The sequence below is a fragment of the Nyctibius grandis genome, chromosome 8 (assembly GCF_013368605.1).
Source record: "Nyctibius grandis isolate bNycGra1 chromosome 8, bNycGra1.pri, whole genome shotgun sequence".
NCBI lineage: Eukaryota > Metazoa > Chordata > Aves > Nyctibiiformes > Nyctibiidae > Nyctibius > Nyctibius grandis.
This window is the reverse complement of record NC_090665.1, coordinates 16380349-16653759: the sequence shown is the minus strand read 5'-3', so window position 1 is coordinate 16653759 and position 273411 is coordinate 16380349. Positions and strand designations below refer to the sequence as shown.

Sequence of the window (273411 nt, the reverse complement as noted above, 5' to 3'; positions counted from 1 at the left end):
ACATTGATTGGTAACAGGCATAACAGGAAAGCATAGAAAAATGCATAAAATTATTTCTTTTTCCCCTTTGTCTAAGTGTCCTGGGGTATATTTGTGTACGAGGAGGGAGGAAATGTGCAGCCGTGTTCATAGCTATAAAGGAGATTGTATGGAGACAACCTCGGGTTTGATTTCAGAGCGCTGGTTAGATACGCGTTTGTCGTGAGTTGTCATTGCTCTGTGATGGAGCCAGATGGTGGTCTGGCTCCTTCTGGGAGCTTTGCCTAGAGACTCAGTTCCATCATTAAAACTTGATTTAAAAAAAAAAAGAATTACTACTTCTGCTTTCAGAATTTCCTGAAAAAAATCCCCGTTTATTAAAGGTTAAGTGGTGTGTTGCATATGAGAAGTGCAGACACCTCAAGCAGTTTTTATTCTTGACGGCATTCTCTGATGCTCTTTCAAGGCTCATTTTGGAACTTGAGTTCTTAAACGAAAACGATTTTGCCAAACTGTTCTCTTAGGAGACTATAGACTTTTCTCCAGGAAATACATTTTACATTGCCTATCTGGGTGTTGTGCCTTCAGCAAATGTGAAGGGTATGAGTAGGAAAAAGGAAATTGATTTGTAAAAATAAATTGATATAAACAGGATGCTGAAAAGTGTATGTGTGCGTGTATGTGTGAAAATTTTAGTGATGTGTAATATGTCTGTTTCTTGTATCGGTACTTTAAGTTAAACAGGTGATAACTGGCTACTAAGCTATTTGAGTTCTTGATGAAATTTTGGCATTAGTTGTTGAACTTTCTCTGGAAAGGAAACACATTTAATAAACTAGTTAAAAGATTATTGCATAAGGCTGCCTATACACTTGCTGAATGACTGCCTTACACATGTGCATTCCCTCAGTTCATCTCCACCATCAGTACAAACAACATAAATAATACCTATCAATGGGAGATCTTACAATTGTCCTGTTAGGATGTATTCCCAAAATCCAGATAGCAGTGCTAAAAATGGGAGGGATAGTTAATTTGGTATTTAAAACAGAGATTAAGGTACTTGTGGTGGTGTGGAATGAGGTGTTTTGTGTTATCACTGTATTCTGATGCGGTGCTGAGGGAATTTCAGATGTCTGGGTTGGGCTGTACCCCCTGGGTTTTTTTCTTTTTTTCCAGTCAGTGTGTCTTGGGGCAGTGCTTGAAATTCTGATCTGCTTTTAGAGCATGCCGCTTGCTTTTTATCCATCCACAGCTTTATGAAGCACCGCTGCTACCCGCCGCACAGTCCTGTCCGTCTGCCTCGTAACAGCTGCGCGCGGTGTTTGCCAGCGCTGCGGTCGGCAGGGCGAGCAGTGCCCGGGGAGCTGCCGAGCCTCGCTGCAGGGCGGTGGGTGCCCATGGGGAAGCCAGCCCAGCTTCCCCTTGGGGCTGCCACCCTGCACCGTGATTTCAGCTCCTGGTCTCTTAAGTATGAAACTTTGCTGTGATTTCTAAATGGGGCTTTCTTACGACAGTGTGTTACAGCATAAGCTCTTTTGATTTTGGGGGCCTGAAGCACGGTCGTTTACGTGTGCAGAATTCCTTGGTCTCTTCTGGGAAAGTTTTCTGGGTAAGTAAAGTGAATAGGAATTAACTGCCTCTGCGAGTGTGAAATAGATGAGCCCAATTGACTTAGCTTCCAAAAATCTCCTTTGGATTCTAATGGCATTAAAAAACTCCTCCTGTTGTTCTGAGAGAGCACTTGCTGCTCTTCTAATAATGGTGCATTGCAAGCGTCTGCTTCACTTTACTGATATGAACGGTGTGCCAGTAGCGTTACAGCATCTGAATGTGGTCCATAATTTGAGCTCCACCTACTACATTGCAGCAAGGAATTAATCAACATACTGTACAATTGTACCTGGGCATGTTTTGGTGAGCAGAAGAAGTAATGCAAAGCTCATTTTATGAAAATAAAGGACTGCAATTTTGTTCGGGTAAAGCTTCAGGAGAAGTGAATGGGACTCTGCTTGTGTAAAATGCTGGTGGGCTAAGCCCTACATGTAATGCTGCTCCATTGAAAAAATCAGTATGTGAACAACTAGCAGTTGAAAGAGGCCATTTTTAGTCCCTTTTTTATATTCAGAAAAGAGGATTAGAGGAATTTAAAAAAGCCAAACAGTTGAAAAAAAAAAAGAAAAAGTTTTAAATGTGGAAAATTATAGAGAAAGATAGGATATCAGAAAGATGATGAACATGGTTACAAAAGACCTCTGCCTGTTGTGAGGAGGGAGATCTAGCTGAGATCGGAACACTCAAATAATGCTTGACTCTTATGCTTAAAAATAGTGCCTGGGTTTGCTTTCTGTCTGATTTAATAATTACAGTGTGCTGCTTTAACTGAAGCTAATGCTTCTATTAGTGAAGAATCAATAGCATGCAGAAGGTACAGGGTGCACTAAGTTGCACTGAACTGTGAGGGAGACTGTTTTGAAGACTTGGCATGTTGTTTCAATGGAACAGAAAGGCCAATGTGCAGCTACATGTTGTTTTCTGCTCTGAACAAAACCAGAAAATTGTACAAGTATTGTAAATGGTAATGATCAGTGCGTGAAAACCCTCTGTCCTCCACTTAATCAACTTAAAACACAAGACGTGTAAAAGTGTGCAAGTTGTTGCAACTGACCTCAATGCTGATAATGAAAAAATGGTCAGATAAAGTATTGTTTGGTCTTTCTAACAAAAAGAGGAAGTTCTTCATTTTTCCGATCACTTCATAACTTGTCAGGTGTTAAGCTTCATGCCCTGACTGAGAAGAGGAACATAACTGACTTAATTTAAAACCACAAACCTTGTTTTTCAGTTACAATTTGAACTCGGGTCTCTTGAGATGAAACACTGGTGGTTATAATCAGTTCTGAAAGAGGTGTTTTTCATCCTGTAGGCCATGAGAAGAAGAGTGGGATTATTCTTTATTTCCCCTTTCATTTCTAATTGCTGTCGTGTTTTAAGTCCTTGAAAGTGAAGGGTGTTTAACATGAGCTTTTGCACACTGCAAGGGGTGGTCTTAGAGTCTGTTTCGGTTTTGCTCCTGTGCATCCTTTTAAGTGCAGGCATGGGGCTCTTGGAGCAGTGAATGCCAATTGTGTCAAATTGTGTGGGGCTACTTTACATGAACAGACTGAACATTGGGCAAATGCTGCCTGTGTTAATCAAATGGATCAAAAATGTTCTCATTCTAGTGCCATTACAATTAAGGGTGTTCTACCAAGATAAATATTACTCTGCTGAAATTAGGCATGAATAAGGCAAGGAGGTTTAATTGTGAGGCTCTAGGTGAGCATGAGACTGATTGCCATTGATGTATCCAACTTCGATGGTCAGTGCTTTCTGCTAGTTATCCTGGTGGTCATTGGATGTGGTTTACATTTTGTATCAGAGCTCCTGAGCAAGATCTTATGAAAATGTGAGCATGTTCTAAAATAAAAAAAAATACATGGAATAACATTTCAGCAATAGTCCTTATCTTGCACACATTTAAAGTAAAAAATAAGGTTTCTTTGGATTCACTGGTATCAAATGAGTTCTGTTAATGTGTTTAAATAAGAGCTCTTGGCTGTCATGACATCACAGAATCACAGAATCACAGAATCAACCAGGTTGGAAGAGACCTCAGGGATCATCGAGTCCAACCGCTGCCCCTACATCCATGATTCTTCACATAGGTTACCAGTTCTGCAAAGAAAATGCATAGATTCTGGACAAGACAGACTTTTAACTTTGCAAGTTGGAAAATTTCCTTGTATTTATTTTTCTTTGGGGCTTGGGGTTCCCTGCATCATGAGATCATGAAAGGATCACAAGAACGGGCCTGCATTATTCGGTGTTTAGTGTTTGGATCAATGCAAATCCAATGAAAATCAGTGCAGAACATAAGGTATCCTGTCTTCCCTTGATGCAGGAAGAGCCAACATTCCTCAGACACATCAATACCATGAAAGCTATGAAAAGAAATAATTCATAATACAAATGGCATTGCAAATGGGAGAACTAGTATTAAAGAATCATCTGCTTCTGCAGTGAAACACAAAGCTGTAAAATGCATGTAAAAATATATGGCACATTCCTTTGCAAAGAAAATTCTGTATGTAAGGGACCCATTTGCACCCACTGATGTGGGTGAGATCTCTGGCGTCCACTTCAATGTCTGATATAGGAATATGCTTGTTATAAACAGGGCGATGAGAAGGGAATTGAGGTCAAGCAGTAGGTTACCATCTCTTCGTTCCTATCAGAGAAATTGGTGAGCAGCCAGGACAGCCTGTGGGTCTTTTAGTATGAAGTACCACAAACTTGTGTCTGGATACAATGGCATTATTCTGATAGGGTTTGAATGAAAAATGGGCTTTCCTGCTGAAAAATGGGGTGAAAATCAGATTGGAGGAACTTCCCAAATGAAAAGTGATTAACAAAGCAATCTGAGCAAGGAAGGCTGGTAGGAACTGCTGAGTAACCTGTTTCTAACGGCATTAGTGGAAGCTGAAGTTGCTAACTGGAAGGGGCCCTGCAGCTACAATTTTAAGGAATCTGAAGATGCTAGTAAGCTTTAAGTGGGATTTTTAAGAATACCTTCATGTATCATTTTCATTTAAATGGGAATATTATGCTGGAGTCGGTGGGAGTTATATTTCAGGGGGCCTCCAAAAATCATTGCCATATTGGAAGGGGCCTCAGGAGGTTTCTGTCCCAACCTCCTGCTCAAAGCAGGGTCAGCTTATGAGATCAAACTAGGTTGCTCCAGGCTTTATCCTGGTGGGTCTTGGAAATCTCCAAGGACAGAGACTGCACAATCTCCCTGAGCAACCTGTTGCAGTGCTTGGCTGTCCTCGTGGTGAACCATGATGCTTCCACAAAACTGGCCCCAAATCACTAATTATGTTACATAAATTTCTTGTCCCTTAATTTTGTGTTTTGCCTATGACTGCTGATGTGGGTCATGTCCTCACTTCCCTTTAACTGCAATAGGTGTTGGCTGCAGCTCAGCTGTTGCAAAGGGTCAGCAGAAAAATGGTTAATGAGTAGTGATCTCAGTGGAAAAATGTGGATTCACAATTAGAATGCTGCATCCAGCAATGTCCTTTGTTTTAACCAGGAGTGATAAAGAGGAGAGCAGAGGCAAAAGAAAGTCACTTAGAAGAAAGGAAAGGAATGCAAAGTGGAGTCTATCAGAAGTTGCTCTTTCTCTGCTATAAGAAGAAAGAAATACTGTTAAGGAAAGTGGAAAGAAACAAATGATACCATGCAGCAAGGTCAGGAGAGGATGAATAAAGGCATTTGCATGTTAAAAGCAGAGAGGATAGAAAACTGAAGGATGTAAGATAAAATGTGCTAATGCTGTGTGCTGTAGCCATTTGCGATTAATCACGATATGCAGAAAGAATTCCTCTTCTAACGCTTACAGTTTTAGATTCACTGATTTGCTTATAGTTTCAAGTTGAATTTCTAAGAGGAATCATTTTTGTAATTATTTGGATACTTTTGGTGTTCCAATTTGTTTTGGGTATAGATAGAAACAGAATAGCTGACCTTTAGTCTAAATATTCCTTTCTTCAGACCTCTATGCATAAATTCTCAAGAATCCCTCTAATCTGCTAAATTCTTGGCACTTTCTTTTTTCCGTCTGCCAGATGGTTCCTTCTCCCACCAGTCAGGATTATCAGTAATTATCTGTTTCAAGCCATGTGCATGTCTCATAACAGTTTATCATGGGAGACATAAAATGGAAAAGGGACATGTTTAGTGTTCATATAACTTTCAGAATCACTTCTGGCAGCTTTCAGTATTTGTTTACTTGCCATTGGTTGTTCCTGTGGATGCTTGCCATACCAACCTGGGATCAGCCCTTCAGATCTCACATTATTTGGTCCATTTACTAAAATCAGACACCTTACACACTTAACAAGCAGGTGTTTTTAGGTGTACGTAGTTGGTCGAGTGGTGACCTGTTTTGTTCTTCAGGACACCCTTATATCTGCTTGCCCTCTCCTTCACATACGATGCGATAGCTACATCAGACCCAGCCAATGCTGGACTGGGGTGGTTGGAGACATCTGGGGTCTTTCCACCCATAAAGCAGTGAAAAAAGTCTGACTCCCAGAGCAGAGCTAAGGGTCGAAGCATACTGACCTCCGTGGCGTTACGTGCTTTTCGCCTGCTTTGCTGGCAATAGCTCCAGCTCAAAGCATCAGAGCTGGCAGTGACAAAGGATGTCTGTTTCAAAGAGGTTTTGGTACAATGGTAAAGAGTAAGTGGTGGGAAGCAGTTATTTGTGCTTCTCAGCCCTGCTATGGGAATGAGCACGAAGCAGCCAGTGCTGACCATAATGCTTTGATTTTGTAAGAATTTAATATCTGGTTCCTAATTCCATCTTCTTTTGTACTAAGCAGAGGTAAAAATATACAGTATAAAAGTGTAATATTGTGGCTACTGCCCAGAGGGTACCTTTTGTGTTGTTTTAACCCAGGAGACCTCACCACAGGGCACAGATAATGCATCCATGACCCTCCTCCATTTTATTTTGCTTTAAATAGAAAATGTCGTATCTGATGCCACACCAGAGACATAACCACCGACTTTTGGGAGGCAGTGCCCTGCAGGTGCTAATTAGGAATGCTGACACCTGGCATAGAAAAGGGACACCTGAAAGCAGTTGAGGGGATGTGCTGCTAAACCCTTTTACCTCCCAGACAGGCAATGTTCTCTTGGGAAAAAGCAGAAGTCTCCCCTGCCCTCCGTGGTTGCAAGGGGCTGAGCTGCCCCCCACCCTTTATTTCTACCTGTATTTGTACCCGTGTCAGGCACACTGTTGCGGGGTACAGGTGGACGCCTGCCTGGCCCAGACGGCTCTCAGGTGCCTGTTTCAGGGCCGGCCATGTGTAATCAGCCTCATGGGCAGCAGCTGGCTGAGGGGGGCGGCCGGCAGGCCCTGGGGGAAGAAGCGTGCCTGAGGGCGGGCTTCAGGGAGGATAAATGCGGGGTGGGTGCTTCTCCTCTTAGTAGCAGAGGAGTTGCTTTGTGGAGTGTGGGTTTTTTTTTTTCTGGTGGTATCTCTGAGGGGAAGGGCTGTTGCAGAAGATCCCAGGTGCCTGTGACTGCTTTGCTGTGGCCCCATGACTGCTGAAATTCTGCAGGAAAGTGACTGAACAAAAGCACCTTTCAGTCTGAGGTCTTGCTGTGCCCTGACTAACAGAGAGCAGTGGTGAGGCCACCATGCTCAGGCACCAGATAGAGGGTGCACTTTGGGGTAAAGCAGCGGCAAAATCTATTGAAGAACATCGGTTGGGACCAAGGAGGCTCCTGAGTGGAGTGAAGCAAGAAAGGAGGCTCAAGAGGGATGTAAGTGGCTGTGTGAGGAGCAGCTTGTGAGGCACCTTGGGGCTGTTGAAGGTGAGGTATTGTGGGGTGGCTGTGCTGTTGTGATAGGGAGGGTGAGTGAAGGGTGGGGGTAGCTGTGGCATCGGGACACTACTTTGATGAGGTTCGTGGGCAATGGTGGAGCGTGTTGGGAGCACCGTCTGCTAAACTGTGCTGAGGAGGTGGGCACCTGTGGCCTGCTTGTCCTGGGGGCAACAGGGCTTGGGGAGTGTTGTTTTGGACTGATAACTGGAGGGACTGAAGTGTGAAGAAAACTTGTCTGGGGAGGTGTTAAAAATGAGTTAATATGGCACAAAACCCATGCTATAGTCAAGTAGGCTCTGAAGGGGGAATGAGATGCGTAGGAAAGGGCTCTGCCCCTGGGAGCCCAGGGCTGTTGAGTGGTGCTGGGTTGAGTGGTGCTGGGTCAGGCTGTTGGTGATGGTGTGGGGCTGAGCTGTGTGCCAGGCTGGTGGTGGGAGGCCGCCAGCAGGTGGCTGAGTGATTGCTGCTGCTGGGGAGCCCTAGGTGTATTTTGGGGAACAGTGTGGAGTCTGTGAGGGGCCCCTGTGGAGTGGTGATGCCTGTGGGCTGTTGGCTGCAGCCAAATGGTGGGAGGGCGTTGTTTGTCGGGAGTGTTGTGGTGTGGGGTTTGGGCCCTGTGAGCGCTGTGCTGCTGTGAGGGCGTTTGGCTCCTGTCTGTGCTGTGGCACGCTGGCAAACCACTACCACTGTGGGCTGTATGGTGCTGCCATGTCTTGCTTGGTACCATGGGCATGCTCTCCTGCTGGGCTCTGGCTGCCTGAGCACTCTGGCTTACATCCACCTCTTCAGGGACATGCAACAGCTCGAGTAAATCCCCTACAGGTAAGGAGAGGCTTCGGAGTTGATCATTCCTCACACACACATGTACTGACTGACAGGAAAAAAAACAATCTGTATGTGTTTCCTTGCAATTTTTAAGTCTTGTTGGGGCTTTATGTGGAGTCCTGTAGAGTGTTTAGTGGCAGTTCCATCCCATACCTGGACTCACAGGTGAATTAAAGAAAGTGGCTGTCTCCCTTCCTCTCTCCCTGAAATGGCCATGGCTGCCCTGACCTCTCATCCCTCTTGCATAGGTGAGCTCTTGTCTCCTCAGTTCTGTCTCATTCAGAACCTGTAGGTGATCAGACTCCTTGTTGCTTAATTAGTCCTTTCATAATGAATAATTTTGGTAAGTGCTTTGCTCTGAGTGGTAACTAGCCATTTATCTTTGTAACTTCTATCTGAATAAAGAATTAGTGTGAACTTTAACACTTTACAATTGCTGTATTTCACTGTGGCAGAGACTGTAAACTGTACTTAGACAGATTCCTTAAATCATATCAAGAAATCGATGGACTTTCCTCACTGCAGGCTTCAGACCTTGGTACAGTGTCTAGTAATGGCTCCTCAATTTCTCTTATGACTCTCTACGTAGGAGATGCTGAGAAAATGGATGTGTGTGTGCTCACAACTGAAGTCATATTGACTGCTCTCACCACCACAAATGTGTGTCCCTATGATCTATGACTCTTGGGTGAAACAATAAATTAGGTATAAATTATTCTCACATGTAAACTTTGGATTTTCTTTGCTTAAGTGTACAGGCAACATCTAACAGCCTTCTGGGTAGCTGCTGATTTTATCCCTGTGGGAAGGTGAAATGGAAAAAATGAAAAACCTAAACATAATCTTAGAGAAAGAGGAGCTAACTGCACAGGCAGATGATGCATTTTAAATGGTTTATGTTTTTAAAAAAAATCCCTCATAACTATTTAGTTAGTATTTCTGTTCTATAATTAAGACAGTTATCTCAAGTGTTCCCAGCAGTTCTGCATTAGGTTACTGAAGCTAAATCCAGATGCCAACTCTTTCTTCTTTGACTTATCTAGAAAGGGCTCAGAGGAGAGCAAAGGGCTCTCTAATGCTGTCTCTGGAGGCTGTTAGTGCCTGGGCATTCTGCTTTCCATGTTATGCAGGTGGGCTTGGAGGGAGAAGGGGTGGGTATCCAATGATACCCAGGTGGTGAATAAACTTCCTATACCCACACTAGCTATGAGAGAGTGCACCAGCATCTTGTGGCACAAGGCTCTGCTGGGTGCTCTGGAGATCAATGAACAAGTGGGGCAGTGAGGAGATGATAACATGTCTCACAGAATAGACCATGTTATTGTCTAAAAAGTTAGTTTGACATGTTAACATGAATAGGAAATACCTCATTATACAAAGCTATTACTGTTTCTAACTCAGCTCTCTAGTATTTCAGTGAAAGCAATGTATCTTTTGCATTTATTGGATTGTAATAGTGACAAAAATGCAGCACACTGGCATCCTTATGGATGTGAAGAACACTTTATTTTTCCAGGCCACTGAGTACATCACTGATGCAGATCTACTTCCCTACATTGTCCATGTACTCAACCATAAAATCTTTTTAACTCTTCTGGTGATGGTGTGACCTGCTAGAGGCACCTTAGGGCTTGCAACCCCTCCTAACCTGCAGAGAGAGGTTGTGGAAGAGGTCATCATGTTGCTCCTAGACTATGCTGGGGGTTTGTGATCATACCAGGTAGGACCTAGAGCAGCCATGAGCAGCCTACAGGGCATTGCACATGGTAGGGGGCTTGTGTCCAAGAGCTCTTGATTTCTGTCCCACTGCACTGAGAATAACAAAGGGTTTTGAGCTAACAGCTGTGAGACAGAAGCCATAAAAATACAGCGAATCACTTAAGAACGTATTTTCAGAAAGTCTTTAAAAATCGTCCAGCAATGTTGCTAAGTGCATGTACACTTGCATTCCAACTCTACAGGCCTGGCCTATGTGACACATATACAGGGGCAGGTGCTGCGGTACAAGAGGTTGTTCAGTGGCTGGAGGAGCAGGAGATCAGTAGGCACAGGGGGCAATTTAGCTCATTGATTTAACATACTCTTGATTAAAATCTGTGCCTAGTAAAAAATATTACTGCATTAAGATTAGAATATGGTCTTAACTCATAGACATTTAATTCTCACATCACCCACTCTAAAGTAAAAAGAATAACCGTATTTAAGGTAATTTGGAAAGGGAGGAAGCCTTTTCTATGCTGCTGTAAGACATTATGGAACAAGTGGTGCATGAGCAGGCCACACAAGACATGGTGTCTGAGGAATAGAAATGCAGATCGCTTTTGTTTATGCATGTAATGGCACGAGCTTATCAGGCAGCAGAATCAAAATAAATTTCTGAAGTCTAGGACTGGGAGTTGAGGTATGGGCAGGACTGAGTTTGGATTTACAATAGAGGCTAGGTAAAGAGGTGGCAAATATGCTTTTTGTATAGAAGTTCTTTCTTGTTTTAATGAACCATATTGCATAGTAACAACACTTCCTCCCTTCTGTTAAGCTGAGCAGTCTTTGAAGTATATACTCCACCTCCCTCAAGTGGATTTGAAATCCCTAATAATTCCTTTCAGATGTATTTGAATTCTAATTTAGCCTTGTCTTCCTTCTTGGATTTGGCTTTCCTCAGACTCATTGGCACTTCATCTTGCCCTAGATGCCCCTGTAAGAAGTTGTGTGCTTTGCTCTGCAGCCTAGCATAGAGCAGTACGTGCCCCAGCACTTGCACCAGTCTGAAACTATGCCACATCCTAGCAATGTCTCTGGTGGGCAATTGTTTCACAGTCTCTCTCATGTAGAGTTTCACAGCAATCTGTGCCCATGCAGTCAGTGTAGTGCTTACAAATTTCACCATAATGGAGCTTTTGGGGCCAGAGGAACACTTCTGGTCCTAGCAGGAATTTAATATGATCTCGTGCACTAAAAACTAGGCTGCTAGTAGGGAGAGATTTTGCCCTGTATTTCCAGCAATATTTTAATAATTTTTTTTTATAAAAGCATGTAGTTTCCTGAACACTCCCATTATTTCTAAAGCATTGTAGGAATTAGTGTTGCTGATCTGGTGCTCTTGCTTTCTTATCTGCTGCCTCATCGTGATTTCACTGTAGTGACATCTGTTGTCAGAAAGCCAATACAGTGAATTTGGGAAGAGCTACAACTGCTTGGGAAGTGAATGCATCAAGCTAAACAGTTGATCTATGAAGTTCACTTGCAGTATTTGTTTCAGTAATGGATTGCAGTCTGTGATCCAGTTAAGTGATGGCCTCAGCAGTCACCTCAGTACTAGCTCAGGCTGGCTCTGCTAGTTGGTGCTAGCAAAAAAAAAAAAAAAAAAAAACACCTCTTCAGGCAACAGAGAAAATACTTGTGCTGGAGTCCCTGAAGGAAAACCAGAAAGTCAAATTTCAGACAGGGGAGATGCAGCCCGTCTATGTTCCCTCCATACCCCTTTGACTGTTCATATGCCTGATATGTGGGTGGGGTTGGTTTTTGGTATCAGAATATGCTTACTAAAGTGCTACCCTGAGGGGCCTTAGCTCTTCACCCTGTTTTTTCACTATTAAAAACTTGAAGAGAGCCTTTAATATGCAGATTGATTGAGTGAAATGACTAAAAAGGGTACTTCCATTATTGCCATGAATCAGGATTCAGATTTAATTGTGTATTATATTCTTAAATATATTCAGCACAAAATACCCTGTGTTCCAGTATGTGAAATGACAGGCAGGGCATTAGCTCTAATGGGCCATGAACTGACTCATTAGACAATGCATCTGATTTTTACTGAGTGCATCTATTTCAATGGCAAGTTTAGTTCTTCAAATAGGAAGCAGAAATGTTCAGTAGGTAATATAACAAAATCAGCTGGTTATTTGATGGGGCTGAGAAATGAATGGCCTTCTTAGTTCAGTAAATGAAGTATATTTCTGAATGAAGCTCATTGGATTCATAACCATGCCAAATCCAAGACTAGCTAGCTGGGAATTTTTCTCTGAAAAGTGCTACTGCATTTTCTAGAAAACTCCCAGTGTGCTGGCTCTGAACCTCAGATAATGGTACTGTAGTTTTATACGAAGGTGATGATCAAATGTGTTAGTGGAGTACATTTAAAAAAATAAATTCATTTAAAAACTGATTTTAAAAGCTCTTGGGTTTAGCAAATTTCCACAGAAAAACTCTGCTCTCTGGCATCAGTTTTTCACAGGTACTGTCCCAAAGATAAAGTTCTTCAGCAGAAGACTCTTGAAGTTATAACTTTAGAATAGTTATTTTTTAAGATGATACCTGTTAAGAGGTTATATTAATATACCTTAATTGGCTTTGTCTCATTTTAAAATTGTGTAACTTGAATCTGGTCATGTGCAAATCTTTAAATCAAGAATTCTCCTATGGATAATGCAGTTCAAATATTGCCTAATCATTTCCCTTCTTAGAGAAACACAGGCTTATGGATTCTGTGGCTTAGAGCTTTCTAGCATGAACACTTTCCAAAAAGGGTAGTATTTCTCCAAATTGATTTGAGTTTGCAGGGTTCAAAGTAGCCATGTGACAAACTTTACACCCCCCCAGGTCTGGTGTTATAGATAGCTAAGGTTATTTGGATTGTTTTGGAAGAGAATAAGGGAAAGGAAAAGTGAGATTATGGAACACAACTGTAGGATAAAGCTGTTTCTGGCTGCCTGTGAGGTACTAAACATCTATGGCAGCCTAATGAACAATGCAAGATCAAATTTATGTGAAATCAAGTGATTTTAATGCGTCTTGAGTGCCAGCTATGGGAACACATGTTGCCTTCTAAGAATCGGCAACCATCTGTGTGGTTCATGCTCTCTGTTTGTGTGACACACTGCCCCCACTGAAAGTGTTTGGTGACAGAGAGCAAATGAGTTGCATAGTCAAATATGGATCAGCTTCAAGAGAGGGAAGCCCAGTACAGTGTTATGGCACTGCTTTGCAGACAACCGTGTCTGCGCATAATGTACCTTCATCAGTATGTGGGGCATATGTTGTGTTTCTGGATGCTGAACCACCACCACAGTTGTCCATCTCTTTAAATCTTCTGTGATTATAACTCATTATAATCACTCATTGGTGTAAGTGAGGAGGGTGTAATAAACTTCTATAATTTGTTTTCTACTTATCGTCAAGCTCTCCCAGTTGTAAATAACATGAATTAAACCATGTCAGTAATCTAGTCAATGTTCACTAAATCAAATCTAACATATGTTTCAGAATTAGGCTACAGATCAAATCAGAATCCATTATTTAGATAGCTTGTAACACACATACTGAACATCATAATTATTTTGCATACTGAAAAAGATGAAAAGCAATGTTAATTTTAAGTTCAATGTATAATTTTGAATTTTGTATGTTTTTATCTTCTAAATCTAGTAGTAAGGATAGCAATATTGCAGGTGATCCAGTTTTTATTTTTGTCCCTAGATTTAATCTTCATCCTATTTATCTGCTTTGAGATTTGATTCTGCTGCTTTTTGTACCACAAGATTTTGGGGCAAAGTCACCTGAACTTCAGTAACTTTGTTTTCTTCATTTGTAAAACCCACTGACATCAGGCTTCTTTATACACTCTTAGGATTGTTGAGTAAAAAAATCTGTACATATTTTGCAAATATAGTCACTCTTACTCATGCCATGCATATTTGTGGATGAAAAGCAATGTGAATAATTATCATTTAAGTAATAACTGTCATTCCAAGAGTATCTGAAACTATCGAGGTATCTCAGTGGGGCAACACCAGTCTTTTTGCAGAACTTAAGAAATTGTCAATGACTTCCTTGACTGGAAAGATTGTTTTGAATAACAACACCTGGATAAACATCTGCTGATGTACTAAATATGAAAATTAACCTTCAGGCAAAGGTTTCACTGATATTTGACTTGCAATGGATTAGGTATTCTGTCAACTACTGTCACAACCTGACTTCTTTGTAACAGGCCTGTGAGATGCTTAATAGCTGTTCAAAGCAGATATATGTCTTTTGCTGAAATACTCTGTTAAATCTGGAGGAGGAAAAGAATTTCTGGGTTGAACTTGTGTCTCCAGAAGGCCCAAGTATTTTTAGTTATGGAAATCATTTAGTTATCCCCGTTTTTATTGGAAAAGAACGATATATACCTAGGTGTTTGAACAGGACCTATATTACTGAGTTCTGCTCTTAAAGCTGTTAAGTAATAACTACACAGCTGGCTTGACTTTTGGAAATGCCCTTTACTACAATTCATCCCATGAAAGTACTTATGCATAATGAGCAGTATTTAATAAGCTACTGCTATAATCTACATGTACCTGGCCAAGCTTAAGTCTTTTGGCTGTTATTTCAAAAAAGAGGTCTGAAGTTGGCAAATACGGACTTTCTGATTTCAGACATTTGAAAGTCTAAAAGTTAGAAGAATTTTGTTTTTAGGAGGGAAACGCAAATGAGTGTGTTAGAGTAGAGGTAGAGCAGAAAGCTTTCACAATGCATGATGTGGGTGATCTGGAGAGGTAGTGCTCACTGCTTTCTGACAGCAAATACTTCATCTGCAATATTCCCCAGAATAATCCTTCAGCCCTTTTGTGATGGATCTTATGCAGAGTTCAGCTTCTCATTGCACAGAGCTGCTTGGAAGGGGAGGAGGAGGAGGAAGGGCTTGAGTTTTTGGTTCTATCACTATAATAAGAAATAAATTGGATGCAAGGAGCATTTGTGTTGGACCTTATGACTTGGTGCTGTCAGATAATGCTGTGTTGTGACTAATTACTTTTCCTACTTTATTGTTACTGAAATCAATGGCAAAACTCCATTTACGTTTAAGAGCACAAGACAACATCCAGAGTAAGTGACAGAAGCAGATGAGTAACAGTAATGAAAGCAATTGGGAGAGAACAGCCCTATCAAAGGGTATATTCAGAGTTGATTTAGAGCAGTAAGTAAAGATCATTCAGTATCTGACTCAAAACAAGATAAAGGAAACAGCCATTGAAGGCATATCCACTGTGCAGAGGGAAAGAGTCTCTTCATACATTTTAATTGAGGGGGGGGAAAAAAGAGAGTACTTTAATTCCAGATGGTGGTTATGCAAATGATCTTTTAATTAGTAAGCAGGAATATTTCCCTTTGCCCATATTTATTTTTTGAGATTAAACTTTTGCTTGTGCAAACAGCATCCACAGGCTGGTATGCAGCGATGGACATCTGTGCTTTTTCAAATCATTAGTGCTAGGTTAGTAATTTTGGCTGAAATTTTGAGTACTGAGCACTAGCTTTGAATACTGATTTCAGTTGATTGATATTAGGGTTGGGTACTATCCCTTCTCTGGCCAATTTTCCTCTACCAATTTTGGGTCTGTCTTTCCCCTGCAGCAGCCTTCCTTTTCATGGGAAAGCTCTACCAGATGTGCCACCTTCTGGGGTCTGTTGTCCCTGGCAAGGGGCTGGCTCAGAGCTGCAGAACAGCAAAGCAACCTGCACTCCTGGCTCATGTACTGTGTGGAGGGATTGCCTCACAGGTTAGAGATGAGCTCTTTAAGGAGTTGCTCTGCACTTGGCCTCACCTTAATGTAGTACCAAACACTGCTATGACCGTATGCAGTGGCTGTAGTCTTTTTTTTTTTTTCCTTCTGAAAATGTGTGCATGTGAACAAGTGATTGTAGCCATGGAACTGGGCTGCAAGTGTGGAGGAGAATAAAGCTGGGAGGTGAGCAGGTTGGCTATTTACGGTCAGTCTCTTGTTGTGGCTCACTTAGGATCTAAGGCAAGTAGAAAGTTCAAGCCACTGCCTTCCTAGGTGTGATGCTACTGTGTTCAAGGAAGTATAGGAAAATAATGTAAGTGTGGGACTGTTGGGTAACGTGATTAGCATCTCTAACTAGCATGGAGATTCATGCCTCCTGCTTGCTTTATAGGGATGAATGGCTGGAATCCAAACTGCTCTTCTGTGACAGTGTTGTGCAGAGGGAGTTCAAATTCTCCAAATCACTAATTTTAGGTTGGCTGGCCAAATGTATCAAATGGCTAAATTAGAAGTGGTGCCAGGATCTGTGATATGATCCCCAGTATTTATACCTATCCAGTTTGTGAGCCGCCTGGGCACTGCCCTCTGCAGCACTGAATCAGGAAGAAAGGTTAAGATTTTATGAAGAAAATGAAGTTGTAGAGTGGACAGTTGAAGAGAAAACTTCTGTTTAAACATCTAAGCAGCAAAGAAACTGACATTAGAAAGCTAGATATGTCAGCAGATGTTGAGGTAAATCTGCAACCCAGTTTACCGCTAGCACAGATCTTGGATTTGTCCAGTTAAAAACAGTGGTTTTAAACCCTGTCTGTTTGTGGATCCCAAAACATTTTTCAGTAGAGATATGGAGTAAATCTATTGCTACTGACTTGGTCTAAAATGGAGGACCTTAGTTTCTTCTGTTGGAGTTCTTAGAAGCAGCCTCTGGACTTTGAGGGTTCACTACTTAGCGGATTACTCTAAATTGGGAGAATTGCTGACATGTAAGAAAACTTGGTAGAAATAGTCAGAGATGTAACTTTAACTTCTGGCTGCTGGTTCATTAGAAGTAACTGCCATGTATCTTGGGGAGAAAAGTGTGAAGCAGGTAAATGGCACTGTGGTACAGAGACCAGCACTGGTGTTCCTAAGGTACTCAGAGCTGTTGGGGGTTAAATGTATTGCAGGAGAATTTCTTGCATGTGTTCCCTGAAATCCAATTGTTCTCTTCTTCCAGCACTTCTCTCTAGCAGAAAAAATGGTGTGTGAAATCCTGCCTCAGTGGGAGGTAGGGACCTGAATTTTGCAGTGAAGACCGTAGTGGTGTCAGGATCTTGCTCTGTGAAGCTCTCCTTTGTCACCTGAAAAAACGTGATGTTATTAAGCTGAAGGGGTTGGTGTAACTCCTGTGTCAGGCTGGTGCTATTCCCATGAGCTCAGCAGTGCTGCACTGGGAAAGAAATGGACTATATGGGCATTTTGCTGGGACATAAGGCTTTCAGCAGCTGAATTGGCATGTAGTCTTATCATGATGTTTTTTTAAATCATGCAGTATTTTACACCCACATTCATAGTGGCTTCCTGGGGAATGCAGACACTTACTGGGGATTGGAAGGGTGGTGGGGGGAAACTACATGAAGTGGCACTTGGTCACCTCTGATGCCACAGTTCATGGTCTCTACAGTAACCATACATTTTCCACAGCTCTAGCTGTTTTTCCTGCTTGTGCGTGGCTGTGGCTCCCTGCCCCACTAGCTGGGTTACAACTGTTGTGATGTTGTGCAATGAACTAGATCAGTGAGTGGGTGGCCAGGTTAAAAATAATCCGCTTTTAACCTAGATTATGTCACAAATATTGTGAGCATCAATCACGTGGCCAGCAGACAGGGACGTGCACCTCAGAGGTGTGGATGCAGGGAGGAAGGGATGGAGTGCCTGGGAGGCAGAGGCAGGGTGGCAACCTGTCAAGCAGGCTTGATGCTAAAACCCTGAACTATAAAATGAGATGTTAAGGTGCCGCACACGTTCCAATGTGGGCTGCTACAGTACTGTGTTCAGATCCCCTGCATCAGGCATGCAGTGTAGGTGATGTAGCACTTAAGATGAGGCTGGCTGGCCCTGAAATGGGGCTATGCAGCACCCAGGTTACATGTGAAGGTATGCAACAACCCCACAGTGGGCATGAAGGGCTGTGCAAGAGAGATGGTGCTCCAGCAGGCTGGGTAGGGAGGTGCTACCACTACCCCCTGGAAATGGTAGGACTGAGCTGTGCCTCCTCTCCCTGCCTCTCTTGGGAGCCATGTCAGGTGTGCATGTTAGGCAGATGCAGTTTTTATTTCCAGGGATACTGAGTGGTGTTTACAGTCTGGATTTGGTGAGAGAGCCAAGCTGTTCTAGCTCCCATGGAGCTAGTAAGGAGATGCAGGTTGATTCCTTTTTTGGTTGTAGGTTTTCCTAGCCATCAGTCTAAAGCAGACTTTTGAGGGGTACCGTCCTGGTTTTCTGTATCTCAAATCTAGTTCTTAGAGCTGGGACAAGGCTCAGAAAATAATGCATTAATCATAACACCAGGGGGAGGGTGGCCAAGAAAGACCTTGGCTTTGCAGTCTACTAATTGGAGCATTCAGATTGAAGTGGTCCTTGTCTCCTGTTTCAAGGACTCTGTTAGGCACTCAGTAAAAAGTAATCATCCTCCCAGGAGTGAAGCAGCCATGTCTTCCAGGTTACTTTTCCTGAAGGTGTTCTTGCCCCAGCATCTGTAACACAGCTCTGAGTTTGCTAGTGCTCTGCAGCTTGTAAGTGGCTGATGGATCATAGCTGGCAAGGCAGGCTAATAAAAAGCTTTTCTGTGTTAATGGTGGAAATTTGGAAGTCATCTGCAACAGGGCTTCAGATTGAGCCAAAGGTGAGAACAATTAATTAAGGTACCTATCTTTTATTTGGAGCATTTAGTCCTGGGATTTGTGGGTGCAATCATGTAACCGGACATAGATGCAGCTGAAACTAATAACATGTACAGCTCTGCAGAGTGTCGGTTGTAAAGCAGTTGTAAAATATTTCTGCAAGAACCACATTTGAAAGATGGAATACTTAATATTTGGCAAATAGCATATGGTGTAATCTATTTGCTGTGTGAAGGCAGTACGTACATTATTGAAAACTGATGAAACCAACCTACGGATGCTGTGTTTGGAAATATCAATTGTGCTTTAATACTGCAGAAATTAGTGGGCTTTCAGTCTTCCTGGCTTTTGACCTTTTGTGAATTATATTTGGCTGCTTTTCTTTGTTCAGATTTTAAAAATGCAATGTTAAAATCAAATGCAGAAGTTCAGCTCTGTTCAGACACATGTAAAAGGAATAATGGTTGTTACCCAGAATCACTTAGCATGTGTCTACACAGTGCAGTGCTTAACGAGGTAGGTCCCAGAAACAGCATAACTGCATTAACACTGTGCTCTGCCTCTGCAAACATACCCTCCTTCTCAGCAGAGCTAATTAGCCTAAATAGAGGGCTGCAGTGATGTGTTTTTACTGTTTCTAGGATTGGGGAGGTCTGACTATGCTTTTCAATATAAACCTAGCAATCTTTTCCTTAAGTTTCTCTCTAAAATTAACTTTCCAATCTGCAGTGCCTCATACTTTCTATTACTGATTTCTTCCTCACTTTCTCTAGTTGACAAGTTTTAACACAAGCTGGAGGGGATGTTTGTGGGTAATGTCACTATGAACAATGCTGGTCTTGAAATTCTCTTTAGACTGTTTAAGCTATTGGAATAAATGAATGCATTATGTATCAATGCTGATTTTTATTTTTTTAAAGGGTACTTTGTAAATGTGATTATTCAGCCTTGTTTTTATAGCTCAAGAGTTTCTGTCCTATTAAAATAGCTATACTTAAGCTTAGTTTTGCATAGCTGTTCTGGTAAGACTGCAAGATGCTGCAGTTGATATTTTTGTTTTTTATGCTTCTGAAGACACTGGCATGATATTACATCTAAGTCCTACCATAGCTGATTTGAGCCTTACCTGTAGAAAATTTGCCTTTGAAAACTCCTCTGTATTGCTCTCGTAGACAAGAAAACCATGCAAATGTTTTAGAAACAGGATGAGGTATTTCCTTAGTGTGAAATAGTTTGATAGAATCTGTAGACTCATTTAGGTACAGTGTTTATCCATATTATTTGTGACTCCACTTGTTCTTTTCATGCTGCCTCTAACTAGGAACACTCACTAGTAATATCAGTTTCTTTCCCATAAAGAATATTGCAGCTTACCCAGGTTTTGTATGTTAAGGAAACAATTAATGCTCCTTGTCAAGATAGGCGTGTTGCTGTTGGCTTTTAATGGAAGCTTGTTTCATTCATGAGTCTGTTTCTGTTTGTCTTCCTTGGCTTATTCCTCTTCAGATGCAGATCCCATAACCTAGCTCAGTGGCAGTTGTCACACCTGTGCTTGGAATAAGACAGCCTTCAAGAGAGAGTTTTGCTTTGGGGTGTACTGTGAACAGCACTGCTCCTTTCTTGTCAAACCTGCCAAAAAGCACAAAACTGAGGGACTGTTGTGGGACTCTGACACAGTACATCCAAGAGCAGGCAGTGGAGTGACTTCTTGAGTCTGTTGCCAAGTATGAGGTGCAATATTGTGGTGATTTTGGTTTATCTCAGGCTTGTGTTTATGGAAAGTAACTACAGGCTGAGGCTATTCACTGGCCTCTTTCAAGTAAGATGCTGATGACTGCAGATACTGACTCTGGCAAGAATCCATTCTTAGTTGATGTCCTTGTTTTCAGTGTCAAAGAGAAATCATGTGGCAGTGTCTGCAAAAATTGTCCCACTTTAATATTCCCTATTTCATATTCCTGAGACACTTCAGTATTCAGGGCTGTGAACCTGTCACTCCCTGGAGCCCAAAATTAACTATAAAAGGATTTGAATATCTCAGTTGTTGAAATCTAGTAGAGACTATTGTTAATGGAGACTTATCTAGCTGTCCATGTTTCATTGTCCTTGCTTTTTCAGTTCATGCCTTGTTACTGAAGACATAGCATTGATCTTTCTCAGTGATCTTTAGTTGCTTACTCTGGCCTCATGCATGTTGACTACATTTTTTTTTTTTTTTTCTTTCCTGTGTCTGCCTCAGGAGAGGTAACTTGCATTACTATTTCTGTTGCCACTGGATTTAAGACCACACCTGACTGAATTGGTCTGTCTCTCCAGTATATCTGCCTGGCTTATGGCTGTCCCTTTAATCTACAGACTTGGCTGACAAGTTGCTTCCTGATAAGACAGAGTTGTTACTGATGGTTGTCTGCTGGCAGAGGTCTGTTATCTCTGCTGGCTGTTTTTCACTGACAACAATTTCCTTCCTTGCTTCCAAAACTCGTTACCATTTTTTACTTTGAATGTTCTTGGGAGGCTGATATTTATTTATTTGATTTATTCTTTCAATTTACATGAAACTGTGGTAGCTTCAATTAACAGGCATCCATCTGTGCTCTCAGCACCCTGATGGTAACTAAAATTAAGCATCTCTGCATTGTTCAAAGCAATATATAGAACTGAATTTTTCAAAACGCTTCTGGAAGTGTCTAGGTGTAGGGGTTCCCTCTCCTGATGGCTTCTCTTAGTTTGTTGCATTGGAGTGCAATCATTGCTGTGAATTAAGCATGTATTTTAACAGCTTTGCCTGCTGCTTCTCTTCAAAGCTTAGCAATTTTTACAGTTGCAATACTTCACAATACATGCTGGAGTTCACACCCCCTGCCCAAGGCTGAGAAGTCAACCAGCTCCTGTGAAATGGCAAGCTGTTGGGAAAGTAAAATACAGAGTGACAATGTAAATGCAAAAGTTATGTGCTAGCTTGTCCAACAGGTTGTCCAGTTAAAGATTGTGCTGATAACTTGCTGGAGGCCTACCAAAGGGGGCTGTTTGTGGAGCTTGTGGGTTCCAGCCTGCAGCACAACTTTTCAGTATCAGTGGTACATGATTCCTTAGGCTTCATTTGGCCAGTTGACCCCAGTATGGAAATGACTAACCTGCAAAACAGTTGTTTTTCTCCTGTTCAGTGTCTCAAGTTCTAATGGTCTTTGTCTAACCATGAAAAGGAAATGTTTTTTGTTAGCTGATTCTTCCACTCTTCACTCTCACCACAGAAGCTGGAAAGTGCTTTTCAGAAACTTATTAAATATAAGGGATTATAATTTTTTCTATGTTGCCACCTTGCTCCATCAGTATTAGCTCATTTGGCTGACCATTCTTACCTTTGTACCAGGAGGCCTCTTGGCAGTGAAGGTGTGGGAAGATGATAGGGTGGTTAGTATGGTGTAGAGCATAATCACCTCACATCAGCTGCATGCTGCCTGTATCTTGACATGTGTTTTAAAGTAAGTGCAGTCACAAGTGAAAGTTTAGTCCTCTTCAGTCTAGTAGAGTTGCAGTACAGAAGGCTGGAGGGGTAATTTCAGGACACTGGTGACCTGTATGTGAAACTGCTGCCTTGGCCTTGAGGTTGGCTTAGTTCACCTGGGAACTGTATAACCAGCTTGTATTGTGACACTGCAGACACCACAAAATAAGCAGTCTGATAATTATTGCATAATGGTGAATTTTTATCTTGAAGGTCCCTGTACTGGTGAATTACTGATAAGGGTAATGGGAGTTATGCTAACAAGCAGATCGCAAGGATTGGGCTTTCTTGTACTGTAGGCTATTCGGATCTATTTTGAGATTTTCAGCTATTAGTTTTTCCCTGTCTTTAACGCACGTTACCAGACAGAGTATGTCATAACCCAGGTGCCCTCAGCATTATTCACAGCAAAGCTTTCTTCTGACAGTCTGGGAACAGTGTGTCTGCTACATCTTGCATCCGTTAGCGTTTCTGCTGTCAGAGTGAGAGATTTTGGGATCAACAAAAGAGGAGATTGGGGGTGGGGAAACGCATTAAATACTTGAGATATGAGTGTGTTTCTAAGCTCTTATTGCTTTGTCATGTTTATTTAGCATGGTGAAAATATATTTCTGTTGACATCCTTTAAGCAGGAGCATAGGTTTTTATCAAACTGTACCTCACAATTTGTTAAGGACAAATATTTTAAAGTTGCTGCTTTGCTAGGAGTGTCAAAAGAAGGATGGTAATACAACCTTAGAAATTCAGTTTTTTGCTCAGTTACTTTTTAAAATCATTATGCTTCTGACTTGGAGATCTGGCATCCTTAGTGTATTGATTTTAATATTTTAAAGTATAGATTAGGTTATACTTACATAGCAGTACTGGTAGGTCTAGCATCCTGCAGTTACTCAGATGTAAGATACAAAATTTATAGGTTGAAATGATGTATTTTGTTGGAATTGCTCATGCAGTTGGAAAAAGTCGGAAAGCTTTTGGGCACAAGGTCCCTGCATTAGGCTTGACAAAATTAGTGCAAACTTCAAGCTAAGGGCATTAGCTGAAGAGCTATTGCACTTGATGTAACCTCGCTGTATTAATCAGTTGAATAATTTCAGAGAAATATATGGGTAACTGTAGGTGTGTAAAGGTGGGGTTTTTTTTCTGTAAAACTATTTATGCCATTGTTTAGAAGGGCTGTGAATGTGTTTTGGAGGCAGGCGTAATTGCTGGAAAAAACCTTTCAGGTAAATGGATTTTCAGCTTGTTTTTTTAGGACTCTAGGCTGCTTCGAGGATAAGACTGCTTCAGGATAGTTCAACAAAAATAATTTGTTGGCCAAAACTGAGATTCACTGTGAAGTAGTCCATGTTTAATTTGCCATGGCTCAGAGGGCTCTTGAAGACACTTCTAGATTTTGTACCTTCTGGGAAAATTGCTTTGCAGCCAAATCTGAGCCTGTGAATAACAGCAGGATGAGCACTGCAAGTGGTAATCCCACATTAAATTGTCAGTCATAGCCAATGTGTTGTGTGTGGGTTTTTTTTTTTACAAGGAATTAAGCTGTGGAGTTGCTGGAACATGGGGCTGATTCCAAAGGGGGGAGCATTTAGTTGTAAAATAGGATGTATGGTGGGTATAAGGCTTGTGGTCTGATTTGTTAATCCAACTCACAAGAGGAGAATTTGGAGACACAAATTGCTTGTTTCAGCATGTGCTTGGAGGGGCCTGCTCATTATCAGGGGCTTCTGCCTTTGTACCACTCAAGTGAAAACTTTTCTTGTAAATAAATGCAGTCTAACCCAAAGGCTGATAACACCAGAGCTAGAAGTAAGTTTTTTTTAAAAAAAAAAAAAAATTGCCATTGTGTGTTGATTTATGCTAGACAAATATTGAAATAGGAACAGTACCTGGTTCTGTTTCCTGTGTGAGCCCATTTAAAAGCAGGAGAAAAAATACGCTGAAGTACTTAACCAATGTCATCTAAAAATAAATTGCAGACTTTAAAATACTGTTCCCAGATTTAAAAAAAAACCCCACACAACAAAACACAGTAGCCTGATACCAGTGTTAGTGATAATTATTAACGCAAAAAATCAGTGGGTGCTAGATGAAATAGATATGACACTTTTAAATGGAATATTCTCCAGTTTGAACCTAACCATATGGATATTTCAGTGTTTGTAACTGATTCAAACTATGTCCTTATATTTTTCCACCCTGTTGTACATCATGAAAATCATTAGCGCTCAGCTGACTGAAGGCTATTCTGTGCTCATAAGGAATCGCAACAGAAAAGTTCCTCTGAGAAACAGGTACTTGAGGAGGCTGATGGAGCCCCTGAAGAAGCCATATGAGACCATTCCCTTTGGGAGCTGGATCAGATTCTCCTGTGTAGGATTGCCTGTTCCAGCAGCCCTGTATCTGGAGACATCTGGGAACACAAACCTGACATCCAATACATCTGAGCTCTGGAATCCAGACCCAGTCACTCAAAACCACAAAATTGGTAGTAAGAAGTTATTCACCCACTGTGAAGTGTGATGGCAATCTCTGTATTTGAACTTGTTTTGCATCTGTGCGTTTTACTCTGGAAATATGTAAAACAAGAAAAAGGCAGCCTAGAAGGACAGGTGGAGAGAAGATGGGTAAGGGGAATGAAACAGTGTGGAAGCAACATCAACAAAGGGAAGAGGTTGAGGGCTGCAGTATTAACAGAGGGGGAATTGCTGACTGACCATGAAGTAAATATTCCCCAGACTATAAAAGTCTTGGATGTGTTTCATTGCAGGCCATGATGCAATGCAGGAAGAAAACTGACAATCATGTCCTTTCATGTTGCTAACATACTCTTAATGTTATCTTTCAGTACAGTATCTGTATCAATCCTACCTCCCTGCAATGCTACAGAGGGTGGCCTTTGCCTCAAAGAAGACCTGGCCTCAGGGCCACTGTTAAAAGCACTGGGACTAAGTGGGTGAGGGGGAAGAGGCTTCTACAAGGCATGTCTAAGTACCACACTCCAGCATTGCATGTTCCTTTCTCACTTTTGTTCTTCATTCAAGTCTTTTTAAACATGATGAAGGGCATGTTTCTTTGCTTTATCTAATTGATATGGAGTTAAAATTGGCATACAGTTGGCAAAACAGTTATTGCTTACAATAACAGAGCCCGGGCACTGAGCACAGCTCAACATCCTGTTCTAAAAAGAAACCCCACTCTTGAACCAGAGAAAGTGAGCTGAATTTGCAAAAATGTTACCTTTTATTCCTTGCTGGACCCTCTGATATTGCTCCCAAATCAATTCACTCTGCAGAACAACGGAGCCATTGTCTCTAGGGTGGCAGCAGTCTGCACAGCTTGCCTCAATGAATATTTTGTCAGAATGTTTTTTGCATTGCCAATCTTCTGTGCTAACCTCCACCCCCCCAACTTGGAGGTAATTAGTAATGCATAACAGAGGAAGAGCTTCTTTTCCTCTTCCTGAAAGAATAATTTGCCCTGCTAACAGATAACTCTTGGCACTATGAGAAGAACAGGCCACAAAAATGTTTTTTCTTATAGTAAAGATGCAGCAGGAGGAATGGACTGTTTTCTGAAGGCTGTCTTGGGTTTATTTGCATGTTGAACACCAAATATACCATGGAAAAATTAACTGACTGCTTATGTTTTTCAGAACTTTGCTCTTTACTGTGTTATGTCAAAATTGGATATACTTATTATAGCTCTACTCTAAAACCAATGGTTCACAAGACCACGTGCTGACACACCCACTATGTGTTAGTTTATTATCTAAAGTTCCTCTTTGCTTTCCTTCCTTCCTCCTCCACCCACACCCCGGCACCCCTGCTAATTCTTTTGTGGAGGCTGCTGCTGTCTGAGCCCTTTAGATGAGCTCTGAGAAAAGCATCATGAGCAATGTGGTGGCCTCCTTTGGGATGCATCTCTTCTGAAGATGGCAAAATGTAAATTAGCTGTGTTTGTACAACCCAAGATTCATTCCTGTTTTATAGCTAAGAATGGCTTAGCTAAAAATCTAATTTACAATATAGTCTGGGGGAAACAATTATACACCAAGGAGGAGAAAGTGGTGAAGGGGGAAACAAGAACAAGCCCAAACAACATAAGAACAAATGTGTGCTGGTAAAAGCTACAAGAACTGAAGGAGGCAATATAACCATTTATGAAAAACTGTATAGGCTTTTTCTTTCCTTGAAGGAAGAGAGCCACTGTGCATTAATGCTGCCCTGAACAAAGCCCTTTCATCTTCTGGGGTTGATTTTGTATTCAGCGGTATTAAAATAATTCAAATTAAAATTAAGGCTGTCTTGAAATCACCTAAAGATATGGTTGTCCCTAATTTCTGATAACTTATTCTCCACATACTGCTTTTCATCACTGGGCATTGTGTTCTGTTGTAAATTGCATCCTTTTATTCGTGGGGAAGTCGGTCTGTCAGTCATCTCATGCCAGAGTAATTCGGTAAGGTTGCTCTTGATTTTGTCAACATAAGTGGGATAAGTCATGTTTGCTTCCTTTGTTAAAAATTCCATCTTATAGCGTTAGTTACTGATGATAATGAAATGGATATAGCAGTAAACCTGAGCAGAAACTGCTACATTTGCTGTAGAACTTCTCATAGTTGTTCCTTGGCTATTGGAGTTCTTGGATTGCTGGAATTTGATTATTTGTGAAACACGGTGCCTGCTTAAATAGAGGAATGAATGCTGCACCCTCATCAAATTGGGTGAAACTGAACATATACAAGTTATAAGGGTTTTGTTGCTGGTTGTAATCTCCAGTATTTTTAACTAGTGGGCTGATGGACAAGACCTATATTACTGTCTAGTTTTTAGCGTAATTATATTTATCACATGCATGATCCTAATCTTCTCTTTCCGTGAGTGCAAAATTTCTATTAACTTGATTATGATTTCAATTTGGCATGATTTACTAACTAAAGATTTTTGTAAGACACTTATGAAACAAATTTTTACTGAAATAGCCATTTGTTTGAACACAACAAAAGATGATGATGCAGCCACTCTAGAAAATATTTCCCTGAAAGCAGTTTCAGATTTTCTTTTGCAAGCAAGTCTTCAGCACAGCTGAAAGACAGTGTCAAAATGTGCTTGACTGTTTCAAGTTTGATCTTGATAGGACCAAACTTTAGCTGTATATGGTTGTGAATTATCAGAGTTAAGTTGAAATAATGGAATTGAGAAGGGATGAACACTGAGAGTGACTGAGAATGTGACACTTCCATCACTGATAGAAACTAATATTGACACAAGGGATTTCTTCTAAAGAACTACATATGGTGTACACTGCTTTGATGGCATTCTTTAAAATCATGATAACTTTTTCTATGCTAAGCTTGCTGTGTGGCATCTGAGAAGGTTGAACATAAGTTAGTACATGCTCTGAAGAGCTGGAACTCTTTAAGGATCATGTTTAAGCAATTAGAAAGAATCAAAGTCTTAGCCCTGGCATCAGGACCTGGGACAACTGAAGCAGGGTCATCTCTGGTCAGTAGTGGTCTGTGGAGTTACACTTTTGGGCAGAAACTGTGTGTAGCTTCTGTCCAGGCTCTACCAGCAAAGCAGTCTGTAGGATCCTGTAATTATGATCTGATGAATAGACTTTTGACCATCCACCAAAAATCTTGTCCAACCTGCAGATAATCTCCCTTCTGCAAAATACAGCAAATAGTTTGTTTTGCACCTATTACATTTTAGTCAAGGGGATCAATGTGTCTTACACTAGTTCTGTATATTAATTTTACAGTCTGCTAGTAAATGTATTTCATGGAATAATACACAGACAGAAATTGCATAAGGTCACATAAGAAAAAATAGTAGGAGTTAGACACAGAAGTCAATTCTCCTGTTTTATTTGTTTTTTAATTTCTAAGCATGAATGACTTTCAATTATGCATAATATTCAGGAATTTCTCCCTAGTGAATACCTAGTCATGTGAGGCACTGTGCTTTCAGGTGAAGTTCTTCAGTAGCTTTATCACCACTATCAACATTTGTGGGAGGTTTTTGAGGAGTTTTATGGGAATGTACATGATCTTGCAAGACTGTAATGTTTGCAAGGAACAGGAATACAAAAGTCTTCCAGTAGTTTTCAGGCACAGTTAAACTGTTTCCTGTTCTTCCAGTCCAAGTGATCAACTGTGGCATCAGCATCATGTGGGAAATTGTGGCAACATGTCCAGGGTCAGCAGTCGGCTTCTCTGAGAAAAAGCCAGATGCAGACTTTAAGGGACTAGTAAGAGTATACCTTTACTGTGGTCCAAGGTAGAGCTGATCCATGTGAAGACTCAAGACTGACAGCTGTGGTAAATCTCCCCTCTGAAAGCAGCCATGCTTTGGGAGGCATGGTCCGAGCTACTGAGTGCACGCTGGGGATCCTGAATGGGCTTGTGCAGGCCCTGATGGATACCAGGAATCTGCAGTCTCTGCTATGGATAACAGAGCTCTCTAGCTCAAAGCTAGTTTGAGTGTTTTCTTATGTACTGCAGATACAGTTCTTGACTGCATTGCAGATAAACTGTATATATAACTTGATTTATGTATGTACATGTTTACTCACCCTGAAACAGAGAAACACAAAGACGGTATGCAGCATTATCCCTACTGTACAAAGTCCTCCAATGGCAATAAGCTGATTTCCAGCTGAAGAGCTGTGCCTTATTTGCCTCAGACCAATAACATTTTCCAACTGCTTAGTAGGATATTTTACAGTTTTGACATTTACTTGCATCATCTTGAAGACGAGTGCATGCTTATGCACTGCAAAGATAATTGAGGAAGCTGTCTGTGACTTGTCCTTCTTTGTCCTATGATACCAATGTAGCATGTGAGTTTCTCACATTGGTTAGCATTGGGTGAACTAGATTCACTGCAGGTAACAAATAAAAGTTAGAGAGCATGGTGTATGCCCAAGCTGTCAATGACCTTAATTTTTTAAAAAGGATTACTTTATTATGGCCTTTAGTTCTTTGAGGGTGTAACTGCAATTTATGTTTATTTTCAATGAAGTGTTCAAGTATGTGAAGCTAGTAATATGCAGAGTGCCATAAACAATACACTAATCTGTAACAAAAAACTGCTATGTGCACTCCCGGCAACCATGGGTGAAAAAATAGCAGTTTAGCCAAACATTCAGAGCAAATAATCTTGTGCCTTTTCCTGTCTTTTTGAAGTTTGCGAGCATACTGCAGGGCCGGACTTAGTTTGACATGGCTTTAATTAGTGACTGAGAAAAGGAGGTGTATTTGTGTGTGTCAGCTGGAAAAAAGTGCCTTCAAGGACTCAGCTCTGTTGATCTTGGATCTGATTTCAAACTGGCTGACTTGCAAAACAGCTCTTTAAACTTAGATACTGCTTCAGAATGACTGCTGTCAAAATAGTAGAAAAAAATAAACTAGAAAGTCCTGTATATCTAACCCTGTAGTGCATGCAAAAAAGCAGCTCTAGGAGCAGCATGGCTGACTGTGTTATAAATGATGTGCCCTAGGCATCCAACTGTGTAGATGTAAGGCTTTTTCCTCTGGAAATGCATGTGCATCCCTTTGTGTTTGCTGAGGCATTATCCAAACTCAAATACACAATATTTTCTTGGAATTGAACTGCATTTTAAATACTCTAGTGGCTTCATCAAACAGTCTGGAAGAAATGCAGTTGGCTGCTATATACATTTGAAAATACAGGAACAATTGCACCTCTTCCAAAGAGGGTCATGTGGGATAGAGACGGCAGAGGTAATACTTGTCCACAGGAAATGGTGAGATTCTGTTGTGTAACCTCCCAAGCTGCCCTGTGCAATTTCATCCAGCTGTTCAGAGTCACAGAATCACAGAATGGTTGGGGTTGGAAGGGACCTCTGGAGATCATTAGTCCAACCCCCTGCCAAAGCAGGTTCACCTAGAGCACATTGCACAAGGTCACGTCCAGGTGGGTTTTGAATATCTCCAGAAAAGGAGACTCCCCAACCTCCCTGGGCAGCCTGTTCCAGTGCTCTGTCACCCTCAAAGTATAGAAGTTTTTCCTCATATTTAGACGGAGGATCGTTCCAGCAACAAAACCAGGTTTTTTTAATCTACATATCTGTAGATTTATGAGGTGATATGAGCTTGAAGAGTTTTAATCTACTGGGCTCGGCTTTTGCAAAAACGTATTTACCTGCTTAATAGTTGTACAGTTATGAAGAGTGTGTAGGATTCAAAGAGAGCAGAGTGCTTTATAGACTGGTGCTAGAAAGAGCTACTCAAAAACTGGAACTTTGGTATACAAATGAAATTGAAATGTTGAAAGGCAAACCCACCACTCTTTAGATTAAACAAACTTTTTGTGCATGTACACATCAACTTTTCTCTTTTTTGACATGAAGCAAAATATATTTTGTGATTATTTTAACCCCCCTCCCCTCCCAATGGATTCTTAGAAATATGATTTCAGACAAGTTGAAGACTCATTTTGAAAATATAAAAACATTGGTATTTCCCAAGAGAATAACTTAATCTGAAAATGTGAAAAGTATTTAAACCTCTTCAAGAATCCCCATCTACATTTTTGTTTAAAACCTATTTGCTGAATTTAACATGGATTTGTGAATGTTTTTGCTCCCTCAGAACTCCATTTCTCTGTGAGTTTGGTAATGGGTGGAGAGCAAATCCTCTATTACGGCTTGTTATTTAACTGCAGGCAAATCATGCTCTGTCAGTGCTTGAGAGGGGACACTGCAAGACTCCTGTATTCAGTTACTCTTTCATGGAACAAGGCAAGCTCGGGCCTTGGACAAAAGCAGACCTTGTGAACTAGGTCTGCAGGGTTTCATGAAGCTGCATGTAGTGTTTGGAAGCAACAGAGCTGGAGAAGCAGTCTGACTGATGCTGCAAAACAGAGCTGTTATTCAGAGCAGCCCTGCATCTGTGAGTTATAAGCTGCAAATTGCTATAGCCCAGCCTGATCTACAAGTATATACATATGTGTCCACAAATTAGAGCAGGAGTGCAAGTAGCCTGGCACTGCTGGCTTGGTTTACTCCCAAAGAAGTGACCTACCCTCACAGTCTAAATTTCTCTTGGCTGCAGAGAAGCAGGACACAAGTTTAATATTCTGGATGGTAAACAGAATACTGAATCAAAATCAGGATGATGCACCAGACAGGGAATCATTTGTGTTGCTCTGCTTGTCTCTCTTTGGGCTTTTTGCCTAGCTGGCCAGGGCCCAGGGAGTGCATGCTGCTGCTGTTTGTTCCAGGAGACCAGCAACTGAGGGAAACTAGTTGGGAATTACATCCTGCTTCCCATTCCTGACTATGAGAGGCACTTATGAGTGCAGCAGGGGAGTTGATGGTCTGTCTAAGGAAAGCAGCTTGCTGGGGCTCCAGGGGGAATGGCAGCTGCTTGGGGAGGAGGAGCAAAGCATTGGGAAGTAGTGGTGTGTAAGGCAACGCCTACAGCTGTAACAGAAAATGTTATTTTAGAAATCCTGGGCTGATTCAAATAACAGCCTGGCTGAACAACTTCAGCATGTAATACTGCTGTGACGAAGGCACTGTGAAACCTGCCTGAAGCACCAGGGCAGTTGGAGGTCAGCAACTAAGGAAGCAAAATGGAGCAGCCTGGGGAGAGGTTCCCAGGCTTGATCAGAGACCCCTGGGAAGGGCAGGACTGTGGCAGCATTGGGTGCACACCTGAGAGCAGGCACCCTGTACCCAGAGAGAAAAACTGGGTTGGCATCGGGCAGAGGAGGCTGCTCGGTGGGTATGTGGGGACAGCACAGCAGAGTAATGCTGCATGTGAGGTTGTCATCAGGCACTCTAGATGTGTGTAACAGTAAAATACATCCACAAGGAAAAGACCATGAAAATGAAAGACAGGGGTGGGTGGGTGGTGGTGGTGGGAATTCAGGAAGGCTGCTAATGTCCAGTATGGTGTACTCTAAAGTGAAAGGGGAGGAATGGAGCATGGAGGGGAAAATGGAGAAACTGGAATATTCCAGTGTAGTGGGCAAAAGGGATTTGAAGGCTGAAAGTGTCTTGTGACCAAAAAGTACACTTGTGGGAGCTGCTTCTACTACAAATGACCTTGACAACCATTGAAAAAGTAATTACAATCCTCTGTACTGTAAGTTTCTCCCCTTTGTAGAATGGGGATGATAACACTCTTCAATCTAATGTTGGGTGTATGTGCCAGTTATTTGTGTGTGCTAAGACCCAGAGACCCCAGTCAGGGTCTGACTCTTGTTATACCAAGTGTTGTAAACAGCAGAAGAGCCTAGACAGCTTTAAAAATTATTAATCTGCAATTTAAGTGTATTTATGTATCACTGTAGGGAAGCTGTTTATAAAAGTCCCAGCAATATGTTATGACTTAAAAAAGAGGTCATAGGTGGGAAGTGAAGAATAACAGTGAAATGGCAAGAATCAAATAAATTAAGCTCACAGAATAGTAGCTCTTAGTCATAGACAGAAAATAATGGGAACGGATTTCCCAATATCTGGCAGAACTGAGAATAGAGTCTTTCCTCTTCCCTGACCTTTCAGTGCAGATAAAGATTAAAAATAAATAAGACTTGGGATACTTAAGAGAAAGGGGCACAGAATTAGAATGGATTATGCTGCTCTTGCTGTGAGAATAGGGGTGGTCATAAATTCTTAGTCTGTAACTTCTGTGGCTAGATAAGGTGTGTACTGCTAATTTTGTGATTTGGAATCATGGACTTGAAAGGATTATTTGGTGTCCTGCATGCATTTAGCTGGCCCAAATGTGTGTGGTTGGTTGTTTTTGCTCTTTCCTAAACAAATAGCGTAGGCAGAGTGTGTTCAATCCCAAGCTGGTTAGAAATAGGGTTGTTAAATGGGAAGTGGTTTATTGATTACTATTTTCACAAGCTGTGATAGCTTACTTTTATCATTTAAGATATTCTTGTTTTGCCCTTTCACTTAGTGCAAGGTCATGGAACAATTGATTTGGCATTTGGTACAATTTGCAGTTAAAGGGATGGAAACCATGGGTGAGGAAGTAGAATGGTTGCAGTGTTTGTTTTACTACTTCCCCCCTGCTCTCCCTCCACTTGCCCAGATGATTACCTGCTTCATTTGCAAGGTAAATTAATAACCAGATTGACAATCTACAGATTTCTGCTTGATCAGGGGCTCAGCTGGATCCAATAGTTCTCTCTCCAGCAGGTGCCAAAGACAGAATGGGATTCTTTTGCTGCTACCCACACCCTCCCTCCCCCCTTCACTAAGTTCCACATCCATGTTGTGTGCTTTTATCAAAAAGTGTAGTACAGCATTTAGGGTGCTGTGCATGTTCTTTATTCTTCGTTGTTTTTAATCCTTTATAAAGCTCTCATCTAACATATGACATAGTTGTTTTTAAGTTGTAAACCAGTGATTTGACTGTTGTCTGAAGATATAGTTTTAAATTTAAAAAAAACCCCACAACACACCACAAACTAGCACCCAACAAACAATGCAGTGCTCTGATATGCAAAGACGCTCTATTGTGATGTTAGATACTAATTTGCAGTTGACATAATGTGTCTCATAATCACAGAATCACAGAATGTTAGGGATTGGAAGGGACCTCGAAAGATCATCTAGTCCAATCCCCCTGCTGGGGCAGGATTACCTAGACCATATCACACAGGAACGCGTCCAGGCGGGTTTTGAAGGTCTCCAGAGAAGGAGACTCCACAACCTCTCTGGGCAGCCTGTTCCAGTGTTCGGTCACCCTCACCGTAAAGAAGTTTTTCCTCAAATTTAAGTGGAACCTCCTGTGTTCCAGCTTGCACCCATTGCCCCTTGTCCTGTCAAGGGATGTCACTGAGAAGAGCCTGGCTCCATCCTCTTGACACTTGCCCTTTACGTATTTATAAACATTAATGAGGTCACCCCTCAGTCTCCTCTTCTCCAAGCTAAAGAGACCCATCTCCCTCAGCCTCTCCTCATAAGGGAGATGTTCCACTCCCTTAATAATGCAGCAGGCTCTTTCTCCATGGGGGGATAGACAGGTCCTGATGTAATTTGAGGAATGTCAAAGCTAGTGGGGATTTTCATGCAATATGGGCAGTGGTTTGGCTTTTGGGTTGGAAGTGTGGTAGCAGCAGCCCTGTGACAACAGCTCGGTTTGATGCTTTTGCCATGACGAAGTTCCCTAGCAACTGTGGCTGGCAAGAGGGGTGTGCTTGCAGGGATGCTGTCCTCTTGCCTCAGAACGCTGCCCTTCACACACTGCCAAGGGCTGGGGGAGAAAATTGCCTGACTCCAGTGAAGACTGTGTGCCTGAACAACTGGATAGCAGCTGTCTTGTAAATGGCAGGCACACTGAAAAACTGCTTCTGTGTGCGCCTTGGTTTTCAGAGCTATAGTGCTCTCTAGGATGAAATACTTTGTGACAGATATTAGACAGTGTTTATGACAGGTATTGTTCAGAATATATCATACTGGTTAAAGATTCCTATAGGAAATGCTATTCTCAGAACTGTGGACAAGAATAAAATACAGACTGCACAGACTTCTTTCCTTTTTCTTTATGACAAGGAGTTTGTGAATAGAAAATCTGTCATACAGTAGCTGCAAAAAGGCAACCCAACCCCTGCAGTCTAGTATCCAAGATCATTTTACTTTAAGGAAATACTGTAAGGAAGAAACTGTTCTTAACCTTATTTTCATAATGAAAATAGAGAGAAATCTAATGAAGCCTCCTGTGATTAGGCACTTAAGGCTCTCTGTTGCGAACAGTAGCCCAAAGTTTTCTGTGCAAGCAGATTGCTCCTTGCCCATTCTTAGGGAATGTTTTCTGTTGACAAGCCCGGTTTAGTGTGCAAAGAGTTAATTATATTCTGTGCTTAATGAGCTCTTAGTTTGAGAATTCCTCTGGCTGAGACTCAGAACTGTTGACATATTTCGTAGGCAAACCATTTGCTGTTATCCCTGGCTTGCTGAAAGACTGCAATTGCTTTATCTTTGTAGGTGCTGTTAGTGAAACAGAGGGGTGGATGATGGGGAATGGGAATTCCCTAAGAAAATTGTGCTATGAAACACTTGCTGTGCAACTTCCATGAGAAGTTTCTTAATTTTTGTAGTCTTGCTCTTTAAAGCCACCCAGCTTCAGGAAAAGTAATTGTGTATAATGAGGGCTACCCCTGCCATGGAGCCATTTTCAGAGGAAATGTGGGAGGAGGAGGTGGGATTCCCCTATGGCTAGTAAAAAATGAAGATGCATGATTATTTCTTCAGTTCATTCGTAAGGGAGCTGGGCTTTATCTTTATGAGAAAAGACAAACTTATTAGTATTACAGCAACCCATGGTCAATACAAGTATTATTTCATCTTGCTAACTGCACTTCAAGATGTGGGGGAGGCTTAATCTGTTTCTTGTCATGCCTACCTAATTGTACTACTAATAAGAATTGGTGTTTGAGGGTTATTGACTTTTATGCCTCAGTGGGAGCTGGGGATGCGCAGCACTGGCCATGATGAAACCTTTTGGTTGTCTTTTGCTGATGTAAATCAGGAGTAAAAATCCACAGATATGCTGGCATGCTTATGGTGAAAGAGAAAAGACTGGACCCCCTATATTTATTCTTTTAGTGGAATGCTGGCTATTGCAGTGGAAGTCTGCATGTGTGAATGATAATGATATATGATTCAGGAAATGAAAGGAGAAGAATATGACAGGGAAACAGTCAGGAAATGGCAGTTAATATCAACTGAAAGGAAAATGAGCTGTGTACTGCACTTACACAGCAAGGGATGAAAAGGAGAAGAGCAATATAGTTCATATGGCTTCTCTCATCATATTTAATTTTTTGTTGGGGATGAAAGCCTGAAAATAAGCTAGAGGCAGCAGACTTTCTTGTCTAATCCCCAAGCACTTTCCCATTTTCCAGTGTAACTAGGGGAACCTGGCATTAGTCATTACTTCAGGTGACTGGGGAGCAGGAGGGATTTATGGCTGAGAAGTGAAGGGTTTAGAAGTCAGTCACAATTCATCTAATCACAGCCAGTGAACTGACTTTAATTTGAGAGCATTTGGTGTGTTGTTGGCAAGCTTTCCATCTATCATAAACAAAGACACCAAACTAACAAAAATACTTGCCAACTCTCTCACCTCCTACACAAAAATATTAAAAAGGCAAGTGGCAAAGATGTGTCTGATGCTGAATTAGTACTGGCAGGGGCAGGAGAGCATCTATTGATCTGCTTCACATAGGCATGTCTACAACTTGGCTGTGTTGAGATGAAATAGCAGGTACAGAGAAGTGGCTTGATATTGGGAAAGAATGAATCTGCCTGTAATAATTATACACATGGGCAAAGCAGCTTTTAAAGCAAATCAAAGTGAAGAGTTTGGTCCAAATTCAACTCTGCTACAACTCCACCGAGGGCAGTAGTGTTACACCAAAGTTGGATTTGTCTTTCAGACCTTCACAAAGGGGATGTTATTGAGGCTGGTGAAATAAATTGACAATATAGTGGGTCTCAGGAGGAGATATTCAGAGCAGTAAAAGCCCTGGCCTTTTTTTGCCAGGCAGGTACTGCAGACGGTGCAAAGGGCTCTGTGTTCACCACAGTGCCACAGGAAAGGATCTTTCTTTTTGTGAAAGGGAAAGGCAGTGATTGGAGAGATAGATGGCAGCTGACCTGCCTATAGGAGTAGTCACTAACATGAGAAGAAATAATCAGCCCTTTGTGTGGGGTGGGGGGTGGAAACAGCCAGCAGCCTTGCTGAACAACTGAAAATGTTCAGTCAGGTTATGTGCATCTCTTTGGGGCAGGAAAGGGAAGCAGTTGGAAAGACAATAGAAAGCTTGTATTGTAGTGTTATTCTGTTTTATTTACAGTTCATAGCACTTTCAACTCTGGGTTCTTTGGTGACAGGAAAGCTAAGCAGTACTAGGCTTCCCCAGACAAACAACCTTCCACAAAATGACTGTGTGAAGTGATTCTGTTGGTTCAGTAAGTGGCACTGTTCTCTCTGACTCAGTTCCGTAGCACCACGAGGCCAGGGGACACTGTGCTGTCTGTCAGTTCAGCAGTAATAGTGAGTTCTTGGTTACTTATGACAGAAAAGATGCCTGTCCCTCTTTCTGAAAAAGTGTAAGAAATGTATTCATTCAGCTGCTTCGGCAACAAAAATGTAGGCTGTTCTAAATGAGACTTATGTCCATTGCTTTATCCAAGCCTGTGAACATGTAAGGGCTGTGAAAGTACCACTTCTCTGCTTAAATTTTCACTTTTAAAAGTGGAAGTAAAGAGAAAGGCATTCTTTGGATTATGCTCCAAAGTCTCTTTTACAGCTTAAGAGAACTGGGCTCAGGCCATGTAAAAAAGCAGAAAAAAGTAAACTAATTTTTTGTGGTAACATTAAAGTCTTCAAGTTTTTGAAGGGTGTAAAAGCCAAGAAGAAAGAGGCTTTATTTTCCTAGTGATGAATAACATGCTGGGAGCAACAGATTGAAATTAAGGGAAGAAAAATTTAGGCTTTATATCATAAAACACTGTCTTTCAGTGGAGCTTATGTGCCATTGGCACATTCTGAGGAAGAGGTAGAGCATGCCAGGAACTGGCTCTTAAAAGTGGAAAAGCTGAAATGCTGAGCTGTGTAGCCACTGGTCCTGGCAGTAGCTGGGAGATAGCTGGTGATGGCATGAAGGTCTGAGACCTGCATGTTCAGTGAGATTGAGGTTGTCATTTTGTTTGTGCCTTGTGCTCAGTGCTGGCATGCATGGCGGAGACTTGGGTCATTGCTGTGCTCCACAGCATAAGCAATGCAGTGCTTTCAAAGCTATGGGCATATGTAGGCATCTGTGGTTTCAAGTTTAAGAAACAGCCTGAAAAGCTATTGACTACTTGTGACATAATTTATTTTGATTTTTAATGTTAGTATATTCCCCTTTGGCACTGGAAAGCTGAAGTACCTAGAGGAGAACTGGAGTCTTAGACTGATGATTTGGGTGCATTGCCTCATGGAAGAAACAAGGCTACAGAGATGAGGCAAACAGTCAAAACCAGAGTTGCAATAGGAGGCTCAAACCGTGTTTACCAACCTTTTCAAACTTGGGGTAGAGACTATTTAGTTCTTGGTTCCTGGGGTGGGGGCTGGCCCCTCCCAGGACAGGTAGAGCAGGACCTGTTCTGCCCAAAGTGTGACTGTAATCTTGTGTGCAGAGGTTTTTGTGCAAGGAGTAGGAAGCAGCCCCTGATGCAGTTTGCTCCCACCAGATGGGTCAGCTTTTATTTGCTGTGTTTGGTCTCAGCTCTCTGCTAGTCCTAATGTAAACCCACTATTAATGCCTATCTGTCTGAACACAGACTCCCCACCCTATCTGCAGCTTGTTGTACAAGAGGGGCAAAGCAACACATATTTGTTGGAGTAAATGGAGCCCCTCAGTTATCTAACAGTTGCTGATTTACACATAATTGCTTCTGCCAAACATAATTTGCTGCTTCATTGAAATAAGACTAGATGAATTCAAGTTGTGAATTTCCCTCATTAATTTTTTGAGTGGGGTGGGTGGGATAGGATGGGATTAAGAAAAAGACACACAAAACTGAAAAACAACCCCCCCAAACACCCCGACAGGGGATATTATCCCATTCAAGAGGTAATTCAAGACCTTTAGTGACCTGCTCCTCATTCCACCACCACCTCCCCCTTGCTGAAGGCCAGGAAACGGAGCAGGAATGTACTGAACTGTGTTCTCAGTAATAATGGTTCAGTGGGCAAGAAAATATCAGTGAATAAACCCTGTCTCAGAAATGTTCTCCTTTAACTGCTCTTACTAACTTCTCAGCTGTGTAACAACAGTGCCTTCAAGTCCCTTGTCCTCCTACTCCTTGGGGTACTGACTTTGGGTTCATCTCCCAGTTCAGCAGAAAAGGTGACTCCAAAGGCTCTCTCCCAGGTTCGCCTCCCTGTACTATAGCATGATTGGGTTCAGCTAAGGGCAGGCACAGCTTTCTCTGTGGCTGGGTTGCTTGGCAGCACTGGCAAGGAGGCCAGGCGTGTGAACAGTGGCACGTGGCTGGGATGCCTGTCCTGGGGACCTTTATAAGCTATGTTCCCCAAAATAAGGTGAAGAGAAGGCTCTGTTTATTGATCTGCTCCCCAGATACAAAGAGAGGTGGTGCTTTAAGGTGAAAGGCAGACAGGATGTTTTTGATGGTATCCCCTTTAAGTTCAAAGATCAGCAAAGTTATTTGATACTTGCCTTCTGAGTTTTTAAATTCCTCAAGCCAAACTGTCCCCGTCCTTCAAAAAGAAAAGTAAAATAAAAAAAATGCAAACCAGTTTCCTAGTCAGAAGGATTTATGCTCCCAGAAAAAACGATAGTCCTGGCAATGCATTAGAGAAATTGGCTGCACTGTCCAGATGTAAGCTCTGTTCAGCTCTTCAGATTGCTGTAAAACCTACTTTAGGTGTTTGAATTCAAGCCACTGATGCAAGACAGGGAAAAGCAGCACCACAAAAAGGGAAGCATTTACAGGGTGAATGCCACTGTGTGTGGTGGTAAGCCCCTTTCTTAGCACAAGAACACTGTCTGCTGGGACTAACTTCTCAGTTAGGATTAAGCTTTTTTGCATGTAATGATAAATCCACAGCTGGACTCGTGCATGGATCAAGATTTCAGCAGTTAGATCTGACATTAAGATCACGCTAGGTCCCCATAACCTTCCACTCTCTGAAGGTGAACCATACCCACTTTGTTTGCATCTGAGAAACAGGGTGATTAAAACTTATGTATCACAGGGCTATTGTGAATATTGCCAGCAACATCTGTCTCATAAACACTGGAAAGGTGGGGAGACATGGGGGAGAGAGCCACCTGGGTCCTGGGTGACCCAGCTCTCGTGGTAGATGGGTGAGTTTCCCACTGCTGAAGTGCTGGGCAGGCAAAGCTGCAGTCTGCAAGTGCTGCTCCTCCTTCCCTTCCTCTGGCACCCAGCACCTGGTGCTGGTGGGAGCCCCTCTGTGACCAGGGCCTCCTCTCCTCTGAGTGGTAGAAATGTCTGTGTTAGCTCCTCTCGCCTCCCTGAAACTGAATGCCATTTCAAATTTTAAAATTTCCTAATTGCTCTAATTGATTTAAAATGGAAAAGAAATTGGAGAAAAAGGGAAACCTGAGGCTTCTCAGTTACTTTTACACTCTCAGCTTTCTCTCAAGCAATAACAGAACTAGATTTTATGCAAAAAAGCAATTATTCCACTGTTTGGTTTGAAACTAAATTTTTAGTTTGAAATTGTTATCAAATTGAGAAAAGTCCAAGGGAAAAACTTTGAAGAAAATTAAAGCATTTTCTTCTAAGAGTGGAAGTCCAGATTTCAAACTAGCAGAAGTGATTTTACTGGGGAAAGGATTTATATACTTTGTCTCTTCAAAAAAGATTTTTTTCCTTTCTGAATAATCTTTCTTATTATATGCATTCTTTTTTCCCTGGAACTTTTCTTAAACAAAACAGAAAACCAAAAAACCACCAAAACCCACGTTTGCAAACCTGGGCAACTTGCCAAGTTCTCCCAAATGTATGATTCTTATTGTATAGGTTTCGTTTTGACATAGAGATGTGATACTTGAAAATGTCTTCATTTTCTCTGCAAGAGGATAAAATAAATGTTTGTCAAACAGACAGCTTATATGAATGACTTATGATTTCATTTTTTAACAGAAATCTGCCAGCTGTGTACAGCTGGATGTTTAATTCATAGTGAATAATTTATGCAAAAAACTTCTTTTTTTATTCATAAATTCTTTTTTTAAAATCATCTTTATTTCAGGCTTAACTACAGTTTAACAGTGCCCATGAACATATTAATAGACAGTTGTCCTTCCTTTAACTGGTGTGAGTTTCCTGGCTTTGTCGTCATGTTCCCATTTAAACCTCTGGGGGTTTTGAGGCCTTGTCATGGAAAAAGATGATTGTTGTGGGATGGAGCTTATTTGGGTGAAGCTGACAGGGAGCCAGCAAAGAGAGGAAGTGAGCTGGTTTGAGAGTACTGGAGTTCATGTGATAAATGACATCCTTTACTACCCTGTCACTGCTGGAGCAGAGAGATACTTCTCCTTTCTTATCTGGGGAGCCCTGTGCATGTCCTGCATCCCCAGTGGGGCTCTTGGCTGTAGCAGTTGGGCTCTGGGGCCTGGAAGTGAGCCTAAAAAGACTGTTAGCCAAGGTTCAAGGAGACACATTGATGTTTTTATAATGGCTAATCCTGTTGGAGAGGTAGAAAATCCTTGTATCTGAAGTCTTTTCCCTCTTCTGAGCTAGAATGAAAACCTGGAATTTCTTGTGAGGACCTGAACAAGTATTTTTTCATAATTTTCTTCTTTTCAAATTTACTTTTGAATTTGGGTATAGTATACAATGTCAAATAATATCCCTCTATGATGATATTTAATGCAGTAGGGATATAAATGTGCAAAATTTTAACTAAAACAAAGCAACAATAAAAATGATTAATATTAACTTCTGTTCCATGGAGCTTTTAGTGAAATCAGCACAGTATTGTCCAATGTTTGATTTTGATGTAAAGGTGGTGTTTTTTAATTGCAAAACAACTGAGCAGTATTTTTGTTCAGTTCTACAGCAAGTGCCCTGCAACAATGAGAGCTAATTTAACTATGCCTGAGTTGCTCTGAATTCTGTAGCTTATGGACGGCACTGCAGTGGAAAAGCAAAGGTAAAGACTGTCCAATGGGAAATGAAATAATGTGCAGAAAATGGACCATTCATGAATGTCAGACCAGAGGACTCTGACTTTGTCCTGTGAACTCTTGCACTGGCTTTCGCAGTTGTCTGCATTGTTGAGACAAGAAAGAATATTTTATATATAGAGGGGGGGGAAAAAAGGGCATGACTGATTCTGAGGGCAAGAGGGTTTATGGCTACCTTCAAAGGGGTGATGCCTGCTGATCTTCACCTTCTTACTCACACAGCACTTTTCAAAGGTTTTGAGGCAGATCTGCTCCTTCTGAAGACACCAGGAAGGAGGGTGGGCCAATGCAGGAGGACAGTTTGCCATCTGCAGGGAAGCATCAGCATAACACTGTGACAGGCACTGGGGAGAAGTGCTGGGAATAAGTGATTTGTTTCTCCAGTCTTCAGTGGTGGTGGCTTCTTGTCAAACCAGTTTACCTTGGAAGAAAATGTGGAAATATGAGTCCCTGCAGGAGGAGAGCAGGAAGGGTGCATTTCTTGTCTGCCTGGGATGGCTGTGTGTGGGCAGGGTCTGGCCAGGCTTCTGCAGACCTGGGAGCTGGTGGAACAGGTCATCCTTTGGAGAGGCCTTCACAGAAGCCTGCTCTAGGGAAGCTCCAATGTCTTATCCCCAGTACAGTTATAGGCAACTGGTACCTATAATGTCTAGGAAACTGGGGCAGAGTTTGTTGAGGCACGATTTGTTAAGTAGGTGGAATGGGTCAAAAAGTCAGGAATAAGGGCTAGGAGCTGTACTTTCAGGGAGGTAGATATTTATGCATTTTCTTCATGTAGCTATGGCTTAAAACTGTCTAAATTGTGTTGTAGCTGTAGCTTAACTTGCCAATTATTCAGTGATATTAATTTCTAGATAATACAAAACCTCTTAAGAACTGTGTGAAGGTAGGTGATGTATTAGTGAAGTTGGCCAGTTTATCTTTAATTAGAAAATCTTATAAGCCTTCTTAGTTTCAAAGAGTTTTGGCCTCCACTTAATACTGCATAGCTGTGTGATGGTAAACTAATGTAAACTAGAGAATTGTTTCACTGTGGTGTGAAATTAAAGCATTAGAGCTTCAATCTTCAATTTACACCTGAAGGAGAAACCTCATAGATCTTATGAACTATTTTCCCTCTATGCAGTATATCCCAGTATAAATTGGAGAGCTCATCTGTGTTTATAGCTATTTGTGGAGCATATTCTCTTCATGTTTTCAGAATTTTGAAGAACAGATGGTGAAAGCTTAGTCTAAGCTAAGTCCCAAACAGAGCCCTCAACATGAGTAAATCCTGGATGTTAAAACCACAAAGAATTCAAGAGCTTCAGGCATTTCTTAGCTCTAACAACCACATCTCTAGCCTTGCACTACTGCATCCTGAAGCGATACCTTTCTGTACAGGAGGTTTCTGAGAAAATCCCCATTAACTAAAGCTGTTATGAGCAAGAGACCAAATCGTCCAGAAGGCATATGCTGGAGCAGCCATGGAAAAATAAGCTCCAACACACACTGGGCTTTCACACAATTACTGGCTCTCCTGAGAAGTCCTGCAGACTGTTCCACATTGCCTTGGCTGGGAGGCTGAGAGGCTGAACAAAAGATGATGTCACCAGTCCTCATGCTTGCCTTGCTCTTAGCCTGGTCCTCCCCTGGTAGCCTCAACTTCAAAAAAGAATAAGGATAAAAAATCCAAATCCAGCAGCAATGGCCTGAAGGGGGTCTGTACTGTTTAGGTCTCCAAATTATTCCTTACACAGTAGCTGAGTCATGCTGCAATGGAAATCAGTTTCATTCTTGGAGTAGGGAGCTTATTGTGCTGATCAGTGTAAGGTGCATTTTATGCTGAACTTCTGTCTTACAAGCTGGGAGCAATGAGCATTTTGGCACTTCCTACGGGATAATGTCAGTGTGGCTTTAAGGCTGCAATAGGCTTCAGTGTGAGCTGCTGGGTGTTCATCACTTTGAAAAATTAAATTATTTAATTGGGAGTCCATGAATTTTAGGAGCTTAAGTTTAGACTCAGTTTTAAAAATCCTGGCTCAGTTTATCATGAAGCAAATCTTTGGACAACCTTGGCCTTCTAAAAAATGAATTTGGTAGTGAAGATGAACTGGGGGTTACTATATGCTGCTCCAACCTATCCTCGATCAGGTTCCTGTGGGAAATGAAGGGGGAAATGGTGAAGGGGAGGCTGTGCACTGCTGGCAGCACCTGCATCACCCCTGCTCCAATCATCCAGGCTGGAGCAGTGGGATTGCATGGACTATTTCCTGACTCAGGTCACCCACTTAGCATGGTGGTTAGTGCAGCAGATTGAGGGATACTGAAATAACTTTGTAAGTAACGAGAAGTCATTGACAGATCTAGAAATCATCTGGAAAGCCCTAGGGACAGAAGTGATTTCTGTAGTGGTCTGTCTTCCTCTCATTGCATACTGTGACTTTTTTTTTTGAAGAGCAGCTCCTAATGAAAGTCTTTGAGGTCATTCAGATAATGCTCATGATACAACCATTTCTAAATCTTTTGAACAGCCACATTAAATCAGTGATGAGCTGTGGCTATTTTTAAGGGCACCAGTGAATCTGTTTCTGTTTTTCTTTAATAAACCTTGTTAGCCAGGGTTTAAATGGTTTCAGAAAATTGTGCAAAGTGTCTGGAATAAACCTGTTTTCCTCAGACTTCTGATTAAGGTAGGACATAAAACCAACTTAAAAGTATATTATTATTACTTTGTTCATGTAAATGCATTCAAACTGTGTTTTGGACTGCATGTTAATGGTAGGTACCAAGTGTGTCACCATTTGTTCACTGTGGATGCTGCATGAGCATAAAAGAATATTCCAAATGACTTTATAGCTGTACATACAGAAGGTGAAAATTTCTGAGTGTTATTCCTTGGGAAGTTTAGCTGGAATTATCTGCCTTTGGTTACGAACATGTAAATAGTGCTCCTTATGTGTTTGTGTTTTTTTTTTTTTTAAGTGAAAGTTAATTGTTAGCAAAGATGGTGTACAGTTACCCTCCCAGAGCACCTGAACTACACTAAGAGTCAGGGAATCTGCATCCATGTTCCTGCCTGTATACTGAAGTCCTCTTCCAGTGTTTTAAAATTTCTGTTTAGGGATAGACCATTGCATTCTCCAATGAACCAGATGCTGTCATATGGGGGGCTTCTGCAGAGGGGAAGGATGTTTGTTCTGAGCCAAATTTAGGGAGTTTGAGGGTCCATGGCAGATTCTCCATTACTGCCTTTCAGACCTGTAAATATCAGGTTCTCAGTGCTCGTGGACAGATCCTTGCAGTAAACAAAACAGTTAAACAGAACAGTGATGATTTTTTTCTTTTTTGCATAGACCTGATGGCTCATTCAGCAGAAACTAAAGTACTTGTCTCAAGCACCCACTTCACATTAGCTTCCATCAGATAAAGGTGCTTCAGTCACTTCTCAAATCAACAGCAGGGCTCTTGGAGTACCAGGAGGCAAACGTGTCTGGACCATGAAACAGTAGAAGTGCAACACCACTTTCCCTACTCCGCCAGCTGGAAATCTTTGCTTGGTTTTGTTGCAGATAAATGTGAGCTCTCCCATGGGTGAAGGAGCTTTCCCTCCAGGAGCTGCCCCAGGCTGTGGGAGCATGCACAAAGGGGGGAAAAAGACACCGGGTTTGGATTTAGGGTGTGTACTGCTGCTCTGCAGCTTTTGTGTGTGTGCTGGCACCCCCCCAGCAGTGGGTGTAAACTAGCGTGCCCTAGCTTTTGAAGGCTAAGCTGCCTTATCCTTACTCTAAGAAAAGAACATGCAGACAGATTGCTTGTTTGACATTGCTGACTGGCTCTGAAACCATGTTATATCTGCCTTGCTGAGAATGGTTTCTGTAGCCTTTCTTAAGGGTTTTTGCACCTCTTGGTTCCTGTAGTTAAAATATATGAGCACTTGCTCTTAACTTTACTAGGCATAGTGAAGTGCCTAAAGGATATTGCAATGTGTTTGACCTACCTGTCTTTGGGTGTGATGTCTGCTTGGGGTAGAAGTTAGATAGTTCATGCACTCTTGCATCATATTGGTTTCTTTTTGAAGGACTACTGAAACTGTGGGTGTGGATATCATGCAAAGGGGGAAAAGGACTTCATAAAATTTTGCTAGCCTGAGGGGTGGAAAAACTAAAGCTTTCATCTTAAAGGTAAGTCAGAGAAAGTGAAAGAGAGAACTTGGTGGAAAAAAATGAAAACTGGTGAAGGGAAGGAGAGATGAAATAAGGAAGACTGAAGAACTTAATATCTTCACTTGTTTTTCCACACTTCTGCAAATATCAGGCTTGTGTTGCTTTTATTGCTTTGCTAACAGTGCTGTTGAAGGATTAGCCTTTCACCTTGGGTGCTTTTTCTTTTTCGTTAAATTTGGTCAACCTTCAGCTGGCAGCGGTGGCTCCCTTTAGGCCTATGGAATGCATAAGTTTTCACAGTGCAGTAGTAGTGTCAGGGATAAGGATCTAGCAAAGTTTTTAGGAGTGTTCTTCAAGCTGACTCTTAGTTTCTCACACTACTGGCAAATACTTAATTTGGGTTTTAGTCTGCAGTTGCTCTGAATATCTTTCTGATCTCTTTCAACTTAAATATAATCTTTGGCACTGATTCTTCCCCCCCCCGCCTTGCTCCCCTTTCCTTCCTTCATCATTTATTCATTTCCTTTTCTCTCTTATACTTTCATTTCCAGTCAGGCATATATTCTAAAGTACTGAGTTATATTTAGAGGGCACTGTACTTCTGGAATAAGAAATCTCATTATGCTTATGGATATTATCCTATTTCAACTCACTTGTGTATAACTTGTCCTAGGCCTGCATAATGCCTGGTATCATGGCATAAGGTTATTTCTTTCAGTGTTTAGATCGTTGGGTGTAGTGCTCGCTCTATTTTCAAATCCTTACTGAATAAAGTACCAGTATTTTCTTTATGTCCATCTGCCTTTGCTGTAGCACACCAGAAGCAGACACTATGTGGTAAAGAATGATTTAGAACAGTAGCTGGAAAACACTCCTGGGTATTCTCTGCTGCTTCTGGCACCAGAATTTCAAGCCCTGCTGAGTCCTCAGAAGGCTGATGTTAATTTGACTTGCTCAGATTTGGCGTCCTCTGAGGCCTGAAACAATATTTATTCTTCTATACCTCAGATCTGATTTTTGTAGGGGAATAATGTTGACCAGTAACACTGAATTAGGTGGGGAAAATGCTGCCTCTGCTCTGGCACTGGCAAAAAAGTTTATTTGTGAGCAGAATCATTCCTGTTACACATATTGTGCAGCACTCACTGCTGCCTCTGGTGTGCAGACTGTCCAGAGCTGGGGTGGGCTGGTGTGGGGAGGAAGCCAGTGTGGTTGTTAACAGTGGGAAAGCTGGAATGGTGTAATTAGAAACATGAGGACTGTGGGTTTTTCCTGATGAATTCCGTGGAAGTATGAGACAGTCTTGGCTGGTTGCTTTTCTAGCAGTGCAGCTGCAGTGGGCACATACTGATGGTGCCAAGGGGCTGTTAGGAACAGAGCCAAAGCTGGAGATGGAGACTTGACACACCTTGGGTTAACTGTAGGACAGTCCCTGTGCTTTTCATATGGGAAAGACAATGTGGGCCATTGGCACCATGGAGCTAACAGGCATTATGTTTTGCTTTTTTGAAGAATTTGTATGTGCTTCTTAACACACACAAGGATGTCCAGTACGTTGTTTTAAATCTGGAAGTGAGACTTGCACCACTAGGCTGTTGAAGGGGATAGCTGCTTGGCTGATGTCCTATTCCTTTAATCACTTGAAAGGGACAAATAAAGAAAAAGACAAGTACTGCATTGACAGACAAATTTTTCTTTCATACTGTTCAGAAACTTGCACTCCAGTATGGGATTATGATGTAAAAAATGTATATGTAAAAAAAACCAAAATAAAACAAAAAACCAAACTAAACCAAAAACCTCCCACCAACAAATGCGTATTCAAGGAAAAACATGTTTGAGTATTTTGTCTAACTCTTCTGAACAGTAACATCTACCATAAAAAATAATCATTGAGCTAAAGGAAGGAGGTGGTTTCATGACCTGAAAATTGACTGATATTGGGACCAAGGCTGTGGGTTAAACTAACACTTGCTTAGGAAATTTGGATCAACTGGAGAACTTTCAGGTTCTGAAAGACTGTTTATAAAAAAAAAAGTTAAGTCTTTTACAGTTCACTGAGCAGAACTCATGTCTGTTGGGATTATATTGCTAGAGATGAGCTTGTGTGTGTTAAGTTATTTAAAATGCTCGGAACTGGTTTGCTTTAAGATGTTGAAAAGGGCTATTTTCCATTTTGCTAGAAGGAAGTAGGAGAAAAACAACTTTGTCTTTAGAAGGAGGAGTTTCCAGTCTCTAAAGTGGGTATTCAGGGTATTTTCTTTGTTCTCTGAAGTCCATAATTAATATTTGTATCCCAAGAATTCTCAGTCTCTGAAAACAAAGAATTTTGAAAGCACGTGTATAATGCTCATGTGCATCTGAAATACTGAAGTATATCGTTGCATTTATGTACCCAAAGGTGCAGAGCAATCAGGATGTTACAGGCTCAGCATTACTTGATGGCTGATGGCAAAATACAGACCAGCTTTCAAAAGGAAAGAAAGTTTGTACAATAGTTCTATCTTCAGCCCAGCAAGGCACATAAGGAAGTTGCTAGGTAGAAAGGGTGTGAACTGCTCTCATGGCTTCAATGCAATTAGTTCAGCACCATGAGTTATGCACAGGGTTAATCACTTTGACGAGAGCCCTAGTGCAGTTACTATGGAAAGTCTTGAGATTTTTAAGACAGCAACATAAATATTTGCTTCCAATGGCCCCCACTTTCAGTGAGGTTACCAAATGTTGCACTTCTCTGTGAAAGTTATCATAGTGACCTGATATTTTTAGTACTGTGTCTTTTTGGACTGGCTCTGCTGTGTAGCAGGATTCATTCTGTTGCTTCCAACCTTAGCCAAACACTCTCTGCAGTTCAGTATGAAATTTCAGTTATTACTTCTGAAACCTGAAAGGTTTAGCAATATTGCAGATTTCCATCTTTCCTAACATTTTTGGCCTTCATACTGAGTATGCAGTCACTACATTTTGACAATATATTCTACATTTCATTTTCTAAGCAGTGTTTTATTAGATTAACTCGGGAGGAATAGATTCACATTTCTGAGTGACTTGCATGTTCAGTCAAACACTGATATTGAGTAGTTTAAATCTCCAGCATATGAAGTGTAAATTAACATTAAAGGCCTCTCTTAACATCCATTACTCTGTTTAAACAGTTTGTGCAGAATTACTAGTTGCCAGTAATTTCCCCTTGAATACAAATGTATCATCTGTTCTAATGTTGTTTTAACTCTTGATCTGCATGTCTTGAAAAGAATATCTTAAAATATTCAAACTGGCTGCACGGGGCTTGGATGGGTGGACTCTTAAATGGGTTAGACTTCAGCCACAACAACCCCATGCAGCTCTACAGGCTGGGGGAAGAGTGGTTAGAAAGCGGCCGGGTGGAAAGAGACCTGGGGGTGCTGATCGACAGCCGGCTAAACATGAGCCAGCAGTGTGCCCAGGTGGCCAAGAAGGCCAATGGCATCCTGGCCTCTATTAGGAATAGTGTAGCCAGCCGGTCTAGGGAAGTGATCGTCCCTCTGTACTCGGCACTGGTGAGGCCGCATCTTGAGTACTGTGTTCAGTTCTGGGCCCCGCACTTCAAGAAAGATGTCGAGGTGTTGGAGCGAGTCCAGAGGAGGGCAACCAAGCTGGTGAAGGGTCTGGAGGGTCTGACCTATGAGGAACAGCTGAGGGAGCTGGGGTTGTTTAGCCTGGAGAAGAGGAGGCTCTGAGGTGACCTTATTGCAGTCTACAACTACCTGAAGGGAGGTTGTAGTGAAGTGGGAGTTGGCCTCCTCTTCCAGGCAACTAGCGATAGGACAAGAGGACATAGCCTCAAGCTTCGCCAGGGGAGGTTCAGGTTGGACATTAGGAAGAATTTCTTTACAGAAAGGGTTATTAGATATTGGAATGGGCTGCCCAGGGAGGTGGTGGAGTCACCATCTCTGGATGTGTTTAAGAGAAGACTGGACATGGCACTTAGTGCCGTGGTCTAGTTGACAGGGTGGTGTCAGGGCAATGGTTGGACTCGATGATCCCAGAGGTCTCTTCCAACCTGATTGATTCTGTGATTCTGTAAAAATTAGGAAATGGCAAGACTGAATAGTGTAATGGATAATTGAGACTTATTGCCATTTGCTAGAAGTTTCAGGTTTGCTTGAAGCTCAAATTGCTAATTTTCCTAAAAGCCAATGATACTTTGGTTGCTGAGCATGGTCCCAGAGGATAAATCCCTGTCCTGCTGGAACCACTGATATTCAGCTTCTTGATAGTCTTATCTTCACAGGTCAGACTTTTATGCTGTAAAGTATGCACTCTTCTGTTGCAAGGGATGACTTTCTCTATGGAGTAAAGTAGCCCTTTAAGGCATCCAGGCAGAACAGTGTGGACAGTATTCACTACAGACTTTTTTGATAGACAGAGTTTCAGACCCAAGAGCTCTCCATTTATCACATTGCACAAGTGTGAGAAATTTGGACATAGGCACCATAAATAAATCAGTAAAAACCCTGTAGAGTATGCTGCAGGATGCATTTCAGAGTAGAATCTAAGAGCAGAACTGTTGGTGAAGAGCTTGTCATTTCCAGTTCATGTAGCAGTTGTGAAAAAAAAGCTTTTCATCTTCATAAGACTGCAGCAGTCTATTGATTTGCACTATAATCTAAGGACTGGGATCCGTGCTTCCCAAGGAGCTTAGGAAGCCTGGTGACATGCACTCAATACTTCTGAACATGGAAATCAGAAACTCTGGCTACTGAAATCAGGACTGTGTTAGCACCCATCCATGATACCTTCTCAGTGTGTTGCCACATACTCACCTCACTGCAGTGGGTCTCCACCTGCTTATCCTGTTTCCTGTTATCTTTGCTGTCTCCCACTTCATTCTCTAGGGTGCACAGTATTAGGCCATAAAACCTTACCTCCTCATCCACTCTCCATCCCTTCTTGCAACCTGCTGCACATCTTTTCTCACCTAATAGAATCACAGAATTCTTTTGGTTGGAAAAGACCTTTAAGATAAGAAGTCCAACTGCTAACCTAGTACTGCCAAGTCTACCACTAAACCACATCCCTAAGCACCACACCCATGTCTTTTAAATACCTCCAGGGATGGTGACTCCACCAGTTCCCTGGGCAGCCTGTTCCACTGCTTGACAACCCTTTTGGTGAAGAAATTTTTCCTGATATCCAACCTAAACATCCCCTGACACAACTTGAGGCCGTTTCCTCTTGTCCTATCACTTCTTACTTGGGGAAGAGACCCACACCTGACTTGCTACAACCTCCTTTCAGGTAGTTGTAGAGAGCAATAAGGTCTCCCCTCAGCCTCCTTTTCTCCAGACTAAACAACCCCAGTTCCCTCAGCTGCTCCTTGTAAGACTTGTGCTCTAGACCCTTCACCAGCTTGGCTGCTGTTCTTTAGATGCAGTCCATCACCTCAATGTCTTTCTTCTAGTGAGGGGCCCAAAACTGACCACAGTATTTGAGGTGTGGCCTCACCAGTGTGAAGTACAGGGGGGGGATGATCACTTCCCTAGTCCTGCTGGCCACAGTATTTCTGATACAAGCCAGGATGCTGTTGGCCTTCTTGGCCACCTAGGCACACTGCTGGCTCATATTCACTGGCCATTGATCAACACCCCCAGGTTGTTTTCCACCAGGCAGCTTTCCAGCCACTCTTCCCCAAGCCTGTAGCATTGCATGGGGTGGTTGTGCCCCAAGTGCAGGACCTGACCCTTGGCCTTGTTGAATCTTGTACAGTTGGCCATGGCCCATCAATCCAGCCTGTCCAGATCCCTCTGCAGAGCCTTCCTACCCTCAAGCAGGTCAACACTCCCACCCAACTTGGTGTCATCTGCACTCAATCCCCTTGTCCAGATTGCTGATAAAGAGAACTGGCCCTTATACTGAGCCCTGGGGAACACCACTTATGACTCACTGCCAACTGGATTTAACTCTGTTCACCACAACTCTTTAGGCTTGGCCATCCAGCCAGTTTTTTACCTAGCAAAGCGTACACCCGTCCAAGCCATGAGGAGTCAGTTTCTTCAGGAGATTGCTGTGGGAAAAGGTGTCAAAGGCTCTACTAAAGTCTAGGTAGACAACATCCATAGCCTTTCCTTCATCCACTAATGGGTCGCCTTATCATAGAAGGAGATCAGGTTAGTCAAGCAGACTTGCCATGCAGCTGAACAAGGCAAAGCAGGGAGTTGGAAATTCATTAGTTCTTCTCGGAACTTGTTATTGTGCCTGAATATTATTTGTTTTTAACCACATGGGGATTAAGATCCTTTGAAGTTCCTTGATTAGCGTTTAGGTAAAAATAAAATGCCAGTTTAAGCTTCTGATCTTTCATAACAGCATATAGAACTCTAGTGTTCAAATTTATGCTTAAAACAGCTGTTCTAGAGTCATATTTAACCAGAAATTAATTAGCCTGGAAAAGAATGAATAAAGCTTGATTATATTTAAGTTTGTATTTCAGCTTCCATCTGTGGCAAAATCAAAATCTATTCAGCTTTATGATCATTCATGGAGATGGCTTGATTTTTATTCTTATAGATTACAAATTTCTTTTTTGCTCACTGTCTTTGTATGCTAAGAATGACCTTATTTAAAAACGCCTCATGGTTTAACTTTCTTAGTAGGAACATTATCATGCACAGTTAGTTGAAACGTCTGCGGTGAAAAAAGGTACGTGCTCTAACAACAAAAGCCGAGCTCTGTTCCTGGATTTGCACTTCTTAGCTGATATATGCAAAAGCTGATTTGTGCTAGTGCTTGAAAATAGTATATGGCAGCTAGCTGTATGTATGTATGGTTGACTAGTTGTTTATCCAGTTACTGTGTTTATGTAGACACTTTCATACCTAAACTCTCGTGGTTTTTTTTATATCTAGCCACCGCTGTCCTCATCACTAGTGTGACATTGAGTGCCCAGCATGAATAGAGCAGCCAGTGTTAAGATATAGCTGTTTTGCAGAAATATTTGATTAGAAACAACTCACTTTGCTTGAACAATACAAAATGAAACAGTTGACTTGTTTAAAGCATACATTTAGAATGATCTTACAAAACAACAAAACTTTACCCAGCACGTAAGCTTTGCATGCTGTGAAGCTGTAACGCCAAAAGCCTTGTGGAATAACTTCTGTTTAAATAGTGGTCATGCCCATTCAGTGCAGCAATAAAAGAGGGTGTGTTGCTGATTTCATAGACTTCAATGCCTCCTACTATCAATGTTCAGTTTGTGGCAACCTGGTGCAACCCTACATGGACTAGACTATAAGGTGTGTTTAGAAAGCAAATGTTGGGCTGGTTGTTAGGAAAAGTCTATACTGTGAGCATGAAGGAACTTGATCTATCAAGACTCAGATGCTGTAATGCATGTTTTAAGTACTTTTAGATCACATACTCATTGGACAAAGGATCTTCTGCTTTTTCCTTGTAAATGTAATAGCTACTGAAGTAGTAGCTATTGATGGATCTCCTCAGGACCAGCTGTATAAAAAGTGCTGTCATCATGTGAGCGTGAATAGTTTCCTAAAGCCTATAAGCAACATTCAAAGGCCTATGTACATGTGAGGGGCATGGTACAGTCAAGTGCTATCTGAAACAACACATGACTGTAATGGACTTCCAGTGGGCTGGCAGTGGCCTACATCTCTTTATTAAAAACTGCTGTCAGAAAACCTGCATGTTGTTGTAGGTACCTGGATGATGGTAAACTCTTTCCTGGGGGAGCAGGTATTCAGTTGGTAAAATCTAAGTTTTTTTTAATTTTTGTGCTTAGTCCATTTTCTAGCCTTTTGTTTACATAATAGTATCTTTTATTTCTTTGTTTTAGTATTATTTCTTGTGATTACTACTGCACTGCTTATGCCAATGAATTCTGGGATTGACCTCCAGTGTGTTCAAGCTGGAGTTTGTACCCTCCTAATCCGAGGTCTCCTTCATGAATATCTTCCTTGCCTGTAGCCTGGGTGGAGCCTGTTCTGTCCTGTGCTGGCACTGGTATGTGAGCAGATGATTCACAGTTTTCAGTCAATTCATCATTATTTATGATATAATCTGTGTCATCAGCCTTCAGTTGATCCTGTATTAAAACAAAGAAAAAAGATCAGTGGAAGGGAGGCTCTTGAGAAGGATTTTTGTTAAAGCTTGAATGCAGAACAAGTCTGATGCAATTTCACTCTCATTTTATTTCATTATTTGCTTATTTCTTTCAGGTGTTAATTTACCATCTTGATGTTGATTAAAGCAAATAGTTGCTTACCATGTTCTGCTCTCAAGCAGTGTTGGGAAACATAACCTACCCTTTGGATCTTTAAGATAATGTCAGTGCTTAAATATTACTGATGGGTAGCCAATGCTTTCAGCATCTGGCTGAACTATTTAGAACATGTCACCCATATTTGAAGCTCATGGTATTAGTGGCCATTCTTGCAAATGTAGCAGTGCACCTTCCAAGACCTCTTCTCCAAAACCCTGAAGAAATTGTATAATTTCTAGCCTTGAAAGTAATAAGCTTTGGAAAAAGAACTTTACTAAAGTGTTTCATTGAGTATGGCAGGTTTTGGATTACACCTTAGATACAGTTAACCAAGCCAGGTACTTACGCCATATGCACTGGGGCTGGTCAGAAGCCTGGCAATAGGATTACACCATTCAGGTAATGTCGTTGTGAGAGGTGGACCGGTGTGGGTTAAGATAGGTTTTAGGTATCTGTGAGGTTTGTTAAAGAATATTTCTCATACAGATGTTGATACTAACATGCTTCTCTATTACACAAAAATTTCATTTTAAAGCATAAAGAAATCATATAACTGAATGGAAACATAAAAAATACTATCTCTCTACCCACCCATTACTGCATACATTCACTTGTCATCAGTCTTGTCTAATGTTTTTCAGTAACAACATTAACAAAAAAAAGCCCCCAAAACCTAACAACACCCTCCCCTTACCCCAAAAACCCAAACCCAAAACGCTTGATGCTCAGTCTGTCTTGAAGGGTACCAGAATGGCTGAAGGGAGTGTGTTGTGGGATACGTAAATGCAGTAGGAGCTGGAAGAGAGGAAATGTGTACTAGGTTATCCTGTTTACGATTCTCATCTACTGTTTGCTGTGTGATCTCTTATGCAATTTTAACAGAAACAATTTAAGATGCAACTGTATCAGCTAGTCTATAAGAATAGTAGCGAACACTTTCTTAAACACATATACTTAGCCTTTTGTAAAATTTCTTCAATGGGCAAAGTATATTTCATCAAATATTAAGTTGCTTTATTGCTGGGAGTGTACATAAGTTATTCTCTATAATACTTTATTTTCAGCATTCAATGCATTTGTTTTACATGTCATACATCACTGCTTCTTTATATAAAATTATGTAAATAAGTTAGGAACAGGCTTTATGCTATTGTCTCACACCTGTCTTTTCCAATCTTTTCATCCAAAAGTGCTTTATTGAGATATAAGAAAAACCTGCTCATCTCAAGCAATTATATCATCCTCGTATCTGTCAATAATAGCTCTCCCATGAGTTCCTTGAGTTGACTTATCTTCTCTGCTACTTTTACTTGCAATGTAATTTCCAGTGTTCTTTGGGAAGCAAGCAGGTCTGTCAGCTATTTTTGCTGTTAGGGAAAACTTGCTTTATTGATTCTTGTCCCACTTTCACCCACCTGCTCCTTTCTCTTGCTGTATTGCTTGTGCTCTCTCCCTCACTCTCTCTCTGCCTCCTTAATTAAGAAAGGAACAAATGTAAAACTGAGTAGTGATTTGAGCTCTGCAGCAATATTGTAGAAATACTGAGTAAGTAACAGTAGGTCCTAAACCTAACTATTCCAGTGCCTCCTTTTCTTTTATTATTGTTTTTTATGGTATCACTGCTTTACACACTAAGTACAAATCCTGTATCCTGAAGAAACTGTTATATAAAACATCCTTATGATCTCAGTTACAGATTGAAAGGCTATGTAACTTGCTCTGCTGTCCTCTATACTACAGCCATGGAAATTGCTCTATAGTATCTGGGTTTTGTGTGTGTGTGTGCGCTTGTGTATTTTTTTTAAAAATTAAATTGCATCTGTCAGAACATTGATTCCTTTGTCCAAGGTCATACGCTGAGTTAGCGTGAAAAATTGAGTCTACTTCAAAAAAGATTGTAATATTTTAATATAAATTCTTATCAGAACCATGACCAAGGTTGGAATCTCATGAGATCGAATTGTGCAGGGAAAGTTTAGATCCTTTTGTTTCTGTAAGAGTAAAATCAAACCAAACAATCTTTTTCTGATCCACACCCAATCTTATTTGAAACCTCCAAAGTGCTAAGCAGTTAAGAGCTATAATTAAAAAGCAATGTATAAAAGCCATTAATTAGAGTAGCTTTGTTTTCAGTGGTTCAGAAAAACCTAACTAAAAGGCCAAAAATGGAAGTAGGAACTTAATTCTAGGTTTTTAATCTTCAGAAATATTTGCTTTGTTAGCACAAACAACTTGAATTGTTTGAACTGAGTTGTCAGACCTAGCATGAAAAATACAGGCTTGTAATGGAAGTTGGATTTGATTATACTGAGTTCTGTCTGCTCTGTTATTTTATTCTCTTCCAGAATAAGTAAGTGAAGATGAATATTACTCTACATTTCCTCCTTAATCTGATGCACTCTTAGCTAGGCCTTACTTCTAAGCAGCCTTATAACTTCGTAATGAGCTTTTATACCTCCCAATAAAAATTTGAGTCCTGTTTTCCTCCCATGCTTGCATGAAGCCCAGCACTGCATCAGATAGGAATAGGAGGTGCATGCTGAAACAGGCAATCTACTTGGCTGCCACGGTAGTCTTCTGAGCCACCACCACTTTTAGCATAAACTTTTGTCTGGTGTGTTTAACTGATTGCTATGTGTGTACACTGATGTTTAAGTTGAGTGATGGTTTCATTTTGGGCTGCAACATGTCCTCTAAGTCCCCTTCCTTTTGCATTTGCTCTAACATGTTCATTGTGTATTGTCCGTGCTTCTGCTTTGAAGCTCCTTGAGATGCAGTTTAAAGTGAAGACAATTTTCTTGTGCTTGTTGTGATGCTTCTGATTCTGTAATAAATTATTTATCTCATTGTTCCTTATTTAGTGATTATTCAGCCCACTAAAAACTTAAATTGCACTGGCCTATTTTTTCATTGTTTTAATAACCTACGCCATAAATGTTTCCTCTTTATTGTTAACACATTTGCTTTATAGTATTACAGATATAATCACATCATTCAGTGCAGCATGAAAGAGGAATTCTAATCCATGTGCAGTGCTGGCATTTCAAAACTATATCAGACATGGGTCTATAGCATTTTAAGGCTGGCAAGAAGTCTTATTACACTCCAGCTGCTCTGGTTGCATCTCCCAGCATCTTCAGGGAGAAATAATTTAAAGAGTGTAATAGAAAAAGGTAGATTTTGCACTAAGGCTGCTTTAAAAATTGGAAGAAACTAAGTGTAAACCTCTTGGCATAACTCAGAAATTACTGCTGAACCAAATTCATGCCTGCTTAATTCAGGGATAGGGGAAAGATAGCAGGGAAAACACTGGACAGATCAACCCATTTCTAGATTTGCACTCCAGCCTTCCATGGGCAGAACAGCCCACCTGCATGTCTCGGATTCCACACCTTACAATATACTGTGTTAAAGAACATATTAGTATTGTAAAGGTGGTAACTTCTAAGTTGGGAAACTGAATTCAGGATGCCTGTATGTGCACACGTGTAGAATTTTAATCCATATACAGTACTGGCACATTAGCATGCCTCACTTTCATAATCAAATACCAATTTTTCCATTAATTTCCCACATCTTCAGGCTTCCACTATCAGTTCACATGCCCAGAAATGCTTACCCTAGGTCCCCTCACTGCTATCTGAACATCCTTTTGCCCAGGCAGTTTCAGTCTACCCTTGCCACCAGCCAGGCACCATTGCTCTCCCTTCCTGTCTCACTGACACCAGACTTAACATCTAAATAATTTTTTTTCCAAAGTACAGGATTTGTTGTGATACTAATAAAAATTTCATATAGCGATTTTTCTAGAGACTATTTTCCTATATCAAACTGTACTATAAATACACATTTGTTAAAAGTATGTTATTTAATACTCTATTACTAGGTGCTATATTTATGCTGTAGGCATAAGTCTCTAGAGGTAAACGTCACCAATCCCAGAATCCATCCTTTGTGCAATGTGTTTAAGACTTCTTGAGGTTTGCAGCCTTTTATTTTAGTGTCCCTTTTGTGAACATTTTTATTTAAGTCTGAGTTTGTCAATTAGTTATGAATTTAATATTACTCTTTGTATTTATGAAGAAACATACGTAAGTATCAAAGAAAATATGTCACTTCTGCTCATTCAATCTATTTTCTGTAGTAAGGACAAATGATGTTTTATTCCTTGGTAGAGTGTGGGTGGGGTTTTTTTTCATTTATTAAAAAAGATAATTACTTTGATATTAGCTATGTTATAGACTAAAGAGCAAACATTTCCATTTTGGTAGCATTTGAGTGGGAGCAGGCAAACCATGAAACTTTGATTATCTGGCTAAATTCTGCAGGTGGCTGACTCCTGCTAACAGCTGACTGAGATTATTTTGTTACTTTATACGACAGCTTGTGTGCATGACTGAGCTGGTGAGGCACAGAGACATCTCCAGGTCTTAAGTGCATGCACAGCAGATTAAAATCACCTGAAGGAGAGGTTTTTCTAGAGAGGTTTCTCCTCCTGACTCTTGCAAGAGAGGAGGATGTTTTCTCACGTACCATGGAATTTTCTTCAGAGGATGGGGAGTTATCAGTGTAGACTAGTTGAAAAGTGCAGGGCATGGTTATATTACACTTAATTTTTAGAATAATAGTTATGTTTTTGAAAATACCATGAGATCTACAGTGACTTAACAGGTAAAGATAACCTAATCTGCACTACAGAGAAAGCTGAGAAGGAATCACTAAATCTGGTATAAATTATATTTTTAACTTGTAGTTGTTACAAAGAACTAGAGCAGAATTCACTAGTAACTTCTTTTTTTTTATGGAGTGGTTTAAAAAAAAAAAATCCCACTACTATTGTAACTTAAAATACTAAACAACTGAGGATAAATGGAATCATACTGTAGTCCTACAAAGTCAAATCATCAGGTCTCCATATTTTTTTTTTTTTTAGATTGATTCTCTCTTTGTCTTTCACATGTCTGAGAGCAGGGAGTGTGGATGAAAATCAGTGGTAATAACTAGTTCATTGCATTCTTACGGGAAAGTCTGTCTGATTGTCAGATTCTAGAGCCAGATGTAGTGTCAGACCCAAAGAATTCACTCTGGCTTTTATGCAGAATATGGCTAAAAATTTATTGCTTTCAACTTTGAAATTTGAAGCATTGCAGAGGTGTGGGCAAAATGGAGGGAGTTAATAGAATTGATCTTAGTCAGGTCTTTTTATACATAAGTAGCTGCAGACTGAGAAGGGGCTTGTTCTCTAGTATGCACTGAGTAAAATGTCTGGGGTATTCACGCAGCATGGGCTTCTAGTTGTGAGCTCACTGAAGCAGAGAAGAAAATTGAGACATCTTACTCAAGTTATTTGAAGCCTATTATAGCCTGAATATAACACCTCCATGCAAAGAAAAAATCTGAGACAGAAATGGAGACTTGGTTATATAACTGATGAGTGGGTAATGTAGATACTCTTGAAAGTAGAAGGATAGGGCATGCAAAAGGATAGAAGAATACTCATATAAGATTCAAAAGGAATATATGAACAGGTGCTAATGTCAGAGAAATTAACATTAGAAAGAGCTTTGGAAGATGCTGACTGTGTGAGGCAGCGAGAGAGAAGAAAAAACCTCCTTGACATCATTTGTATAATAACAAGGAAATGACCCTCCATGTGTTTAAAAAAAAAGCCAAAAACAAAACAAAAAAACCCCAAGCAACAAAAAACAACCCCCACAAAAAACCCAACCAAAATACAACCTACTAAAAAAAAAATGCACCAACAGAGACACAGGAGTCAGCTACACACACACTTGAAGAGGTAAGGCTGTTGCACTAGTGACATCTGCATTGATGACACGCATGTGACTTTTCAGAAAAATGTGTGTGAGCCAAAGTTGACATAGTTGGTAGGATTCATCTCCCCTGTCTTCAGACACCTTATAGTAGGACATCTAAAAGAAACCTAATCTACCAGTCTTTTTCATCAATAAAGAGAAATGGCCAAATCCCAAGGCAGTTAGTCTCATCCTGCAGTGCTGGAGGTAATTGAAACGAATTGAAACTAAGATGAGTTTCTTTCCCTTTATTGACCATAAAAGTGTCTGAACAACTAGATTAGACTTAGATAGCTAATAATTAAATATCTGAAGTTTGGTGAAAAGAATCTCACTTGAGGACAGAAGAAAATAGAACCCCTGAGGCAAAATATAAGAAACCAAACACAACATACTCCTTACTAAGGAAACTAGGAGTGTATGAAAGGCATCCATTTTCATAATTAGAAAATACTATATTAAATGCATTTAGAAGAAAAAAAGATAAAAATAATATAAATCTCTGTGTAATAAATATGGCATCAAAGCCAGAAGCAGAAACAAACTTTGAAATCATTAAGCTTGTGAAAACCTAAATGACCATGGAGGAATTCATAAAAAATTTCACCTCAGAGAAAACTTAAAAAGACTTCCTGGCATGTTTGAAGGCATGGAAAATTTCTCAGGGCATTGCAAAACTGGTCTACCAGGTGCTTGGCAATAGGGTTTCTCTTCCTGCAGAAAAGGAACCTCTGCACAAAACTGGAGATGCTATTGGCAAGAGTATGCTAAATTATTTTATTAGAAAGGATTAACACTGATGTGACCTGGCTGTGCACAGAACCTTAAGGCCTTAAAAAGACTCCGATGCTATCTGCCTCAGATGAGATCACTTTCAAGCTCTTCACATGAAACGCATTCATTGTATCAAATGCTTCAGCCTTGTTACTGGCAGAGGGAACTAATGCAGAAGAGCAAGCAAGTTAGCAGGGATTTCTGCAGTTGTGTAGAAGACTGTTTCATGAGAATGTCCTTGGCATCACCATCTGCCAAAGAAGTATTCCAGAAAACAGATGTGTGAAGAATGAAGACCAGGAGCGGTTACGTGCCTTGCTGACGACAATCTAATACCAGTGGAACCACAAATCTGATCCTTTGCAAGATACAGGGAGAGTAAACCTTAAACACAATGAAGTACAAGTACAAATTGTTTTTGATCAAATGAATTACTTCAGCTGCACCACAGAGGAAGAGAGAAAAGGTCTGATCCAAATAAAGTGAAAGCTATAAAGCTTTTAAAAAACATCTCATCAATAAATTATATAAAGTACAATGAACTCGCACCTACTAAGACAGGCACTGAGGATAGCAGTGCTTGTAGTGCCCCTACCCTGGGAGAGGAGAAATTGGGGACCAGGAGGGTGGTGGAAAGAGTGGGTAGCAAGAGTAATGTGAACAAGACTTTCTAAGCAAGATGGGCATCATTCTGCTCAAACTAAAATACTACAGTGAAAGCAAGACACTAAAATGACTGCTAGAACTTTGTAAGCAACAGCTGGAGTAATATTCTTGCTATGGCCCTCGGGTGACATAGATTGAGAGCTAAAGCCAGTGCACCAAAATTATACTCAAATAGGAAAATAATTATTTGGCATTTTTTTCAGGAAGTCAGATCAGATATTTTATCATTACACAGATATAGCTGCACAATAACAGTTAAAATAGTTCACAGATCTGTGGAGACTGTTTTTGACAAATCTTCATGTTCTGCATTGATGAGATTCAGAGGGTGCTCTCACAGTTATAAAGGTACAACTTGAAAGGGAAATGTGATCCTTTGTGAGAAAATCCTGTAAAGAACTTTTTTTTTTTTGCACAATTTTGTTGAAGGATGAGCTATGAATGTGGAGGAAGGCTTGGAAGAACAATGTGTCTTATATTCTGATGCTTGCTTGTGTTTGTAAAGATGCTAACAAAAACAGAAACAAAAGCGATAATTCACTGTATCTTTTATGAAAAAAAAAAAGATGATCTGTGAAAACAAACAAACCCCACAACAAGAACAAACAAAAAAAAAAACCAACCCAAAAAACCAAACACAAAGCAACAGAATCTCTCTTCCTCTGTCAGAAGACTGGAATAACAAGTAAATGAGGAGATGGGTGGTATGCCAGAAGGGAAGAGAACAGTAGCTTAAAAGAAAATGAAAATTCTGAAAAAGTTTTTTGAGGACTGGTAGGTACAGTAATGAAGACAAACCAGAGAGCTATTCTCTTGGCCCAGTATGAGTGTACAAACAGAACTGTGATCAGTGATGTGTGTATCCCTATAGAACATAAAAACAGGGCACCAAGGTGACTTGTGCTGGGTGAAGCCCATGCCAAAGCTGACAGCAACAGGATAACATATGATGTATTAATGAAATTGTTGTTTATTTGTACAGTTGTGAGAAATTATCCTCATTCCAGACACAGAAGTAGATTCAAAATCTGTGTGAGAAGATCAGGACATGGTTTAGCACTTCTGCAGGAGAGTATTTTACTCAGTTATGTGGTAGTATACTTCTGGCCAGTTAGGTAATGAGTAAGAGGTGCTGGGAGTGACTTTAAAAAAGCAGTCTTTTAATCTCCCTATGCTGACCTGAGCTGCTGAGAGCAGGATAGCTTTTGTAAAGCCTTGTTCATAGAAAGCTTGTTTAGTTTAATATATTCTCTGAGAATGTCTAGTCCTGTGAGCAGATTAGTGCAAAGATTATGTCCTCAGATTCTCCAGCAGCTTTTTCCAACGTGTGACCCATGTTATATGCACAATTAGCTAGCTGGATGAAGTTGGAAGTGTCTAACAGGTTTGTGAAGAAAGCACATTAAGAAGTGGAGGGCTCAGTGTTGAGGAAGGGAAGACATATTGCACAGGAATAGGTTCTGCTGTAATCCAAAGAAGCAAGCCTTCTGGCAAGCCATGTCTTTGTTTTTGTAAAGATATTTTAAAACAGAAAAAGACCAATTAGAACACCCTCATGATATAATGTTCCCTAAGAGGTATGCAAATTTCAGTGCGAAGAACAATTGAAGATAATGAATTATGGTAGATATCCTAGTGGAAAAAAAGATTTTTACTGAACAAGGATAATAGCAGCTTTTATACTGCTAGGAGTGAAAGAAATGTGAGGTATTTATCCTAATATGTTTAAAATTCTAGATAGGTAAAACAGGATATCTTGTTTAGGAACACTGGCATATTAAAATAACAATACAGAGGATACATATTAAAAGAGATCAAACTGCCTTTTGATCAGCAGAGAAGCTTATCAAATATAAAACAGAACTAGGAAAAACTAGCCCTAGGTTTCCAGTTGGGATAGTTCATCTCACTGCTCCTATTGCTGTACTAGTCTGGAGTGGGATAATCAAACTCTTAATACCTGCCTAAACATGCAGTTAGTTTCAGAAAATGCAGTTACTTAGAGGAGACTTAGCTGAAAGTAAAAATCACTGAAAGGAAAAATCGGCCTGGTTTAGGCCAAACCAGGACATTGTCTTTGCACGAAAGGCTTTCCTGTGAGCCTGTGAACGCTAGAGAAAAGTATGTTGAATGAGGACAGCGTGCTGTGATGGAGAAAGCTTGAGGGCCGTGAGGCAGGGGGTGGGTGGAGTGGGAACAAGAGATTTTTGCAAGTGTGGTAAGTGACTTTTATGGTTTGGTTAGAAATATAGTTTGGCAAAGGTGGAGAAATAAGATTATTTTTGCTAGAGTGAAGATTTGAAGGGGATGTAGTTATGCAAAGCAATGGTATTCCAGATGAGAAGCTGCAATGAGAATTTCTAAGCTTTTCTTCTGTTTTACTACATTTTTAAAGGAATCTGGGAACTTAATGAAATTAAAGGGCACTCACTTCCAGGCAAGCAGAAAGATGTATGATTTTACAGCAGGTATTCAAGGTATGGCAATCACTGCCTGAAGAAATCACAGAGCCTGTGATAAAGGGAAGTGTAATCTCATACAAGAACACAATTACAGCTGGGCAAGCCAAGGCAACAGGGGCTGCCAGACCTGAGGCCTCTGGGAGGGGTGAGGGAATTCTCCCACTTTTTTCTGTACAACCCACAAGATGTACTTGGAGGGTTTTATTTCTTCCATCTGCTGCTGGAACGTCAGCATGATGGTAAATAATGGATCTGACACAGTGCGAGGAAATCTGTGCCCTTGTAAGGTGGTTATTGCTGTGTTTGGCTAAAGTATAAAATGCTTTTGTAATTCTTTTTAATGGATTATTTTGACGTGTTATTAGAGATGTTGCAGGTATTAGTCAGGCATCAGTTTCAGAGAGGTTAAGCTAGTCTCTTAAAGCTTGCCTACCTCATGCCTGGCAGTTCGTTATGTTTCCAGTGAAAGATTCTGGAAACAGATTATGAAAGATTTTTGTTTTAATTTGGCATCATTCCCTTCTATTTATTGGCACAATACGTTGCACACATGTACCAGTGCTGGCACTGACCCAAATACAGGCAATAATAGAGGTGGGGAAAAGTACAGTGCAGCGTGAATGAGCATGAGGTTTTCTCATTCTCAGTGTTTCGTTACAGATGGAGAGGTTAGCTATTGGGGTTTCAGTCACGAGTCTCTCGTAATACAAAAGCCAGCTATACTGTGCATGAGCAAGTGTAGCTGTTCCGTGAATGTGATTTGGTTAGGAAACGCATTCATTGAGATCACTGCTTTTCTTTTCCTTTCCCATCTTGACAGCTCCTGCAGTCAAGTCCTAATCCAGATTTGATTTCATAACTGTTTGCCACTCAGATTTCACTCTAATAGCTCTTTTCCAAATATCTTCTCATTTTAATTGATTTAGATCTAGATTTGTATTCAAAAGCTGAACTCTGTGTGAACTTATGCTCAGTTTATTTCCTCTTTTTGCAGCTATTTATTCCCCACATAAAACTGTTGTCACTTCTTTTTTTTTTTTTTTTTTTGGTAGAGATATGGCCTCTACCAATTCACTGGATTCAGTGAACTTTAGAATTTTTGCTTGGCTGTTGATGACAGCTTGGTTGGATGACAGCATTTGGATAAGCCCATTGATCTGTTTTACCTGTGTGAGAGAAAGTAAGAAGGAATTTGGTCACTTGAAGGCAGCTGACTTCTCAAAGTTCTTCCAAAATTTTGTTGCATGTAGAGGGGACCTGTTTTCAGCTGTGCAGTTAACTCCCTCCAGCATGTTTACATAGCTCTGCAGTCTGCTATGGAAGGGAGGCAAAGCCTCCTTTCTTCTCTGGGACTTCAGCTTTCAGGATTTATGTTAGCAGCCTTGCGTGCTTTGGTTTCCAGGAATGCCTATGACTAAGACCTGGCAGATGTCAAAATGACTTCTAAGCCTGTGAGAGGAGCATGGGTAGCATGACCATACAAATAATCGATCTTCCACAATGGCATGGCTAGAGCAAACTCAGTAACAACCAAAGCACTCTAGAGGACAGAAGATCAAGCAAAGAACTGAAATCTTGTCTGGACCTGTGTTTTTCAAGTATGAAAGACCTTTGAGCAGCAGCAGGTATGACAGGCCTTCTGCTTTCCATATAAGCTAAGGCAATGGACCAGACTAAGTGTGTGAACTGCAAGGGTCATGTAAGGTCTTTGGAAGTACAAATCTGAATAAGATATGGGTTAGTTTGATTTGCCCTTATGTGTGGTTCAAAAGCTGAATTGTTCACGTTGAACTATATTAAGCTCTTGTCTAGAGCTTCACCATTAAGACTCCTAAGGCATGTCCTTGGCATGTCAACCAGTGACTGAGGTCACGTAGTCCTCCAAGCTCCTGTCTAACAGAGGCATGCAATAGTGCCACAGGCACCTGAATTAGCAAGGCTTTCTAGTACTCTGGTATGGGCCACTACATCTAGATTACTATCTTGTTAATAATCCAAATTGAATGTCACCTATTATTTAAGACGATCATAATATCTAATAGTTTTTTGAATCAAAATCCATGATGGCACCTTAAAAAAAAAAAACAAACCAAAAACCCAACAAAAAACCCCCACCAAACCCCAAGAAAACCCCCAACCTCCTGATAAACCTGTAAAAAGTGCAGAAACTTACACAGTGAGCTTAGCAGTATGTTTTATCTGAACAGTAGCAGTCATATTTTTGAGTTACTTGAATTTCATGTAACACTGCAGTATAGAAATGTCTGGCATCAAGGTACTTTCTTAGAAGACAGAGCTTGTAGTGCTATACAAGGAAATGAGCTGCCTGAAAGGTTAAAGTCAAATTCTTCTAGAAAAAAAAAATGAAAAAAGGAATAGGGAAGAAGGGTCAAATAATGTTTTGGCTTTGCCAAAATTGCAAGTTGTGTTACTATCTTGGGCTAGACGTTATTTAAATTTTCAAGAAATTGTTTTAAACTAGACTGTATTTTGCTTCACCCTGTTTACTGTGAAATCTGGGGACCCAGTATTAAATAGGCTTAATATTGCAAATTGTCAAAAAATATAAAAGACCAGCCCAGAATTAGTGAATCATTATTAGTTTAAAATCACATAATATATATTTAAAAAATAAACTTATTTTTTGCTGTTTGGTTCTAGAACCCTTTTCCAACCTCTATAATATAGCCCTTGGCAATAGACCATTTTAGGCTGTGTTTGGAACTCCTTTCCTGTGGCTTTCAAGGAAGAAGAGAACTGTTACACAGTGACAATAACATCTGTTTAACCTACATTTAAGACTGTTGAGAATGTTTTTATAGAAAATAGATCTTGTCAGACAAATCTAATTTTATCCTTGGATGAAGTTACAAGTTGGATAAAAATGACCTGCATTTAATAAGCTTTAAGGTGTTTGGAATGGCTTTATGATAAAAAAATCAGCTGTCTACAGTATCAATAAGACGTGTTAAATTGATTAAGAATTGGCTGGCTGATAGACCTGAAATAGTAATCGCCAGTAGAGAACTGCCATGAATTGGTGTGTATTTCAATGTAGGTTTTAGAGGGTCAGTAGAAAATCTGATGTTCAATAATTTCACCATGATGAAGTCGCTGAATATAAAACATGGATAATGCGGACTAAATCACGGTAAGGTCAGAGCAGTCATACCTTGATTGCCTGGTAAGCTGGTCTCATTCAAATATATTTTCTCTAATTGTATTCCTGAAAACAAATAAGCAAGGAGGGCCAAACTTCCCTGCAGTGCTTGTGGGTTGTAGTGCCAAGACTTTCCATGGGCTCTGAGGAAAGCAATGCATGCAAACAGTGAGTAGGGATTAAACCTAGTGTGCCAACGCTTCTGTATTAGATGCTAGCGAGACCAGTGCTGGAATACCATGCCCAGTGTGGTGGTCTGTGTTTTAAAGTGGTTTTCAAAAAGTTGAGAGGGATATAAGAAAGAAATAGCCCCCTCATTCTGCCCCCAAAATACTAAAAATAAATGAAAAGGTAAAACAGTGACTTAATGAACTCTTTAAGTACCTTTTAATGAAAAACACATGATACTAGAATGTTTATTTTTAAAAAATAAATTAATGCAGGTGATAAGCTAAATCTGTGCTTAAAAAAAAAAACCAAACAAAAAAGCAGATGTTTTAACGGTGACTAACCAATGGAAAACATTCCTAAGGGAAGTAATGAACTCTCCATTGCTGATATTTCCTGATCAGGAATGGATAACTTCCTCATATCTGGTGTCCTTTAGCTCACATAAGTTACTGAAATCAATACAGGATTAAATTTAAGAGTCTGATGTCCAGGAGGTCAGACTTGATAATGTAGAAGACCCTGTGCAGTCTAAAATTTAAGCTTTATGAATTTAATTAGTTAACACCTTAGAAGCCCTTTGACACTAGGAAAGTCATAGAAGTGGTCACTCAATTTAATTCCCTCTGGAAAGATAGTTGGCTTAGTATCTGAGAAATATTTAACTTAAGCACCTTTTTTTATTTTCTTCATTTCTTATAACCTGAGACAACTAGGTGCGGTGCATGTCTCTGACTACACTTGCTAAACCCTGTCTTCCTAGTTACTTAGCTCTGTTTCATTTAGCTTGCTAACATTCTGTGGAAGCATGTCATCTAAGCTGTTTGTTCTATACCAGTGGAATAAGTATTTCATTGTCTTTGTATGTGAACCTGTAGTTCTTGAATGAGTCTTACAATACTGTTTTGCCTTTGTACTCAATTATAATCATTAGCTTCAGGATGGTCAACAACAGACTGCAGAGGACACAACTCATTTAGCATCTTGAGAAAATTGCTGTATGCAATTTTGTGTGCAAGGTATTTGCTTAGATTTAAAGTTAATTTTGATTTTTTTTTAACCTCCTGTCTCCAACATATGTGAATGCAATTACAGTAATGGACTACTCCTTCTTGTTCTGGAAAAATATCTCCAAATCACATGAAGATCTCATGGAAATTGACACCAGTTCAAAGATTTGTCTCTCTCTCTGCAGAGCTGCTGTTGTTAGTATGCTGTGGCAAGGCATTTGATCGTGCATAGGGAAAGCACTATCCCAGCAAGGATATGATTAGTGATGGACAGCTTTCAGAGGGTCACCTGTTTATTTTGCTACAGGTGTCACACAGTTAGGTGTCCCAGTCAATAGATACCTTCAGTACTGTCACAGAACCTGACTTAGAGCTGTGTTAACCAGACAAAATCTTCATGAACATGATGATGACAAATATCTGACTAGTGAACAGTAGTAAAATTACCAGGCTGTGGCAGTATCTACAATACTAGTTTTGCGCATGGCCCTGTATCACCCTGGATAGCTGGGACTATCCTGTCTACATGCTGTCTTTCTTCACTCCTGTGCTACCCAGTTCCCATCCTAGTGTTCTGCACAGCCTCTGCTTCTCCTGGAGAAGGGCTGCTTTTCCCTCCTTTCTGCCTGGCCAGTGGTGCTACCTCTGCTCCCTAAAGAACCAGAGCAAAATTGTGTGTGGGGGGGATCAGCTGAGAATGTCTGGACCTAGGAAAACAGTGGCAAAGAAGGAAGTTGTGGTGGGGCAGGGTGTTCCCAGTGCCTCTGCCTATGATTTCTCTCACAGGGACAGATGCTCATCTTCTGGGGAATCAGTGAGATGCAAGAGGGAGATACTAGGTATGGTCTCCAGAAACCTGATGAGCTCCTTATTGAGAAGGCTTAATAGTGTGGCAGTAGCTGGTAGCTAGTGTGTGATGATTTGTGGGTATCAGTATCATGAAAGACGTAATTTCACTTCAGCCCGCAGGAACTCCCTGAGGGGATGATTTCCTTTTGTCCATTTGGATCATTGGCATTGCCATGATCCACATGAGGGATTATGGCACCTTTACCAAAAAAAATATATTTTTTTTTACCTCTATAGCTAATAATTTTCTTCCAAAGCACCACTGGAGCAGCTCCCTTCTATTTTTGGCACACACACCTCTAGACTGCAGACAACAGCTCTCTGTCTGCGCCTTTCTAAATCATGGTTTTCTGTATCTGAGTGTGATGGTGGGTCTTATTCTGGAGTACTTCTTGACTGTTGCACGTCCCGCCCTTTGATCAGAGTGAGGGACTCAAACTACAACTCCTGTGAGATGCTAAATTAACATTTATAATAGAAATATCTTTGATTTCTCAGACAAAATGTTTCTGGGTTTAGATGCCTGACACTTCAATGAAAAGTCAGAATTTTCCAAGGGCATTTTCATTCAGTTGAAAGTTGCTTTTTCTGTTGAAAACAGTTTTGAGGAAAAATATTTGACCAGCACAGTTAAGGTCCAACTATATATACAAATACAACTTTGTCTGACCTAGGATATAATCAAGGACAGAGGATTATAAGTATTTTGGGTTGAGGATGGCTATGTAAGTCTGACCTCAGTACCAAGCAAAGTCTTTGAACACCTTTTGAAGGAAAAGGACGATTCAAAGACACGGTTACATGGAAAACAGGATAAAATGCAGTGTGTTCTTAACAAAAGCTGATTGTGTCAGACTAGACCAGTATCTATCTTTGATAAGGTAACTGATTTGCTAGCCAAGGTTGAAGTAACAGCTCAAATATATATATAGGTTTAAATAAAGCATGTAAGGTACATTGCCTCATGGGAAAATATTATTCGAGAGAGACAAAAGGAAATAGTATGCATTAGAAGATAGATAAGAAATTGATTTCCCATTTAGCCAGCTTGGGTCATCTTACAAAGGGCATTTAAGAATGGAGAGAGGCTGGATGGGGTGTGCCTCAGGCCCTCGTCTTGGGAACAGTCTTGTTCATATCAGATTTCATAAATGGGTGCAAAACAAAACCAGAATGGTGTCCCCAATACCTGGGAGGATTAAATTACTCGAGCAAAGAGAGGATCTTGAGGGCAGCAATAATAGAAAGGGAAGAAATTTAGTAGTTACAAAATACAGTCAAGCACCTAGTGACTAACAAAATGAGAACACACCACCAAACATTCTTGTTTAATACTTTTGCCTCCTTAGCTGCCAAGTCCTTATTTTTATATAACCAATGACATCACTTTGTAAGGCAAGGAGAGCTTTTTAGTAGTTGCAGTGCAAAAGCAGCATGGCTTTGAGTGTCAGTAAACAGATGCAATTTGCTCAAGAATTGCTTATCAAGAGATTTGTCATACCTCAAGAACAGCTTTTCAGGATGTTTCTTGTAATTTATAGATTTGGTTATGTGAAGATGCAACTTGAATAACATGGACCTATGTTTGTTTGCAACTCTGTGGATGCGTGTGCAAATATATTCACAAATTATCATCTTTTCAGTGGGGGCCATCAAGCATTAGTGTGGAGAAATGGAATTAATTTGATCCATTAGGCTTGTGACACTTTTTTAAAAGTAAAAGCATGTAAAAAAATGTCAGTTTGTTATCAAATGCTTTCAAACAATGTTTCCTGATGTTTCAAGTTTGATTCTTGCTTAAATGTTTGGCTTTAGTCTTATTTTGTCAAATTTGCCAAGTGATTAATTACTAGCTGCTCTTTGCGTACTTTTCCCTAGAAACTATACTCATACGGTATAATCATATTTTACCCTTCTGTTAGGCACCATATTTCAGCACTTCAAAAATTACTTGAACTTTACAAAAATATACAGTCTTCTGAGTCCATGAGATGGGAATCCTAGCTCAGTCAATGATTTGCCTTGTAAATGCATTTTTCAGTTTATCCTTCTGTAAAACAGGATTACTAATGTGATATTTGACCTACTTGACAGGTCTGTTGTAATCTGCTCTGTTTCTGAGAATTTATTAACGCAGCGTGCTCTGGTTCTGATTTAAAGTGTCTTTAAAATATATTAAAAATTACCATTTGAAAAGCAGAGGCTTTTATATCCGTAGTTCAAACTCTAGATAAGTAGAAAGATTTTTCAAATGAACATGACAGTTCTTACTGAGTAGTGTGACCTATAATGTTGACTATTTTTAATCCACACTGTGTTTCTCCAACAAATGGGATCGTTTTTAAGGTGCTATGTTTTAAAACCTTGGTATTTGTTATTTTGAGACTGACAGAGACTTGAAAGTGGAAGAAATAAAGTTCAAAAGGAATTAAAATAGGGTGACTTTATAAAAGCAAAGTACTCTATTGGAGTGACTTATGAACTTGGCATTCAAACTGGAACTAATGTCACTAATCAGTTATGCTGATTTACAAAGTAGAGGTAAAATAAGGCAGGTAGTATAACATGTGGGTTTTTTAATATGTTAAAAATGGTTTCTCTTTTCCTACCAGGACAAATACAAAAAAGGGAAAATTAATCATTGATCAGCAATTGTAAATGACGAATTCCAGAAAAGTGTGTTTAAAAAGAACTTAAAATGAAAGGGCTGACCCTTAAAATTCAAACTTCCTCCAGCCAAGTTACTGTTCAGTGATGCTGTCTAGCAGGAAGAGAAATTGATTTCCTAAAAGTCTGTAGACTATGCTCAATAATCATAAGCCGCTGGTTTTCACCATTTTTGCTGTAAGGTAATAAAGACAATACTGGAATGATATTAAAAATTATAGAAATAAACTGTTGTGTTAAACTATTGGAGGCAGTTATTGGAGTAATATGACCCTGTCCTAATATTATGAGACATGATGATATTTTGGTGTCCTGTAGTAAACAGTTTGGTGAACTCACATGATTTCCAAGACGACAGGTTTGCCGCATTAAAAAGAAAACTCAATCTGACTTTTACATGGTTCACAAGTCAGTGAAGTGCCTTGAAAAGTGTACGGCACAAGACACTAAAAGGTCTACATTCTTCCTAGTCTTCTACTGACATTGTTCCTGATATCTGACATGCCACTTAACTTTACTTATTTTCCCTTTTTTGTCTCTGATATTAGCGGTAAAGACAGTCATTTCATCAAGCACTTTGAAATTTATAGGTAAAAAAATTTATCACATATGATTCACAGGTATCCTTTTTGGAAGATATTCATGGAGGAGTTCAAGGGGGCTGAACTGGGGAGGGGGGAAACTGAGCCACTCTTGCTGCCAAATGCACTTGTTTCAAGTCAGAGGTGAGCATAGTAAGGTGGTGGTAGTGTACTGTAACAACGTATGGCTGTCCTTCACTATGTTTGTGAATATCAGTTACTATAAAAATAAGTTACACTATGTATAACCCCCTCCTTGAGTTTTTCATTTCTAGTGATGTCTATCATAGTATCAGGCTGGCTGTCACTTACAGTAAAGCACTCTGACAATGTGAGAAAGGTGCTGGAGAAGTGCATGTTTGCATTCCTGTCACTCTGGGATGCTGAGGTATTCTCCTGTCAGCCTTGTCAGGTGACCAAACTGAAAGGTGCCTGTGACATATGAAGTGGATGGAATTTAAGACACAAAAGGTTTAATAGCAGAGCACTCTTTTGACCTTACAGTTTTGACAAAGAAACTCTTACAACATTATTGTATCTTGAGAGGCAAGCAGAAAGCTTTTTTTTCTGAAAGAAAAGATGACAGCAGATTATCTTTTATGGCTGCAGTAACATTGGGTGAATCAGGTTCCTGTGTTCAAGGATGAGACAGAACTTTGAACAGACCTAGCATTGTTTTGAGATGCTGTGTGTCAGGTAGTTTTATTTGCCTGAATCTCAGTTCCATCACTGAGGAAACTGAGACAACTCATTCAGTCTTTAGCCATACGCTGCTGAGCTACATCAACTTAAAGTTCTGTCTCTAGCATCGACAATGTACAGAAAATACTCTGCAGTTTCCTTGAGGAATTGAGGCTGGCAGGTCCCAACTCCCAGGTAGTATTTCTGGCCATGCTGTATGAAGTCATTCTGTTTTACTCTATATTGCAGAGTTTGACTTTCAGTTAAGGTCTAGCAGTTGGCCTGTGTGTGTGTATGTGAGATAGTATTATGGAGTGGCCTAACAAAGGGCAGAAAATTCAAATACACAATACCAGTATCAATATTACTTTGATTTTTCTTACTGGCAGTGTAGTGCTACCTAAAAGCATCCCACTCAGACGAGACAGTGTGTTGTAATCGAAATAGTATGTGTTATAAAATGCTTCGTGATCAAATGAAACATTATTTCAAGGAAATGAAATATCTACACAATGGTCAAAAATAAGCACTGTAATACTCATTAGAACTGCTAGTAAGTTTTACTTCATGGTAATTCTGTGATAATAGGAAAGTAGCTAAATTATTTGAACTCATATAAACGTTTCTATCTTGAACATTTTTTCAGTAACCAAGGGATGATTGTTTTAGGAAAGATTTGTGATTCACTTCCCTCTCTCCTCCAGTTCTGGACCTGCCCTTATGATGTTTGTGTCTCGGATGCCAAGATAAACTATTGTACATGTGCATTTGGGCTTACAGCATAAAAATTAATGGGAACTTGGATGAATTGGGAGGCAGTAATAAGGCATGAGGAATAGGGTAATTGGATGAATTTTGCATTTGAGTGTCTGTCAGGCAAGGCTAGATGGGAAGGGGTTGGAGGAGGAGGCTCACCAACTTAGTTGTCATCTTACACTCACTCCTGATGTTTGGATGGAGAATCAGGAGATGAGTAATGGGAAGGTGGACAGAAAAAGGACTAGCATGTGCACTGAAAACATTACTGAAACATGAACAAAAGAGGTTTGAGGAAGAAAAGGAGTTTTGTGAACAAAAACATTAGCTTGTATCGTAGCGCACGCTGCATATACACAAAGGGCTGAATGACAAATAGAGATATTTTCTAACCTTTGAAGCTGTAACACTGCAGCTTTAAAAAGAAGAGCAAAGCATTTTGGTATGCTGCTGTTACTAGGAGTGAGATCCTGCTAAGGGGTTGCTGACTTATCCACTAGATTTCAGACTTGGTGATGATTAGTCATGCTAAACCCCAGGGTGTTCATGTACATAGTCTGTCCTCTTTTTCCTGTTCCTTTTGGACTCTTTCCTTTCTGTTTACCCAGTTTTGTGATTGACATAATTTTCATGGATTTGCCTGACCCCATCATTCATCTCTCTCTCAGGATTAAGAGTTGTTCTACCTCCATTTGTCAGCATCCTGGCTCACATTATCTACCTATTAAATTTTCCAGAAAGCATGTTCTTTATTGTGTTGCCCCTCACACTTGAGTTTTCTTAGAAAAATACTTAAGACAAACTTTAAATAGGTAAAGTTCCTTAAAATATTTTCTTAAAACTCCATTGCTGTTATGTCACAGACACCCATCTCCACCATGCTCTCTCCAAAATCAAACAAATTCTACCCCTTAAATGGCCAAAAAGATGCAATGATCGTTAATTATCAATGTTTCAATACGGCAATCTATTCTGCTGTCATATACTGTCTGATAATTTCCTTCTATATCTTTCTCCATCTGTACCTCCATATGATATTATATCTTGCAGGGTGTGTGGGAGCTTTCTGTTTGGTTTCTGTGCAGTGTCCGGCACAGTGGAGCCTACAATTGGTTACTGAAGGTTCTAAAAACAAATAGTATAGAAATAACAATAAAAATATAAACCTAGGATTTTGCATTTGTATTGCCCATGAGTTTTCTATTATAATGTTTATACACACACTGCTTCACACCCCACCCCCAAATTTTAGGTATAAAATGAGATTTAAAATTAAAATGGTGCCCACGCATATGATTTTACATTGTTCATTTAAAGATCAAAATTAAAACTAGAAAAAGTAAAAAAAAAAAAAACCAAAACAAACCCCCCCAAAAAAACAAACAAAAAAACCCCCAAACTAAAACAAACCCCGAAAACCCACCAACTGCAACACAACAAGCCCTAAGAAATAATAAGCAATGTGTTTATTGCTTTTCATTTTGTTGTCTTTCAGCTTGCTCTTATTCTGTACCTCTTTTACCCAGTGAGGGAGTGATTTCTTCAAAATGAGTTTCCCTTTGGCTTTTAGGCATTAATGCACTGATTTTCTTTCTACTACTGAATATTATCTGATCCTGAAACTGGCTACAATGAATTATAGAATGTTCTTGTCAATCATAGCTGCTTATCTGAGTTTTTTTATTGGGGCTGAAACTGAAAATTTCTTAGTGTGCTGTTGGAGCTTAGGTATTTTCTCACAAGGGCCAAATCATGTTCCCTTCCTCCTTGCCCCCCTGCATGCATCACATCCATGACCATCTGCAGTGGTTATAATCTCATGCAAAGTGTTGGTGGTGAATCTCTGTGTGCATTTCACCTTGTGAAATGTGAGGGATGCAATGGTAGGAAGGAGGCGTTAGCTGAGAAAGAGAACTGAGTTCATCAGCTATTCTTAAGCACTGCAGCAACACTTGGTGCAGCAGTTGCTGGAAGGTGAAGCTAGTGCTGCCCTATAATTCATGCAGGAAGATTCTGACCCAATGTACACAGCCTCTTTTCCTAGGTTTTCCTACTGCTTGTTTCCCTGCTACCTGCCTGACTCCCAGGAGACGTTAGAGTAATGTAATGTTCAGATATTTGTCCCCAAACTAACAACTGCTATTAATAATTCATAACTTTATTTGTTAGCAAGGGTTGTGTTTACAAGGGCACTATAACTTTAAATCATGAGCAAAACTTAATGAAAACGATACTGGGAAAGAACAAAAGAAAGCAGAAAGGTTTTATAAAGTGATGGTAAGAAATTAATTTGTAGAGAAGAAACTAAAATAAAATGCAACTGTGAAGCATGGGAAAAACTCAACACACTAAACCCACAATTTTCCTTATCTATATGACAGAGCTGAGTAAAGGCAGTACCATTTTTTACTTAATCTCTGTTTGTGCATAGCATAATATTATGTCTAATTTCTGTCCAACTAAAGTATTGATCTCTGCTTCTTCAGAGAACTCATAAAACATCCTTCTTGCAAGTTGTTTCATGCACCTTCTGTTGTATATTTGATACAAGTAGGTTGTGTCATATACTTGGTGGAAAAGTTGGTTTAAATTAATGAAATATAACATAAGCCAAAGGAGCTATATGACTTCTAGCGCTGCACAGTCTTGGTGTTTAGGAAGTCTCAGGGAGTTTGCAAAAAGGCAAGATTCAAAAAATTGTAACCGGGGGAACAAAACATCTTGGGAAAAATAAGTAAGCAAAGAGCTTCTATGTGTTAATGAAAGTGTGGTAACACATTAGCACAGCTGAATACAGTACTTTCTTGTGAGACAGTAGGCTGGGGCTGGACACACCTGAGAGGTGCCTAGCAAATAAATGGTCTTGGCAACTGTCTGCCATGGTCCAAAGACAGAAGATGGTTATTGATAAACACCTGTCTAACAGCCTCTGCGAAGGCAGAATACCTTAGTGTGCTACAGGCAGAATTCACTCTATTCCATCCCTTGGACCACTGATATTTATGGTTTTCTTAGATAATTTTTTAAAGTGGAGTAAACTCCTTTTTTGCAACCAACATGACCAAATGTCACCTAGTCTCAGAAGCCTTTAAAAACTTTCTCAATCTGGGTAACTAAACTTCATTTATCTGATTAAAGGATTAATGAAGTAGCTTTGCTTACAGGCATGGAAAGATTGCAAAAATATTACTGAAACCACAGGAATATTCTCAGGTTTTGATTCTAAGGACTTAATATAACTATTCATATGAAATAGTTTGCAAAACAGGTGTAAGAAATTGTCCAGTTTGTTTCAGAAAAACTTTTGGAGTCCTGTTCACATTAGAGTTTTTGATGAAAGCATAGCATGCTGATGGGTATTTGAATCCACAGAATCCCCATTAGCTTACTCACATGTGTGTGCAGATGAATTTATTCACAGCAGGAGCCAGTGCAAAAACAGATGTTACCTTTGAAAAATTGATTTGTTCATAAAGTTTGTTTATGCTGCTCATGTTATTAAATTTTGGCATCACTCCAAAGAACTGCTAGCATGCTCAGACTTTTTGCTGTGTTTTGCTATTTAATTTGTTAGCTTAGGGAACACTTATATTCAGAGCTGTACCACTGAAACTTGAATCAGGTAATTCAGTCATAAGTTAGGCATGTTGAGTGTCTAGTGCACTAGAGGTGTTCACTCAAGGTTTAAATAAGGCAGTTTTAAAATATCACCATCGAGCCAGACAGACTATGAATAAAGATTGGGTCTAAGTTCTCCAACCTGTTTAACTGGGTAATGCTGAGAACAGGGGAAGAGAGATTTTTCCATAAGTAGCACTAGCAGACTAGCATTCACATAAAACAAACTGCCAGCTGAAAATGGTTAGCAAGCTTATGCAACACAGCCCTCCAAAGACGTATGGCTTCCCTTTTCTCTTATCCTGTCTAGCCAGCGTGATTGGGCAGGACTTTCTATTCTGAAACAGGAATACCCTGTGCCACTGCCTGGGCTGGAAACAACTCCTTTGAGAACAGAAAAGGAAGTAATTTTTGTAATCAGCTGTAAACCAAGTGTGGTGGTAGTTATACAATAACTTAAAAAACAATGTTAATGAAGATTTAAATGTAGTTATGATATTTTTTTGCTATAAAAGGTCAAGGGATTCAGTTCTATAGACCTTGCTGATAATACATTTTCTCATCGAACTCCCTGACACTACTCGTTTGTGTAGGTGCCATGTTGTGTGTCTAGGAGCTACAGAACTGCATCTACTGAGGTGCTGTGTAGCCCTTACCAAAACTGTTTCTGAAACAGATTCTTTGTGGTACTTGGGTGTTGTAACACTCAGCACTACACCACCTGATGCCAGGATCCCAAAATGCCTGCTGGAATCATGAGCTTTGGGCTCTATAACAACAAGATTTAGGCATAAAGAGACTTTAGAGTCCACGTGGGTGAGAATCCACCAAAGCTGCAGCGGAATGAGATGCTGAGGGAGGGTGGGAAGCAGAAGTACCTCTCCCTGTTTAGCTCTCTGCTCTGGCAGACACTCCCATCAGTGGATATCTCTGTCTTCTTGGGATCTTGAAATGGAATGTGGTGCTAGACATCCTCTGTGAAAATAATGCCTCTTCCCCGTAACTCTGGACACTACTGGCCTGGGGGTTGGAGTGTATTCAAAAGACTTGGTTCAGATTTACTCTGCCTGAGAGTTGGAAGCTGAATCACAGCTTAGGACTACATGGTGTTCTGTGGTGGATCTCTGTGTGTCCCATCTATCAATGTGATTCCACTTGGACATGGCCTTGAGCCTCAGTTTTCCTCATATGAGGCACAGACAGGCTTTAGAGTCCATTCTTCTCTCTGCCTCATGGAGTATTTACGTAGACAAGGTAAATACGTAGACAAAGTAAATTAGCTGTCATGAGAGAAACTGAGAGAGATCTGCACCTGAAGGGACTTCCAGAATTTTTAAAAACCTGAAATTCAGTCTCTAATGCAAGTATGTGGCTCTTTATACCTTACATAGCCAGCGAGCTCTGCTGGGATGGGGAAAAGCTGCACTCAAATGGTCTTATCTTCTGAGCATGCCTAAAGAATAGGAGCAGACTGGCAACATAGGCAGGGGATCCCAGTTTTGTGAGTCGCACTCTAGGATGACAGCAGCAGTTATAGTTAGGTTGCGTGCTTTGCCCACTGGTGGAAATACATCTGGGGCAGAAATTCAGCCACCACAAAATGTAGGTGCTTCTGGGGATAGCTAACAAATTAAAGTATCATGTCTGCCATTTAGGTTGATAAGCATCAGCATATGTAAAAGCTTGGAAGCTTTGAACTTGTTTTGGATGCTTTTTTGGGAATTATAGGACTCTCTGGTATGCTGCTTCTCATGCCCTTGTACCTTTAGTTGAGTATACTGAAAGTGTGTCCTTGAATTCAATGGTTTTGTTCCTTTGGGTTTATCCTATAAATTATGCTATAGCTACGTGAAACAAGGTTAGAGCTCTAAATATATCAGGAACATAATATATATTTTATTTTAGCTCAGCACTGCAACCATTTGAGAAAATTATTTACACAGAGAAACAATAATAAAAGTAACTCATGCGAGACATCTATGTTAGCATATACTAAAAAGCAACAAGTAATTGATATCCTTGGGTGACAGACTAAAGCAGAAATAGAAAACTGAAAAACATTGTACTAAATTTAAAATGATTGTTAGAATTAGAAAGTCTGTTTAGGATATCTGCCTGCAAAGTGGAAGAATAATTTATGGAATTTCATTTACACTAGTTAGCCAAGACTACTTACTATGAAAAATGCCAGCTGTTCTTTAACTTTGGTTGGTCTCTCTGCTTCTAAATGCAGCACAGTCCAGTGCTGAGAGATGTACTGCTTTCTGCAGGCTTAAATGCTTATCCAGAAGATTGCTGTACTGAAAAAGCCAGGTGTGTGGGGCGTAGTATTTTCTAATAAAGTGGGCCCTTTTCCAAGGTTATAACTGCTTTTATTTTAGTATCCAGATAGACACATCCTCTGTGTGTTTGAAGCTGGATACTAAAAAAAGAGGCTGGTGGAGTCAGTAAGAAAGGTGTTCACAGCAAACACATACAGAAAAGGAACATAGCTAAGTTTCTACTTTTGAATCTAAACATACTCCTTAGTTGTGACCTGAAATATATTTACTAATTTACTGCTCTGCTGAAAGCACACTCTCCATTGAGAAAAAACTCATTAGTGTTGTTTGACTGTTACTACAGTATAAGTAAAGCATGAAGATCTATTTTATTTTTCATTTTAGCTTAGATTTATTATCAGACATTACATTTCATATTGGGGACTGAAGAGTTTGTGCATTAGCCAACATAAAATTTTAATCTAGTATTATGCATTTATGTAATTCCATGGTATTTGAGACACGTTCTGGCTCTCCTGTGAGGAACATTTAAGTACTTCTACTCAGTAGAGAGATTAGATTAGTACAGTAGTTTATCTACATTTTCATTAAAACATTGAGGTTTTAAAATGGAAAACGATTGCTTGATACTTCATGTGGAATGATACTACTTATCCATCCTCTGTTCTGAAGCTCATGAGATGCATGTCTTTCACACCCATTAAAGTAATAGAAGCTCATTCCTCTGTATATGGCAGATATTACTGCAGCTACAGACACACCATCATGGTATGGTGTAAGGATGTAGTGTCCTTAAGAAACTTAAAGAAAAATAAGCTTGTCTTCAAGAAAGCCTTCTTAATCTGGTTGGTAAATGTTACTAGATCAACACTGGTGATGGCAGTTTGTTTTAGATTAGCAGATAGTATTATCTGCTTCACAGAAATATGACAAATAAAAGGGCAGATGAGGAAGGCATCACGCTGAGACTCTCATTGTGATCTTTGATGAAATTCAGAGCCACACCAGAAACTTCAAGATAAGAGAAGTAAATCTAGCCTACAATAAAGATATCTGAAGGTCATAAATATAAGGTATATCATGCTACTGGTAAACATATAGTTTTTTGAGACAAGATTCAAAGATTGCAAAAATAGAGAAAATTTCATAAAATGCAGTTTAAAAGGAGCAAAATATAGGGCTGTGACACACTTTAGCATTTTTTTTTTAAGTCTAGGGATGCTAGTTAAGAACCAGGGCTTGGATCTATTCAGTTAATCTATGAAGCCTTTATGTGGCAGCTTGATATGCAAGATAAATCAGGTTCTCAAAAGGGAGCATTCAGCATGAGCTTCAATCTGTTTAAAAAGTTGTCAACTAGTAATGACAAAACAGAGTTAATATTTTGTCATCTCAACAATGCAAGAAGGTGCATTTTAGTCCCATTTTTACCACCTGTGGTACTTTAGAACTCTTTTCCCCAAGTTAGATTACTGCAAAGGTAAATAATATTGCCTGATAAGAGCTGAAGTGAAAGAAATGCACAGCACCTCTCAAGCAACCATATGTGGCTCATCTGGGTTTTCCAAGAATAGCCAAGGTTGGCACTCCAGCTGCAGAAACTAGTGAATCATTCCTCTCAGAAAACATATACATTGTTTTTTCTCCATTACAGGGAACAAAGAGTGAGGAGAAAAACGTAATAATAATCCATGGAAAGGAAAAAAGTCTAACATGAATTTTCAAACAGTAAATCAAATGATTATGTCAATTTTGGGGAATGTATATATTTTTAGTTACTCTAAGATGTTTATTTGCATAATATTAAAATGTATTTTGTCTTTGTAGTGGATAGGAAAATAAGAATATAGATCTTTCAATGTTGGCAAGCGTGTGCATTTTGGGAAGGACAGATGCTATTAGATTTCTTCCCAGTAGGAAATCCTCTGAAACCATCAGGCTTCTGCATATAAGTAGGTCAAGGAAGACTTCTTCCTAAATTTGTACTTTTAAGCTGCAAATAGGAAACTATTCCTCATTTTCTTGTCTAAGAACTATGTTAAACCTTACTTCGAGCTTATGTACAGTTCTGCTTGACCTTTATTTAGAATCCCTTCTACTAGAAAATTGCCTTTTGTCACTTAAAATATATTTCACTGTCAGTATTCAGAGAAGAGCTTTCAATCCTGTGTAGAGGTACAGTGGAATCCTGACTTCACCGATGTTGGTGGAAACGTTTCCACTTATTCTGATGGCACTAAGATTTTCTTCCACATACTTTATTATATCAATTTCTTTCATTAATTTTTTTCCCTCTGGATTTCAAAAAAAGCATTCTTTTGACAGAGCAGCATATGTGTTTGTATATGTAGAAGCATTCAGTTCTGCATTTATGCAATGACAGTTACATTTGCGTAACTGTGGTGTTTTCGTGTTTTCATCACTCTCATCTTTATAAAAGAAATCATATTTTTTTTGCTTCTCTTCAATTGTGTGACATCTGCACAAAAGCAGAATTTTCAAACATGCTGCTTGTTCTTTTTTCTAAATATCCAACCTACTTTTTTGTAGCAAGAACAGTGACCCTGCCTGCAGACAGTGCACTGATAGCACAAGAAATGCTCACTAGCCAGTTTTGTGGCTTGCTTCTCCCATGACACCAAATCTGATGAGAAAGTTTTGATAAGAACTGGAACAATAGCAAAATAGGGATCTATCAAGTTACTGTTTTCTTTCTTTTCACTTTTTAAACATCCTAGTTTTTCTCTCCAAACTGTCTACCATAACACAAGCATTTTCCTTATCTCTTGGCAAGTACTGTTGTTATCACAACATGTGAAAAGAAAAAAAAAATCCTCATAAAAAGTGTGAATCATCTTTGAAGGCAAAGTTAAAGGTGCAACTTATTGTTACTACATCTGTAGAAATGGCTATCTGCGTCAACAACTGGTACCTTAACTACTGTGTATTGTAGTTTGTTCAGCTGCAAAAGGGAACAGTAATATTTACATCATAGGTGATTTTTTGAAAGAATAAATATTGTAAGGTGCTTTGAGACCTGTGCTGACAGGCTCTACAGATACATGCATTACAGACCTTTGGTTTGAAAATTGAGCCAAAAAGAAAGCCCAAATCTGCCTGTATTAAAATGGATGGAAAATCTTCCCTTGACTTTATTGGTGCTGATTGTGGCCCATGCAACTTCTGTGAAGTTACACAGAGAAACTGTTGTGAACCTGGGAATGGAAGCCTAAGATCCTTTAACTTACAAACCTTTGTCATATGCTTAAATAGGTGGTAAAGTACAGGCTTCCTTAAGGTTCTTCTTAAAACTTCAGGGTTTTTTTTAATTCAACAGTTCTTGAATATTTTGTATATTTTGTGAAATTTACCTTCTAAAATTAGAGCCATTTTTAAGAGAAAAAAAAGATTGTAAAAGTTGTGCAATATCCTTGGTTTTTGTGTCCAAGCATTATTAACAAAATTAAGACACACGTAGCAGCACCATGAAAACAAACTTGCATACTGTTTTTGACATGTGCATCTCATGGAAGGATTGCTAATCAGTGAAAATGCCAATCATTACAGAAAGCAATTAATTCTCAGGAGTGGATGGTATCTATCAATGCCACATAGCATAGAATCAATGGTGTGGGAGCCAGTCATGACCAATATTTAAAGTATTTGGGAGAGATTTCAGTCTTCAAAACAGGTCTTCCACAGAAATAATTGCACTTTTACCCTGCTGCAAGCACAGAAAAGGAAGAGTTGATTTTAGGGGAACACTGGAGTAAAGAAAAATAAGAACTGGCTGAAGGAAAAAAAAAAAATCTGTGTATCCATATTTTTAATTTTGGTGGAAAGGAAAAATAGTGCCTCTCACCCACTCCATGCTCACACAGTGGTGCTGGAGAACAAACAGTGACAGTTATCATGGGAGTGGTCTGGTCTGAGCACTGTAAGCACTCAGTTGTTTCCTGACAGCTAGAGTAGGTGGGTTTTAGTAAAGCCCTGCCCTGGGGAGTGGGGTGGTGCTGCCTCTGGGGACGCAGCTGCAGGACTCAGATGATGGGGCATCACTAGCTGCATGTGCTGTGCTGACAGAGCATGGAAAATGGGGTGTGTGGGTGACCCATACCTCTATTCTGCCCCTTTCTCCCTAGATACTTCCCTGAATGTTCTTCTGCGCCCTCGGCAGTGGAAGATCTTACTATGCACCTTAAAAATCATGTAGTCTTTTGCCCATTCTTGCCTCCCAAGAGTGGAGTCATACCTCACCTCAATATCTGAAAAGCTGCCAGCTCTGTGAGCCAGGACACTGTTTTGTTTATGAAATGCCAAAGTTATCATAGAATCATAGAATGGTTTGGGTGGGAAGGGACCTTAAAGATCATCTAGTTCCAAACCCCCTGCCACAGGCAGGGACACCTTTCCTCTAGACCAGGTTGCTCAAAGCCCCATCCAACCTGGCCTTAAACATGGCCAGGGAAGGGGCACCCACAACTTCTCTGGGCAACCTGTGCCAGTGTCTCACCACCCTCACAGTAAAGAATTTCTTCCTAATATCTAATCTAAATCTACCCTCTTTCAGTTTAAAACCATTCCCCCTTGTCCTGTCACTACTTGTCCTTGTAAAAAGCCCCTCTCCTGCTTTCCTGTAGGCCCCCTTCAGATACTGGAAGGCTGCTATGAGATCCCCCTGGAGCCTTCTCTTCTCCAGGCTGAAGAGCCCCAACTCTCTCAGCCTGTCTTCATAGGAGAGGAAAGTTCATTCTTTTTGTCACTTATTCTCTAGATATACTTAGTGCTGCTGTCAGAGGAGCAACTGCAGCTTCTGCAGGCTTTTCTGGTTAGCTGCTCCATTAGATAGCTTGGCTCTGGTGGCAATGCAACAGCAGGAGCAGCATGGCTTAGCATGGGCCAATTGTTAGGGTATTTACTCAGTTTTCAGGACAGGCGTTGCACTGCTAGAAGCAAACAGGCAAGAGTTGTCATAGTCATTTGTCAGATTTAGTAAGATGCTCTCATCTGTCAGGAATAAAGAGCAAGTTAAATTTCATTAACAGGACATTATAAAATACTTATGAAAAGCAGAAAATAGGCTTCCATTCACGCAAGGCTATCAATTTGCCTTCTCCAGTGACTGTTAGTCGTAGCCTGTTGGTATTATAGTTTACAATTTCCTAAGCAGTGGCTGTGCTGGTGGCATATCTAAGTGAAGAATGGGAGACTTTCACTTGAATTGTGAAGAACAATAACTTTTAAAAGTCTCTGAACAAAACATAAGGTATTAAATGTGTTGCAGCAGTGAAGTGCTGATTTGCAAAGGGAGGACAACTCGGTGCTTTTGTCAGGGGGAAAAAAAGGCAAGGACTTCAGCTACTTCAGATTTTCACAGACTACCAAGAGGCAATTTGTTAATGGAACAGTGGGCAGCACTTCTCCTTTTCTTCCTGTATCAAAACAACCATTGCAGAGAGAGGCATTTTATTCTCCGCTATGGAGATTTCTCCAGGTACTGGAGAAAATACCATACAGGCTTTTCTGAATCACAAGTTTGCTGGCTTGCAATTTCCAGGCTCAAGGTGGAGAGCTACATTTAAATATGTGATCCTGTATTTCTCCCCTTACAGATCAGTTCAAAACACAGCAATCAGTCCTTGTGGGGAAGAACAGGATAATTACAGTGGTGGTAGACTCTGTGTGTAGTTATGGAAATCGCCTTACCACAGTAAATAGAGAAGTTTTAAATGTCTCTGTTTGGAATTTTATTACATTGTATATGGCTTAACTAATATTTATGAAAAGGGTTATGCTTGGTTTTTGCATATATCTAATTCATACCATTAGCACACAATCATATATGAATAAATTTAAACATACATATTGCACTATGTGTGTACATATGGTAAATCTGCAAGTAGCTCTTAAAACCAGTCTTGAGGCATCTTTAAAGTCTGAAAATGCCATCCTAATGGTTTGACTGAGAAAATGCATGATTCCAATAAAAACAATGAATCTATGGAAATAATACCTGTTGATTCATGGAGATTTTTTAACTTACAGATGGGAGGTCATCAAAATACTGTTTCTTCTATGCAGATGATGGTATTAAATAATGGTTGACATGCAACAATTCAGATCAATCAAAAAAACCCTGTAGGATGATCAAAAGGAAAGGATCTTACAGATTTTTTTTTTTTTCCCCGAACTGGTCTACTAAGGAAGCATGACTTATGATGTTTATCAAAGTTTCAACTCTTCAGGTTTTATTAGACTCCCTTCAGACTTTTCAGATAAAAAAATATTGCCCATAGACAATAGCTGGAAGAGTCTTATGGAGGCTAAAAACATTACATATGTTATCAAGTAGTTGTGTTGCAATCTCAGCCAGTTTTAGCATCAATTTATTAATTAACCTATGGTCAGATATTCTAGGCCCAAAGGATTCTGAAAAGATGATGGGTTTTACAAGTATGCTCCTAGAGGATTAGTATTGGAAGCCTACTATAACTACAGAATATTAGACAAGTATTTATGGATGGTAGAATGGCAGCTCAAAACCATCTACTTACAACAAAGCATCATGGTTTGTGGTGTGGTGTTTTTTTTCAATTGTCTACAGATATAGGGGGATTTAAAAGGCCCAGTACTTTGTGCCTTGTTGACTTTTCTGACCTTTGGTGTGTGCCGTGATTTTTTTCTTCTTTCCTTGTCTCTTCCCATAAAGCCTTATTTCAATTTCCAAATTCCTTTACAACTACCATGATTGAACAGAGTTTCGTCATATAGAGAGCATGTAATCTCCCTTCATAGATTTACTACAGCTTCCCCTTGTTCTGCCAAGTATGCCGCAAGTACATCTTACCAAATAGAGATATTCTGATTTTTTTGTTTTCTATACTACTTCTTTTGATACCATCAATAAAAAAGTTCTCAATGTCACAGGCATTATGTAAGATTGAGGGTCTGTGCATCCTCACTAAAATGTGCGCAAAGAAGCCTAGATCTTATGAGATAGCAAAACAAACGATCAAGTTTTCATCTAATCTTTTGCTACCATTTTTTTCCTGCTGCATTTAGCTAAACAGGTTATCTGTCCCAAATGCAATAGTATATTGAGTAGAACATTTTACCAGTAACCATAGCCTTTGTTTTGAAAAACAAACCCAAAACCAAACCAAAAAAACCCACCCCACACCTAAAAATAAGATTTAGAAAAAAACCTATCAAAAAGCAATGAGGAAAACTAATAGTTCTAACATGAAAACATCAGGGTCTATTGGAAATTTCAACTTGAGCTAAGCTACAGATTTAAGGGCCTTTCAGAACCAGATGAAAGAAAAAACCAGTAGCAAAACTATACAATCACAACTGGATGCTAACATAAGTGGAGCAAGAACTGAAGTGATGCAGTGCTTTGCTGAGGATGAAAGAGCTTGAAAGGAAAACGTAAATACTAACTCCTTAACAGTCACTACTTCAAAACCCCTGTGCAGAGCAACTCTGAAGAGTTTAAATGAAATTGTAGTGCTGGTAGTAACATATGGTGATTAGAATTGAAGATTTATTAGATAATCAGGGAAGAAAGCAGACACGTTTTCAAGCAAATGTCTTGGAAAGAATTTGGCCATCCAGAGAAAAGGCTAGTGCTGTGATGAATGTAGAAATAACACTAACCAGTCTCTTAGAACTCAAGGAAATTTTGAACACATTAAGGTGCGTATATTTTGGCTACGTACTCAAACTCATTAGATGATTAATCTTAAATCACTCAGTGTGAGGAAATAAGCATGCCAAAGAGAAACATTAAATATATTTCTTAGCAGGAGAGCAAACCAGTCCTCTCAGCACCTGAGAACTGGAAGAGGGTTGCCTTCGCTTCTGTAAACGTCAGCATGGGAAGGATAAAAAAGTGAAATGATGGTTATGATTTTTCAAAGCCCGAGCCATCATTTATGGCTTTTACGCAGATCTACAAATCATGATCACCTGTTTACTTCCAACTGACCAATGTCCTCTTCCTTTGGAAATTGCAATAGGAAGGCTCTAGAATTAACTTCCTGCTGAAAGATGGCTGTCTCATTTCACACAGTTAATGTATCACCTTGTCTTTGTATTGTTGCATTGGTTGGTCTTGGCTTGTAATTTGCAGGTTAAGTTTGAAGCCATAAGTGTGTTCAGCTTCCCAATTGCTGTAAATTAGCATGGTCTGGCATTTCAGAAACAGTTGGGTCATATTATTTTAAAATGCCATCATATCTGTGAATAGAGCAAATATGAATGAACGAATACAGCTTTAAATGTAGGCTGCTTTCCCCCCCCCCAATATATCTGTAATAACTTGCCTTAGATTTTGTTGTGATATATTATTTAATAATGTAGAAATCTTAAGCGAATACTGAAGCTGAGTAAAGTTTTTACTTGTGTTCTCATTGACTACATGTTTTCACATGTGCACTGATGAAATATCTCTCCTTAATATCTGCCTGACTCACTTGTATTGCCTGCTTGTCTATTCTGCTTGTCCCTATAACTTATAGCATATCTATATTAGGTTAAAAACGTAGCATATGCTTACGAGAGCATCTTACATCATGTAGCTCTTTACTTGGGTTACAGATCTTGAAGATGGCCCTTCCACTGTGAAAAGACACATGTGGAAGTTGTGCCCCTACTCTGTATGACTCTGTAGGGAAGGATGGTAGTGTATACTGTGTGCCCTGATGCCTTCAGATTCCTTGTGCTCAGCTTGGCTTTACTCTGGCTTTCACAGCAGACAATCGAAAAGCATCTCAGCCTTCAGTAGGAATGGACTGCAAATACCATTCTTAGTCATTTCAGTGCCAGAAGAGCTCATTTAAGCTTAGTTTCTATGATCTTTATTGTGTTCTGGGACAAAAGGAATCAGGAGTAGTTTTTTCAGCACCTGCGTGTGAAGGAGGAGCAAGATCTTGCATATCAGACAGGTCAGGTATCCACCCTTTCACTTAGTGCACAGGGTACCTGTAACCTTGGCTATTGTTCCCAGTTAGTGATAGTTATTGATAAGCACGGAAGTGTATGCTGGACCAAGCACCCTCCAAGACTGGCTGTTCTTGCCTGGTGCCACTATTACATCAGTCTTCACAACCCAGTGAAACAACAGGAAGGAGTCACCAAGGAAAATTCTGCCCCCAGTTATAGCGGTGCTAATGGAGATTAACGGACTCCATCTGTGCTGGATTTAGCACTTGGAGCAAGAGCTAAGTTTTGTCAGGAGTGGTATCAATTCCATTCATTCCAAGGGGCTTATTTTGGATTTACTTTTTCATTGGGTTGTTTGTTTTATTGACACTAATACAAGGTGGCAGTGAATGTGTGTGCTATTTTCGCATGTAATTCATCTATATACTTTTCCTGTATGCTATTTTCACAACAATTTGTGTAACTGTAGTTTTAAAATAAAACAAATTAGGCAGCATAAACACAGAACAAAGAAAAGTGTCACCTCTATGCTCAGATAACACAACTTTTACAAATGTAATTAATGCATAGTCTAAGTAGACTAGCTGAAATTCTGTGCAGAATCATCATACCCCATGACCTTCCAAGCTCTCAATCATTTACTGTGAAATTTGTTGCTAGAAGCGTTTCCTTTCTCCTGTTTTGCTTCCATTTCCCTGAAATGCATTCTAGCAGCAGTCATCAAAACTGCTGCTATTAAGACATAGGGTACAGAAACATAAGAATCCAATAATCAGACTCTGTTATAGATTGTAGCACTTTACAATTAGTCTTGAGCATTGTTTGATAGTTAGTTTTGCACACAGTAGCTCTAAAAAATATTCATTGCTGAGGAGCTTACACCCAGCTCTGTAAGCAACTAGAATCTAAATTAATGATAATGACAATTGTTCATATACCAGAAGGAGAAAAGAGTGCAAGAAAAGTAATTTCTTTCCTGAAGCAGCCTGTCTCCTTGACTCTGTCAGGAGAAGGAACGCATACCTTAGGAAATCAGTCTTCTCTTGTTAATTCCAGCTGAAATGTCTCAAAAATGTTTCTTGCAAGTGTTTTGACAGAAAGTACAGAGAAGGATAAGAGCCCTGTTCCTCTGGTACTTCAGCTGGAACTAACACAGGAAGGCTTTTAAAAAAAGAATATAGTGAGGGGGCTCCACAGTCAAAATGGGAGCTTGTGCATTAATATTGAAGTTAAACTTCTACGTCTGAAAAATTAAAAGCAAAACAAAATAGAAAGCAGGAAAACCTTTCTGAAAAACAGAAGCCTCTTAACAGATGAAAAATATTTAACAAATGGAAATAAGGACGTAGTTCTCTTCTCCAGTGTCCAAAAGAAAAAGAGCTCACAAAGGCTGGTGCTGACAGCTTATAATCTTATGAGAGGAATTCAGGGAGGGCCCCATGCACATCAAATGCAAAGCAAATAAACATTTTAATTCAATCTGTCAAAATTAATTAGAAACAAGATTAAAAAACCCCTCACAATCAGATGAAGCATTAGCTTGTTAATGTTTATTCCTGTTCTGTTATTGTTTGTGATAAACTGAGTCATAGCTATTTGCTTTGCAGCTGGTGAACTGCTCTACAGAATCTGAATTTTCTTTTTATGTACCTCTGAAAGTTTGAGTAGAAAATATCTATCTGTAGTGACAAGTTCATAGTGTATCTCCTCAGCCGTGGGGAGGGCAGTTTTGGGGGCAAGGTCTTGCTGAGGCTTCTGCTGCAGGAACTCCCCTCCCCACCCTGGGGAACTGCTTGCCTCTCAGGGAGGGATTGTGGGAGTGGGTCCCAGACGTATCTTATGAGGAACTCCTGAGAAAGCATTTGTGATGTGTTTGCCCTGAGCTTCCAGCCCAATCTGATGTGTGACTATTTGCTACAGCTTCCTAGCTGTATTTCATAGCATACCTACTCGGTCTTTTCTTGCCGTGTGCACTCAGGAGATAGTAGCTCTGGCTTGGCACTGCTCTCATGTGCAGTGTAGCTTTCAGATTGAAATTACCTTGCACACGGAGGCAGAACAAGCATATGCCTGCTTGCTAGTGAATGCGTAGCTATTTTTGCTCATTTGCATTGATTGGACCTGCCAATCTGTGCATGAAATCACACCCCAAACTTCCTTTATGCCTTGTGTCAGGTTTAATCTGACCAATTGAGTAGGGATATTACTGTAAACCCCACTGTGTGATGAAGGGGTGTTGTGCACTCTCAGAAGAACGGCTGTGTGTCTGCACTGAGTGTGGTAAGGTTTGGTCCTGGAGGTGTTGATTTTGATCAGACATATCTAATGTTAGGAAAACATTTGTAAGTGTGTCATTATTGGAATAGGTAACAGATTGTTCTGTGCTGTACAAAGGGTGTGTATGTAGATAGAGGAAGATTGAGAAAGCATTCCAAGACATAATGCTCATTTTGTAGTTGCACCCATAATGTAAGCATACATGTATTTATGCTTAAAAAATAGGGTCTAGCTCTTCTATGTACAAAAGTAAAAACACCACCGTAAATACATGGTTGTCTTGTTGAATCTGTAGCAACAGAGCCTAAAGCAAAAACATGGAGATGTAGATGTATTTATTACCATGTAAGAAGTTAAAATAAAAATGTAATTTTCAGCTATCCTTTATGTTCTTGGAAATATGGGTGAAGATGCATAGTCCAATAAAATGAGCAGAGTTGACATTTTATACTGCTAAGAATAAACCACAAGTCACCTGCATTATTAGCCACAAATCTCCTTAGGTTCCTAATAATATCCCTGTGATGCTAAGAAGCAAGCTGGGTTGGGAAGAGAATCATCAGAGAGGTAGACACCTTAGTATTGCTGTAATTTGGAGAGGGTTGTGGAGATATTTCATTTCTGCCTTATTTCCTAGAGTGACATAAGTTAGCTGTCCTTGTACCATCCCTAACTCATTGAGACAGCAATGAACTCAACCAAAAAAATCTCAGCTGCCAGGTGAGTTACTGGCCATTTTTTACATAATAGCCTAGGTATTAAAGCACTGATCTGGGAAGTGAAAGATAAGGATTTTTGGTTCCTCTTAGCTCAAGAGGGTTTGAATCAACTGTTTCTATTTCCTAAAAGAATATCATAGCAGGCTAGACATAGACCAGCCTGTGTTGAGGCCATGCTTTCTCTATTGAACCGTGCTGCTGAGGCTGCACCATTGTGTAAGTGAGAATGAAAGTGGGGGAAATGACAGTTGAAAAATATGTTCAATATGGACTACATATGCATATTTACAAATATGTTTTTTCATATTTTATTCTTTAAGATTTAAAGTATTATTGAATTGAGTATCACAGAAAATGAAACATAAAACCTGTATCTTTATATTGCCTTCTTAAACATGTAGCATCCTATGGAACAATCAGATCCAGAGCTGCTTTATCTGTATTTTCATGGATCATTAACAAATAGCATTTTCTGCGTAGCACCAAGTATAACTCTCTAGTTTAGCTAGAAGGACCAAGCCCTAAAGACCAATCACATCTTTATTCACTCCAGTTCCCACTGATATTGGCCATGACACAAAGTATCAATAGCAGTTTAACTATGTCTTAGCAGACTGTATATATGTATTATACAGTTTTAATTAAATGTGAATGAACCTGATATGCAGTCATTTGTGCAGCAAGTATAATCATATTTTATGTATTTGAAACTTTTGGATGCCTGCAGTACATGAAAAGCACTTTATGGGTACTTGCATTATTGCATATTTCATTATAATGTAATTCTATATTAGATATTCTATTTATGCAGAATCCAAAAATAGTTCGTGCTGTGTAGCAATGCAAATTTCAGTGAATAATCCACCAAGAATTTCAAAGCCTTAACCATTTGTGACATGCACTATTCTGTATCTTTAATGAGGGCTCAACCTTTGAATAAATCATACTGGGCTTTTTGAGTAAAAACCATTTCTGTGCTTCCCTGTTAAAGAAGGGTCTATCACTTCTTATCTTAATCACAATGAAAATATTAAGGCATATCATTACTCTTCAAAATTCCTCAAACTGGTTTTATATGTTCTTTCAACAATTAAAGTGTAAATCAGGTTTCTATACTCTAAGGCTGTGTTCCCCCTTCCCATCTGACGGCTGGTCACTGGAGAATGAGAAAGCATAAGCAGTTTCATGACCAAGGCTATGTAGGCTAGTGCAATAGCTGAGGAAAAATCCACTTTCCCCATACTTTCTTCTCAAGGAATCCAACTTAAATCAATGTAGAATGGAGGAAAATTCTGTCCCACTAGTTTGGGGAAACAGTGGACATGAACAGAGATGCTTTGTTTTACTGGTGTAACAGAGACTTAAGACACTGAAGCCAAAGATGTGTCTAATTAAAGGCTTTTGAAGGTTGTATGCATTGACATTTTCTATTCTAGTGGTGTAAATTAAGACTAATGGATATTGCACTGGTGTAACAATCACAGTACAAGTCATGTCTGAGTTTAGACTACAGGTCCTTACCAATGTACCAAACAAAATGAAACAAGGAAGGAACCTCTTCTTGAACTACTTATAGATGTTGCAAAGCTAGGACTTTCTGTTCTTCAAAATAGGTAGTACTGAGCAGAAGTCTGGCTAATGAGGATATAATAAATAACAACTTACTGTTTAAAATTCAAGATTATGGTCAATGTCAGTGGGTTATTTTAAGAAATTCTGTATTTCAAAAAGTGTACAGAAATGCTTAATTTTTCAACTGGTTTTCCCTACTTCTGCATCTAAAATTAAATACTTAAAGTACTATAATGTGGTAAAGAATCAGTTCAGAAAATCACCAGGTTGCTTTTAGCAGATTGAGTGTTTTGCTGTCTGTTCATTAGAAATTTATAGGGGATGTTTTATTCAAAGTCCATCAGCACTGGCTAGGAACTTTATAGAATTTGAGTGAGACTTTACCATTTGTAGTACAACTGAGTTCTCAGTACATAATTACACAGAAGACAAAAAAAAAAACTCTAAAAATTGTCTGCATAAATAATACATCCTTTGCAATAATTTTTAAATGACTATTTAACAGAGTAAAACATTTTTTATCAGGTATAATTGCACAAGTAAAAAAAAAAAAAATGACCAAAATACTTATTCCATTCCTTCATGTAATGAAGTATGCATTTCCTAACCTTCCATGACAGTATCTCTTGCTTTTTTGAAATAGCAGCTCCAGGACATCGAACCCACAGAATTTTGGTATTTTCATGATCTTTTAGGTAAACTATATACACTTTGTAGAAGTTATTATTTTACAATCTATCATTATTTCTCTGCCTCTGTGCACCTATGTGACCAATTGTGACCAAGCCACAAAGGCAGCACCCAAAAATGTTCTGTGCTGCCACCCATTCCTCTACTATTCACCTTTAGGAATGGCTTCTTTTTCTAAAAGTAGAAGTAACAAAGTTCATAAAATAATTGTGCTGTCCCATTCTGTCACAGACCAAACCCTCTAAGTCATAACATCTTCCTATGCCCCCTGTGGCTAAGAATGGAGAGTAGCATGTTTTATTGTAATGATGCTGGTATCGGAGTAGTAGAACTGGTGCTGTGATTGGAACTGCAGCTCATTTTCTTTATCTGTATGTCAAACTAGACTCTGTTTATGACAACTAGATACATACCGATAAAGTTCTAAAAATACTGTCACCAAATTTCTTCAGCTTCTGAGCCTGTAGGAGAAGATTATATAAATCTGAATGCTGTATTTACTATGAGTAACTAAGTATATCACATGGTCCAAAGAAGGTCAGGATGATGAGTTCTGCCAAATAGCCTTCACTGAGAAGCCCACAAACATGTTCAGCTGGAAGGAATGGTGCTAGCTTTACAGAAAAACACTCTGCTAGGATGACTTGAATCTACAGAAATCAAGAGGTTCCTGAGTTCTAGGTCTAGATTTATGAAAAATAAAAGGCCACAGCCTTGATTTTCAGAAGTGTTCTGATTTTTTAGGCATCTAAATTAAGAAATTGTCTTCCTATGGGCACTATAATCTGAATTCCATTATACTTGAAGCTTATAGTATAGTGTAAGATGAAAGACAGCCTTTATCTCCCATGTTTGGGACTTTTGCATCCTCTAACAATAGTTAAAGTGAGCGCATAAGATGTGATGATCTGCTGCACTACCTCATGCAAACTTGTAGTCAGCCCTAAATCGGTATTTTCATTTTTCTGATTTATTCTCTCCACCTTCCCTTAGCATCCCCTTGAGAAGAAGTGCCGAAATAAGAACAGGTACTAAGATTGATTGATTCACAATATATTTGAATGTGTGGTGATGCACGTGTTCTAGTGAATCAGGCACCTATTTCAATAGCAGAAAATAGAAAATGGCTCTTGAGTTTCTCCGCTGCCAAGAATTGCATTATTTTGAATCCCTGATTGCCAGCGTGTTCTTAAAATCAGAGGCAAACAATTTTTTTTTTTCTCACACATTTGCATGTTTGCCTCAGCCTTTTTGGTGGTTCTGTGTTAGAGTGTGCTACAGTAGTTTAACTCAACTCGAAACTATCATAGCCAACACAAACTAGGGACACTAACAGTGTTTTTTCCAGGACAACCACCTAAAATGGGAAGAATGCCAACATACAGACTAAGCTTCCAACTCAGACCTGTATTGAGGGCCTCATCCACACCCACTGAAGGCACTGGAACATGTCAGTAACCTTAAGGGTTTTGCATCCAGATATTACCTTTCCATAAAAGAGTTCAATTCAAGAATACTTTCTAATGGAAAACCATTAACGTGCCCTTTGGCATTCCTGGTAATAACCTTAATCATACTGAATTCTTTTCGTCTCACAGCTTTTACAGGAATACCACTGTAATTTAACATTAATAACAGACCCTTACTAGGAAGTATTACCAATTCCTTGCTTAGGTGATGTTATAATTAGCAGTATCTTGCTGTGACAATTGCTGCTGTAAAAGAAGTGCCATTTATAGATGGTATTACATATGCAGCATGTGCTGCATGCACGTTCAAGCATCTGGATATGCGCTAAGTGACTGGAAAGGCAACAGTGAAAGATATAAATGCAGAAGAACATTTCAAAACCCTTTAGATGTAATGCAAAGTAACTTTTTGCACATACAGGGCTGTAAATGAAATAATAAGAGACTTGAAAGAAGGTTTTAAGTTATGCTTGATTAAATCTGTGTCATAAGCTTCCGGTACTCTTATATCATACTTAGGTCTCCTGGGTGCTGTTAAGTATTGTCAGCCAACAAACTATAATTTCATGCTTGAGTGGACTAATACAAGCATAGGCTTCTGCTTCTTTGTACATTCAGGCTACAGTATGCTGTAATAATCAAGTGGGAAGGGGAGGAAAAAATAAAGCAAAATTGTCACATGGAATAATAATTAATACTTAGCAATAAAATCAGATCCTAAGATGGCTTGAACTATATTTTGTTAAGTTCAATAAACTGTGAGTCCATTTACATCACTAGGCTTTAGATCATCTCCTTCAAGTTCTGTATTTTGATGAGATATGGGTACTGTAACAGACAGCTATGCAGCTAGAAGTAAGCTGCAGAACTGGATGGTGGTTTTTTAAATGTAGCAATTTTTCTAGTTGTGTCTTCTGTCCATGCTGGAACATTTGGCCCTTGGTCTATAGCTATTAATATAGCATCTCTGTATAAAATATGCCTGTAAGAGGAATCCTCCGTACTTAGTTCTGTCTTGGTAGTGTGTGTGCTGAATTTCTTTTATGCTAAAGTATAAAACTTGATGCTGTTCAGTTTTAACATGCTATAGCTGTATATGGTGGCTTCATACAGCTGAAAATAACATCAAGAGAAAAAGCAAACACAGTTCTGTAAGCTGGATTTCCTGACTGAGGCCTGGGTTGTGTGAAGGGCTATGTGCTCTTGGTGGGACTTGTGAGCATCCACTGGTCAGCCGAATAGCTTCAGAAGTAGCCCTTGGTAAATCTGAGAGGAATGGCTTGGATATTTCAGCTCCTGGGTGTAGTGCAAAGGTTGCTTAGGTCAGGGGGACTGACTACTCACCCACAAGCAGAAGTGAGGAACGTAGTGGTGCTTTGCAGAGAAAGGGTTGTCTTTAATGCCAGCTGCTAAAACATACTGAAGGAATTAGTCATGCCCAGTCAAAATTTTTCAGATATGTTATCTCTGTGTCTGAAGTGTGGGTTTGCTGAAATAAAAAATGTCAGTTTCAGCTGTGTTGTAGACAGAAGCTTTACCTGTTTCCTACCCCCTTCCCCTTTACTCCCCTGGCTCTGGCAAACCACGTGGAAGGCACATTAACAGCCTCTGCTGAGAGCCCTGCAAAAGCCAGATTTCTTACGGCTCCAGAGGCTCCAGTTCCACTTCTCTTTTGTCATCTTTCTGACCTGCTTGGTGGGCTGCCAGACTCATAGAATCATAGAATGATTTGGATTGGAAGTGACCTTAAAGATCATCTAGTTCCAACCCCCTGCCACAGGCAGGGACACTTTCCATTAGACCAGGTTGCTCTAAGCCCCATCCAGCCTGGCCTTGAACACTGCCAGGGAGGGGACATCCACAGCTTCTCTGGGCAACCAGTGCCAGTGTCTCACCACCCTCACAGTAAAGAATTTCTTCCTAATATCTAATCTAAATCTACCCTCTTTCAGTTTAAAACTGTTCCCCCTTGTCCTATCACTACATGCCCTTGTAAAAAGTCCCTCTCCAGCTTTCCTGTAGGCCCCCTTCAGATACTGGAAGGCTGCTATAAGGTCTCCCCGGAGCCTTCTCTTCTCCAGGCTGACCAGCCCCAACTCTCTCAGCCTGTCTTCATAGGAGAGGTGCTCCAGCCCTCTCATCTTTGTGGCCCTCCTCTGGACTCTCTCCAGCAGCTCTATGTTGGGGGCCCCAGAGCTGGATGCAGTACTGCAGGTGGAGTGGAGTAGAGGGGCAGAATCACCTCCCTCAACCTGCTGGCCACACTTCTTTTGATGCGGCCCAGGATACGGTTGGCTTTCTGGGCTGCAAGTGCACATTGTCGGCTCATTTTGAGCTTCTCGTCAGCCATCACCCCCAAGTCCTTCTCCTCAGGGCTGCTCTCAATCCATTCTCTGCCCAGCCTGTATTTGTGCTTGGGATTGCCCCAACCCACATGCAGGGCCTTGCACTTGGCCTTGTTGAACTTTGTGCGGTTTGCACAAGGCCACCTCTCAAGCTTGTCAAGGTCCCTATGGATGGCATCCGTTCCCTCCAGCATGTTGACTGCACCATACAGCTTGGTGTCTTCGGCAAACTTGCTGAGGGCGCACTCAATCCCACTGTCCATGTCGCTGACAAAGATGTTAAACAGGACCAGTCCCAATACCAAACCCTGAGGAATGTCACTTATCACTGGTCTCTACCTGGGTATCGAGCCATTGACTGCAACTCTTTGAGTGCGACAATCCAGCCACTTTCTTATCCACCGAGTGGTCCATCTGTCAACTCCATGTCTCTCCAATTTAGAGACAAGTATGTCGTGTGGGACAGTGTTAAAGGTTTTGCACAAGTCCAGGTAGGTGACATCAGTTGCTCTTTCCTTATCCACTGACACTGTGACCCTGTCATAGAAGGCCACAAAATTTGTCAGGCATGATTTGTCCTTAGCGAAGCCATGTTGGCTGTCACCAGCCACCTTCTTATTTTCCATGTGCCTTAGCATAGTTTCAAGGAGGATCTGCTCCATAATCTTGCCAGGCACAGAGGTGAGACTGACTGGCCTGTAGTTCACTGGGCCTTTCTTTTTTCCCTTTTTAAAAACAGGGGTTATGTTTCTCCTTTTCCAGTCAGTGGGAACTTCACCAGACTGCCATGACTTCTCAAAAATGTTGGATAGCAGCTTAGCAACTTTGTCTGACAGTTCCCTCAGGACCTGTGGATGCATCTCACCAAGTCCCATGGACTTGTGCACCTTCAGGTTCCTTAGATGGTCTCGAACCTGATCTTCTCCTACAGTGGGTGGTTCTTCATTCTCCCAGTCCCTGCCTTTGCCTTCTGTGACTTGGGCAGTGTGGCTTTAGCACTTGCTGGTGAAGACTAAGGCAAAAAAGTCATTTGAGTATCTCAGCCTTCTCTATATCCCAGGCAACCAGGTCTCCTGTTTCCTTCCAGAGAGGGCCCACATTTTCCCTAGTCTTCCTTTTATCACTGACATACCTATAGAAGCTTTTCTTGTCCTTGACATCCCTGGCCAGATTTAAATCTGTCAGGGCTTTAGCTTTCCTAACCTGATCGTCCTCTGTAGGCTTCCTTTTTGTGTATGCAACCAGCAGTTGATGAGCCTCACAGACATTTTGGAAATACTTTAAAAAAAAAAAAAAAAAAAAAAATTAAAAAAATTGACTTTTAAAATGAGCTTTGGAGTTGTTTTGTACTGAAAAGATTAATATGTTATATTTCTTCTAGGAACAATTTTATTTTTAACTTTCAGAACTTCTTGTGGGATGAAGATTGTAGTTTCGAACTATTGTAGATTTTAATGCATTTTAATATATTTTTACAGGAAAGAAAATGACATAGTTGCATAAAGACCCATGCATTTATATTGGGGCCACTGGGGTCTGTGAAACAGTCTATATTTGATTGTGGCCCTTGTTATCAGATATTGAGAGAACCCCTTGAACAGCACAAACAAAAGGCATGCTATGTCAAATGAGCTAAGATGTTAAATAGAAAAGCTGGTGATTCTACACCTAGTTGTCTAGAGCAAGCTGTAGGCCAGGTTCTGCCTTAGATACCATGTAGAACTCTTACAAAAATCAATGACCATTTGATACAAAGAACAGAAAATAGAACCTGGCTCAGCATGTCTCCGATGGATGACAACAAGGATTCAATAATGGCTTACAAAATATGTTTGGATTTTTTTTTGGACTTCACTGTGAATGTCTTTTCACATTAAAGTACTTTCCTTTTATTCAGATTGTAATAATAATGACGTGCTCTCCTCCTCCACTTGTCCCATGCCTGCACTGTTTAACCATTATTTTGAACACTGTTTTTTTTAAAAAAAAAATCCCTTAAAGTTTCCTCCATGTGTATCTCTATTTCTTCCTTTAAAGGCAAAAGCACTGCATACTCCTACAGAGCCTTTAAAGAAATCAAGAAATTTGATATAATGCCTTTGCTACCAGTGGAGCAAAACCTTTGGCAAAAAAAAGCCCTCTTCCAGAATGACTTAGTTTTTGTATTATTTTATATAAGAGATAAAATTATAGACTATGAAAAAGAATCTGACCTTTCTGTTGTCTTCCCCTGTCAGTTTCTTTTATTTCTAACTTCATTTTTTTGCTTTTTTTTTTGTTTTTAAACATGTAAACAGACCTTTCTGCAATGTACTGAATCTTAGTGTCAGTATGAAAAAAAATATAAATTGTAAAAATTTTAAACTTTATCTCATTTTGATTATAGTTTGTGGAACCAAAATTTCTGCAGCTCCCTTTTCCCTTCAGGATTATGGTGGGGAAAGGGTGGGTTCAAAGACTTATATTTTGCAATAAAAATATCAAGAAACTATGACAAATAATCTTCCGGTATGTCTCTATGCAGTGGAAGAGTGAAAAGGATCATATGTCAAATCTTGTAAAGGAACGAGACACTTTTCATTTAACACTTTGTATTTAACTTTGCATTCATACTTGTTATTTAACTCATGTTGAGTAATTTTTTCTTGTAAAAATACCTGGACATGAACGAGATTTTCGAAGAAGTGATGTGAGAGAAACTTTACAAATGAGAATGATTTTACTTGTGTATTCAGCGTGGAATTGTTTAAGTATTACTTATCCAGGTTTCTTTCTGTGAATGGAGGACAAACTGAGGTCACTTATTATTCTGGTTAATCATTAGCCATGTTTGTTTATTAGATTAATTTGCAGAGTTTCAACAATCTTGCGTCCTTGGAAAGGGTCAGGAAATAGCATCAAATCAGCTATACTGATTATCTGTGCTGTAGAAAGAACAGTGAGTTCTAGATCACATGCTTGAAAAGGCGTTGTTGGCATGAGTTTTGAATCAAGTTCAGGCAATTGTTGCTAATGGTAAAATACCTTCTGGGGACCCCGTACTGCTCGAGTTTGCAGTGTTTGAGAAAGCCTTATGATATAGTCAGCTGCTCTGGCATCATACTCATGTTATGATAACCACTATAATCCACTTACTAGATTTGTGCTTTTCTCTCAGCTTTTTATTGTGATCTGCTTGTAACACCTGAAAAACTGATTCTTGTGCTCTATTGGCATACCTATGCCATGATGTCTACCTTTCCTGCTAGCCAGTTCTACATTACTGTTGGTACTTAAATTCACTTACACTGCGTTGTCTGATATTTCTTTGATTCATAGGTAGACTGAAGTCTCTGAGATAAGATTGTCTCTTCTCTATTTGAAACTGTCTAGCAAAATGAGGTTCTGGTCCCAAACTAGGACACTGTGTGCTATTTTGCTGTCATCACTGAAGTGATAAAGAATACCAAATCAGAACATTAGTAATTAAGAAACCTTTCATTCTCTAGCAGGTAAAAGAAAATGGTGTGCATGTGCATGCTTACAGCCTCTTATCTTTTCCTTCAAAGTTGTCTCTCTGGTATGAGAGTGGCAAGTCATCCCATGAGGAAAATTCAGCTGAAGCCCACAAAATGCTGAATTTTTTTGACTGTCAGTTCACCCTGGAATGCACTTTTGCTTTTAGTAGCTTTTCCATTTTCTCACAGGCACAGAATAGTACTTATCTTACTTCATAGGCAGCCATTATGTCTGTTTCATCCATGTACAAAGCACAGGAGAAATAAAATGATAGGTGCCCTGATAAGTTAAGGAGGCTAAACTTTTGAAGTCTACAAATAATGCAATTCCTTTTTGCTGACTGATTTTTCAGGTAAGTGCAAAGGACACAAACAACCTATTTTTTAAACTGAAAGGAATGCATCTGAATGACGGATAAGTGCAGTTCAATTAAAAATGCTTTTAAAAGTTGCTTTATGGAGAATTGGCTCACTCTGTCCCAGACTCCTGCTTCTATTCAGTGTAACTGAATGTTAGTTCCTCAGACTGAAAAGAAATCTGTAAAGAAGGAGAAAGCTCTCCTCCTACTACTCTATTTGTGGCAGTGTGCATGTGAGCTGCTTGAAAAGCAAAGCTCTGGGCAAGTTAGACGGCTACATTGCTATTTGGTAGCTTGGAGCAGTACCGAGGATGCAGTAGGCCTGTCATTGTGATACTTGTAATACCCATACTAGCCAGCTAACAACAATCATCGTATCTCTCTTGTTCGCTCTCACCCCTCATATGTGCCAGAGATAGGCAGCTTTAGCGCTCTGGTCATGTTATTTAGTCTTGGACAACCACATCACACACAGTCTTATCCCTCACCCCATTGCCAGGAAAAGAATTATTAGACTTGGCTGCAGGTGGGCCCAATGCCTGTGCCTTGCAATTTAACACTTAAGTATTTGAAGAAACTTACCATGCATTTGAAGTCTTTGTCCCTCTTCCTTCCCTTCTTGCTTTCCTCTGTTGTAATCTTGCATACATTTTCCTGTTACGCAGTAACTATTTTTTCTTCCTCAATGCAAGGTTCAGTGTGTACTATTAAAGTACACATCCTGCAACATGCAGGCTTCTCCTTATGACGATGGTGAGCACATGTGGATGGAAACATCTTAGCACATACATTATGCTCTCTTTTTTTAATCTTCAGTTATTTTTGCACTTTGTTTTAGTGTAGCAATCCCAAATCCTTCCTTCTCTCACTATACAGCATGAGAAGCCGGGAGAACAGTGTAGTCACCTTCCTGACTGGTGATACAGAACAGCCAGCGAGAGCAAAAATGGCCCCACATGAGGAAGCGATAGTTATAGGGATACAGAGAAAGAAAGAAGCCTTAGTGGACAAAAAGCCTTGTATAGATCAAGTGAAACCAGAAGCGATTGCAGGCGTTTAGCCTAAACTTGTCTAAGATAATTTGCAAGACACTTCTATTATATTAATTTTACCTTCATTTTTAGTGACAGATTGTAACGTGGAATACAGGCCTATGTAGAGGAGGAATTTAACTCTAGTCAGATACACAATGTCTTGGGACTAGGCAGGCAAAAACCACTGATACTTTCTGGAGTAAGCAAGTAAAGAGGTTTGGGACTGAGAAGAGTTAAAAGCAAATTGCTACTAGCTGGGAGCAAAGTTATAATTTTGCAGGATGCTCTGGAATGGGACAACTTTGTTCACCATTTGTTTGAGCTCTGCCCTTACACACACAACTTCTCGCCCTTGCAGGATGAAATTTCCACTTATTCATTTGTTAGCTAAACTTGGCTACATCTGCCTTGAAAAAAACACAAAAAACAATATAAAGCCACATATATAGTGCTGGATCACAGATCATGTTTTTTTCCCCTAATAAATTCTTGAAATACCTTTGTTTATTCCCTCACTTTTCCACTAGCCTTAAGTGTGGGATATTAGAGCTTCAAATGGTAATGCATTTGTAAGCTGTAAAAACAAAGTTGTTGAAATAAATTCACTGGAATTTACTTACCCGCTGTCAGATACCAAGTATTTTATTTTGCATTTTCGTTGTTTAAATTATTGAGATGAAAATGCAAGAGGATACCTCTAAGTACTTAAATGATCTGTTCTTCATTTTTATCATTCCAATATTAACACTTCTTAGCCCAGATTTTAGAGAACAGTATGCTTTTCTTAGGTGTCAATACCTGATTCAAAGATACTTGCTTAAAGAAAACAACCCTTATTGAACCCAGCTGTCTCTGGATAAAGCTCCTACTGTTTCTTTCAGAATAAAAGTAGAATTTGATTCTCAAACAGAATTTTGGGATTGTTTTGTATTGTTCTACCCTAGTGTGGCACATTGCCATTGCCAAAGACCACTGAACTAACTGTAAATCATTCACAAGGACAGCAAGGGAACAGCAAAACTTTTTGATTTCCTCAGTGATATCTCCTCCCTCTTGCTTTTCCCTTGTGAAATAAATAGGCATAAGAGATGTTATTGCCAGAAGAGCAGATAATATTTGTGTTAATGTCTAAGCTTAAATGTCAAACTACTGAAATGTCAGTCTTATATGCTTTCGAAGTATATAGCCAGACAGATTATTATTTTGCAGTATTTTTTCTTTGAAAACTTTATATCGCATAATCCTCTATGTGATCTTGTATTGGGCACAAATACTGTGCTCCATGACAATTTATTTTTCTAAATTTAGCAGCACAGCTTTGTAACATTAGGCAGGGAAATGCAAAAGAAAGTTTGGGTCGATAATTTCTCTCTCCCTGAAAAGGATGTCTTTCAGAAATAGTCGTACCAAAGAAATGCTCAGAGCTGTGAGTCAAAGCATTAGTGGTTGAGCCATTATTCTGTGCAGGCATATGGATACACATTTTCAGGATCAGTAAAATGTAGAAGTATTATTTGTAATAACAATATATTTTAGGATAATGGCAGGACTATAATCACCAAAAATCTGAATTCTAAGGAAAGATTATGACTTGACTGGAAGAGAGATTGACACTTAGGAATAAATCTGTTCTTCTAAAGAATATTTAAAAAAAAAAGCACCTTAAAATACTTCCTTGAAGTGCAAAAGACATGGAAATCAGACTTTCTAGAATAAAGCATCAGATACCCATATTCAAGATCTCTATCATACAGACAGTCTCTGGGAAGTGGTGTTTCTGGTGCATTCTACAGTCCTTTCATTTTGCATGTACTGTTGTCTGACTTTTTCATATTGATTTTTGTTTCCCTTCTGCCTCTGTCCCTTGTTTTCTAGCTCTACCCTTGTTGTCTCTTTCATGTCTCTTTTTAACTCATGCCTCTGTCCTGTTCTTGCCTTCTACATTTTTTCTTTCTCTTTTTTTTCTTCTTCAGAGCAATTTTTTTTTTCCTGTTCACCTACTCCTTCTGCCTTATAGAAACTATAAGGCTGTTCCTTCTGAAAAAGAAGTGGGACTGGGTGGTAGTTAAAGTCAGTTATGCTGGTACTCAGTATTAACATTTAAACATATTTTCCCCCCCTTTATACAGCATTCACCTACTATTTCTAAGCATTCTTGAAGAATTATCCTAGGGAAATACTTTAATGCTAAGTGCTTTTTGGCCCTTAAAACTGCTCTGGTAGATGAATTAGGGCAATGCATTCATTTTTAACCAAAAAGATGTTTTTTTCCATCAAAAGTCTCTTTGAAAGATAACTTCACTTGAACTCTTTAAGGAAGCAGTATTCTCAAAGAGTTACAGTTTATCAGTTAAAATATTTCATCCTAGTTTGCTGCAGCTGGTATCAGAAAAACATACATGTAGCCTGAACGTTAATCTCTACTCAGTAGTGCAGGGTAATGGACCAGTAGATGTGCTGTTGAATAGTGGAGACTACTGGTAGAACTTTGCCTGTTCTGCTCCTGAGCCAGTATGCATGGAAATGAGCAGATGGGCTTCTCTTATATTCATTGTATATCTCTGTTAAAAGCTTAGGGCATGATTGTTACTGTGGGATCTCACTGACAGCTATGCAAAGCCTTTGCAGAGTCAGTTTAAAATGACAATAAATTAGAATGGTAGCTTTTGCCATCTTTGCACAGGTATTAGTGACAGCATGGGTGTCAAAGAGTGTATGTTCTACCTTTGCTTTAGGAGGATGTTCTTTTGAAGAATATAAAAAAGATATTGAAGTATTTTCTTGAAATGCAAAAGACATGTAAACCAGATTTTCTAGAATAAAGCATCAGACACTCATATCACAGAATCACAGAGTGGTTAAGGGTTGAAAGGGACCTCTGGAGATCATCTAGTCCAACCCCCTGCCAAAGCAGGTTCACCCAGAGCATGTTGCACAGGGTTGCATCCAGGTGGGTTTTGAATATCTCCAGGGAAGGAGACTCCCCGACCTCCCTGGGCAGCCTGTTCCAGTGCTCTGTCACCCTCAAAGTAAAGAAGTTCCTCCTCATATTCAGATGGAACTTCCCATGTTTCAGCTTGTGCCCATTGCCCCATATTCAAGATCTCTACCATATATGCCTCAGTAGGAATGTGAATATAGAAGCACAAATGTTCAGGAATCCAGGGAAGTCTTGGGAGCTACATCTTCTCAATGTGTGCATCTTTGTTTGTAAGAGGTGTGGGTAAACCAGTGTTGTCCTACTTTTACTTTCTCGTGGGTAGCTACTTATTTCTGAATACGTGGGCAGGCAGCAGTCATTGGGCTGCTTTAGTCTCCAACCTCCTAGTTTCCCAAACACAGAATTTACACCCTGTCTGATTAATAATCGGATTAGTTTTATTCTGGAATTTAAAAACGTTGATTTATTTAAACCTGTTGTCTATATACTACTGTAGGGCAGAGCTTCTTAGCTTCTTCTCACTCCATATAGCCTCAATTAGGAACGTACTACCACTGCACTGCCCAGCTTCTCCAGACCTTCTGTTTCCTTGAACTTTCAAAATTTCTTCTCCTTACTAAACATGTTAAAATAAATTAAGCTTTTTTTTTTAAGTATAATCACTTTTGGATTCTTAAATATTTTGAAGGTGCCAGCTGTAATGCAACTATCGTCTATAGCTTATAGTAGAAAAGGATACTTGTGGTCAAAGCCATACCATATTCTGAACAGCCATGCACTCTCAGCTTTGGTTGTATTTTTATCCAAGTTAGATGTGCCCTGCAAAATAAACAAACGCATAAAGTGAAAAGCATTTTTATAACATAAATAAAACATGGAGTTCCAATATTAAAAATAGATCAAACCAAATTACAATTAACTGCACTTTTTTTTTTTTTTACTTTTAAAAAGCTTCTTTGGCACACAACTGTCATCTCTGTGAATCAGCTCAGGAGCAAATTGGTTCACATAGCACACTTCTCATTGCTATATACTCATTGGAAGAGTGCAGCATTTATTCTTATTAATTATTCCAATTTTATTAAGCAGCTGAGAAGCACTATATTCTGAGACCAATAAAATGGTATTTCAATTTAATTGCCATTGTGGGATTACTTCAGTTTACTCCTACAAGATCAGATGCTATTTGTGTACGTCTAGCAAAATGTCATTCCCAAAGGGATCGTGATATTCTAATAATTATGATACTACTTTCCTTTCTGTGCTTCTTTCCAAGGGGAGAACACCACAACTTGAGTCAACAAGACTCAAAACGCTGCTTTCCATTCTGCAAGCTAATTCAGGGGCATGCTGCACAGGTAGAGAGATGGATTGTCCTTTTACTCAGGGTCATAATTTGGAATAATACATTAGAAACAATCATCTGTACACAGACAGCCAGTTTGGTCATACTCTGGGCATCACATCAGTACCAGTGGAAGAATTAGTGGAAAATACATTCTTATACTGTCTCTATAGAGATTAACATAGCAGAATTTGAGATACCTAAACCACCTGAATAAAATTATGCTATTGACTATCTTTGTTTATGGGAAATCAGTTAAAAGGCCCACTGCTGTAAAAGCTTTTGCCTTTTTTTAATAGATCAGCTTTGTAACTCTGATTAGTGATTGTGTTCTGTATTCTGCTTATCAGAGTTAGCTTTTGGTGTTTATACTCTGAATGCATGTGATATGGAACCAACTACTTTTTATATATTTTCTATACAATAATATATATTCTGTTGTATGCATTACGCAATTCAGTTCTTTCAGAACTAAGTTATGATAGTCCATCAATAAATAAATGGCTACGAAATGAGGCTATTATTTCTTCTGTTTATGCTTATGTTGTGATAATGATTTGATGATAAATGCTTTAAGGAAAGGCAAGGCAAGGCAGAACTGGCACAAAGAAACTGAGAGATGCCTTTGATGATGAGGTCATGGTATGGTGAAGTCCAGATGCTAATTACACATTAAAAGGCTCTATACCCTTGCTAGTGAAGGAGCCCTGGGTTTCAGGTCCTACAACTTGAACTGGAAATTGCTGCTAGTTGACTGCCAAAATTACTGGTTAAGTCAGTACAGAATAGAGCAGAATCAGAACTCCAGAAACAACCGTGTATATGGAAGACTCAACTAAATAAATTAAATTCCTTCAGAGAAGAGAAAGTTGAATTGGCAGAAGGGAAGAAGGGAGATCAAAATGAAGAGGTAGGAAGGGAAAAGGGTTATACAGCCATACAGCTGCTATTGCCTCTGACATAGTACTCATGAGGTGGAAGGTGTTCAAGGACTTTTCTGCCCCTAAAAAATCCAGGTATGGTTACAGACATGGATTGAGAGGTTCCCACAGCAAGATACCCCATGTCCTGGTAGTTAGAGTGGTCACAGAGGAGATAGATTCAAATCTCCACAGCAGACCTTGTAGCTTCCCAATTCTGGCTGAGTACTCTGGCTGAGAAGGGGGGAGCCTACAGGCTTATTTTTCACTAATTTTACTCCCTTTTGAACATCTTATTCTTGAGAAGATATTCAGTTCTTATTTCTGGTACAATCTCCCCTAAGCTTCAATTAACGACACTGAGAGTTGGCATGTGGTTTAACGTTCATCTGGGCGAGAGCTTTAACCGGCAGTGGGAGATAATGGCACTTGATATGTTATTTGTCCAGGGATATATGCAAGAAAAACAGCTGCTTTCACTGTGAAGACACACTAACAAAGGAAGAAAATGAAAAGCAGGTAAACTAAATAAAAACATCATATTAGAAATAAAGGGAAAGAAAAAAGACAACAAAGAGGGGAAATGAGAGAGAGATGAGATGAAAGAAAATTAAAAGAAATAACTTGACATAAATTGAATAATTGTGATAGGTACTGAGTTAAAGCAAAGAGGGCTACAGGGAATGCAACAGAGATCTGAATTAGTAAAAAATTGAGATGTCAAATACAAAAAAGTCAGACAAATGAAAATAAAATACCATGGGGCGGGGGCGGAAGGGGGAGGGGCGGGGGGGAAGAATAATCAGAGCAGAAAAACTATCTTCCAAGGTAGAAGTTTACTACTCTAAGGAATGGCGACTTGGACAAGATAGGGCATGAAAGGTGTTATATTTATTTACACCTTCTGCGTTGTATTGCTGAGTTTCGTCAACAAAGATAGGTGTTAACTCACAGGGCACACTTGGGACACTGGATGTGTTATTGTTATTCATAAACTTGATTATTTTCATTTTTAATAACAGAAGGAGAAAATCAGATGCCTGTTGACTTCTGAAGAAATCAGGTTTTCACAAAACATGTATTCAGTCAATTTTATATTGTATTCAGCATTCTATGACCTTTGATAATTCATGAGTGCTGCAAAGTAGAAAATTTCTGAAATGATGTATCTTTAAAATTCAGTCAAGAATAGATTAAGATTAAGGTTCTGTGTCCTGGCCTTGGTCAGAATTTGGGGAGAGACATTGCAAGAATTCCTACCAAGATGCTTAGAAGAGTGATATTAGTGATTAGTCCCCTCAGACTCAGAATAAATCAGTATCTTGGCATGGTGCAATGGACTGTTACGCTAGCCCTTTTAATAGTGACTGAGTTAAACTAAGGGTATGGTCAGATATGAATAATATTATTTTTCTTTTTCTTTTTCCAAAGAAACATTAGAACAGGCACCTGAATTCCATTCAGTTTCAATGAAGATGAGACCCTAAATGCCTTCAGATATGTGCAAATGTGTAAATGTTAAGAATACTCAGTATGTAAGAGAGATTAAAATTCTGCCTAGTGATAACTTTAATGTATTTTCAAGTGAATAGAGTATCTTATTCGTGTCTTGCCCTAACTTTTCTCCATTTATATCACTGCTGAATGATTTCAATTTCAGTTCACTGAATCACAGAATCAACCAGGTTGGAAGAGACCTCAGGGATCATCGAGTCCAACCGTTGCCCTGACACCACCCTGTCAACTAGACCATGGCACTAAGTGCCATGTCCAGTCTTCTCTTAAACACATCCAGAGATGGTGACTCCACCACCTCCCTGGGCAGCCCATTCCAATGTCTAATAACCCTTTCTGTAAAGAAATTCTTCCTAATGTCCAACCTGAACCTCCCCTGGCGAAGCTTGAGGCTGTGCCCTCTTGTCCTATCGCTAGTTGCCCGGGAGAAGAGGCCAACTCCCACTTCACTACAACCTCCCTTCAGGTAGGTGTAGACTGCAATAAGGTCACCTCGGAGCCTCCTCTTCTCCAGGCTAAACAACCCCAGCTCCCTCAGCCGTTCCTCGTAGGACAGACCCTCCAGACCCTTCACCAGCTTGGTCGCCCTCCTCTGGACTCGCTCCAACATCTCAACATCTTTCTTGAAGTGCGGGGCCCAGAACTGAACACAGTATTCAAGGTGCGGCCTCACCAGTGCCGAGTACAGAGGGACGATCACTTCCCTAGACCGGCTGGCTACACTATTCCTAATAGAGGCCAGGATGCCATTGGCCTTCTTGGCCACCTGGGCACACTGCTGGCTCATGTTTAGCCGGCTGTCGATCAGCACCCCCAGGTCTCTTTCCACCGGGCCGCTTTCTAACCACTCTTCCCCCAGCCTGTAGAGCTGCATGGGGTTGTTGTGTCCGAAGTGTGAGACCCGGCACTTGTTCTTGTTGAACCTCATGCCGCTGGTCTCGGCCCATCTATCTAACCTGTCCAAATCCCTCTGAAGGGCCTTCCTACCCTCCAGCAGATCGACACTCCCACCCAGCTTGGTGTCATCTGCAAATTTGCTGAGGGTGCACTCAATCCCTACATCTAGATCATCTATAAAGATATTGAACAGCACCGGCCCCAGAACTGAGCCCTGGGGAACACCGCTAGTGACCGGCCGCCAGTTGGACTTTGCCCGATTCACCACCACTCTCTGGGCTCGGCCATCCAGCCAGTTTTTAACCCATTTAAGAGTCCACCCATCCAAGCCCCGGGCAGCCAGTTTGTCTAGGAGGATGCTGTGGGAGACAGTGTCGAATGCCTTACTGAAGTCTAGATAGACTACATCCACAGCCCTGCCCTCATCTACTAAGTGGGTCACTTGGTCATAGAAGGAGACCAGGTTGGTCGAGCAGGACCTGCCTTTCATGAATCCATGTTGGCTGGCCCCGATGCCCCGATTGTCCTGCATGTGCCGTGTAATGGCACTCAGGATGATCTGTTCCATCACCTTGCCTGGCACCGAGGTCAGGCTGACAGGCCTATTGTTCCCTGGATCGTCCTTCTGACCCTTCTTGTAGATGGGCATTACATTTGCTAATTTCCAGTCAGCTGGAACTTCTCCATTTAACCAGGACTGCCGGTAGATAATCGAGAGTGGTTTGGCAAGTTTGTTTGCCAGTTCCTTCATTAATCTGGGGTGAATCCCATCCGGGCCCATAGCCTTGTGGGTGTCCAGCTGGCACAGCAGGCCACTAACCGTCTCCTCCTGGATTACGGGAGGTTCACACAGTCCCCCGTCCCTAACTTCAGGCTCTGGGGGCCGAGTCTCCTGAGGACAACCAGTCTTGACATTAAAGACCGACGCAAAGAAGGCATTGAGCACCTCTGCCTTTTCCTCTTCCCCTGACACTACACTACCCTCCTCATTCAGCAAGTGGTGGAGGCTCTCCTTGACCCTGCTTTTGGTGTTGATGTATTTGTAAAAGCTTTTTTTGTTATCTTTGACTGTAGCAGCCAAATCAAGCTCTAATTGAGCTTTGGCCCTTCTAATCTTCTCCCTACAGGACCTGGCCACGTCCCTATAGACCTCCCAAGTTACCCGACCCTTCTTCCAGAGCAAGTAGGTTTTCTCTTTTTCCTTAAGTTCTAGCCTAAGTTCTCTGTTTAAGTTCTAGTTGTGCACTCTGAAAGAGCATGTGGGATGGTATTACCTAGAAAGAGGAACACAGTGTTAGGCACTTTTTTGCTTTCACAACTTGTCAACTGTAGCGTTGCTTCTCCCTAGTCCTACTGCTGTTCCACTCACCACGCTGAAGCACAGGTTCTGTCTCTGTGTGTTGACCCTCTATAGATTTCTACTGTTGTTGCAGGCAGTGCTGCATTTGAAACAACACCATATATGTATGACAAAAAATGAGAGTGACAGATGAAAAGCTGTTGCTTGTTAAATGGCCTCCTTCAGTCTCAAGTTTTCAAGTTTACTATGTACTTAGGTTTCCATGTGAAAAATACCTGAAAAATATTTTCAGAAACCTGACCTACTAGAATTGAACATTACACATTCTCCTTTTTTATTCCAGGGAATTAAACATTGTTCTGAGATGTCTTGTTTCCATAAATGCAGCATTTAGAAGGTGATAAATAATTGGATTTATCAAGGAAATACTGCTATTACTTTATTAGATCTCTCAGGCTATCTTCGCATTTATTAATAATTTTCTTCAAAATTCTATAACATTTTTAGTTACAAAATTTTCATGAGTGCATGCACATTGAAAAAATATATATCTTCTCTCTTTGTACAATAAAGATACTTTACAGCTCCTTTTTATTTTCAACACACTTATTTCAAATATTTTAATCTATAACATTATTTTTGACAAACATGATCTGCCAACAACTGAACAGTTTTTAATTCAGTATGTATGTCTAAAATTCTGACATACCTGGCTTGCAGCTTCTGTTTTTAGATCTTCATCTGGATCTACACCAACTCTGTTAAAAAAAAAAAACCAACAAAACAACAAAAACAAAAACAAAGACATATGGTAATGGTCTGATGTCTATTAGAGAGCTTTGAAGATAGAAATATTTCTCTTGTGCCACTCATTTCCTGCTAGGTGAGAAAGGCAGAGAAGAGCTGGCAAAACATTAAGATCACTTTTTTAATCAAGGAAGTTCTTAGTAAGTTTTTAGGAAACTTGAGATTCTTTTTTACTGCCACTCATAACACCTGAGATTAGATCTTTACCCTGGCTCTGATCCATATCTGGGGAGATACAATTAAGTTATTAACCTGTGCTATGAAATCCTTAATTACTGGCAGAAGAGAGGTGTTGAGGAGGAACTGGAGTTAGAGAGGTATGTGGAGGATAGGGCTGCAGGACTCTGGTATTTCTTGGCTGTGCTGCATTGTGGATAGCTTGTAGCATTTGGAAAGGACTTTACTTGGCACACCAAGGCACGGGGAAGCAAACCAGAGGGGAGAGAAGATTGCAGTGGGTGATGTGCAAGAAGATGAGAACCTGGGTGGCATTTTACTAATACAGACAGAAAAAAAAAAATTGGCTGTTGAAAGTGATGTGGTGGAGGAATTGGACATATTTTGAATATGGCTTATCCTTGGAACTGAGGAGAAATGTAGCTGAGATGTTATGAGTTGAATGACAGAGGCTTTTGCTGATGTTCACACCAAGAAATTCTGACGCCCACAGCTAGGGTGACCAACAGCCCCCCAATGCCTCACAAGCACCTGCACGGTATCAGGTCCATTGTGCTAATACAGAATTTACTGATGCAAAGAAAATGTGCTCTTTCACTAGATGTTCATTTAAGGCCACTTTACTGGTTTTCCGAGAGTCTTCCTTCTTGAGTATATTTTGCTTTCAGTAATAACACATCTAAATGGATTTAAAAATACTATTTAATATTAACAATTACATACCTCAGCATTCTTTCCTGAAAATGTTATGCATGCATTCTTATTCCTACCTCACTACACCTAATTCCTTCTTCATTACACCTAATGACAGGAACTATATGCAAAGTAGATGCTTTTTATATGTAAATACTGAATGGAAGAGAAAAGACATTTGTTTCTATCATAACTCTTGAGCTTCAACAAGTCCTTCAGGCATAAATATTTCTGTCTTTTTATTAAAACTAACTATCCTTTTGCTGACTCAACAAGGAGACAATGGATAGCTGTTTCTTTTCCTTTTTTTTTTTGTCCTATTGTTCTTTAAATTGCTAGGAAAAGCTTCTGATGGCACTAATTTATTCATTAGTTTGGAGTAAAGCAAGTTAGGTATTTTCCATTTCATTAAAGTGCAAACATTTACACGGGAAAAGAAAAAGAAACATTATGTAGAGGTTTAACCATCTGACATTAGATTTGTTATTGTTGTGTACAGAACAGTGGTGTCTAGGACCTTATCCATGCTCGGCATTGTAAAACTAAGCAGTGTGAGACAGCCCTGCACTGTACAGCTTAACTCCAGTAGGATAGGAAGGCCGAAACAATGGCATAAATGCAGGTGCAATGGTCCCAAACTCATAAAACAGGTCAGAATCAGAAAGAGAATCCCAGCCTCCTAAACCCAATTATATGCTCTGTTTATTAGACGACGCTTATTTGCTAGATGTGTTCACCGACAACACTACTTGGCCAATACAGAGAAACACCAGCAGTACAACGGTTAAGGGTCTGCACAGTTCTGGAAGTAAAAAAATTCAAAGCATTTACGCATGATAGGTGCAGCTGAAAGGCTGCAGCACAAACTTCCCCACACTCTCTTCTCCTTAATGAGCTTGACTTGACCGCAAAGAATCAGTCTCCTGGGACAGTAGTAATTTAGCCTTCATGCAGTTCTGAACTTACTGGAGTTGAGAAACTGCCAGTTCTGACTGTGTGTGTTGGAGTTGTGATGCGTTTATTATAGAATGAGCTAAGACAACAGAAAACGTTTCACCTGGGACTAAAAGGACTGTAATAGCAAATGTGAAAAAGGGTGGGCAACGGGGCCAACAGGAACCAGAGTTTCTGGCCATGATATAGTTTCACTAATGGTAATACAACTGCTAAATAATCATTGACAACAGGAATCCACTGGCATAGAAAAAAAAAATCTGAATTTACAGAGTTTTGCAGAATTTGTGGTATGCTTAAGCTTCTCTGCATGTATAATTTCTAATCCTTATGGTTACAGAGATAGCTAGCTATTTTGCATTGTTTATTCTGTAGACAATAGGCTATTATAATATGGCACATATAAAGATACTCACATGAAAACTTAATGGGAGTATTACATTTAAAGCCAGTAAAACCCAGCAATAAGTATCTAACAAATCACACTTCTGTCTTAGATTTTTCACATATGAAAAAGAAAATAAGGTTTCTATGCCCCAGGAATGTCACAGAGCCACAGCTGATGCTTTCCTTTGGCCTGGTCTCTACTCTCATTTAAAACACAGGGTCAGATGCCATTGCTGTTTTTCTCATGGAATAGCATCTCGCTACTTGAAATCAGTGTGGATAGCACAATCTTACCTATTGATTTAAAGTCCCTTGGGAAAAGGACCAGATTGCTCTTTGCATTCTATGGGAGAGTTTTTTAATGCGTTAAAATAGCAATATATTTTTGTGATAATTTGAACATTAGCAATTTTATTAAGTATGTACTAAGCAGATTCAGTTCAGTCAGTTCTGAAATTGAGGCTAATTATTTCATATCCAAACACAGGCTTGGGAGTCTAACATCAGGCACCTAGCATTGAAAATCATGGTCTGCTATAATTAGCTCTGATATACTTGACATGAACTAGAATGTTATTTTTAAATTGCAGATGTTGAAAAAACAAAGCATAACAAATTATATGCGACAGTCAAGACAACTGAAATTAAGCAGAGATATGCACTTTCCAGTTTACATCCTCAACTTTCTCAGAAGACCTGCTATATCTAATGCTATTGCCACTAGAATTTGAAAACTTAAAATTCATATAAACTACTATAAAGGCCTGTAAGAAATAGTCTATTGTTAATACTTGTATAAACATTTTTCCCCTTTTAACCTTCTCAGTTTTCCATTGCTGTAAGAAAATTTAATGGATAGTCAGAAAAATATTTTCTTAGTATTTTTTCTCTATTCTTGCTGTCAGCTTTGTCTCTTTTCTCCTGTTATCTTGTTTTACTCCTTGCAGTCTCTCTTTTCCATCCTTCTGTCCCACTTTCCTGGTTGCTTTCTATCCCTTGTTCATTTCTTCTTGGGTCTTCTAAATATTGTATGCTTTTATTTCTGCCTTTCTATTTTCGTGTCTTTTAATTCTATACGTTAAATATTTAGGATGACTTCTCTTCCATGAAAACAAATACAATGATTTTTTTAATCAGATCTATATTACAGGGGAGTTTTATCTACTCTATGGATTTAGATAGGCTTCAGTAATGTCTTAGATTCAAATGCCCTAGATATGAAGGAATTAAAAATCGTGAAAGCTGCTCTGTGTTGTTCTTTTTTCTTTGGGTGTTTTTTTTGGGGAGGGGGGTGGTTTTTTGTTTTTAAACAATGGCTGGATCAAAACCTGGATTCAGAGATTGTTCAAAGTTGCTATATTCATAATCTGGAAGTGAAGCTTGTGACTTCAGCCGGTCTCTAGCAATTAGGCCTAAGCGTTGCTAGGATCTGTGCATTAGCCTGCAGAAGTACCATTTACAGTTGATGGTATTTAAATCCCCGTGTGCTATCAAGTGCATCATATTTTTAGCTACAGTCAGAATGCATTTGGTGATAAAAGGAGGAATTTGTCACTGAATACAAAGCAGTCGATAACATCTTTTCTTATGTGGTTTGAAATGAAAATGGATGGGAAAGATAAATCCCAAATTGTCAGGGGAGCCAGTAGTAAGAAATACAAAACTAATCCATAGGAATGCTGAGTAGTAAATCACTATTCAGGCATTGCAAACTTTTAATTCTCTCACTTCAAATCACCACAAAGTCAACACTGCAGGATAAAATCTTTGCTTTCTAAAGTGAAGCCACAGAAAAACATATAGACTCATGTTTTCATGAGGATCTAGGCATGCAGAGCAGAACTTCTGGTGCCTATACTTACAAGTGTGATTCTCAGCCCTCCTTCTCTTTATGTGCCAGGAAATCTGTAAATAGAGACATTTCTCTGAAATTTGAATTCTAATTACTGAAATTCTACTTCTAGGCCTGTATAGGCTGTCAGTATTTGCAGAATGGAGCCTGGTTCATGCAAGTTGAATCTTGCTTGCAGTCCCACCTAGTCTAGTTTACATCTACCATATACTCACACTGGTTAGCTATGCTTCAGATGAAGCAGCCAGGACTGCTTTTATTTATTTAATGACTGGTCATTTGAGTGTCCTGCAAAGAACTGGGAAGCCTGGTTTCATCAGTCACCTCAAACTGAGGTGATTCCACACCACACCTCTCAGAAGCGCCATAAATACTGGTCTGAGAATGATATGGGTGGTAGCACTATCCACTGTCCTGCTGATGTTGTCCTGTTGTACCAAAGATTTTCAACTTCAAGAACCAATGAAGCCCCAAGAAACAGTTGTTTATATGTGTATTATTTAATGCAACTAATGATTTAATGAACAAAACATCAGACTTGGGAAAGTTTACATGAGAAATGTCTCCTAATGTGAGTAACAATCTTCCCTGACCTATGTGTATGATGGTGAACGTGTACCTGATGGAACACGATATTACAGAGCTCTCTGATAAGGGTCAGAATTAGCTGTGTCTCCTCTGCTTCTTTTTCTAGATCAGTGGGGAAATAAAGGCAATTCAAGAGGTGAAAAGTCTGACATCTCTTTCTGTTCCTGGCCTCATACTATAAAATGGGGATAATAATACTTCTTCCACCCCGTTGCTCATCTGTTTCATGTATTTGGCTTGTAAGTGTACATCCTTCATTATGTTTGTACAAAATCTAGTTTAGCAGAGATATGATTTTGTTTAGAGCCCTAGGAGTGCTGCTGTATAATAATTAATGACAATATTGGCTTCTATGCTTGTCAAAGGTTTTACTGGAAGAACTTGCCTTCTCAGTGTAATTACCTCAGCCTCCCACTGGCTGTCTCATTGTAACTAAAATGGTCTTTAAGTTTCAGCTTACATCTCAAAAGCTGCACACACCAGGAAGAGTTTTTTGAGTAAGTGATTTATAACCCAATTTTCAAAGATTGCTATTAAACAGCATTTGCAACAGGGGTCTTGAATATTTTTGCATGAATAAATCTGAAGCTTGTAGCTATCCAACATCAGCATATTGCATTCACTACAGAATTATTAACTGTAAAGACCAGAAACATGAGCAAAATCCAAAAAAGATTGTTTCACCATCTCTAATAAATCACTACAATTGAAATTAAAATCCCTTCAGGATAAATAATGATTTCTCAGGCCATTATTCTTTTCCCTGTGGCAGTAAGTGTGATGTGTATATCTAACAAACTGACACCTAAAATCTGCTTTTGCTTCTAGATTGCTATATTGCTGCTACATACTGCTATTGCTGTAGACTGATATTGTCAAAAACATTGGCTTTTTTATAGTACAATATTTTGATTGACATAAACCCCATGGAGAACTATGGCATGAGTATAGATCTTCAAAGTTCAGTTTAAGCTAATTTTGTTAATAAGTGAAAATACTTTAGTTAAAGTTAAGAATAATCACTTGTGTCTTAGCAGAAAAAACAAATCGCTTTAATTTCATGCTGAGAAGGATTAAAATAAATTATCAGGTAAACGATGCTTCCTAAATGGTTATGACAGATGTTTGCCTTGTGGCTAATGCTTTCTATGTTATACACAACATACTGAAATAGAACATGGAGTATGATTTTAAACCTGTAGAATCATGTGAATAAGAGATAAGTGTGCCATAGTTTGACACTTTTGAACTTGTAATTTCCTAAAACTGATAAGATAATTTTTGGGAAATGCTACTGCAAAACATTAACCCTGCAGTCAAGGTCTATAGACTGTTTTTGGTGGACATATGGAGAACTACTTGGTTGCAGAGTTGGCAATTAAATTAATATGATAACTGTATAAATGCCTTGTTGTGATGCATGAAGATAATGCATAAATGCAAATAGAAGGTAAAGTTGAAGAATGAACTGTAGTGCTCTATAAGAGATCCACGTGTTATAGTCTCTAGATGTGATCTTAAGTATCAAAAAGATTGTGAAATCGTGGATGTCACTGCATAAAACCTTACCAATCACTTCCCTACAGCTGTGCAGTTCTGTGAAGCAAAATGCTAAAATTTAAAAAATAGATGGTAGCTTATATTTACCTCATGCACTTTATGCAGATAGTAACTAGAATGATGAACTGGACCTTTAGTTATCTGGTATCTGATTCTTTATTCTGTTAATCCTATTTTATCTTGATATCGGGGGGCTAAAATAGTTTGGTCACTTTGAAGTAACACGGTACATCTGTATGGCAGAACGCAATATCAGATGGTTTAGTCATGACAGCATGGCACTCCAGCTCAGGAGTTCTGAGCAGCAGTGATTTATGTCCCTGTAATGCTTCTAGGACATGCAGTAGGTTACGAATGTCATTGTACGATGTGTATATACCTGTAGTGAGGAATTAGGCCTCTTGCTTAAAAATATGAACCAAAGCCAACGGAGCACCACTTCTGTGGAATTTTTAGAAATTGTAATTTGTAGTAGTATCAGTACATGTGAATAGATTTGGAATAAAATCAGCATGAAGGTTGGCAGCAACCAAAATAACATGAACTTCTGTGTGGGGACAATGTAAGAACTGAGACTTGTTTTCAGATTTAAGGAAAGATCACTGTAGTAGATTCTCAGTCTGGAATAAGAGGTGTTTGTTATTGTTCATTACATTATGGCACACAGGCTTGTTACACCAAAGAATCACAGAATGGTTTCGGTTGGAAGGGACCTCACCCAGGCAAGGTGATGGAACAGATCATCCTGAGTGCCATTACATGGCACATGCAGGACAATCGGGGCATCGGGGCCAGCCAACATGGATTCATGAAAGGCAGGTCCTGCTCGACCAACCTGGTCTCCTTCTATGACCAAGTGACCCGCTTAGTAGATGAGGGCAGGGCTGTGGATGTAGTCTATCTAGACTTCAGTAAGGCATTCGACACTGTCTCCCACAGCATCCTCCTAGACAAACTGGCTGCCCGGGGCTTGGATGGGTGGACTCTTAAATGGGTTAAAAACTGGCTGGATGGCCGAGCCCAGAGAGTGGTGGTGAATCGGGCAAAGTCCAACTGGCGGCCGGTCACTAGCGGTGTTCCCCAGGGCTCAGTTCTGGGGCCGGTGCTGTTCAATATCTTTATAGATGATCTAGATGTAGGGATTGAGTGCACCCTCAGTAAATTTGCAGATGACACCAAGCTGGGTGGGAGTGTCGATCTGCTGGAGGGTAGGAAGGCCCTTCAGAGGGATTTGGACAGGTTAGATAGATGGGCCGAGACCAGCGGCATGAGGTTCAACAAGAACAAGTGCCGGGTCTTACACTTCGGACACAACAACCCCATGCAGCTCTACAGGCTGGGGGAAGAGTGGTTAGAAAGCGGCCCGGTGGAAAGAGACCTGGGGGTGCTGATCGACAGCCGGCTAAACATGAGCCAGCAGTGTGCCCAGGTGGCCAAGAAGGCCAATGGCATCCTGGCCTCTATTAGGAATAGTGTAGCCAGCCGGTCTAGGGAAGTGATCGTCCCTCTGTACTCGGCACTGGTGAGGCCGCACCTTGAATACTGTGTTCAGTTCTGGGCCCCGCACTTCAAGAAAGATGTTGAGATGTTGGAGCGAGTCCAGAGGAGGGCGACCAAGCTGGTGAAGGGTCTGGAGAGTCTGTCCTACGAGGAACGGCTGAGGGAGCTGGGGTTGTTTAGCCTGGAGAAGAGGAGGCTCCGAGGTGACCTTATTGCAGTCTACAACTACCTGAAGGGAGGTTGTAGTGAAGTGGGAGTTGGCCTCTTCTCCCGGGCAACTAGCGATAGGACAAGAGGGCACAGCCTCAAGCTTCGCCAGGGGAGGTTCAGGTTGGACATTAGGAAGAATTTCTTTACAGAAAGGGTTATTAGACATTGGAATGGGCTGCCCAGGGAGGTGGTGGAGTCACCATCTCTGGATGTGTTTAAGAAAGGACTGGACATGGCACTTAGTGCCATGGTCTAGTTGACAGGGTGGTGTCAGGGCAACGGTTGGACTCGATGATCCCTGAGGTCTCTTCCAACCTGGTTGATTCTGTGATTCTGTGACCTTAAAGATCATCTAGTTCCAACCCCCCTGCCACAGGCAGGGACACCTTCCACTAGACCAGGTTGCTCAAAGCCTCATCCAACCTGGCCTTGAACACTTCCAGGGAGGGGACATCCACAGCTTCTCTGGGCAACCTGTGCCAGTGTCTCACCACCCTCACAGTAATTACCAAACCTGGCTGGATGGGAAATGCAAGTTGTGTGTTTATGTCCGCAGATGCAGTAATTGCATAATTACATTAAATGCCATGTCAAATTGGAGAAATAGCAGCTACTGACTCTGCTAAACCGACTCTGCACACTTAGTGTGCCCTAATTGCATACTACTTACAGCTAACTAAGCAGATCTAACTCGCAGCACATTGCTGCAAGTCAGTTCAGGACTGTTTTGTATTCAGGCAGTGGGCTGCAGGTGATTCCCATTTTAAAGCTTGATTCTGAAAAATGTAGGGCAAGGCCATTTTACATTCGTGTGTATATAGGTGCATGTGTGCAGTCCTTAGGGATCCAAACTCACAGTTTCTTCCTGCCTCTGATACTAAGTGAGTGCGTGAGAAATTTGATTTCTGTGCTTTCTCTAGAACTGTTTTCTTGGCCTTCACAAGAGTTGCCCAATTAAATATCTTTGTGTGGCCCATAGACAGCTAGTGAAACCCATGGACCCTTGGCAGCAATGTTAATCATCCACTCAGGACATCAGCTGATCAGCACTATTTTGCTTATTTTCTGTACTGATGTCTATTCTGTGAAACTCTCCCTCACTTTACCCCCCCTTCCCCCGTGCCCCCCCCGCTTCATTTTTGGTTTCCCTTTATTTTTGGTTTTCCTATTTATATATGCTCATAGTCATATGCTGTTCCTGTACCTTTCATTGCCCTGTGATATGTGATCCAGCTATCATCATCTACTTTGCTGTTTATAGCTCTACTTTGCTGGGTAACAATTCACTTGCATGTTGTTTTTTTTTCTATGCCTGCCTAGGGAGAAGAAAAGCCTTTCATAAAATGGTATTTTTAGTCGTCTAAATTTAGATTAATAAACTTTCTGTTTTAAAGTATGTGGAAAACTCCACCACTCTTCCCCCTATTTTATATCCTTATCTGGAAAACATGTATCTCTGATGCAATTGTTTTTCTAGGAGCCTGGCAATGTTCAGGTCCCTCTGGCAGCTCCACAAAGCTTTGTTCTGTTCCTCATTCCTTAGTAAGGACTGGACTGTGTCGTGTGCTTGTGTGTCAGCTATTGCTCTTCCCCTTGCCCCAAAAGAGCAGTTTTATTTCATCCTTCCCTTTTCTAAAATTCTCCCCCCATGGTTTTTTGTAGACTCTGAATTGCAGTGTGAGGGGAGGTTTCCACAACGCACTCAGCATGGGCCTAACCGCTGCCATTCGAGTCAATGTCACTGGTGTCATTGACTTCAAGAGGAGCAAAGTTAGACCCGCACTGAGTGTTTCCAAAGAGCCTTTCCTTAATATTTTTGCCATCTCTCAGCATTCCTGAGCTATACAGGGATGGGGTGGTCATTTTAATTTTCCACTTATCGTTGTACTGGCATCACTCATCCGACACAGGTTTGATTAACAGATTGACTGGTGAATGGCACTTCCTGGTATTGCTGTCATTTGCTGTTATTCAGTGAAAGAAGTATAGTGTCATGCAGCTTGCTTCTGTAAAACCTGAGTTCTGTTGAATAAGGTAAGCACCTTACTGCCTGCTTCTCAGGCATTGAAATTCTGTCTATAAGCTCCCTCTTGTTTTGAAAAGCAAGAGCAGAAAGTCCAGAACAGTGTCATAAGGCTACACGGCCATAATCAGTTAATAGTCAACGCCCTTCTCAGTTACACTGTTTGCTTATTGTACAGGTATGTGACTATTCATATGCAATCAGACATAGATTTATGGGCAAAGGATGGGAAAGCTTGAAAGGACTATAATCTTCCTACATTTTTATTTTTAATCTCAGCTACAGAAAAAGCCCAAAACCTCAGCAAATCTAAAATTTGAGATAACTCTGTTGCTACCAGAAGCCCTCTAAAATGAAACTCTCATGCTAACAGTAGAATCTTTAATATTAAAATGTTACAAAATTATTAAAAAATGGCTTTGTTCTAAATTGGGAAAAATCTGTTCAGACTCAACTGAGATGCAGACAACTCTGGAGAAAAACGTGGTTACAAGGTCACATCACTCAGGAATACTATGGTGCGATTAGAGAAACTGAAAAATAATAACATGAAAAATAATGTAACTTGAATCATTTTCTAAAACTGCAAGAGAAGTTTAGACACGAGGAATGTGCATGATAGTAGCTAGGATATACAGTACAATTACCACTTTCTCAGTAAGGCTGCATTTTGCTATTTAGTTTTCACCTGAGTTTTATGTCTCAGATGAGAGGTGGGACTCCTAGAATAAGAGTTATCCCTTGATATCATATTATAGCATTGATGCAGCATTGACTTAGGAGAAAGGATGGGATTTGGTACCTCTTTTGGTAGTAATGAGGTTATTTCTTTTGAGTGCTAACCCAGCAAATCCCAAAAAAGCTGAGCTTTTGAAATATTATTGGATCAGAGCACAGAGTGGCAAGGCTGTTGAGGTGACTGTGATGCCTCCCATCCAAACTCTTTACCCAGTAACTGTTTTGAAAAAAAAAAAAAAAAAGAGGTATGTTTTGATTTCCCTTACTTTAAGCCAAATGATCTTGTAATTTGAATAGCACTTATTGGGATTGTTATCAGCCTATATGTGTTAAGGACAAGTGATCACGCTGAGAGGAGCTACTGGTGATGGCAGGTGCTTCTTTGCTTTAACTTAGGATGTTGCATAATGGAGAGGTGTAGACACACAAATGCGTCTCTGTATCATCCTTTCAATAAGAGGCAGTACATAAAACACAATATTGACCAGCCTCCGCAAGCTTTAAGAAATTCAGTATTATTACCATACCTCTCTTCATGCTGTGAGGAAATCTATAGATCAAATGCTCTGTACACAATTCTGAAACTGTATTAATAAAAAAAAACCCTGGAACATTATTAAAAATGCTTTTTCAGTTAATGCTACAAGACAGAAACACCACTGCATTATGAGAATTATCATTCTTGTACGTAGCAAATGTCCTAATTGCTACTTTTATGAACCCTATGGAGATGAATACAGCTTTCCAAAAAAAAAAAAAAGTCAGTCAGGAATTAGGCTGTTTAGTTGGCATCTTACTTAGACTACTAATGAGCTTTGCCAGCCAGGAAAAACGAGACCTGATTTTACAAAAGACCTGTATGAGGAAGAGAAACTGCACTCAGATGTATTTTGACTATTTCCTACAGATGAGGCTAGTTAATTCTTGGCTCAGAAATAACGGTTCCCTCCAGTGAATTATGTCAATGATTTTTAGAGCAGTAAAATGTTTGTTCTCTGAATCACTTTAGGTGTCTGTTCCTTTAGTTTCCTTGAACATAAACAGCACAGCTTTGGAAAGCAGCCCAGGCCATTGTAGATGCATTACATTATTCCTAATGTGATTAACTCAAAGTAAAACAATAAATGCTCCTGAGGCGTTAGTCTAAATAATGAGATGACCAACTCTAAGTTCCCTGGGCTCACAGCACGGGGAAAAACATATTATGCACTTCATCTTTTGCATCAACATTTGAAATTTATCACATAAAGCTGGTACTGGGAGCAATTCTGTGCGTAGCCGTTCTAAGTGAAGAGTAATGCTGGTCAAGCTAAATGTATGCTACTACCAAAGCACACTGAGGAAATGCTGCTGGCTTTGCTGCTGAGAACTGGTGACAAGGTACCTTGCATGAGAGCTGTCACTGATCTTTCCATTTAGGCTGCTCAGCAGTTTGTAAATCAGCTACTTTGCTTAAGTTCATATTTAATTCCCAGTTTGAAATATGAGGTCACTAGATTCATAAGCAGATACACTGCAGTTGGTAATCTGAGTGAGCATTGATAGGTTTTTTTCATGTTTCCTCATCTAGAAGTAAATATTGTAGGACAGAGTCCTCAGCTGTAACTTAGTCATTTAAATACAGAAAAAAAACTTGCTATGAAATTAAAAAATGCTTTTATTTTATCTTTTAGTTATCTATTTTCAGATCAGATGCATACTCATTAAATTTTGCCAACTGTGGGCATTCACCTGCTTTTTGCATTTGAAATTATAAATCAAGCTTTATAAAGGAAGAACCTAGGGAAAAGCCTCAGACTGAGTAAAACGTTACGAACTAAAATGGAAGAGTTTTGCCTAAATTTTCATTGTCTGATGTGTGCAGTGTCAACAATTATTACCCTTTCAGTTTTAACGGCAGAGAAACACCTCTGCACGTTCGTGTCGAAACGCTCTTTCAAGCCACTTTAAATACAGCAGGATAAACAGTTTTATTTGTGAAGACAGTGTTCTAAAACACTGCTTAATGGAAAATTTAACTTTTCATTTATTTTACAACACTTTGCTTCTCAACAACAAAGAATAAAGAAATACTCAAGATGACAGCCATTTTATTTCATTTTGTTACTCTACTGTTAAAGAAAAAAAACCTGCGTAGATTATATGCTCCTGATATATTAAATATCAATTAAAATGTAATACTTTTTTTGACAGAGAGTGGATGTCTTTTCCAGAAGTGCTGGAAAAGCATGCTCCCCTTTATCATCTAGTGTTTCTCTCATTCCATGTTGTTTTTAGTTCATAAATGGTTTTATTCCACTATAATCTTGGTCTGATAATTGCACGGTTTAGTTTAGACAGTGTAGATTTCAGCTGATTTTAAATTTGCTTTTACGATATAATCCATCCTTCCTAAACCTGACCATCTTTACCAGTTTCAGGCAATACATTTAGATCTCATGTGGCTGTTTCAAGTAATATTTAGGCTGTTCATATAAAAACTTATTGTCTCCAAAGTAGATACTGATCTGCAGTCACACTGCTTACAATGCTAGACAATGCAAAAACCATTATTGATATAAATGTGCGTGGGCGCCTGCTCACAGACACTCTCCAACTCTTTGTACTGCAGAGGTTCCAGAGGGAAAAATTATTTTCTGTGCAGTTGTGAAATTTGGACCAGATGTCGTCCACGATAATGTAAGTTCTGCTAGTCGCACAGTGATCATGGAGCAATATAGAGCTTTGATAGCTTTTACTTGTACAACAACAGCGACAAAGATAAATACTTTTACCTTAGTTTCTGTATTTATCCAGAACTATAGGAACTGTCCTTATTTCACAGTATGTAAAGTCCCTTTCTAGAGTTCAGAAAGTACACTAAATACAAATGTTAGGCTTGTTTTTTTTATTCTTGAATTTAGTAGTCTCACTTTTTTAAATATGCATGACTTGGTAATAGATTCATTCATTTGGAGAGAATAAGATCTTAAGTGGAATGTAAATGACCCAGAAGCCCAGGTCTGGTGCCCTACCATATGTGAAATTCCACTTATATACATATATTTGCATTATGTCTTGTATTCAGAAGAATTTAGGAAATAGCAGGCACTTATTTTGCATTTGTGAATACTTATCCAAGGAAAGCAAAGGTTTCAAATGTCAATGCTAGCTTTTTCCTTTTGTGTTAGCAACTCAACTGTGGTTACAAACCTCTTGATTCTGCTAATTCTCTCCATCTTGAGTTAAAAATTTCCTAATTGTCTTTTTTTTTGCTAATGAACTGAATTGGCTTTCTTGTCTGGTTTGCTGGGGGCTCTCTGCTAAACATGTGCTGTTTTGAGGTTTTTATGCTGCCTGCACCAGTCCTTGCAAGCCTTTTATGAGGATCCAGGAGGGGAGGGTTAGTCACCCCCTTGTTGAATAGTACTTATTAACTGTGACACTGTAGTTAAGGTTGATAAAACACTTTCATTTTAATTTATTAAGGCCTTTATCTTTTTACAAGAGCATTTGGAGACACTCTTATATTTTTCTTTTTAATTTTTTTTCTTCTTCTCCTTCCAACTATATACAGCCTAGGCATAAAGCCTGAAGCACCCAGTTGAAGTTGGCTGCCATTTAAAATGAGTGCAGTGGAAAAGGAGTGCTGGGAGGATGTGATAGGGTGTATCCTGTAAAACGTCATAGTTTTATTTATACTTCTTGTCTTGCTCTGCAGTATGTTGGAAGGTGTTTGCTGCATTATGGTTAAGAAAGGGACTTGCTTTCTTGTAAAAATAAGAATAAACTACTGTATGTAGCAACTGTGAGCCAGCATCTGAATTCAAGCAGCAATGATAATGAAAGCAATAGCTTGCATGAGTTAATGAAGAGGCAAAGTGAGAAAGTAGAGTGAGAAATTGCCTCGATCAGGGAACCTTAAAGCATATTATACTTCTGCCTACAGGCCAAAAAAATAAATGAATATTATTATGACAGCCTGTACCAGCTGAGGATCTGTTGCCATTTATCCACTGCCACTCAGCTTCCCTGGGGCTCTAAGTAATTCTCTGTGGCTAGTGACTTCAGGCATATGTGATAGTTCTGTCAGTGTATTCATAAATATGTGATACTTTGACATTGGCCTCAGGTTCCTACCTTACTGAACAGAGCAAGAAAACTTGATAACTGAAAGGCAAGTCTAATGCTTAAAATTCCACGTGCCCTGCACCCTGATGAATTGGTAAATACTGTGGGACAGTACTTAAATCTAAAGGATTTGCCTTGTGTTTGAGGTATAATATTGGGATCCAGAGAGAGTATATATGCAAGAGCTGAGTTGTAAACCACAAAAGCTGTTTTAATTTTTTAAAAGCCCTATAAAATATAACTTTTTCTCTTGTCAAGAGAGAACATATATTGACAAAATCACCAATAAATTAGGCTTTTTAAAAAGGATTTTGTGTAGTTTTTTGTTAGGATGATTGCTGACAGTCTGTTTAGCTTGGTACAACTCAGAGTGTGGTAGAGAATACCCCAGGGAGCTTGCTGTCTAAAAGACAAAACTGGGAAGGCAAGAGAGATGTGAAACTCAGAAAAGATTAATTGATTTTACATTTTAAATGTATCACTGCTCCTTTCTGGGACATGTATCTTCTTTCTCTTATGTAAGGGTAGTGCAAGTTGAGATATATGTAATAAATTGGATTGAAAGCTGTGACATTTGCTTAATCTAAATTGGAGAACTTGTCACTTGTTTATAATTCAGATTTTCAATGTAAGTGAGAGCAAAATGGCACACGGCCATTATGACTTAGATTTCAAAGTGATAGGACAATACAAAGAAATGCTCTGACAGAGAATCCAATACGTTTCCTTTTCCAGTATCGCACTGAGCATAAATAAAAAAGGATGGAGGCTGCAGACTGTCTTTTGGAATTAAGTTGGGCAAATGGATGATTTTATTACTTATCAATGTGAAAGCATTGAAATAGTATTTCTGAAGATGTGAAAGAAGGAGATAATGCCACTTTTTTGGTCAGTAAACCAAGACGTGGCAATTGAACGAGATTTGGCAACTCATTTTATGGGCCGAGAGGTTTTCTTAATACTTTCAGAATCAGTGAAAGGTAAAGCCATGCCCGAGCATCAGTTTCAAAAGGAAGAAGCACGGAGGAGCCCAAATAGTGCCCATTTAACATGGGAGCTAGTCACACAAGGCCTGAGATCTTCAGATCAATAAAGGACAGTCAGGTGGGTAGAAGATAATGTAGTCCCACTGATTTCAGGAGAAAAAAATAATGATCTTTGGTCTTTTAAAAAAGCTTAATCTTAAGTAAATTCAAATATATGTATATGTAAGGGTCATTAGGTCAGAAAGCATGTGGGCAATCATTCTTCTGTAGACTACTGAATAGGGAACTGGAAGACCTGGATTCTGATCTCTACTACACAGAAGATTTCTGTATTTTAGTTGATGACTCATTTCATGTGAAACAGAAACACTTATTTGGACGGGAGCTGAAACCTCCCTAGCAAACACATTAACTGATAGTCTACAGAATAATTTTATCTCATTTTCTGGTTCGTTAATTACAATTATTTTCTGACTTTTTCTGCTTTCTTAATCTCATGGATACATATGCATATATGTGCAGAACTGGTGAGGTTTGGGCTAGAATTCCTCCAGAACGGTGGAAGAAATACTTGTGAATTGAACGAGGCAGAGGAAGCAAACCACCAAGTCCGTGTCACTAGTTGATGCAGCAGGCAAGAGAGAGAGCAGGGCCTCTCTTGCTGTGTCTAAAATGAAAACAGAGGCTGCCACAGCATTTGTAGAAATCGCTTTGGGTGAAGGTTAGAAAAGCTCAGGAACTGATCAAAACTCAGGAAATTCAGCCAGACTACCTGAAACTACACTGTGATTCCTGACCAGGCTTAATGCACGTAGATAACTGAATGGCAAAGGCAACTGGGAAGTTTCAAGGTCACAGTGTACAACACCTTGTCTGCTTGTAAGATTAGTTCAACAAATCATGGGTTTTTAGGATTGCTGTTTAGAGTATTTTGCATAAACAGCACTTAATATATAAAATTTTATATAAACCTATATTTATTTAAACAAACAATATAGGTTTGTTATTGAGGGTGCCAGAGCTTTCCTTCCACTCTACATTTTAAAAAAGAACAGAAAGTTGAGAATTTCTGGAGGAATGTTTCATAAGAGTTGAAAGTTTCATGAAAGTCAAAGTCACACAGTTCTCTTCTGGCACTAAGTTCCTCTGAAAACCCAGATATACCCGGTTAAACCAACATATGCTTTTATTTGTTTAGATTTACAAGAATGTTTCTATCATAGCCCATTATCTGTATAAGACCATTAAGGCCTAGTTATCTTCCCAGTTAGCACCTTTTTTCTTGTCGGAAGATAAAAGATAGTTTTATTTTTTTCTACACTTCATGTACAGTTAAAAAATGGAATTAACTGTTCTTGCACTGCATGAAATACTTTACAGCAGAAAGGAAAACCTCAGGAAAACTTAAAAAACCTGAGGAAGACTGAGAAATTTTTTTTTTCCAGACTGAAATGATATTTTAAGTCAAAATGAAACAAAAACTTTTTTCTAAGCTATAGGTTTATTTATATAATTATATAATTTTCTGGAAATATCTATATAAACTATTCTGGGGTTTTGGCATGTGGAAAATTCATCCTATCATTTATTCCTAGTAAAGTGAAAGGCATGAATCTATCTTGTTGCGTAATTTCCCCTCTCTCCTGTACCAAATACTCTAGCAATAAAAGTGTATCTCTAATTTCTTCCTTTTCTGTTTTTAATAGCTGTGTTGGCCATGTGAGGAGACTGTGCCCAAAATTAGACCCCTCTGGCCAATAAAGACCAATAGAGTTGACAGCAGGAGTCAGGTACACATTGTGCACAAGTCACAATTGCAATCCAAAGTCTTCCATTCAACAGCTGCCCAGGGCTGCCTTTCACAGTCGGAGTCAGAAAACCCAAGTCCCCTGTATTTTGGTCTTTTTATTTTGCTATCAAGCACATATGTTTACAAACCTTGTTTAGTATCATTCAGGCAAAATGCTATGGTGAATAACTCTGAGAGATCAAATGCACACCTTATCTTAGCAGAGAAGTACCTTTCAGATAAATGACAGGCATTTCAGGAGATCACTGAGATTCATTACCTGGATGATTTCTCATTTTCAGATAGAAATGAAAGGAAATTATCCAATTTCTCTTTTTATAATAACATCCAATACATTTAATGTCCAATTTCATACTGCTTCTTGATTTATAGCATTTACCAGGCTAATCGTGCTTTAGCTACTGTTATAAAAGCAGCTATTATATTAACCCTGTCAGCATGGATGTGCCCCAAAAAGTGTTTTCTTTGCTCACAGATAATTTCATCTGTGATGCTTAACATCTCAGGGTTTGAAGTGGAATGCATTTCCCTAATATGTCTTTAGTCAGGAACACCAGACCGTGTCCTATTTCTTGTAGATACTACATACACACCATGGGTATATGTACCTACAAATCCAGAACTGGTGGCAAAGACCACCGGGCAAAGGGAAAGTATCACATCTAGCAATATTTTTGTATTAAAAAAAAAAATCTTTACCTAGGATATAAACCAATATTTTAGTCTGTGCTACTACAGGAGACCAAAGGGAACGAAGTGATAAACCAGAATCTGATCTTACACTCTCTGTGACCTGTGTCACAAGTAATCAATAGATTACCATGCAAATTACTCAAATGCTTCATCACAATGATCTGTAATGTGCTTGACCAAACTTGAAATTGCTGATAGTTATTTATAGTGGCTAAATGTCTTATAGCTGAACCTAAAACTCTGCCTCTTCCTCTGTCTTCTTGGATCACCTGTTACTTGTGGACAGAGTCCACAAGTAACATGACTGATAGCCATGCAGTTTCCTAAGTCAACCTTGAACTACTATTTTTCTATTGTACCCAGAGTACTGCATTGGGAGCAAGGATGGGGCTCATCAGCAAAACTGTGTGTCTTGAAGATACTGAAACACTCCTTTAATAATTGTGGCACAGTGTCTTCTCTCAGCCATTGTTTCAGATTGTCCATGAACCCATACAAAAGCTTCCTTGTTAGTTTAGCTTTATTTGAATAATTTTCAAGGTGTTCTTCACAACTGTGAAACTTACCATTTAAATAGCAATGTAGATTTTGTGACCTAAGAGTCTGTACATAAATCGGTAATATCCTAACGCTGAGGAGAGCCTAAGGAATCGGCAACTTGGTTTCTCATGTATATGCAATTAGTGTTTGTTGGTGCAGGAACATTCAAACTATCATTGGTGTAAAAGATGTTAGGCAAAATGCTGTCCTTCAGATGTTCTCAGGTGCAGATAGTTGGCCAACTAAGGACAGCAGTAATTTTAAAATAACTGCAGAATTAATGGTTAGACTTGTTACATTAAATTACATGGATTTCTGGATTTCAGAGGGTTTTGTTAGGATTTAGAAGACTTTCCAGGCAAAGACAGTGTGATCTCTGTTGAAAGTGTGTCTGAGTTAAAAGGAACTCAGTGGGCTGAAGTGGCTTGGCTGAAATTGGGCTCTCAACAGGAGTGTTTATTACAGAATGATTTAAAATACTTACTGTACTATGGCTAAAAAGGAATATGACCCTGGAAACAAAGGAAGAGCTGTTTTTATTGGAGCTATTTATGTTACTGAGAGGGAACACCAGTTAGACTGATTATGAGTATTCTATAACCAAAACAAGATAAACAGTACAAAGTGCACAGAAATGTAACAGTACTTGAAAACATACTGCCTTTAATTGAAGTGTTTGTGTTTGGTCACTCACAAATCACAGTTAAAGATATTTAGGCTGACATTCTGTTTTCAATAGTAAATCAACAGATCCTTCACTTTCACTAAATTGTTTTCCAGGACTCCAGAGGAAATATGACCCAAAGGAATACGGTTACAGAAGAGAGAATGTGCCAAGGCCAGGAGAAAACATTTAATTAAACCTCCTTTTCTATACTGACCTTCCTTCCTCTTGACAAATGGTGAAAGGAAAATGTGTTCAAAGGAACACAAGCAAAACAATTGAGAGGGTTCATAATAATTTATAACTATTGAATTATGGATCATCTGAAGATATGAACACATGCTCTTGGCTATTGAATTCAGAGTATCTCAAGGACTAGCTATCTTTCAGGAGGGATAATCCTTGTGTGCCTATTTGAGGCTGAAAAAGGAAAGCTGCGATGCATTTACTCAGAGTAAACCTTCCACTTAATTTAGGAATAAATGAGGAGCAGTAGAGATCAAACTCCTACCTGAATCTCGTTTATAACAAATGACTGTAACGTGATGTACTATCTTATGCTCTTTTCTATGAGCAGAGCAGAATTCAGCAATCGAGTACAATATTCTGATGAGACTCTTAACTAGGCAACAGGATCACTCTTTCTCGCCTCAGCTGACTGCAGCCTCTTTGACTAGATCAGCTGTCAGGACGCCATTCTTTCCAGTGCCATAGTCACATCTCACCCCAGTAAGATTAGAGAAGGCATTGCTCCACTTAGAATTAAATGAAGCTATCTAAATCAAACTCTTGAAAGTGACTTACGTGCTTCAGCTCCTTTGAATTTCAATGTACTTGAAGTTTCTAAACTACTTTTGACTACAGCAGTTGCAATATGGCATAGAGCACGTGTTTAAGACTTACTATTATGTGTTTTACAGTTTGGGAATTACAGGAAATAGTTACTTTATCACTCTGAAAGTTTTAGTACAGTTAAGAGAGTCTCAAGATTCTCACTACTTGTATTTACTGTAAGAGAGAGTGTCTCAGGAGCTGAGGGGGCTCAGTCACCTTCTGGGAAGCAATTAAAGGGGCCCAGTACAGTTTGCTCGTAAAGCTCTGGGGCAGGAAGTTTTCAAGCATATGTAAATGCTTTCAGGTCAGTTGAAGGCTGAGACCTGTGTGACCTCTGTCTGAGATTGCCGTGTTTGACCACCTTGTTAAAGCTCCAAATACCAGACAGGTGCTGCCCGTCCTTTACCCACACAGCAGACTATTGCAGGTTGTGTCCATCCTCAGTATCTGAAAGGCTTCTTCCTCATTATCAGGTAAAGATGCAGAACCCCAACCTGGATAGTGATGGGAGAAGCCTTACATGAGAGGAATTTCCTGTCAAGTTAAAGGTGATGGTTTCTAGTAATGGCTTGATCACTGAGTACAGTGTTGAGTAATACACAATTCTAGCCTTGTGCCCACAGCACAGCAGATGTTGCAAATGGAGGCTGATATGAAAATTGTAAGTTTTAACATTGCTTATGTCTTGTTTAGATCGCTTTTAAGCCAGTTGGTTATTGTTCAAAGACTTGTGTTTAGCATATGTTGTGGGATTGAGCATGGTAACATAGGAGTCCAGTTATATGATCACCTCTCCCATAGATCCCATTCATAGAGATTTCTACAAATGTGGTCTTGAAGAGAATTTTCTGTTATAACTGATTTGACAAAGGAGAATGAATAAAGCTATCCAGATGCTACAACCATATGATGGCAAATCCGAACTTAACTCTGGAAGAACTCAAACAGGTAGATTCTTAGTAAGAAAGACGTGTATGACATTACAAAAAAAGGAAGAAAGTATCAATCTTTCTGTATAACTGAAAAAATATAGTAATGTAGGCAGCACCATCCACCTTGTCTAAAATAATTTGTTAATCCTTTGATCTAAAGTGCATCCTTCTTTGTTCTTAGGCTGTAGAAAAGGAAGGTTCCTGCTCAGCACCTCCTGTTCTGGAGCCCTGAGGCTCAGTCATATTATTACCACCATTTCAGCCCTTGAGATTTCTTACCACAACTGTTGCCTTTCTAGACAAGGCAGAACTCTTTCCAAAGCCAACAATATTGCTTTTTTAATTTGAAGGGCCTCTGCTGGGAAGCAGAAAGAACAGCTTTGGAAGCTTAAAATACAGACCAAATCTGATCAAAGCTTCCCACTTGGCAGCGACGAGGGCTACCACAGTGGCATTGTAAACTGTCTGTCTGCAGCATCTCTTTGAACACAGGGAATACTACTATAGAGTTTAGTAATAATGAAAATAATATTTTTCTTACTGACACAGTAGTGCTATAGTACTGGCCGAGGTCATGTTGTTACTCCAGTTGCTCTGTCATAAAGTTCTGTCTTTCAGCAGTCTAAACCAGTTGACAAAGGGCTGGCATAAGCACAGAATCTTACTCTATTAACCATTTTTTTTTTTTTTGTAAACGGCTATGGTCACAAGCAGTCAAGCCACAGCGTTTAGCCCACTGCCCACCTGCATCCCTAATGCGATACTCTAGTAAACACACACACTGCCTTAGGCTTTGATATTGGAGGAATGGATTAAGGTGCTGGATACTGAAGGAACCAAAACCTTGACTTCTTGAATGAATAGCTTATGTATGAAACATTTTTATTGTAAAGGGGTATACTAGCATTCTCAATAACACTGAACTCTGCTGGCTTATGACTTTTGGGCGCTGATGTCTGCTGAACACTCATTTCCTATCGTGTTCAGTGGATTTGCAATATGGCAATAGGTGGCAGTTTAGGAGTTATAGAATTGTTTTGATCTTCCAACTTCTACACCATAACACTGGATAATGTTATAATTTTATGTTTCAGATGTGGTACAGTCAAATAGTTGGCTTTATTTCAAAAGCATTAACAGCTAAGCCAGATTCTCAAAATGTTTTGGATACAGCCCTATAATCTTTTTTTCCTTTTTCATTTTGAAAACAGTGCTGTAGCCATACCACAAGGAAACCCCCACAAACGCATTTGGTCTGTTTGTGTTTTACGGTGGAACTTCTAAAAGTGGAACAAGAAAAGCTCAGCATAAAACTTCAAAAACTTAAAAAAAAATATATTTTGCCAAAATAACAATATATTATACGAGTTGGTAAAAAGTCCTCTAATTAGGTCTTTCTGCAACTTTTAGTCTGAGTTCTTATGTTCTCTCAGTGTTATTCAATGCATATTTACTGTCAAAATAGATATGGGTAAACCCCTATTATAAGGAGTATATATTGGGGTTGGTTGGATGACTCAGTCTATGAAGAATAAATAGAAGGACCCTTGAGACAACTCTTTTGACTTTGGTGACTTTATATCAATGATAGAGTTATATCTACGTGTAATCTGTAAATGTTTTTTCCTTTCCTTTCCTTCATTGCTGTAGATCTGGATGGGAGGTTACTGCATGCTTGACCCTTGCAAATGGCAGATTTTTTTTTTCATGCTGATAATATTGCTCCTAGTTTACCTGCACTCTGCTCCTAGCTATCCAGCATCATTTCCCATACAAAACAGAAAAGAGTCTCCACAGCAATATCCCCTTTGCTTATGTACTCATTTCAAACAGCTCTGAGGACTCTTAATTTATAGGATGTGAATCCTCTCCTCTTATTCTTGTTGTATGCATTAGATTGTTTTTTCAGTTACATTTTTTACACTAGATGCATTTCTATGTTTTGTGTTCTCAAAGATCACTGACTGTATTAAGGTATGCTGTATTTATGTCAGTGTAGTGTGAATGAATGACCAGCTGCTGTTCACCATCGGAGACCTTCTGGCTCTATTGATGCAAAGAAAGTTTTGGAAGTGTATAACCTTGACATTTTTAGGTTGAGTTTTGCCTAGATGGGCAAAGAGAAATAGGTGTCGGTAGTTATAAAGCTGGAATCTGAACAGTGAAAAGAATAAGCAGAGCTCTGGGAAACCTCTGGAAGTGAGTCTGAAAGTTTGGATCAATTAGAAGTTAGGGAAAGCAATAGTTAAATATTAGAAGAATAGTTTGTTTTGATTAATTTCATTTCCTGTGTTGGTGCTTTCTTGTAGAAGAGTGCAATGAGGAGATGCTCCTGCTGAGAATCTGAGTTTGGACAGATTTGGTCATCCCAAAACAATGTGGTACACCAGGCGTCTGGCATTAGTATTTAGAGAAAGTTGGAGATTTGGAACTGAAGTTTTAGGTGAACTAGAGATGGCATGTTTTCAAGGGCAGACAGGCACATAGACATAGCCTCTTTCTAAAATACATACCAAAGGCAATGGCCAGATAGGCACAGAACTAAAAGTTACTATTAATGCTGCTTAGTATTTATTTAGAACATGGAATAAAAATCTCCTCATTCACTGAAGAACTGCTGCAAAGAGATGCACAAAGAGTCTGGAAATCCCTTGACAAACATTTACACAGGAGGTGATGATAAACAAACAGGACCTAATACCTAGCACAATGCTTTTATAGGACATGTTTTATTAACAGCTTTGTATTTTTGCTCTGCCTGTCAGGAGAATCCTTTATCCCCAAACATCTCATTGCAGGTTTACTATAAAATGTAGCTCTCTATTTTTAATCAGAGTATGGGGAAAGAAGGGAGACATATATCCTAAAGCATTAGCAGGCAAAACTCAACATCTCTGAAGGCACATTTATTGAATGCTTCAATTTGACTGTGAACTCATGCTTAAAATGGCTATCTTTGTTTTGCTGTTGATGTATCATGATATTATTCTTATACACTGATGCAGCTTTATTCATTGTCTGCCAAGAGCAGTGTATTGTAGTCCTTTCACATGGGGAGTAAAGGCAATTTTTTTCTAGTTATAACTCAGATAAGCCAAAAGAGAATGTATTATTTAGGAACGTGGTGCAACCAATTCTGCTCTCAGAATGCCAGCTGATAACGCTGTAACTGACTGTGCATATTCCTCTATGCTCAGAAATGTTATGTTACTGCACCAGACAATTGGGAACATTTAAATAGGACCCAGAAAGGGAAGACTCAACACTTCCTGAAACTTGGTGTTTAAGGTATCTAAAAAAGGAGAAAGCTAAAATAAATAAGACATTTCTGAAAACATATGTCTCATTCTTTTAGAACAAAGTTAAAAAATATTCTGACTTGGCCAAGAATTTTAAGAATCATTTTGAAGACTAATCTGCATGGGTAAATATACTAGTAGATTAATAAGAATGGTAGGGATTTCTTTTAAAACTATATTTTGGCTTATAGAGACATGTAGACATAAATTCTGCCATTAGGTCAATTTCCAAGGCCTTAAGACTTTTCTTAGATTCAAGCTATAGTTTAAGTAGGAGCATATGCTTCAGTATAGTTTATTTGTTAAATGAAGGGGCCTAGAATTGTGAGCCTTAAACTTGGGTGAACTCCTGGGATCCATTTAAGTTTCTTTTTACAAAAGCTGTCAGCCCAGCTGGCCTCTGCAGCCTTGTGAGATAGTTGAGTGATACTGCTGCGTTAAATGGGAGATGGAAATGGAGCCTTTTTCAGTAGCACATGGTTAGTTTTGATAATATATCTTACTATATGTTTTGGCAACAATTTGCAAGTATTGTATAAGCCATACATATTCCTGGAATAAATCAGCTGGTAGTTATCTCTGAGGACACATCTTCATCTTTTCTCTAAAAATAGAGTGACAGATTATGTTTACATTAAGTTGAATTTTATGTTAAAAAAAAGAAAAGCAGATCTGATGCTATTGCTGTGAGGAGAGGTGGAAGATTATGGAAATTCCAGTTATTATGGAAACAAAGATTGATTTTTCAGAATAGTATTACTACTATTATTTAAAAATTGTCATTGTTTTGTTCCCTGATACTCTGTTGATATACGAGGAGTCTTGGTCACTGTTATGAGAATTTCACAATGTAATTTACGGAGAGTGCAATAAATCATTGAAACATAGTATAATAGGTAGAGAATAATACACGATAAGAAGGCTGTACAGATCTTGAGTACTGTCTTTTACCTTGACTAACACTGTAATGCATTATGGTAGAGTAAATGGTAAATATATTAGTGTTAGGTATTTGTAATTTATGTTATTTTTACATATCTTCAACTTAATGGATGATAGATTTATTTATGTTTTAAAACCAAAATGTGGATAAGTTGGTCTGTAATATATAAACTGAAGCATTTATCTCTAGGATAAGACTAACTTGATCAGCCTTGAGGAGCTGAGTTGCATCTCCTGAACTACTGATAGGAATTGTAGCCTATTCCACATAGCTAGAGGGGGCACAAATTAAAATGTATGTGAATAAGATTCAATTCATCCAAATAGTCTCAGAAATCACATGTTCCTCTTTATTATTCTCTGAATGTATCCTGTTCAGTGAAATACATTACCTGCTGGATAATCATTTTATGATGAAACGGTTAATTGGCAAGAAAAGCACAGTCAGCTTTGGACTGTTATTCGCTTGATCACTGTATTTTTGACTGATCCTGTCTCCTGAGAAGGTTTACCTAACCAGCAACTGATAGGTTATGTAAGGAAATCCAGTGTAGTCACTGTGACCTTAAAGCAGCCATTCATATATTTTTAATTTCCTCTAAGTATGTAATTTTGATAATGTGAATAACTTTATTGCTAGTTGTTTAGGTTAACTGATTGAGCACTACGCTTTGGATTTGAACCATAGTGGTAAATCTGGTTCCCTAAAGCATTAGAGAATCATGCAGAAGTGGTTCAAACTGTCCTGGGATGGTGCCTGGTGTAAATTCACATCAATTGAACACTTATGGGCTAGTGTGAGACCAGTCTGCCTTTTCTGAGCTCACAGACATGGTTGCAGCATTTCACTGGCTTCATCCCTTTTTTCTGTAATTGATGACATACCAACCTATTCCAATGAGTCTCTTCACAGACAATCAGGTAATTTCTGTACTCTTAATACAATTTATCTTGGCTTTGTGAGCTGAACCATCCAATCTAGCCTGAAAAATACAATCTCTTTCTTCTAATTTTATTAAAAAAACCCCATGGGGATAGATGCAGCTCAGAATTGCTATTCAGGCACTGCTGCAAGTGTATTGGGAAACTGTGCCCCAAGCAAGGTGGTGTAATTCAGAGCAGCCCCACAACTCAGTTAGCAAACCCGTTTGCTAGAATCCATACAGGTATCAACTGGTATGAATTTCCACCACCTTTAAATACAATTACTTAGCAAAATTACTTAAGATTAAAATGACAAATACTGGTAGCTAAGGAGAAAATTCCATATTGAGATGTAATAAATTATAAAGACAAATATATTCACTAGAAAGAGAAATCAGAGCCTCAAGATACATTTGTAATTAAAGATATCTATTTAAAGTTTTATCTCAGTTTGACCACACACTCATAATTTATGAAGCTGTATGTTCTGATGTCAAGAAATTAAGTGGGAATTATAAACGTAATAGCTTTATAGTAAGAAAACCTATATCCCAGTTACAAAACCAAATTATTTGACTGGTAAATCTGCCTGGCAGATCTGCTGGGATTCAGAGAAGATCCCCAAAGAGATAAGCATTTCAGACCAATAATGGCTGTCTACTTTCAGTGTCTTTGGTAAAATCTGTTGTACAGGTGGGTAGAGAAAGAAGCACATGCTTGCACTGAACAGTATACATAGTTAATATAAGAGTCAGCCCCTCACTTGTGGTCTTGTGGGCCTTCCCACCTCCGGGTAGTACTAAGTAGCAGAAGAAATGCTATTGTATCCAATTAAATTGCTTGTGTTAGTGAAAGCACTTGGCAATGTTAATTTAAAAATTACCTAGAGAGCTAGACCGGGACAGGCATCTAGTGACTTAAGTCCTTAGACTAGACACATGACTACTGCCCACCTCCTTTCTTCCTTTCTGTATTCTCAAAATTATTCCTTAATCTGTTACCATAATCCAAAGCGATTTGGTCCACAAGATCTAATGAGAATATTCCTCCTCACCCACACTTCTGTCGCCATATAGAGCAACGCTATTGCTGACTGACAGTGAAAAAGTGCCAAATCTCAGAAAGACGGCTGATAGTGGCGGAGTTATATCCAAGCTGTAATGAACTTGATTGACATTATGGGACATAAGAAAGATGTCATGAAAAAGAATCAAACTGTTACAGAAATAGAAAGCCCCCACATTGCATATTGATGCCTGCATTTCACATTTATACAGTATACTTGTATGCTAGTCCTCATTTTGTCTGCAAGCTTTTATCTGTGCTTTTTGTTAAAGCTTCAATTTAGTTATCTTCAGCTGATATTTTATAGCAAGTCTGACATGAAGGCTTGTTAATCAGACATCATTCTGTAAACAAGGAAAACATGCTATATAGAGAATAAATGATAAGGAATTCCGAATTACAAGCCTATCTTGATACTGAGGCTTTCTTTGGTGATCTTATGAACCATGGCAGTGAGTTCTAAATGGATTATGAAGTAACCAGAACTCAGCAATAGCATTATACTCCTATTGTTAAAAGTGAGGTTTCAAAGAAGCACACTTGGAAGGAGACTACATTTATATTAGATACTCTTTATTCTAGCTTCCTTTTTCCCTCTTTTTTTTTTTAACCTCCCTTGTCACTCATTGCTGTCTGTAAATTCAAGTGACTATGAAGTAATTTAAAAAATAAGGTAGTGAAGGAGCATATATAAAACACGAGTAATAAATCAATGGCTGAATGGTGCACCAATGCAGGCTGAATGATACACCAATGCAGGCAGATTTTCTAGTATATTCACATTATAATCAGAAATACATTATTTATGACATGTTTGTGTAATCAATACACATTTTTAGATGAGGGCAAAATCTGTCTTTATAGCTCACTCTTCAACAGTGAGGAGGATGCTCCTAGTGTTTATTCACAGTGTTTAAAAGGAACAGGAGTGAAACAAACTCTTAGGAAATAAGGATGGATCTGACCTAGGTCCAAGCCTATAACGAGCTTGGGAAGAACCTGTTCCTTGTGGTCTGGAGCCTCTACCAGGTAGCCAAATACTTCCTTTGTGCTTGTAAAACTACTAAACAGCATACAAGTAAGCCTTAGAAAGCTGTAGGAGTTTAGTGATTGATCCATAGTGATTGCATTCTATTTTGATGGTTAATATTGTAAAGAGAGTACTAACCTGATCTGAAGCCACGTGAGCATTGGTGTTGTGCCCCCACCAAATACCCAGACTGTGAAAAACACAATAAGCAGTGCTGTTGTAAACATCATTTGTTTGGGTTGGGATTCTGTGTCTCGAATAGCTAATGCAAATGCTATTGCACCACGTAAACCTAAAAAAAAAGATAAGAATGATGAAGTTAATGTGATGGAGAAACAGAATTTTAGTCTTTTCAGCCCAAACCCAATTCCAAGGGCAGAGGAATGATCATACTTATAAAATACTGAATTGTGCTAATTGAAAGGATGGTGTTTAATGTAAGTGTAAGCAACTTTGCAAAAGTGGACAATGAAACTGCTCTCATTCACGTAATAATCACACATTTGTTTTACATCTGCTGAATTTTTTTGTCTTGAATAATTGCAAATTAAATAGTAATCTGGACTTTATGCATGTTAAAAAAGAAATCTATTCCCTGTGTTATTTTACTGACTTCAGTGGGACTACTCATGAAATCAGGTGCAAGTGAGAACGAGGGTTGGCTTGAAATCTGTACCCAAACAGGCTACACATTTCTTGTTTGAAACAACAGAAAATTTCTTTAGATTTTCTTTAAAATCTTTCAATGTGCTAAGAACAGTCATAAAAATTATGACTTAAAAACAATTAGTAGTTTTTAAATGATTATTTTAGTATCTAAAAAGGGGATGCAGAATAAATGTAGATCATTAGAATTATAATAGTTGTAAAATTATACACCTACAGAGAGTAAACAAAAGCTTATAAATGTGGAGAAAACGGCTAACAGTGAGTTTAAAAAAAGCCCCATAGGTAGTAATAAGCGAACTAAATAGGTCCTTGCAGAGTGACACATTTAAAAAAGGTGGAGGAAAAAAGCCTGCTAGCACCTCCAGCCCACAGGATGCGTAATACAAATAATACTCTGTATTTTCCAATGCTTTTCATTTATCTATTTAAATTTACTTTATTGTTTTCTAAAAAAAAAAGTTCCACAAAATAAGTGTAGAGAGCGAGGTCATTACATGTATACAATACACACTGAATCCAAAAAGTACTTTGCAAGTATTGAGAGATTAAACCTAATAATTAAATGTCTTGTAAGGCACTGATGGTATATGCAGAGTCATTTCATCAACTGCTAAAAAGCTGCTATTTTTGGAGTAGAAAGCTACTTTAAGATTACATAGCTAGAATGTGAATTATTTGGTATAGAAGATGGACAGTTTATCCAGAGAACAAGGTAAAGCCATTTCTGCCAGGAGGTACCAGACTGTAGTTACATTAGCTGAAAATGGTCAGTGGCAGCAGGTTTAAATCTCTGCTTTTATGAAAATAACACTGCAGTCAACAAGTGGGCTTGTCCTTGACTTTGCTTTTATGTAAAAGACATATCTAAGGATGTGCATACTTTACTATTTTCTTACGGGGAAAAAAAAAAATATCAGCTCATTTTAAACATGTACCTGAGAAGGGAATGAGCCACTGTTGAAACGGTCTTTTTCCAGTGGTTATAGTGGTAATCTAGACGACTAGCCCAGATTAAATGCTTAAATTATTGGTGGCTACATTTTAGTGGAAAACAATGCTGCTTTCCTCAACTGCATCACAATGGTATGTGCAATATTAAATCTAGAACATCTCTCCTTGGTAAGAGGGAATATTAAAAAAAATTGTTAATATGTCATTAAGACTCTCTACCTCTTGAGTGCTGGACTGGATATTTTTTTCAGTTTAGAGAAATAGTGAATGCCTTCACTGCACTTCTCATTTATAATAGACTCAACATGGTCTATAAGAACTAATACAGTTTCAACTAAAAACATGTCTAAAGTGAAATAAATAAAGTATTTGCTTCCAACTAAAGTAGTGGGAAGCAGATGAATATAACCTACAACATAAAGACTCAATGAGAAGCAAAGAATACTATTATATATATCAAAATACATTCCAGGTAATGACACAAATGAAGGAAGGGAATTTTAACAACTTCAAAAGATGGTAAGATACTGAAATAGGCTGAGGATAAGGAAGGTTAAGTTTTCTGTGACACTTCAGGGAAAAATATCAACAAAGCACAATGGCACAATTGGCTCCAAGGGACTTTGGTACCTCAGCTACACCTGGAGAGAGCGGTGCGGTAGGAGGAAAATGCTCTGATGAACCGTTAGTAGAGATTCTCTCCCCTCATCTTTCAGAGATGCTGTGCTGACAGCAGCTCCACATCTGGGCTGTGATCCATTGATCTGTTGGTCTCTACACAGATTTCCTACCAGATTTTTCTGCTAGCTGTGCCAGCCATTAGGGATTCATCTTTAAAAGGTATTCTTTCGTGTGTCTGACATGGCCTCTAGAGAAAACTGCTCCCAGGATTAAGCTTCAGAGGCCTACAGAATAGAAAAGGTGTGTCCTATTGGGCTGTTATCCATCCTTTGCTCATGCTCCATACACATCACTCTGAACCCATCCCTCTGAAGAGCCGTTGAGGGCAGTAGTGTTTGTGGGTAGTGTGGAGAGAATCTGCCAGGAAAGGAGACTTTCTGTATGCAGATCTGGTGTTCTGGTTCCAACCGTAGTTCTCTGCTCTTTTCTTCCTTGCTCTCTTTTCTCTTTAGCTGATTTCTTTTCATATCTGTCTTCTTGGAAAAGTTCACTTTGCCACTTCCCACCCACCACCATGTATGTATGAGGGTGCAGATGTAAATGCCTGCACAACAGCTGCCTGTACACAGACATTCTTTTTTTTCTTCTTCATTTCTGTTCCACCCTTTCAGACTTCACTGCTGCTGTAATGTCTTATATTAACAGCAACCACCCCTGTAGCACTGTGTCCCACAAGCCTCTCTCTTACTGATTTCCATGCTGCAGAGAAGAGGAAAGCACAGTAAAAAGTAAATAGAGATATTGGAAGAGTGGAAAGTGCAGTACTGTATCTGTGAAATAGTCCCCTCCTGGTCATGTGGCAGTGATGCCCAAATATCAGACTCGTTATTGGTATTAATAAGTCCATCTGGATCCATTTGGTTTCCTTCCCTTTTAATTTGATTACCAGTCAAAGGCAGCATAGCAGGCTCTGAACTGAAATGAGGCATTTTCATGCAGCATAGACCACTAGTGCATAGCGATAGCTCTCTTACAATTTAAGACATGAAAATATTTATTTTTTCACTTGAGCAGAGACTACTTGCCTACTCATTTTAGCTGACATTGAACTTATTTTGACAAGCTCAGGCTTAATTATACAAGGACTAATCTAATTTTGATTTACAATGTAAAATTATCAGGAATCGTGATTAAACATAGTTGTAAAAGTGAATCCACCGTCCGTAATGTGGTGTTAGAGGAGTGGCAGAAGCAGATGAATGTAATAAATCAAAATGCTACATAATCCACTTACAAGCCTAACTCTTCCACATTTTCTCAAATGTATTAATACTACTCAAAAAGTAGAACTTATGACTTCAGTAGAATTCTTTGCAGAGTAAGGTATACTCCAATGCTGATCGACAACATGCTTGCCTGACTTTAATTGCTTTTTTCAGACTTCAACATTCATGGTGATTATGGTAGCAAAACTCAGTAAAGAAAGTGGTAAATGTTTGGTGCATTCGGTAATGATAAGACGGAAAACAAAACTAACCCCAAATTAGTTGTTTTCTACATCAGAGTGTGTGATGCTGTGGTGAGTGAAACCCAGTTTTCCCCGCAATCGACTAGAACCTGATGCTGTACCAGAACATTGCTGCTGATCTTGTGTAGGCAATAAGCATCTTCCTCCAAACTCAAATCCAGTGCTTTGTTTACTCATATCAGAAATTTCTCTCTTCTGGCAGTCATTGTCTTCTCTGTTTATCACTATATACAGTATGATCAGTTTATAGTAAAGAATGTTATTGGTAACTGAGCACAAATCTTAGTGCATATTAAAAAGTACAATCACACAGAAAATCCACATATCCTCAGTGTTCTGTGAAGTGTGAAGCTGCTGGCGGTGTGAGAGGCAGTCCGTCTTTATTGCTCTACTTGCAGATGATGCTATTTACTTTTTTATAATGTAAAGACATTTTTTTCTACAAAATACAGTGTTTCTTTGAAAACAGTTACAAATTACTTTTCTGAGTATTTTAACATTTACATTTTAGAAGTTTTCAATACTACTATTTTCCAGTTCTCAGCTGCCAGATTGTACTGGAAAGATAATGTGTGAGTGTGAGTTCTCACGTTCAGTTGTTGGCTGCAGGCTACTTTCTGCTCATAGTTCTGTAGAGAATGAAATTTGACTGGAGAAAAAGAGGACAGAAAAGTTGAAGAATAAGATACATTTTAGAAGATATTTAATTCTGAACTTTATCTGATGAAAAATAAAAGCAAAAATGGGGCCCAGAAACTAGATATAACTAATGATATGAAGCTATTTTTCATGCTGTTGTCTAGTTGGCCACCTGCTAGCGTTACTAGTGATCTACATATACATCTTACGGGGCTAACAATTGTAGGTGAGCAGGCAGTCTGAAAGCCAGTTCCTAATGGATGTATGTCATCATCTCTCACTACAATCTAGCTCCTATTAACTGACATTTTCAGTGGCAGCTTTTAGCAGAAGGATTGAATGGATATAGAAATGAACTACTGTGTTGCTCTCTAGAGAGATGGAATTAAACAGGCATAAATGAGGCACCCTGATGTGGAGTACTCCTGATAAGGAAGCTTGAAATGTGGCGCATTGTATTTTACTTGTTATCTGGCTAAATAGATCAGTGTACGTCAAGGCTGTCAATCAAGAAATTTTATCTATAAAAATTTGGAATAGGTTTTTGTATAAAAAGCAAGAAAATTAAGGAAAAAGTGCTGTCTTTCTAATTTTAGAAAATTATTTCATAAATGGTATTGGGAGATCTGTCTTTCTGTCTTTTACCGAACAAATATTCTTAGATTATAAGTGAGTTTTTCTGAACTAGCATCAGAAAGTCAAGTGGAGGTATTTCTAGCTTGTGCAAGTCTAAAAATACAGAATCCAGCTGAGATTTTAACGGTTCAGGGGATGATGCGCAAATGAGAGTAGAACATGGCTCCTTCTTCTGGATTTTTTTTAAATTCTACAATGTTAACCAGAGTTAAAAATCAGTAAAATCTGAATTTGGAAAATAAAGTACTCAAATATCAGGCTGGAATACATATGAAAAGGTCTGTGGAATTGAAGTCTCCTAGTCTCATGTTTCAAAGGACAACCATTCCTGAAGCTAAAGGAATTGCCAAAGACACCATATCTGATTTGAGTATCAGCACTAACACCTTCAAAGTTGGATATTTATTTACGTAAGCATACTGTCAGGTATAGTACAGGTGCCTCTAAAACAACACAACATAAAAGCATGGTATTCCCAAATTGTCATGGAAGTGTAGACAGATGGGGGACAATGGGTTGAAAGGCTGGCTTCCTGGGTGGTAGGTTTCCAAAAAGTTAATTAAAATAGGTCCAGAGCACAATGAAGTTGATGAGGATACGTCCATTTGTTTCAGTAACTTTGAAGAGACTATCTTGAGTTTTAAGATACTGAACGTTGTGATAGATGTGGCTTTTTCTAGTGATAGATGACTATCTTTGTTGTTAAACGTGGACAGGAAAAACAGCAAAATAGCACTTACCTGAAAACATCATCATGTGCTGAAAGTTCCTGGGAATCTTTTGGTTTCGACCCAAATTCAAAAGGAAAGAAAGTGGATATATGTTGCAAGCTCTCGCTACAAAAACTGCTACCTGAAATGTAAAATGTTGAGGAAAATGGCAGAGGAACTACTGACAAAAACAGGGTTAACTTAAACCCAATATTTCTCCAAAGTTATTTTAAAAGTGTAATTAAAATGAGTATGAGATTATCTTCCTTCATATTTCACATGTCAGATCCTTCTGGTTCCAATTTCATTATAAAACTGTGCAGTGGCAGAGACTGCCTTCCCCAGACATCCTGGTTTTATATTCATCATCATATATCCCACTTCAATCACTCTACTTTTACTCATCACATTTGTATCACATGTGACTTCATCTTCAGTCCCTCAGTAAAATGCCCGTCATCAGTTGCAGAGATGGCATAATCCCCTTGCGCAGCAATTTGCAAAGAATAGATGTGCTTTTGGACATGATTACTTTCTTATTTCTTGACAATTCATATTGTCTATATCCAGCACTCTTTGCTTTTATTTTTTCCTTTTTGTTTGGAGATTTTTGGAAAGTTCTTTCTTACTCCTCTGTGGAATGATCACAAAAGTTGCTTTAATTAAAAACATCAGGCTATTTCAGATTCGAAAAAAAAGACAATCAGAACTCCTTATATATGCTTTTAGCAGGTTCTGTCCTCCCCTTGTCTTGTAACTCTTAGGGCTCACTTACAGCACTCTTTGTCTGAGACACACTGTGGACTGTAGAATAGACAAATTACTTGAGTGGCAATGCCTGTATATATCTTATCTGCTGGGCTAAGAGCTGCTTAAAGCTCCTGTGGACTTGGGAGAACATGCATTAGCAGTGGTTGCTTCACATGCCCAGTGCTCAGCCGTCCAGTGCAACCCTGTTGCAGTCTGTTGGCCCTCAGTGAAAGGAAATGCTAGAGCGAGGTCCCTGCAGTGCTCTGCACTACAGCTCCCATCTGGGATGCTGAGTGCTGCTCTCGTGTTCAACTGTCTTCCCATGCCAGGAGTGCAGGACACAGTATTGCACTTGCCTGGCTGTGGCGGTGGGGTGCAATAGGCTCTTGGGGTCCTCTCTGTCATCTAACCCAACCTGTAGCCATTTGGAAATTACATAGAAAAATTGCTGCAAGTAAACAGTATGATCCCAACTTTTAAAGCTATCATCAAAAAGTGATAAACAAAGGGCTGCTGCTCTGAGCCAAAAAAATCAGCGTGAATTGTCAGTGTGACAAGAATCGATACCGCTGTACAAGCCATAGATTTGTTGAGAAACCACGGCAGAATTAAAGATGGACTCTTTTTCTTACCAGTCTCTTAGGCACATGATGATTTAAATAATTCCATGTACCCTAGAGATATCAAATACAAAGAAGGAAAGATTTGAGCAATGCAGAACTGTTTGCTTTTTAAGGACTTAGTAGTTTTGGGGAAGTTCTGCTTATGGCACATATCTGTCTGAAGGCAGGCCTACAGTTTGTGGATCTGCACTGGCTCTGGACAGGAAAAAAGATTTTGTATGCCTGCGTGTGTCCCCACAGGTGTGTCCCAATACACATCCCTATTTCCCACCCCACCTCTAAACCAGTGACAAAAGTTCCCCAGCTGGTTTAAAGCTATTTGCCTTGTAGCAGAGCTGCAAAACAGCAACTGTCAAAAGACCACGTGCTTACATGCATTGAGACAGTTATTGAGATATATGTAACAAAGATGAGTGCCTTTGTATTCAACAAAAAATTGCTTTTTAGTATTTAAGGAACTGATTGGCTTGCTTGTTAACATTTTTTTTCACATGGAGCACACAATCTTTATATATATATATGCACACATGTACATAGATATATACTTTAAAGCAAAGGATACAAATGCACCAAATACGAAAAGAGGATTGAAGATATGATTTTGAAACGTGAATAGTGCAAGTCCCATGTAACAGAAGATGACATTCTCAGCCAAAAAATTCATGAACTCAAACAACTTAAAAGAAAGAGAAAGAACATAATTATGACTCATGCCTGTACATAACTACTGTTTATCCCCAGGTTCCCTTGGAATACAGAACTGTTTAGATGAAAGGAACAGAAATTGCACCTATTTCAAGGGTGGATTTTAAAACTATCTAATTTGCTATATGTGGTGTTTTTTAGCTTTAAAAATCGTAGTTGCTTGCATGTTTTTCTCTGATTTGTGTATGAAAGCTTGACATAGACAAGTGATAATACATAAACATCAAGTAAGTTATACAGGCTTCAATGCAAACTGCAAGGAAGCCGAGGGAATATAACTTCACTCATGTTTACACAGGTGAACCTGGGAAATGGCTCAGATCCTGATTACACAAGTGGCTATGCATAATACAGTTCTGGGTATGGGTACACTACTGCCAAGAGAGAAAAAAAAATTCTTAAATGGACTTTTAAGAACCTCTGCCTTTAAAATATAACATGACTTTTTTTATTGCCATTGAATGTTATTCTGCAGATGAAAACTTTTATTGTTACTGTATGGACATCAGTACCAATTACTCATTTCAAACCAAACTATTTAAGATATCATTTAAACGTATTATAAAATGAGCCTAAAACACATGATTATGGTAGGATTTCTTCTGTGAAAAAACAAGCAAAGCTAAAATATTCATTTGCCTTGAGGGGATGTTCTTGATTGCATTTGCAGCTGATTATATAAAAACCTAATAAAATAAATTTTCATATTTATCCATATCTGGAAAAAAAAATCAAACATTGCTGCCAAATAACTACAGAGGAGAGAAAAAGATCTTTTAGCTTCTGAAGTCCCTTTTGGGCTCAGAAGACTATGCTAACAAATCCTGGCGCAGAATTAGGGCCGAAGTTTGTCAGTCTGTCTACAGCCAGTCATACATCACTATCCGGAATGTTACTATGGTGATATTTTATTCATCCTCAACGGGCTTATGTATTGTTTGTAATGTTTGTGCTTCTAAAAATAAATATCTAATAACAGTCACTAAGATCTAACCAAGGAAAAATGAGAGCTGTCAGAATCATTATTTAAAACAAATTTCAGAGGCAAAATGGCATAAACCCCAGCAATATATGGGAAGATATTTTGGACCCCATGGCAGCACCATCAATTATCCCAAGCACATTCCATAGCCCCCATTTTGTGCTGTACTGCTGGACAACATGAAAACAAACACAAGAAATATTTGCAAGTTAGTAGACTTAAATTATTTAAATTAAAGCTAAACGAGAGAAACCAGTTGTCAAAAAAACTCGAAGTATGAGATCTTGCAGCCCACAGGAATTATTATGATAAATCTTTGCATTTCCATTTTGAGAACAAACATGATTCTTTGTGGGAATGTCATCTGACATATTTTTCTAATGCTTTAAAAAATTATATCAGGAGTGTCATGACAGTATTTACTCTCTCTCTCTTTAAAATACATATATTTGTGTATATATAAAAATCTTTTGAGGGAAGGGTACTGCTGTGAGGAGCCACAACTGCATTCTTTAACTGTTGGGATAAGACGAAGGTGCTTCAGAAGTTTTAAAGCTGAATGATATTTCACTCTTCATTTACAAAATCTCATTCAAGACTTAAAGAAATGTAAAATAGATCTACTATCGATGCATTTTAGAAACACGGTTTCTGAAACTAAAGTTTCTTTGTTGCATTTTCCAAACTTTTTGTTGACACACATTTTTGAAGGAAAACAGATTTTGCTGTAATATTGCTTTTGCTGTATGCTGTTTCTCAATAATCTTCTTAATTCAAGCTTATACTCTTGCCTGAAGTGCTTTCATGACATTATTGCTTTTAAGCTTTCACCCTTTGTCTTCCAGCAATCTGGTCAAGATATGCAGTCTTTATGTATTTCTTTTAAATTCAGTTTAGTGCATCTTTTACATTTCCCTATAACTTTACTGCCTTTTCTGGCTACATGCATTCTGTTTCTTCCTACTTCAGTGTATCTTCAAACCTCCAGAATAATTTCAGTAAGTGATTCTTAAAAAGATGACTCCCTAATTCTTGATGATGTGTTTCCAATCAACATGAACTATAAATACTTCCTTTGCTCACTGGGCCAATGTTTTCTGTGCCACCAGTGCAGGCCTATTAGAATTCTTAGCCTATATTTACAGTGTTTGTAAGACTTCTTAGCCCACATCATCTATGTCAGATACATACAATACTGTAATCTACTGCAGTTCTTGAATCATATTGCTGGACACCAACTGGTTTGTTTGCAAGAGCAAGTACAATCCAAACCCTGTTTTTTTCTGTGAATTTTGGTGCTGAACTGTGCTGGGTTTTTTTTCCTCTCATCTCTAGTTTCTTAGTATTTTGATCTTCCACTATCAGAGTGCTGCCTGCTTGCTAGAAGATTAAATCTGGGCTAGTTTCCTTCCTTTGTATAGCAAAAATCCAGGTGTTATTTTAATAGCTAATTTAGAGCATGCTCCTTCCTATTCCAGGCACAGCCATTATATGGTCTCTTATGAAAGGACTCAGCTCCTTAGAATGGTAAAAGTAGCTCATTGGCTTCATTCAGATTCTTCTGTATTCCCTATATAGTTTGCTCTCTCTTTTTAAAAGTATATCACTCATACGACACATTTATTCACGGAGTGCAGCCTATTCCAATTTCTCATCCTGCGTTAGCAAAAAAAAAAAAAAAAATCAACTGCTTCAGAACTAGTTATTGTTACAAAAGAGGTAATATCTGAATGCCTTTTCCTGGAACACGGTGCTTGCAGATATAACGTAAAACTTATCCGCTGTTCTCCAGACTTCACTTTGATTCTTGCATTCAGCATAGTGTTTTATTTAGTGTTTCTTCAACTTCTGTGTTTTGTTCAATAGTAATACAGAGCCCATGGAGCTACTCCATTAAGCACTTAACTGTCAGTGCTGTGCAGCATAAATCCCATCAGAACAAACCAATTTATTCTACAGAGGTCTTCTGAAAACCATGTTAAGAAACAGCTTCCATAGAAGCATTTTCCCAAGTTGTCATGCCTTTCACACAAATGTTTCTGTCACTATTTTAAAGATGAGATGTCAAGACCTTTTGATGAGAAGCAGAAGGATAGGAGGAATAGGTTTTCATCTGAAATTCATAATTTCCTGGGATGCCCAAGGAGATCCAAGAAGAGTTGCACCATATACATTAGCCTCTGAAAAATATCATTTTTTGTCTGAGTGGACATAAGCCAGGTCCATGCTATGATCTATGGTCTGCTTCAATGCCACTCAAAACTTTCCCTTATTTTGAATATATGCACTTGCAAGTGGGATTACTTGCATGGGGAATAAAAAAGTTAGGATTAGAATCCTAGGTATCAAGTCTTTGGGAGCATTTTGTCTATAACCACAAATTCCCTTCCCTTGCCTCCTGCACAGACAACTAACCTCTTTCTACTCTAAATGAAATTGGCATTAAAGTGCTCATGTGCTGCCATTAGTTTCCTCAAGGCTAACAGAAAATTATATTAAAAACCATTTTAATATACACATAGTAATAAGGCCTTTTTTTTTTGTTTAAAACTAAAAAACCTCCTTTGTAATGTGCCATTTCTACCTCTCCGTGAAGTCTATAAATCTGCTTACAGCTTTAAAGTAAGAGTTGTAATAAATCACCAGTGTCAACACATTGCAGAGTAGAGTATTAATTACAAAAACACCAGTTCAGAACCAATCCGGGCACTTCGTTTAGGCGTTTAGTTCAGTGAGTTACAGAAACTGGTATTTGCTTTGCTTTGGTTCCTTTCTCTGTAAAAAGTGGATATTAAAAAAGATTTATATTAAAAAGTCTATTAAAATCAACATAGTATTTATGTATTTAAAAACACATCATTCACCAAATATGCTTAGGTTTTGTATTGCTCTCAGCCATTGTAAGTACTAAGAGGGATGTGCAAAAAACTGATTTTAAGTTGGGACATTCTTCTGGGAAGTGCTGCTTGCAGTTCAGCTGTCACTGGCAGAGGAAGGAGTCAATCCAGGTTATCTGCACCTTAAGCCTTGCTGTAACCACTTAATTTATCTTATACCAATGTTTTATTTTAACTCAAGTGAAAAATTTTATATGATATAAAAACTCTATTAGTTTTATCTTTTGAGCGAGATAAGGAAAACATGTTCTTTTTGCTTCTCCTTCCTTCCCTCCACCCCCACAGTTAAGCTCAAGCCAATTAGAGAAACAGTCTATGCCAAAATGGGTTTTGCAACTTGATCCATTTTATAGAACTACTTAAATTTTCAACGAGTGTTAGAGAGATTATCTAGATAAGTAATTAGTGCACCTGGAAGATGGGACATACTAAGTCCCAATCTCAGCTGCAATAAAAATAGAATTCTTTAAAGGAGCATCAAGAGGAGAAAATGAAGATATTCTATGCCACAGTCCCCTTGTGGTTGGGGAGATGGAAAATGTAAGATTTCTCAAATCCTAATATTTTAAACAGCGTTTTTCATCTCAAGGGAATAATGTTGGTATGAGAGTACTGGGTAAGAGCAGAATTACAAACAGCATTCTTTCATGTCAAGGGAATAACATTAGTACAAGGGTATTGGGTAAAAGCTGAATTACATCCACAACTTATTTCCAGAAAAATTCAGTGAATTTTACTCACTGATGGCAGTATTACATTCTTTCACTTGATGTAATACCTGCTGAAGGAATGTCATCCACCTCTTGCAGGTACCTGCAAGCCTTCTCTAGTTGCATTGATTTTGCTAGCAACATGGAGGAATGCCGCCTGTCTAGGGGTGACATCTTACAGGGATATATTCTTGCATGATATCAAAATAGGGAGAGTTTCAATAGTCCAGCAGCCAGGAAGCTAGGATGTAAAATTGATTATACTTTTAAAGCGAGATTTGAAGGTGACAGAGAGCTATTAAAATCCCAAGCAGTCAAGGTTAAGTGATGGTTATAAAATTTCTTATATTTGAATAATACTATTTAATTAGAACACAGCTATCAAAAATGTCCCATGAAGTCAAGGATATCAATAAATTAATAGTTGATGAAAATTGCTTTTCCCTAGCTATTCTGAATTAAAATGTAGGGAGAATTCAGACTATCATAATTTTTTTGAGATTGTAGAAGCCTTTATTACAGTCTAATTGCTTTATTTAACAATTCTCCTTTGATTAGAGGTTTCAAAATCAGAAAATTAAGGTTTAAATTTGAACCTCTTGCCTGAAATCCTTTATACAGGTATAATAAATCTTCACAGCATAGTGATATAATGCTCATTTCTAGAATAACATGCTTAGATGAAAGAATCAGCAAAAGTAACTCAAATTCATGACACAATATAAACTTGTTTATGGTGCTAATTTTGATATGCAAGCATATTTGACTGTAAAATTACAAACACAGTAGCAGAGAGAGATTCTTACAAAATCTTTTATGTCCTAGGGCAAAATTCTGGCCTTTTTTATCAGTAGGCTTTGGTACTGAATTCAATGAATTTCACCCCAACAGATTTGTGGAAGGCACACAATAACTTTCTATTTCCCCATAGAGCTGGGACGTTTAAAAGATTCCTAAGGCCTGAGGAAGAACTGGGAAAGTAAAAGGAAAAAGAAATAAAGAAAATAGCAGCACCAAGGGAGAGGAAAAGCCAGCAATATTTTGCATTTACACAGTGTGGATTATTCTTTCTGGCATAATCTACAAACCGCCACCAAAGTTCAGCTTGGGAGAAGCTGGATAAGCTGCTGGCACAGAATAAGATACTTCTGACTAGAACAGTAAAACAAAAAATGTTGGCCCCAGACATCAAGGCAAATCCTTTCCTTTATTAAAAATGCCATAGGTCTTGAAGGGCTTTGCTGGACAAAAGTTTAAACCAAAAATATTGGAAATTAGGGAGCTAAATTAGAATCTTTTTCTTTGTTCTAAAGTACTTGGAGCAATGAAAATTAGAGGGAGAATGACTTAAAATGTAAAACATTCAGAACTTCTAAAAAGGTTTGACCTTAGGGGTGAATGGAAGCTTAGTTTGGTTTGTATTTACAATGACTCTGTCAACATCATTAATTACAGGATTCAAATTGACCCTCAGAAAGAACTTTGTTATTTGATTTTATCAATTAATTGACAAGTAAGTGACTGTCATGGTTTAACCCAGCAGGCAGCTAAACACCACACTGCCGTTCTCTCACTCCCCACCAGTGGGATGGGAGAGAGAACTGGAAAAAAGGTAAAACTCCTGGGTTGAAATAAAGACAGTTTAATAGGACAGAAAAGAAGGAGAAATAATAATAATGATAAAAGAACATACAAAACAAGTGACGCACAGTGCAATTGCTCACCACCCGCTGACCAATGCCCAGCCAGTCCCCGAGCAGCCGCTGCCGCCCCGCAGCCAACTCCCCCCAGTTTTATTGTTCAGCACCGTGTCATATGGCGTGGAATAGCCCTTTGGGCAGCTGGGGTCAGCTGGCCTGGCCATGCCCCCTCCTAAACTTCTTGTGCACCCCCACCCTCCTCGCTGGCAGGGCAGTTAGGAGAAACTGAAAAGTCCTTGACTTGTGTAAGCACTGCTCAGCAACAACTGAAACATCCCTGTGTTACCAACATTATTCTCATCCTAAATCCAAAACACAGCACTATACCAGCTACTAGGGAGAAAATTAACTCTATCCCAGCCAAAACCATGACAGTGACTCTGTTCAAAATCTGAGACTCAGTATACTCCTTTCATACATGTGTAAGGCACGGAGAGCAGTAGAAACTTTGTGGTAGTATAGCCACATTCAGAGCCTCATGAGAATTTATATGTTGCTTTCAATAGACTTTGGGTCTAGCTGTAGAAAAATTAATTATTCTATCATTAGTCTTGCTAAGTTGCCTAGGAAAGGGGGTTTCTGCAAACTTTGTTGGTTTTTTTCAAACATGGATTATTTGTAAGAGAGGAAACCTTTTTTAGATCACTATCTCCCTTTTCTGCAGCACAACAAACTTTTGCTATTATACATCAGGCATTAAACTGTACCTAAAAATAACCCAGGAATGGCACCTTAATGGAAGGTATCGCCAAAACAGAGAGGATGATGCTGTTGCTCCTACAGCTTGTCATCTAAGTTATTATTTTGTTCACAAACTAGAAACAACCATTTTCAAAGTGCTTATTTATCTTAAATTCCTGAACTGAGATGTTGCAGGTACAAAGGAAGGAGGAATCATCAGTGCTCTGATGTATCAAGATAATGTGCTCAGGGATTACCGCAGTTAAAGCTCTCTACGTTTACCTTAGCAGTACTGTATTATTCTGTAAGTGTTGAAGGGTTCTGCTCAAGAAGGGGCATAACAGATTGTAGCTGGAAAGTTGTTTAAAGGGATATAAAGAACATTTGACTGGTCACCAATTAATGATGGTACCAGAATCACTGTGTTTTGGAATTTGGAAATTTTTCGGAATATTGATGGCTGTTCCTTTTGCTGATAGAGGATAATTATGGTAATGGAAAATGAAGAGGCTATGAACAGCCTGTGCTGTCTAGGATTAAGCTATTATTCTTATAAAGCTGAAATCAGAGAATAAACTATACATAGAAAAAATTTTAAAAAGCTGTAAAATAATAATAACATCAATAAAAATGAACCCTAAGTTTATGACCTATTCTGAACAACTTGAAAGACACTTTCTTGGAAGGCATCTTTCTGGGGCAGTAAATCACCAGCCAGGTGGAAGGAGGGGACACTATGCACTGACAGTTAAGAGCTATATTGAACAGTGGTTAAAAAATTAAGCAAAGAAAGAAACAATTTGTGGTTTTGCCAAAGCCAATTTCAGCTAACAGAGGAGACTTAGACACTTTAAAACATGACTGTTCTCCTTCTGGTCAAAGAAAAATAGTAATGTTATCAACGTAATCTAGTTGTCTTTAAAATTGCAATGAACTAATAAATCCTTTGCGTTTCTGCGTTTATATTAGAATTAGAGGAACTACTGCTGATTTTTCAAAAGTGAAACATAAAATCAATCTCATCTTTCTCTTTTCACTCCTCAAGTGTTTTTTTCTGTAACTTGCCATTGCAGTCCTAACCTTAAGCGATCAGTTCAATTTCTAAGGAAGACAAATGCAATTTGTTCCATTTCAATTTGCTGAGAGGAAATATTCTCTAATATTAATTTTTTAAGTGAGTTCATAAAACCATTTTTCTTACTTGCCAGGTTTTGGGTGTTGGAAAGAAATTCAGTTAGTCTTTGACATATTAGGAACCTAGTGACCAATATGAGGGCCTTTAACCTATCAGGAAGTAAAAAAGCAAAGGATTCTTATGATGTCTGTCATGTCTTTTCTTCATGCTTTCCAGCAAGAACGAAGACTGGAAAAAATCGTCTGATGCTCATGACTGCAAGATTTTAATTTTACTGCAAATCCAACATACTACAGGACAAATGCTTGCTCTCTTTGCATCTGTTCTATAGAAATTATATTGCGGTTTCTATCTACCCATAGTGATGCTTCCCTTTACAGTCTGTAAAACTACTGTGGAAAAATGCTGTAGAACTGTAAATCAGGAAAGACTACCTTAATCCAGAAAACAGTAGCAGTATTTGCATGTGTTTTTCTGATGACATGCTGTTTTGTTTCTGTTCAGTGCCTGTTCTAAGATAAAAGAGTGTTTACTAAATAACTTCACTACTTTCTGTGCCACGGCTATTTGTTCAGGGTTTTTCCATGTACATACTGTTTTGTTATAAGTCTGTTTGTAGAGGCTGGAAGGGAATGGATGCAAGACCTTACCTCTTTCTAACCTAGGGAGAGCACGCTCCCTCTATTCTTGCTCTAACTGCTGTTGAATAGCATAAGATCCTGATGATATTAAGCTCCCTTTACTTATTCTTAAAGACCTGTAATTGATAAGCCAACTTTTAACTGCATTACCTTGATAGAATGCTACCCTGTAGTTATGTTCGGCAGCATTACTTGCAATTACTTTACAGATTCTAGTACTAGTTTCTGAAGCAGGATACTGGATTAGTTGATCTGCTCTTATATGGCAAAGTTTAGGGTGGGAATTTTAAAAATTTAATTTCTACAATCATCCTTAAACAGCTTCTCTCCCTCTTGATGTAGGCTGCTATTCAAGAATCGATGATTTATTGGACAAAAAGACTGAGAAATGTGAATAGCAACTACGTTTTTGTGTGTCACATTTTTTTCATTAAGTATTGGAGTACATGACTTTTCTTATCTAACAGTCCTCTATGCTGAAAGATGTAATGTAGAGCACACTGTAAGGAGATGAGATAAATGAGACATAGAATGTGAGGGGGATTTCATTGAACATTAAGTGTGAAAGGTCCAGTTTCTTAAATACAGAAAATGTCAGATACTTGCTGGTGATGTACTGTTTGAAAACAGGACAAAGGACCATCTTGTGGCTAAAGCACAAGCAAGCTGTCATCAAATACAAGTTAGCTTCAAAGTGGCTGCAGCCTTGGTACTTCCACTGTGAGTAAATAATTGCCTGTGGTGAAGGGCTTTCTAACACCCTGCACAAATACATCAAAAAATTGCAGATGAAAGATAACTGGAGAAAATGAACCTAAAATTAAAGTGATGAAATTATCAGCACTGTTTATATGAGCATTTTGCATATCACAGAGTGTATATGTGAGCATGTATGTATGTGTCTGCATACACCAATAGTATGTGTGAAAGTCAATGGAGGTGAATATGTAGTATTAAGCACAAACAGGGAGGAAAAGATTAATAATGTCAAAGCTACAAGAGGTACAGCAGTTGGATGTTGTTAGAGTGCAAAGAATGAAAGGTGAAATCTTGCCCCCAAAGTAAGTGTACACAAACCGAAAATGAGCCCGTGGTTATTTGAATTTAAATGATAGTTTCATAATTAATTTCAATGAGGCAGGTTTGTATCTGGCTACACTGTGACTCTGGTTGAAATCAATAGAAGAGAAGCTGTTGGAGAAACTACTGGTAGTCTCCTTGGTGTGATGTTTTACTAATCACATAACTGAAATCAGCCAAAAGAAAAAGATGCACAGTAAACCAAGCAGAAATTAAAAAACCTAAACTAAGATACACTTTCAACTGTACTTAAATCTGAGAGCTCAGGATACTCTCTATTTTACATAAAATCTGTAGTGAAAAGATACAATTAGTCATTCTTTAATGCACCTTAAAAAGAGCTCCTGATAAGAATCTGCAGGAAACCAGAAGGTGGGTGGGCTAGGGAAGTATCATCTGGCACCTCATACAGAGAGGAAAAAAGCATTAGTCATGACATGAACGCGTGCTTCTGCAGATGCTGAACGTCTGTTTGGAATTCTCAAACACTCAGAACTCTTCTCAAGTTCACTGGAGGCAAGGGTTCATCAACACCCCATTGAATTAGTGTGACTGAAGCAGAAGTAAAAGTCAAAAGCTTAAATAGATGCTCAAACTTGCATGCTATTTTTATTATTTTAGGTGAATGAAAATAGAGAGGTACCAAAATGTGTGGAAAGACATAGCACTTATTTGAATCCTAGTCATGATTTAGACATTTAAGCTGAAAGATTTTGACAAAGGGCTTTTTATAGCCCTTAATTATTTCCACAGACAGGACCATGAGAAAAAGACGAGCTATAGTCAGCTGTTTAGTATTTCTTGCACTGTGCTACCATTTTGTACAAATGTCTCTTTCGAAGGTAGAAAATCCACTAATAGTGTAATGGAAACACAGCTGTACAGTCACTAAAAAGATGGGATGCTGGCAAGTGCTTTAGACTATTATAGTGCCTTATTTACATGTATTTATTTTTTTCTTGCAGCTTAATGTGTGAGAATTTTAGTGTTAGCTACATATTTCTAAAAAGTTTTGACCAAGGCTTCTATGCAGTTTTTTAGCTGATATGGAGCTTTGCAGATGATATCCCTAGAAAGAGAATTCCAGGGATCAGCAGTCATGCAAGAATCATATACGTTAGAAAGGAGAGATACATAAAACATATTTCAGATTGCAAGAATGGATCTTTGTCAATAGTAGTTTGGTAATGTCCGAAATCCCACAACAGCTCAGATTCCTTAAGGCCTCCCATTGCCGCAAGGTTCTCTGGCAGGACAAAAGCATTGCGGTTTGCAGGGGAAGCAGAGGCCTCAAAGCATCAGTAACGCTGCTAGCTCCCAAGGCACACAGACTGCTCCTGGTGAGGTCAGTGCACGTTTGTGACAAAGTGGTTGATGCTCTATAGAGATCACAATGTCACTTATTTAACCATGCAAGAAATTGCTGCCTTAATTTCTTTACCAAACGCAATGTCCTCACAGTAAGAGCAATTATGAACACACTGACACATACTCATGCAACTGTAAGGCAACACAGGCTTATAACAAAGGAACCTATTAATAATGCCCTCAACACTAAAAACTATGTAGATGTATGTGCTTAATGATTTTACTGCATTCAATTTAGCAGTATAATGTACTATGCATAGAAATACAAAACAGATGATGTTTTCTAGAGGTTTGTTTCATAATTGGAGAAGTTATTGATAAATCTTGTACTAAAATCACCTAACACAATAATGTGAGGTGTCAGTGTTTCAAAGTTAGAGAAAATTATTACCATTAGGACACAACTATATTTTAAGAAAGAATCTGAGTGTTTTTACTTATATTATCATTATATTTGGAACCTCTTCATTTAGAGCATAAGCCAAAACTCATTAAAGTCAAAGGGCTTTGGTTCATGACATAAAACTCTATTAAATTAGTTTACCTGTAAAAAAATGAAGAAAGGCTTAAATGAAGAATCCTACCTTTATTTTTTATCTCTGTCAGAAATTCTCAGATGAGAGTTGTGACTGACTGTATGTTTAAGGGAAGGTTGTAATTGTCAGCTTTCATAAAACGTGACACTGAATAAGATGCAATTTAAACTAAAGGTAACCATATATACTCGAAGTATGTGGTGTTAAACTGCACTCTGCTCTGTTTCAGCACTACGTGTTGATGATGCAAGAATATGTTCATAGCCCAGGATTAGACTGATTTTGGTTTGCTTTTTCTCCCTATGCGTTCCATCGTTGCAGTGATCAGGAGAGTGGCAATAATTGGGATGGGGCTGGATTTAACAGCCTACATACTTAGAGAAAATTCTCGTCACAAAACTAGATGTGCTTTACAGAGGTGGGGTACAAGGCTGGATCTTTGCACGGACACAGACTTAAAAACTAGGGACAAGTGCTAGCTACCCACAATAGGGAGAAATGTTTCCGAGGTCGCTCCTCAAATATCTGTGAGGAGATAGAGAGGGACACAATAACAGATGTGTGCAAAGTAAAATTACATGATCTGCTTAGTTATATAAACCAGCTTTTTGATTCTGCAGTAGCTTACATAGCTCCGTACAGTTTGACTCCACTGCACAGATGAAGACATATGAGAGTCTCATTTGTAATTCAGGGCACCTTTCAAAGAAACTACAGCATGTGTCTCAGTTTGGAATTCCATTACATATTTCTCCATATGCCAATGAGATTTTGGCCTATAGGTTTTAATTCCAGTTGGTATATGTTAGCTAACTGCTGGCATCTGCTACTGTGCTGTAAAGAGTAAACTATAACCTTAACAATCAAAGACCTTTATTAATATTTAAATAAAATGTTTAATGTTTAAACAGATTGTAAAAACTTTAATGAAGCCATTTGGAAACTAGTTTGCATATGGCATTATGCTCCTTAGCCTACCAGCATCAAAAATGACATCATTTTTCAACAAGACGAGCTTCTCTGTAGAAATACTGCTTTCACTATAGTTCTGGGTTTCTTCAGGGTATGAATTACATTTGAGCATGTGTTCTTTCTAGTTGTTGTGCTTAAGTAAAATGAAGGGAAGTTGTTTTTCCTTTGTTTCTCAAGAGACCTCTTTTTCATAGGTCCAAAATACTCTTTTTAGTCCTTGGTGGGGTGCATGTGTAAGATACTGGAATATGGTATTCCTTACAAAATGCTGATGACAAAGGGACACATGCTTGATGGGAAATGAGTAAATCTGCACATTCTCAGTTAAGGAATCACTAAAGCAGATATGCAAAAACAGGAAAAATGGAGATTGAAGTATAGAACTGAATATTCTAACGAGATTCCTGTATGTAGACACACAATATTTTCAGCATTATGGATAGGATAGAAGCTATTTTTTATATAAATCATAAATTATGCAGCTGATTACTGATATACCATAGTTATAAAGTCTACTGTTATCAGTTTACTTGTAGCAATGTTTCCTAGCTGTTTACCATCCATTGTGTAGCTCACAGCTAAAAGAGAGGAAACAATTACAGCATTTCCACATAAATTTTAAGGGAAGCCACATGTAAAGAGACTGCAGATTAACATTCTTTGAGCATGGTTAAGTAATCAGGAACATCAGTAAGATAATGAGGGATTTTGTTAAGAAATTCAGATTGAAAGACATGGTAGTTTAATTCTTTTTGCAGAAATCAAGATTTTCTTGTGGTGTTATGATTCTTCTTGCTAAACCCATACAGTAAGCAGCTTTAGCTTTCTTTATAGCATTATACTATTCTACAGGGTTCCATAAGATCTTATGGTACATCTGGTCAAACAATGCATCTGGCACATTTCCAATCTTCAGCTTTTTCTGCTAAACACAGAAAATAGCTGTGTAGAGAACTGGAATTCATTGTATGCTTCCTGTCAATTGCAATCCATTTTAAAGGTAATAATTATTACGAGCGCTACGCATGTGGTGCATATTCAATTAGAGATAAGAAGGCAATTTGTAAACGAAGGCAGCCTGTTTGTAACAGACCCAGTGTCTCTGTAGAGATGCATTGAGTTAGCAAGCTACGACGGTCCAGCTCAGGAATACATGGCTTGGCCAGCACGCCTGGGACGCAGCTGCAGCTCTTCACTGCCTCAGGAGGGAAAACTGGAAGTTATAAGGGAAAGTGCGGGACAAGAATGAGGGGTTGGTTCTCTTCAGGGTGCTTAGGCTAGAGCTGTAGTGATGGCTAATATCTAGAGACATGTGAGCTTTTGGACTTTTAGAAGAGTCTAAAACTGTGACTTCCGTCATTTTCAACATAAATTAGGTGTCTTAAAGTTAGCAGAAATTTCCACCTACAGTTTCAGGTATCTACTCTTAACAGCTGTATGCTGAATGCAGCATAAGCCATTATTTTGCTTTTTTTAACTCTGTGCTTACAACCTTTTTATGACTGTATTATTTTCTTCTCTTACAAAGAAAAAGAACAGGGGCATTTGTATGTCCTCCCTGATTGTTTTGAACAGCTGCAAAACAAAGATTTTGCTATAGGCCTTTTCTCAAAAAAAAAAAATCCAGGTGAAATATAAGAAAACAAGAGCGAGATTTTACGCTAATGTAACCTGTTTCCAAAGTGTTTACTTTAAGCAAAACTGGCTAGAACAAGGGCAAAACTATACGAATACTATCCCAATATGAATAAATCTTCCTGAATGCCATTTTATTTTCTTATTCTTGTTATGAGAAGCAGTTGCGTCTTCAGAAGTTTCTTCTGACCACTGTAAGTTGGTCACCTGGACTCTTTCCTGAGCTGCACTGCCTGAAGCCCCAGTCTTCATCACTTTTGAGTCTGAACCTGCAGAGGTTCAAGGAGGTTGGAAATTAGGGGGTTTTTTATTTAGCTGCAGAAAGGGAACCATGAGACAGAAATAGACAGTGCCCATCAGAGCTAACATTTATGCTCAGTCTCCACTTAAATGGAAGAAAGTACTGCATGCATGCAACCTGTTTAATGCTAACTAGGGATTTGGACTTCATTGGATCCTTTAGGCAAGGACCTCTCATATACTTTTTGAAGAGTGCCAGACCTCAGTGCCATGTGTTAGTTAAAAAGAATTTCCAGTTTACCCTCAGAGTATTAGCCATCAAATGCGTTACCTTATATCAGACAGCCAGTGGTGCTATATGCCTCAGAAGATAATGAAAAAACATTCTAGTATGAAATTTTCCTGTAGGCACTGTGATTGTGGTGTGCTGGGAAAACGGATTCCTCCTGCACAGCTCATATACAAAGACTGATTAGAATCTGGTACTGGTGGTAATTTTGTTTGAAAGATAAGTTTCTTTTCTCTCAGTCTTTCTTTCTGCCAATCATTTATGTGGAAACACCTGACCTCTTGCAGTGCCTTAAAGGTAATTTTCTCCTAAGTAGCGTTTCTGAACAAATCACAACAGCAGCTGCCAATTAGGCTGTTCATTTCAAAAGGATGAGAATTATGTTTTGTGGTGGTTTGCTAATTATCGAGGACATTTTGCTGTAAGTAGGGTTTTCCTCAGTCTAGAAATGCTCTCGAGTTTTTTAAAAGTCAGGAAACTGAATTGTAGGAGCCATTATATCCTGACATACGTGTGGCCTTTTCTTCCTAGAAGTGTAAACTAATTATCTATAAACAATCCAATGTCTGATAACAGAAAATAGCAGGCATTAACCAGAGATAACTCAATATAGGCTGTGTGCTTTAGAGGTAAGCAGAGCTCTAATTGTTTGGCCTCTTAAACACTCAGACAAATAGCAGGACCAAAGCCACAGGGCACACGCACGTCCTGTGTGACTGTGGAGGGTTTAAGTTAAGGGCGCTAAACCCATTTCTGTTTGCGCTGTTGCTCTCTCTGATTTTAGAGGGCTGCTTCTCCCAAATACAATACGGGTGCTAGGTATCTGGAGTGGGACCGCTCGCAAGCAGCAGACTGACGCAGTTTTGGCACTAGTAGTACATTGCCATCTCTACTCAGCCACTCCCCTTCTCTCACAAAGATAAAAACAGCAGCTGCACTTCCCGGCATGTGCTTTTAACAACAAACTCAGGACAAAGCATTCTGCTATGGGAGCAGGATTTGCAGTGCATTATTCCTTTTCTCACAAAAAGATAGCTGACGGAAGAATCCTACAAGATAGTCATTGTATTTTGTATCTAGAGAAACGAGATCTGTTCTTTCAATTCTGAGCGTAGGTCTGCTTGTAACTTGTTTGTAAGGTAGTTAGGGCTGCAGAAAAGCAGTAGAATGGCTAGATCACAGGGATGGTGCTTCATTTGGATATAGTGAGCCAAAAACTGACTTGGGCCGCCTCTTTACCTTTAGTCCTACAATCATCTTTTTACTAAACATTGTCTGATTGCTGTTCAGGAACCACTCCTTTGATTGATTGATTTCCACCCCCCTCCCAGCCCCCCCCCGCCCCCCTTTCAGTAGACTTGGACATCTCCATTGCCATACTTTACTTTTTAAGTTATACTCTCCTGTTTTGATTTACTTCAGAAGTGAGTCTACAATTATGGCTGGAACAGCATCATGTCTGAAGTCTGTATTGAGGCAATTCGATGACATATCAGGGTCAAGAGACTATAATGATTTGATTTACAGTTTTTGAGGAATTAAAATATATTTCATGACTGTTTTGTCAGCCTGTTTCAATCAATATGATTAATTAGCATTAAATTAATATGCTTATAAACACAACCCTTTTACACCAAACTCAATTTATGAGCCAGCAATCGGCTGATTGATCCCTAGCCAGTTTCCCTGTTGGAAAATGTATAGCTGCATCATAAATGAGCTAAGCAAGTTTTGAAAACTTAATGTATTTTCAAGAGATTTCCAGGAGATATTAGCTGCTCCTCTGCAAAGTGATGACTTTTAACAGTCAGAGATAATCATGTCTGCTTTATAATGCGGAGATAAAAATTTGAAGCAACCAGTGCTATGTCCATCAGTGAGCAAAGCCCAAAGACCAGTCTGAACTTTCAGTTCTTCAGTGTAAGTTAATTTGCTCAAGCAGTCCTAGTAAGACTATATGCTTTAGTAAAGTTACTCAGAAGTTATGCAGCACTGAGTTCTCTTGTTTTACCTTTACCCTGCTCTCAAGCTTGTGTAAAACCTTGGAGGTGAATGGCTGCTGAAATCTTAATGCGGCATCTTGTGCATACTGCATGCCCAGTGCAGCTGAACAATCAGGCCAGAAGCTTTTGTCTGTAAGGCAGGCGTTCCCTAATGGGTTTGCTATCGGTATCAGCAAAAAGTGTGAGTAACTGTTTAACTAGCAATGTGGTTAGAAAGGCTATGACACCTAATTTGAGAAAGCAACCTTCACGAGCTTGTTAGACACAACTGTTTCAGAGGTGACTATGTAAACAAGGGTTAGACTGGTGGAATGAATGGAGACAGGCAGGGCAGTATGTGACAAACCCCCTTGCTGGCTGGACATGCTTTCCTGTGCCTTCTAGTAATTCCCTGGCTCTGCTTCCATGGGAGATGCATTTCAGAATTCTCTTTCCAGAATTTATAACTTGCTGGCACTGTATTTTGTCTGAAAGCAGAATTCTCCATACCCTTGCACACTTAACCAAGGAGAGGTATTGCCCTGTTCCCTGGTCTCTTCGTTGTGGCTGTTCCCTGGAATGTAACCAGAAAATGATATAACTCATAAGTACGATGGATAATATTTATAGCCGTTAGAGAAAGTGAGAAGCTTTTCTTAATACTCCACCACTAGGAAACTGTGCTGGTCTTAGCTTGGATTTGAGTGAAACTGATAGAGGGCAGAGAGGAAAAAACAGAGAGGAATGTCTTCTCTTCATGTAGAAAACACAGTATTGCTCATGTATCCCTTTTTAGAGCTGACTTGTAGGGATTTACAGTCTGCCTGCTTTCAACAAACCAGTAATTTCTGTTTATCTAGCAACACCTTGCCCAGCCACTGATTGACTTGTAGCTGGGCAGATCAACCCAACCCAACTGTACTTCTGAAGAACCTAATGTAAAATCTGAACTACAATGTTCTAAGATTTAGAAGCAACTGTTGTTTGCCTGCAGCATAACGTGAGGTTATACTAGCAGCTGTAAATAGTTCTATAGAAAGCTGCACAGAATCAAATAGCTTTCGATCAGGTCCTAGCAGTTTCATCTTCTTCACTAAAGGTATATTAGATAAACTACACTTTAAATGTATGAAACTCAGGAGCACTCTGTTTGACCTAACCTTGTTGCCATGGATGGCAGTGTCAATTTTAATGTTAAAATCACTATGACCATAGTCAGGTCAATGATGATGACTTAAAAATACTGCCATAAAATATCATTCATGTTAAAAATAAACAATAAAAAGACACAGAGAGAATGTTTATAAGTACTTAGTGAGAATTGGGATAATTGGTTTGAATGAAAACTCTCTAAAGCCACCGTTTTCAGTAAATCTTTGTTATCTTGCTTTCCTTATGACAGTGTTAAAATAATCCATTGTTTGTGACAAGATTTGTGTTACTTTATACTTTCAGATTCTGTCAGTTTCAGATGCTTGAAATCTAATATTTCTCTTTCATGGGATGTTAAACGGTCATTGACTGGATAATAAAAGATACATGGGGACTAATAATTACATGGCATCTTTTAACAGGCATTCTTAATAGTTCTTAAATTCTCATTTAAGAACTGTAGATAAATTTTCATTTTATATCAATATCTGAAGAAAGTCATACTGGTCTTTTTTCTTATGTATTCTTTTAGAGCAAATGATGAGGTATGATGAGAAATGCAGAACTCGGCATCACGGCCAGAAACACCACCTCTATCATTGTATACTGAATTTTACCATCAAGCTATGAAATTTTAGCAGACAGTAAAAAATGTAAAGAAAATTATGCAAAGCAGTAGAGAAAAAAGCATTTGTTTAAAAACAGCTAACACAATTTCACAATCTGATTTACAGTTTTAAATCTCATTTCCATGTTTTTTGTTAGCTTTAGCTTCAGCTTTAACTCCCTGTTCTGTCAGTGTGCATTACATTTCACCAGTCCTTATTGAAAGATCTGTCATATTGTAAGAAAAGAGAGAGACTGCCTTGGAATAATTCTATAAATGAACTGAAAAGCCCTTGATTTTGGCCAGTAATGAGTAATAAAAATGACTTAGATTGGGAGCAAAGCTGTCTGTCTGAGCAACAATATTAATTTAAAATGCACTGAAGTCATATATGATTATGAGAATGCCAAGCGTGTGGCTTAGTAAATTTGCTTGAAGAGAATTCTTGAGGGTGAGAGAATGAAAGAGGCAGTGCAGGTCTCACTGAAACAGCTGCATATGAAAGGGTAATCTTTGGCTTAGAAAATAAATTAGAAGAATTCAAAGGAATTTAACAACAATTTTTGAACCATATCGTAAGGGAGGCTGAGGATTAAGAGCTTATGGGGGAAGAGAAGAAGAGAATAGAAGGGGTGCATAAAACTCATAGCTCCATAGAGAGACACATAATCCCTTTTCTGTGCGTTCAAGGGTAGATTCAGTTTATTTTCACTGTTTTGTTTTGCACTGTTGAATGGGAGGGAATGAAAGAGTAAACATGAACAAAACCAGTATGCATTTACACTAAATGTTAGTTAATTCTGTAGTTGAAAAGGTTCATACATAATTAAAAATACCATTGTCTCTTTCTCTCTCCGAGACTATGCATCACTAAATCATGAAGATGAGTCCCTGAAAAAGCCTTGTATTTGAGTTGTAACAGTAATATGCAAGGGTAGTAATAGCATATGCAATTCAGTAATTCTGCAAAATAGAAACAATTCTACAGTAGATATAAATGCTATTCCCTTGCGATACAGCTATCAGAGAAAGGTTTTCTTCTCTGCTGGGATACTTTGCAAAAGCACCAGCCTCTGTGGGTATGAAGAAATGCAATTGAGAAGACTTATCCTGTTCACTAGCTAATACTTCATTCTGGAAGTACTGACCAGAAACTTTTTTGTGATTTAAAATCTGAGAGTGTCTGACATTTGAACTGATACTCTGGCCAGTATTTTTTCTATCAAATTGTTTTTGATAGAAAATAGGATTTTTTTATTAAATTGAGATTTGCCAATAGCGGTGAAATTTTCTGCGTAAAATTTCCAATGCTTAAAACAGAGAAATTGCTGAAAAAGGTACCAGATTGCATCATGAAAATTATATTCTTGGACCATATGTTTCCATTTTGTTCTAGGAGATAGATTTTCCATAACTTGGGGTTCTTGGGACATACGAGTCAACATTAAAAGGGAAGAAAACTGAATTTAAATGACTTCTCACAGGATCTGGGTAGTGGTGAGGTAGTCTAAAATCACTCCTTGTGCTGAAAAGTATTTTGAACATTGCAATGCCATATATCTAGTACTGAGAACAGCCTCGAATTTTAAAAAATAATTGCAATTGCACTACTCACCTGTTCAAACAAAAAACAGATGAGCAAATTGCTTGTCTCTAAAATCCAAATAACACAATGGAAAAAAAATCACACTCTTTCTAATTATGTCAGATTTTTGATAAGGTAGAAATGAAACAATGTCATTGCTCAAGTCTGTGGGCCAGACTGCAGTTTCTACGGCCCCTTTGCAAAAATACACATGGATCCAATCTCTCAGACCACTTCTCTCTTATTTACCAGGGCTTTTTTATTTCCTTAACTTCATAGCATTTTTCTGCAGAAGCTAGTGTAAACTGTTATCTCCTTACCCTTTATCTTCTCGACTGACATTTCAGGTCTCTTGGGAAGAACAGATTCTTTTATTTTTTGCTTATCCAGAAAATTGTTACTGTTTTCCTGGCAAAATCTCTAGTCTTTCCCCTAGTGAAGTCATAAGCCTTTTCCTTCACATTAATGAAATCCCATCCAGCTATATTCCAGTCCCTCTGTCTATTCCTCACTGCAGTTGAAGACACAAAGTCAGTTATTTCCATGCCCTACCTGTTTAGTTCTCATTTTGGAATCTGGTGACAGGTTGTTGTAGGTATAATGGGCCTGCGTGACTCCACAGAAAAGGACTGCAACAATACCTGAAATTCAAAGTAAAAACAGAGTTAGCTGCTTCTGTTTTCTTACTTAGGTTTGTTGAAGGGCTGCATAAAAAAGCTAATTAGACTGTTAACAGCATTTTGTGACAAAAGAACGTTAAGATGTGTTTTATAAGAGCATCTTTCAAACAAACTAGAATTTTTTTTCTTTCCTAAAAATCTTGAAGGTCTTGAATCCTTCTACCTGGTCTATCATGCATTCATAGCATTTTCACTATTGTGTATTTGGCCCAAACGTGTAGAAAATAGGTTTGAATTAATACATGGTAATGTAAAGCATGGTGTATATAAGGAAACATGGCAAAGTAAAAATTCAGACAATGCTGAAACTATTTCATTTGGAGGAGAGTGTGTGTGTGTGGGAATAGCACATGGCCACATACCAGTTAATTATTACCTTACCATGTCTTTCTCAAGTTTCTGACTCTCCTTGGATTGCTAACCATGAAAATATTGTTCAACGAAATCCAATTTTCTTTACTTGCAAGCCTCTCTTGTTTCTGGGAAGAATTGAGGCCTGGCATTAATATGCCTTCGATGGAAGAAAAAAGTATGGAGTAAAAAATTCTGAGATGAATTTGTCACAAGGGATAACTGCCATCAGAAAGAAAATGAGAAAGCAGATCTTTTTTTTCCACACAAACCACTGTGGGCATTTTCTTTGCTTCTGGGTTCTCTTTATATTGTAAATTTACCTGTACTGCTTCTACAGAACAACACAATCTCTGTGACCAAGAGAAATTCCACTGAGCTTTAACTGCTGTGTCTTTGGTTTTTAATATTTATTTTCTTATGTCTGTTTTGATATTTTTTTTTCTAACTACACTAAGACTTTTCTTTGCAGTAAATAATATAGGGAGTGGTGAGATTGTCACTGCCTAAATACGTTCCAGGAATTTCATGTTTTTGTGAGGTCTAGTTCACTTTAATGCGCCTATTTCTTTTTTCTCAATAACTGTATTTGTGCAGAACCAATTTGGGGAGTTTAAAAATTCTTAAGGCATTAATAATATGCAATGGGATGCTGAAACAACGAAATATCAGTTAAAAAATATAGTTAATCAGTAATGTTGCTAGGTGTCGTTAGGTCCAGGCTCAGTAATAGAAATGGAGATAAGAGTTTTGATTCACTTTCTTCTACACGAATCGTCACCGTGCCAAGTCTTGCATTTTAAAAATTGACTATCAAATTCACCTATGATCATAAAATGTTTTTTGACTGCTAAGAAACTGTTAATTATGAGTAGTGAGAGAACTGGGTGACATGAGGAATAAAATAGCCTAATTCTGATTTTACAATAGGAATAAATGATCTGAACCGTGCAATTATGCAAGTGCAGAAACCAGATACTCTGTTTCCAGGGAAGACTGGGGGAATGCAGTGGAATATTTCAATTGCTACCATTGAGGGCTTAATATGTACCAGCCATGCCTCTCGCAATGAATGCTTCATTAAAAGGCTTGGCGAAAATTGTTTGTAACGTTTTTCCATAAAAATGATTACTTAAGAGTAATGACCAATTACATATTAATGCAACTACAAAGGAAAGAGAATTACCTAAAGAGGCAAACACAGAACTTTTCAGTTAGAGGGAAAAAGCAATGCGGATTTCTTTATAAAACTATTAAAGCTGGATTTTGAAGTTAGCTGGGTAGCAAAATACTGTATGTACTGTGTATGGCACATAAATTAGGTGGTTAAATGTTTGCAGCCTTGCTTTTATAGAGAAACAGGTAAGACCAAATATGCTAATACTGGAACTGTAAACAGAAAGTATTTATTAGATGCAGGGAGGCAGATAAAGGGAGATGGTCCTTTTACCAGTCCTTAGTGCCCAGTGGTTTAATTTTGGAATGTTGGAGATTTAGCTGAGTTACTGAAGTTTTTCACTTTATATAAAAAACGAGAAACCTCACAGTAAAATGTTGATAGTCACTAGTAAAGTTTCAGCTGAAGCTCAATTTTTTTGAAGAGGTTTTATTAGAAATAAAAGCCTACCATTTTATTTGATGTTTTTGCTCCTTATATAACAGAAAAACAGTGATAGCTTGTTAGCTGCTTATACAATTAGAGAACTTATTCTTACATTAGTTTTGCCGAATACTTGTAGTTGAAATTGTTGCTAGGACTAAAGTTGGTAATATCAAAAGATAATATAGGATAAAGGAGCAACTTATATTTTTTAAAGTATTTTGCTGATGGTGTGAACATTTACATGATAGTGTGAGCATTATTTTATAAGTGTTAATCTAAAAATAATTCCTATAGTGTCACTGAAAGACAAAAATCTTTTTTTGGATCATTTCACAAACAGGCTAAAGGAAGTGTGTCCTTGCTTTTCAATATCTGGTGCTAAGAGAAAAACTGGAAAAAAGTCTGTCTTTTGTTAGAGAAGGGCAGCATGTGCAGTGTGCTTTTAATGCAAGCCTGGAAGTGACTGTCCACAATTTAAACTTCAGAATTTGCTAATTTGAGACAATAAAACTGACATTATGTCTCTAGCTGTCAGGTCTTTTAATGGTAAAAGAAGGAATTTAGAAAAAAAAACCCCAAACCTCTACCTCTGGGGAAACAAGGGAGTGGATAAAATGTATGCCTTCATTTGAAAAGATCTATAGGTAAACTGACCGGTTTTCATCCCAACTTCGAAGCATTCCAGAGCTTCAGGGATGTCTCCCTAATGATGCACAATTTACTGCACATCCTATAGTACAACAAGCATCAGGAACTGGCCTTTCATCAAAGGCAGTGAAATGTGGGGAAAAGAGAAATTATTTAAATTAGATAACATTTACTTTGGAGTCATATTTATGTCAGAGTATCTCCACAGCACCTACTGGGCACACCCCAGTGCAGACTGAGTGTGTGAGTGGCAGGAAATGAGGCACTGTCTTCTCCATCAAATTGTTGCAGTAATAATGCTATAAAACCAGTAGCAACAATATCCCTGTTCAGTCTGTTTTCACTGAGGGTATGAAGCGTGACTAATCATTTTTTTGATACTGAAGCAAAGATTCGAGGGTTCTTTCACCAGACCTGCACCAATGCAGAACCAAAGCTCATGCTTTGTTCATGAAGCTTTCATCTCTGGAGTTGTCTGAGGTTGATTTTATATTGAAGTGACAGCAACAAAAGACACAGCTAAGGGAATTTTTTAGGCCCTCATGTGAGGAATGATCATTGGTATTACACCTGTCTGCTTCAAGCAAGACCTGAGCTTCAGTGTTGTGCTTTTGTAACCCCAAATGAATTGCTGCATTCAATTTAGATTGGAACTCCTGCGGTGCGCCACACCAGGTTTTATTCTAGACACACTAAGAGCACTTACCCTGTTTATCCTGAACCTATTCAATAGCAGTAAGACTCCACTATCCTCTTTTTATGCAACAGATCATCGATCGTAGACTAATGCCATGCTAGAATATGTACTTTTCTCTAGAAACAAGCACCTCTTCTTCCCTTATTGTCTTAAAAGGCTATACCTGCAACAGGACCCAAGCACCGACTCAAGTGTGTGTATAGTCTGGTCAAGTGATGCTGTTGAAAGGGCGAATGGGATAACTGAAACTGCACAGAGTATTGGATCTAGCTTATATGTCAGTGAAGTATGTCTGGAGCTTCCTCTAAAGTCCAGGATCCACCTGACATTCCCCGTTTTAGAATACCACATAGATCATCCAGAGCCAACTCTGGGGTCCTACAGGCAAGTAAGGGGTTAGTAATTTGTGGCAAGCTTGTCCAATTGTCATCTGTTTCTGCGCAGCAGTGCAAATGCCATCATCTTATCTATGAAGAGCCTGCTTTCCTAATTAGACCCAAATTTCATCCTTTCCTTCTAGGAGTGGCAGAACTACAGCTTAAGAGAGTTGAGGTCTCTTTCCTTTTGACTTAGAAGCCAAGTTATCCCTTCTCCCTTGTTACTGGGAGAAGTCTACCTACTTCTCTGTATGACACAACATATGGCACATTACTGATGAATAAAGGAAAGAAAACCACAAAGTTGAGAATTTAAAGCCCAGGATTACTTCCTTTTACAGAATAATGTCAGCTCAGTGAACTAAAACCAGTCAGGTACCAACCTGCCTTGTGCTCACAGTGCTCAGAACTGCAGACAGAAATGTTTTGAGAGATCCCTTCTGAGAGTGGTACAAGAACTGGTCACAACATTTCAAAAAACCAATGAGGTAGATGATGGATCCAATACAAAATATAGCAAACAGATAGAAACAGTGAACAGCCACAAGAATAAATGCACTTTGTCAGCAGTACTAAAGGAAATGGAAGTTGGTGGCATTTGTTCTTGCTGTGTCCTAAATACAAAGGTAGCGCAAAACTGCCCCAGCGAGAGACCAAATCTTTGAACTTGTCCTGGGTACATCAGTCATAATAAGCTGCTTATTTATTTTTGGAGGAAAAGCCTTCTCACTAAGTAGACTGTGCCCTCCTGTGAGCCCCTGAATAAGAAGGCAGGTGTCAGACATACCACGAAATGTTCAGACAAGAATTGCTGAGGGTGAGGAAGCAGCAGTAATTTATTATCACAAGCTATTTCCTTTGTAATGTTCAGAAAACAATCATTTTGGGCTGGGCTTTGAAAAGCAGTAAAGGAACAAAGCTGGTCCCCTCCAACATTTTTTCCTTCAAGATCTATTGTCTGTCTATGCTTCATAGCACAGGCCTTTGGCATGTAAAAATCAGAGGTGGCTGGCCATGATTTTGATGCCTTTACAGCGATAAATTCTATATGACTTTGAAGTATGTATTAATTGAATACATAAATGCAAATAAATTCACATACATCTATTTGAGTGCATTTTTGCAGGTATATTAATCTCTTTTTATTTGAATATCTACTTAGTTCAAAGAGCTGTAGCTAGAGAGGATTTAACCGAGGTGAACATCAAATGCCCATGTACATCATGGTATCTTTCCCAGACTAATGACTGAGTGATCAGTTAAAAAATTAGCAAATTTTGTTAATCATAAAGCAAGAGAACAAGCAATTAATAAACGTAAGATGGACTTTCCTCATTTATTTTGACAAGTTTTTAATTTAAATTATGATTTTTTTCATAGACTGCTAGTAAATATTCTGTAATGAAGTTTGAAAATGAAAGCAACTATATTAACATTGACCTTACTATAGTACTCTGTTATTACAACTTTGCTCAGCAGTCAGGAATGATATACTTCGGGGCATATCAGAAAGTGCACAAATTAGATTCTACTGTATAAGAATCAATTTATCATGCATATGTCACAGCTTGATGATATAGCTATAAGATTAATAACCATAACATTAATTTATAATTTACAGTTATCAGTATAACAATAATTGTGTAGTCATCCCAGATTTTTATTTTGATTTGCTGTTCTGATCACATCCATTTTTCAACCAGGGTCAGGCCCATATATTTTGTGTTATATATCGTGGGATATCTTGAGGTAGAGGAATAAAATATTTTATAAAATGTTGACCTGTACTACTCTCCATTTACATTTCATTTAAAAAATCTGCAAGCTAAACAGGTGAGCTCTAACACCCACTATACATACACAAAAAACAATATAGCCCGTTATTTATAAATTATGACATACTTCAATATTAGACATCAAAAGGCTCATAGTGATTGAAGAACTAGTGTGGAAAGCATTATAAGAATAAAATTATTTTGCAATTACATTACTTAATAGCTACAGGGAAATACTGATGTTTAGCATTAATCCTTTGAAGTTCATTTAGAAGGAATGAACAGAGGAAACAACATCTAAGGAAAATGAAGACGAATAGAGGCATAAATGTACAGTGGATCAAGTTAATTTTTGAAGCAAGCTGTCTGAAGTCAAAGACTTCGAACTAGGAATTCAGCTTATTGAATGGAGTGGTCCAGAAGGGTCATTGCATGGTTATGATGCTCTCTTAATTCTAATGATTGCTTTTGAGGATAGATACACTTGACTGTAAAAACCAGGTGATGTATGCATTAAGTAAGACAAAGGCCAAAGCAAGTAAGGTGGAAAAGACTGGAAATGATAGGGTATGAATTAAGAGCTGAGTGTGTTCTGAAGGATGAGTGGCTTTCCCCCAGGCTCCCCCCACCTTCTGCAACAAGTGCTTTGTGCATCACATACCTGTGTGGGAGGCTGCATGCAATAACTGCATTTTACACAGATTTCCTTAGCATGGGTATGAGAAATCAGAGCCACCTGTGAAATCTGTACCTCCAACAGAACCTAAGTCAGCTGGGAAATTCATAACCAACACAGTAGTTATTCTATTAAACTGGAAGTTTAAAATCATATTATGAAAGGAGGGAAATTGGGGCTGTTTCAGATGAGATTGAGAGAAGATGAATCACAGAATGTTAGGGGTTGGAAGGGACCTCTGGAGATCATCTAGTCCAACCCCCTGCCAAAGCAGGTTCACCTACAGCATGAGAGCAACATCAAAACTTGTTGAACCAGACAGCTTAAAATATCCACTCTCAAGTGTAATGTTAGCACAGTACCAATAAAGTCAATGCATTTACAAAACACAGCTTTGAACTTCTGAAGGTACAAGAGAGGCTCCATGAGTTTTTTCCACTGTAACAGCTTCTGACAAAAGCCTTTCACAGAAACTAAATGACAAAAACTCAACTGAGAAAACTTTCAAGATTAAACTTTCCCTCCTCATAACAGTGTAATTAAACAATTTCCACCTGAAACTCAAAACACCCATGAAAAAGAGGCTAGTGAGAGCCTAAAAGGGCTTGATGCAGAGCGATTATCTTTTATATGTCTCTATCAATTCCTTTATTATAAGAAATAGCTAAATTTCCCAACAGTTTTCTTCCCCCCCCCTTTAATTGGAACTTTATTCTGGTTCCACTCTCTTTCTCTGTCTCTCTTTCTCTCCATTTAAAATTCCTTACCATGGCTACCATAAAAGCCATCTGTGGTTGTTCAATAATTAAGTCTTTCATTTCAGATATTTTGTATATTGTAAAAGAAAAGAGAAATGAAACACTCTTCAGAGTGACTACCAGGAGAGACTATGCTGTCTGTCATCACACTTGCAGTATTCAAAAAAGACATATGCCAATTATTTTTTGTGTGGACATACACAGTCTGTTCCTATGTCCAAAAAATGAAAATTACCTTTGGTGCAGTACCTGAAGCTCTGGAAGATACTAGCATTTCCCTTACAAATCCACTTTTTGGGTATAACGTATAACTTCTCAGTTGTGCATTTGCTGAAACATAGCATCCTTGTTCTCAACTGGGGATGTATTTTAAAACAGTCTTTCATTGGATTAGGAAATCATTACCTCCAGTAGGAGGCAAGTGATTAACAATCATCCTTCTTTACTTCCATTTTTATGTAGTAATCATGTCACATTTTTAAGAGCCGTTAGGCATAAAGACACAAACTGGACTTTTATTCCAGCAAGTGTCCGATTTTCTCTGTGTGATGGACTACTACCTTTTTGTTCAGTTCATGTGCTCCTCTTTTTATTCATTGGCCTGAAGATTTTGGCAGTAAGCAGGATGCAAATTTGTATATTTAATAAGGCAAAGATGCCAGAAGATGCAGATGTTAATACCCATTCAGAAATAGTTTCATTGTGTGGCTAATATTAAAAAAGTACCATGCTGGCTCCACAGAAGTCAGTTGACTTCAAAAGGCTTTGAACAATTTTGAAAACAAAACAACATGGGCTGCATATTAACACGCCATTAAGCAGTTCTCTTCCCCTGACTTTCCCTGACATTAATTAGAGCACTAGATTTCAGAGGTGACAGCATCAAGAACATTAAAATGATTGCGCTCTTAAAAACTTTGTTCTTTCAAATTAAACCATACAATCAGTTGCTGTTGAGGTAAACTATAGCCATTTACAATTTTTGCCTAATCTTTTGTGGACTCTTTATGTTGTAAAAAGCAGTCTCTGAGTACATACTTGGCTGTAATATCACAATTTCTTTCTCAGTATTAACAAAAACCTAATCAGATCACATCACATGTCTTTCTACCTGTCGCTGGGACATGACTGTACCTCTCCTGTTGCAAAAGGTGTTTATGGAGGTGCACTGAATAAGAGGAAATTTCTTTTTTTAATGCAGAGGTGGCTGCAACCCACTGGCGATATTGAGGATGTCCCTGTCCTCTGTTTGGTCATTGACAGTTGGGAAAAAGGAGGAGGGACCAGGAGGTGCAGTGCATGCAGTGGAGCACACAGTCTCTGACAGTCACATGGCACTGTATATTTGCTTCCTCATACTTACCTTATCTTTGGTCGTATAGCTGGGCAGAAAATAGAGAGATTAATAGTAGGACTAATAGGGATGGGCCACTGTAAGGAAGGTAGGGAAGAAAGACTGAGGACTTTAGCCTGATCTAATAAGTCTTTGTCTGGAAGAACTAGTCAATGTCTCTACAGATTTATTCTTAAAGATGAAACCATTTCCAATATAGTAACTGGCTTTGAGAAGCTTTAGATATGATGTCATGCCCAAAATAAACATGTGATTTTCCCACACTAGAGGCATATTATAAAACTGCTTTTATTCAATACAATGAAACACTTACCTGTAAGACCAGCGGTTTCTGCTGATAAGAAGGCACTCCAGGACAGGAGGAAAAACAGACCTGTCTCCAACATAGGGAACTCGCACAGCTTTGTAAATTTTGTCAGGTACTAAAAGCTTATTAAGGAAAAACAAAAAACCCCATCTGTTTTGTAAGCTAAAATTGCCCCCAACTTGAAAAAGGATGAAAGAAAGCAAGCTCCCCCATTGTACTCATCTATACAAGTTGAATTCAGGAAAAACTGCACAGCTTCTAAACTATCTGAAGGCAAGAGGAAAATCCAGCACAGGTTTTAAACAGGTGAATTCTACAAGTCAGCTATTTCAAGTACTTCTGTGGTTTTTGAACTAATGCCTAATTGGTTGCGTTTTATGTTCTTTTCCCAGAAAAAGGAAAAAGTAAGTAATTTTGTGCAGTTTTGTAAAGAAACTGGCATTGTTTACATTTGCATCAATGCAAGACAGATGAAAATCCCTGCTCTTTCTATGATAGTATTTTACATGAAGAACTGTAAAACACAAGAAAAAACATAGGGCAACAGATAGGCCTTTTATTTCTAGTTTAAGTAAGCTGGCTGACTTGATTTGTAGTCTAGTATTTTCCATAATCGCTGCTAATCTCTAGTTCATAAATAAGTTGCTGTAGTTCGTAAATTCATGTTTTAACCTCAAAACACTCTTAAAAATGTAATTATTTACCAATCGTAAAATAAAGACCAGACTCTTGCCTACCGTTAAAAAGAAATTTGCGTATTAAGTTCTTTGTGGATTCTGACAAGTGACATTTTCTGTCACTTTATGATTTGACTGTTTGTTTGTAAAGTCTTGAATCAACAGTGAAAAGGTCTGGACTCTGACTAAAGATGATCAGTCTCAGATATCACACATTTTTTCCAACATATATAGATTTTCTCTCTGAAAACAAACCATAAAGGATATTAAAGCTGTGACAACAGCATAAGAGGATCCCATGGCAAATGATCCAGCAAAGATCCCCAGGAAATTTCCCACTGACTGGAAGAAAGCAGCAGCATCAAACACATTAGGATTCTCCTTAGGACTGTAAATGGATATAGAGCTGAAAAGAAAACAAAGGGAGCGGGGAGAGGGAGAGAAAGAGGAATAATGAATTCAATCCCATTGTTATGATATTGGAATCCATAATTGAAAATGAACATTTTTAGGGACTCAAAATGCAAAACAAGGCTTCTCTGGGCTGACAGCAGATAGGAGAGCAAAGCAGATAGAGCCTGGGTGGGGAAACAGTTTATTTTCAAGGTATCACACTGGAAATCAATAGTCTGCTGCCAGTCAGTAAACATTTTTATACTATAAGTGCCATAAAGAATATTGTTTCCAGGCTGACTAAAAATTAAAAGGTGGTAGGTGTATAAGAAAACTGCAGGGATGATAGATAACTTTGAATTATTTATTGGCCATATGTCTTCAGAGCAGTTATATGTTCACAAATATTCTTGATAAAAAGTGCAGCTTTATGGCTGAGGCTCAAATGGGTGACACAAATCACAGTAGGTACCAAATCTGCAGCAGCAATTTTGTCATAAACCACATAGTAGTTCCCTTCTTGGTGTAACCCTTCATAAACAGAGCAGAAAGCATATCAAGAGCTCAACAATAGGAAACCTTGTGGACAGAATGAATGTTGTCCCACAGAAAGAAACTGCTGCAGTTGTCAAAGGTCATCTCCTGTATCCCACCCCTGAGTACAGTCTGCAAGAGTAGTTTTGAATGGGAAATGATGCCACCAAAGGGAAGGCCACGCACTAACACATTTTTGAGTTTCAGGGTGGTTTGCCACTAGTCAGTTACTGCCCAGAGCACTAGTAAGACCAAGTACGTATGCCTTTTTTCTTGTTGAAACATTAAATTTAACAGACAGGAAATAGCTCCAAGCCTCCCAAACTAACTAAGCAACATTTTAGATCTTTGGGGTTCTATTGCTTTCTGTACTGTAGGTCTTTTATGTTCCTTGTCAGAGAAAATGTGCTGCGCTTGGCATTGGATTCCAGAAAGCAGCTTGGATTGCTGGAAAATGATTGGTATTTTAAGCATTAAAAATTTAGAATTTTTAAAATGTTTTGAATATTTTAAGCTCTTGCATATTAAGAATGTGATCCCTGCAGTCTGGTGTCTTCCATCTGGAGATGAGGCTTAGAGATGAAGCTTTGTATGCAGGATTTTCTAAACAGTTGCATTCATTTAGGAATCTCCAAATAACAGGAAGACATGTGAAAACAGATCTCATGCTTTTAGTCTGTAAAAAAGGCACAAGGATTCTAAAGGTATATGATGCAGCACCACTAAATACGAATGGTAAATATTTATCCTAATCCAACAGAAATTATTAGGCACTAAATTCCAGTTACGCTGATTAGCACCACCACAAAACTAGTGAGACGATTTGTAGCAGAAAGTGCTATTAATATACGTACACAAAATAGTGTTCTCAGAGGAAATGCTAATTGACAACATGTTGCTATCTAAGTTTTCAGTCCTCTTTCAACTGTGACTTTCTTAGACCAGGGGTCAGTTATAATTCTTTTCTTCTCTTGCCTTCAGATGATTCTTGAAATGTTTCTCATTTCTGGCCTGCTCAAAATTTATTGTTTTAGATCCCATATGAAATAAAGAACTATATTAAGCCATAGATACATTCTCTAAACTGATGGAATAGCTCTATCAAACGAAATCCTATCAGCTGTAATACTGTATGTTTATAGTCTAATTTACTAAGTGTATTTTGTATACTTGGGGAGGGCTTCGGTTAGTTATTTAAAGTTGAAACTATTTGGTAATGTAACCAGAACAGTTAGATCTAAAACTTTTAGGCATGTCTTGATAGCAAAGCAGCCACTTGGTTCTCTGATATTTGCCCTAAATAAGTATACAGAGACTGTAGCTGCTGTTCTGTATTGCTTAGTGAACTATCAATCAGGAATTGACCTTTTGTGCCACTAGGGCTGCCACAAGCAGAGTGGTGAATTCAGAGAGGTCAACCTGACTACACCCTAAAACCAGGGAAAATTGTTCTATTATATTGATAGGCTCTGCCCATGGAAGGGATGTTCAGTAATAAAGAGTAAAACAAAAAAATCTTGACATGGACTGAAAGTTTAGTAGTCAAATGTAAGCTATACCCATTGACTGACTTTTTATTAAGTATATTAACCTTCAGGCAAGAAAAGTTTACTTCGTTAAGACCAGTTAGAGTTCCTGTTTGCCGTCCAATTTACCAACAGCTTTGTATGGAGAAAACTAGAAGAAAGCATACTAATCTTAATGTAGTTATTTCGGGAACAAATATGGAGTGACTCATTCTCACTGGGAAATTTTTCTACTCAATGTGCCCCCCAAACCCCATGATTTTTTTAAAAGCACCATAACACAACATATGCTCATTATGCGAACTGTGGTTTCTGGTCTAAGTCTTTCCAGAACTCAGGTTTCCCTACAGTATTTAGTTCTATTTTTCATTTTGTATTATTCTGTACTAGAGCTATTATTTCTTTTTCTGAATATATTTCTTCTGTAACACTAACTTTTAACCCTTTCAAGCATCTAAAAATATGTACTAATATACCTGATAATTTTTTTATATATAAGCTGTATTTCAACAGAACAGGATTTTATCCTGTTTATTCCAGTACTTCCTGCCAAGCCAATTGTTTGACCTAAAAACAAAATTGCAAAGTTTAACACTGAAGAGAACCATAATTAAACGTACAGTGCCTCTATTCTTCTTCCGTTTTCTCAGAGAGCAATTCGAGAAACATGCTGGCATGACTTGCCATTTCTGCTATCTGCTCTCTGTGCCTGATACAAAAGGGGTTGATCGCAGTTCATTAACAAGCAGTGCGAGAATTTGATACTAAATTTGAAACTGTGTTTAGTTTTTAAATATTAGAGGCTTTCTAATTATTGAAGTAGTATAAGAAAAAAAAAGGTTTATTTCTGTAAATTTGTATCAGAGGTGGATCAAGAAAATCCTAAAAATAAATGTAGTAGAAAACTGTTTTCAGAGACTGATAAATGAACAGAACTAATGACAAAGATATGCTGTATCTATGACACCTGTAATGAGATAGAGTGGAGGGATAGGAATAAAAGATTTTTATTGGGTCCTCACTGAATGCTTGATGAACATATCTCACTAACACCTGCCCCAGTCCCTACTATCTGGGTATATATCTGGCTATATGTAAGTTTGATAACCTCTGCCACTCCTTCAGGTTGGAGCAAAGAATAATAATTAGCTTCCTTACTGGTTCTTATAAGGATTAGCTAGTACTTTCTGTATTAGAAAACCGTTTAACAGATCCCTTTTTCTTTCCAGTTCTTCTATGCTTCCTTGACCAAATAACAATGGACATGGTCAAGTGCTTTCACAGCTTTCAAAAAGGAAGTATAGGCAATGCTTACTTATACAATAAATTGCAAGTTAGGATGATAGTCTTTACTTGAAACAGAAAGGATTAACAGTCTGTGCCAGTTGAACCACACTGATCATTCCACTTCTTCTCTCCTCTCATCTGTTAAGATCATTTCAGTATGAAAGCTCAGCATGACGAAGAATGTTTCTTTCTATGGATTTATATGTGGATATAATACTAAAGGTCTCCATGACAAGCAGCAGTGCTATTTCAATAGAAAGAGTACAGTCATGTTTCCAGTTACATCTTAATTGATTACTTTTTACATCTTCAGTTATTCTCAAGGAAAATCTCATTTATTCATAAGATGCTTATCTTCCTGTAAGTTTTTCCAGCCTGTGAATGTAGCACAATGTATTTTCCTTTTAAAAAAACCAGAAAGCATTTAGGATTAGAGCAAAGATTTTTCAGTAAGTCATGGAAGTATTTGAGGAAAAATCTGTAGATGAGATTAAATCATGTATCCTACCTTTTTTTCCTGTCAAGGCCTGACATGCCTAGGGCTAGTGTGGCAGCACCAAATAAACAGATGTTAATCAGCTGTAACTAGCAAACAGCACAAAGATCCTTGGTTTTGATATAAGCCAAAGTGATGTAACACATGTATCGGATGAATTTTAGAAAAAGGCAATACGCTGAAGGAAATACTCTCTGCAAACAGCAGAAAATTTCTAATTGTATGATATGGAATCAATGATTGGAAGTAATCAGTAAACAAACTGTTTTGTTCCTTTCTTTCTTCTTCTGTCTATTTGACCAACATGAAAACAAACAGCTTAGTATCTTTGGAGAGAAAGATTTCTTTCTACTTGCTAAGTCAAAGGGCTTTCTCTTGCCCAGTGGCCTCCTTCCTATTTACCGCACTATCATGTGCCACATAATACTGCACAGAAGAGAATCAGGGACAATTAAAAAAAAAGCATACCTGAAAATACAGGAAGGTCAGATATTCCTTAAAATACCTTCATTGAATTAAGTGGAATCTCCCTCAGGTGATATATAATTATAGAACTACATGGTGATTTCATCAGCTGCTAATTAAGAAAAATAAAACAGGTCAGGAAAAAAAAAGTATTCTAGAGTTCAAGGTTGTTTTTAAGAGGGAAAGAAAGTTATTTTTTCTGATGTTATCCTGATACAGAGAAAGGTAAGTCATTATACTGTGTTAGAAAACTTGGGAGCTTTTAGAGAAGTGGATTGAACTGAACAATTCCTGTTCCCACACAACTTTTTAACTATATAGTTTTCCTAAAAGTCTTGGAAGAAAGCCAAAAAGACAGAACTGTAATTTTCCCACAATGTAAGTGTTTGAACTAGAAGCTAGATGTGAAAGCGCATGCATAGCACCAGACACCTGCACCTTCCCTTGGCAAGTTTTAGGTTGGTAACGCCTTTCAGGCTTCCTCATAAAATAGCTTCTCATAGAGTAATAGTAAGTAGATGAACTATAAAAATGAAAATAAATGAGAGAAGATTGGGATGTGAGTATGCTAAGCCAACAAAAGCACATATGAAGTAGAGAAGGTTTGCAGACAATTAAGGGAGAGCAGAGAAGAGACACACCAGTGCAGGAAGGCTTTAGGACTAACAAAAGCAGCAGTAACAGTAGTTTGAGGCAAACACATAGAGGTCCTCTAGATGAAAATTTCCAACAAAGCAGCTTGCTGTATTTTTCAGACATGTTTAAAACGGTGATCAGTAAGCAACACAAATGCACAGAAGGTGCAATGAAAGAACACAGATGAGTCTTTTGTACATCCTTCTGTATAAAGAAGTCTGTCTCCCTGGAATTTATTACTGACAATATTTGCAAATGTTTAGAGAATTAAGGCTCTAGAAACATGGATTTCACAGAAATACACATATTAAGCTTTCTACTTATATGTGTATAAGAACTGCCAAAAAAAAAAAGTTACTGGTGGCTGAGTTACTCCTCAAGTGGCTAGCATTTGAACATGCATTTTTCTAGATATCCAAAACTTTATTCTCCTTGGCAATACATCACATCACATCATGATTTTTATTCCATTCACAACCTGATTTCAGCACATGGCTAGTAGTGCTATTGGTTTTCATTCTAGAAAAAAGGTCTAGCAGTTATTTTAGAAACTGTCTTCTAGCTGGGATTACACTCTGTTCCTTTTTCTCTATATCACGGCATATTTGCTTCCTCTCTTTTCTGTCCTTACTTTTGTTTTCCTTTCTAGGCTTTTCCAGACTTTATAAACTATTAAAGGACATTTTTTTATTACTTTAAACTAAACTAACACTTACTGTTGTCATATATAAGGCCTTTACTGTTTATGGAAACCTTTCTCAAAATGGATTTGGTATCAGTTCCCAAGTGGCTAGCTGATGGCACATGTCAAAGCACCAGCCATGCTAGAAAGGTAAAGCTGCCACAGACTTCATGGATAATCTAAATTTTCCCATTTATGAGGAAAAGCAACATCTGCATGAAAATAAAAAAAAGGAAATAAGGCACTATGCTAGATTTTCACTTAACGTAAAATATCATAGGCTAATTCTCCTGATAGACTCGGGCTCCTTTTTAGGTGACACAACGCATCCTTAGACCTGATGTAACTGGATAACTTACTATGTTTGTCAGCAGTATTACAAAGCAGCTGCAGAATGTGAGTGACTCTATCCCTTTACTGGGGCAGTCAGAAATCAGTTTAGCTCATCAGGAGTCATTTTTAGCAGCTAACGATAAATATTTTCTACACTGGTAACTATTTCAGTTTTCTTCTATGTTCAGGCCTGAGCCAATACATGGCAGCAGCTTGCAGTACAGCCAGAGAAAATAATGAGCAGTTTGTGTTGTTCCAGGTAGACTTTCCCTAATGCAGATCTTAGTTCTCATCTACCCTCAAACATCAGGGACTGCAGAAAATCTATTGTTCTCCCCCTTGTCCTCTGCCTCCCTAGCCATTACCCTTAGGCAGCCTGCTCTACCTCCTTAGGGAGCCTTGGAAACCATCTCTTTATCACAGTGATCCCATTCTTGCCTGAAAATTCCACCACCTTCGTCTTAAAAGGACCTGGTAGCTCACCCACCTCCATGATATTGAACTCAGTATCCTGGGGCCCAGGAAAAACCTCTGCAAGCCCTTCCTGACAGAGGTGCTGGGGACACCTCCTCCCTCTGATCCTGATCAGAACGCTGTCACTACAGACCTGTTGTCACTACAGACACGTAGAAAGGAGATGTGGGATGATAGTTTTGACAATGAGTAATGACCTAATGGGCCTGCAGGCTGAACAATTTCAAGTCTAAAGTCGTATTTGATCTGGTGTGGAGCTTCTCTATCCCTGTGCATCTGAGAAATGGTATGTGCTGTCCTAACATATCTGTACAAGTATCTTAACTTTTCATTACCTCATTCTAGGCAAATGCTACCCTATTTTTATCTTTGACAGAAAGGAATTCTGATGAACAGCAACCTGGACTTAAAATTCTTTGTACAAAAAACCTGAGGCTTTAATAGTAAAATATGTTCACATTTATCTGAGGCTTGTTATAGGAATGTTTCATTCTTAAATGACTGCTATTGCTTCTAAATGTCTAATATTCATACATCTATTTGAAAATATCACAGTCATTTTCCAGCAACAACTCTTTTCCAAAAAGCCTATCCCATACCTTTCAGAGGAATGGAGCACATCAGCAGAAAACAGATGGCTGATAGCAGGTCGTCTGTGACAGCATGTGCTGCATTCTGTGTTATGCTATTACCAGTGACTGTCCTTACTTATGAGCTGATCATATCAAAAGGCACATAATTCACAGATTTCTGTGCCTCCAACTATGATCCTTTCTCATATGGATATTAGAACTGTAATCCAACTCTCTGTTTAATTTCCATTCTTTTCAAACATTGCACAAAGAGAAAAGGCCTGTGTATCTAGAGCAGCTTTAAGTCTGTCCCTCCCAGTTAGGGAGCTCTTAGTGGCTTCATCAACTGCGAAGATGCATATAATGCAAAGAAAGTAGAAACAAAGAATCAGCTGCCAAGGAACATATATATATAAAAGTAAATTATTATTGTATTAATATGAGGAGCTGGATTTCTCCTCTGCCTTGCATCTCTCTGTAATCACTTATGCCTACACAAAATAGAACTTATACATTAGAACAGTACTGTAAAAATACGCAGTTTTTCTGCATAGAAAACATGACTGTAAAAGTTATAACTGTAAACTGTAGTTATAACTGTAGTTATAACTGTAAAAGTTATAACCACCAACTCTGAGTTAACAAGAAACAATGAATGAGGAAAAAAATTCTCCAATCAGTACCTGGAGGAAGAAATAAATTCCTATATGTTACTTGAACCAAATCTGCTGCATCACACTAATTAAATAACCAGGCAGAGCATATCCAGTGAATAATAGTACCTCATACTTTGTTAAGGCATTTTCAGGCACCCAAGAAGAGCACTAATCCCCAAGACACGTCAGCTAAAACTGTTTCCTGAACAAAAAGAAAATGGTAAAAAACAAAAAGAGAACCTAAAACTTAAATTTATATATTGTGACATTAAGGGAATTAGATGTGTTTTACTTCTTAACACTATTACTAACATTTGTCTATGAGCCTGAACTATCTTTTTGCCTCTGTACTCCTGATACCTGAGTTAGAGCACTATCATCCGCTCCCAGCTCTCTCACTTCTAGACCCAACCATCTGAACTTGTAAAATGATCTAATGATTTGTATTTCTCTAATACAATAGCGTGCAACACTTGCTTTCTTCATGTATGGCTAGATCTTTATCTCACAGGATCACAGAATCACAGAATGTTAGGGATTGGAAGGGACCTCGAAAGATCATCTAGTCCAATCCCCCTGCCGGAGCAGGATTACCTAGATCATGTCACACAGGAACGCGTCCAGGCGGGTTTTGAATGTCTCCAGAGAAGGAGACTCCACAACCTCTCTGGGCAGCCTGTTCCAGTGTTCAGTTACCCTCACTGTAAAGAAGTTTTTCCTCATATTTATGTGGAACCTCCTGTGTTCCAGCTTGCACCCATTGCCCCTTGTCCTGTCAGTGGATGTCACTGAGAAGAGCCCGGCTCCATCCTCATGACACTTGCCCTTTACATATTTATAAACATTAATGAGGTCACCCCTCAGTCTCCTCTTCTCCAAGCTAAAGAGACCCAGCTCCCTCAGCCTCTCCTCATAAGGGAGATGTTCCACTCCCTTAATCATCTTCGTGGCTCTGCGCTGGACTCTCTCTAGCAGTTCCCTGTCCTTCTTGAACTGAGGGGCCCAGAACTGGACACAATATTCCAGATGCGGCCTCACCAGGGCAGAGTAGAGGGGGACACCCTCACCTTTACATAATTCTTCTCCATTACATAATTCTTTACCTTTGTATTATCCTTCAATTTCTTCTCTGTGACCCACTAGCCTCAAAAGTTACTCAGAGCAGAGTTGAGAAATATATATCAGAAACATTTGCACAACCTTCCATTTATGTGACAGTTACTATTAGTCCAGGGTGATGAGACCCTGAAATAAGGATTGTCAGTGAAAATGATCCATCTCTTTTGAAAGACAAAAATTGAATTAGTGTAATTGCAAGTGTTCTATGAGTATAGGAAAAAGAGTTTAATGTGCTCTTGGAGGCCTAATTCCATCCACAGCTCAGGTTTATTTGTACAAAAGTGGCAAAATGTGGTACTATGGGACTTAATTACACACACAGAGCGCAAAGAATAAAACATCAGATCACACTAACAAGATGCTGACTGATGTGTCCATAAGAGGTAGGGAAGGTGATTATTGGAAGGATGGGTGGTCTTAATTAAACTCCCCTTTCATACTAAAATGGTTGGGATAACTCCAGGATGAGACAATGAAGCCTGTCAACTACCTCATCGTTTACAGTGACTGCCCTCTTGCAAATAAATGTGACATTTATCTACATCAATTGAATTCTTCCTCCCTGTTAATACAATGATGTAGTCTGATGGTTGCCTGCACTGAGCGATACACGTTAGAACACTGCAGCAGATTACCACTAAATGACTATGATTTACTGTCCTTCTGCTTGAGCATTCTAGATGAGAAACTGCCTCAATCTACCATTACAATGATGAGTATCTGAAGTAATTCTACTGATTCAGTGCAGTTGTTCCGGATTTACACTGGTGTTACAAAAAAAGTAGAATATGACCCAAACACTTCAAGAAACGTTTCAAGGAGCTTGGTTAGCCATGAAAAATCCTTTGCCCTTAAGGGCAACTAGTAGAGATAAGAGGAAACAGTTTGCACTAAACCTTTATTGAATTGTAATTTTCTTAAAATCACACAGCCCGTGATTTTGCTCAGGAGAAGCTTGAAATAACAGAAAATCGTGTATATTTTATGCCACACAGTACTCCCTTAATTTAGGGTTTGACTCATCGTCATAACATTGTAGCAGAACTCAGTACACCTGTCTGCAGTGTGAAATACCGAGGGATGAATAGCAGCCTTCCACTGGTAATAACAGCTAGTCCTTATCCTTCACAAATGCATAGTCCAATTCACATCACCATCCTCTGGGGTTTAAATCAATCCCAGAGAGTTAGATGGTTAAACAGTACTACAGTACACTATAATCTCTGAAATCCCCTCGAATCTGAATGAAGGGGTGGAGGGGCAATTTCAGATTGCTTAGCTGATCAATGAAAGAACATATATAGCAGGTTCTTATTTAATGTTCAAAGAGCTTTTCTCTTCTGTGGCCTCTGCTTATGAAGATCTCCAGACTGATGTGTTCAAGGGTGGTGTCCCATTTCTGTTCACAGACAGCATTCCAAATTCACAGGAGACCTGTCTGTAGACAGCTCAATACCCTCAGAGACAGCATGCGGAAGCTGTAAGTGCCTAGTTCTCCTCATCTTGAGGAACACAAGTAGCCTGTTCTTTCACTGCTTCTATCCTATTTGTCAGTAAAATGGGAAAGAACCCCATTCTGACCACCGGTCTGCCAAGCCTCAACTGTTCCATGTAACTGCCCTGTTTTAAGTGTAACAGAGGATGTAAAGCTTGCCTGTGAATGTCAAAGAGGAAGGACAGAATTGGGAGCATGCTACTGGTGATACGCTATGAAGAATGCAATGCATTAAGTGAGGGAGCAGGAGAAACTGAAAGGAAACTGTATCTTTGTGACTTCTACCACATCTCAGTCTCTTAAAAATATAATGTACGAACCACCTGCTTTCATACATTTTTCTCAGGTACAACAGAAGTAGTTTTTGTTTTTCTTCTGTTTTTCATCTGTGTTACCTCCCCAAAATAAACTGTCCATGGCACAACAGTAATTTAATGAAGCTGGTGTAAATGATAATCTTTGTTCAGAACAAACCTAGAGTTTAGTAAGCAGTCCGAGAAGTACGGGTACTCTTTGTTAAGAGCTCTGTAAGCTACTGTTTGTGTTTAAAATATTATATCCCAGACAGAGCTAAGACTGCAGCTAGAGGATCCAGGTAGTCGCTGGAGTAGAAGGATAGTCTGTTGGCATTACTAAAGTGCTGTGCCAAATTTCTGGCCTATCAACAACTTCGGGCTTTTTCACTTCCAGAATGTTTTCTGTAAGAGATTAAGAATGGAGCCCCCAGTCTCCCTTCAGACAATTTCAGTATCTTTAGGAATTTGCAAACAGAGCATTACACTGAGGGGCCTGATGCTGAATGCAATTGATGAAGATAAACTACATTAAATCCCATAAAAATTAGAGTGAAAGGAGTCTGAAAGTCTATCTGAAGTTTTTTCTATTTCGGTGTTCTCCCTCACTCTTGCCTAAGACTCTCTGATGTGTAATAAATAGGAAGAAATGTGATCCTTGGTACGTGTCCACAACATGGTATGTAGTCCCTGTACAGTCTGTGCTTGAAAAACACATTTTATCATAGTCAGAAGGGATTTAAATAGGGAAATAGTTTTACATTTCATGTACATTTTCAGCATCTGGAGTACAGTTTGTCGATCTGCTACCCAGATTCTTGTGGAGATTTAAAAAAAAAGTTTAATGCTCTGAGAAATATTGGTAACAGATGCAAACAAAATGGGCCATGTGATTTCTAACGTACCTGAACCATACACGGGATGACCCTACCTCAGTCCTGACTTGGAACAACATGACCTTGAGGTCAGTGCAAAACTTCCCTCTTTAGCCACATTTTAATAAGGAAAATAGTACACTATCTCAGGTACCATAGTACGTTGCAAGTGATATGAAGCAAAATCTTAAGAGGAGGATAGTTCATTTTGAACTATTTTGTGTCAGCATTGCAAACTGCCTATGAATTTTTCCTTTGCGTTAGGTGTTAGTACTTTTCAAGGGTGGGTCCCATATTTTTCCCTCCAGTGGAGACACACCCAATGTACTCAGTTTGCTGTCTCTGTGCTTCAGTTGAGAACATACCTGTCAGTACCCCTATCAATTTTTTTCATGTTCCCACCAAACAGATGATAATTTTTGCCTCTTGCTAATCTGGATTTGAGATGAGCCAGTAATCTAAAGAAGAAAATCTTTTTAATCTCCTGAGCTGTTCAATCCCACCTGCATTTCATTATTGAAAATATTTTATATATTTTTATTTTAAAAAATAGAAAGGCTAGGGAAAAATGACTCTGGCATTGTCCGAATGAAATACTATCCTGATAACAGAGCTTCTCTCACAAATATTAGTTCCACTTCTATTGCTTTATAATAAATGGTTGCAGCTGTTGCTATGGCAATTTTCATTTTTAAAAATGTATCCAAGTGAAGACAAGAAATGCAGCTGTTATGAGAAAGTCTAAAATAAATCCAGATGTGAATTGCATGCTCTAGTGTTGGCAGTAATAATGTCAGAAACAAAACATGTTACATGTTTTGTCTTCTTGATATACTGGAGCTGAGGATGGAGATTCAGGGATATTCTGAATTGTAGGTCTCTGTTCCTGATCCAAATATAGCAAATGAACAGAATGAAATTTCACCTTAGGGAAAGGCACTTCACTTGCTAGAAAAGCTGGTCAACCTTGCATAGAGAATGACAGTAATTCTCCTGTAGGAGCAAGACAGGTGTGAAGCTCTCATTTACGTTTCTGATAATATGCTAACATTTTGGGGTTTACAGCTTATAAAAAGAAAAATCCAAGCAAAAATTGTGATCTTCCCTATTGCTTGTTGCCTTATCACTCTATAGCCTCAAGTTCTTTAAAATCATTGCTATACCTTTAATGGTAGACACAGAAAGTTAAAACAAAATTACTGGGCAGTGCTCTACAAAGAAGGTGTAATTCAACAAGTCCCAATGCATGTAGTAATAGTCATCCACTGGAAATATGCACTGTGTTGGGAAGGCATAGTCCATTTAAGTCACTTTAGAGAATAACTATTTAAAGAGAGAATTTCTGAGAAGGTGATAGAAGAATAGCTCTGGACTTATTTCAAAGTGAAAAAAAGAGTTTGGAGTTATATGTTAGTCTCTTCTCCCAGGTGACAAGCGATAGGAAGAGAGTAAATGGCCTCAAGCTGTGCCAGGGGAGGTTTAGATTGGATATCAGGAAAAATTTCTTCACAGAAAGGGTTATCAAGCAGTGGAACAGGCTGCCCAGGGAAATGGTGGAGTCACCATCCTTGGACGTATTTAAAAGACGAGTAGATGGGGTGCTTAGGGGATATGGTTTAGCGGTGGACTTGGTAGTGTTAGGTTAATGGTTGGATTCGATGATCTTAAAGGTCCTTTCCAACCAAAAGGGTTCTATAATTGTATATCTCTAGCAAATGCTGACTGAAAAGCAATTACCCAAAGCATGAACAAGAGAGATGTTCAGAGACAGACTGTGTAGTCTGAGACAGTATAGGACTTGGGCAGGATGGCAGATGGGTGGAAAGGTGACTTTGCATCTGTCTTGTACCTTTTCTGCTTGCCTAGGAGGTGCAAAAGACTACTTTGGCTGAAGCCATTCTAAACTGTAGCTGTCTACCCACAGCCTCAATGGTTCATTTCAGCAGCTTGGGGCTGCTGAGAACAACAGAGATGTAGCTGCTGAACCTTGTGGAAATTGTTTTGCTCAAGTGTTAATTCAGTGCTGATTATGAAACCTGCAAATACCCTTTACTCTGGAGGATTACTCAACTTCACTCACAGTAAAATAAAACAAAGAGGAGGAATCACCAGTTAGGCAGTGAAGTTGATGTGGAGAGAATTTCAGTCCCAAACTCTAAGGCAATCACAATGGCAAAAATTCTTTTTATCCTTAAAAATTATAGCAAGAAGAGAAACACCAGAACACAAACATTCGATATGTCTGACTTCTATATTCAGGGATATTTTTCTCAAAACTCTTGGTACAGTCTTTATTTCCCTATCACTGGTACAGGAGTTTCACATAGTAAGCCAACTTTAAGCAGTGCTACATAAACACATGCCACTCTCGAAGAACAATCTAAAAGCTTTTTGGAATCTTGAAAATAGTCTGGATAATAAAATCCTACAAAACCCCCACAGTTCCCTAAATATACTGCAAACCACTTAATCAAAGAGACCTTATACTAAATATATTGGACAGGAGCTCTTGCTTTGATAAGAATGCATTATTCATAAGCACATATGCTAAGGTTTTTGAACATATAACTGGCAGCTGGTTGTGAACTATTTCTTAACGATAAGATTAAAAGAGTTAAGTAAGATCTCCCTTTGTTTAAAGTTAAGGTATCTGCTATTACCTGTGGCTGACATCCAATGCACTGTGGAAAATCTCACAGAAGTGATAGGCAGCCAAACAGACACTTTGTCCTTCTGGATTTGTATCCACTGATTTATGGATAAACATTTAGTATAACGCACTAATTTCCACCACTTAGTTTTAAAATAGAAACTTTCCCTAGACAGGCAGTTCCATGAGGCGTAAACACAGCTATTAAGAAATGAAAATAATTCTAAGTTCATTACCCTCATGATTACGAGAACGAAGGAGTCCTGCCTCACAAACTTTTGCATTTGCCTCGCTCTAACAGTGTGCAATCAGAACGCTCTCCTAGCTACGGGCTCAGTCCTGCTAACTCCAGAAATGGAATGTAAAATGGTGAACATCCTAAAATGATGGTTTAGAAATACCTTTAACGTTTCTCTGTAGGAATAAAAATACTGTAATAAAGATGTACACTGTTAAATGGTCCAGGAGGCTGAAATATTTTATTCAGGAATAGTTTCATTAGCTATAACCCTTTCCCAGTGTGTCTGAGGAAAAAGACAGCCTGCTAGGCACTCTGTTATTCTCACCTCTCTCACTATCATTTCTGGCTGTGCTTGCCACAGATTAGTAGAAGAGGTAAAAAGGAGGAACTGTTTGATTTCTTTTGAGTGAGTATAAATATGCAATGAATGGGGTTGCAAAACGAAAATGCTGTATGTTTAAAAATTAATTCACTTTTGTGAGATTTTGTAATGCAGAAATTATTAAGGGAAAATTGCGAATATCAGTTTATTCAATGTATTGTTGGGATGCTATTTTGTTCAAAGTTTTAATCATATTTAAACCTTCCTTTTCAAAAATCCAAATTCTAATGTCACTAGGTCTCCCCAGAAATGTACTGAAATGTCATTATGAATCCAAATAACATACACATATGCATATTACATTCAGAATATGTAGACCATTATAATTACCAATTAGGGAACATCAAAGTACCAAGCACATTAAGAGGAAACTGATAACAAGACAAGATTTTTTTATTTTGATACAATGGTCTTTACAGCAAATGTTCATAAGTCCTATTTCTCTAAACGCAGCCGCAATGAGCAAGCTTTGTCACTCTGTCCTTTCTCAGGGCCACTCACTCAACTGCTACCCTGAGTGTTTCCTGTCTTTCAGTCTAGCTCATACCTGCAGCACGCCAGGCAGTGCCCCAATTTTATTTGGGTGTTGGTTTTTCATGGTTTGTGACATTGCCAGCATGACACCATTTAGACTACATTTCCATGTTGCGTTGCACGTTTTGTGAAGACTTTTTCTCTTTTTTTTAAATTTATCCATTTTGCAGAACCAGTATAGAGAGAATGTATTTGTGCTTATCTTGGACAGAAACCTTACAACCACATAATTACAAAGCTTTCTCACTGTACCATGTTGAAATTCAGACTTGTCACTTCTAAGGGGAGGAAAGAGGCAATTACCTATCTGTTACTCATGCGTGTTTCACCCTTGTGAAAATGTGCCAAAATTGAGCAATTTTTTAAGGTTTCTGAAACGTTTAGTTGGCAAACCTCAGCAGAGATCTGATAAACTTCATCAGCTATAAATCTTATAAGATTTGTATTAGGTATGTACTATCTAAAACTGAAATATTATTTTTTTCCTGTAATTGCTGCTCCCTAGACTCTGCCATCGACTGTTTCACCAGCCTTCAGAACTGACCAGCAGCATCACTCTCTCTTGTCCTCATTATCTTCTCTGTTTGTCACAACATAGTAAGGAGGATAACAAAGAGGTGTGTCTATCAGAAACAAAGACAGGGTATCTATCTCTTGGCTTAGGGAATGAAGGAGACTGGTTTGAGTTTACAGTCGTAGCTTATCTTTAGAAATAATTTATTTCCATCTCAGAAGACAAAAGGACTGATGACTGCAGCAGAAGTGGTAGAGTAGGCCATGCAATTCAGGGGGATGGGTAGAGCAAGATAGAGATGGTGACCCTTGTCTATTGAAAAGATAAAGGAGAGAGAAGGAACAAGAGTGTGAGACCAAAACAAAAGCAGGTGGAAACAATGAGAGAGCGGAGCTCTGTAACCTTTGGAATAAATTCTAAGAATAGAAATTTGCTGAGTTTCACCATTTAAGCAGCTGTGAAATGCAGTCACTAGAGGTATCCAGTCTCTCTTTCTGCTGTGCCTGGCACTCGAGGAAGGAAGCTGCATGCTACTGTTGGCAATTATTCTCTTTGCTTAAGTGACAAAAGTATATTCTGAAAACATTAAAGTTCCGAATCCAAAAGGTGAAACATTCACACTGAAATAATGTCTTGGGTATGGAGAGAGGGAGGTTTCTGTGTATGAAAAAATAAACCTAAAAATTGCATTTGAGTAAAATGTTTACAGAAGGTGACTCTCAACTCCTCTTCTGTAAGACATGAAAATATATTTGGGGCGTTATGTAACTTTTGAGTACTTGATAACCTTTGCATTATTCTGATGTGCTTTATGGATGATTCCCCACGCACACAGAAGTATACCGATACTCATGTGCGCACACAAAAGAATTTCATGTAGAGTTATGTCGGTTCACTCTAACAGACTCAGTAGCTCAAGGATCTGAGTCTTAAACGATCAGGGCTTGCATCAGGAACCAGTTTACCTGATGTTGCTGTTAGTTAAAAAAAGAAAAAAAGGACCTAGAGTGGTTTAGAATGATGAAATTCAAATTAAACTGTATAAAGAGCACATAGCTTCTAGAGGGGTTCACAGTGGGATCACTAGAGACTTCAGTCTTTCCCAGTGCTCCTTGGTAGCCACTGGAAATATGCAGTCCATTCTCTCATAGTGTGAATGGGTTCTTCTTTCATGTAATCGCAACAGGATCTCCAAAGAATAAAAAAATTTTGGTGGGAGTTCATCCTGTTGTAAAAAAACCTCTGTCTCTTTGAGATAGCTGTACTCTTCGATACTGTGTTTCTGGAAAGGATTTGAACAGTTAATAGGTATTGGTGGGTACCCAGCAAATGAAATGGCAAGCTCTCCCTCACCTTTCCGATACATACTCTTCTTCTGTCTTCCTTGCCAAGAAGACTTGAAAAATGTGCCGATTTACTGCAAGTACCAGACAGACTCTTATGTACAGTATCTCATTCAGAAAGGATGAAATGAGCTTTCTTTTGGAACACTTCAAGGGAAATAGTATCAATACATTCATTCTAAGCTAAAAGGGAGTTGTCTGTAAGTAGAATTAGACTCTGTGTGTAATTATCTTGCTCTCAGAAAATCTGTCTTATTCACTAGAGAAAGCTTATTTGGATAAGAAAAAACATCTGGAAGAGCTCAAAAAACAAGCTGACTTGTACCAGGGTGTACTTCAGTTCTGAAGAGTTCCCAATAGAAATCTTTGAAATGGAGAAGCTTTGATGCCAATTCGGTCATTTGTATGGAAAATGTAGCTAAATAATTGCCTCTTAGATGTGATTTGCAAGCACTGCAAGTAGTGTTCTTAATTCCGAGCCTGTATTTCATATTTTTAAATGTTATCAGTTTGTTTGTGTATGTGGATAGAAATACCTGCAGCTAGTCTGATTTGATTGGATATGACAAGTACAGACATTCCCAGCTGATTTGAGCTAAGCTACATTTTCATACATCCCTGAGGGCAATCTCCATAACAGTACTCACTGAAATCTATTCTAGCTTAGCAGACTGCAACTGAAGGCTGCCTATTCAAATAAATTGCATAAACAAAACAGAGCCAATTAGATAACTTATAGCTAGAAAGACCTTTAGCATGTATTAATTAGAAGCTTAGTAGAATGTTAATGTGGAGCTGATATTGGAAAAAGGGAGACGAAATATTAAAAATTGAAAAAAACATAGTGATGAGAATTACGGCCTGAAAATATTCTGTTCCAAGTCTCCATTTTCATACTGAAATTCCAGCTATAACAAGCATTGTGGAAATTCCATAGCATTCCCCCTGCCCCGATTTAAGAAAACACTGGTCTGTACAGTAAGGCTCATGGAGAAAAAAAGAAAGGAAGTTTTTTTAAGCAAGGACACCATCCTTTTATGTGGGATTTCCACTATTTTGTGAAAGAAGCTCTTTTAAAGTTCCTGCTAATAGCAAGTTTGGTTAGTTTCCCAGTGCTCATATCTGTTCCAGATGGTCAGTGACGTGAAACTCTAATTATCATCAACAAAATAAGCTGGGACTAAACCCTTCCTCAAAGGTAAAAAGAGCAGATGGACAACCATAATTTCATTATTATAGAAATAATAGATGGAAAGGATTCCTCATCCACTTTTTAAAATCCCTCACTAACTTGTTGCACAATTAACTCCTTGCTATATTAATTTATAAGTTACTCTGTTAATTGGCTGGTTGATTGGCTGCTTGGTACATAACCCTTTCTAACAATATTGGGAATAGTAGCCAAATTCATCTTGTCTAAGGGGAAACAGTAAGTGAAATGTTTGGGCTGAGATTCCATCCAGCATTTTGCTTTCTTTCAGGTTTTCAGGTAATTCTATTTTATTTCCCTTTACAGTGTTACAGTCATCCCTTCTCAGGAATCTTCATGGGAATAAAATCACAAACAGTATTTATCTGGAATGAGGCTATGGTTGACTTCAGAGATCTGGTTAGTTATTTGTCCAGAACTGTAGCTCACAGGCATTGAAATCCCTAAATCTTTGTCGAGGATTCAAGGTAATGCAAGTCAGTACCATGGAGCAGCTCTTCCTATGCCTGTTGTGGTCCAGTGCTGTTGTCACTTTGATCTGCGAGTTCTAGGTCAGGTTTGGGAAAGGCAACCACCCATCTAAGCGTGCCACTGCTCAAACTGAGCTCGTAGAAGCCTCGGTTCCTCCAGTTCTGCCAAATTAATTTATGTAAAGACAGCTACAAAGAAAAGGTCTGGGGACAACTCACTGTGTTTCTGGAAGAATCTCATTCTTTTTCTGAATTCAGATTCATTACCTGATTAAGTGCACCACTCTTTAGAACTGGCTGTCCTAATTCCTATACTTTTCACAGTTTCTTTACAGTTCAGGAGCACATTTTGATGTAGTACTTACGGATTTCAAACCTAGACTTTCCTAACAAACCAACATAAAACTGCAAAATTGCACCAGAGAAAAATCATCAGTTTTTCCTCTGCATCCCTATGAGCAAACAAGTTTTCTTCCCTCTAGAGTCCTAGCTACAGATTTATGTATCACTGTCATGATCTGTATTTACACAGCATGCCGTATCTTGGTTTCTCACCATGCTTTGTCTTTTCTCACTCTTGCTGCTTTTTTCTAGCCATGCCTTCACAATCTCCATTTGTTGCTTTCATCAGTTCAATTTCTTACTTTCTCTTTCATCCCCATTTCACCATCTCTTCCCACCCTTAGAAATCTATATGCTACCTATTTTCTTTAAGCAGGAAAATGTTGCATGTCTTAATCCTTTTCACCTTTTTGTCATCTGTCTGACAGCACACGTGTTTGTATTTCCCTCTTTTCTTCCTTGGCTGGAAGCATGTCTCTCTGCATACTTTCTACAATAGCTGGCAAGGAATGAGGCTTATATACTTTTGAAAAAGAAGTACCTAGGCTGAACAGTTTTATGTGTAGGTACACTAAAGCTGTTAATTGTGTGGGCACAAGGGCCCACTTATGAATACAAGGGAGTTTTTTATACTATCACTTACATAGTGATATGCCTAGGATGTGTGAATAACATCTTGTCTCCACTCAGATACATGCGGGAAATAAATAGAACTTAAATGAGTTTCTTTTTCACTCTATTGGCTGAAATAGTATAGTAAAAGACACTAAGAAATTGCATGAATACATGGTTAAAAATGCCTAAAAAGACAAGGGCAATAGAGAAACAAACATTCCTTTTTCATGTGATGGCTCAATACTGAAGCAATCATATTTTTTGCTATTTGCTAACAATGCCTAATAAACCTCAGCAGGAGGTATGGGATATGAGCTGACAGACTTCACCATGTTCTTTGAGTGAATGAAATCCACATTACCTACAGATGAAGAGGAAACGGAAACACAGATAAAGTATTGGGTGATAGAAAAGTCTTTGTTTCTTAATTGACTACACACGACAAAAAAGCTTTTGAGACAGTACATATGGAAGCCCACGATGTCACTTTTAAAGGCCACTTTCTCACTATAAATGCAGTTTAAGGGAAAAAAAATATATAAAAACATTCAGCTGTCTTTCCTTTGCAAAATTTGTTATTCAATGGGTTCAGGGATCGAAGTGTGGCAAAATCTATACAGAATAATTCTCCAAAAACAGAAGGGCGAAGGATCCAAATTAGAGACAGCCCATGATAAAAGAAGCTTAATATAATTATAAAGGGAGCTTCACATCTACTGAGATATATGCATCTAGGAGACACCCATCACAGCTTTCAAAGCCAGTTTTATTTCCTGGAAATCCCAGCTCCCAACTTCATTATTCAGCAGCATAGTTACAATATCTTTTCATGTTCTTTATAGAACTGCTCATTTTAATATATAATAAACAAGGAATCATAATTAGAAATTGTGAAAAGTAGGAAAGTAACACTTGCAGATAATGGATAGTTACCTTACCAGGCCAATGACCAAGTGAAGTGAAACATAAACTGATTATTTGGACCTATATTTGGTGTTTGTCAAATGTCTGTTTCTTCAGTTTCTGATTATGCTTTACTCCTCTGTAAACTACCTTCAAGTTCAGTGACATAATAACAGAATTAAAACCACAGAAGTACTAAAATACAGGTAAACAAACAACTAAAACCAGAAAGGTTTAAAGGTTCTTATTAATTGTCTATTTGAGATCCATTTGACCAAAAGAGTTTCTTATATTTTGAAGATATCTGAACTGAATTGAAATTAGTAATATCATGACTATAGTTATCAGTAAGAATCACCAGTGTGACAGAAGGAATTCACTTGACTTCCTAAGGCAGTTACAGGGATCACTTTCTGAGAAACGTCAGCCTTAGAGGGTGCTCACCACAAACTGAGCTGAACTCTGGCTTCTGAGTTATTTCCCCTGGACATGGATACTGTTTTTTGATAAATTTTTCTGAGTTACCTTTGTCGTGTTATTTTAGAAAGCCCCGTACAAGTTTCCAGGAGAACTTCTGCCAAGAAAGAATGGTTTGAGCATGATATGAACTTGTATAAGGTACTACTAGACTAGAATGAAAGTATTTTTTGAGCAGAGAAGAGGTATGCTATGACATGTGTTGGTCCATGTCCATCCTGGGAATATTTAAGAGGAGCTATGAAACTACTTTCACGAGGGATTTCCTCAATGGGCATAGCAAAGCTGACCATCACCTTTATCAATTTGCCCTGCCCCTTTTCCCCTCAATACTGTGCCCTGGTATCACAAACACATTGAATAACTAGAGTTCTTTCTTTACTTTTTTAGTTTAGTTTACTTTTTTAGTTTACTCTAAAGTAAAGTAGAATTCCTACTTTACTTTACTCCTGGTGCAGTGGATAAGCTCTGTTTATGCTAAAGAATGAAAAACAAAAGCAAGATGAAATTGGCAATCTCCAAACTATTTGTCATAAATTTCAAGCCTTTTAAACTATTAAAAAGGGGTCTGGATTCTACGGACAGTTAATTTATCAAGCACAGATATGGTGTCATATGCTGTAGTTAGATCATGAAAAATGGACTTAAAATATATCTATTTTTAGAGAAAAATTATATTCCAAGAACTCTGGAAAATGAAGTTCCTTCATCACGGTAAACTGCTTGGTATATCTTTGAACCAATGCCCAGAAGCTTATTATGTAGAAGGTGGTTGCAGCACCCTTCTACCAATAGAGATATTTTTTGGGGGGGAAAAAGAAGAAAAAAAGGAAAAAAAAGAATGTTACCTATTTATTTCCAGATCATCTTATCTAGCCAATAGAGGCTCACTGAATTCCTGAAACAATATTGCATCTGTGAGTATCAGTGGAAATATGTGTCTCACCAACACATGCTGTTCTGTCAGCAAGGGGTCATACGATAACAGGATCTCTTACACCTCCACTTCTTACCTCGTTCTAAAAATTTAGCCTTTCGGTGCTGGTCCTAGACTTTTGCAAAGGAAGATTCACAGTCTGACTCTGTCAAAATCTGGGCCTTCCACTGCCTAATTTTTGCTAATAGGCATGGATGAAATTTATGGAATCTATACAACCAATAGGTACTTTACAAAAAAGGCAGGATATCCATTTCAAAACAATCCAGTATTTTTTGTTTACTTTCCTCTTCACCTTCTTCTGAACCTCTAAGGATGTCATCTCTTCCTTTACATACCATTTAAGGTACTTTACTTAAAAATGGCAAGCCAAACTTCACAAGAAAACTATGCTTGCAGTATTACTTTCCTCTCTGCCCAGAAATATCTGTTCTTCTAAGCCTTCTAGGGCAATTGGCATTTTGACATGGGAGGTCTTCATTTCATGTCAGCTAGTTTCTGTGTTCTCTGGCTTCACTGCCATGTGATCCTCAACCACGCTTTTTATCTCCAGGATTTCCACTTCAGGTATCAAACTGTTCTTTATTGCATATAACAGATCTAGTAAATCCATTCCTTGCCACGTGTCACACGTGTCACAATGTCACATGTCCTGTGTCCCCTGGCTGCCACTCACTTGTTTCGATTACTTGTGAAAGACACGGCCGTATGTTGATGACCCTGCTGCCCAGGTGACTTGCACACTATCACCTCTTCTAGGAAGGGGATGAAACTCATCAGGCCCACTGAGCAATGGTACAGAGCCAGCAGATAAATGAAGTCCTGTCTTTCGCATAATGATGATACAAACACTTCTGACATTGACTGCAATGGAAACAACTCTCGTGTAATGTTCTCTTAGATAATTTGTTAGCTTTGTTAGCAGGGAACACGCATCAGTACTCATTACTGCCTTCCACATCCTGCACTCACTGAGCACTCAGCATGAGAAAGATTAAATAGCTCTGCTAAATATACTGTCTCAGTGCTAATGACCTGTTCAGCTACTTTTCAGTCACATCTCAAGCTGTTCAATGCTTTTTCTACAACTTCTTCCACACTTTCTTCATCAAATTTCTCTGCAAATGTGCAAAAACTATGCCAAGTCCAAACCTATAGCATGTGCACTCAAAATATATGTGGATGTTTTCTTCAATAAGTAATACATGGTGTGAAGATAGAACAATGAAAAAGGAATGAAAGTGAAATAAGAGGTTAATCTTCATTTGCTCAAAAATATCCAGAAACTAGTAATTTTCAGCCAGATTCTGCAGTCTTCATCACACACGACTTCAACTGAAGTAGCTGGGATTTTTCTCAATTTTAATCTTTAGAATATGGTCCACAGCTAATAAGTGCCTAGGTACACTCACAGTTCATTGTATTTGTCTGTAAAGTACTATCTACAAAGCTAAGCAATGGTAAACATTCCTGGGTCTGAAATCTATGAATGAAATAGGTCACCCTGAACATTGCATCCTATAGCATGAATGCCATCCAAAGCTGAACAAACTGCTGCTTTATGATGTTCAGGGAATTGAATGGCAGAAGGTTAAGTTTATAGCTAAGAGAAGAGCTTTATGCGTGCTGGAACATTTGTAAGCTAAATTTTGTTGTTAATGTTTTTGCAAAAAAGCTGAAGAATTTGAAAACTCAGGAGTTAGAGGATACAAACAGTGGTAAAAAAGCTATCCTCTGGAATCTTTTATAAAAGTATTCATTAGATCATAGACCAACCCTCAAGAAAGCAAAAGAAGTCATTCTGTGCAGTATATATTATCATACAGTGATACAAGAAACATAATCTTAAATTATATACTTTCATTCCGGAAGCTACAGAATAAACTCAAGTAAACTTGGTGACGAAATACTATGTATCTGAAGACCTGAGAATGGTTTCTTTCTTAAAAATTGTAATAAAAATATGATTGGAAAGATATTTTCATAAAAGGTTGCCATAATCTGTTGCCTAAAATTAAATTCCAAATAGTGAAACAATTTCGAATCATAAAGACTATAAGCATATTTAAACACACTTGGAAAAAGCTAAAATATCTTGTTTGTTTTAATGTTAGCATATATAAAATACTTCTACAGATAAAGCTTATGCTGTAAATAGACATAGAAATTGGACATGGGTGCCAGGACAATTTCCTGGAAAACAAAGTATGTAGGAAATATTCCTGGTATAATTAGTCATATAGGTTTTTCTGGGTAAAAGCAGACATGTTTAGTCATCTAATAAGTTGTCTTGTAGGGCTCTGTTATTATTTTTCTTAAGTATCTTCAATCCCTGATGTAAAACAGGCTCAAAAATTACTCATTTTGAATATTTAAATCCTCATTTTCTTCCAAAATGTTTATTTTCTGTGAGTATTCTCACATACTTTTTATTAAAAGGAGACTTTTGCCCTAACGATGAAAAGTTGTAAGCATCTCTACAAGTTACTCATACAGCAGAAAATCTTTGTTACCCTTGCTTATAGAGGCCTTTGTGTGTATGAGCTCTCCCAGACGCACAACAGCTTGTCAGCCTTTCTGCAGCCACTGTCAATTTGATTCACAGTGATCCCTCCTGCACAGATTATCTTAAAATAGCACAGTATAAATGAAATCTTGCAATTATCACAAACACCCAGGTGTTTGGTATGGCAAGATGGCCTATAGGAGAGTTGCTAATTTGGCCTGGAGAACTTCGCTTGATCAGCATTTTCTGAGGGCAATTGGCCACAGTGTCTATACATACTGTTGTGGCAACACACAGCTAATCTGACTTACTAAATCCATATGAAAAAATGTAGGGGTAGCCAGTCCTGCTGCTGTCCTTCTTAAATCAAATGATAAAGAGCATGGGAAAAATACGGGTTGGAGGGAGAAGCTGAAGGAAAAGAAAGATATCGGTATAAAGCCTTGTTGGCAGACAGCCATACTACCTTCACCTTGCCAAATTGCCACTGCCAGCCATAAGGGCCTTCCCTCTTTTCTCTTCCTTTCCTGCCGTGAATCACTCCTGCAGACATTAACTTGGTTATGATGTTAGTTGATGAAAGACACTGTATTCTCTTATTCTATTTTCTGTTTACCATTACATAGTGTACAAAATGACTTATTGCTTTTCCATGTTTGTAAACATTATTCTCACACCTTTTTAAACAGTCCTCTATTACTGTAATTACAAACATGTTGTGTTTGTGCCATCCTGAAAAGTGGTATGTGTTGCAGAGAAAAAAACCTAGCTGTTCTTTTGTAGTGACAGAAAAATAATATTCTTCATTTAAACTCAGTTTGGTTTAGTGTGGGGTGTTAATGCACTGAAGCTGACATTATTAACAGTATAGCTTTACTCAAAAGGCTACAGGAAGGAAGATCATGTTAGGTGGCAAAAACGTTGTATTTGTGCAGAAGCTGATTATTTAAGCCAGAAATTAATGAAATGTGAAACTGATGATGCCGTATATTCTCTTCAGTCTCTACAAATGACTAAATATATTAGAGAAATCAAGGTATCAGTCACACTGAATATATAGAAAAATATACTAGTTTTCCAGTGATGAGAGATTCTATCATAAAAAAGAGTTGTAATCTCCCATGTGCAGCAAAGAAGACAGGCAAAGGAGATAGCCAGCATTTGCATCAGGCATCCTTCCTATAGATTTCTGTATCCATGTGCAGGCTGAGGGTTATAACCTAGACTTGAGTACTGGGAAGAGTAGAGGTTAGAAACTCACAAATCACGTATTATCTGATAGTACTTTTCTTTCTAGATTTTCTTTGCAGTTGATCTGCACATTTGGAGAGATCCATGTGCTTTGACAACACAGTGACTGAAAACTACAGGCACTTAAAATATTCTGGGTCTCCTTGAGCTGCTTGCAGCCTAACTGTTCCACTGCCTACAGGAACCTTGCACTAACAGATGAAGAGTCAAAATGAGCTGTAAACGTCTAGGCCTTTGTTAAACAAAGCCAAGCGAGAGGGAAGAAAATCTCAGACTTTTTGTCACCTTCTTTCCAATTCTAATAGGTGCTTTAATGCTTTTCTTTCTGTTCTCTCTACTGAAGTTTCTATTCTTTACTTAGTTTTCCTTTTGCGCATTTTATTATCTGATGTACTAGATGCTCTCCTAAGTGACGCATTTCAACCACATTCACTGACTGTGACAGCCATGCTGTATCTAATCATGAAATGCTGTGCTCAGACACTTGACAGCGCTTGAAAATACTGTTCTTGCTCTAAAAACAATGTGAGAAGTGTAGTGTAGGTGAATGTAACTAGACTGATAATTGAAGAATAATAAATTAAACAGGAATGCTATTTTTTTGTATTGTGAAAGAATTTTGTTTGTCTTCTGTTGCAAGTCAACTATTATAAGTTTCTTCATGGGGTTTCAGACAAAATTTAGAGCTCATTTTTTAAAGAGTGTAAACTCTGTAAAAGTCATTTTTTCTGAAGGATAGGATAAATCCTAGTTCAAGGAACTGTATTTTAAAGAGAAAGGTGGCACTGAATTGGGGCTTACTGTGAAGCATCTTCAAGCATCGCAGAAAACTTAATTTGATTTTGCAGAGTTCTGTTACTGTTATGATTATCTGAGAGGATTATTTGTATTTCTAGCAAAGCTCCAGGAAGCATATAATACATGTAGAGGGGAGTTAACTTGAGATCCTGTTAATCATGTACTTAGTATCTGTGTTTTTAGGACAGCACCGGCACGTACTTGTGCAATTTTGGCCCATCATTTGTGATTTGTTTGAGGATTCCTGAGAATAAAAAAGCTATATATAAATTTAAGATAATATTATCAGCTGAAGCTCTGCCAGATTCAATAGGCAGTAGATAAACTGAGCTACTGTGTACCACTTTGTGGCTTTAATCTTGGCAAATAATCGATTGCAAAAAATAAAAAGAACCCGTCTCCAATTTTATAATTCCCCTATGTCCTAGGTGCTCATTCAGCATTATTTTTTCAAGATATCTTGTTTAGATGAGAGAAGAAATAATATTGAATTAAGTTTACACATTTTACAGAATATACTGCTTTCTAGGTTGACGAAAACAAACTAAAATTGCATTCATTCATAAATATCATATCATATATTCATATCATAAATGATAACACGGTTATCATTAACAATATTGGAATTCTGGTGTTCAACAAACCAAGAACAACTCAGAATACATCTCTGTAATGAGATGTAGTTATATCTATACTTGCACAAACTGTTTCAGTGAGAATTATACCAGTAATTAAAGCTTATAATTATCTCACCAAGTTAAGAATGGAGGTGGGTGTACTTACTATGTCAGCACGATAGCCACAGCATCATTTAGGACACTTTCTCCAAACAGGAGTGTGTACAAATCTGTATCTACATGCAGCTCATGGAAAATAGCAAGGACTGTCACTGTATGGAAACAAAGAAAAGTGAGTTTGTTATTTTCATATTCCTCTGGCAGTTCAAGAAATAGAGCAATGTTAGAATATGGGTTTTGAGAGGTCCAGTCCTATTTATTACCTAAGTGGATAACAATAAGTTAAAAGGGATCAACTGAAGTATGCAAGATCCTTAAATCCAGCAAGTCTATGAGTTTTGGTGCTTCAGCTGAGTTAGGAGGAAACTTTCCCATTCACACAGAGAATCATGCATAAATGAAAATGTCACAGCATATTTTACTCTGCATAAAGGATTGTGATCTTGTGACCAAGGAGAAATAAGGGTGATGAAAATACTTGGGTTTGCCATGGACTATGTGTGTGATGAGGATAGCAGTTTACCTATTTTAAGAAGGATATAATAATGCTTATCCATCTATTATGCATATTCACTGAGGAACATGCATAATAACGTTATACCCTGTCCCACCAGCAGCATAACCTCAAGTGTAGCACATCTGTAGCCATGAAGCCCTCTCATCCAGATCAGGATATCTGATACTTGTAACTCATTTTAAGGTTCCTTCAGCATACCGTTAATCTATGTCCCTTCCTTCTCCATGAGTTATATGCTATATTTGATTTTTAGCTTACCAGTGCAACTGAAAAAAATAGAGTGTGTTGAATTTAAATTGAAGTTGGGCAAATCATTTAGACACACATCCTCAAGGGCATTTAGACTCTTGGCTCATATTCAGGTAATTAAGTCCTATAGATATTAATGGATCCCTTAGTTGTTTTATGCCTCATTTTCCTTACCTGTAAACAGGGGATCACAGTCTTTCCTGAGATCTACCTAGCACTTCATAATCTCCAAATTAAGAAGGCTATCTATGATCTGTGTTGATATTATTGTTCTCTCTTTACATGGATGAAGCAGAGCTTTCTCTTTTCAAACAAAATTTAATGTAAAGGCAGCTAATTATTTGTGTGATTAAAAATTACATGGTAACTCACTGCTTCAGTGGTGCCCATTCTAGTACATAATTGTGCAATTGACTCGGTCCTGATAGCCCAGGAATCCCAAAGATTAGGAGTGCCTCTGGGATGTTATGTTAAGACCTGACATTTCGGAAATTAAAATTTATATACTTTTACATTGAGATGACTGCTGATAATTCACACAAAGACATGAACAAGTGATTATGCTTTGTCTTAACAACATTTCTTGGAACTTTGAAGTCATTACCAACAAGATTTTCTAAATGGCATTTAAATATCTGTGTAATCTAAAAATCACTTTATAAACCCAAAATAGATTCTCAGTTCTCCTGTGAGATTTTATGTCAAAGTAATCTCTGTTGATGTGTTATCTTTGAAGAATTTTGGAAGTGTTATTCTACAGAAGACAATTTAGGAGATGGGTGTAGCTGAACATTTGCTGATATAGCTATACTTGAATTAGCTGGTTATATTTAACCATCCTGGTAACCTTGCCCATCTACTCCCAGTGCAGTTAAAATTTAAACTAGGAAAAGAGTTCTTTTCCCAGAACAGCTCAAAGACGTAGGAAGAAGTTTTATTGCCAAAAGATATTTTCTTGGTTCACCACTATCTATATTCAGGTTTTCGCTTGATTAGCAATGCTGCCTTTAATGTGCTAAATGCAGACCCAATTTAGCCTCCCATTCTTTGATGTCATTGGCATAACAACAGACTTAATTTCTAAAACTATTTGCCACTTCTAGCTTTTGCTTATTAGCTAATTAGTTTGGGCTCACATTAATAGTCCCTGTGATAAGGATAGAAGGAAAAGAAAATAGTAATCAAAGTCCAATGTACTGTTGGTATGTATGTGTAGAAGGCCGAGCCAAGTACACAGATACCTACACATTCCTCTCCTTCATCTTGCCTCCTAAGAAAACAGCTTTCTCTTCTTGCTTTCTCTCCCAACTCTACCTCAAAAGTATGACTTAAAATCTTTTCAAATGGAAGCAAAATAATAAAGCAAGCAACACAGTAATGGATCAGTTGTCTCTTCTGGGAGAGACTCCCCAGTTCACCCAGTTCTCAGAAAATATCTTCCATTTCAAATGTTTCTCCCATTCCCAGTGTAGGTTATTGGATCTTCTTTACAGCATTGTCTGTCCCTGACCGAAGAATTCTGATCTCTGCTCTGTCCCTATGTTTGTCTGGCCCAAGGCACAGCAAGCTTCAGCCATACCACTGCTGACAGATATTTATCTGATCTGTTTTTAAAGAACTGAAGTGATGCTGGTTCCACAAATCCCAAGGGAGACTGACCTGCTCTTCAGTATTCATACAATTTATAAATATAGTTATTCCTGAATGCTAAACCTAAATCTGCCCTCCTGCTCTTCAAGTCTGTAATTTCCACTCCTAGCCTAATGAGACACGAATAATTTGTCACATTTATTCTCTTTTTCTTTCCAGCAACATTTTGCCTATTCAAAGACTCATTTCAGACATCTCCTCCCTAAACTGACTCTTTCAATCTTCTCCTTTCAGTAGTTTTCTAGCCCTCTAATCACTTCTAATCAGTCCATACCTTTCTTGAAATACAGTGCCCAAAATCAGTTCCAAGTACTGTAGTTGACACTTGTTCTCAAGAAATAGAGTGAAATGATGCTGTAGAACATGTTAAAAAATCCTGGTTTCCTTTTTTTTGCTATGTATTGATACTGATGACTCATTTTCCAGTTGTAAACTTGAAATCCTTTTCAGCAGTGAATGCTCATTTCTTATCTTCTGTCTATGAAGTTGATTATTTCTAAGCGTAGCATTTATCCTTGTTGATTTTAAATCTTCTCAGGAATCATATTGAGTTCTAATCCTGTCCTTCAAGGTGTTTGCAATCTCCTCTCAGCATTGTATTATACATTAAAGAAGCATCCTCTATTGCATTAGCCAACTCATTAATGAAAATGTTAAATAGTACCTGCATAAGAATAGAGAACTCATCTTTAGCACATCCAACCCATTTAAGAGTTCAATAAAACATTTTCACCTTGTTTTGCCAACCACCGTCAAGTCATTTCCTCAAGATCACATTTTCCTTCATTAATTACAAGAATGCATGGATATAGTTCAGAATGGGCATATTAAAAGGGAAGGGATACTCTGCTATTGAAGAAAGTTAATTTAAATTACTCTCTGGATACAATAATACTCTATGAATAGTTATCATTGTCCATAGTAGTCACATCGTATTTTGTCTGATGGAAGACTTTAAAACTCAAGGGAATTGCTTTAAAAAGTCAGTACTTGATAGCATATACCACAGTAACATATCTACTCTGTGAGAACTGTCATATCTAAGTAAAGATCACAGATACTACGTTGCAGTAAGTATGGCCTCTCTGGCTTTCTGAGGAACAGTAAATAGGGCTCGGGTTTTGTGTGGTAACTACTCAAAGACTTGTATAATTCATTAGATATAATATGCACTATAAAAATACTAAACTACTTTTCATTAAAGTACACAGCATCTCTTCATCTCTTATTTTAATCTAAGCCTATGAGGACAGAGATAGAGATAGGTAAAGAACTAGATGACTAGAAGGACAGGTAATTGGGGGACAGCAAACAAACCTCTTTTATGTCAGTTTTCTACGGCCACAAATAGAAATAACTTGTATCAGAGCTCCTGACTCAGAAGGAGTTGTGAACTTCATTAAAAAATTCAGTGATGGGAAGCATGAGATAGTGAAGCATCTAAGATTTTTGCAGTACTTGTGCCAACAGAAATATGATTCATTTCTTCCTTGACTTCATGGACTGAGGTAACACCTGTTAGATGCTAAGCCTGGCATGATTTTGGTTGTACCCAATCAGAACAAGTGTCTGTGGAGCTGGTTTGTGAAAGATATCTTTTGACATATGTAGAAACGAATTGGCTTGTTATTAATTCCTGTAAAAAGTCTGTATAAGTGAAATATCAGCAAATTACAACAATCCCTAAGCTAACTGTATGCAATACTTCTTTGCTGTCATGTTTGAAAAGAATAAGGAAGCTCAGAAAATAAATGAGATCATTGTATAAGGTACTGGTATTATTGCACCTCAATCTTCTGACTAGAACTATTAATGTCTTTCATAGCTCATGGGCCTAAATTCTTTTAGGAGGGCAGCATCAAATGGAAAAAAAATAAGATGAGAGAAATCTCACTTATATTTCCTATCCATTTTTCTCTAAAAATAACTATTCCAATTTTATTTATAGTCTCCTTTCCCTACTAATCAGTCATGCTACTCACAGATTAGTTCAGTGGTGAATCAGAAGAAAGCACAAAAATATTTTAATTAAACACACATTTATAAACAGGCTTATATAAAGTCTTATATAACCGGTATACAAAATGTATTACCTTGCTGTATTTATAAATTATGCTTCTTAATGCAAAATCCTTTGATTTTAAGAGAAACAGAAACTGCTCTTTCTGATAAATATCCAATTTTACCAATAACAACAGTGCAACTCACATCTTCGGTTCAGCTGTAACCATACTAACTTCAAATAGAGAAGAGCCTTGTGATCATCAATATGACCAAAGGTAAGGGAGTTCATATAGCTTGTAAACAGCTGTGCTTCAGCAAACCTGGTGGAGGTAAATCTGTTTTCTATGCTTGAAATGTCAAAAGTTAAAAAAAAGGGAAGCGCTAAAGATACATGAAATGTCTTTGCATTGGAAGGTCATTGCACAGAATGTGTTAATAACAACAGCTAAGACAAACTGCCAAAGTTGCACTGTATTTTCCAGTTATATTTTGGTGGCTAAGGCAGAGGTCAAATCTTTTCATTCATGTGCCAGTTTTGTTCTGTCTTTCACCTTATTCCATTACAACCACCGGTACCCTGAAGCAGCCTATTGCTGGGGCTTATTGCTATGTCTGCCTTTCAACCACAGAGGACAGTTGTCGGAATATCCTTATCCGTTCTCGCACGTGAGGCAGTTTGATTTTGCAGGACTTTGATGCTCAGGGGCCGAGAGCTGGGGGCACCACTCCCCACACCAGCACTTTTTCCACAGTTTGTTTGCTGCTCTTGATGAGTGACACGTGTACCAGCACACATGGGGACTGCTCCATCCCCTTTGAAGGGATCACACCAAAAAACTTCCAGAGTCAGGTTACATTAGAAATCAAAACACAATATTAACACAAGGGAAATCCTTTCAATAGCGGAACAGTGAAATCTGTGCTGTTTTACACAGATGAAATAACAAGAAGAGATGATTTCCCCAGCTGCATGATAAATGATACCTATTGATCAGAATAAAAAAAAATATAAATACTGGTCTGATGTTTTCAATCAAAGACTAATGAAGGGAGAATTTGGGAATTTTAAAATTCTATTTCTTAAAAATGAAACCTTTCACCTGAAGTCCTGAAATGAGAAACTTTTTCTGCTGAAAATGATAAATTATTGGAAGGAGATATTTCCTGTAAAATGAATCATTCACTTGAAAGTAATCTTGCTTTATCCTTAAAGTTTCTACCTTTTTCTTTTTTTTTCTAGAGGTGTGAGAGTTTTTTGAGGCATTCTAAGTATCACAGATGTTTAGGGATCACAGTATATAATGCAAAACACAGTCTCATGTATATCTGGTCTTAAATTCATAAATTAATCTTAGTTCAAGTGCTAGTTTTCTATATAAAGAACCCATAGCATATAGGAGCAATTCTTCTGAACTAATTTTGTGCAAAAATCTCTGTATTAAAGATCTTAAAATACCCTTCAAAACTAAGATCTACAGAGTGCTATGACATTATTCCCTTCTTCCTAACAATATTAGCAGCTTTCAACTGACATACGTGTGTTTACTGCCCTGGTAGTAAAATTCTTCGTTTAAAATGTAAACATCTACCAGTCATCTTTACTATTACAAATAAAGAACTCAATCAAAACAATTTCTGTCAAGTCAACAGATCAGTTTTTAACATCTCTTGAGACTTAATTGTTTTCCGCAACCAAGGGAAATTAAATCTCTTTTTGAAATGAGCTTATAACCCTACACAGTGAAGAATTAAATGAAAAATCAGGTAGCAAAATCTGACAGGAATTTATTATTTAATTTTAGGACAGTAATTTATTATTCTATCCTACTTCTATAACACTAACAACATTTTACCAGAGATTTCTTTTTTTTTAGAAGCTAGATATCGCACATAAAATCGTTAGACTGATTATTTTATGCCCTAGCATGTATCAGTCCTCCAGGGGGCCATATTTTAACTGATTTTGGAATTCCAATGAGCTCTTTACATGGCTTGAGATTATAATTCACTAGCAAATCTTACCACACAATGAAATATTTTCAGCAATGTCTACCATTTAATTAAGCAAAAATTTCATTCAAAATTCTCTAAGTCTTTGAGGGACTGAAATTAACAGATAAGATTAGTAAAAACATGTAACAGCTTAGAATATTGTGAGCAGATAACAGAGGGAGCAAGACTGAACATTAAAAAACCTCTTGGACATACACAGACACTCTATGTAAGCACAAGAGTAATTAGTAGTTTTCTCAACTGCAGTGTTAGCTTTTTAAGCCTATTTAAAAATCTGTAAAAAGTAATCCTTGTCACTTCTTATTCGTTCCACTACAAGACGAGCTTCTCTTCCTTTTTTTTTTCTTCCTCGTGATTTTTTCCAGATTAATCAGTGGTGAGCTAATACTATTATAATAAAAATCAGTGTGTTTGTCTTATATATTTCTCCTCATAAATCAACACTTTCATTTGTGAAACTAAATAGTATTGGACTGGAAAATGGGAAAAGAAACTAAGCCAACTGCAAAACTCTATTCATAGCACAATTAAGAAATGTACTTGGAAGATGTAAGCAATCTGTTATTCCGTAAACAATTTATTTTCCTAGGTTTTCTCTGTGCTTTCAGTTTCCGCGTTTTTCTCTTGCTCTGAGGATAGGCTCCAATCACGTGCTGAATCTTATTATAGCAGTTGGGGGATTTTATAAGTGGCAGCATATTGGATGCTTGGATTAATTTGAGAATAACAATTTGATGCAGTTTTTACAGCAATTGTGCAACAAGCAGTTTTCTGGAAATACACTGTTTCACACAATATTTTTAAGCCATCAGAATGATAAATCACAACCTCGAAGTCTTTTGTTAAATATCGAGGGTTCATTTAAAAAATGGGAAACATTTGTAGAACAATGTTGCTTTTTGTCATTTCTTTTAATAGCCATGAACTTGAAAGGTTTATTCATAAGTTTCTCAGAGAAGCTTCTCAAGGGTAGTTAACACTAATGCAGTTTGTCATGTGCATCATGAAATGCTTTCTGTTCCGCTTCCTGTAACAGCTCAACTGAAAATTTTGCAAAAATCCAATGTACTCTTGCAGACTTTGTCTCTTTGTAGATAATGTATTAAAAAAATCCTTTTTTCACCTCTTCCTTCACTGTTGTCCCACAGATGCAAAAAGCACTGCTTTCCTTCCAATATTAGAGTACTCTTATTAACATTTTTAAAGTAACAAAACCTGGACAAATCTGTGAAACCTAGGCTAACTTTGAGGTTAGCCCTGTTTTGATTAGGAAGTTGGACCATAAGACCTCCAGGCGTCCCTTCAAATCTAAATGATTCTGTAATTCTAAAATTCACTGAGTCTGTTTCCCAGACTTGGCTATTTACTGTAACTTCAGGCTTTCAATCTCACATCTGCAAATTCAGGTTAACCTGTTGGTATCTGTCTTTTTAGAGTTGTATTTATCATGAAACACTGCATTCAAATTGTAAACTGATACCTTATAAACAGTATTTATATGGCCAAATCTGAAAGCTAGGTTCCCCGTATCTTTAAACTGGGTTAGATCACACATGAATGCAATGTCTAAATTACTAGTCATGAGGCTCCAGCATTACAGCAGTTCTCATATCAGCAATGAACAGATAGGTGTCCTGAAGATTGGAGAACAACATTTTTACAATCTCCCCAGCAACTTCATTTATAAAGTTTGTGAGCTAAACCTAGACAAACCAGTTGCTAAAACAAACACAAGGGATCTCTGGAGCCAATTTGACTTATGATCATCAGAATATCAGACATTTAACAGCTATAGGAATAAAAAAATCAAGAACATAGACTGTGAACATTTCTATGGTACATACAGTTGCTATGTTGTTATTTACTCTTCTGACTTTTGAAAAAGTAGTTTATTTTAAACAGTTACCTGGATCTGTGGCAGACATCAGTGATCCAAAAAATAAACAGTCAGTGAAGTGGAATTCCCATCCTTCTAACTGGCCAATGTGTACCATGGCCTTCACAAACCCATACATTATCAACCTGTCAGGGCAAAGATAAGACAGGCATTCAGACAGAGTATATAACACGCTTAATTTACAGTATTAAGCAGGTTCTTATTCTCTTCAGCTTCTTTTAAATAAATGTATCACATGAACACTGAACATAAACTACTGTCATATAAAAATTCTATGTCCTACTCAACTGTTCAAGTATTGTATCGAAACGTCACAGACAATTCCAAAGACTTTTCTGAATAATTGTCACCTGCTGGTAGCAGAGGACAATGCTTTTAGCTGTTTATTTTTCAAAAGGAAAGATAATGTAAGCTTAAGAAGACATTATTAAGACTGATTTGTCTAATGTTGTAGAACATCTAAACAAAGGCAGTTTTACTATCAGCTATGTGGCTCGCTCTAATATTTCTAAATGAATTGTTTTATTCTATCAAGCTTTTAAATGTTAGCTGTATTCAAAGTTCCAGATAAGGTCTCCAAATGAGACAGATATTTAACAACTCACAATGACAGTGAGGCAACAAAGTTACACTTCAAAATGCACTGCTAAATCCTCACTGGTTTCACAGGAAATGTTATGATTGGTTTATATAACTAGGTAATGCTATCCGAGATGTGTATTCTAACAAGAATCTTGAAATATCTTGAAAAAAAGGAATTCACTTGCTGTTAGAACCTGTAGTAGATTTTTAAATTTTTGTACATTTCCAATCTAGTTAATAAAAAACTCCATTGCATTCATTACCTTTTCCATAAACACAATACATAAATTGACAACTGTGCTTTTCTAATACAGACTTTAAAAAAATTATTTAAACAGAGCTACATCTATTCACATACTTAGCTACATTTTACCTTCAGCTATACTCCTAAGACGCTTCCGAAGTCACATAAGTACAGAAGATCTGAGTGGCAGATAAAGTGCTACTAAACAAACAGTTTGTGGGTCTCCTTGATTGATGATCTCCCTTTCTCTCCATTCCTAAAGAACAACAGTTCAAGACCCTGCAGTGAAGTTAGTCTTTTTATCCCCAGCACAAATATATTTGCTTTAAGGAATGAGTTCTTCAAAAACTGACTGTGGTGCTGCCATTCTTATTTGCAATTGTCTTAAAAGTCAACAGTAATGGAAGTGAGCATATGCATGCCTTTTAGAAATATCTGCCCAAACCTGCTTGCAGTTTTGACCAGAGATACTCTTATCTCTGCTTACTGTCCGTACAAAGTGGCAGATGAACTGGACAAAATTGGATTCAGGAGTCTCTCATTGATATAGGAGGTCTAAATTTGCCATTAAGTTTAGTACAGTAGGAGGCTTACAGAACCTAGTCTTAGTTCACATACCATTCAATTCTTGGCTGCACTGAAAAGGGAAATAAAACTGAAGATCGGACTCACAACAATGCTGATTTAATCACTGAGATATTAACCCTTATCTTGCAGAGAAAAGAGAGCAGAATATTTTTTTTTTTTTTAAATTCCTGAATTACTTTTGGTAATGCTAAAATGGCAAAGGTCCAATTTTCAAACATAAACAGAATTACAGAATTACAGAATCAATCAGGTTGGAAGAGACCTCAGGGATCATCGAGTCCAACCATTGCCCTGACACCACCCTGTCAACTAGACCATGGCACTAAGTGCCATGTCCAGTCTTCTCTTAAACACATCCAGAGATGGTGACTCCACCACCTCCCTGGGCAGCCCATTCCAATGTCTAATAACCCTTTCTGAAAAGAAATTCTTCCTGATGTCCAACCTGAACCTCCCCTGGCGAAGCTTGAGGCTGTGTCCTTTTGTCCTATCGCTAGTTGCCCGGGAGAAGAGGCCGACTCCCACTTCACTACAACCTCCCTTCAGGTAGTTGTAGACTGCAATAAGGTCACCTCAGAGCCTCCTCTTCTCCAGGCTAAACAACCCCAGCTCCCTCAGCTGTTCCTCGTAGGTCAGACCCTCCAGACCCTTCACCAGCTTGGTTGCCCTCCTCTGGACTCGCTCCAACACCTCAACATCTTTCTTGAAGTGCGGGGCCCAGAACTGGACACAGTACGCAAGATGCGGCCTCACCAGTGCCGAGTACAGAGGGACGATCACTTCCCTAGACCGGCTGGCTACACTATTCCTAATAGAGGCGCAACTAAGTGCAGAGGTACATTTGGATTATGCGAGAGGCTGCCGGCTTAAATAAACCACAAGAATCTCTGCTTGTACCTCCTCCATCTAACACATATGAAAACATGAACAGAAATAATTTCCTATTGTAAATTAACTTTTAAAACACATTTGTTTATCTTTTCTTTAAAAGCTGTATATTTTTAATGAAGGCAATACATTAAAGTGATCATTAATCATCACTTATCAGTGATTTCTTACTAGACACAGCCATACAAAATGCAACCCCTCCTTCACTTTAAATAACTTTACAATAACTTTAAATAACTCTAAACCAGAAACAATTTATTTCGTCTTCAATTAGAATTTTCTAGTAATCTCAAAATTTTGTTTCTTGTCATCTTCTCCAAACTACACAAAAAGGTTCATCTAGAGGCTATTTTGAAAACTAGAAATCAAAGGGCAGTTGTGAACTGGAGTAAGTTCTCTGATGTTTGTAAAATTAACAGAACTATGGCAGTTTATACCAGCCAAGAATAATTTAATAAATTCATTGTAATACAGGATATACTTATGCATGCACTAAAAAAATGGGAATTTACCTTATTGTATTTCTCTGGATATATCACAAGCTGAGTATGTTGTTACATTTTAAGTAAAATTGCTTTTTTTATCCTTCACGTGACATCAGATCTTGTTCTTGTTTTACAGATTAGAACTAAGAGAAATTCCAATTCTAAATCACAGGAATTACTCTGCATTTTAGACTGGTAAAACTGAGATCAGACTCTAACCCTGTGTATTCCAGCTTGTTATTTTTTAGTCTTCAAAAACGTCACTCTGGCTTTATCATTGTCTTCAGTGACAGAGATTATTCAGGTGATGCAGCCTAATATATGGTCAAATTTAAAGAATGAAGTGATTTATTTATGTGAAATATTAATAACAACTCTTTTTAGAGTACTAGTTGACGACGTAGCATGACTTTTCCACTGCATATTGAAAAGTTGGATCTCAGCTGGATACTTGAGCTCCTAACAATAGTGGTATAAAACATCAACCAGTACTACACAACATAACCGTTCTTAATGGAAATCCAATGAGGAAAGCATACCCCAATGGCAGCAGGACATTAATCCCAAGGAAACACCCTGCACTGATGTTCTTACTGCTATTATAAACTAGAACTGAAAAAGTCTTATTGATTTTTAGGGCTGCTGTCATTTCATTTCATACATCTAGGTTATTTTTAGCAAGCTTACACCCACCAAGCTTCAGCAAACCTGATTGCTTTATTCATCTTCAACAATCCATTTAACAATAGGTTAAAAAATCATTAAAATATCTGTTAAAAAGTTGTAAATAAGTCAAAGTGTCAGTGACTGTGCATTTCCTTCAGAATGTTCCTGTCCCACTAGAACACATTCCCAACCCAGTGCTTGCTGTTGACACAGAGTAGGCAATTGACATAAATGAAGTTTACTATATTAGGAGCTCTGAATCTGTTTAATAGGATGGTACTTCCATCTTTCTGTGATTCCTGCCTGTGAAATCAGCTTTTTTACTTTACTTTTTAACTGATCTAGAATGCTAAATTTTATTTTTTATTCTTTTAGAATATCGTAACTGAGATCTTCAAGGCTGCATGAAGGAAATAGAAGCTGAGTTGCAAATCAACGTAACCCTAATTTCCAATGTGGCTTTGAAAATCTTAACTTCAAAATACACTTGCAAAGTAATTTTATTTCAAATACTTTTTTAAATCTTGTTTTTAATCTGTATTGTAAGTTTTTGGGAAAGTAGTTGCCCCTTCAACTATGGGACCTTTTTCTTTGTGTTCTATGTGATACTTCTCTGGTAATAAACATTTTAAAGTAACTGCTATTTTCTGTATACGTCTGGATTTTGCTGTTATACTGTGAAGTGTGCATCATTTAGAATACTGTATTAGCCACTTGAGATATTGTACTTTTATTTTCCCACAATGAAGTGGCAAGTGGTATTCTGTGGAAGAAAAAGAATAAGGCACAGATTTATGAAATTACTTAGGAGACTTCTACTTATGTTGAAAATCTGAATCCTCAGAGCTGTTGCTTTAGACTCCTACTACACTTAAATTTCATCCATAAAGCCTGTTATCTCCCAACAGGTCTTTTTTGGGGAACTTGTCCAGCACTATGTAATGCATGTAGTGGTTGTCTATTCACAAACTAGTGAATGACCTGTCTTGCCAGAGAGGTCTGTTAGAGAGATCCTGAGACCTGGTCCTCACAGAACACAAAGCTGAATGAAAAAGAGGTGGTGCCACTTCACAGTCCCTTTTCACTCAACTCTAACAGAGCAAGACATGTGAACCTCAGATTCAAAACCCTGCTGCTTCACCTCGTTCACCTTCTTCATTTTTCCTAGACACTAAGAACATGCCACAGAGGGACTCTAGGTTCCCAGTGCCTATAAGCTGCTCCACCTTGTTTATCATTAGCCATTAGATGTGGTATCAGGTGATTTGGGTCCTCATCCTGGGTGATGGAAGTCTGAGCTTGAGCCTACACTTTGAAGTCTATTTCTTTCTTGCTCTGTCCCTCCGGCTTTGTATAGGTAACTTGAAGCTGTGAACTCTGCTAGGTGACAATGTCCCAAACCATGTCTTTTTTGTGTCTAGGAATATATGACCGTTCAATTAACTATATACAATCAATACAGAGCAGGGAGTTGATTTGGGATTGCCCTACCTCCTTATCAACTTCTTGTTGTCACGAATAAATATGCAAGTTCAGCAATTTATTTGTGTAACCAGAAACTAGATGATTAGAAACATTATACTTTAGAAAGAAATGGCAAGTAAACTGATCAGTAATAAATAGTTGCTGAAGACTTCTCAGTTGGACTTAGTGATGGTTTGGTACTGCAAATAATATTTGTGAATAACTGATTTGGTCATGGATTTGGAATATTAATAAAGTAATACAATAAAAGAATATAATACAATAAAAGAATAAAACTCAGATTAGCTCTGCTGCAGGAGAGCTGACATTTTCTACACCCAAACACAATTTTTTGGAAAGTGTGGGGAGGTGCCCTTCAAGCTAGAGCCAAGTATTTTACCACTTCAACTGGAAAAGAAGAAAACAGTAATGAAACACAGGAGAATTCAGAATTTTCCAGATTACGCAAGTCTGGCACTTACAAAGCGCCTCATCTCTAAAAAATGCTACATACAATGCTGTCGTTACATAGTAGAGGAGATACCATAGAAATATTTGTCTTGCTGAAATAAGAATCATCTTCTGGGAAACTGAGCTTTAACTACCATAATTTCCAGTATGAATTGGCAAGCAGACCACATAAAATCTCAGTACAACACCACAAAATAAACTTTAGACTGACAAAAAAATCAAACTAACTAACAGACACTGAAGAACCAGAACAAAAATTCTGCAAGGCTTTAAATGTTCTGAGCATTGGGTTGTGCTGGACTTGGTTTGAAGCTGGACTGAATTAAAGTTTGCCTGTGTGAAAAAAGGGGGAAGATATGTAAAAGGTCCAGGTTTTTTTACTACCATAGTTCTGCTGCTACTAATCTTTTATTGCCATGCATTGAGGAAAGGAGTTTGGAGAGCACATTGGCTGTCTGGGTACTGCTGGAAGTTTTCAGTGAATTTATTTATAAAGCTGCTTTCTAGGAAGGCTACTCTGGGATTGGGACGTTCTTGAACTAGCTGCTGTTTAAATGCAGAGGAAAAAAAAAGAGTCTTCTCCTAAGGACTTTACAAACTACTTACTATACAAGAAACTATCTAAATGCTCAGGAAGAGCTTTAGATGCAGCTCAAGAGAAGCCTATTTTTTGCAAGAGTTTCCTTTAGCAACAGCTGGTTTTAAGAAGGGATCTAAAAAGAGATAGTGAAACCGCATTGGGGGGTTTTGGGGAAGCTCTTGTCAGAAAGTTCTAAATAGTAAACCTCTATCTAGCATACTGCTAGTAGGAGAGAGATAATTTGTAGTTTTAAAGTAGAGGCAAGCAGGGTATCTCTGATGCAGAATAGAATGGGGATGCTGGAGGAAAGAGGAAAGAAAGAAGCTGTCAAGGGGCTGGGAGAACAATTTTAACAGAAGCATTGTGAATAGCCACAAATGGCATCAGACTACATCTGTGAAGGAAAAAGATACTGGAGTCATCAAGAGAGGAAGGATGAAAGCCTGGCAACAGTTTTAGCCATATGAGTGAATGAAGTGGAAAGGCCATATAAGAAACATGTCAGTAAACAGCATACTCGACATCTAAACACATAGCAAAAGGTTGTACTATACCTAAATGCAGCTGGTAAAAAAAACCCAAGTTACCAGTGTTTCTGGGAACGCAAGAGAAGGTGGTGTTGAAAAGAACTGTTGAACAAAGAGGGAGAACTGCATGAACAGTGAACAAAGGGGGAGAAGATGACAATGACAGGCAGGCTACCTTTGCATGAGGTAGCTCAGGTACATGTGAGATGAGACAAATACAATTTGAAATAAATCCTACAAATCTCTCATGGTAAAAATACGACTGAATGGTGCAGCCAGGTGAGAAAACTTGTGCTGAGCTTTGCTTCCTGAAAAATCCTGGCCAAATCTTCGGCTTGCATAAACTGGCATCATAGCACCTATCTCTGCATTAGAGCAAGAGCTGAAAAAATTATGGCAATAATTACATAATGGCAGGTTGGTTTATAGGATGCTGCTTCTTTGATAAGTAATTGTATCCTAACACACAAGCTAAAGGGAAAACCTATGAGTTCTAAAAGAGTCTACTCTTAATTTAAAGCTGTAGGGGACATAATTAAAATGTAACAGAAACTGCTAAGTGAAGATGTACAAGGTACATACCATATCCTTGATACAGACAGCCCCATCTGCCTGATGATTTTATCAGCAGTTGTATTTTCTTCAGTTTTGTTATTCATTGTAACACCACTGCTGAATCTCACTGCCAAGGGTCTTTATTGTGTTAAAGGTTTAAAAAGCATAATTCCAGATTTACAGTGTTTGTGCAGTTGTGCTATGGAGCATGTATGAGACTTGTAATTTAAATCTTTCTTGCCAAATATGTTTTCTAATCTGCAGAGAATTTTTCATTTCATATTTTAACTCTCTAAAGAATCTTACTCTAGACATGATTATCTTGTAGCCTGAAGCCAGCTGAACATAGCTACAGATTGTAATCATGCAAGCAAAAGATGAAAAAAAACTGAGTTGCACTTCTTTCTTTTCACAAGGAATAGCAATATTAGTAAGCCAGCAACAGGAAAAGTAGGTGATTTTATTCTTGCTCATGTATGAAGGAACATAGTGATTGACTGATTAATATCACAACTGTAATAAAAAGACACTACTCAGAATTGAAAATGTATGCTGAAAAACGTAAGTAGTAGAGATGAAAATGAAATACTCATTCCTTTATTCTGATCTTTCTATTTCTACCAGACCAATATATTCCTATGACTTTTTCTATACAGTGGAATGCTTCACATCAAACGTTTTGGCTACAGCCATTCATTATTTCAAAGTGCTCTGCGTACCAGTATACTCTTCTTTTTGTCATCTGTTAAATCAGTTTTGTCACTAGACAGGGTATTATTTTTTTTTTCAATAAATCATTTACTAAGTAATCAAAGCAAGAGAAAACCTCAGTGAAGTGTCTCAGGTAACAATAAACCAATAATAAATTTACCTTAAGCTATTCTGTATAAATCACACAAGAAGAAAACCCCTTTGGCTATAGAAATAACTGGAAGAACAGAAAAGAAGCTGGCTTCACAAATGCACTGCATACCTAGTTACCTGAGGCACAATGACTGTTCAACAGCTGAGTATTAGAACTATATGCATAGCTTTGGTATCTATAGATCTGACAAACAGTTCAAGTGAGCACAGCTGTGCTCTTGGCAGGGCATTAGGTCATGTAAGAAGTGCTTTTGCTTAGCATTTCCCAATGAACAACGGAAAAGATCTACCACAAAGATTTTTTTATTAGTCGCAGTTTATCTTCTATTTGCTTCTTAAATCAGAAGTTTTGATGGAAAAGCCTAATGGAGAGAAATATAGTTTACACCTCAGAGACATGATGTATGTGGGTATGAGTAACAAAGGCTGCGTTTCAGTGACCATGGCACTATAGGTAGCTTAGCTCGTCAGATATTCCTGTGGTATTGGTCTTTTGGGAAAGTGATGGCTGTTCAGAGTTATTCAGTCAAGCAAACAGATACTGAATGTGGATGAAAAAAGCCATCCCAGGTTTCTACATCAGTCAATTTGAGGGCCACTGGTAAGAGAAAAAGTGAAGAGACCTGAAAGGTGCTTCAAAATATTTATCTTAGGTTCTACAACCCACATTTATTGGTACAGGACCAAAGCAAGAGACTGTCCTTACACTGAAATGGGGAGAGATCAATGGGAACACATGCAAACATACCCAGTCATGGGTTTCAGCAAGGTGCGTGCATGCAAGATGGTAGCAGAGGCCTCTTGCTAGTCTGTCATCACTGTATCCCTGGAGGCAAGCTCAGGGGTTACCGTGTTTGCTGTATCTGCACCCTTTGCTGTATCTCTATCCAATTGCAAGGCTGTCATGCCCAAGTAAGCAAAATCCTTTGACTTTAGGAAAGACCAACCATATTTTTGTTTGATGCTTTAGGACTGGCTTGAATGATGCTATGCAGAATGCCAAGTGCTCAGAAAGCCTGAATGTCTGAGCTCACTTAAAAACAACCTCCTATGGAGTTGTGCTCAAGAAAGTAAAGAATTGCTACATGTCAGCATGAATTTTATTTTGGTTAGTCTTCTGTGGTACATCTGACCAGGGAAAATATCTATTGAGGTATAGAAATGCTTCCCTTTAAAGTGGAAAAAACATTTTGCCGAGGTTCAAATTTCAAGATGCAATTGTAGATTTTGCTAAGTAATGCTAACAATGTAGCAACAGTAACTGAGGAGTGAAAAAAAGGGAGTAAAGTGTGGACCTTCTGAGCTGAAAAGTTAGTTGAGGTCACTAGACATAGCTGGAAACTGTCAATAAATGGTATTTCAGGTCGGCTTTTTTAAAAAAAGAAACCCTATTTTTTTCAGACTGACTTTCAAATAGCCCTTACTGTACTATAATTTTACAACATTTTGCATCAGACATACAGACCAATTCACCATGGCTCACAACTGCACAATATTATTTAATGCGTTTTTAATATTCCTGTAATGAGTATAATACTGCTTCAGGATCCCTGTGTTCCTGAGCTCCACTGAAATCAGAGCCATTATGCGTTATATACATAAAAACCTGAATCTCTTTGCAATGAAAAATCTGCACTTGATCTTTGAGTGATGACTAAGATCTCATAATTACTTGGGCAAATGAGCCATGAAACAGTCAGCTGTACTGTGTCCAAATCATAGTGCCACTGAATATTTTATTGCACCACAAAGATTTAAACATTACATCAAGATTTACTTTACTCAGTATTATTAAGAGAGGCTCCAATAGTACTGAATATTTGACAATCTTATACACATGTTTTGAGACAGATATCCTCATGACAGTAAAAATAAAATAATCAGATATAAGATTTTCCAGATACATTAATGGTAGATTATTTTATAAATGCCTAAATCACCATCGTACAGAGGGTGGTGGAATTATAACAAAAATATTAGCCACACTAAGAGACTTCCATATGAAAAGAGGACTGAAAATACCTAGTTTACAGAGGGAAAATAAGATAGTGGCAGGGTATTACCCACAGGAGTTAAAAACATTGTAATTAAATGTCAATAATTTTGAGTTCTCAGACTACACAACCGTTGTCACATACTGAACTTAAAGTCAGTCACGGTGTCAGGTAAATCAGATTCAATAATGAATTGACTAATTCATTCAGTCAGCAATGAATTCAGTTCACCAATGTGATATTTCAACGATTATCATTATTATAGCAATCATAACACGCAAGGTTTGTTCTTTACCTACAAGATGTCAATATCCTGAAGAATTTAGCCTGGTCAAAACATTCGAGAGTTTTTGTAAGTTCAAGAGAACCTGTTGCAGCTAACTATAAAATTGCCTTCTACAAGAGAAGTTTCTTTCTAGTTCTCAGATGAGTGGGTGCTTTGTATTCTGAAATGTGAAGACCCCTAATCCCACCTCATTACCAATATAAATGTCTGACTTTATTAAAGAGTTTGCTAAATCCATGGCTTTAACAATATCTGATAGCATTAAGTATTGCAGATTAGCTACAGACCAAGAACAAATGTTTGTATCTGTTTTCTTCACCTTTGATCAACTTCAAGTGTGCTAACCTTTAATATCATTGAGTATCACCTCATTATGGTATTGACAGAAGGATAGATGAGGATCATTTTGTCTTTTCAACCTCGAGAACATTCCCTGTGTCAAAAGCACTTTTATAAGAGTTTTCTTCAGAACTACATGTAACAGCAAAATCCTACTTTCAGAAATAGGTTTCAGGACAGTTGAGAATGTTAGTATAAAAGACCTCTCTAGGGAAAGTCTTCAAACCTTGTGGACCTGAATGATTAAAAGGAAGAAAAAGCCTGATTCAGCAGAAATCCAGAAGAAAAGCATTCTGAGTCAAGAAAGTGAGAACCAATAATGTTTTGAACTCCCTCTCCAAGTATAAAAACATTACTAGATACTAACCTGCTATCAATCCTATGCAGAAGGCAGACTCATGCCTCTGGTTATTGTTCGTTCTGAACTAACTCATGAACAATTCAGCTGTTCTCTAAATTCCAGAATGAAAAACCCCCAGAGATTCTGAAATGGCAATATTTTTGCCCCACAATTAAAAATACAGTGAAAATATTGAATTTTACATTTAAAATATGAAGATATTTCATTCAATATTTCCCATCAAAATACATAAAACCCATGATCTTATATTTGAAAGGACCTGTTGCTGTAGGTTTTCACTGGAGCACCTGATGTTCCCTTTAAATGAATTTGTATTATCATTAAAAGATAATTATGATCAGTTTGTGATTTCAGAATAATGTAAATTAGATTAGAAAATAACCTGCTGTAAAATAGGACATGAAATGAACTATAGAAAAACATGTTTGAGACCATTTTAGCATTTTTATTGGATTTGCTCAGTCAAATAGTGATACTAGTGCGCAAGAATAAAGAAAAGAGGAATTGATACCCGTACCATAAGTGGAGATTGTCAGGTGCCCTAGATGGACATTTAATTTATGGTGCAGTTTTGAAATGTAAAATACATTTTTTGATTAAACAGTTGAATGTTTTTAGGACAGACAGGGTCCTTGCTAAGGGTTGAGAGTTTTCAGGTATCTACCTGGGCTTGGTTCAATCTCCCACAGAAATAAGGGACATTTAAGAATATACCCTGCGTTTCCTGTTTCTAAGTTAGGGTGTGGTTACCTCTTGGGATGTGGTTCAGTCTTATGCCAGATTTTCTTCCTTAGTAATTGAAATTAAAAAAATAGACCTTTGAAAGTCTGAGGATCTCTGTAAGTGTGTAGACAGGAAAAGAAACACATCCAATCTTTAACAAACATATTAAGTTTGGTTTTATTTTTTAAACAGCATCCTTGCTACAGCAAACAAGGATGGAGGAGAATGACAAGATTTCTTGTGTCCAAGCTAGCTCCTGTTTCTAGGGATATGAGAGTATTAAAATGCAGTGATGTTCATTAGTCAAGTGAAAACTTTTTTCTTAGAAAAATAATTTAAAAATTAACTGACTGATAGGCATACAGATAGGTCTAATGTGACATGAAACTAGTGTGATAAACTTTCAGAAACTGGAACATTCTAGGCCAGTAAATAACTTCTCAGGGTGAAAGCATTTGTCCTGACATGATTCAGAACGATTCAGCAGGAATGAGTCAGCAGGACAAGAGCTTCAAAACATTGTTACTTAACTTGGGGCAAACAGGTTATCTCCTGCTTATACTTCTGTCCTTAATTGGTGTGCTGGATAGAAATATTCTTTTAACACATTAAATACAGCAGCAGAATCCCAAAGCAGCCCACTATTGTGCTACTGTATTTTTACTTTAAAACACTTATTTAATAGGTTTGTGGCTTCTGAAGTTGTAATAATAAAAAATTTGATAAGTATCAGTGTCCTACAAAGAAGCTGAGTTTACAGGTATGAGTCTGCAGTATTATGAGAATATCTTCCCCAACCTGATTATATTACTGTATCATACTGATTAGATTGTTCAGTAGGTACACAAATATTTTAAACAGATCTTTCACACAGTGTTGTTGGTTCTACTCCATAGAACACAGCTCTTTCTTTGTTGTAGTTCTGTTATTTTTATATCAAAATGCATCAAATATGCATCTGTTAAAACAGTTCTTTAATTATGGCTAATTACGATAATGACAATGTTGTCCTGAAGATTTGACTTTTTTGTCTCTAATGCCACAAAACATCTATGGCAAAGATAGCTCAGTTACTTACCATACCTGAGGAGCACTGGGAATGGGGCAAGAGTGAGTACGAGGCAACCAGATGGGAATAAGAAGACTTGTGTTTCTACATTCACTGTCCATTCCAGTCCCTGCTCCTCAGGCAGCCCCAGGGTTTATGCCAGTGACTGGCCTGAAAGAAGGTCCCAAAGACTTCCACCAGATTGGTTGCCAAAAATATTTACCTTCAGCCTCAAGAGGGCTTTAAACTAACTTGTTCCAGCCTTTTCACAGAAAATCCCTTGGGGCAAAATAATAACCAAACACACTGCACGTTAGGTAACTGCTCTTTGTGGGGAGTGTGAGGGATGGGATTAGAGAAGTCATTCCCTAATCCTGTGCTTTTAAGTATGTTTAAAAGCAACTGAAAAGTTCAAGGTAATGAATGACAATGCAAATGAAAACCTCGTGTCCACGCTATCAAGAATATACTGGGTATTCAGAGTGCATGCTGCTTTTTGTCAGATCTGGACCATACCAGAGTGGTTCATAAGATTCTGCCTCACAGGCTTTAACCTTGTAAAAAGCCCTATGTAGAAATTATTTTTTTTCTTCTTTAATGGAGTTCATCCTGCACAAACCCCAACTACACAGCAGTGCATTCTGTGGCTCTGTCCTATACCCATGGTCCTCACTAACAACAACCAAGGACAGGTCCCATTTAAGCTTAGGAATTGCCAGCAAACTTGGTTAGTTATTGCTAGTAGAAGGCAGTAGGTGAAAGTTACTGCTTATTCCTTCTGGTTTGTAGGATATAAACCTATAGGATCCTTTAGGATATATGATTGAGGCTCTAGCATAAGTCCACAGAAATGTCAAGATCTACTTCACTCCCTCTCCAGTTTTTCATTTCCTTTCCCCTGAAAGCAGAACAACCTTCTAAAGAATTGTATTTTATTTTAGTAGCACTAGGATCTGATTAAGAAGACTTATACAGGCACAAGTCAGATGTATAAAAGAGAGTTTTACCACAGCATTTCTGAACAGTTTGTGGAAGTAACATCTTTAGGACAGATTGACTCGTATGCACCTCATGAAGGACACTTTTTGAAACTCCAAGGCTTGCACATGCCCAGTTACAGGGCACGCTATTCCCATTACAAGGTCTTCATAATGGTTGTGTGTCTTGTTTAACAAATAAAATTTCCCATTTTACAAGATGAGGTTTGACAATCTTTAAAATGTAAAGCTAATACTGTAGCTTTTAGTGGGAATGATTAAGTGGAAAATTGCCTTAAATGTTTCCTGGGTGAGACAAATGAATGATAATTAAATTGATTAAATGGAAATGCAGTTGTGAGGTAGCGGCTGCTTTCACATGGAAAATTTACTTTGTAAATATATGAAGAATAAATGTTTTTTATGAGAAAAGATAGAGATATTTGTATAAAAGATTTTTACTTTGGAACAGCTCTAACATAGTGACAGTGGATTACAGGGGATATAATTCTTAAATGTATATGTAAAAACATAAAACCAGGGGGCAAATAATTTTTGCCTAACATGTAAATTATATCAAATTAAATGCAAACATGAATAAGGCAAGCATATGGGATTTGGCTAGCTGAAAATAACTCTAAAAAATTGCTGTGTCTCCTTTTCTCCACTTGCTCATATTGACTACCACTCCTAGACACTGATTCCTGTCAATAGGGTGTAAATACAGAGTAACTGCATGGATTACTTTGGATTTACACGATATTCACTGGGCATGACTGTCAGTCCCTGACACCGCCCTGAACATGTTTTGTATATTTTATTGATCTTTGAGTATTTAAAGAGCTTGTGCAGAGAGTCCTCTTTTCTTTTCTAGGCATGAACAATTCTGTCAGATGGATCGTAAACATTTGCCTATCAGTAAACCACATCCACGCGATACAATGCTTTGTAAGACACCGTGTTTACTAACATAAATTAACTGATAATAAAAAGGAGGAAAGTAAACTCAACTTCCTTTGTAAGAACAAGTTGATTATTTCATTGGAAGTTACACTTTTTGTTTTTTTTCACCAAGTCTATGACAACTGACTGAACGACATTTTCCCTTTACGTGGTGTATCAGGGCTCCTTCAGCTGAACCGAGGGCTACCAAGGAGCGAGCAGAGCTGGAACTTATGCATAAGGAATGATCTGTCCTCGCCTCCAGCATGTTCATTGCTCACATCAGCAGTTGGACAGTGTGCCAGTTCTGTGCTGTTCCAGCCACCTCCTTTTCCTATAGGGATCTTGAACCTGGCCAGGGTACAGCACTTTTGTGCTGGGTGATGGAAACAAAGAGGCTGTATCAGACCTGAGAACTGCGTACTAAGCTTAAACTGCCCTTAAGTTTCCATGTTTATGAAGGCAGAACAACACTAGTGACTGGTAGAAAAGCAGGTGCTCAGATTCAGGGTAAATTTAATAATATGTGTCACGTTGTGCAGTTACCTTTCTGTCAGAATGTAGCAGTTGCTCAAGAGTGCTTATCACTCTGATAAAGCACATAGAAGAGGGAACGAGAAATACAGCCTACAATCAAATCTGCAGGGGAAGTCTGGGTGAGAAAAATGTGATGCAATTATTATGGCTAAAGCTAGTGAGGACATTAGGGCAAATGTCGTCACTAATTCCTGCAAAAGTGTGCCATGGGATCTTTATACGTGCATTATTCGGAGTTTTACGGTTCTTCCAGAAGCACAGTTACCCTGGCATGTTGTGCTGGGCAATATTCTGTTAGAGGTGAAAGGTGTATTTACTGAACCACTGACATGCCTACATTATGTTTCATACACACCATCACTGGCTTCAAAAATTCTCACCACAGCACTCTACTGATGTGGGCCAGGACATGGGTGGAGTGAGGTGGCTGTGTAGTAACGCACTGCAATCAGACATAGATTTGACAAAAGGCTGGAAAATATCTTTTCAGCAATAGGACTGATTAGACATTCACAGCTAGAGCTGAAGAACTGTGGAAATGCAAATAGATTTGCTCTCTATAATGGCAGCAGTTACTGCTTTGCTTCATCCTATAGCTGGATCAAAGCAGAGAGAAAGGGACTGACATTTCTGCACACTAGAATTGCTCCTTCATTATTTCCATGTTCCCAGGTTTTCATGTGTACTGGACAAAGTATCCAAGAATGCACTGCAGAGTAGTCTTTTAGGGATCGAATAATGAGCTATATGGTTTAATAGCTCTTTCTTGCTCTAATTTCTGTGCCTCCATGATCTACTCCTTCACTTCATCACTTCAAAGATCACAGAAAGATTATATTCCTAAACGAGCAAGACTGAAGAACATTCCCTTCATGGGAGGAAACTGATACAAATTAACTCATATTACATCACTGAGCATTGCCTACTATGAACTATGGTAACTTTCAGTTTTTATATTATACAGCAGCTATAGCCAAATTTGTTTAACACACAAACACAGTTTTACAGAATATCTGTTTAGACTTCACTGTAAGTTGCAGAAATCCACAGAACCACAGTTCATGAGTTACTGCTCATATCACATTAGAGAAGTCTTTCTTAAATCACACCAGGCCTCCACAGATGGGAAAAATTTTTGAGAATACTCACAAAAGTAAAAAGAGCTTTAGAAATAAGTAAACATTAACTGTTTTAGGCTGCCTGTTGGTATAGCTCCAAGCAATTACGTTAGTAAGTATTTCTGGAATTTCTTAACAAAACTTTAAAAATTGGCCTTTAGGTCTCTACTTCCTTCAGTTTGGAGTTCTTGCTATGTTAACTCATATATTATACTTTTTATATTACATTTCTGTTTTTTATACACATGCACACTCATAGCCTTCTTTTTTCATAGCGATTTCTCCTGCACAATAATCACTGGTCTATGTTTTGGAGCACGGAAATGGTTAGAGACATTACGGATTTACTCACACTTGTCAAACACCTACTGAAGTCAACAGACGCTTGGGCCGTACACGGAAATCAAGATGACAATGTTTTTTCTAGTACCCGAATGTACAGTAAAAACCAAACAGAATATGAAAGGCAAGACAGGAGAGCACGGCCGAGCTGCCTGCAGTTAAGCAATAGCACTAGCAACACGAGATCGGGGAATAAATCTTAACCCCACATGATAGATGAGGAAGCCTCAGGACTGGAAATGAATGTTAAATACCCGCTCGGTCACGCGAAGCCGCCCGGGCCGCAGGGGGCGATCACCAGCACCCACCCGTGTCCCCAGGCCAGTGCGGTTTGTGACCTGCACTGTGCCACCTGCTGCTGTCCGGATCCGGCCCAGGCAGCGGTCAGGCTGTAAAACCTTGTTTGAAGGAATTTGCATTTTCTGGGGCACATAACTAGAAGAGCGGGTATCACGGTCCTCCAGTAGTTTTTTACTTCACAGAATGTTACTTGAAGCTTGGTTCTGGGGTGTTCCCAGCTCCCCACACAAACCCACAAAGGGAGCTCCAAGTATGAATTTTGTACATTTTGTTTGCCACATCTTTTTCAAACGGTTCAGCTGGCTGCAGTTGGGATATGGCACAACATCAAAAGGACAGGCAGGATTTGGCACCAAAGCTTTTGGCCCAGAAGCCGATCTAGCGCTACCATGTAGCATATGACTTTGACCTGGCCTAAGCAGTCCCCTACGATGGGTTGTTCCCAATTTTCCTGCACTTCCCCACCCTGTTGCAGCTTGAGCCTGAAGAATACCTGAGCCTTATTAACCTAGAAGTGTCTGACTGTTTGAAAGACTGTTTGTACCTGCTTTTGCTGATTGAAAATATTTTCACTCTCAAAGTAATTTTAGTGAGTGTTAGAACTTCTAAAGGATAAAAAACAGATCTAGGAGCTCCATTTACTGAAGCTTGAATCTATTCAGTGGTATAGAAAGGAGAACTGCCTGCAACACCTTGCCAGGAGAAAAAGCACAGATGAAAGGAGGAATCACAGCACTAAGGATTTTACATTCCCATTGCACTTTGATGTTCAGCTCCCGCTCCCCTCCCTACCCGAAGCAAGCTAACACCACAGGGTGTGACTACGTGCTTCTAAGTGGTTGAATCTGCCTCCAGGCACTCTCCTCCTAGTCTTCCTTGCTACATTTGAAAGATCATCTGCCTCCCCAGCATCTGTTTGTGAGTGATGATGATCAGTGCTACAGGAAGAGAAAGGGCATCCCAATGGCAATTTTATCAACTGGAAATCATACATGAGGCTTTCAAAATGGGCTAGCAAGAGGAAATTAGGAATAGGTTCAACTATAATGATCAAGCAGATTGCAGAAGTGAGAGAAAGAGGGGAAAGTAACTCGGGCGTCTTTTTAGAAGCAGAAAGTCCTGCAGAAAAGGAAGTATGAAGGCACAAACATCTCAGCACAGCATCTTGGCACTGCACTGTTACACATTCCCTTGAGGCAGGGGTGTATATAGTACCACTACGGAAAGAAGACAGCGTTCCAACAGGGATATTGGCTGAATAACACTGCAGTGTTTCCATCCTCAACACGTTAAAAAAACCCCAAAAGATAAATAATAAGTCCTTAAACAAGATTTTTATTATATGACATAGTTCTTATTCTTTGGTTTGTACAGCTTTTAGTTTGCAGTTGGATCATGTTTTCCAGTTTTTCTTCATAATGAGGCATTAAAAATAATTGAATATGATGTTTTTGAACAACAAGAATATTCTCAAGTGTGGCACTTTAATTAAAATATCAAACATAATGAGGTTTGCCAATAAACACAGGTTTGATAACACAGAGGTGTGGCACAGCTCTGAAGTGTGTTGCCTGGCTTCAGCCATCTGTCCTGGCTCTTACCAAAGGTTTTTGTCCTTGTAACACAATGGGGTTTGTTGTTGTTGAAAAGAGGTATGTAGGCAGAGTTTGAATAATTAATGCTTTTAAAGCAGAAGCCACCCAGAGGCCAGTACCTAATGAACAGAGGAGGAACACAGAGGAGAAACAGTTTTGAATGGTGTGGTTACAGACACCTTGTGTACAGCCCATGACAAGCTAACCTCATGGTGTGACATTTTTTTCTCCTCAGCAGAGAAAGCCCTTCCTGAGGCTCTTTAATCAGGGGGAACGTTATCTGAGAAGCTTTGTGGAACTGTTTATCCTTTATAAAGCATTTCAGGGCAATTATTGGGAAATGTGTTTAAATGATACCAGTGTGCTCTATTGATGTGGAAGCAGCCTGCCTGGATGCTTCACAGCTTTCCCAAGTCAACCTAAGGAAAGAACAGCCTGGTTTAAAGAATCTATGAGAAAATTTGTAATTTGTCCTTATGTTATATTGAAAGTTTTTACGTTTAGAACCCAATGGCTGTTTGTCTCTACCCTGCACTGAAAGCCTATGAACTGACAATTGAGCCAGAGAATGAGGGTGAATACTCTGAAGGAATGAAGTCTGAGTAGCTTATGATCCTTGAGTGACCGTTGTGAGCTGTCCTATTAGGCTGTGTTTTCTCCTGGCCAGACCCTAACACACATGGATGTGTATTTGAGCCCTACAGATTTTACTAACAGGCAGCTGTTCTCAGGGCAAACACTGTAACCAAAGGTACCCTTCGCTGGCAATGAGCTTTCATCACCAGTTGATGATGCTCTCCTTGCTACTCTAATAGCACATTGGTTTGTTACTCATTACTCTTTTTTTTTTCTCCTACTCAATTGCTTTGCCAGTAGGGGTAAAGTCTTGCTACCTTCTTAGCTCCCACACACAGTTAAGAGATAATAATGCTCCTTTACTACATGCATCACACATGCTTTCAGGCAGACTGTGGTGTGAGGGACACACGAGGGAGTGCTTGTGGACACTTGTGGCAGACCTATTCCTAATTACATAAATTTCTTATATTAGCGGAGTACATGAACAGGACCACCTACTGCCTGTCTGACAACAACTGATATTGCCCAATAGTAATGTTAATGCACTGCAGGTCAATATGTCATAAATAGATTAATCTATTATTTCATTTAAAAAAAATTATATGTCATCCTCATCATATATAAGAATTACATAGAACATCCACACCACTGAAGAGACAGTTTTGTGGGGAGAGGGAGAAATTACTTTATATTACTTTACGTGTCTTGGCTCGCTAAGAAAATATGACAAAATTTATGTGCTTACGATTATCATTAGATCTTAATTTTTGGCAGGTTTAACTACTATCTTCTCTTATCATTTATTTTTAAGTGAGTTGTGTGTTCGTGAATGCACCAGTTTGACAGCCCCAAAGACAGAGAGCATCTGTTTGCCTATAAAGGAAATATATTTACAGCATTCACTTCCACTAACTGCTCCCGAAAGAGTGCTTCAGTCACACACTTGAGGGGGTAACGAGAGGATCCAGTAATGTAAAACCCCCATCATCTTGCCAAGACTACTAATGAGACTGCAATTTGCCAGTGAGAGGTTGCAACTGTAATGGGTTTTGCAGTCTATTTCTCGTACTAGAAGTGCATTGTAACAACTAGTTCAGGCTTCTGAGTCACTTCCAATCCTGCGAGTGTTCCCATAACTAATGTAATTTTGTTAGTGATGTTCTTAAATCATTGTGTCACGATTCTAGTAACTAAGTCCATACTTAGAAAACTGAGTGAAAACATTGGAAAATCAGGCTGATTCTTAACATTCTGACATTTGGGCATACTGGGCAACAATTTTAGCTAAAAGATTCCCTCACAGCCGTGACATCCCTAGTTTTTTAATAACAGTTCATCAGAACTGTGTAATTTACTGTGTTATTCAGAATCCTTGGATAGATCAGCGTTTGAGGAGTGATGTGTAAAGGATGATGCTTGTTTGGTAACTTGTAGTATACCCTTACAACAAGTGCTCAAAGTTGGAGAAGAGAGAAGTGGGTGTCCTGGCTCCTGCAGACCTTGGAAGCTGTTCCCGTTGCATAATAAAGAGGAGAGCTGGCACTGGCTTTTCCTGAGTGGGAACTGGAGCATTGCCTCACTCCAGTTATCCTGAATCTGGATGCCCCCAACTAGGCCCACCATGTGGATAGGTGCCCCCACCACTACCCTAGAGAAGAGCTCTAAATAGACACCAGGTGCTTACAAAAAAGTTTTGTTTGACATAAAATGAAATGTGTCTTTCCCCCCTTAATATTTTTCTTTAATCCTATAAAAACTAATACAGAATCTGCCTTTGCATCAGCTTGACATTTCTCCCATGTACTTTATCTGCTCAGCCACGTACAGAAGTGCGCAGGGAGCGCCGAGGAAACCCCGGCTCTGGGGTTGCGCTGAGCCTTGCGGTCCTGCCGCCAGCCCGAGAGCCGGGCGGGCCGCGGGGCAGGGCAGCCGGCGGCGGGGCTGGCCGGCTCTCGGAGCCGCCGCTGCGCTGCCGCCCCCCGGCACACGAACGCGACAAACAGCGGCGGGGAAGGGCGGAGCGGAGGGAAGGCCGCCACAGCGCTGCCGGGACGCCGTCTCTGGATGAGCGGTACATTAAAAAGGCGCCGCCTCGGCGGGCGCTCTCTGCGCGGCGGGCGGCGGGGCGGGCGGGCGCAGGCAGAGCGTGGGCGCCATCTGCTGGCCGCCGGCGGGCCCTGCCGCAGCGCGGCCCTGGTGGCCCCGTGCGAGGGAGGAACCAGCCCCCCCGTCCTTGCGAGGAGGGACCCCCCGCGCCGCCGTCCCGCGCACCCAAGTGTGCGTTACTTTAGCTGCGTCACTGCAGTACTGGACGCTATCGTTACGTACTTCTGTTTGCTGTTTCTCCCATTGCCTATTTGTGTTTTAAAAGTAGTTAAGATGTCATTTTTCTCCTCTCCTGTGCGGCATGTGCAAAGCAATGCTGATGGCCTGTGTCTTTAACAAAGAGCTTACAAACAGTCCCACCACCCGTACTGCATGTTAAACATATGACAAAGTTCAACAGCAAAATGAGACTATTCAGGATCTTAATAATACCTCGAGTAAGGCTCTGGCACTGAATGCCCGACTCGGGATCGAACACAAATGTTCCTTTTGGCCACAGCAGAGGGCTGCTCTGGAGAGACGCCAAGAAGGGATTGTGATTTGGACACAAAACCAGATCCTGAGTAACCGGGCTACATCTCTAAGCCCTCTGGCTCTGGCAGTGCTCCTTGATGCTGGCCTCACCGAGGCCGTTCTCTCTTCCATTATACATGAATTTTTGAGCCACCTGAATGGTGATGGTAAAAAAGCCCTTTTCAGCTACTCACAGTTGTACAGCAAATGGGGCTTTGGAGTTGTCTCCCAGCTCTGCCGCTGACACTGTGTGAACAGTCACATCCCTTAACCTGTCAGCACGTGCATTTTTCCACATCTAGAGTAGAGAGCAATATTCTGCTTCCTAGAAATCAAGCTGTCCTGATTTCACTGGGATTTTGTTTCAGTTTGTGGCCAGCCATGGTGATCAGGGCCATTAGCAGTTAAATCCAGAGCAGCTGACCCAGGCTGGCCCACAGGTGTATTCTATATCAGTGACATCAAATTCACTATAAAAGGGAGGGCTGGCTGGGGAGAGGGGGGCCTGTTTTTGCTCTACTGTCTTCTAGCCTCATTTTTTTCTCATTGACAACAATTGGTATTCCTGGAACCTGCTGCAACTGTAGCTAAGTATGCTTTTCTGTGTTTTATGTTATAATTTATATTGGTTTATTTTATTAAATCTGTTTAATTTTGACCCACGAGTCTCCCTCTTTTTCCCAATTTCCTTCCTCAGCTGGGGAAGGGACATTGGATGAGAGAAGAACTGTTATTGTTTTGCCCCAGGTGCAGGCTAAACGAAGACACAAGCCGAACTTAAAAGGTAAAGTCTATGTAGTAGACAGGTAATAATGCTATGTTATAGCACAGATTGGGGATTTCTGTATGGGACAGATAAGATATCATGAATAGGAAAATTACTGAAAGCTGGTTAAATCAAGTCACTCATTCTATTGCTGGGCTCAAAAAGTAATGAACACAGGTCTGAAATCCAGCTGGTGCTTGGTTACTAATGCTGTTCCTTAGAGGTAGATACTGAGATACATTCAAAACTTGACCAGACAAGGCTCAGAGTAACCTGCTCTAACTTTTGAAGTTAGCCTTGTTTTCATCAGCGGATTGGGCCTGAGGTCAATTCCACCATAAATTATTTGATGACTGTGATAAAAGAGTGGTGCAGGGCAACTTGCTCAGAATTTTGTTTGAGGGGAGAGAAACTGCAATCAGCTGTATCTATATCCTGATGGACAATGGAGGGCAACTGCATAAACCAGCTGACATGACTTGCAAGAGGACTGAGCAGCATCAGATAGGTTCCTCTGCTTTCCTAATTTCATTTTATGGTACTTATGTTCCATAGAGATTGCATAAACACACACTCTTTCCCCTCCCAAAATCAAATCACTCTCAGGGAACACACCTAATGTTTTCATGTGCAGTCTCACTTGGATTAAATCAAATAAGTGAACAGAACTGAAAATAATCCCTATTCCTCAGCAAAATTAGTCTTTCCTTATTTTCACCACTGAGTGGGTTGTAAGGATGGGTGAAAGGAAGGTGAACAATTTTTAAAAATATTTTGTTTTTTGTTTTCAGTCTGAGTCATGGCAATCCTCTCATACAACATAAGCAGGCTACAAAAAGGCATTGATGGTGCAGTATCTAGGTCAGTCAGTGTGTCTATATATGACCTTACATCCTTGTTGCAGAGTTTCACTATTAGTCATTGTCTTTTTACAGATCAAGTTTTTTTTTTACCAGTGACATCATCCTGTTCAAAACTTGCAGCGTGCACATAAATACCACATAACAGATAACAGCACCCATGGTCCTGATAAGGGAGAGGTCAAAAAGGAGTGGAGATTGTGGTCTTTTAACATTTCAATTTTGGTTGCTGCTAAGCTTCAGAGAGAGGGTGGTTAGCTGGGGAGAGGTGATGGTGCAAAGAGCAAGCAAGTGCCCAATCAGTATATTACAGAAATGAAAGTGACTCTTCTGTAAGGTATGGAGCTGGCTATGAACAGAGGCGAATTAGCACTTTAAGAGCCGTCTTCATGCATAAAGTCCTTGCTGCAGCAGGAAGTAAAATAATCCTAGTCATTTTTTTTCAGCAAGAGTTTTTTATTGCAGACTCCATATTTCAAAAAAAAGGTGAGGAGAAAAAAAACTCGCTGAGAAGCTAATTGTTGGGTATGGGGTGATGGGGACTAAGATAATTGAATCAGAAGACTAAGTGGTAGAAAAGTTGAAAGTACAAAATGGCTGAAAGGAATGGACTAGGGGCAGAATATGTTCTGCTGTAATGTACGTTGTTTATAGCATCACAGAACTGTAGACTAACTTAGGCTGGAAGGGACCACAGGAAATTTCTAGTCCAAATTCCTACTCAAAGCAAGGTCAGCTATGAGATCAAACCAGAGTACTTGGGGCTTTAGCTACTTAGGTCTTGAAAACCTCTCAGGATGGAGATTGCACAGCATCTCTGGACAACCTGTTCCAATGCTTGACTGTCCTCATGGTGAAAAAGTTGTTGCTTACATCAAATCAGCCCTTTTTTAAATTACAATTTATATCTGTCAATTTGTTCTCCCACCATGCACTGCTGTGAAGAGCTTGGCTTTGTCTTGATAACCTCCCTTCAAAGCCTCTCTTATCTAGGCTAAACCAGCTCAGTTTCTTGAGCTTCTTTTTATAGGGCAAATGTCTAAGCCCCTGTCCATCTTGGTGGCCATCCACTGAGCTTGCTGCAGTTTATTGACACAGTCGAATGTCTGGAGTATGGAGTCAAACGTAATGGAGCTCTTCTCAGATAGAAAGTATTCAGAGAGACAAGACTAGGGAAACACCTTAGATGGTTCACTGTCATCTTAATACTTGGAAACAACCAGGAGATGAAGAAAAGCGCAGTATACTATTTAAATATCCTCTGTCTCTCATAGTGGAGACTCTGACTATCTGATCAGACCAGCTTTTGCAGGTTCTAGCTCCACTGAGCATAACATCTATCTCAGAGCCATCATGGAAGCTGATGTGTTTACAAAACACTTCAGCCTAATAGCAGTTGTGCTCCGTAAAAGATTTATTAGATGCATGTGTACTATTTGATCAACCAGCTCAGAAGAGGGATATATAAAATGGTGGTGGGTGAGTGAACAAAGCATCCTCTGAGTTGGCTTATTATGAAATTTTCAAGGTAACAGGTAGGAGATCTGTGTCACCTCCTCTCTTTCTGCTCCAAGTTGAGCACACGAATGAGCTACTGCCTGTACACTTCCAAATGCTGGCCAGCATTTTATCTAACAGTAAACTGGTCAATTTAAAGAGACTAAAGGTTGCAGGCAGCTCCATGCTACTGAAGTAGAATAGGATTTTCCTCCTCTGCTTTAAATTTCTGTTACACTCCTTTCACTCTGAAGCAGCTCAAAGCACTTGGCAACCAATTCACAAATTCCTGTGTACATAATAGAGGTCATGTCATTGCCCATCTTGATTCAGAAGGAAGCATGGCATGGCTCACTGCCTAGTAAAGCCATACAGTTATGTATGGCCTGAAGCAATGCATAGCACGGGCTGAAGTAGAGATGCCTTCCTCAGTCACATGCTTTGTGTGCAGGTTTCTCATGCGGCATGGAATAATATCTGCAGGAGATGGAAAAAGAGCAAATACACCAGAGTCAGTATACCTCCCTCTCCTTCCACTTTCATCTCCTCTGTAGCCTGAAATTGTTCTGGGAAGAGATTATGTACTTCTGAGAATGGCAGTGGACTGCCAGGATATGGGGCCAGGAGGGTTGCATGTTTTCCATTTCACCAGCTCTGTAAACATGTTTTCCCTGAAAGTTAATATAGAGACTGCGAGAGCAGTCTTGCAAACTTGAGTCTTCCAAATGATGCTGCAGCCAAGGAAGCTGGGTCACACGGGTGTATGGGTGGTCTATAGCCAGAGAAATAGAAGATGGCAGTCTTTGGAGATCACATTGGGTGTCAGTTCCTAAAGGACCCATGAAGATCAGGGAAGAAGACATTAGGAGATCTATCCAAAATAATTCATTCCTGCAGTAAAAAACTTCAACTTCCAAGGCAACTGGGAAGGAACTTTGTTTTAAAAAACAACAACAACAAAACAAAACACCCAAACAAACAAGCCCCAAACGAACTCTTCCCTCCAGTGTGGGGTTTCTTCTTGGGAAATATCTGGACTTCAGTGTTTCTCCTATTTTGCAACAAATACCATTTGCATCTTTTTCAGAACAGTGCATGATTTAAATTTTTTGCTGGATTCCTGGAGAACCTACTGGGTATCAAATACCCAATTTAAACATCCTTTTGATTTTAGATGAGTCTCCTGGTATTCCAGGTTCTGTTTGTCTCTGCAGTCCTACACCTTTAGTATTTCCTGTAATACAATTCTTTCAATATCCTTAGTATGCTGAGGGTTCTTCTGGAAGATACAAATAATTACATCCTGCTGTTCACCACATCTGTTTATGAGAAGAAAAACTGTGTTTTCTGCATGATCAACTCTGCTCCAGTAAACAATGTCAGATGTTTATTGCGAAATAGCTACAAATTCTGACTGAAATTGCAGCAACACACATTCTTGAATGCATTGAAGTGCTCTTGGAGGAACTTTCAGCTCTGTGTGGGTGTTAGTGGTCTGGGAAACACTTTTATATCAGTGTTTGATTTAAAACAGCTTCTTATCTATAAGTTGACAAGTCATGCGAATTAGAGGCTTTTTTTACTACTTATAGCTTTTGGAACTGCTAGAACTCTCTGACGGTTATGTCTAAGAGAAAGCCTCTTCTCTTTTTTTTTTTTTTTTTACTCCTTTTGCAAAATTCCTCCACCCAGATATCATAGCGGGTGTGTATTTTCAAGCTTCTCTAAACTCATACTATACCAACCCATTTTGGATTCACCAAACATCTTTAAACTAAAGTGATAAGCAGGAACTACCCCTTGCAACTGTAGCTGTGAGTTGCACTTCACAACTCCATAGACTTCAACTGAATTATTTTAGATTTGGACTGACCAAAGAATCAAAGTTACTGCACTGGGGTACTGAGCTGCACATTAACAGCTAAACACACCAAATCTTTTCCTGCCAGGGCTTGGTGTTAGGTTGCCTCCTTTGGAGAATGCTGGAGAGCTTGATTTTTCAGCTAAATCATGCCTGTTGAGTTTCTTCAAGTCAATGGAAAAATGGTGGAATACTGCCTCATGACTGAGAGAAAACATCTGCATTCACTCCAAGGTGGGATATGAAAACAGAAAAAAACCCAAAAAGGGTACCAACACAGGTATTATACTCTTTAAAAAGTTATACTACATTCAAATAAATGTCTGCTTACTAGTTTTGTTTGCATTTACAGTCATAGGCTGAATATCTGGCTTCAAAAGATTAATCGAAATTATTAAAGCTAGACATCTGATGTTCTGGGGGTTTTATCACTAGGGAGGGCAAATGGTCTATTTATAATTTTCCCCTCTTTCTCCCTCAGTTAATCTCTACAGTACTAAGATACTTTAACACTTCTCCTCACCAGTTTTATTTTGTACCAAAAATAAAGCTTTTATTCTTGCCTAGGGGAGGTTAAGCATTTGCTATTTACAAGTGGTGTGGGGAGGAAAGATGGACCAGGGGTTTTTTTTCTGTCATTTGGTGGGGACATGTGGTAGAAAATAATATTTTAATTAGAAAAAAATACTGCTTTCCTTGTACATGAACTAATTGTGAATTAATGCAAAACTGATCATCTGGGAAGGTAAGAGCTTAGGTGGTGTAGCAACAGATGACCCTTGTAAAGGCATTTGCTTAGTTTATGGAGAGCTCTGTAACAGAGATATTTTTTTTCTGTTACCCTTAACCTGGCCCCATTTTTCCTTGCAGACACAGTTTCCAAAATCCAGAAGAATCTCACAGCACTGTACAGTAGATTCAAGCCAAACATTTGGTTTTGCTCTACTTAAGCACTTAGCTACAAGTGTTTAGTTTCCAAGTTGTAAAGTCTATCTGTAGCCCTCAGATGAGAAAGAATAGTCAGATTATAAGCTCAAGACTGTTTCACATCAGCACACCCTATTTGTATATTCCATTAAGCTTCAGTCAGAAAGCGATATAGAACACACCTATAACCTAACAAAACATTCATCTAGCATTTGCCAACTACTGAGATACCTATGAAAATGAAAAAAAAAACCAATCCCCAGAGCCAAGCAGTGCTCAGTAAACATAACTATTGCATGCTGAACCTCTCAGGTGTGCACTGCCGCAGGCTTAATGAGAGATGGAACCTGTGTCTACTGGGAACATGTCAATATATCAGTATATCAATATCAGTAGTCCTGTCTCATGTTACTATGAGGCCAGAGCAAGCTACTTGTTGAGAAGAAGGCTGTAAAAGAAGCTAACTTTTCAGGAGGAAATGAATACACACACATACACACACACGCAAGTTGCACTTCTTTTTTTTTGTTTTGAAAGACTTTTCTACTAAAAATGATTAATTGTAAATAGGCTGTTTAAATGGTATGCCAGTGGAAGGAATTTGTCTCCTAATCTTTAGAAGTATGTTTGGATAGGTATACTGATGAGAGAACTAAATCTTTGACTGTATAGTTATGTCAAGATGCATCATACCCATGTAAAATGTGTAAAGCAAATTTGAACATTTCTTGCTACTGCTGCTTTTTAGCAACACTGTTATTAATTCAGCCCATCCCTTCCTCCTTTAGGAGGCATAAAGAGGGGCTGTTAAAAGTGTGCAGTTAAGAGTGAAGAAAAAATATTTTCATGTGATGGTGGAATCTCGATACCACAGACATTTGAATGGAAAATGTCTACTTTCATAGAAACGTTATGATGGAAAACCCAATCGCATGCTTTTTTTTTTTCCCCTTCAAAAATATCTGGAGTGGTATTTGATATTTCTTTATTTCTTTCCTTCTCTCTTATAAATTTATATTTATGTATGTGTATGTCTGTATACAAGAAATTGTTCTGGTTTTCAAACAAACCACTTAAGATTCAGTTTTTTGAAAGAAAGTATTTAGAAATTATATTATATTATGATTTCAGCTTTGCAATCATATGCAACAGGCATTTGAATATTCATTTGTAGAACAGTGAGAATGGCAAGAGAAAGGATTCTTGACTGCCCGTGAGAATCAAGTATGATGACTTATTCCTTACACTTTAAATGTTAGAAGAGACTTCTTTGTCCAAACTGTTAGTCACTGCAGTTAAACACAGATGCACAAAAGAAATATTTTGAATCTATGTGTTTTTTTTAATTAGAAGTTCACTTTTAAGCACTGATTACCATGAAACAATCTGACATGCTTATTCTAAAGCAGGCATCCATGTGCTCACAGACTTGTACTGGAATTAATCAGGCCAAACTAACCAACTTTAGCTCTAGATGAAATATGAAGCCCTACCTCTCCAGCCAGAGAAGGCTATGCAAACTGAGTAGCTAACATAATCACCTACATCCTTCCCCTTAAAACAGCGATGATCTTGCAATGACTCTTCCTAACACCAGCATTATCAGCTGTTTGTATTTCATAACTTCACTGTCTTGAAACTACAATTACTCTATCTATTTCTGATCCAAACCCTATTTTTAATCTCAGCTTTATTCAAGCAAAATTCTCACTGCAGCCACAAAGACAGATCAAACTTGGCCTAGGTTTTCTGCAAATACGCTTGCTGTTTGAGTTGCACACTTGGAGAGCTTTAAATTTCAGAAAAAACAGGCCTTGCCAAATGTACTAGGCATGTACTGGAAAAATATGAGTAAGTGACTGCAAACATGCTGCATTCTGAATATCTAAAATGTGGTTTTGGCATTGCAATTCGAGAGAACCCAAGTGAAACCGAATCAAAAATCACTGATAAAGCCAACTTTATGAAGTCAGTGCTCCTTTGCATAAGCATCTTGGCCCTGGCTGGCACTGAGAATGCTGATTGAAGGAGTCAAGATGATTTCAAGAGGGGAAAATATGCAAATCTTTCTACTCTCCCTGCCACCTCAGTACCTCGTATGTTGCTCTGATAGGTTGTTACTGTAGTGTCAAGATTTTTCCAAATACTTGAGCACTCTTCCAGTATCAAAATTGAAAATATCTATCACAGGCATTAATTCTGGAAGATGTATCCCATCAGATAGCACAGTTTGTTAAAAATAAAATCTAAGGGAAGAGAACAATATTCCTTGCAGAAGCTGAAGTTAGGCCCTTCTCCCTGTTTCTTCCTAAAAGGTAAAAAAAAAAAAAAAAGCAAGCAGGGGCAGATGTTCATTTAATTTTTGAGCAGCCCAGTTTTGCTGGGCTCACTGAGTAGCATCAGCTCAGTGCTGCTTCAATTTGCAGTCAGTCATCAATACACAGCTAATATCCAGATACGTATTGCAAAGAAGGAATAAACCCATGCAACAGTCACACAGGTGCATGACTGGCTAGAGAGCTATGTGCAGAAAACCCCTGCAGTCCTGGAGGATATCAAGCTGAGCATGAGTCAGTAGTGGACTTCATAATTCCAGCTATGAAGGCCGACTTCAAACCACATTGCGTTCATGGAAGTGTAGTGAGCAAGTCAAGAGAAGTGATTAGTCTCTTCTTTATGGCGCCTGTAAGGTGGTATCTGTAATAATGTGTTTTGGACCCCAGTACAATAAAGACTGATAGGAGACAGTCCAGCAGAGAACTACCAAGATAATTAGGGGGCTGATAGGCATGATGTACGAGAAGAGACCAAGGGCTGAGTTATTTCATCCTGGAGAAAAGCAGCTCAGCTTTCTCTTGTAACTAGGAGGGGAGCTAACTGCTGTCTTCAACAAATAGGTGGTTATAGAGAAGATGAAGCCACTTTCTGAGGGATGCATAGTGAAAGGATGGGAGGCAAAGGTTACAAGGTGAAGCAAGGGAAATTCCAATTGGATATACAGAAAAACAATCTTTGTAGTAAGGGTGGTTAAGACTAGAACAAGTTTCCCAGAGAGCCAGTGGAATTGGCATTCTTGGAGATACTCAAAACTCAGCTGGACAGGGCTTTGAGGAACTGGATTTAAATTGGAAGCCAGTCATGCATTTATTAGGAGGCTGGACTGCAGACATCCAGACATTGCTTCCAACCCAAATTATTCTCTGAGTCTGTGAAACTCAAGTAGTCTGCTGCAGCAAGAGATTGCCCACCCTGTATCAGGGAAGGCCTCAGAGAGACTTAACCTGTATGATTTTTCTTAGGAGTAAAGAGTTGCCTCACTGATGAACCCACACTATTCTTCAGGAGACGGGAAGCTGGAACCACTGGCAGAGAAAAGATCTGTTGAGAGACTGGATCTTATATGATCTTATATCATGCAGACCCAGAGTCAGCAAACTCTGTTCACCAGGAAGGGGACAACTTCAGCAATTCTGCAAAATTGATATGGCTTGGAGTGGGGGAATTTCTCCTTTCCCTCATGGGATCTCTCTGCATGGATACTTGCTAGTCAGACTTGGTGCAAAGGGCATAATTTGGCCTTGCTGGGAGATCTTAGGAATTACTATAACTTGTATATGTGTTAAGTGGCTGAGGACAGGATTACAGCTAACACGGGCAGGCATTCTTCAGATAGTATTTAGTTGAAAGCAATTATGTTTCAGCACTGCCTTCACTAAGAAAAAGCCATCCCTCTTACCCCTCCTTCCCCTGCCCTCAGTGGGAATATCTTGTTATAGCCTTTTCACTCAAATTCCACACGGTTCCTCTTTCTTGATGCCAGAAGCCAGCCCTTCATACAAAAGCAGAGATTTACAAAGAGGAGACAGGCACCATTGTATCAGTGTGTCCCATGGCAACTTTTTAGCACTCTAAGAGTTTGCACAATCCAAATGATGTTTCTGTTCTTTATTAATATTTCCCAGATGTTTCCGGTTTACAAAGGGAGGTCTGGTCCTTCTTCGTTACAGGCTGTACGCTGTCACTACAGCAAGCCCCCCAGGAGGAGTTCGCAATGGGGTGCTTTGTAATTCACTCAGGCAGGAAGAGCACAGTCCCAATGAGAGGCTGCAGATACAGAGAGTCTAAGCCTATGTAGATTGGTGCACTGTACATGTATATGTGTTGTGCATATATAATAAGAAGTAAGCACATGTTTAATCATACCTATGCACAAAATATTTGTCTACAGCAATGCAATCTAAAAGTACCTCAGGGTTCTGTCCTTTCTTTTGTAACAACAACTATAGCTCTTCATCCCTTCTCTCTTAGGATAAGTTGTTGTTTTAGGACTTATTTTTAGTTCCCTTCAGTAAAGCTTTTATATCATCTTTCTTCTTCATGTGCTCATTATCTTATTCTTATCCTGACGTGTACGTTACGCAAACATGCTCCACATTGACATAACCCCTATTCTGAATATATCACCGCCTTCTCTGCAATGATTTCAGTGGGTGTTGTGGGTTTGTGTGGAACACAGTACAAGGCCGAGTGCTGCTCAGTGCTTACTCCTCTACCTTAAGATTTCCTTTGGATCTTTATCCCTGACCATGGGCTTGAACTTTGAATTGCTAGTAGGAATTGTTCCTAGTAGGAACTTTCTGTAGTAGATTCTATCTGCATTTATTCTGTTTTAGATAAAATAACATGGATACAGGAATGACAGTATTTGGAATTTAGCCTAAACTCAATACTACATTCCCTTAACAAGCTTATCAAAGCTGCTTTGGCATTTTCTGTTTACAAAGGGCAATGACATGTGTCAGAGCTCATAAACCAAATGCATGTTTAAGAGCATCACTGGGCTGGACAGCCCTACTGCTTTTCTGCAGTCTCACAGAGCTATTAGCAATTTGTTTACAGGACAGAAATGTCCAATGGCTAAGACAAGTTGAGAGGAAGCACAGGAAGAGTCCTAATGAGATCCAGAACTACTGTTACCTCAGTAATGTGCTAGCATTCAGCTCAAACTGTTATCAGGATGTAGATTTTTTTACTAAATTTATAATTGCAACCTTAGAGGTGCTATTGGCCATATAAATGGGTATGAAAAGAAGCAGCTCTAAGAGCTAGGGTCATACAGAGGTTTATGTTACTGCAAATAAAGACAGGAGAAAAATATGTGTGGTGTAGCTGTCCAAGCTGTGATCTTCATGGATCTATGAGTAGGCATTCACCCCACAAGTGACAATGCTGTGATACTGATGTTTCTCCTTCACGTGGGTAACTGCTTTCGGAGCTCTACCACAGGCTGTAGAGCTTCACAAAGAAATGAATAGAGAGGTTTAAATGTAGGGACATCAAGCAACCAGGCAGGAAATTTTTATGTTTAATTATGTCATTTTGTGGACTCCTGTATATTCCGTGTCTTTAAAACTCCATGCCTGTTCCCATTAGAAAAGAAGGATCCCCAAGATCCAGAGCTTTCTGACTCACATACTTCTCCAGAGGAGAACAAGCAATAGGAGAGGTGACAGGATGAGGTGCCATTTCTCAAGGAAAGAAAAACTTCAGAAAGAAAAGCAAGATTAAGCTTATCCTCTCCAGTGAGACACATGGCACACTGTCTCCTGGAGTTACAGATTTTTGTCTGAAATCGAAGGTATCCTTTCTCCTTAGCCCATAGATGTTCAGCAGTTTTTCTCACATGAAGGGGAGACAGCCACATACAGAGCTTACACTCCTTTGTATTTCAGCACAGAAGGTGATTATAGTTTGAATGTTGCTTTTCATTGTGGAGTCTAAAATTTTCTGACCTTTGGAGTGACCACAGGTTGCAGAAAATTTAATAGTCACAGTGCCTCAGGTATATTATGCTTACTAAGCCACTGGATTATTAGGAATCTAGGATGACAAGATAGATATGATGACGTACCAATAAAAGAACATTTTAAAATTATTTAACTCTAAATTATAGGTCATTCACGTGTTTTAGTGTTATCAAAATGATATTAAAGGAGAAAGTTCCATCTCATAATAATGCCAGCAAGGAGCTTATACCTCGATGCAGCACATACATATTTACTTAAAGGTCCATTATGAAGAAAGGGAAAAGACAGAAATAAAAAATTAATTGCTTCTATAATTTGAAAGTGCTGTTCATAGGTACAGAATTTTGAGCAGTTTTAAATTCAAGCACCCTCACAAAACCTGAAGAGTTCCCATAAATTTTTCCATATCACGCAGGGATTTAAACGGTCCGTTTCAGAGTTCTACAGCCCAGGACCTCAAGTAAATACTACAAGACGCAGTGTGCTTCCTAGTCTAAAACATGAACACCAGAAAGTTCTGTGACTTTTTCCGATTTTGACTCTGCACAATCCCAGCAAGATCAAGGTGTCTCAGCAAGACTTACTCACTTTCATGCAGTACTGCTCCATCACCTCCGCAGACCATACAGACTCAGCTAGCTCAGCTGTCTCTGCACTACTATGTAGCATAGAAATGCCATGGGATGCCTAACGATGCTAAGGTTAAACTGTGAACAGTGCATTGCTTTTCTCAGTACGGCGCTCTGCAGGCACAGATACCCACTCACTACAGAATCCAACTCTGGTCATTCGTTTTCACCTGCATCACGAATTTTCCCAGAACATGTCAGCTGAAGTGTCTGTGTGGTATTCATAAATATTGTGAAACACATGCACTTTTAAGATCCAAAAGGATTTTTAAATGGTTTGTTTAATTTTGATTGAGCTAACCAAACAGACAAACAAGTTTCACATCATGCCAGCCTGGAAATATATAATCTATTTCTGACTAGCAAATATTTTCTTTAATGAGGCAAATTCTGAACAAAATTAGAAACTTTTCACTAAGGAGGTATGGAAATAAAACAGGATTTCTTTGCCCCTCTGCTTTTTTCCTTTCCTCTTTTTCTGCAGAAGCCATTTAGTCTTATCCAGGCTAAATTCATGCATAGTTCCAGACTGAGGCTTTTAGCATGATCTTCAACTAAAAGGTTTTACTTAGCCTTTGAAATTACTCCAGTTATTTTACGTATATGTCACTGGGTATCTGTTCCTCCCACTTTTGAGATTTAAAGTCCTTCCTTTTTCTGTTAAGAGATCTGCTCTCCTCTAGAAGGAATTCTGGTTAGAAGCATGGAATTTCAATCAAGAGAATAGTTGTGTTTCTCAGGACAGATGGTTAAAGCTACAGGGTTGTAAAAAGCAGTTCATGCTTACATCAGTCACAGACCAGAAATTAAGGACACAATTTCCTAAATGGCCTGGACAGTTCTTACTATCTAAGAGTTTTGCCTTTTCTGTCTCAGCATTCCCTGACAAGTAATTACTTTATCTGTTACACAAATTGTGAAGTATATTGACCGTGCAGGGTCTGCAATTCTTTTCACAGTTTAGTTTTCAATTGAAAAAAAATACCAAGCACTAATAATGGCTTCAATAATAATAGCAGAAGGCATTCACTTACCCGATGACAATGCAGGAGATGGCAGTTCCCAAAAAAGCATAGGTTAAAATCGATCCTAAGTTGCGAAAAAAATGTCTCTGGGGAGGAAAGTTTGAAATAAATTCCATTGTAAAATGGTCAATAAAAGAACATTCAGACCAAGTTGTAACACTGCATATGCAAGTGCTATTTGTTCCAACCCATATCTCAAATATAAGACCAAACAATATAGGCTACATCAGTTATTTTGGAAAATATAGTTAAAGATGATTCATTTTTTGCCTGGTGGAATGCCATCGAAATTCCCTCTTTTATGTATCTGGCCAGATGCTTCAGGATCATAATAGAAGTTCACATTGAAAGTATCTGATGCAAAGAGTGTCATAACCCCATCCCTTGAACAAATTCCTGATCATGCAGTACATAGAACACAGATAGGCTGCTGCCTACTTGCAGTGTCACCAGATTCAAAGTGGTCTCTTCTGAAAACAGGAGTGCCCCAGTGTTATAAACCATACAACCAGATCTTTGCACAGATGCAGCAAGGGAGCAGAATGACATCCATGCATCTTTAACTTGCTTCCATTCCTGTCAAGTTCTTCCCATGCAATATAATAGTTAACTAACTCTTTGCTCTGTCACTGGACAACCTGTTGGATCTACAAAGTAGCAATCACATTCAGTCACTTTTGTAATTTAAGAAAGCGACACATACCTTCTTTAAACTATATCCAGCATGAAATATAATGGGTGGCAGCAGAATATTGAAGAAGATAGAAGGATCAAATGTCATCTGCCAGAAAGGACAAAAGAGTGGGTAAGGACAAATAAAGTAGCATTTAATTTGACAGGATAGGTTTTAATTGTAACTTCTTATCAGGATTCATTGCAGGATCAGCTTCAATATTTGCAGGCCAGAATGTTATTCCAAGTTGTTTTCTTACAAGTATTAATCTGTAGTTCCTTACTGCTTATATATGTAGAATACTACTTGAAAAGTATTCTTTAAAGAAGGAAACCAAGTCATGCATTATTTTACAGGGAACACATACAAGCAGTGTTACCTGTGATAGTATCTGCACAGATTTCAATTTGAGGGTTTTGTGATGGCTTTAATTATTAGCAGCTCAACTAATTTATCAGTAACATCCTTAGTTCCTTGCTGTTTTTTCTATTTCTATATGTGCCGACATTGTAAGTCATATTGTCACGGCAATGAAACTGTAATTTGCTTCTGGTGACACTTATCTATTTCTGTGTTACTGAAGGTGCAACATATCACTGCGTTATGAAATCTGAGAGGCACTGACGCTGTCCTGTTGCCTACACATCTTGTACCTGTTTTATAGTCAAAGGGGTTTCCTTATATCCTCAATAAGCTAAGGACTAGATTCAGCCATTCTGCAAAGAGTAACTGGATTTTCTGCACAGACATAGCTAAGGTGCTATTTGCTTTCAGAACTGAAGGTGTGCTACTGGGTTACTCTCTTCGTGGTTCCTGTTCCAAGCCACTGGCTGGCACAGCAGCAGACACCACTTTTTCCTCTGTTACGCACTTTGTTACACTCAAATGCCTGTGTAATGTCAGCCCCGTTCACGCGAAGCATTTATTTTTGTTTCTAAAACAGCCAGAAACAGTTTATAAAATTCCCATTAAAATTTTAAAAGTAATGCTAGAAGGATGTTAGGCAAGGCAAAAAGCTCCTACTCCAGCTGTTGTCGGTACACTGTTCATATTTGCACAGAGACCAATGGCAGTCACTGCAGTTCATGACAAGTAGCTTTCTATAGAACAGAATCCTGTTTAAAACCACAGTATTGCGTGAGAAAAAAATATTTCAATAAGCCTGTGTACTGTTCTGTCAGCAGGCTATATTATACCAATGCTTTTAAAAGACAGGATGTAATTAATGCAATGGCTTGCAGCTCCTTTGTTCAGATAAAGTGATATTTTAAGGCTACAGTATTCGAGATGAATTATTTAGCTTCAAAAGAGTAAGACCTGCCTGCAAAATTACTTCTGCCTTCTTACTAACAGACAGCTTGATTTGATAAACAGGAAGTGAGAGCTCAGCCTTTTTTCCCATTCTGCTTACTTTGGATTATAAAGTTGAAAAAACCTAGCTGGCAAATAATGTGCCAGCAACTTTAACTATGCTGGTAACTTCCTTGAAAACATGATAGAAAAACAATTTTCTTCACTTATGAGCTAACAGCCTGAAATGTTAATTTTGGAATTAATTCAGCAAATACTTTAAAATATTTTTTCGACAGGCATCAGAAATCCTGACTGTATGTTTTATTATTCAAAACTGTGTTCTAAAGGATACATGTTTGTAAGTCATGGCAGTTTATTCTTTCTGATAAACACACTTAGTAAACTCTTATACTGAGGTCAAAAGGGAATTACAGTTGTACAAAAACCAGAACATGGTGTGATAATGTTTTCTGTTTTTTATGTTAGTGCTTTTGCCAGTTAGGAAGGCTGCCAGGCATTGTTATTGTCTCCTAAATACTGTTGAATTCGTCCCTCTTTCCTTTTTTTTGATTTATTTTCTTTTTAAGAGAGCATTTGCCAGATAATTTTAAAGGAAAAAGAAGTGAAAATCCAGGCAGGCTGAAGCCTCTCCAGTAATACAGAGAAACCCACAATTCGCAGTTGAGACTTTTAAGAATCCTCCAGCAAAGTGAGACTATAGAAAGAAGATTGAGCAATCCCCTGTAAGGGCAACAGAAAGTTCTGTGCGAGTTAGTGCTCCTCCTTTCTCCTAACACAAGTCAGCTTCAGTATACCAGGTTTGATGAAGATGTTCAAATGTATTGGATTAGTACATATGCCTTGGAAACTAAACACACATTTTAACTTAGACAAACCTCCTGCAACCAACTGGCAGGAAAAAGGATGAAGATTCAGCAAAATCTGACTAGTCTGACTGCCACAGTATTTTCCTGTCTCCACCCACCGCAGCTCTAGTAGTCCTTGACAGTCTAGTTCTTTCTTAGAATGGCAAGAGTCTGGCAGTGAAGACAGACAGGCACACAATGGTGCTGCATCAGCAAGGAATTTGAGCAGATTGTTCAATCTAATTCTGCTGAGTTCCTAGTGTACGTTCTAAGCATAACTTAGAAGTTTTTGTAATGATAACCACTATAATACACAGGAACATGTATTACTGTGCTAGATAAACCATAACCCTTGGAAAAAAGCGAAAAAATATATTCCAATATTGTAAAAAAACTACTGGTAAGGGCTTAGAAGCTTCATGTGAATATGTGATGTCATTGAGCATAAAATCTAGGTTTTAAAAAGTCCCTCTGCACTCATGAGTTCTTTAAATTGCTGTCATTTTTTAAGAAAGTGAACATTACAAGAAGTAAATATTGCAGGGTGGGGGGGTGGGGAGAATATACTAACAAAGTAAAATATTTTAATTGTTACATACTGGAGAACAGAAAATGCCATGACATTGTAAAAGACTGTAAACTTGCTCCCACACTTCCCCTTTTGCATCCAGCCTGAATTGCCACAATGCTGACTCTCCAAGCTTGGGGACAGCCAGTGAAACCCCCGCTGAGGACCACTGCAGTAGTGAATGAATGTATGAGAATGCTGTAATGCGTTTAAGTGTTATAAAAAACACCACTTATCTATGGAAGTTTACATATTTACAAGTTTATATTTTGTAAAATGTTTAGAGTTTGTAGTCTGCTGTATACAGGAGGTAAACCTCCCTTGCATTATGCTGCCAGAGCAAGTCACTTATAAGAGAGAGGACAAAGATATCAGTGGGGTTTATAAAGTTTTGGTGGTGATGAACCCAACGTAACAGCTTCACCTGCAAGTGAACTCTGTGTCTGCAGGAGGTGTGACTGTTATCTAAAAGAGTTCAGGCAACTATTCTGCAAGCATACAGCCAGTTGAATGCTAAATGATGGTCAGGTTTCTACTGCACCCTTTCTGTTCTCCTTCTTCACTTACACTTCTCACCCTAAATTTAGAATAGCCTCTCTCTCTGTGTCACATTTTAGCTTGAAACTTGTTTTCCTCTCTCAAGGGAGTAAACAGAAGAAATATCTTACACAGTTTAGAACAAAAAGAGGATAGGTTTTACCTTTTGAAGCATTGCATTGCCCTGGTGACCATTGACATTGTGGTTGCTGATCTCTCTTTTGTATTGGTATTCATAGACCTGATTAGTTATGTTAATAAGTAGAGTGGATGGCCCAGATTTCAGCTTTTCACATTCATAAACAGTTCCACTTTCAACATCTGATGCTTTTGTTGCATATCGTATAATTAATCCCATTACAAGGCCTGGAGAGGGGAAAAAAAACCCCAACAAATCAGACGTTCAGGTACTTTTAAGGATCTGATGCTACACAATTACTGATTTGGAGAAAAATGAACTCTATTAAAGCTAGGACACCACATTCTCAGTGTTTCCACCTTCACAGAGGTACACCTCACTCAACACTTTATGGATGACCATAAAATATTCTCCCAAAACGGTCATTTCATTAGAATACAGATATGAGTTTGACATATGCTCAGTTGTGCTCTTATTTTTGTGATCCAGTTGCTGGAATCACTCTGACACAGTCTCAATCACTGAATTTTCAATAGATATATAGAAAAGGGGGATGCCTGCATAACTAATGCACTGTACTGAGCATACAAAAATCATCTGTGCTTTTGGTGATTTTACACACTTCATTCATGGGGGCAAAATGCTGACACAGTATCCTTAGGCACATTCTGCTTTCTGTAGAAGGCTGTATGTTTGAGACTGGGAAACATGGGAAAATAAAAGCAGAGAAAAGGAAGGGAAGATAAAGACTGGGATTAATTGATTTGATTATCTACAATTTAGGACTCTTAGACAGACATTTTGGCTCCCTTTACAGTTAATGGAGAGGAAAATGTACTTCTGCAATTGTCCTCTGGAAGGTACGCTTTTTTGTGTTGGTTCTAGTGGGAGCGTGCATGGTTACTTCAGGAGAGGTGACTAATATTTAGCCAGATAACATTACTGAGATTATTTCCACTCTGAGAGACTTGGATTTGGTTTCAAATTTAATTTCCATTCTTCTTTTATGTCCTATGTGCTTTAAGTCCTATATATATGATGAACAGCTTTACAGTTACTAATTATGAACATGTTCATAAAATGCTAAGAATACTCAGATTAAATATTGATGGACGACATCTAAACATCTAGATAGGTATACTTGCTAATGAAAGATAAGAAAGAATAAATTATAGGAAATAGCTGATAAGATTCTGAAAAATATGATGTTAATTTTTATCCAGTAATCAGATGCCATGGTGATAAAAGTGATCATAAATGCCTAGAGACATAAATAGGATGTCTTTGTTATTGTCACATTTTCCCGTAACGGAGACTCTCTGAACTGCAGATTTCTAGCATACACGTAAGGCAAGTGTGTAGCTTCCTGGACTGATGCTACAACAGAGTAACAGCTGTACTGCTTATTTAGTAGGCATATGCATTTATGCTTGTTTTGTATCTGTTGTTTAGTATTGTTTTAAATGGTAGAGGATTTAGATAAGCAGTAGAGAATCCCAAGGCCACTTTCTTACGTTATACAGCATTTCTGCAATAAATCAGATAATAAATCTAGCTGTAGTACAAGACAATTCCTCAAAATTTTAGAGGAAAACATGTATGGGAAAAGGGAAGCAAGCACTGCACATGCTACTATGAAATATGACTTCTACAATGGTTAGCCCCAGATGTCCAAAATCATGAGTCAGAACCCAGGAAACCATTAATTAGTTAAAACAGTCAGGGTTTTCATCTTATTTTTATTAGATTTCCTCTAGAACAACCACATATTTAATTTTCAAATTCAATTTCAAATACATTAAAAATTCAACTTCATTTGATGCTTGGACAAGGCTTGACGTTTTCTTCTCATTTTCTGGGATAGAAAACTTTTAGTTATTCCTTTACCATTTTTGTTCCTATCACTCCATATTTTAAACTATAGCCTCTGTTGCACTTCTGTTATCAGCTTTTACACAGACTTAATCAGCTCAGGTAACAGAAATATTTTGCAGATGTCCACCAACGCCTGTGCAAGAACGCTGGCAGAAAAAGACTACTCAAGAACAGGAATATTTCGCAACACAGTTTGCTAGAATCAGTATCAGGTCACAAGATGGAATAGGTTTTGAATAGTCAGGAGAAAGAAGTGTTTGGTTAGATGAATGTGCCATGACAACTTGTTTACCCATCCCATTGTCTCCTCTCATTTCCCTTTTCTCTCCTGCATTTTCTCTGTCTGCTTACCAAATTTCCCTGTATGTCCCTCATTATCTTTCCCGCATATGATTCTTCTGTGCTTGCCCAACTTCTTGTCTTGCTGCATTTCCTGGTCTCTAACATTTACCTCTTTGTTTACAGCATCTGTCATACTAACCTGCCTTTTTCTGGATAGATTTATCTAGACCCTCACGCTACGTCTTCCAAAATTATGTAGGACAGTAATCTTTTTTTCTGCTAGCCTTGTTTCTGTTATACGGGCAACAATGAGCATCATGCTTATTGGTACAAGTAACAATCTTCTTGCTTTCAGAATGGCAACATGGAACTGCTCAAGGGAGATCAGTGGAGAGCAGCTGACGTTGCCTTTACCGTCTCTATTGTACAGCCAGGTGGACTACTGTGTCGTACGACATTCCGAGATTCCTAGTACGTGTGTTACCTTGGCTAATATAGCATGAAGTTTGAACCAAATTCTGTTTGATAGTTTTAAAAATGAAAATGAATGTTCTCAATTATAGTCATGCAATTGTATTGAATTGTTCAAGGGCAAATTGTTTCAACCTGCAGTGTCAAGTTTAGACTAGGAGTAGAGGACTCTTCTTATTCTGTATTCTGAGAAGATATGTTATCTTCAGCTGTAGTCTCAAACTGCCTCTGTAGGAAATTTTCTGGAATGCAAACAAATGCAAATATGGTAGATCCTAGTCCTGCAAGATAGCTCTTGAGTATAAATAAATCCATTTGCAGAAAAGGAATATTTCAAAAATATGATCACAGTAGCTGTACAGAAATAAAGATCAACACTGACTGAGATTTACAGCTGGAATTCAAGTTTGCCTTTTGGGTTTTTTTCTAACAGCTTTAGATCTTATCTTCTGATGGAGTCCAGATCCAGGTAATGTACAGAGCCACACAAGTAATAATGATAATGAAAGAACAAGGAAATTGTGAGAGTATCCAACAGCATACACATATTGGAGAAATTACTTAGAGAAGATTCTAACAATCGATATTCTTAGGAAATCAATGGGGATTTGAGGTCCCTGTAGCTCTCAAGGAAATTCTATAATGTATCAAATTTGAACAAAATGTGGACGGGATCAATAATGATGGGTTGATTCAGAATATTCTCAAATGCTCTATGGAAGGTTCAGATAAAGACAACTGCTATCACTACACTGTGAGCAAGAGGCAATATAAATGATGGGATTGTATTCTTCCTTCAATAATAATAGATGTGCCAAAGACCCTATATAAAACTCCCAGTGAATTAAAAATCTGGGAAGAGTGGATTTAATATTTTAGTAGGTGTATCATTTATGGAATGCACTTTCTGCTTTAAATCATTATATAACATTTCTTTCATGATAGAATTCAGGAGCCCAGATCATATTCTAACAGAAATAATTCATTTTTAAATAGGTGTATAATGTACTCTCCACTACTTCCCCTTCCAAACTGAAATAATGCTTTTGTAATGTATCTTCTGAAACAGTCTTTATAGTTCATTTAACGAAAAAAAGTTTGGGAAATATCATTTGGATGTGTCTACTATGAAAAAAGACTAATAATTTCTAACTTCCTTGCAGTCAGTGTTTTGAAGCAGAAAAATTAAACATGAAAATTTTCTCACAAAGTTCTACGGACTTTGGTACGTAAAAACATACCTTCTGTACAAATAGTTCTGATTTCATAGGGGCACGCACAGAAAGCCTGGCTTTACCGTGTAAGTCTAGGAATTTGGCAGTTAAAACTCCCTGAAGATGAGTCAGGTGTGATGCTGCATCTGTTACCCGACATCACAAGTAGATATTGTACTAAGGTACTGGTTAGCATGAGTAAAATGTTTCAAATGGTATTACATCTGTTAAGAATGCAGCTAACTGTAAATGCAAACTCTTATGCAAGGCTAAACTTGAGTGTACTAGCACAAAGTAGAGTACCTATCTTGTATTCTAGGAGTCCAAATCCAGTTATAAATGTTTTCATCTCAGCTTCCCCTTATTTAAGACATTTTCCTTCAAAACTAGTAGCAAGGTTTCATTTAATTCATGCTTTAAGCATATTTATTTAAATCCAAGATTGAAACAGAAAAGGATGTAACTGATATTACAGATTTCTTTTAAAAAGTCTCAATTGTCCTTTGAAGTAAGATCTTGCAGCAAAATCTCACTTTACAGCTCAGTCATGTTTCAACTGAGGGCAATGCTTGTTTTCCAGGTTCTTCAGTGGAAGCAGGATAAAATCCTTAATCATAGGTGAGAGCATTGGAAGTGATTTCTTAAGTCACTCATGCCAGACTCCTGAGCTAAACAGGACTGTTCTTTCCCCAGGATTTTATTTAGTCAGCTGTTAAATGCCTTCCTTAATAATGACACTCAGGCATGCAGTTTTAGCCATGACTTGGTTTTCCCAAATATTTTAGAATTTCTTCCAAATTTCTTTGTTTGCCTTAAGAACGCTATTCCTCTCTTCATCCACCCACGACAGAATGTCCGTTTCTGCCTTGATCATTATTTTCCCATGCTTTCCTCTGAATCCTGACAATCTCTCCTCATTATGAATGCTGTAGTCAAGAAGACGTAGTAGTACTCTTCATTATTTTATTGAGGGCTGGAGATTCCTCTTTCTGGGACTTGGTACATCCATTCCTGCCTTTGAGAATTAGCAGTATTCAGAACACACTCATATTCGGAAGGAAACTACAATTATTCCACACAAGAGGCATAATGGATTTAGGAGGCATAAGAATCATGTTGCCTAATCATTAGACACCTCCACCGAAGCTGAATAGAGAACACTGATATGTGCCTCACTTCCAAACATGCTGCATGGGATCCTCAGAAGAGACTGAGGAAGGGCTACTGTGAGTCAGCTTTCCCATGGCACACCTGCCAAGAGCTGAACAATTCGAGGGAAGCAAAAAGAGTGGTAGACCTCCAATCCCACCCCTCCAATCCCCTCAAAACTTCAGGAAGCATCTCTAACCACTACAACACAAAGCCATTTCTTCTGAGTGCTACAATGACTCTGTTCATCCTTTTTATGTTTTCCTTCCAGTCTGATCAACTAGTCCCACAGAGCACAACTCTGAAGGCAGGTGCGTCTTCAGTCAGCCTCACCTCCACCCTAACAGGTACCACACATTCCCTAGGGGTGACAACTATTCAAGCTGAGAACAATTTCAACTAAAGTTGCTAATTAACCTAGCAGATCAAAGGCACAGATTGTATTGGTGGGTTACTGGTGGGATTTTTTTTGTTTGTTAGTTTTTTTGTTAAAGTTTAATTCTGGCTGCCCACCTGCAGGAGTGCTTTAGCCTCTTAATCAGAGGTAACTGGTGGCACCTGTATATAGCCTTGATACCTAAATTTTGGGGAAGAGGGGCAATTTGGATACTCCCACTCAGTTTTTCATTGTGCTAGCTCTAGGCTATTCCCCCACTCATGTGGAGGCCCATGACTTATGTATTATATGGGGAATTTGGCACCTAAAGTTTTATGACTGAAGTATCTAAAGATATCATGCCCTGAGGCAGCTGGCTAATAGGCACTTAAGTCTTTTATTGTCTAGTACTAAAAGGCTATCTTCTGGGGTTGGGTGCTAAGAGAGAGGCCACCTACCCTTATTTGAGAAAAGTGGTATTCAGTTTTTGTTACTGTTTGTGTAGATAATCTACCACACTAATTCTGACTATGCTGTTGTATAGAAAATTGTGCTGACAATGTATATAAAGGATGCTCTTCCCTTTCTGGGTGGCACAAAGTTACTCTTTCATATTCACCTGCCTCTGTGATATACAGAAATCAGTAAGTTAAGTTGAATTTACTGTTTGGGGTCTGTTTGTCAAACCAAGCTACAGCATGCAGAGAAACTTGTTCTCTGAGATACTGGAAAACAAAAGAATGAATGAATAATCAGGTAAGTCTGTATTCTTCTTCATTGTTTGTGAGTGATTTTTCTGCTGTTGTCAAAACAAACAAAACAGCTTGAGTGTATAAATAGTTTCAAGCTAAATGCCTTGAAATGTATATATATATATATATGTACACATAATATTTTTGGTGAAATAATGTTGAATTCCTGTTGAATTAATTCTTGTGAATTAATTCTAGGCTATGCTAAATGCTTTGTTGTTTTTTTTTTTTTTCTTCGCAACTGCAGAAAAATTTTTAATATAAATATAGCTGTATTTAGTGTTGAACCACTGCTTTCATTAAAAAAAAAATGCATCTCAGTTTTTAAAGTTTCTAAATGGACAGTTTTCCAGTATGGGCTTTTTTTTTAGCTGGAACTATTCAGCCTAAATCTGCATTTTCCTACAAAGCTTATGTAAAAAAAAACCCAAAACAAGCCTTTTATTTGTTCTGTACTTTAAATAGAACTTTCTATCAGGCTGTTCCTAGTGTTCAGTTTGTGTCTGTTCAGCACTTTGCAGTAACTGTAAAACTTCTTCCTGTTTTTGTATTTCTGTGTTGGTTTTTTTGCCCCTGGTCTTCCTCATATTTCACTTTCTCCGTCCTTTTCACTGCTATACCCCTAATGGTACGCTGTCTTTATAAGGAATACAGACCCATCTATAATGCTGTAGGACAGAGTCTGCAAATAAGAGGCTATATTCTTTTATCACTTGGAGTAAAATTATCTGTTTCTTGTGCTGCTATTCATGTATCTAGCAAATAGCTCAATAGGCTGCAGTAAAGCAAACTGTAAGGCAGAGACTTTTGGTTTGTACAAAACAGGTATAAAGCAGAATTGTTCTGATAACAAAGGCAAAAATAAACGAGGGCAGGATTTAGCTCGCTGTCAGTGCTTGGTGAAGATTTTCTCCCGAAAATCTTTGGGCCTGATACCTCTATTGTGGTCTCTGAAATTCCACTTTCTTTTCATTATTGCTGTTCCACAATGCTAAAGATACCTAAACCCATATCTAAAGTTTCCAAGGATAAAAAGGACATCATCAGCTTTTTGGATCCTATGAATAAGCTTTTTTTTCCCCTGTTCGAAGGTTGCCATAAATAATGCAAGACTAAATAGATATTTACAATCATGAGGAACGTTTCCTTTGTTCATGAATGTTTTAATAATTCAAAAGCTCTGTACTGCTAGAGCACTGATCTCTTAACTGATCAAAAGAATATCATGAGCTGGGCAGGCAGCAAAATAGAACCGAAAGATAGATAAAACTAATTAAATACTGATTTATTTGTGTAATGTTGTATTCCTCCATATTTTGTTTCTATTTTGATAGGCTTTTGTCTAAATAGTCAATAAATGTCATCAGCTGCACATGGGAAACAGCACAATAGTGTAAAGGAAGCTACTATAGAAGAGTCACCCATGTAATAGGAAAAGCGTTGTCATAATTTACAAGTTGATCATAATGAATATATTGCACAGTGTTTCATGGTTTTCCTTTTGACAGATGTTAATAGAAATGCAACACGCAAATGTATTCTCAGTAATGCTGTGTAGCTTTTACCCCATAAAACTGTTAAACACCAGTCTAGGTGATATTTGACAATGAAAACCATTGCATTTAACTATCGTGTGATGTGTATTTCGGTCTCAGCTGATTCAGCTGAAGTGTGTTTTCTTTGTGCAACAGATTGCAAGATTAGAAAAAGGGCATATTATCAAATAAATATTTTTTCACAACTTTAAAATAAATGCAAGGCAGATGAGAATTAAGAGATCCCACAGACTTCCTCACCCAGGTGTTAGGGCCTCAGTGACTGGTTTAATAGAAGAATTTCTTGTTTACTTGCTTCCTTTCAAAGTATCAAGTTACTTGCGAAGATAGTAAGTGAGCTAAGAAGATGAAATAGCCTGTGTTTTTGACATTTCATACAGTTAATTCATCTAATGAAACAGTTTGAAAGGAATACAAGGAAGACTGTGATCTTCAGCTGCAGTCCTCCTATGGAACTGAGATTGTCTTAAAATGCTTGATGCAGAAAGAGCAAATGAAGCTTTTGTTTCAAAATGTAGGGGTCAGTTGCCTTTTCTGTTGCAGGCTTGCACTTGAACCTCTGTAGGGCTTTTTGCATGCAGTGTGCCACGATAAACAAAAGTTCTTCAGATTATGCAATCTTAACAAAACCAGTTTTGGGTACTATACTGGTAGAGTATGTGATGTGCATAGAATGAGTCTGAGTCAAAACAGGCTGGCATTTAGATATGTAATGACTGAGCTGTTGATTTATATCTTCCATTTTGACAGTGTTACCCTCCTATATCTGTTTTATGGTAACTGAAATGGAAGTCACACGCTTTCTCAAAGTGAAACAAGAGTAAGAGAGAATGACAAGAGAAATCATTATACATGTAAGTGTATACCATTAAACTAGTGAGTACTTCTTATCAGTGGACAATGCAGAGCGTTCTACATGACAGTGATACGCAGTATTGCAAAACTTTGTAAAAGAAGATTAGAACTAGACAGGCAAACTGAAATTACAGTACAGTGACAGCATTTAGAGAAGACTTGAGAGAAGCATTCTTCATAGTCTGTTTTTCAAAAGCATAGAGAAAAACCAAAAGAAAAATCTCAAGATCATTTAAACTTCATTAGACAACATGGCTGGATCCACAAGGCTCCTTATCATAATACCTTTGAATGTTATACAAAACAAGCACGGAAAATAAGCAAACCAAATAATCTCTTTCACTGAGGGCATCTCACTCTTTTGAGAACAGTAAACTCCCTAATTCCCAAGGTGTCATGCAGTGTCTGGCTGCCCATAGAGGAACATAACACACATCGTGAGGATAACCAGCTCATGATAGTTGCTTCCTTAACGAGCCAGCCTCTAGCTACTTCATGAGAGATGCTGTTATATTATTATTTTACTGTACAGTTATGGAGCTGATGACATTTCATTCAGCACATTTTCTGAGCTTTGTCAGCACTTGATCTCAAGTGCCTGATCATAAATATGCGACTAGTCCCATGTTAAGCTGGCACTTGAATTTATACTCACCATAAAGCATAGCTCCTCCAGTTTCATGCAGAAAGCGGAATCGATGGTTTTTAAACAACCAAATTGTTAATATTGTAAGAATGAGCAGAAAGTTAAAGACTAGCAACTCCACGGCTCCCTGATGATAAAACTGATCTTCATCTTTCACTGATACATATTTCTTCAACTTCTCCATTTCATTCCCTTTATGGAAAATGCGTGCAAAATAAAAGAAAAAAAATCATAGGAAGGAAAGTGTTATCACCTTTGGTACAAAACAGTCCAGATACTACAGAAATTCACAGCAAGCACATCTGTTTCATTTGCAGCCTCAGGGTAAAGTGCCCCAGCTCAGAATTCAGCTGGATTCTAGTTACAGCTTCCTGTTTCTCTCTTAAAGCTGCCCTGTCTCATTTTTTAACGTTATGGTTGCATCGCTGGACTGCGCTTGCTCCAGCTGTAGATGCAAAAATCACCTACAAGGCTCAGGCTCTGTCAATTTCTAAAATTTTGTTGTAAAACTTAAGCTGTGTTCATAATGTTTGTTCCTGTTGTTTACAGCATAACCTATATCCTAAAAATTATATTTTGTCTTGATAGCTTAAGATGGAAAAACTGACATTAAAAGAATGGCATAGCAACCTTCACTACACTTTTGAAATTTAAAAATCTTTCCTCTTTCCTGCTTTTAAATGTAAATGACATATAATAAAGGTGGCACTTTACTATGGTGCAAATACAGAAGAAAACAAAACAATGAATCTTTATTTCAAGATTTAGGCCTTGAACTTGTATTGATCTTGCAGGAAGATTGAGAGATCTCTGTAAAAGCAAAGGTCTAATTACCTAGAATTAAAAGCACTTAAGAAACTCTATGAAATATAATAAAATGCAGTGGAATTTACTTTCCATTATTTCTGCTGTTTGTGTGTTTTCATTTATGTTACTCAATTAAGCCAGAAAAACAGTATAAATTATTTACTATTTATAGCTAATACTCATAGAAGCTTTTCTGTCCAAGCCCAAGGCTGCAATATGTGTATTATACTGGAGGATTCCAAATAAACTCTTATTTTAATAAAAAAAAATCCTGATTCTGCTTGTCATTAAAAAAGGATGATCTTGTCATTCTTTTTTGTTACAATGTCATAACATTTTGTTTTTTAAAAACATTTTGGGCCAAACTAATCTGTACAGTATCCATTCCAAATCAGGTATTTGTCAAAGATTAATAAAATAGAAATAAATACCTAATATCCATACTCTCAGTAATTTCAGGGCTGTAGCTCATAACAGCATGAGTGTTCCTAAGGAGGCACTGTTGCTTCAATCTACTCTGTCCTCTCCACTGTTTCACTATCTTCTCTCCTTTGTGTTTCCCTCATTTTCTCTTTTTGTAATTTTACCTGAAAATTTGCAAACATAGTCAGGATTATTTAAGTCTAAACTGTATTTCTGAACTGATTATCAATGGAGTCTCTGTGAGATGAAAAGTTGGCAAAAAAACAGCTGACACTTCCCAAAATTAATGAGCTCAATTTCAAGTTAGGATAAAACTTTGATGTTGACCTGTATTTTTTGGGGAATCATTCAGTACTGTATTTTGAATGACAAAATAATGTATAAGGGAATTAGGTGTAGCAATTTCAGTATACAACTGATGCAACTCTCTTCTTCAAATGTTAGTCACATAGCTAAGGCTTATAGCTGTTATATAGGAGAAAAAGAAAAAAGACAACTTGATTTGGATATCCTATTCACAGTTTAGAAATTACAGTGACCTTAACGTTGTGAGACTGATCATTCATCTTCAATGTGAAAGTATTAAAAGCAAAGCAAAAATAATTTGAAAATAACCACATTCAGTATCTACCACAATGAAAAACAAAGATTTATTTTTTATGAAAATCGGAGTTCTTTGCTACCCTTGTCAAATAGGTAATTTGCAGGCATTTATAATAAAATCAATGGAAAAGAAGCATGAAACAGTGAAAGGAGGTAATTTTATACTGAGAATCTCACTGATTAGACTATTCACCTCAGATTTGGGAGATCAGGTTCAATTCCCTTTTCTATTTGAATTTACCTGAACCCATATTTCTCACCAGATGAGTTCCTCACTCTTACTGCTAGAGCAGTTGTAGTACAAAATATTTGAAACACCTAAGTGTAAATTTCCCAAAGCTGCATTTCCCCTTTTGCAAAATAGGGTTATAATTCTGCCCTATCTCACAAGATAATCTGCTGCATGTTTGTGACACAATCACACACTATAGCAATTTGCACCATGGAGCTTAAATGGAAACAAAGAATTTTAGATTTAGTATCAGATTTGGATAATAAACATATTTTAATTTATTGACCCATAACAGGAGGTGAAAATGATGGGAATTTATGACCTATTTGTTCTCTGTGTCCTATCCATTTGCATACTGGTCACATCAGTTACATTAAAAAAAAACCAATATGCGATCATATGAATAAAAGGTATATTGCTTAGGTGCAAAGGGGAAAGAACTTAGATTCCATAAACAGCTTCTATTCTTTATTTCCCAGTCTTTTGCACTCTCTATTTTAATATGAAATATTTTAGAGTGTATTGAACATACTGAGAAAAATATTAAGAATATAAAATATATAAACTATATATTTTTATATATATATTTTTAAGAGAAGTGCTGAAGGTATTTTTAGACTGTAAGAAAAGACATCTGTGTCAGGAAAAGCTTTACTCAAAAAATATCTTGTCCTCAGGAATGAGAATCTAGACACGAGTAATCTTGCTTCAGACATTACAAAACCTTGCAGTTATTGGGAAAATGTTAGGGTTTTTATGCTTGCTTGTTTGTTTAACTGGTTTTATTTGTTATGTTGTTTCTACTGAACTAAAAATCACAGGCTTGTTCCAAGATTTACTTTTTTGGTAGGTTATAAGTTTCTGAAGTTTGAATCTTAACAACATAAAGGCTTCAAAACAGACTGTATCTGAAAAGTAAGACCAAGCGTCCCAGCTCTACAAACTTTCAGCATGTGCTTGAATCAGTGAAGTCACTAATTCAAGCCTCACTTACTGAATAGGTTTTGGACTTAAATTAATCTAGACACATACCAAACTTTCTCTTTACTGATAAAGGGGTATGTTTCGTTAATGTTGGCATAATGAAAAGATGCTTATACTTCAAGAGCCTACCGCTGTAATGGATGAGGGATAAATTAGTATTTTATAATTTTAACTGCTTCCACGCTCTGGGTGGCATAGAAGTGAATTATTTTAGTAGAAAAAAACCACACACCTCTACACAAAATACCTAAATATTTCAAGGCAGGCTTTGAGGATATATAACCATAGTTTTGGATCCTGAGACCAAACCTTTATTTTCTTTTAACTATTGGAATATCTGTGATTAGCCACAAAAAGGTTGGGAGAAATTATGTGAATCAGGTTTTTACCTCTCGCAGATAATGGATTGAAACACTAGGCTCAACAGTTCTCTTCCTATATGCACTCTTGGCAACTGATTTTTTGAATGCTTTCCTCCATGCACAGAAGCACACCACCAGACACTGGGGGGAAACATTGTAGTCAGTTTTCTACCAGCTGAATGAAAGCTTTGGGCTTGCAGGTGTTGGACTTGGGGCTTAAATTCTGCCAAAAACTCAGCACAGCTCCTTGTATAATTTTGGGGAGATCTGGTTCTAAATAGCATTCATCATGTTACAGGATTGGGCTTTTAGGTGTTGCTTTCCTCTGAGACGCAAGAAAATTTTACATCAGCTTTTCAGACGTAGCCACCCATCGTAGTTGCTGCTTATGAGGAATCCAGAAATGACATCCAAACTGTTGGGTTTTTTTCGCATTCTCAAGCATTGTATTAATTCTTCACAGAGCCATGTATACTTGTCTAATCCTATAATTGTATCCTTGTCTGCAACTGGCACTAATAGAACTTTTAGCTTGCGTGTCCATTATGCCAAACAATCGTTTTCTTTTCTTTTAGTTTAAAGATAAATTATAGATAAATTATGATTATTTGAAACTAAGCATTTATCTTCCACAAAAAAAATGATAAAATCCACCTTTTTTTTTTTTTTTAACTCCAGGTGGGGTTTTTTCATTTTTACATTCCGAATTTCTTCAAATGGCTGCTTTTTTGTCAGCTTTTTTCATCTTCCATTTCATTTGGTACATAGAGCATTCTCTGTGAAATCCAACCAACACATATGATCTCAGATTCCTGGGCAAAGGTATTTCTCCAAATTATGTATAAAGTTTATTTTTTCTTTTTAAATGAAACTCATAATTTATGTGGATTCATTCTACCTCGATGAAAATATTTATCACAGATATTTATTTTCCAGGGACTTTGTCCTAATGATTTAAACAAAATTCTGTTCCACTCCAACCAGAACAGTTTAGCGTTCTTAGTATTCGTACTGTACTGTTGTAAAGACGTTAATGCAGGTTTGCATCAGTGGACCTCTTTTCCACATACTGAGTTAACCTTACCTTTTTGGGGAAGGAGATAAAATAGGCTCATGAGTGAATTTATTGCCACTGCTAACGTTCACGAAGCTTCTAAAGAATCAGGTATTTAAAATGGCCATGTGGAAGCAGTATAAGCTTATCCACAGCTAGATCTTGGAAGAAGTTCTCGTGCAGTGCTAGCAAGTAGAAAGCTGATGTTGCAGACTTTTCTAGTGACTGAGTAATACAGACTGAAACATGCAAATACTTTTCATCACGTGATCTGTACTAAGGGCCTGGGCTCAGAGAGAATACTTTGCTTTAAATATTTTTTTAAATACAGAGAAAAATCTCTCTGTGTATATAACTGAAAAATGTCAACCACAACATGGTTGTTTCCTATCTGACAACATGTTTACCGAAAGTGACCATTTTTCTTTTTAATCCTTCTAATTTCATGTCATCATTCATTCACTGTGAAGAAGTGCTACAAAACAAGAGGTAGCATGTTTTTTTCTACAAAACACAGGATACTTGTTTTTAGCTAACTGCTGCAATTTATCTACATCTGTAGAATACCATTGACTTAGCTTCATTCCTTACAGATAGCACAATGTTTTCTAATTTTGGGATTAGGAATAGCAATGTTTACATCATTCACAAGGCTTTTTAGGAATTCATTAATATTTGTAAATGGTCTGAGATCACTGAGTGAAAAGTGCTATCTGAATAAAAGGTGATCTTAATATCAGCTTTTGGCATTAGTTATTTTAAGACTCCTTCACAAACAGGTACTGGTGCTTATTTCCTATTCCTTCTGTATCAGATAAGGCATTTGAAAAACATCGTAATGGCTGAGGACATAGAGAAGCAAAATTTTCATATCTGAGTTTTAAGTTACTAATATTTTCTATGTGGGCTGGATGTTCAGCTGCAGCAATCCACATAAGAGTTCACTACTATATTATTGCTATACACTATCTGAAATATGCAAAAAATATGATGATATGATGATTAAGGCAAGCTAACTATCTGATGCAACATATTTGCAAGTGGGTATTTTATACATACATTACTGGGGGAAATATATTAGAACTAACTGGTATGGGACCTCAAGAATGCTTTTTGCTTTTAATAATCTGGTGACATTTTGGCATGTATAGGCTACTCAGAAGGATGCCCCAAATGTTCAGGGTTGTACACAAAGAATAGCTAATGTGAAACCTGTAAATAATAAAAAAGCCTGTATTAAAACTTTAAATCCAGTTAGTTTTGTTATATTTTGTGATGAATGGTATAACTGTATTATTGTTCTCTGTATGCCACATTATTTTATTAGAAATATAGGTACACAGAACCAAGTACCTCTTGAGCTAAATTAAACCAAATCATCTCTCCAGTGTTTCTTCAGGAATGTTTTGCTAAGTACAGTTCTGGAAAAAAGGATGAGTCTGGGCAGATGAGAAGCAGCTCTACTGAAGAAGTAGAGCTATCTATGAAAAATACACAGAAACACAGCATGGCCTCAGAAAACCTTTTCTGTGTTTGAAGATCTCATTTGAAAAATTGTTGGCAATGTGACCAGATAATACGTTTGATTCTTGCTGTGTTAAGGTCTTTCCATGTTCTTATATGTAACCACATTTTCAGTGGTATCCAGCCCCCTCATCAGTTTTCCCTCCTAACTGGAATAACTTCTCTCCAAGTTTTGGTTGGTTGGCAGGTCAGATAGAACAACAATGTTTTGCAGCAGCTGCATCATATTTGCCATATTGGTAACATATGCAAATCAAGAAGGAAGGGATCTGGATAAAATAAAAAGCTACATTTTGGTTTTCAGAACAGGCTACCTGGTGAATGAAGAAAGCATTCACAGGGAAGATATTTTGAATATTATTTAACAGGCCAAAGACAGAGCTAAAATAAGTTAAAGTTTCTGTTGGAAGGTAGTATGTCAAATAATTCTCATAATACCATGCTCTTACTACAAATAATATTTGCTTCATCTCCCTTAGGTTGGCAGATGTAGAAGTCAGAAAAAGAGCACAATGTAAAATTTGTAATTAATTATAGTAATTATAGTTAGTGAGAATTCCAAGCAAAGAGACAATGCTTTAGCAACGCTGGCAATTATGCAAGCATAGGAAAAGTACAGCCAAAAATAAAAACAAACATTGAAAACAAATGCATCTATAAATGTAAACAAAAAAACAACTCTGAAACTGAGAAATCAACCGCATTGCCAGTGCACCAGATAACAAATGTTGTCACAGCTTGCTTGCCTAAAATCCCCAGACAGACTGGAACAGGATTAGTGGGATCACAACTGGTTATCCTTCTCTAATCCATTCCAGCCAAGAAGATCTGCCTTGCTAGCTCCTGTTCTGATACACAACTGCCTATGAAATACTGTGGGCTAAGGCCACTAAGCCTGAGGTGGTGGGCTAAGTGTCAGTTTGTAACTGCTAGGCCTCAATGTATTTTGAAATCGGCTCTTCTACTGCTTAGAAGAGCCTTCCTATGAAATCACTTTATTTGCTGGTTGCTATTGTTCTTGTCCTCTCTTTTTTTCTGAGGTCAGACTCTGGTTTTAGTACTGCATGCTCAGTATTGCTGGTATTCTATCTACGTGGATCACAGAGTCTCTAGTGACAGAAATAAGTCCACATAATCTATATATCTACTATGTTACAGCTATTACTTGTAGCTGAAAAATAGCTTTAAAAATAATTTCTGCTTACTGGAATACATGTATCTATCCAGAAGGCAAAGTCTTTTTTTTTTTTTTTTTTTTTTTTTATTCCTCCTTGATTTGGAGCCTGTTTTACTGCTGAATCAAAATACAATACTAATTATGATGAATATACATTGAGTTGAGTGGAACTGGACTTTTAATCTCCCAAGAGAGTTGTGATATTTCTGCTTATACATCACTGTCTTCAGGAATTGTATCAACACAGGAAAATCTCTTCTCCCCGTTGAGCACCAATGAATTCAATACACCCTGGGATGTAACGAGCAGCTCAACACACTGTAATCATCATGCTGGAATCAACCCTTACAGAACACTTTTAATTAAGAGAGAGACAAAATGCTTATGTGCATTTCTCTCTCTGAGAAGACAGAAATGCCAGCACTTCTGGAGAAATTAAAGCGGATGAAATCGAGAAATAAGAGAATAAAAAGAATGAGAGAGAGAACAGTTTGCTTCTATGAGTTATCAAAGTACAGTTCACCTGTTCTGTTTTAGACAGTTTTAGCCAATACGTTCAGAACTAAGATGAATTCTAAGATGAAATTCTGAGAAACTGATATTACCTATTTATACAGTTTAAATTAACCCACAGTGTTAAATGTCAGGATCACGAAGGAGATATTTCCAAGTTGACTCATGTGGGTTTAGTGTTCATTTTCAACTTGAACTGCTGCCCTGCAGTATTTTTTTCATATTTTAATAAACTGAAAAACAGTCTAGATAGCAAGATTTAACTTAAAAATTCCAATTCTAAAGATATTTTTTAAATTGTAGTTTCTTGGTGGGAGACTACTATAGGGAGCTAAAAGGGGGAGAGGGGTTCACTATGAAATGTAATGTTCATCCACTGAAATCTCAACACAGATAAAGGCTGATTTGCTTCTTATCTCAGGCAGTCCATTTTTGGAAGGACTGTAGCACACTGCTGACTCATGTTCAACTTGTGGAACCATGGACTTGTGAATATCCACTGGTTTAAGTTTAGTTACCTATAAAGCAGGTAATGCATCACTCCCACAGACTCTGATGCAGCCTGGGAGGTGTGAAGGCAAACCTTACCAATAAAAAGTGAGGCAAAAAGGTTATTGCATACCTTTGTCTTTTCCATGTCCTTTATCACAAGATTCTCTGCCCCACTGAGCCATGGGTCTATATTTTCAATAGCCACTTTTGCTGCCAATGTATTCATAGAAGCTCTTTTCCTTATATCCCTAGTGAGTTTCAACTCCAACTGTTTAAGCTTTTCTCTGTACGCTCAGGCAATGTCTCTATATTCCTCCTGGGTTGCCTGTTCCTGCTTCCACCTTCTTTGTGCTTCCTTTTCCCACTTGAGCTCAGCCAGGTGTTCCTTCTTCGTCCACACTGGCCTTCTGCCATGCTTGCTTGACTTTCTGCGTGTTGGGGGTTCTTGTGCTTTGAGGAAGCTATCTTTGAAGATCAATCAGCTCTCCTGGGCTGTTGACGTTAATAATACCCTGCCCTTCCACATGAACAGTGATACCACAACACTGATTCAGTTGTGTTGGGTATACAGCAACTACAGAAATGCAACTGAATCCATGACTGCTATGCAGCAGCAAACATCCTGACTGCGGTTGATATTTAATCTTTTTTTTTTAAAAAAAAAAAAAAAAGGCAAGCTGCCTTTTGCCTATTGCTACAGTGCTTTTTGGTTTTTTTCTCAGGTAGATTGTTCAAATGTATGTCATTTGGTGACTTCTGTTTCAGATACAAATTATATTACCTTGTACGGTGTACTACTAAGGAAAGGGGGAAAAATACCTGATTTAACTGGCTGTTACATGACTAGGAGTGTTTTTTCTCATGAGTCGCATCTGAAAGCACATTCCACAAGAGGGCTCTCTTCACACGTGAAAAGAAAATCTGACTTCTAGCAGTATGCATTTTTCTATCAGTTCTTCAGGTTAAAGACAGGGGTTTTGGTTTATGTAAGAAACTTATTGTAGTGCATCAGGATACTGGATAAGACCCCGTTTGGAATACATAATTAGTTTTGTGACTTCATTTTCAGAGGAAGCGTGCTGGTCCAACTGAAGTATTTTTAGTCTGTGAACATGAACATTTTGGATAACTCCTTATTAAATTAAACATCTCACCCAAATTCATATCTCCCTGAGGTCAGCAGGAATTGGATTAGGCCAAAATTGTTATTTTATAGGTTCTGCCAATATCATTAAAGTATTTTTTGGTGGGGGTTTATGTTTACATATGCTGGCCTTTCTTATATGAAGATAACCCTGCTATCTTCCTACCTGAGAGCCTAAAAACATATTTTACTAAAACAGACCTATAATGAGCAATGCTGTTTTCATCTCTATCAGTATCCAAACACCAGCTGTTTCATTTTTCACTTGAACACTGTTTAAAAACTTGTAAATAGGAAACATGAAGAACAGTTAACCATCATTTCTACATTATTGCACTGTGCTAGCAGCAGCAGCATTTCAAGGATACAGGTTGTGTTCTTCCATACTGAAGAGAAATAGGGCTATGTTTGTAAAAAAAATGTGGGCACAAGAAGCGCCGGCAGGTGCTTTTGAAAATCCCGGTGGACTAAAACTCCTATTGCAGACAAGGTTTAGCCCTGCTTCTCTCCTGTAGTAACCAGTCTGTCTTTAAGAGAATTATGTCCAAAACATAACTAATTTCTACCTGGTAATATCTGCCTGGAGTGCCATATTGCTTCTCTTACCCAAGAGAAAGCTGGAACTGCTTCCTCTCTCATCTCCAGTATAGCCCTTGGCCTGTGCCCTCTCTTCCTTTGCCATTGTCTGTGTAGGTTCCAGACAACCATTTCTCTTCACTTGAGCCATATTTTACCCTTATGTTGCTTTTGGTTCCAACCTTCTTATTCACAGACCTCTTTTCTTCCAGCTGACAGTTTTCAAATATTTTTCTCTTGTTCTCTGGAAAGTCTAGTTGCTATAGAGACACCTG

The 273411-nt window shown here is 38.6% G+C and overlaps 1 protein-coding gene across 1 annotated transcript; it reads right to left on the bottom strand.

Moving 5' to 3' along the window:
* Positions 1-53093: 53093 nt before the first annotated feature.
* SLC9A9 (solute carrier family 9 member A9) lies at positions 53094-263548 on the bottom strand. The gene is made up of 16 exons (XM_068406383.1): positions 263255-263548; positions 254094-254296; positions 250697-250774; positions 250003-250079; positions 214957-215072; positions 206664-206769; positions 179139-179277; positions 178201-178306; positions 169521-169609; positions 148634-148747; positions 146729-146840; positions 141083-141236; positions 112336-112384; positions 106389-106468; positions 54657-54762; positions 53094-54133 (listed from the first exon to the last, which is right to left on the bottom strand). Exons 1-16 carry the CDS (start codon positions 263427-263429, stop codon positions 53915-53917), a joined length of 1923 nt encoding a protein of 640 aa, XP_068262484.1. The 5' UTR covers positions 263430-263548; the 3' UTR covers positions 53094-53914.
* Between the last annotated feature and the right edge of the window lie 9863 nt (positions 263549-273411).

What these genes read in the sequence shown, in the direction of transcription:
- SLC9A9 (XM_068406383.1), bottom strand. Translation starts at nt 263,429, where the DNA reads ATGGAGAAGTTGAAGAAATATGTATCAGTGAAAGATGAAGATCAGTTT. An exon ending in GCAATGCAATGCTTCAAAAG is followed by an intron (nt 250,775 to 254,093) that starts GTAAAACCTATC and finishes CCTTTCTGGCAG; the next exon opens with ATGACATTTGATCCTTCTAT. An exon ending in CTGGATATAGTTTAAAGAAG is followed by an intron (nt 250,080 to 250,696) that starts GTATGTGTCGCT and finishes TTTCCTCCCCAG; the next exon opens with AGACATTTTTTTCGCAACTT.